Below are 288,358 nucleotides of genomic sequence, written 5' to 3'. Positions count from 1 at the left end.
TGAGTTAGAAGACAATGGAGAGAGATAACATTATTGAGTGACTTTGGTGGAATGGAGGAAAGGTTGAAAGGTCAGCAAAGTCAGCAGAGGATTCTTGGGTTTGTTTATGTGAGAAAATAACTGAGAATTCTCCCTCATTTTCTTGACAGGAGAAATCTGACTATTGGCTCTTTGTCCTTTTCACGTTACCTCGACTAACAGAATTAGATCGGAGGAAGATTAAAGTGGAAGAAAAGGTATTGTCCTTAAGGTCTGATATATAATTCATAGAATTATAGAACTTGAGAATTAGGAGGGATCTTGAGAGCCATATAATATCAATTCATGCATGAAAAGAATCCCAACAATAACATGCCCAACAAAGAGTCATTCAGCTTCTACTTAGAGCCTCCAAGAAGGAAGAATCCTTTGCCTTTCTTTTTTCTTTTTTTTGCAAGGCAATTGGGGTTAAGTGACTTGCTCAGGGTCACACAGCCAGGAAGTGTCAAGCATCTGAGACCACTTTGAACTCAGGTCCTCCTGAGTCCAGGATTGGTGCTCTGACCACTGTGCCACCAAGCTGCCCACCTTCCTCCCCCAGTTGCCTTTCAATGCAGCCCATTCCATTCTTAGACAGCTCTAAATCATAGGAAAATTTTCCTGAAATCAAACCAAAATTGGCTCTTTTACAACTTCCTCTGATTGTTCATGATTCTGCCCTCTGGAGCAAGTCTGATAACTACCCTTTATTCCCTCCTGTCATATCCTCCCCTAGTCTTCTCTTTTCAAGATTGACTATGCCCAGTTTATTCAATTATCCTCATATGGATATATAGAGTCCATATAGAGCATGGACTCTAAGCCCTTCATATCATGATTCCCTTTCTCTAGATGCTATATTTGCTTTTCACTTTGCTTTCTTAAACTCTGGTGCTCAGAACTGAACATCACACTTTGGACCAGTTCGGATAGAATTCTGAAAGTATCACTGCCCTATTCCTTGAAACTATTATCCTTCTTAGTGCAGCCCAAAGATTGCGTTTTAGGGGATCTCCACATTGCTTTGCATTGCTTATCCATAGGAAGCTCATAGGCCACTACAACCACCAGATGTTTTTTCCCCCAGAATAGCTGTTGTATAGTAATATCGCTCTCATTTTATATTTGTGAAGTTGATTTTTTTTGTACCCAGGTGCAAGAATTTACATTTATTCCAATTGAACTTAATATTATTAAAATCAGCCTAAACCTATCAAGATCATTTTGGATTCTGTCATCCCCTGTGTTACCGTTTCCTCCTGGTTTGATGTCATTTATAAATTTAACATATATACCATTTATGTCTTTACCCAAGTCTCTGATAAAAATGTAAACAATATAAGACCAAGTACAAATCCTAGGATTTGTCCCTTTGCCTTTTTTTTATTTTGTGTTATCTTATTTTGGTTTCTCTACTTGTTTGTGACCATTTTTTGTTCTTTTCAGGTTCGTCTTTCTCCTCTTGCCCCCTAAATGTGGAGATTCCCTCTAAGTCCTAATCTTGGCTCTTCTTTTAGCTCTTCACTTAGGGAACTTACTTCCATGTTTTCAAGTTTTCTCCTCTCTATGTCTGGCTCCCAAAACTATCTTTCTCCCTAAAGCACCAGTGCCATGTTTTTAACTGCCTGCTGAGCATCACCATCTAAATATCCTTCCTAAGCCTCCAGTCCAACATATTCAAAATTGAACTCATCTTTTCCTCTAAAACTGTCCACACTCTCACATTCCTAATGGATGGTGCTACCATCTTCTCAGCCACCATGACTAAAAGTCATGGACTAAACCTTTAGTGGTTCCATCCAGTCCAATTCCATAAGGATTTTAAAATTTCCTAACATATGCAAGATGCTATGCTAGGTTCCAGGAATGTAGAGACAAAATGCAAAACATCCTTTGCCTTCAAGAAGATTGTATTCTTTTCAAAAGATACAGTATGTGAATGGATAAGTTTATCCATGATAGTTTGGAGAGAAAGCACTCACAACTAGGAAGATAAAGAAAGTATTCCATTAGAAGGTGGTGCATGAAACAAACCTGGAAGCCCGGCAATTATGATATTCTTAGAACTTTTAAAATAAAAAAAATAAATTACGCAATTGAATAAAATTAAATCATGTTGCCTTAACCCAGTGATTTATCACTGTAATGCTTCACTACCAAAAATGACTGAAAGTGAAGAAATCTAAGATTTTAGGGGTAGTAATCAGAATCTAGTGATCCTTGAATCCTTTTAATCCTCAGCTTCCTAAAATTCTTTACCTGTGAAACATTGTTCCTGTTCAGTCCCCAGAGTCCTATTCCTTTATTTCTGCTTTAGCTGCTACTGAGTTTTGTGGGAGAAAGTCACAAATTCAAACTGATTTTACCTAATATTTCACTGATAATTTTTGGCACATAATCTCAGTGGGATTCTTGCTACGCTCCAGTCCTTCTACTATACTCTTATCAATAATCTGTTTCATTTTTCATAGCTATCATCCAATATTTTTCTTTAACTCCTTTTATACCCACTTTATGGGAGATCTAGCTTCTTATTTCAGAGAATACCAAGGCTGTTTTATGTAAATTCCTTAACTCTATTATCTCCTCTCCTCCATTTCTCATAACTTCTTAATACCTCCCATTACTTTTCCTTCTTTTTGATCACAAAAGTGATATATTTATTCCCTAATTGGGCCAATATTTTCAACTATTCCCCTAATCATATTGTCTTCTCCCTTTCCAATACTTTACTCTGGTTCCAGAGACAAATGCTTCTCTTTCTTGATATTCTTCAATCTCCTCTTTCCTACTTGTTCACAAACATACAGTTTGTCCCAATCCTAAACAAGTCTTTCCTTGACCCTTCCATTTACCATCCTATCTCTTCACTGATAATCTCTTAGAAAAAAATGCCTATACTCCATGTTTCCATTCTCACCTTCTGTTCTCCTCTTCTAACATGGCATCCACCTCCACCACTTTACTAAAACTTCTCCAGCGAAAGTCAGTGGCCCTCTGGTTGTCAAATTCATTGGCATTTTATAAAGGTCTCATCTCCTTTGATCTCTCTACAGTTTCATCACTGCAGTTGATCACACCCTTATATTTAGTACTCTTCTGCTCTACTTTGAGACATTTTTGCTTCTCTTTCTTTTTCTGAAAATGATCCTTCTATAAAAGTCAGCCTTAGCCTTCTTTTTGCTCTCCATTGCCATTCTCATCCATTCCCTGTGACTTCTATTGCCATCTATATTTCTTGACCTAGATCTTTTACCTAGACCCCATCTCCATGTGCTCTATAGGGCCCCTTTCCCGTGGGTTCTAATGGAACCTCACATTCAGCATGTCCCAAAGTTAGCTTGTCATAAAACCACAGGGCTATTTTTAATTCTTTTTTTTGCCTTGCCTCTCCTTAAAGATCAAGTTCTTTAAGTCCCACTTTTGCAATATTTTATGCATCTTACCCCCTTCTTGTTTTCATTATCTCCTCAATACAGGTTTTCTTTAATATCTGCCTAGACTCTTGGAACAGATCCCAATTGCTCTTCCAACCTCTAGTGAATTCCCTTCTAATCCATCCTTTATCCAATTACCAGAATAACTTTTCTCATATGTATCATATAATTCCTTTGCTCAAAAGTATTCAGTGGCTCCTGCTGAGGAAAGTACAGCCTTCTTTTTCTGGTCTGCAAGGTCCTCACATTGATGGTACCTTACTTTTCCAACAGTATTTAGAATTTCCTGTTTCCTATTCTTTTCCTTAACCCATTTAAACTGATTGCACTACTTGAAACCAAATGTACCATTCTCTCCTCGCTGAGCAGACATACTCAGATCTCCATGCTTTTGGAATGTTGTTCTTCCCTCTTCCACCCATGATATCTCTACCCAAATATCAAAGTCCAATCCTCCATGATGCTTTGTTTTAAATCTCCCTGACTTGACACCTAATAAATGATTAATAGTTGTCAATTTAGTTGAATTAATCTATCTTGTTGATAAATTTCCCTCCTTGATTTCATATAAAATTTAAAAAATTTTCTAATACTTAAATAAAACTTTTTATTAGTTTTGGTGCATTTTATCTCCATATTAAAATATAGGTTATGTCATTATTTAATCTAAAATTTGTGCCTTTCCCACTAGTAATAGATAAATCGCAAAGGTCCTCCTAACTTTTAATACTCTGTGATTCTGATTTTAAATTTTTAAATAATACTTTGCACATGGATTAATAAAAAGGAAGTTTAAAGGAAAAACTATCAAAATCCTTCATTATTCTTCTTTACTAAGATTGATTAGAAAAACAGGCTACATTGATTGTTATAACTATAAATTTAATGTGTTCCTTCCTTTCATGATAAAGATTGGGTTTTCAAAATTTTTCACATATGATTACAGCATTAAAGCTTTGTTTGTTTCCTCTCCTCAACTGTAATGGGAAGGGGAGGAGAGCTCAGATCTCTCCTCTTTTTTTTCTGTTTGTTTCTCTTCTTCTTTTTGCTTTTTGCTGAGGCAGTTGGGGTTAAGTGATTTGCCCATGGTCACACAACCAGGAATTGTTAAGTGTCTGAGGCTGGATTTGAATTCAGGTCCTCCTGACTTCAGGGCTGGTGCTCTAGCCACTGAGCCATCTCCTCCCCTTCCCATTACAGTCAACCATAAGTTGTAAATGAGTAAATAAAGAACTGCTCAATTTCTGCTTGCAATTTTCTATTCATTAATCTTAGGAGCTTATTCATTTATTTTCGGGAGCTGAATTGGGTGAGCTGTCTTTAATAAGCTAACCATGAGGAATTGGAAATTTTAATTAGGAAAAAGCTTTCTCCTCTCTCTATAGAAATATATAGGTGACATCATCTACTTTCCTTCCCTTCCCCTTTCCTAATTCTGGAAACAGGTTGAAGCAGTAAATAAGTATAACCCTCCCCCTGAAGTAGTTGCCGTTCAAGATCATCTGACCCACATTGCATACAGCATGATGCAGCCACAGAGGATCTTTGACAGGTAAGTGCATTTAGCCAAGGTCCCCACTTGGGACCACAGCTGGAACTCAAGCTCAGCAAAGCAGCCCAAGACTGATGCTGTTCTCCTTGGTAGTGCCATTTTTCCTCCATTAGAAAATGGTCCACCTTAGTTTGTTTAGAAAGGACTGTGCTTTTCCTGCTTCTCCAATAAAGATCATCCTGAGCTCCTTTATAACCAACAGTACAAATTTGTAAAGTGGCTTCTAATTTTGGAAACAGAGCTTGCAGATGGCTATAGCCGTGAAGCAGTAAAGTGGATTGCACCAGGCAGGATTCCAACTTAGGGCCTCATCTTCACTGAGAGAATTAAGTTAGCTTATGATGCCATTGAGAAGTGTTCATTAACATCTAAGTGAACATCTAAATAACTTTATCAAAGAATTTTTAAACTAATAAGGATCTTTTGGATAGCTCTCTGGTCATAATAATAATTCACATTTATCTGTTTTAGACTCAGCCTAAGGGAAAAGCTAACATTTTCATTATGCGCAGCTTAAAAATGAGATTAGAAATCCATCTTGGTTGAATTGAAAAATGACTTTGGTCTACCACCTTTAAGCTTTGAGAGAAGTTTGCAATAGTTTCTTTACTTCTTTTTAAACAACCTGTTGGGACAGATGACCACTTGTGATAAAAAAAAAAAAAAATAGGATGCAAAAATTCTATCAATATCCAAAGAAATTTTTTAAAAAATACTTTTTGGAATAAATAGTTCTAAAATGTCAGATCTTCATATAGAATTCACTCCATTATTTTGTGTTCTTGGGAATCTAGTAAAAGTAAAAATGTTTTAGTTTTAACAAAGCACATAATTTTTGTACAGTTTTATAGCCTAGGTGTCAAATATTGTAAAATGTGATCATTGCATTCCTTTATACAAAATGTTTTATCATTTCTTTGAGTATTTCTGGAAAAATAAATTTGACCTAACAGAAGAACATTTATGGTTTCATTGTTTGTTTGTTTTTTCTGCTAAGAGATGCTAATTGTCTCATGCTTCTGGCTATCTTCATATTAAAAAATAGGTATAAAACAAAATTTGCAGCAGCAGTTGGATAATCAAGTGACTGATTATTTCTGATCTACCCCTGGACAAAGACTGATGTTATAACTATCAGAAATAGCTGCTTTGCTTTCAGGGGTTCTAATTTTAGCATGGATAGAAAATAAGAACATCAGCAAATAGCCACCAGTGGTAAGTGGTGGGAAAAAACCATCTAGTTTTTGATTATTATACCTCCATATCATAGCTAGGCTTCCCTTTTGTGTCTGTCTCTTTAAACACTCCTTCTCCTGAAAGTCATGTCCATTTATATCTACTAGTATCTTTCAAGTAAACCTTTTAATTTTCTTTGGAGCTAATATATTTTAAATAAGTGAACATATGGCTTAGTACTTAAGGTAACAACCAATTTTTAAAATTACATTTTTCAGTATGCCAGTGTTCAATTAGGAAGGCGCATATTGTATCCATTAATGAAATTTAATTCTTTTTTATTCTTTGATTGATGAATTTAATGTTTATAAACTATAATTTTCTGGTAGTTTATCATGTTAAATCTTAATCAGTAATCAATTTTAATTTATTAAACCTTACTTTTATACCAGCAAAATGCAAATAAAATGCCTGGTAGGTTATTACTGGAAAGAAAAGGCACAAGATTCCATTTAGAAGCCAATGTGAGAGAGGTAGCTAGGTGGAACAGTGGAGAGATAGAAAGAGAGAGCCTTGGAGCCATCAGTAGATAGAGAGATAGCCTTCGAGACATATCAACCTGAATTCAAGTTCCACCTGTGACACCTGCTGATTTTATGACCTGGAACAAGCCAGGTAGCTTCTTTGGGCCTTAGGAAACTCTCTGTGATTATAAGGTTCAGAGGAGGTTCTGACTTGCATTATTGGAGGGAGTTTTTTCACCTGGGGCTTCTCAAATTCAGGAGATCACAGATCTAGTCCCTAGCTACATCACTAAACTCACTAAAGACCCCAAGTAAGCTAAAGTTCAACCTTTTCTTGTTTTAACACATATATTTGGATTTTTACTTTATGAGCATCTTTGATCTGAATATTATATATGGCAATTCCTTAGCTTTCTGAAAGGATCACTGTAGTTATACAATTTATGTATGTAAAAAATAATCATTACAGAGGCAGCTGGTAACACCACTGATCAGGTGCTGCATTTGGAGTCAGGAAGACCTGAGTTCTAATATGCCCTCAGATACTTAACTGATTGTGGGAATCATCTCTGCTTGCCAGTTTCCTATAAAATGGAGATAATAATAGTCTCTATCTTGCAGAATTTGTAAAAAATGCCTGGCACATAGAGGGTGTTTAAAAACTTTTTTTCTCTCCCCTTCTTGGTTTTATCTGTACATTTGGTAAATCCTAGCTAGGAAGCCTATAACTGAGCATAAACGTGTCTGGTTTTGCGTTGTTACAGCACCTTGCCCAGCCTTGACGCTCCTTATCCCATGTTGGTGTTAGTTGGCCCACAGTCTGGGGGGAAACGAGAACTTGCTCACCGACTCTGCCGGCAGTTCAGTACTTTCTTCAGATATGGGTAAGTTTGTTGATTGCCTTATGAGACCAGGAAGACTTGAAAAATGTTAAGTCTGGATTTTATTTTAAAGCAACCATAACATTGTGCAGAGTATATTCTATCTAACCCTGACGTGCAGATATTTCCAGAAGTAGTTATTATAGGAACCTCAATAAATGTTAATTGGGCACAATAGTGAGGGAAGACACTGGTCCTCATGCGTAAATTGTTAATATTACAAGCTGACCGTAGAGCCGGTGCCCCATACTTAAGTGTCTGGTAATGACTGGGCACCTGTCACCATTCTTGGACCATTCCACCTGGAAATGGGGACCATTGTTGAACTGTCATCAAAAAGAGAAGCTCCTCTAGCCGTGTGACACTGGGCAAGTCACTTAACCCCAATTACCTCAGAGGAAAAAAAAAAGAGAGAAACTCCCCCAAAGCAGTGAGAAGCCAAAGATTTCCTTTTGTATCCCCCTCACTCCCTCCACCTCACCCCAACCCCCATCAGTCGGAAACCGCCGCTCCATGTGGCTCAGTGACATCCCGCAGCTGTTAAGTAGAAGGCATATCAGCTCTTTTGCAGAGCTTTCTTCCACCATGCAGCATTTCTTGGCAGTAACTTTTCAGATGCATGACTTAATTCATAGCCAGCCCAGAATAATTCTCCAGAGCCTGAATATTCTTTGCTTTTTAATGCAACATGATGGTGTTTGAAGGCAGTCTCATTTTGTCACAACACAGTGTGTCAGTATTAATCACAATGTTGTGATGTTTGGGCTTGCTTCGCTGGATAAACTCGCACTAGTGACAGCCCTCTATTAGGCTCTTCTGCTCTCAACATACACTGAACAGCCTCTCTCTCTGTCCTTGATCTTCACTTGTGTCTTTCCTCTGAGTGGCGTGTTTTACAACAAAGGAAAAAGAAAGGAGGGTGGGCTTTTTTTTTTCTCTCCCTCATATCAGCGTTGGGATTTTCTGAAGCTCATACTTTGCCTGATGACAGAACAAAATAAAAGCGCGGAAAAGTTACGCGAAGCTAGAGCCATCCTCAATGTCCTCCAAGCTCTCTTCGAAAGGCTATGAGAATAAGACGTCAAATGGGATTGTGGTTCATGTTTCTTTGAGTTATTCCCTTTATTTGCATGGATGAGAAAGAGATTGATTTTAGACTAGCAATCTATGTCAGTAAATTAGAAATGGAATTCAACAAAAGATAAGCAAAGAAAAGCATAATACAAATGGTTTTCTAATACTTTTTCCCATTTTTTTCTTAAATTAATCATGTCCAGACAATGCAAATAGTATTTTGAATAGGCCCATTTTATTTAGATTTTTAAAGTCATCTTTTTCACTTAAACTCCCAACACAAATACTATGAAATATTCTGAGGAGAATAATTCAGATACCCAGAAGCAACTAATAAATTAACTATTATATTCTACAGAAATTAGATTACAATGTGAGAATTAAACTTCAGAGAATAAAATTAATCGAGCTCCTTGACCGGTTTAAAAGAATGTCTGGCATAATTCCAGAGAGAAAAGGGCAAAGATGTCCACTTTCCAAGTATTAGTCTCCCTTTTTGGTCCTGAACTCCAATTGTGAGAACTTTCTAGACAAGAGCAGTTACTGGAGGTGAACCCAGATACCATCTATGAACCCTTCCTTTCTTTGGGCCCTTATGCCATTGGGCTGACCATCCTGGCCTATTAGGGTACCATCCACTTTCACTCATCCATCAGCCACACAGTTAGTGATCCTGGGCTATGTGCAGGATGCTGTGCTAAGGACATATTGGTGAATGCTGGATGGCTTCTCCACTTCCAGTGTCCAGTCTCCTGAAGGGAATGGAGACATGAAGATGTTCCCTATACACTTTCAGTAGGCCATGCAGTTCAGGAGGGACCTCAAGGACAGAATGAGGTTCGAGATCTGGGCGGGACACTTCCCAGCTGCATAACCATGGACACCTGCTCTGGGCCTGAGCTTCCCTTTCCCCATCCAGCCCCACTCAGCCTCAAAGTGATTTTGCTAAAGCACAGGTCTGACCACATCCTCTCTCCCTCGCCCCAATTACTACACTTCATTGTCTCCCCAGGAAGTGTTTAGAAGTTAGAGCCCCTTCCTTCCTTTCCCGTCTTCTTCCATTCTACTCCTCTTCGTGTAGATCCATCAGCATCATCCTGCTTGCTGCTTTTCATACATGGCACTCTAATTTCCGATGCCATGCTTTTTCGGTGGTGGTCTCCTCTGCCCCCTGGCTTCCTTGAAAATCCAAGTCAATTACACGTGTTTAACATATTTTGGGTTGCTTGCTGTCTAGGGGAGAGGGTAGAGAAAGGGAGAGAAAAAAAATTGGAAAACAAGGTTTTGCAGGGATGAATATTGACAGCTATCTGTGCATGTATTTTGAAAATAAAAAGCTTTTAAAAAATGAAAAAAAATTTTTTTAAAAAGAAAAAGAAAAGAAATTTCCTCTCAAAATCTGTCTTATTTAGGAGCTTTTCCTAGTTTTTCTTTAAGTCCCCATTGTCTTCCCTCTGATTTACCTTTTATTCACATTGTATATATCTTATATTACAGTAATTTCTGTTCTGTCTCCCCCATTAGAATGTGGACCCTCTTTTTGCTTTTTTTTTTATCCTTGTGCTTACACAGTACCTGGCACATAGTAAGTGTTTAATCAGTGATTAAACCCATCTGCCTGACTAAAATCATAGATGAGCAACTTGTTCATTAGCACCTAGAAGCTCAGTGGCAAGGGCAGCTGGGTGGCATGGTGAATAGAATGCCAGCCCTGGAATCAGGAAGACCAAGTACTCTTAGCTACGTGACCCTGGCCAAGTCACTGAACTCTGCTTTAGTTCCTTCACCTGTAAAATGAGAAAGCGATGGCAAACCACGCCAGTATCTTTGCCAAGAAAATCCAAATGGGCACCTAAACCACAGCAAGCTTGGGGGCATAGGTGGCCTTAGAGTCAGGAGGACCTAAGTTCAAACTCTGTCTTGGACACTTACTTGTTATGTGGCCTACAAGCCACTTAATCTCATTCATCCTCAGTTTCTTTGACTGGGAAATGGGGATTAATAATAGCACCTCACTCATAGGATTGTTGGAAGGATGAAACGAGAGCACTTTATAAATCTTAAAGAGGCATATAAATTCTAGCTATTCATATTTGCTTTTCTGTATAAATGAAAACTCAGTTTAATTTTGTATAACCTTCTAATGGCGTTTTCCATTTTTAAAATGCTTAACTTTTTCCCTCTGTCTATAACACAGCATTAATTTTAATGGCCTGCTGTCTTAATTGGTTTGTCTTTGGTGATGTTCTGCAACAGCACAATTCTCTCAGGCTACCATTTTCACTGCACTGGAGAATTTTTACCCAGGAGTACAAAAACCCTTAATATCTGACACTTATATTTTGTTTTAGGCTCTCTGGTGGCAAGCAGTGAAACTATTTAAAGTAATCACTTTCCAAATATATAGATGGGTAACCAAAACCTGTCTTCCTTACCAATGAACTGTTCTGGAAGAAGCCAGTTCTTTGTAGAAACTAAATATTGTTTGATTAATCACCTAAACAGAGTTTAGTTCCTGTAACCTCACCAAGGTTTCAAAGTACCTCACAATGTCTCCTTTCATAGCTGGACACCCTTCAGTTTGTTAGCATCCTTGAGATGTGATAGAATGTTCCTCTCCCCTTGGGGTAAGACTGTTGTTACAGCAGTGAGAATTCAACATTTATCTTTGTTTATCTGCCAAATGAAACAAAATAAAACTTCACCCATTTTATAGCAATTTACTGTGACTTGTTAAGGAACATAGGAAAAATGTATTTCTTCCTAGGGGGGAAATTTTAAATTATAAAAATGTCCATGTAAGTGTTTGGTGTTACCACTTGAAGTTCTGGCAACATTTCAGTGTTTTTTCTATTACACATTTGATTTCTGAGGTGTTTACATTTAGGTTTACCGAGAGGTATCTGGTGGTGCAAAGGATTGAGAGCCTGGAGTCAATAAGAGAAGAATTAAAATCCAGCCTCAAAAACTCAGTAGCTGTATGACCTGGGAGAGCCATTTAAATGCTGCCTGCCTCAGTTCCCTCATTTATAGCATAAGCATGATTAATCAGAGCACTTCCTTCCCAGAGTTGCTGTGAGGATCAAAAGAGATAATATTTGTAAAGCACTTGCACAGGACCTGGCACACAGTGGGCACTCGGTCAACGCTGGTTTCCTTTCTGTCTAGGAGAGCCTACTCTATAATGTTTCTACAAATGACAATTGGGCAACAGCTTCAGATATTTACCAGTTGGACTGGGCCCTTTTTCATGAACCAAGAATAGAGTTCATAAGGTATCATTACAGTAAATGTAGGTGTTGTCAGCTACCACTGTGCTAATGAGAGCATTGTTTCCTTTGTCTGGGTAGAAGCTATAAATCATGATAAAATCAATGAACATTTCCCCAGCACATTCTTAGCTGTGCAAAATGCTGCTAATTCAAATTATGTTTTCTCTGTAAGAAATTCTATAAAATTTCCTGTCCAATCAGTTGTTCCAAGCAGTGTGGAAAGATCACATAAGAGCAGGTCAAAAAAGCCTGCTCCACTGATTCAGATGCCCCTACTGACCTAGGAAAGGATTAGCACCTAGTACAAAGCCTGCCATGTAGCACGGTAGATGATTAGTAAATTCTTGCAGATTGATTGAGATCCTTTTACCAAGGTAGTGCGACTACCTCTATTTAGAATTGCCTTGATGTCTTGGGTTTATAATCCAAATGTAATATTCAATATTAAAATAAATTTTAAATATTAAAAACAACTTTTATAGTCTCTTGATTATCTGCATTAATGGAAGGGAACAGCATTGTTAATAATGGAAAATATTTGGATTTGGAATATATTTTAGATGTTGTTTTTCCACCCAGAAGATTTACCTTTTAAATTTTCTTTTTTGCATAATATGATATTAGCATTAATTGGGGATCCCCAGAGAACACGGCAATGAAAGAAGCAGTATAATATAGTATATGAGTCATGAGTTCTGAATTCTAGGGCTGGGTTGGACTAGCTGTGGAGCAAGTTATATTTAAGCTTCATCATAGACAAAATAGAAATAATACGTACCTTGCCTACTTGAGAAGTTTGAAATCAGGATTTAACAGGAGAGTGTATTTGATATGTGTTGAAAAAACATAAGGCATTATTCAAGTATTATTACTACTGTTACTAACTGGTTGGCAGGGTTTCATTTATGGTACAGGAGAAGGATAAGGAAGAGAGAGACCAAGAAGAAGGAGTGGTAGAAGGAAATCTTGAGAGTACTATGTCAAGGATGCCAAAGGAGAAGGAACTATCAAGAGAAGGAGGAGTTGGGGGTTAGGAGACGGGATTAACAGTATAGAGAAATGAAAAGAAACAAGAACGAGTTGAATAAAGACTTTGGTGGAGTCCTTAGGCTTGGGAGGCAGAATGTGAAGGGACTTGAGGAATACTTGAAGAATGAGAAAATGGAAGCAATGAATGAAACCACTCTTCCTAGAAATTTGTCATTAAAATGTATTAAAATGAATGTAAGACATAGGGCAATAACTGAGGAGAAGTAGCAAGGTCAAAGATAAATTTTCTGTAGGAAGGGGAGATGCTTCCTCCTGGATGAGATGTTTCCTCATCTAATATGAGAGGGTTTAACTAAATAACCTCCCAGGACTTTTTCAGCTCAAAATTCTTAGATCCTAAGAGTTTACTATGCTCCCAAAGGGCTGGGATCCCCAAAAATGTCAACTGACTGAGAAATGTACAGAATAGAAACATCTCAACCTTCTTAGATAGATAAAATACAAGTTATTTCTGTTTTACCTAAGATGAAACCTAGGTAGCTTGCCCAAGATTCCAAGGTCTTCAAACAGGCTCTTGTAATTTTATAATTCTATGGTGTTATTCCATAAGGTGTGATAATAACAAGGACTAACAATTTCCTTAATGCATAATAAGAGTAATCTGTTTACATAGAATCAACTTAATCATTTTTAAAATGCAACTTTGATTCCCCCCCCAAAAAATGATTTTAATCATTCTTTTTCATCACATTTTAATTTAATGGAATTATTTGTTTTCTATCTTTCAGCGCCTGTCACACCACAAGACTTCCCTACTTTGGTGAAGGGGACCGAGTTGATTATCATTTTGTTTCTCAGGAAGTTTTTGAGGAAATGCGATGTGTGGTAAGAATTTTGGATGTTCCAGAATCAAGTAATTTTGTTTGCAATGACAAATTAATTATTATTTGAATGCTTCTCATGTTTTGGGAAAATTTATTCTTAATACATCAAGAAAATACTGCTGTTGTTTCTCTGCAGCTGTTATACCTGATACTAGTTGGTCTTTATGGCTTCAGTGTAAATAAATTCTACCAGACATAATATAATGCTTATGTATTAATCCATGCACAAGACTTTGGTTATATGGTCAGAGAGGGGATCTTTTTATTCTGTATTAACAGTACATTCTAAATCTCACAGGCCTATAGAAGTTATTAGACAGAAGTCAGTCTACTTGATCTGTGCTCTCTCATATCCTTATATTTCCAGAGATGCAGATCTTAATAAGAAAGCTTAACTGTTGTAGAGTTTACCTAGGGGAAGAGAAGTCCTTAGACAACACATTTAAAGTATTTTTTAAAATTCCTTACGTGATCCAAATTCCCAGCCAGGTGAAAGCCCTTGCTCATAAAACTGCCTCAGGAAGACTCAGTGCAATGTTGCTCACATGAGATTTCATGTCTATTTTGGCAATTCTATCATTCCAGCTATCAGTAATTACACACTGTGCACTTATCTTTATGAACATGACTTTATATCCATATGCAGAATGAGTCTCCAGAGACTATACTCTTTATTTTTGGTAACCTACAACTTTGTTATTCATGCAATATACTTACAATTAATTATTATAACTCAATCTATATTTACTCCAAATAGGCATTTAAAGCAAATATAGATCACTGCAAGCATATTTATCATACAAATATATCTAAATATAGATTATAAATCTCTAGTTGCTACAAATGATCTATTTGCTTTCATGCTCCTCCAAAGTAATTGTATAATTTTGAAGTTGTCCCAAGAGTAAGAATAAAGGAATCATATGTAGCTTTAGGAAAATGAGACTGGAGGGAATCATTCCCCACCTTGCACTACAGTTTTTTATAGCTTACTTTTTTCTATGAAATTGTATTCCTGCATCACCACATGAGAAACAGCCATATTCTTATAACCTTGAAGTTTCAAAGAATGGCTATTATTGAGAGGATTGAATCTAATAATCCACTGAATGTTGAGTTCAAGTGAGGCAGAAGAGGAAGCATTGCCAGTCTCTTGGAAATGTCCCATAGATTCTGGAAGGAAGAAGGATTCTCTCTGTGATGAAATTGTAGATTCACAGATGACATTGCAGTAATTACATTGATCCCCAGAACACACTTCAGATTTTCTTCAGTTAAGTTAATAATTCAGAAAAGGCTAATTTAATCACTCACACTGTAAAAAACAAAGTGGATTAACAAATCACATTACCTCGCCTTTGGTATATAAATTGACAGGTATCTCAATGAGTTAGTAAACATACCCTTATGTGTATATGTATGCTTATTTCTCAATCGTGTTCATCTAAGTAATTATGACCATTTATGTTTAATATCAAAAACTCAAGATAACCTGGAGATTTTAGTGGCCCATAAGCCCAATGTGAGTCAGCTGTGTAACATGACAACCTAAAATGCTAATTAGCTCAATTTTGCTTTAGGGAGTTCTTCGCTTTTACTCCCTCCCCTCAGTTAAAGGCAAATTCTCCATGTTGCTGCTCTGACCAATATGACTTCATAATGGCCTTGTGACTAAACTCCACTACAATATCAAGATGTTCTTCTATATTATTGTCTGGAACAAATGAATATCATCAGAGTAATATGTGATTGAAAAGGGAAAATGGGCTAGTCACTGGCAAGTGCAAGAAACAATTGTTAAATAGCTTGTGTTCTCTATTGGTCTTCTCACAAATGTCAGAAGAAAAGTGAGAAAGGTGAACACATGTGCCAAAGGTGAACTCCCTATGGCAAAAACTCTTGAAAGGACACAGGATGGGGCAAGCATGGGTGGGGTTAGAGTTTGCATCTCTGGGGGAAACATTCACATCGATGATCTTGTTTGAATGTTGAAATGTCCTTTGTCTTAACTCCATTCTGAACATTGTAGTTATTTCTGGGTATCAGAACAGACATTCAAATTCAAAAAAAGGTAACCAAAATAGTCAAGGCTCTTAAAGCTGGGCCAGAGGAGAATTATTGGGAAAAGAACTAAAAATATTTGCCTGAAGAGGGAAAGACAAGGGAAATGTAAATGTTATTCTTAAGTATTTGGAGTTTTTTAATAGAAGAAAATATTTTAATTTCTTTTTTTCTTTTTTAAAAATAGTATTTTAGGGGCAGCTAGGTGACACAGTGGATAGAACACCAGCCCTGAAGTCAGGAGGACCTGAGTTCAAATCTGGTCTCAGACACTTAACACTTCTTAGCTGTGTGACCCTGGGCAAGTCACTTGACCCTAATTGCCTCAGCAAAAAAAAAAAAAATAATAATAATAAATTTAAAAATAGTATTTTGTCCAATTACATATAATTTTTTAACATTCATTTAAAAAAATGAGTTTCAAATTTCCTCCCTTTCTTCCTCCCTTTTCCTCCCTCTCTGAAAAGTTAAGAATTTTAAATAGGTTTTATATGTGCAGTCATGTAAAACTCATTACCATATTAGTTATATTGTGAAAGACAAAACAGACCAAAAGAAAAAAACCCTGAAAAAGATTAAGACAGTGAAAATAGTATGCTTTGATATTCATTCAGATTCCATCAATTCTATTCCTAAAAATTTAAAGGACTTATTTATGAAAAATGACATGTTTTGTTTAACAGCAAAGACCAGAAATGGGACTAGTGAATAAAGTTGTAAAGAAGCATATTTTAGCTTAATAATCTTATTAACATGTATTGGCAATGTTGGGAGAGTAGATTCATGCTTAAGATGTGATTTGGAATAAATGACATCTAATATTACTATGATTCAATGATATGGATTTTTTAAAAGTCCTATTGTTATTAGTATAACAGAATTCTTAATTTCTGAATTGCTTATGGGGTCTAATACCAGAAATTAGAGCTATATTGTGTTTATATTGGAATTCTTCATAAAAGAAATTCCTACCCCCAAATGATTTCTTTTTTGAATTTCAGGGAAAATTTATTTTGACATATCAATATAACAAGGACAATTATGGACTAAGTAGGGATACAATAGAAGGCATTGCAAGAGATGGCCTGGCAAGCTGTGTTCATTTGGAAATCGAGGTAAATACTTTTCTTCCTTTATTTTTTTCATCCAATCAAGCGACAAATATTTATTGATTACTACTCCAACCAGCCAGTCATGGATACTACAAGAAAGTATAAAATAAAATGATCTTAAAGATTGTATATTTTCCTAGATTAACAATGTACAAATATAACAGCAATTTAACAACACCAGAGTAGCCTTTCCCCAATTCGAATGTTTCTCTGACAACTTCCTTTCTTTTCTTTATGATTATTACATTTTTTTTTGGTTTAATTTTGTGTTGGGAGAGCTCATTCCTGCTCCCTCAATCAAATAAAGAGATACCTCATATCACATTTCCCTGACCAATGTAATTTCACAGTAATATTCTTAGTATAACCAAAACCCATCTTACCATCCAGACACCCGACTGCAATGTCATTTGGCTTATGAACTTCTGATTCATTTTCTGAGCCACAATATGAGCTTGTACCTGAGCCCCAGTGGCTTCAATTCCCAATGGAATTAACTATTTCCTATTTTGTCTAATTTCATGTTTTATTGGAATCCATGATCATAGGGAGGGTTAAGGTCTATCTGTCTGTGACTTGAATCTTTATACAAGGATTTTTCTTTAGCAGCTGATTATTTTACAAATTGCTTTTGGCATAAGTCTTTAAGAAGTTCAGTTGGGTTTTTAAGGATTTTATTTTTTCTCTAAGCATTAAATACAATTTTTAAGCATTTTATTTTTTCCCTAAGCATTAAATATAAATTTTGAACTAAATAAGAGAATTTTATAACCATAAAAGACTTTTGCATTCATTTAGACTAGAGGAAGTGCAAGTCCAGTTTTGTAAATAGTAGACCATATTAAAAAAAAAATCTATAGTTGTATGGGACAATCATATAGAATAACCTATTAGCTATAAAAATGTGGATTTTTGGTCATAATGCAAAAGTGCTTAGAATGGTTTAAGTCAACTTGAATCATATAATCATATAATATAATCATACAATGGTTTTAGGAATAATGAAACTCACTGAATAATTTTGATCAAGTCAATAAAAATACTGTTAAATTTAACAGACTGAACCATTCTTTTAATTTAACATATTATGACTTCTATTGACAAGTGCATATATTAAAATATATAAACAAGAAGAAAAAAGGAAAAACACAATATGACAAAATAAGTAATGACAAATAAGTAATATGTAACATAACCTTCTGTTATTTACAAATTGTACACATACTAACTTTTAACTGAGAGACAATTAGACCATCCCGTGTCTTTTCATGATCCCTTCTGAAATTTTCTCATTCTTTTATCTGAATTTTGGTTGATATTGCTGACTTTGTAGTCAGCAATAATAATTGCTGATAACAAATGTAATGCTTGTCTTTTTCTTTGGGTTGTGCTTTCTTCACCCTGTATCATTTAGGACCATAACCGTAAAGCTGACAATGAACTTAAAACCCATTGAGTTCAACTCTTCTCAATTTACAGCTAAGGAAATTGAGTCAGCCCAAAGAAGTGAAGGGAATTACCAAGGTTCGGGTACATTTCCTGCTTGAGATTTAACCCATTTCTGACTTCATGCCCTGTTTTTTTGTATAGTCTTTATAACCATTTTAATAGTGTAATAATATTTAAATATCACTCTATATTTTAATTTGTTTAGTCATTTCACAATGTTATACATAGAAATTATGTTTTAAAAATTTTTTCTTATTAGAAATGATGCTTCTAGGAATATTTTTATGTAAACATATCTTTTTCCTGTTTTTACAATCATAGTAATTCCATGAGAATGGTTCTGGATTTGTCTTTTCACTGCAGATCTTATATATCAAGACTTTTTCAGAGATGCTTTTAGGAGTTTTTTCCTAATTTGCTGCTTTTTTTATTCCAAATGCATTTCTTTTTTGCTACAACTACCCACAAACCCATACATACATAGACATATGTATACATACATGCATACACATACATACATATACATATACACATGCATGTGTGCATATGCAGCCAAATTCATCTATTTGGATCCTTGTCTTTTCTAACAAGTCATGAATGGCCAAGAATTTTTCACCAAACTATAGTAGAGAAATCGATGGCCTTCCATTATCCACTAAATTTTTACAGATACATAATCCATTTTGGTTTTATTGGGCTATGTGATATGACCATAAAAGTCCTACTTTATGCCTGATGGTTGTGTGGTAGTGATCTTGAATCATCAAAGGGTTTGCCATCAGAGCTCAAGTTTTGTCAGTCCTACCAAGGTTAGAAACATTTTGATTATAGAAGCAGTAATATTTTAGGTCTGGGGTACAAGGACTGACCTACTTCATTTTAGAGATTCTCATCATCAGATTTGCCAGGATGATAAATGCTATATCAGTGTTTAAAAACCATTTTAATCATCTGTGGTTGAAGAAATGCCTAGCCTGATAAAGGCATGAATCTTTGATGTTTTAAAGTAAGAGTGATATAAGATAGTAATCATTTCCTATGTTTTGCAAAAATATTAGCCAATTTACCCAACAGTCTTTATTTATTAATTCTTTTTCAATTATAGCATTTTATTTTGACTTTATCAAATGCTCTTGTACTATGTACTTGGTTATAGATCTTGATTATCTGGTCTATTCTATTGAAACTTTATTCCTAATTTTTAAAATATTTTATCAGTTTTAGTGACATTATAGAATATAATTTGAGTTTTGGCAGTACAAGTGTCCCTCTTCCCCCTGAATTTGCCTTCTCCCCCTCCTTGATATTTGTTGCTTTTACCACTGTTTACTCCTTTACCACTCCCCCATCCCAATCTTGTCCAGTATTAAAAATGACATGTAGGAAATCTATTTTAATCTTAACATTTTATTAGCCCATATCACTGGCCAGCAGATATGGGAACAAGCTTACAACGTGCAGTAGAAAAAACCTCTCCCTCCCCAACACTGCTACCAGAAATAAAGGATTGCACCTTCCTCTCTCCACCCCTGACATTCACAAGCATTATCACTTGTCAAAATGCTATTCAAATAAGAGTATATTTCAGATGCCTCAAGACTGTTGTGGTTGATCTCCATTATAATATCATTGGCATTTATTGACAGAGTTCTGCACATTCCTAAAGCAAGTTTTGAAGAGCAAGTTCACTCATCCTAACAATGATTTAACTATCTGTTTGTGTGGAGTGCACTTAGGTAATCTCATTTGGTTCAACATAGTTTGATAAGTTCTGTGAGGAACAGCTCACTTCATGCTGACAAAATAAAATAAAATAAAAAGTATTTTAGCATTATCTGAAGACATTTCACTCAGTTATTTCCTCAGGTGAATTGTCTTTCCTTGTCTTCAATTTTATTCATTTTCTCTTTCATCTCAAAGGGCGTGAGAAGTTTGAAACATTCCTATTTTGAGCCTCGATATATCCTGCTAGTGCCAATGAACAAAGAAAAATATGAGGGGAATTTGCGGAGAATGGGGCTCTTCAGTCGTTCAGAGATTGAATTTTCTGTCTCGAGAGTTGATTATTATATTGAAATAAATCAAGATTATCCAGGGTACTTTGATGCATTAATCAATACAGGTAAGTAACTTTCATGAAAAAAGTTGTAACTTTTATTTTGGAATTGGGAAACAACTGACTTAAAAGTTATATGTCAGGAAAATTCTTAGGGAAATGCATAACTATTCTGTGTTACATTGAATAATAGTAATGCATTTCTAACATCATTGAGATTTTTTGAAATCAACAAATTCAGGTAGTATATGTGAAAGGATGAAACCTCCAGAAGACTCTTGTTCTGCTGCTTCACTTTGGTATGGACTTGACTTTGGGTTCACAAAGATCATGTCGCCAGAAGTATAACATCTGGATGTTTCCAGCAAGCAAGAAAGGAACAGTTGTCTATGAACTAGCCTAGCTAAATATGGAGAAACACATTATCAGTAAGGTGAGCATGAGGCTAAGAATTTTGGGGGCCATATCCACGAAGCAGATTTATGAAATTAGCTTCTATAATGGGGACTGTATAGAAACAGGAAAGGGGGAAGATGGTACCAAGAATCCCACAGGTTTTAGGTAGCTACCAATATTAATTTAATTCTTAGTAATCTAAATTTGAGTCTTTGTCAAATAAAAAATGAGATGAGACACCACTAGAGAATGTGAACCATAGCCATAATGACAGTTTTTTGTAAATGAGGCTAGAAGACATAAAGTAGTTCTAGCTAACTGAAAGGACAGCTCATGGGGTTTTCTCACAGAGACAAATAAAGGCATCCAGTTTGGTTTCATCATACACTCAACAGCATTATGAATCACCATTTCAGAGGACTCTTAGCTACCCAATAGTATCTGTGACTCATAAAGCAAAAGAACCATCCTGAGGATAAGTGCCCTTTTTCCAACCAATATTCATGGCAGGGGATAGCAAAGCACAAATAAGTCCACATATACTTTGATCTACAGTGAGTATAGGAGAGAGTGGGGAAAAATATTTTGTATAATATGATTAGAGATGAAGAGATAAAAGATATCAAAAACATAGATCTATTGAAAAATTAAAGTGTATGTGAAAATATATTACTCAAAAGCTTCATACCTATATATAATGAATGTTTCATTTAAGAAGAGAGTTAGAGGACACTAAATATGGTGAAAACGTGGATAAAGCTCAGGGTCTGGAGTCAAGAGGACTCATCTTCATGAGTTCAAATCTGTCCTCAGACATGTCCTAGCTATGTGACGCTGAACAAGTCACTGAACCCAGTTTGCCTCAGTTTCCTCAGCTGTAAAACCATCAGGAAATTGAGACTGGAAGAGTTCAAATAAGATTGTGAAGAATCAGACATGAGTGAAACTACTCATCAATGACAACAAAAAAATAATAGTATTGACACTGATTCTCATTTCAGAGAAAGATATCATTTGAAATAATCATCCCAATGAAGAGGATAAAAGAAATTAATCTGCCTCAGTTGGCACTTGATCTCTTTAACAGTAGAAATCTTTATAGCTCTTTGCATATGTTATTTCATTAAGACTCATAACAACCCTATAAGATAAGAGCTACCGATTTTTCCCTCACTGTATAGGTGAGTAAATTATGGTTAAGTGATTTGCCCCTGGTCACTGCTAAATGCAGCAGGATTTAAACACAGCTTTTCCCTAACTCCAAAAAGAAAGAAGTGACAACTAACAATAGCATCAGTTTGGAATACAAGTTATTTTGCAAAACGTAACAGAGAATGCTGAATTGCTAGCAGAGTTTCCTTACTAAAAAAAAAAAAAGTGGAAAATCAAGCAAATGTGGAGGGGAAACTTGGCTTCAGATTAGATCAAACTAAATCAGTTCATCCTAGAAAGATTTTATAGATGAAATTGAAAGGAGGACTACAGCTCAATATGAAATGGAACATATTTTCCACTGTTTCTGTAGAGATAAATTCTCTTTGTTGATGACAGTGGAACTACCACATTTCCTTAAAATAGAAGTAGAAATAGCAGTCAAGAGAATGAAGTCAGGAATAGAGCCTGTATTTGGTTATATATATATATACATATGTATATGTATATATGTGTCTATACACACACCACACACACACACACACACACACACACACAGAGAGAGAGAGGTTTTATATATATGTACTATATATATATACAGAGGTTTCATATATATATATATATATATGTATATATGTATGTATATCTATCTTTCCTGCTGAAAGTGACACAATTTTAAAGACACTAAGAATGATTTTTAAGATCTATCAGAGGGAAAAACTCCTGGTTTTTCAAACTCAAGAATGTAAGTTTTCAAGAACTGTAATATCAAAGAATTTGCAAAAGAATAAGTGAAATCACAGATTGCAAAAATAGCTCCCCAAGTAGAAATCATAACCTATTTGCTTACTTTCTTATTTATATAAAAATCTTTTTGTTCTATTCATGAGAATGTTTTATTTGTATATTAAGACTATCCTTGATGACAAATATAAAAACTAGCACATTTTTATAAGCTATTATCTAAATAAGTCTGTCTTCACAATTGTGCCATTGACTGGGAGTTATAGAAAATAAAATCCAACTGTTTATTATTTGTTGATGTTTAAAAAGAAAAAGAAAAAGAAAAGAAAGTGATTTGGTAGAGCAAAATGCATGCGGAAAGCTGTTTTCCCATAAAATGTGTCCCATGCAGATATTTGTATGTGGTTCATTACTAGATGCAAATGCAGAGAGAATTTTATTCAATTATGCTTTGATCACGAATAGTAAACAAAGTATAAAACAGGGGAAAGGAAGGAAAAGAGAATGGAATGAGCATTTATTAACCACTTACTATGTGCCACACACTGTACTAAGTGCTTTACAAATACTGTTTCATTTGATCTTCAGAATAATCCTGGAAGGTGGATGCTATTTTTATGCCTACTTGACACTTGGGGAAATTGAGGCAGATATAAGTTAAGTGACTTGCCCAGAGTCTGAGCCTGCATTTGAATGTAGGTTCCTGGGAAAAAAGAGACATACACCTGTCTATGGCATAGTGAAATATAAGAAAGGATGTCTTGCATATTCTCCAAAAAAGAGAGAGATTGCCTGTGGCTAGTTGTAGATGACACTGTGCTAATGGCACTGAATCCGGGACTGTCTAGGAATTGGTCTTGCAGAAAAAACCAAGCACGTGAAAGAAGCTTGTAGCTTAGATGGTGCAGGCGCTCATTTGGACAGGAAGCCCCTTGAGTTATCCCATCAGCCCGTAATTTCTTGGATAAATGCTGAAGACAGAAAACAGATAAGACCCAGAATTAAACATGAGATGTAAAGCCTTGTATTATTTGGGAAATGATGTCAAAGGAAATTCACAGTATGTATCTAGAACAAGCCGTCAATTAGCAGGCATATTTATTTATTAAGTAGCTCATATTTGGCATGTATGGTGTGCAATAGGCTATAAAGATAAATATGAGACAATCTGTGTTTTTAAAGAGCTTTTATTCTCTCAATGTGAAGAAGGGTACATGAGAATGTACAGTCAATATGAGAAATCTTAAGGAGGAGGCACTGAGTGCTTAGAGGGATCAGCAAGGGTGTCGTGTGGGAGGAGATTTGAGGGCATTTTTGAAACTGGAGGTACGGAGGGTAAGAAGGACAGACATCATGCAAAGGATTCAAAAGGGAGATGGGTTGTCTAATGGATAGAGTGCTGGAGTCTGTGGGGTCAGAAAGACCTGAGTTCAAATCCTGTCTGAGATACTTAGTGGCTGTGTGACCCTGAGCAAGCTATTTAATCTCCATCTGCCTCTGTTTTCTCATTTGTAAAATGGGGATAATAATAGTACCTCCCTTCCAGGGTGGTTGTGAAGCTCAAATGAGATGACTTATATCAAATGCTTTGCAAACTTCAAAATGTTATATACATGCTAGCTTTCATCATAGCTAGAAATGGAAGATAATAATACCATTTGTCAGAAATAGCAAAAAGCTCAGTTTGGCTTTAGTGAAGAGTGAAGGGGAGTAATATATAAGAAGACAGGATGGAGTCGGTTTATAAAGAGCTTTAAATGACAAACAAGAGTTTTTATTTGATCTTAGAGGTAATAAGGAACCACTGGAGTTTATTGAGCAAAAAAGAGAAATGGTCATACCTATACTTTAAAAAAATTGCTTTGTCAGCCAAATGAATGATAGCTAGGAGACAGGATGAACTGAACTTGAGCAGGGAGAACTATTTGGATTCTTTCTTAATAATTTATGAGAATATTAATGAGAAAAAAAGCAATGGCTTGAACTTGAGTGGAGACCACATGAATAGAGAAGGGGACAAAGGTGACAGATGTTTTTAACTTATCAAAGTGGAAATCAACTGTGTAGAAGTATGATATGCCATGACCCCTAAATTCATTAACCCTCTGCTAAGCTATTGTTGTGTCTTTAGGAACATAATTAGACTGGTCCTCATATAATAGATGTATTTTTCCTGATAAAAAGTAGACTTAATTATTAAATAATAGCTCAGGTGAAGATTTGGTGGAAGATTTGATTGAAATTTGTGAAATATATTCATCTTATTTGTCTATTACCATTAATAATTAAGAATTTACAATTTGTATGTGTTTTTTGCCTTAAAATATATTTTTTCTTTTACTGGTAGATGATATAAATATTGCATACCAGAAACTGAGTCAGCTCATTAGAGAATACCTTGGTTTGTCTGAACAACTTGCCAAGTCTACACCTAGCACTTCAGGTACTATAAAAATCATTTCAAACTGTATTATTCATGTGCTGATACTAATTTATTGTTGTTGTTTTTTCAAAAAAAATTAATTGTATGTAGTTCTCTAAGAGAAGTATTCAGGTCCAAGTCAGTTTCTATACTTTTAGGATTGTAAATTGGAAAATCCCCATGACTCAAGTGACCCTGGGCAAGTCAATTAACTTCTGAAAAGTTAGCCACTCTTCCCAGTTGCTTCTTGAGTTGTGGTCAAGTTCTCCCAACATTTATGCTGTTTAAGTCACTAGTTCTGAGGAAATTTGACTTTAACTCTAGTCTACTTATAATGGAACTCATGAAACACAATGAGAATTATGATGAACAGTACAGCAGAGGTTAGGTGGATTGTTGCCCAGTCAGCTAAACCCTTTATTTAGAAGTGAGCTTCAAAGGGAATCAGATTCCTTGATAGTACAGGTAGTTCTCCAAATACACTGGCATCTCTCAATAATCTGGTCCTTCCTCTTCCATCATCCCCTTCTTCTTAATCTGCCACATATGACCTATCTAAAAATCAGATAATTTCAGGGTATAGTGGAAAGTAGCCTTGACATGCTGCTTAATAAAGCTATTTACAAAATATTATCAGGGACTATTAAAACTCTTTAAGATATTTATGTATAATGTGGTGTGGTAAAAACTGGATCAGGAGTCAGAAGATCTGGGATCATATTTCACTTTGCCTACTGAGAGAACAAATCATTTCACATCTATGGGCCTCAGTTTCTCTATCTGTAAAATTAAGGTGTTGGATAATCTCTAAGTCCCTTCCATTTCTAAAATTGTATGGTCCTATGATTCTTGTATCACCTCTCAGTAAACCTCCTAAATTTATAGGAAATGCCTGCTTAGCTTGTGAAGAATTAATTAGTCATACTGCTCTAGTCTATTTGTAGACCATGGGAAAAGTCATCAAGAAAAGGGTAGGGTTTAAGGCAGGAGCTAGCTCAGGCTGCTACCTTGTCATTCCTCCTTAGGTGGATAGCCTCTATATTTCAGAGAACCTTGGAAAGGAGACACCTTTTCAACTGTTATTTCTGTATTTTTCAGTTAACAAAGGGTAAAAGGCCCCCATCTATGTTTTTTGCTTGGAGGCCCAGAATGTCAGCCCTAGGACACTGTCATGATTGAAAGAGAAGACAAGTTAAATTAATGGACAAATTATAGTTGTATATCTCAATATCTCTGGTCCCCAGATTGCTCCTCTTCTTTAAAAAACAAAGGTGTTGGACAAGATGATCATTAAGACTCAGTTTCCATCTGTGTAAAAATGAAGTCAATTATTCTTGTATTACCTACCTCACAGGGGTGTTGTGAGAATCAGTTGAGATAATATGTATAAAATACTTTGTATAAATGTCAGCAATAATTATTTAACATCAATAATTTATAATGAATAATGAAGCTGATTCCTGTTTTGTTTTGTTTTTTTAAACCAGTGGGAGTAGTCAGAAATTTCTAAGTTTTTTTTTAAACTGAATATTCCTCCTAGTCTAAGTAGAAAAAAACAAGATTTTGATCACATACTTTTGGTCATGGATAAAATAATAATTGAAAATAGAGTAGAATGACAAAGTTTCAGATCATTTAATACTTACATCATAAAAACAGACTTTTCTTTCTTTTTTGCTCAACTGGTCTAGGAAATCCTTGAACTAACCAAAGTTTCCATAGTACAAAGGCCTAAAAAATTTATTACAAAAATATCTGAATTAAATAGGTGCTTTCTGATGCTGCACATACTAATTTCAATGTATTAAAATGGTCTTTCATTATATATACATATATATACATACATACATATATATTCTATTTATTTCTCTATTTGCTTTTACTATGGGTTGGCAGAATTCATGGTTCCAAATGAACTTTTGAACTACTGACTCAGATCCTCAATAGGAGGATAATATCTTTCTAAATAAAATTATAAATTTAAGGTATTATTCAGAACTCAAAACTAATCAAAGAATTGATTTAATGTTGGTGGGTTACTACAAAGTAATAAGCCAGAGAATGGGAATGGGCCGGCTAAAGATTTTGGACTAGGTCAGAAAATGATATATCATGAATTGAATGTTCTAGTACATAGGTTCTATTACATATTTAGCCAAAATAGAAGAATGAGTCTAATGACTTTACTCATTAAAATATGTTAAGTGCTATAAATAATGCATATCTATCTATCTTAGGAAATAAAAGATATTCAGGTTGAAAACACTTAACTTTGCTAAAGCACAGAGGATCCCCTTGGACCCACTCTATTTAGTCATTATCCCTATTTGGCCAATTCTCCTTCGACTCAAAACTTGTTGCTATCATGCCTTTCTTCTCTTATCTTCCTCTCTCCTATTTCAATCTTCAGGAACAAGTTTTTTTTCCTGACTTCCTTATGGGAGAAGGCTAATTAATAGTAGTTCCTCAAAGTCCTACTAGTTTAAGACACATTTATGCGCTTTAACAAGGGCCTTCTGAAGATAATAAACAATGATTATTTGGTCTTTCTATTGTGTTGTATTGTATTGATTTGTATTGATTAAATAAATGAATAAAATATATAAAGCAATACAGATGAGGTTGGTGTAAAATCTCTGACACTGATTGAAGAAAATTGAAGAAATTGAAAAAATTTTATAAAATATATTGTGACTTCTCAAAATTATATATTCTTAGAATTTCTTGGGGGGAGAATGAGTCAGGAGCTATGATTTAAATGTGGAGAACTCCCAAGGTGGAATCTCTCCTTACAATGTAGATGATAATTTGCCTGTGACATATACTTTTAAACACTTGGTTGAGGACAATGAGAGGTTTTCTTCTAAGAATCTTACAAGAGTTTTTCTCTTAAAAAATTGACAGCTCATAAATTAAATGATCTCTAGGATTTTCTTTATCTGTAAGACTTTATGCTAGGAAGCTAATGAGAAAGCTAATTGACTATCTCCAGTTTATGGGGCAGTTACCCGCTTTTTCCCAATGCTAAGAATAAAGGATCAGATCAGATGAATTTAGGGATTGTTCTTAAGCCCATAAGGATCTAAAAACTTCAGAACTGGAAAGAATCTCAGAAACCATAATTTAATCTAAGCCTGAATACCAGTCATATTTACAATATCCCCAATATGCAGCCTCTAGAGTACAAACCCACTACTCCCAAAGCATGCCCTCCAAGTAGCCTATTCCACTTATGGACAGCTTTGATTGTTAAAAAGTTTTCCTTCAATAAAGCCCAAATCTTCCCTGAAGCAATTCTTATCTTCCCTTACATATAGTGTTACTCTCTGGGTCCAAATCAAAGTAAATTCAATCCCATTTATGTATTAAGATATTTGAAAACAATTATGTCCTCCTCTCTGCTACTAGTTATATATTTTAATAGTTCCACTTCTTTCTTTTTTAATTTTTTTTATTATAGCTTTTTATTTACAAGTTATATGCATGGGTAATTTTTACAGCATTGACAATTGCCAAACCTTTTGTTCCAATTTTTCCTCTCCTCCCCCTACCCTCTTCCTGAGATGGTAGGTTGACCAATACATGTTAAATATGTTAAAGTATAAATTAAATACAATATAAATATACATGTCCAAACAGTTATTTTGCTGTACAAAAAGAATCGAGTTTTACTTCTTTCAATTGATCCCGGAAAGACATAGTATCCAGTCCTCTAACTGTCCTGGCTAGCTTCCTTTGAAATCTCAAAGAAAATAAAAAAAGAAAAACAGAAAAAGGCAAATTAAAAAACAAAAACAAAACATTGTCATGTGCCCTACAGAACATTAGGAAGAATTCAAAATATATAACAATAAATTTCCATTTCAAGAACGCTTATATAATAATAGAAAAGATATTCATGATTGTCTGCCTCTTCTTTGCTTCCTTATAGGTTATTCTTCTGTTCTCTGCTATGTTCTTTGTACTTTATTCTTTATTCTTTTATCCCCTTTTATCTCCCCTACTTCCCCCAAGCAGGTTACCATTAAGCTCAGGTATATTTAAATAGATAAATAGATACATGGTTAGATGATAGATAAGTATCTATCATCTATCTGCGTATTCATACACAGACTTCTCTTTAGCTTATCAATGTACTTTCTAAATTGTAGCACTTAAAAGGAAATAAAGTAATTCTGAGGGTTGTGACCAAATTGCTTTACAGTTGGATTGTTGTTTTCCCCACTATAGATGCTGCAGCTTTTAAAATACAGTTGAGGAGAGCATTAGGGCTTCCATGTTGTTTGTTTTATTTTTTTGCTGAGACAATTGGGGTTAAGTGACTTGTCCAGGGTCACACAGCTGGGAAGTATTAAGGGTCTGAGACCAGATTTGAATTCAAGTCCTCCTGACTTCGAGGCTGGTGCTCTATCCACTGCACCACTTAACTGCCCCTTCCATGTTATTTAATTTTATAACTGACTTATATTGAGTTGGCAATTTAATAGCACCTCCTTTCCCCCCCATACAAACTGTTGTCCAACTTGCTTCTCTAGTGTTTACTTGAAAACCCAGGAATCCAGGTATAGAACTTTATCTTTATCACATCTTATTTCACTAAATTTGATCTGTAATTTTATTGACAGAATCCATGCCAGGGTAATTTTTTTTACAACATTATCCCTTGTACTCGCTTCTGTTCCGATTTTTCTCCTCCCTCCCTCCACCCCCTCCCTTAGATGGCAAGCAGTCCTATATGTGTTAGATAGGCTGCAGTATATCCTAGATACAATATATGTGCACAGAACCGAACAGTTCTCTTGTTGTTCAGGGAGAATTGGAATCAGAAGGTAAAAATAACCCGGGAAGAAAAACAAAAATGCAAATATATTACATTCCTTTCCCAGTGTTCTTTCTTTGGGTATAGCTGCTTCTGTCCATCATTTATCAATTGAAACGGAGTTAGGTCTCTTTGTCAAAGAAATCCACTTCCATCAGAATACATCCTCATACAGTATCGTTGTTGAAGTGTATAATGTTGATCTGTTATTTTAGCCTGTTGAGATATTTTTTGGAGCCTGATGATGTTTTTCATTGTTAGCCTGTTTCTCAGCTTTATGTCATCTGCAAATTTGCCTTGCTGGACATTGATGATTTAATCTAAACTACTGGTAAAAAATGGTAACCAATAGTAATTAATGTTAGTGAATACAGTGCTGAGGGCAGATCCCTGATTTCTCTACTAGAAAGTCTCTTTAAATCAAATTTGACTCTAATATTAATGAAACTACATGTTTCCTTCCTTCTTTCCTCTCTCCTTTCCTTCTTTTTTTCTTTAAAACAACTCTGCCTTTCTTTCTTCACCAAGTTGGAAGTGCTGGGGGCTACTTATGGGTGGGATCCTGCTGAATATTGGCATAGGAGCTTTGACTTGCAATGTTTCTGACCTGGGACAGTTCATGCTTCTTTAATCAATTTGCTACTTTCCTAACTCCTAAGAACTCCCCATTTTGTTGCCAATCTGTCTCTCCAGGAGCTGGGATTATAGGCTTGCACCACTGCACCAAACAATACCTATATTCTATGAATGTAGTCATTCAGAATTTAAAATCCACCTAACTATATTCTATTTTATGTCTCTACAAGTTATCCAAAAGCATAACATGTCACTTAACCACTTAACTCCCGATTGCCTCAGCAAAAAACAAAAACAAAAACAAAACAAAACAAAAGAAATTGTCTTTTTTTTTTTTTTTTTTTTTTGCTGAGATCTAGGCATAGTATAGCTACTTCATTACCTTGATCCACCAGTCTAGTTTCCCTAATAGAAAGGAAATTAAGTTACCTTGACATGATTTGTTTGTGGTGAACCTATATTGGCTTTTGGAGATCACTACTTTCTTTTCTAAATTATCCCTAGGCATTCCTTTAATAATACATCCTGAAATCTTGGCAGAAATCATAATCAATTTTATCAATTTAGATTTTTTTAGATACTATCTTCCTTTAAAAAAAAATCAAGCCAATATCTACCTTTTTTCACTCCTTCACGACCCTTCCCATTCTCTCTGAGTTTTCATATATTACTGATAACGATCAGCATCTAGTTGTGTGTTTGTTTGTTTTTCCAGTACCCTTAATCTAAACTACTGGTAAAAACTGTTAGTAAATACAGTGTCAAGGGCAGATTTCTGAGTCTCTCTACTAGAAAGCTCCCTTCAACTCAAATTTGACCCATTAATGACTATTTTTCCTTCCTTCTTTCCTCTCTCCCTCCTCTTCCTCCTCTCCCTTCTCTTCCTCTCTTCCTCCCTGACTTCATTTCTTTCTTTCTTTCTTTCTTTCTTTCTTTTCCTTCCTTCCTTCCTTCCTCCCTCCCTCTCTCCCTCCTTTCCTTCCTCCCTCCCTCTCCCTCTCCTTCTCCTTCTCCTTCTCCCTCTTCCTCCCTCTCCCTTCTCTTCCTCTTCCTTTCTCTCTCTCTCTCTCCCTCCTCCTTCTCTCTCCCTCTCTCTTTTCTTTCAACAAAAAAAGAAGAATCTGAGGTAAATTGTTGATATAATTTGGACTCCTTAAATGTCTCAGATGTGCATTTAACTTCTATAGTACTCAATTTTCTCATTTGTAAAATGAAAAGATTTTATTTAAATATGTCCTCATAAGTTCTTTAGACTAGGAAAGAACAGGGTCTTAAAAGGTTCCTTCCTTTGTGCTTTTGGCTGCCAATTTCTGATTCACAGATGATGCAAAGGTGTTATGAGATCTCTTCCACACATAGGAAAAAGATATTAGTTCTTTTTTAGCCTATAGCATCATGGGCTATTTCAGATCCTACAGGCATGCTCAGAAAGACTGAAAAAGCCTAGGTTGAGGTGTTTTGTTTCGTTTTTCTTTTGGCCTGCTTTGCCTCTATCTCAGTTGCCATTCCTTCAATTCACTTTAGGGTGAATACATTCCTTTCACCTACTCTCATTCTTTTACTCCTAGCTTGGGTCTATGTAAATCATTCCTATAATTTTATTTAGCAAAATTGTTATCCCCAAGTGATATCCCTATGTGGCCATATTGGTTTTTTAAGATAGATCTACCTTTTCTTTCCTTTATAATAATTTCTGTTCTTCAGAATTTAATTCTTGATAATTTCTCTTCCTTTTGGAGATGTCTTCCCCAATAGAATTTTAGGCCAGTGGATTTTAGCAATCCTTTCCTGAAATCTTTGAGGAATATTTTCTCAATATTCTTCAAAGTGTATGTTAGACTATCCCCAGATTTTTCTCTTTCTATATAATAAATTTTATTTTATTTTTTTTCACTTTTTTTAATTTAATAATTACTTTATATTGACAGAATCCATGCCAGGGTAATTTTTTTTACAACATTATCCCTTGCACTCGTTTCTGTTCCGATTTTTTTCCCCTCCCTCCCTCCACCCCCTCCCCTAGATGGCAGGCAGTCCTTTATATGTTGGATATGTTGCAGTATATCCTAGATACAATATATGTTTGCAGAACCGAACAGTTCTCTTGTTGCATAGGGAGAATTGGGTTCAGAAGGTAAAAATAACCCGGGAAGAAAAACAAAAATGCAGATAGTTCACATTCGTTTCCCAGTGTTCTTTCTTTGGGTGTAGCTGCTTTTGTCCGTCATTTATCAATTGAAACTCAGTTAGGTCTCTTTGTCAAAGAAATCCACTTCCATCAAAATATGTCCTCATACAATATCATTGTCGAAGTGTATAATGATCTCCTGGTTCTGCTCATTTCACTTAGCATCAGTTGATGTAAGTCTCTCCAAGCCTCTCTGTATTCATCCTGCTGGTCATTTCTTACAGAACAATAATATTCCATAACATTCATATACCACAATTTACCCAGCCATTCCCCAATTGATGGGCATCCATTCATTTTCCAGTTTCTAGCCACTACAAATAGGGCTGCTACAAACATTTTGGCACATACAGGTCCCTTTCCCTTCTTTAGTATTTCTTTTGGATATAAGCCCAATAGAAACACTGATGGATCAAAGGGTATGCACAATTTGATAACTTTTTGGGCATAATTCCAGATTGCTCTCCAGAATGGTTGGATTCGTTCACAACTCCACCAACAATGCATTAGTGTCCACGTTTTCCCGCATCCCCTCCAACATTCATCATTATTTTTTCCTGTCATCTTAGCCAATCTGACAGGTGTGTAGTGGTATCTCAGAGTTGTCTTAATTTGTATTTCTCTGATCAATAATGATTTGGAACACTCTTTCATATGAGTGGTAATAGTTTCAATTTCATCCTCTGAAAATTGTCTGTTCATATCCTTTGACCATTTATCAATTGGAGAATGGCTTGATTTCTTATAAATTTGAGTCAGTTCTCTATATATTTTGGAAATGAGGCCTTTATCAGAACCTTTAACTGTGAAAATGTTTTCCCAGTTTGTTGCTTCCCTTCTAATCTTGTTTGCATTAGTTTTGTTTGTACAAAGGCTTTTTAATTTGATGTAATCAAAATTTTCTATTTTGTGATCAGTAATGGTCTCTAGTTCATCTTTGGTCACAAATTTCTTTCTCCTCCACAAGTCTGAGAGATAAACTATTCTATGTTCCTCTAATTTATTTATAATCTTGTTCTTTATGCCTAGGTCATGGACCCCTTTTGATCTTATCTTGGTATACGGTGTTAAGTGTAGGTCCATGCCTAATTTCTGCCATACTAATTTCCAATTATCCCAGCAGTTTTTATCAAATAATGAATTCTTTTCCCAGAAGTTAGGGGCTTTGGGTTTGTCAAACACTAGATTGCTATAGTTGACTATTCTGTCTTGTGAACCTAACCTTTTCCACTGATCTACTAATCTATTTCTTAGCCAATACCAAATGGTTTTGGTGACTACTGCTTTATAATATAATTTTAGATCAGGTACAGCTAGGCCACCTTCATTTGATTTTTTTTTTTCATTAATTCCCTTGAGATTCTTGACCTATATAATAAATTTTAAAAGGGAATGGACACTGTCATTTCTTTTTCAGCAACTTATTTCCCTTTTGATAAAAATCAAATATAAAATACTAATTCCTATAAATATATAAATAGTAAAATATATGACATATATAACATTTGTATATGTAAATCGGCATCATTGTTTTTCTGTATTCAATACCAATTTTCTCATTTAAAATGGATTTGCATATAATTTCCCAGAAAAGAGAATTCTAGATTTTGAGTACTTTCAAGAAGCAATGGCTAGCTGACCTATGTTTCTAATAGCTTGGTTCTATTTTTTTAAGAACTTAAGTATATTACTTGTAAGAATGATTCTCTCTATTAGGTTTTTTGTAATTATGGTGTGTTTCTATGACTTTGTTTTTAGTTAACTTCTGTTTATATTAAAGCAGGCCCACCCTCCAGCAGGAGGACTCTCAATGGGATGCCATCATTCCTAATTCCATCCCCAAGACGCTTGGCAAAACTGGAAGCAGAAGGTGTTTTAACAGAATTTCCCTTTGGGGTGCAGATTCTTGAAAAGATGCCTGAAAATGAGGAGGGAAAAACTCATAAACTAAAAGTCCCTTCCATCAATCAAAATGCTTCTCAACATTCCAGCCCAGATCTACCTCAGGTTTCCCAGCCAGCCCAAGACAAGGAAGCTGATAATCCTGAGCCCACAGATTTACCTGTAAGTCAGAAACATACTAATGGAATAGGAGTTGAAAATTTAGATATCAGTTCTAACCGGAATAGTCTTGATAAGGAACCATTAGCCCATACAACAGGCTCCTCTGAAAGCCAGAGCATGTCTCACCAAGAGCCATCTCAGAGCCCTCAGCCAGATCAGGATGAGGAATCAGGTGAGACCAAAGTTCCTTCCAGTCATTCTGAGCCCCTGAAGAAGTCCCACTCATCTCCCCCCAGTTCTCAGACCCCTCAGAATAAGGAAGTCATAAATGATGAACCTCCTTCCAATTCTGAACTTCCAAAAGAGCCTGAACCAAATCTACCACTTAGCACTCAAACTATCCAAAATGAGGAACCAGAGGAGGTCCCTCATATTAGTCCTTCCCACCCTGAATCAACACAGCCCTTTGGCTCATCTCCCCAAGAGCCTCAGTTGCCTTTCAAAGAAGGAACCCATGAGACAGAAGCCATTCGAGTTGATACCCCTTACCCTGAAGATCTGCCAAGAGGTCAGAAAGAGACTCAGGAAAAGGATGCTCCAAGCTCATTGCTCCCTCCAACTAGGTGGGCTCCTACCAGGCTGCCACAGCCCCGAACACTAGCTCCTCTGCAAAGTAGGAGGCCATCCCCCAGACTGGAAGCTCCTAGTATGTCCCATTCACCCAACAGGGAATCTTCACTGGGACAAATGGTAGACCAAAACATAACTCCTCCCAGGCCCCAAGCATCGCAGGAAGGGGAGATCAAGCTTCCTCCCATCAGCCCTCTCAGTTCCAATCCTTCACAGAACACACACTCAACTCCCCCTGATAATTCCCTGAAAACTCAAGAAGAGAAAATTGGTGAGATCAAACTTCCTCCCATCAGTCCTCCCCATCCTGAACCACAATTGCACCCTAGCCCCAACTTGACTATAGGAGAAGAGGCCCATCAGGTTAAGCTCCCTCACCTCTCCCCTCCTCAAGGTCCAGATCAGCCTCAAGCCTACCGACAGAAGAAAGAAAAAAAAGCTCAACGAGAGTTGACTTTCAATAAGAGGATTACAGACAAGCCAAATCAGGAATCAGATCAGCAGGGGAAAGCCAAAAAATCCTCTCTCAAAAAAGAGACAGCCAAAGGGCCAGCCCAGCTGAAAAAGGCAAGTTTGGAGTCAGGAGCCCCAAGCAAGCAGAATCCTACAAAACTGCTGGGACCCACTGACCCAAGCCCACCTGAAGGCCCCAAGCTGAATCACGAGGGGGAAGTCCCTTCTGAACAGGAAGATAAAAATCAAAAAGCCCTTCATTCCAGCAAAAAAGTTTCTGCTAAGCTTGCTAAAAATGAGCTCATTCCAAAGGTGAGAATGCCTAAAAAGGGGGCTATCCCCAAAGAGAGAGAATCCTGAAAGCTTATCCCAGTCAGGGGCCAGTGAGATCACAGTGATCAACCATTAGTGAGCTTGGGAGGGATGAGTCCATAAAGGTAGATTCCTCTGGAACAAAACAATTTTGTCAAAGTTAGGAAGACAGTTTAGTTATAAAGGAACAACCAGTGAAAAGGGGGGCAGGTTTATGCAAAGGAGGAAATGAGAGACCAGAGAGACCTTGGCCAAACCCTCCGAGAATGAGATCTTGTCCCCAGCCAAAGAGGCACAAACTAATGGCAAGGGGAGCAGCCAAACCAAGGAGCACTCTCCAGCCTCATCTCCTAAAGACAGTGCATCTTCTGCCAAGCCATAAACCAAAGGGGAAAAGCCCAAAGCTGAGACACTTGTTCAGGATGAGGTGCCCCCACCTCAAATCAGCCATCAGCTCAAGGAGTGAGATTCCCCCAAAGAAGGGTGCATTTACAACACCGAGTAATGAAAGCAGAGGCAGCTCCCAAGCAAAGGGGGAATGTGGGAGGCCTTCTGTCAGCATGAAACAGTGTAGTTGGAGGGACCCTAAAAACTCAAGTCCCCTCCCCCCGGACTTCAGGATGCTACAGTAATATTTACTTCAGTTTTTTCATCCGTAAAATTAAAGGATTGCATTCAGTAGCTCCTGTGAAGTCTCCTTCCAACTCCAAATCTGTGATCCTGTCACAGATATCTTCTGGCTAATCAGCTTATGGTAGAAAAACAGCTCTAGCAGCCAAGGACCCTACTCTGGCCTGCCAGGCTTCCCAACAAACCCGTCTTGGAGCCACTGAAAGCAGGCCATAGGCAAGAAGGACTTCTCTTGTCCCCCAGAGACACTTCCTTCTGTTCTTTAAAGAAGAAATCATTGAGGAAGTTCCTTTCTGAACTGGATCACTAAGACCTACCACAAGCAACATTGATGACTCTCCGTGACCCTGATGTTGTCAGAGAGTCATAAAGATCCTAAGGCTGAGTGTTCCTTCCCCAAGAACCACTCTGGCTTCAATGAAAGAAACTGGAATTAAACAGAGATGTGCAGAATGGAAGCTAAGGAAGCATTTTTCTTTGAGATTTTTTTCTTTTGGTTTCCATTTAAAGCTATTGTGTGATCAAACACCTCATCCTCAACACCTCTCTCCTCTCTTTAGTTAGGGATCTGAGGTCACTTAGGCCATCTATATGATGCCAAAAATGTTGACGTTAATACATACATCAGCCAACTTGATGCAGGGAAAAACATCAATCACACCAGTGGTTAAATTATTCGGTAAATATTTGTTGAGTGCAGGGCACAGCATCGGGCTGGGAGATACGTGGTATTACCCAGGGAAGACCATTGGCCGTTTGGGTGAATTTTGCCCTTGGCAGCTGGTTGGGCCGGGATGGCAACATAGCCTGATGGTGGGGTCGAAGCTGCCGAGAGAGAGTGATTCTGAGGGAGAATGTTTTCTTTTAAAAGTTCTGTGTCTAAGGTGTGCTATACTAGTCAACAAGCATTTGTAAAGTGCTTACTTTGTGCCAGGCGCTGTTCTAAGCAATGGGGATGCAAATTGGAAAAAATACTTCTTGACTGACTGCAGTCATATATGCATAAATAAAATCTTTAGCTTGGTGATACTCTTGATGAATCCTACACCATACCCTAAAATACGTTATAGAATTGCCCAAGTTTATGTGAAATGTAATGTTACTGACAATTTGCATGTAAATAAAATCATATTTTAAATATACTAGAAGATTTTACTATTAAAAATATTTCCTGCTGTGAGTCATTTTGTGATGCAAATAAGTACTCGATTTTCTCTCTTCCATCTCTGAAAAAAAAGCAATTCTTTTTATACCTCCCTAATCAATTTGCTGTTTCAAATACCATAGCAGCTATTCCAAACAGTTTCATTTTTCTTCAACAAAATGCCACCTCTTCCTCCAACTCTCCCTTCTGGTCTTGCTGAAGAAAAAAAAATAGGCTATTCACTTAGAGCTTCCTCCTCTAGTCTCCTTATACCACATCACTTAGATGTCTTCTCCCACCGCTCTCACACATCTCTCATGAATACATGGCTCTTCTCCTTGCCAAGGTGAACCTTTCTTCGTGCTCTCTGGATTACGTTCCATTCTCCCTCCAGAAAATTGCTCCCTCTATCACAACTGCACTGTGTAATCTTCAATTTCTGCCTTGCCCCTGGCTGATTTGGTCCTGCTCCCAACACCCGTCTTTCTCCCTCATTTGATCCATCCATTCCCATTATCTCTCATCTCATATCTTCTCCATTTTGTGGCTAACTGCCTTGAGAAGGCCATGTCCAAGCTTCTCAGCTCTCTGCAGTCCGGCTTCTGCCTTCATCATCCAGCCCACACTGCTTTCTCCAAAGCAAAGGCCTCAGTCTTCTTCTTTCTTGATTTCTCTGCAGCCTTGTTCCCCTCACAGCACTGCTTTAGCTTCTTCTCCTATCCTCTTAATTGTTCTTCTCGGGCTCCTTACAGTCTGCCCTCCCAGCTTCTCATACATAGCCGCTTCTTGGTGTTCACACAGCCATGCCTGATACAGCCCCTCATCACCTCATAAGTGGGCTTCTGGTAAGCCTCCAGTCGGTCTCCATCCTGACCCATCCTCCACTACCATAGTTAGTGATCGGATCTGGCAGGTCTGGCCATGTCACCTCTTGCTTCTAGTCCAGCCTCTCCAGGGGCTCCCCGTTACCTCTGGGACTAAATGGAAGGTACTCTGTTTGGCTTTTAAAGCCCTCCACAAAGCGGATTATAGAAAGACCAGGAAAGAGTTATATGAATTGATGCTGAGTGAAACAAGAAGAACCAGGAATACATGGCACATAATAACAGCAAGAATGTGCAATGATCAACTATGAAAGGATTGATTCTTCTCAGTAGTTCAGTGATCCAAAGCAATTCCAAAAGACTTTAGACAGAAAATGCCATCTGCATCCAGAAAAAGGAGACTGAATGTAAATCAACACATGCTATGTTCATTTCTTTTCTGTTTTTCTTTTAATCTCTCCCATGGTTTTCCCCTTTTGCTCTGCTTTTTCTTTCCCAACATGATTCATAAAGCAGTGTGTATTAAAAATTAACAAATGTATTGCAAAAAATAAATAAAGCCGTCCACAGTCTGCCCCTTCCTACCTTCCCTGTCTTTCTATAGTTTCTCCCCTCAAGTCACTCTACAAACCAGAGACACAGACTTAACTGCTGCTCCTCCCATATGACACCCATTTTCCTACCTGTGTCTTTGCACTATCTTTCCATGTATGAAGTGCCCTTCTTCCTCATCTTCAAGTCTTAATTTCTGTTGGAGCTTTTTTCCTGGTTCTATTGCTAGTTATTTCCCTTGTGAAATAACTTTCTGAGATACATGTATACATGTTTTTGTTTGTATCTAGTTTGAATATATTATATATGTGTGTGTGTATGTGTGTGTATCCAATTATGTACATGTACTTCTCCCACTGGAATGAACTATAGGGCCTGTGTTTTTACCTTTCTTTGTATTTTCAGTGCTAATAAGTGCTTAATAAATGCTTGTTAACTGACTGATTCTATGAAAGGTATAAAATAATGAGACTGAAAATTTTTAAATAATATATCAAAACTTACACATCTGAATGACACATCATTTGCAAAACAATCACTTTAAGAAGCTACATGTTTACTGTAACCATTTGAGAAAAGTAAATTAAAAGCATTTTTGGAAGTTTTGTTTTGAAAGTTCCTTTAGAACCAAGTTTATCAACCACACAAGAAAATTAATATTATTCCTTTGTAGTCATACCTTGTTTTTGAGTAAAAACAAAACAAAACTCACTTCATCAGACTTGACTCTAAATAATTTTAAATTGTTTCCCAAAATTTAATCTTTTTGCTACTGATCCCTTTCAAAACTCCAATCTTGTTTTAAGCCTTCCCCTCCCTCCCCATAACCTTCTTGCTCTTGTGATACTGAAAGGTAGTCGAAGGCAACTAATGGAGTCCACTACAAAATTGTCTCATCTTAATTGTGCTCTCATTTCTGCCCATCAATCCCTTTACTCTTACCTCAAGGACTCCCCTAATACCTTTAAAGTTTCTATTGTGAAACCTCTGTTCTCAAACCCATCTACTCCATTTCCCCACCTTCACTCTCAAGAGAGTACCTTAATGGAGACATCTTTTTAAATTTAAATTTCATTTTTTTAAATTAGCAAGCTTTATTTTTTTTTCTTTCTTGCCTCCTTTACTCCTGGAAAGAAAAAAAAAAGATTTTTAAAAATCTCTTGTAATAAGCATAATCAAGCAAAATGAATTCCTATACTGGCCATATCTATTATTATTCAGCCCTCATTTTTGAAGAGAATCAATGACCCTATCGAGGTACGGATTGACATGTGGATGAATTAGCTATAAGTAAGATAGCAGCTGCATGTCATCAGCCTTATTCCTTCTTCATGAGTCATCGAAGTCCGGACAAAGTCATCAAAAGTCAAGACAACTAGCAAAGGCCTAGAGTACAATGGATGATCTTGGCGTCTTCCATGTCTGACCAAGCTCTAAGAATTCCTTAACACTTGTTTCAGTTACTTTCATGGTTTATGGAACAGACTATTTTTGTCTGCCCCTTCTGCCAGGGAAAGCCTTCACATGCTTGGGATAAACATCTCCCTAACTCACTGATGAGTTTGAGAGCTATCAGTTACCCTCAAAGTTTAACTTGTCTGCTGAGAGACTTTACCAGGGGCTGGCCAAGGTCCTGCTGTATATAACTTCTTGGAATCACAAGTGAGAGTTTGGTGGAGGTGGACAATAAGGGTGCATGAGCTGCCCTGAAAAGAGCTCAGCAGGCTCTGAACCAGAGGTATTACTCCTGGATACTCCATACACTGCACTGGTCATGTCTACAATGTTTGTCTCATTCTATATATTAATGCCTTTCTTTCAGAAAATGAGTAGCATTCATCATCACTGGTCCTCCAAAATCATGGTTGAGCATTGCATCAATAACAGTTCACATGCCTTTGTTCATTTTTATTATGTTGAAATATATTGTTCTCCTAGTTTTATGTATTTTACTCTGTGTTTATCTATACAAGTCTTCTCAGGTTTCTCTGAAACTATCTCATTTTTCATTTCCTATAAGAGTACTCCATTACATTCATATGCCTATTATTCAGTAATTCCCCAGTTGATGGCAGTCCCTCAGTTTCCACTTGTTTGCCTCCACAAAAAGTACTATAAATATTTACTTTTTTCTCTCTTAGAGGTATTACTAGATCAAAAGATATGTATAGTTTCATTTCATTTGGCATATAATTCCATAGTGCTTTACATTATAATTGAACCAATTCACAGCTTCATCACAGTGCATTAATGTGTCTGTTTTCCCATAGCTCTTCCAACATTTGTCATTTTCTTTTCTTGTTTATGTTACCAATCTGGTGGTGTGAGATGGAATCATATAGTTGTTTTATTCTGCATTTTTCTAATTATTACTGATTTGGAACATTTTTTTCTTATGGCCATAGATAGTTTAATTTTTTTTGAGAACTGCTTTTTTGTATCCTTTAACCATTTATCATTTGGGAAATCAATCAGTCAATAACTTTTAAGTAGCTAGTATATGTCAGGTGGAGAAACCAGGACAAACAGTGTATAGAGGTCTGGACCTACAGTCAGGAAGATCTGAGTTCAAATTTAACTTCAGACACTTCCTAGATGTGTGAGGGCAAATCACTAACCCTGTTTGCCTCCACTTGCTCATCTGCAAAATGAACTGAGGAAGGAAATGGCAAATCACTTCATTATTTTCACCAAAGAAACTCCAAAAGGGATCATGGAGAAAAGATACGAGTGGAAACAAATAAACAACAATAATGTGCCAGGCAATATGTGAAGCCCTTGGGGAAAAAAAGGGGGGAAAAAGTTGAACTAAATTACTCTCCAGAATATTTAAACCAATTCACAACTCTGCCAAGAGTGGATCTACTAAATAGATAGGAAAGGAATGGAATATAAATTTTCTGTTGTGCAATAATAAAATAGAGGCAGATTATAGAATATCTTCATTGTCAGATAAAAAGCTGGGATGAAAGATCAGGAAAAATGTGTCACTCTGACTTTTTGTTGGCTCTGCTGCTCTGAAATTTTATTTGAAGTTTTATTTTAAAGTTACTTGGATGAGAATGCTGAGAGAGTTCATCTGGGTTGCTTCTAATCCACCATCTTAATCTTGCTCCAATATATTGTCATTTTTAAAAATTGAATCATGTGATATTATAAATACTTTTCAACTAATATAAAAAGATATTGTCTATTCGTTTGTCATATAACCTGGAAGATTTCAGTCAGTTTTTATATGGACAATGGATCCTCTGCCTTGTAAATCTCAGCTGGAATAGAATTAATGCCAGCTTTTTTGTTACATAAGAAGAACCTAATAACTTTAAAACTTCTTCAGTTGGAAGCACTGATTGATGATTAATGACACTCTGTTGAGAACAGCATGGCTTAAGTGTTCAGCCCATTTCCCCAGAATCATGTTTTTATCACTAAACAATGTGGCTCCATCAGTACTTAGTAGCTGAGATGTATCATAGGTTTTTAACCCATAAGTAGCCATAAGTAGGGCATCATAAAAACACTTTGAATTGCTACCATCAGTATAAAACTGAATTTCATCCACTTTCATACTGAGCCAAGAATGTTGCATCTCTCTGTTTTATTTCACTTTTTTTAAATAATAGTTTTTTATTTTCAAAATATATGCAAAGATAGTTTTCAACATTCACTCCTTGCAAAACCTTGTATTCTGAATTTTTCACCTTTCCTTACCTCTCCCCTCTCCCCAAGTAATCCAATATATGTTAAACATATACAGTTTTTCTGTATATATATTTCTACGTTTATCATGCTGCACAAGAAAAATCAGATCAAAAAGAGAAAAAATGAGAAAGAAAATAAAAAGCAAGCAAACAACAAAAGGGTGAAAATATTATGTTGTTTTCCACATTCAGTCCTCATAGTTCTCTCTCTAGATACAGATAGCTCTCTCCATCACAAGTCTATTGAAATTGGCCTGAATCACCTCATTTTTGAAAAGAACTACGGGCTTCAGAATTGATCATCATATACTAATATTGTTGTTGCCGTGTATAATGTTCTCTTGGTTCTGCTCACTTCACTCAGCATCAGTTTGTGTAAGTCTCTCCAAGCCTCTCTGAAATCATCCTCCTGATCATTTCTTACAGAACAATAATATTCCATAACATTCACATACCATAATTTATTTGGCCATTCTCCAAACGATGGGCATTCATTCAGTTTCCAGTTCCTTGTCACTACAAAAAGGGCTGCCACAAACATTTTTGCACTTTACTTTTAATGGAAATAAACACTTCCCTCATAGAGATGGATGAACTATCCTGATGGTAAACACCGTGCAGTTCTTGTTTTTCATTTTAATTCAGCTACTTCTAAATTTTATAATCACTGTAATCAAATCAATCTTGACGTCCGTGAGAGTTCTGGCCAAGATGAATAAAGGCAGTGCTATCCACCAAATCTTTTACAGAGAGCATTTACTTTTCTACTCCACCGTTGCCACAGTGCGTTGATTCAGGTTTCCCTCTGAGTTAGCTAACAAACTAGTTATAGTTGGAGAAGCCCTCTCACCTGTTGACATTGTCTTTGGGTAGTTGTCTTGCCTTGGGGCCCCTGCTGCTACTGAATGAGAATATTTAGCTTGGAGAGGATAAGTCAGTGATTGGTCCAGCACTGTGCAGTTGCCTTCATCACTCTTATATACTGCATTTCTTTTCCTTACAATGACATAGACTATCAAATGTCCATGTTTGCCATGATGGGATATCCATGAAGTTTTATGGTGTTTAGGGAAACAGAAGACAAAGTTGGTGATGAAAAGGTCTTGGGTAATAAAAATCCATGTCCAAACAAACTCTAAGCACTGCACAGAGCCTGCTTTAGCTGCCTTATTGGCACTGGAACAAATTGCTCTCATCCACTCGTTCCACCAGGGGAAATCTATGCTTGGCGTAGATGGTCTCCCAACTCACCATTGGGTTTGAGACCCCTCAGTTACCCTCAGTCTGGTTTAGCCCACCTGCCAAGATATGTGGCTGCTGCAGAGGCAACAATATTTTGGAGCCACAGGTGAAAGTTTGATAAATCAGGTAGACACCAATGGTGGTTGAGCAGCCCTAAAAAGAGTTCAGCAGCCCTCACACCAGAGGTACTGGTCTTCCCTGAACACCCTACATTGTGTGTGTGTGTGTGTGTGTGTTTATACACACACACATATATATGTGTATATATAGATAGATATATTCACACATATATACTACTATACATATAGTACTGTATAAATTTATAAAGTAGATATATTTACTTTAGATAGGCAGACTTACTATAAAATAGATAGTAGATAAATATGCATATAATAAATATAACAAACATTAATTCTGATAATATGCACTTTTCCTAACATAGTAACAATGGTTATATAGTATAGATATATTAACTATATCTAGTATATAGATAGATAGATATACTACATCTGTAAATATATCTACAGTAGTACATAGTACTACATAGTGTACATAGTAGAGAGTAGATAGATAAATAGTCATATCTGCTATATAGCCACACCATATACTATATCTATGATACAGTGGATAGATTTATTATGAATGTGGTATATCTATAGATAGGTCTACTTTATAATAGATGCCAAATAAGACTTTATATTTTGATCTTGGAAGTAAGAGGGAGCCACAGTGGACCTTATTGAGTAGGAGATGGCACCTCGAGACCCAGACTTTAGGAAAAGCACCTGGGCAGGTAAGTGGAGGGTACCTGATGAGCTGTCCTAAATTCTATACTTATATCCATAGTACTATACACATAGCATGTATATACAAAGCATATTAGCTTTTTCAGAATTAATTATCTTAGTGATTGATGGATTCAAAGAATGCCAATCTAACATGTCAGGTATAATTTTATAGATGAAAAAACTTACTCTGAATTGTTTCTTTCCTTATTATTCATCACAGTCCAGAAGAACCAACTCATTCTTGTTTAAGATCATTGATATCCTATTCCAGATGACAGATACAATTTTGAGAAAACTTACTCTGAATTGTTTCTTTCCTTATTATTCATTGCATCCTGAAAAACCAACTCAATCTTGCTTAAGATGCAATTTAGAGAGAGCTTTAGCTCCAGAATTCGCTTTTCCTAGCAAGAAAAGAACCATTCACATTTATAGAATGCTTTAAAATTTGTGAGTGTCTCACAACAGCCTTGTGAAGTACATAAACAAGTATCATCATCATCATCGTCATCTTCATTTTACTGGTGACATGATTGTCTTTGAGTCTTTGAGAAGAAAAGTGGTTTGCCTATAAACATACAACGAGTGAATATTTGAGATGGGACTCAGGCCCCGGCCTCCTGACTTCTAAGTCCATGGCCCCAATCACTGGGCTTTTCAGGACACCTTGACTTTCAGAGTCTGATATAAACAAAGCCAATCTGTTCATTAAATAACAGAAGTATCCACGTGTAAATATGTGTCTGTGACTTTATTGCATAAATGAAAGCTACTTATTTAAATGAAAAGAATATACCTTTCTTAAAGCAAATTCTCAATTTTCTAAATTCATAATTGAGTCCATATATTATCATCTCAAACTAATTTAGATTGGGAAAAAATGGAGGAGAATAAATTAAGGATCTTGGTCTTCATTGGTCAAAACAGGTAACAGATAGGAGAGTCTTCTCTTGAATTCCTATTAGAATCTTTGGCACTTTGTACAGAGGAAACAAGATGACCAAAAACTGGAAGACTATAGGAAGAAAATTTCAAGTTACCAAGGAATATTGATGAAAACATAGGGAGCAGTGAAATACTTGTAATTTAGAGAGCCAAGGTGAAAATATAGATATAATTGAAATTAAGCACATTTACATTCCACATTTCTGAGTTACAGATTTTTTTTATTAAACTGACTGTAATATATACGATATGGCTTGACTTGGGATTCACTAACATTTGGCGGGGAGAGGAATTTCATGTTCTATCTCTTGTGGACTTATTGAAACAAAGACTGACTTCCATAAAACTACCAGATTCAAGGACCTTCTTATTCAAATGACAGAAAAAAAAAGTTAGGAAAGAAAAAATAAATAAGAAGAATTAAGCCAAGATTGAAAAGAGACTCTTTTGGAAGAAATAGTCTATGAAGCTGTATTTAAAAAGCAAACAACTTTTTTTCTGAATGTTTGTCAATTAAGTGACAGAACTTGATGGAAGAGGTGGAGGCAGTGAACCAGAACTTCAAACATACTTTGAAGAAGAGTCTTTCCAGTCCCTCGATATCCACATTCTGATCTTCTGCCTGCCTTTTCTTGATTCCCTTCTCTCAACCCCTTTCCTATTTTATTTGTCTTCCTTTCAAATTTATCTGCTCTCCAAAATCCAAAGTGTCAGTTAGTTAATGAAAGCAAAAAAGGTCAATTCCATTATATAATTGGAACATTCTGTTTTGTACATTTTAAGCTACTTATTCTAACAAATGGATAATTCTAATGGCAGAAAAAAATTGGGGAATAATGTTCCAGTGGGAGAGAGAGATGAGAGGAAGGGGGTCTTTTGGCTCCTTTGAAACCCCAGTGCATCGCCCATGTGTATATTATGCACATTCACAGCTACCATCCTGTTTCCTGACATGGAACACATCTATTATAAGAGATAATTTGGCATTATTTTTGCAACATGATGTGATTACAACTCTAGATTATATTGTGTATGTGTACATGTACATATACACATATGGTAACAAAAATTTGTGAGTTGATATGTAAAATTTATATCATTATAATAGATCAATGCGATTGTTATATGAACAGATTGTTTTTCTGGTTGCAATAATTTTAATTTAGAATTGTAGGATGAAAAGCTCCTTTGATGGTGGTTGCTGTCCATGCAGAGTTGCTGTCTATAATACTTTGTGATGGCTCTCAGGGATTGAGTGTTTTGTGGTGATGCTGATAAATTTTATTTTTCTTTTTAAATTTTTAATAGAAAGCAAGTTCTTTAACCTTTCAGTTTTTAAAATGTAATGATTAAATCTGGGGAGATCTGTATTTTTTATATATTAATCTCATATAGGTAAGCTTTTTTTTTCATTGTTATCCACATATATCTTTTTGATATTTTTATTTTATTCTGCACTTAACACCAAAAGACAGGGGGAGCATTTTCATATGTAAAGTAAAAGAGAAAAAGCTGACTAAAACCAAATCTGTGAATTTGTTATGTATAGTTTCTTTTCTTAAAGGCAATGTAATAAATTTAACATATCACTTTCAAAACTATCCTGTTTGCCTATGTTTCCTTGTGCTTGTCCCTCAATTCTTCTGTGAACATTTTCTTTTAAACACTTCCATGATACTCCTATCTTCTTAGAATTATTACTGATCTGTCTCTTTCCCCCAAACCCCTCTCCACTGAATAAAAGAGAAACAAAACTTTCATAACAGTTATTCATAATCACACAAAGCTAATCTATATCCTGGCTATGTTTGAAAATGTATGTCTTGTTCTGCATGTTCTCTCAGTAGTTGAGTAGCTTACTACATCATTGGCTCTCACAAATGTATGTCATAGCATTGATTGGAGGTCTTAAATCTTATGGAATTGTTTATATTGTTGTAGTAAGTTATAAATTATTCATGCTCTGTTCACTTCACTTTGCATCAGTTTGTGCAGTTCCTCTGAAAACATCCCAGCCCAAGCCCCATTTACTTATTGTTTGGTTTTTGGTGGCTCTGAGTGAGTGTAAATTGCAATTATTTCTGTTCTGGCTGAGTCTTACCCGGACGAGACAAACTAAGCCATCTTTTGCCTCAGTTCTTACCTTGCCTTTAATTACTGAATGGGAGTTGCCTCAGACAACTGAGACCTTAGAAAGCCTTTAACTCAGAAAGTCCAAGGTCTCCCACTGCATCCAGAACTGTCCCTTGTCATCCTGATCTCTGTCTTCCCACAGGACTTGAATGACCATCCAAGTCAATTGCAAGTCAAGATATCTCCTCCTGATGCCATTGGTGCTCTTTAAGAATGAAGGACAAACAACTATCTCTGAAATCATCCCCTTGCCATTTTTTATGGCACAATAATATTCCATTAAATTCATAGACCACTTGTTTAGTGATTCCTTAGTGGATTGATGTCCCCCCTGCCTTTTTCTAGTCCTTTGCTATAAAAAACAAAAAGAGAAGTTACTAATATTTTTGTAGCTTATGGGTCCTTTCTTCTTTCTTTGATCTCTTTGGTCTGTAAACTCAGTAGTTACCCCTGTATATCTCAGTCTTAGTATTCAATCCTCTTTGTACAACATTTATGTATGTTGCATGTTTTGTGCTATATATGCATTACTTTGAAAATTCAAAGAAAAAAGACTGATAAAAGCAAAGAATCAAGTCAATGCATTATGATAAGTGTTGGGAATGCAAAGAAAAGGAAAAACAGTGCCTGTCCTCAGAAGGTAAGATTTTAGTTGAGAAGGAAGCTGAAACAAAGGGCAGGAGAAATCCCTGCATGGGAGGCAGCCAGTAAAAATGCATGAAACCAGGAGATGAATTGCCTTATGTGAAGAAGAGTAAGGAGTCCAATTATATTAGATCATAAAATACATGGAGGGGAAGAAGTAAGAATATTGAAAAGGCAGGAAGGAGGCAGTTAAAAAACTCTTCTGATAAGATGAAAAATGATTCTGTGATTATCTGGGTATTGCTACCTATCAAGGAAAACATTTCAAATTTACCTTGTTCCCAAGTAGTTCATTAAAACATCCAACATAGATAGAATTGAACCAGCTACATCCAGCAAAAAGAACTCTGGGAAATGAGTATGAACCACTACACAGAATTCCCAATCCCTTTATTTTTGTCCGCCTGCATTTTTGATTTCCTTCACAGGTTAATTGTATACTATTTCAAAGTCTGATTCTTTTTGTACAGCAAAATAACTATATGGACATGTATACATATTTTGTATTTAACATATACTTTTACATATTTAACATGTATTGGTCAACCTGCCATCTGGGAGAGGGGGTGGAGGGAAGAAGGGGAAAAATTGGAACAAAAGGTTTTGCAATTGTCGATGCTGAAAAATTACCCATGCATATATCTTGTAAATAAAAAGCTATTATAAAAAAAAAAAAAAACACTTTCTAAACAACAACAACAACAACAACAAAAACCATAGATAGGATACGGGTTTGATTTTTTTCTTATTTCTCCAAGACTATTTTTAAATGATGAAAAATACCATATTGAAAAATAGTTGGGCAATCTCATGTTTTTGGCCAGCTTAATGATTCAATTGTATTGTCTGTATAATTGATATAATCAACTGGGCAGAAATTATTTATTTAAAAACCTAATGAGAGTCTCCCTTTTAGATATAGCTTTGTTTATATCTGTAAATTTGTGAATCTATACCATGTGAATATAGAAATTCGGGATTTTTCATTTCTTCTGTGTTCCATGTAATGAGATACTTATGATATTTGAGGGACAAAAATGGGGCAAAAAAGAAATATAAATTTTTTTTCTGTGTGGTTTACCTTTTGTTTGTTGTAAAATCTATGTTCTGTTAAAATATGGAATAAAAATATCACTGGAAAGAAAGAGACAAGACTTCTTTTCTTGCCATTCTGACACACTTGGCTTTGAAACAGCTTAAATGTTTCAGCAATTTAGAATTCAATTGAATTGTGGTTTTCAGTATCTTGGAAACTTCATTAATATAGTTTTGCATTTGGCAATGATATTAATCCATGAAACAACTTTAAAATCTACTATGCATCATTAAATTCATTTAATACTTCATAATAGATATTTAAATAAGTTTAACTACCCCATATTTTCTGTAGAACTTGGTTCTTCTTATGAACTGCAAAGCAATTTATTTTTAAAATGTTGCCTCAAGGTTGATTTTAATTCAGACACTTACTGGAATTGTATCAGGAAGCTCTGTCTCATGGTTATAACATTATAAGTTTAGTCTTTTTGAAAAATGGAACTTCTGTTCATTGAGATACTGGAAAATATTTTAAAATTATCAAAGGAGATATCTGAGCCAATATGGTCAACATGGCATTAACATTCTCAAAGCTGCCATGATTTTCACTGGAATTGTTTTAATTACTGGAGAACTATTAAAGAGAAGTCGTTGTCTGAACCACACCTACATTGGTACTGTCATGTCATTGTAGCAGGGATTAGTTAGAATGGAGTATGTCACATTGAGCATATAAGAGATAAATCTACATAGTACTTCCATACCAGATGTATTAAGCTTCCCTGGAAACTTCCAGGGATACAAATGGATCATTGTTGAAGGATCCCCTCTCTGGAATGGCTGAAAGCAGCCTTTGGTGTTGTGGGGAGAAAAATGGTTAAATTGCTTCAGGGAGCATCAGTAGACTGTAAAGAAGGGAATCTTCCTTCTGGCTTCCGCTTCCATGCTCTCTTCAGAAGGTGTAGGGAATAAGAGTCCCTTTCTGTGTTTTCCTATGAGGGCTTGGGAGAGGAATGGGAGCCCTCTCTCACACCAGCAGAAATGGTGGCTGAGAGCACTGTCACCATGGACAGCGCCTGAGAGCACTGTGGATAATTGGACAACCTATGTGATCCTGTTCCTGAACATCAAATCCAGGTGGGACATTTCCCGCCTTGGAGGTTACCACAGGATCATAATAGGAAGAGACCTCGGAGGTATTCTGTACCAATCACCTGTTTCACAGATCACATTAAAGACTGGGACAGAGTTATATTTCCAAGACCATATGTATGTGGTAAATGGGAAAGGTAGGACTGGAATTAGTCTTTCCACTCCAGGGTCCGTGTGTTTTATCCATTCTGCCACAGAATTTGGGAGCTTCTAAGCATTTAATTGTCACTTGCTACACTTTGGGAGGAATTCTTGGTCATTGATAGATTTCTTGAAGATAATCACGGTCATGTTAGACCCAACTTTCAGATTCCTGGGCTGGGAGGAAACTGAGCAGAACTAAAATAAAGTTGATTCATTATTGATTGAACAGATCCACAGAGTGTTTCATATTTTGATATTTCAAATATCAGCCTCTAGGAATGGAATAATATCATTTATTATACATATATATGTGTGTGTGTATGTGTATATGTGTGTGTGTAATATAAAAGTACATATCATACTTTTGCTGCCTGTTGAAAGTCTTCATCGGTGGGCACGTGTAATTCTTTTGTCTTAAACAATAATTGTGTGTAAAAGAAATAGCTGTCCTATATCTGATTTGTTGCTGCATCCTAAAGGGTCTATTGGGCCTTTCTATCTCACTTGAAGTTAAAAGTTCCTATGTGAGAAGTCCCTCCTTGTTAGAATGTTAGCTCCATGAACTATCTAGATTTTCTTTTTCTATTCTTTAATATTTACCATCATACTTTGTGCATAGTAAACAATTAATACTTTTTGTTTAATTTATTTATTCATCTATGTTGTACGCAAAGTGTCATTCTAATTTCTTTAAGGGGGGGTCCTAAATGTGAGCCAAACCCAAGCTTTAAATGGTTCTCACTGGGGTTTGTGAGTTAAATATAGGAGTGGGAATAGAGGAAAAGCTTGAATTCTTTCTAGACAACCTGGCTTCCCTCAGTACTGAGCCCAGTCTTATTTAAGTTCAGATTTGAAAGGGATCTCTCCTCCATTGGAAAAATGGGAGAGCAAGCAACTAAACCTCCCTAGGCCAAGCAGCCTACATGCATTTATTGCATCATCACAATTGTTTACATTATAATGGAGACACTTGGTGAGAGAAAGCTAGTAAAAGAAATATTGGAAGAAAATCCTATTTTGGCCCAAATAAAGTCTATTAAATGGATTTGATTTCCTTTTCTGTGTTATCATAATAATCCTAGAAGTTTTGATATGTTCTTGTATGGGTCTTCATGAATATTCACAACATAAAAGACCTACCCATCTGATTCAAACAGTTTAAAGGTATTTAAATTGCCCTCAGCAGTTTGATAATAATGATAATTTAAATTCTGGATACTCTAGGTCTCTAGGTACACCAGCCTTTGAGAGGAAATTAGCATATCATTCAATAAATTTGTTTAACAATAAGTTTGTCATTCCTTTCTATTTTTTATCATTCTATTTTTATCATTTTTTTCTATTTTAGATATGGTTCTTAACATTGTGTATATTACTTTTATTTTCAGTTTTCCAAAGGAAGAATTTTTCCAAAAGAGAAATAATAGTGATTTTTTTTTTCAATTAGGTCAAGGGGAGGGGGTAGTTTTAGCTAATCTTTTGGAATATTTTAATTCAATTCAACATATGTATATTTATTGAGTGTCTCTTATGTAGCTAGAACTATATTCTACTTTGGAGAAAATCTATTTTTAACTTTATCTTTTCCCTGCCAGATATTAAGAAGGAGATGCTTAACAAGAAATCACCAGACAATGAAGAATATTTCTGGCACCTTTCTTCGAATGCTCTTTTTACGGAATTTCTGGACTCCACAGACAGAAATTATGTTATTAGCATATCAGCCAAACTTTCAGCAGAAGAAATACCAGCGGTAAGAGTAGGAAAGATGGGGTAAAGGTGAAATTGAACACTGGTAATATGTATTTTAAAAAGAGATTTAGTGCTCTGAAAAAGTAGCAGATTTGCCCTAAAGACTGCTCTTGTTTATGCCAACTGAAGGCATTTGACTTTTCTTTGTCTTCCAGTACCCACTTAGATTTATATAGGATGTTAAAGAGTTAAAGGACCTTACATTTAATTTTGTCTAGCCTTATTTTACAGATGAGGAGACAGAGGTAGTATCTTGCTCAAGGCTGCAGAGCTATTTAGTGGTAGAGCCAAGTACAAATCATGGTTAGCTATTTCTAATCCAAAATTTGTTCCTCTGTACTAAATCTGATATCTCAATAATACATGTGTAGGAAAAGGGGGTGTATTTTTTAGAAGACTTGATATATTTATATGTATGACATATTATCATAGCAATATGCCATGTGTGATATGTACGGTGTAAGACATATATATGTTGTATGTGATTCTTGTGATATACATATATCATATATAGATGTTAAAATTAAAATTATATATAGATGTTAAAAACACATCACTTATTATCCTAGATCAGGTAGTTTAGTACCAGTAAGAATGGATGCATTAAGCATTTTTAAGAGGTTACAATGAAATAAGTGGTGTCCAAAAAATGTTCTGAGAAAAATTACTTTTTTATTTAGTGATAATTTATTATATTTTCCCAGTGCAGTGGAAGTTTTTTCATGCAATAGGAAAAAACAAAACATTGACCTAAGGTGTTCAGAGATATGAGTCCTAGCTCTGCATTTAAGTAGCTCTCTGACCTTGGCTGACTCACTTAACTTGAACTTGTTTCCTCAACTTTAAAATAAGGATAATAACTGCCCAGGGCAGTTGTGAGAACTAAATGAAATAATATTTGTAAAGAAGTTTATAAAACATTATAAAATAGAGTCATAGAATTTCAAAGTTGGAAGGAACTCAAGTTCTCAACTCATCTATCAAGAATCCATTCTACAAATCCCCTGAGAGGTGACCATGATCCTTTTCTGGAACACATTTAGTAAGGGAGAAATTCTCTTTTTCCCAAGTCAGTCCATCCACTGTTATGAGAGTTATGAATTTTTTCCTTCTATCAAGCATAAATTTGTCTCTTTGCAATTTCTACCCTTGGTTCTACCTATGCTCTGACACCAAAAAAATAATTCTAATCCTTCTTCATCATTTCAGCACCTCAAATATTTGGCAGCTATGGTATCTGCTTTAAGTCTCCTTTCCTCTAGGTTAAACATAACACTTTTTGTGTGTGTGATGTGATACTGAAAACATTCTCCATCCTCACTTCTTAAAATGGGGTACCCCAAACTGAACAGAATATTCTTGAATGGGATTTGACCAGGACAAAGTACAACTGTCTATCATGTGTGCTGGACACTATGCCTCTGTTAATGTGAATTCTTAATTAACATATCACTATTACCCTCCCCACCCCCCATGCTGAACTTGTAATTCACTAAAGCCTCCATATTTTTTCAAATATCTTTTTAGTCTGTTTTTCTATTTTATCCATATAATGTTGATTTTTCAAAATCCACAGATTTACTTTGGGGTTCAAGTAACATAAACCATTATAATGAGAATAGTCTATGAATTTAAAAAAAAAGAAAATTGCCTGAGGTCATTGTGGTCATTTCTTGTGGTCATAAATTAGTTAGCCAATATGAGTTAGTATTAAATGTCAGCCTTGATTGAGAGTTAAAATTGTAGGACAGTGTCACTTTTCCTTTTCAAATGCATTTTTTGATAATTATTATAAAATGCTCTTCCACTGATGTCCTGCTCTAATGACTCATCATGGTATAGAAGGTAACACTCGCAGGTAGATCAGGGAATCCCGAATTTTAGCAGATGGGCCTTACCAGTCAGGTTAAAACTCTAGTCCTGCCCCTCAACAGCAACAGCCTGAATGAATGTCTGTCACTCAAGGGCCAACCTCAAAATGTTTGGAAAGTCTTTATGATCAGAAGGTTGACGATGCGGTAATGAAAAAGTAATTATGGCACATCCCGAAGACAATCTATTATTGATAAAGAGGAGGACTTGTTTACCTGATTGGTGAAATAGAATATCTCTTCTGATGAAATCATGGGTCTTCAGAAGTCATGTTGTATGGTAGAATAAAACATCAAATTTGGCCAGTGTATAAGAGAAGGTAAGTGCTTGCAGATGGCACAAGAGCCTGTGGCCAGAGCTCCTACAAACTGTTCATTGGTGCTGAAGGTCACAGCCCTCCGCAATCATAGTTGAGAATTTGTTGGATTATATAGGACCGGTCAGAGCTTGTGCTTTTCCCGGATACATCTGAAGATTCCTCAGTCTCTTCCTTTCTAGGATAAAGCATTAGATTTTTAGTGTAGTGTAATCTGTCCAGAGAACCTTCATACTCACTAAAAACAACTGTTATGTGATGGAATCCGGTGGTTTTCTGGGGGGGGAGGTGGGGAGGAGAATGGAGCCCTGATCTTGCTCCCCCTCCTAACATTGTCACATAGGTGAAATCAGATTAATATAAACATTCAGGCAGCCTTGAGTGGGAAAAGAGATCACAGCCTCTACAGTGTGAAGTGCTGTCCTAAAGTTTTTCTTGATAAAGGATGGGCATAGAGCATCAAAGAACTTCTGATTTTTTTTTTTTACCAAAAAAAACCCAAAACTGTTAATAAGATACTTGTTTAATATTTTCCAGTTCCAGTTCTGACATTGCAGCACTGTATAACCTTGCACAAATCTACCTTTCTACATATCTGTTTTCTCAATGTCTTAACTCACATTTATATCAGATTTGTATGACTTTTTACATTTTGCAGATGAGGAAACTGAGGCTTATAAATGATGAATGACTTGCCCAGAATCACAGTTAGTAAGTGTTGGAGCCATGATCCAAACTCAGGTCCTTTTGACCAGTATTCTTAGCTTGGTACCATAATGGGAAATGAGGAGTTTGGACCCAAAGATTTCTAAGGCATTCAGCAATCCTGCGATTCTTTGATAACAGTGATCCATATCTCCTCAATGCTGGAGTCACCGATTTGAGTACCCTAAGGCAGAAGCTTCAAACTCAGGGCACAGTTGTGGACTCAAAAACTCCAGAAGTTTCAACCAAATTAAGCTGTAATTGGGAAATAAACATTTAAGAAAATTTAAAATATAATACAACATACATAATGCTAATTTGTGATTTTCTAAGTCAATATGTCTCAGCAAGAATCTGTTTCTATTTGAAAATTTGACACTACTTCCCCCAAAAATGCCATGATTGAAGTGATGACTTTTCTTTTTATAACTTAAGAGGATTTTTCCATCCCCATTCAGTATTAAGAAAAAAAAATTCACAAAGAGGTTCAGAGGACAGCACATATGTATAACTCCTGAATGTCTTCTCCCATGTAGAATTCCCAGGATCCCCATCTGGGCCTTGTCCTGGGAAGACCATGTAGCATTTCCTTCTCTGTTAAATAACCGATTTTTACTGAATAAGAAGCATTTCCTTAAATAAAACTTATCTGAAGTTTTGCAGCAGCCTCCATACCATTATCAAGGCAGTGATACTGAAACAGAGCCCTAGAAATAAGAGACAGAGTTAGCACTGGGTTCTTCTGAGTCTTTGGTCTATACTATCTCCAGCTTTTGGAATGAGCTCTTTGGTCTACACTGTCTCCAGCTTTTGGAATGCTCCCAGTTCCTTCACTCTGGAGCCGCAGCCTGGGGCTCCTGCAGCTAAATCACTTTTCCATGCAAAGAACATCTCGGATTTGGTTCTCATCCATTACCCGAGAGTTACAATTCTTTGAAAGCTCATTTCTTATAGGAATCCTGGTTAAACTCATGTATTTCCTTGTGGGTTTCTGCACTGGTCACGTTTTGCAGGTTTGGATTTCTGCAAAGTATTGCAGTATTTGTTTGGATTCTTCCTAAAGCTGTTGATATAGGGTTTGAAGAAGTGCATCCAGATAGAAGTCAAAGGACAGGGGTACTCCTGTACAATCTATTTCTCATACCAGAGGGTTTCAGCCCCAATGCGTGGCTGAGCTCTGCATTCAGGACCCCATTGCACCTCTGTTTTCTGAGTGTACTTTTCCATATCGTGTTGTTAAAGCATTTGCAAAAACAGAGATATTAACTGCACACAGATTTCATGTGCTTTCAAGATATAATTTTGGAGAATGAATCCTTTATTCCTTAATATGTCTATGAACTAACTGGCACCTAGCAATGGAGTATCACACTCTTGTCAGCTTCTGGGGAGACTTGGGTTTCTCATGTGATAGGGACAAGAGTCTGCTCTGATTTTGGTCCATCCTTCTCCTGTCTTGGGGTTTACTCCCAGTGTTAGTCCACTGTTAGGTCCTTGCTATGCTCTGCACAGAGTCAGCCAGTTTGAAAGACTACTTATTAAGCAATGAGAATAAATCTGACAACCTAATTCTCTGATTTTGTGAGGGTTTTTTTTTTTTGGTTGTATTTGGTGGGGGCGGAAAATACTATCTGTATAGGGTTGCATTATATACTAGGGTACTGAGGTGTGACTGGGGGAAAGAATGTGATCAACATGAACCCATGGGTTTATTTAGTAAAAGTGAAATAAAATATAGTATTGGTAAAATCTTCTCCCATGTGCTGAAGCTATCCTGAAAAATTCTATGACCCACACCTGCCAGGGACACTTTGCTGTTGCTTTGTTTTTTCCTTGCCTTTTTTTTTCTTTTTTAAACTTACAGATTCAATGGTGTCTAAAGCTACAAGTCCTCATGGGGCATAACCACATTTTATTATTGTCCCTAAAAGAGAGATTTTTATCCAAGATCTCAGAGGTGATGTGCAGATGGTGCTACAAAACAATAGAGCTAACATCCCTTGTTAAGAACTGCCCAAGAGCAACTTAAAAAAAAAAAAAAGACTGGAGAGAAAATACTGAAGTTTCAGCAATGTACTAAATTACAACTTTTCTGACATAACTGGTTGCATTTATTTTTGGCACAGATTGTAGGGCCTAACGAGTCAACTTTTACCAAGTTACTTACTTCTATTAAAAAGTAGTGCTTTAAATGGTACAGAAAGATAGAAATAACAGCACTTGACTTTTTCTTACAGTTTGATTGCTTGAACATTTTCCTTTTATGATGACAGAAATTGATTTAAAGAAATAGTAGAACTTTGGGAATTGTTTTTAGAGGCAAGCTCTGTACAAAAGAGCATAATCATTTAATCAATTAATTTTACTCATCACATGCTGTTCTCTTGTCCTGGGGTATCTTTCTCAGGAATGAGTAAGGGTATGATTACTTTCAAACAATCAAATAATTCTTTTTCAAATCATTTTCCCTTCTTTCCTTCATAATTACTCCAAACTCATGTCCCTGATACCTTTCCAGATTGTATTTAAGTCTGATCACACTTCATCTTTTGTTCTTTGCATTTCCATTATTAGTTAATACTACATTTTCTCTGACCCTACCTTTCTTTTGCTCTCCAATTCCTCTCAAGTAAAAATTATTTTTCCCTCTTCAAATATTCTTTTAGCACCATCTATCAAATACCCGTATCACATTCTACCTTGTATCATACTTATGTGTGAACACACTTCATCTCATACCAGCTTGTACATTTTGGGAGAACAAAGACTTTATTCCTCTCCATCTTTTCTATTCCCAATTCTTTGATCATATCACACTTGTAAATGCTTTTAAAATTGAATTAACACAATTTTTCCCTGAGGCTTATGGGAGTCCTTGAATACATTTATGATTATAGCTCATGCATATGCTTACTGACCATTCATTCAAAAATATTTGTGAAAGATTCTACTCTATTCAGAATATTGAAGGAAATTTAAAGGAAGTTCTTTAAAGGAGCTTGCAATATAAAAAGGGAAGTATACTGATAACAATAAATTAAATATGGGAATAGCACTTAAGTGCATTAGAAAAGGCTACAATGCAAATTCCCAAGAGGAAAAGATAAGTCCTTACTAAGGAGATTAGAGAAGGCTTCACAAAGAAAGTAGCATTTGAGGAGGATTTGTGAGGATGGGTAGGATTTCAACATGAGAAAATGAGACTTAGGCCTTTATAGGAAAGTTTGGGGGCACAAAGGCATTCCTGTTTTGTGAGTATATAATTCTCATTTTGATCCACCTCATCTGGTCTATTATATATTCCTTGGTACATCATGGCACAAAAATGCCTCATATATCTTTGTAAATCTTTGGCCTGTGTCTCCCTCCATTCATTCACATCATGGATCTTTTTCTTCTTTCTTTGCTTTCTTTGATGGTGGGCCTAGTAGAATACTGGGTCAAAAGATATGCATGTGCTTTTTAAAAATATGAATATAATTGTGATCATACTTTTTGCCTAGGAAATCATTTCTATGCAGAAACGTCGTGATGCAGCTCGGCAGGCCCTAATGGGAAAGATTCCCCCAGATTACACTACCCTGTTTCAAAGGTAAAGTATAATTTTGTAGCAAGTAAGTTTTCAATCTATACATTTTTATCATTTTTTTGAGTTTTCAGTGTTCATTTATATCATTTCTATCTTAAATTACCAATAAAAAATGAAAAATCCCTCTACAGGACATTATATTGTCAAATCAGGCCAGTCATATTCCTTTTTTAAGTTTCTCACTATTCTGTAATATAACAAATATGCTTTTATAAAAGAAGAATGATAGTGATAGATATAATAGGTTACAATTTTGTCCATGAAGTTTAGTTTAACAAGCCCCATTATTCTTTAAAGAAGAAAAGAGAGTCTTTTTCAGTTAGGAGAAAACCAACTTTCCATGTATATTCTTCTTTATTATCTGTTCAACCCCACTTTCCAGAATTAGAAAATCGATGAATTGGAATAAGATTCCATCAAATCTATTACTTCCAAGCAAACCTCTGAAACACAAAATATGCAAAGAATACAGCTGTAGTTGGGAGAGGCTGAGCTTCGGTGCTTCTGTGAGCTCTGCTGCGAGGCTGGACTTTTCCACACAGGCTTCTGACCATCTCTTTGGGTAGACCTCAGACGGCAGAATGCTCCTTTTGTTGTTTTTCCTTAGGTTTCTTGACCTTTATTTCACTTGGTGTTTTTTGCTTGCTAAAGTAGTGATGACCAAAGTAGGTTGTTTTGATTTTTCTTAACACATCAACTTAAGAATTGTAGCAAACCTCCAATGCCGTCCCATGTAATAAGTAGCATGAGGGATGTAATAGAGGAAATGGAGGAAAAACAGGTGAGTGAGTTGGTCATGTGATGGAATAAAAAATACTAATTCAGATACTCTGCAGGTAGGTAGTACAAGGGTTAAGAACACTAAATTTGGAATAAAGAAGAGCTGAGTTCAAATCCTGCCTATATGTGTGACCCTAGGCGGGTCACCTTTCAGCCTTAGTCCTACTCACCTATAAAATGAGAATAATAACAGCACCTGAGACTATTGTGAGGATCAAATAAGATGATCTTTGTAAAGCATCTAATGCACAATAGATACTTTATAAATACTAGCTATTATTACATTCCCTTCATGTCTTTATGTCAACAATTTGGATAACTACTACTCAGTGAATAGTGGGGTATCTCCTTTTAACTAGGGGGGATAGGCTCACTTCAGGTTTAAGTAACTGAGAGAACAATTGTCAGAGATTGCTTTGTCCTCCCCTTGTTCTTTTTATTTTCAGGAGAAATATTTGCTCTCACTCTTCTGGTGTCTAGATGCTTCTGGCTTCATGTCTGCTCTGCATAATTTTAACCTGTTCTGCCCTGCTCTGACTTTTGACATCACAATGCTGTTAAATTCATGTGCCCACTGTTTCAGCTCATTGAAAAGGAAGGATTCATTTGACTCTTGAGTTCATTTTCCTTCTGTCCTTTCCCTATTGAATAGTATGGGCTTTCTGATCTCATGGTTTTTAGAACCAGTTCTAAAATGCTTTTTCAGTCTTGCTCACTTATTCTCCCCTAATGGAAAAAAAAAAATAGAAAGGAGGAAAAAAATTCCAGTGTGATTCCTTGAGTTTAGTATCAAACCCCTTGGTAATCTCCTTGAATCAAGAAAAGGTTTCCTTGGCAACCATGATTCTATTCAAGTCTCTCACCTATACAGAATCACAGAATGCTACCTCTTCTCTCTGTATCAATGCTGATAGGGTTTTTTTTTTTTTTTGTCTGATGAATTGTGCAGCTTCTATAATTTTTTTTTAAACTTGGCTTTCGCCTAGAGGCTTCATAACAAGGCCAGATTCTTTTTCTTCATAAACATTTTAAAATCCATTTAACACAACAGAACTATTTAAAGAGGGAGATGTAGTTATCTCCTCATGTGGTATCAATGATTAATAAGAATAGATTGTAGCAGGGGAACAGATGAAAATGTACAAGCAAGGGAAGAAATATTAATTTTCCATGCAATTTGAAATAAGCAGAAGCAGTAGATTATATAGAGCTATAGCCACTATACCTATGGATCTAAGACTGTTCCTTAACTTCAGACCTTGAAGAGGGAAATGTCTTGCCTGGAATATACAGTCTCTCACCTCTGCAAATTCACACAATCCCTAGCTTTTTTCAAGGGTCAGCTCAAATATCATGTCATCCAGGAGTCCTGTCATGATCACCCTCCCCCAAGTTGCTGGTGCCTTCTGTGTGTATATGAATAAGCATATGCATATGTATGCGTATATGTATGAATATATATGTGTGTGATTGTACATTTATTGCATCTATACTTGGACCTGAGCATGTACACAGGTGCATGTGCATATATGCATGCATGGACACACATTTGCTGATCTGTGTTCATTTTGTTTCCCCAAATAGAATATATTCTCCTTGAGGCAAGAACAACTTCATTTTTTTCTTTCTAGCCCCAGCACCTAGCATAGCTGGGCACATAGTAGGCATTAATAAATTAATAAAAAATGACTCCATAGAATAATATAACAGAATGTGCATAATAGGCTGGGATTCAGGAGACAGTGACAGACAGATTCCTTGTTTTGTCACTAATTTGCTGCAAGACCTTCATTATCTTTAGCACTCTGGACCTCAGTTTTCCCCATAAAATAGGGAGATAATATCAAATGATCACTTAGGTTCCTTCCAACTTTAACATCCTATATTATTCTAATGTAAAGCAAAACCCCTTCAGATTTTGACAGTTTTGCCCATTGAAAAGGACAAAAAACAAAGATAAAGGTGAGACTTGCATATTTGGAAGGAAAAAAATTCACTAAAAAGTAGCCCACAGAAACAAGGAACTTTCACTCCCTCCCTCCCTCCTTCTGTCTCTGTCTCTCTTTGTTTCTGTCTCTCTCTGTCTGTCTCTCTCTCTCCCCCTCTTCTTTCCCCTCCCCCTCCCCTGCCCTCCCTTTTCTTCCTCCTCCCCTTCTCCTCTTCCTTTTTCCCCCTCTCCCTCTTCCTTTTTCCCCTCTTCCTTTCTTCTCTCTTCCTCTCCATTTTTTCTCTCCTTTCTTTTTTCCCTCTCCCTCTCTTCTCTCTCCCTCCTCTCTATCTCTTTTTCTCCCTTTCCCTCTTCTCCCTTTCCCTTTCCTTCTCCCTCCCTCCCTTTCCCCTTCTCTCTTCCCTCTCTCTCCTGTGTGTATTAGTGAGAAAGTGTGTCCCAATTTATGAACAGTTGATTTTTTTCTTTGTCTTTTTTTAAGTCATTGTTTTAATTAAAATGAAAGGATTTTTTTTTTTTTTTTTTTATCACATAGGATACGCTCTTGGAGTGGGAAGAGGGAAACATACAAGAGGAAATTTGGGTGATTAAAAATAAAATCAAAAGACCAATAAAAAAACTTTTTTAGCAGAGTTAGTGGAGTCAGCTGTGTCTGATTTATGAGAAGCATCCCAGCTGGAGCTCAAGAACTAGAGTATAAATTAGTAGGAGAGTAGCCACCCTTCAGGTATATTCAACTTTGAGAGTGTTAGATGTAGCAGTTGCTGCCCCTCTGATCAGTCTCCAATCTGCCAATAAGGCTTCAAATTTGGTGAATGAACTAGCCCAGAGAAAACTGACAGGAGATTTGGGTGGGGGGAGAAGTTGGGAGGGAGGATGAACCTACTATATTAATCTACTGAAAATAGAATTTTAACAAATCTTTTGAAAGTAGCTGAAAACTAACTTTAAGTTCACTGTTTACCTTAATTTTCAACTCCTTTTTAAAAAAACTTGAATCTCACCTTTTATGTGCCCATAATTTATTCAAGCAGCAGTGCACTAAATTGTTGTATGCATTCACATGGCTACAAAGCAGATTGGATAAAGCTGGTCCCATTACATAATCATGCTTCGCTGAGCTGATTTGGAGGAATAAATCAGATAAGATGCCTTAATGGCTGACATTGTTGCCCAAAAGGTCATTGAATAATTGCCAGAGACCAGACATGTTCCCTATATCAGCAGAGGCTTTTTAAGAGAGCTTGCTGCACTGCCCTGTTCTGGTACAAAGTGAAGGTCATGCCTTCAATATAGAGTGGTTGAAGTAAGTGGTACCATCCCTTAAAGTACCCAAATTAAGTAGGAGGATCCAGTTGGAGAGTCTTATCAGTAAACACATCTTAAGAGCATTGGACTTGGAATCAAAAGAAAAAGTTATAAGATCTTAATCACGAAATTTACTAGCTATGTGACCAAAGACAATCTGTGTAAGCTTTCTAGGAATCATTTTTCATCTAAAAATAGGAATAGTAATACTTTTATTCTCTTATTTCTCAAGATTATTGAGAAAACACATTATGAACTTTAAAATATCAAATTCTAGTGATTATTTTTTATGATGAACAATTAATTGAAGGAACTGGGTCTGTGTGTCTGAAGAAGAGAAGGGAGGAAGGAGAAAAAGAAGAAAGGAAAAAAGGGAGAAAAAAAAAGAAAAGAGGGGAACGTATAAAAAAGAGGAAGAAAAGAATGAATCAATGAAAAAAGCATTTCATAAGTGCTTACTATGTGCCAAAGTGCTGGGAATATAAAGAGGAAAAGCAAGACAATGCTTACTCTCAGCTTGCTTACACTCTTAACTGAGGAATATACTATATAAACTTTTTTTCTGCATTGCTACAGAGTGCAGAAATAAGCTGTAAAGACAGATTTCAATGAACTATAAGAAATGATTTTCTGTTCATTAAAACTATGGAAAAGCTCAGACAGAGAAGTGGCACAGTGAATAGAGAGCCAGGACTGAAATCAGAAAGACTCATCTTCAAATCTAGCCTCAGGCACTTATTAACTGTGTGATCCTGAACAAGTCACTTAACCCTCTTTGCCTCAGTGTCCACATCTGTAAAATGAAATGGAGACGGAAATGGCAAACCACTCCAGTATGGGCCAAGAAAACTCCAAATGGGATCTTGGAGAGTTGGAATGACTGAAAAATGGCTGAACAACCTCCATGAAAAGCTCATTTCATAAAGTAAAGAGGTCCTTATTTCTACAGAAACAGAATGACCACCTACCAGGGAAGTGTAGAAGGGGATTCCTCAGGGTCAAGAAGCTGGATAGCAACATAATTTTAGAGTCTAAAGAGACTGAGAGTTTAGTCCAAAGATATCACTGCTCAAAGTATGGAGGTAACCCAAAGTCATAGAACTAATAATTGGCAGAACCAGAATTTCAGTCTGGGTCCTTTGACTCCCAAACCATTGCTCTTTTGATTATATCATAGCGATAATCTCTGATGTCCTTTTCAACTGTAAGGTTCCAAGATAGTAGATTTTATTCACGTTCACTTGGTTTTAGTGGTAGCATTGGGACAAGAACTAAAATCCACAATTCCCAAAGCCGGGAAAGGAGCAGAGAGGACCATTAGAAGATCCCTGCCTTCCCTAGTGAACATGCAACATCCCCCAGAGCACAGTCTAAAAGGGACCATTGGCCAGTAACTATGGAAGCCTTAAGTTAGGGGATTTTGATACATGGCAGATACTCCATGTTAGCTTCTTTCATAAAAGACTCGTCATGAACTTGTACCTCACTGTTGGCTAAATAGCATTCCTAAATTTATTCTGCCCAGCTTTATAGACTAACAGTCAAAGTTGTGTTGTAGTATTTCTATAGAAGCCTAAAATCAAAGGAAGGAAGGGTAGTAATAGCTGAAGCACGGAGCTCATGCTGGCAATGGAATTGTGGAGATGATTCTAAATGGCATTTAACTAAAATAAAATTTAAATAAAATAAAAACCCTCTTCCTATGTTTTTTAGTTACCTCACCCTGCTTTGCATTTATGTTGATAGGTTTAGGAGAGGAGAGTTTCTGAGAAGATGGTTGAGCATGGCCACCTTCTTGCTACAACTTTCACAATCTTTAGGGGTAACGTGTGTGTGTGTGTGTGTGTGTGTGTGTGTGTGTGTGTGTGTGTGGAAAGACATTCCTACTAGTTATCACTGTAGTTCTTGAACTCTCATAGGTTTATTTTACAATTACATAAATCAGGCAGTTAAACCACTGACTCTTAAACATGAAATTTTTTTAAATGAGAAAGTAACAGGGAGAATATTCATGATGTATAATCAATTTTTTCCTCCTGCTGGACCAAGTCACTTCGCATTACTCTGGAGCTGCAGAAGTAGTGTGAAGCTCAGATTTTTTAAGTCTGAAATCTGCCAATAGACGCCAGTCTTTTCTCTCTAGCCCATAAGGGCGTTTCCCCATTCCAAGGGTAAAATGGACAAAACCCTGAAGGACTCCCCTTCTTTTAAGCTGTAGTGTTCTCGGGTGGTGCAGCCCCTCCATTGCCTGATCTATTTTCTCCAATCATTTCTTAACAAAACAGTGCATCGGTTCAGCTTGCTGTAAAGCAGATACAAAGCCTTTCCTTCTGCTCCTCCTCCCTCTGGAGTCAAAGGGCAAAGCAGGAAGCCCCCAAGAGCCTTTCCCTCCCTCAGTGGGCAGTAAGCTTCACACAGGAGGAAGATTCTGCTTTTCCCCCTCAGTGTCTAGCCAGAAGAGAACTCCCTCCCAGCCCCCAGCAGATCCAAGTACCTGCTTGACTTGATTCAGTTCCATCAGTGGGCTCTGCCCAAAGCACCTCCTCTTACCTTCTGATTCTCCTTCATTCTGCTTCTCTCAAACACAATGGGAAAGGGTGAGGGCGAATCTCTGCCATCTGTCTCCTCTTCTATAGCTTCTAATGCCTCAAATCGGGGCTTCCTCCTGAGTGCTGACCCTTCTCTAACTCATCCTGGAAAAAAAAAGAACAAAATTCACAGTTCAGTCAGGCATACTGCAAACAAATATATAATTTTCTCATTATCCCCCAACAATTTTATGATTTAGTTTCTCGGCTATATCCTTCACTGGAAAGAGTAATAAATGAGCTGATGGCCAACATACACAGAAGTCATTCCTCCCTATCCCCACATCCTCCCACATTAAATAGTAGTTATGTCATTGAGCTGCTTCCAAACAGGTGGTCTTGAGGCATTTATCTGCAGGCCAGTTTTCTCTCAGGTCCTCAGAATAGTCTCAAGCTACTTTTCTAACTCACATCTTTTTTTTTTTTTCCTGCTCCCTGTCAGCAACTAAATGATTAGGGGCCTATAAATGAAAGGGGGTAGTACTTTACATGGGAATAAGGTGAATTGACTGAAATGAGATGGCCATCAGAGAACAGGGAACTCCTGGGTAGTGATTTAATGTAGATGAAGTATCTGGGGAGACCTGATAAAAGAACACAGATGCTGTGGAGGGAAGCCTGGTATTTTAGGCAATCTTGGGGGAGTTTTCCTTGAGAGAAAGGAGTTGGATGATGGTGTATCATGCAAGGAAAATAAAAACCAATGCTCGATGAAAGGTTAGCACAGTCTGAGGAGAATTTAATTTTCATCTTCCGTTTCCACTAACTCATCAAAGGAATCCTCACGGACTGTCAGGTTGGCATCTGCTGATCTCACCACTAGTCTTATATAAAGCAAGTGTCTCTTTTGGACTAACAAGCCAGAGTCCTTAACATTAGTGAGTGGTTCTCTGCCTTTGAATTTAAAGATGAAAGTTTAGGCTTTAAATTGAATTCAACATTTATAACTAGGATGGAAGATGGATTTGAAATATTTGTATTTTTCTTTTTCTATACTTTTTTGACCAAAGAAAGTCTTAGAAAAACACGAAGGACAAAAATGGTAGTCACTGTTCTAGAGGAATTAAAACAAGAGCAAGACTTTAACCCACATATAATGCTGCCCTCATTCGCTATTCAAAGAACACAATGGTTGGAGGCAGGATAAAGAAAATAATTTATCTTAAGTTTGAAGCATATGAATGCATGGATCAGTGAATAAAAGAATGCAATGAATGAAAATGAATTCATCAAGTACTTGTTATGTACAGAGCCCTGAAAATAGAAATAAAAAGCATGACTCTCCTGTTCTTTGGGGTTTGTTCTTTATTCATTCGTTTTAGTCATGTCCAACTCCCCATGACCGCATTTGGGTTTCCTTAACAGATACTGGAATGGTTTTCCATTTCCTTCTCTGAATCATTTTACTGATGAGGAGACTCTGGCAGAGTCCCACAGCTAGGAAGTACCTGAGGCCAGTGCTCCATCCATTGGGCCACCTCGCTGCTCAGCTCTTTGGGATGCTCAGTCTGTACTAAGTGAAGAAAACACATGTAGAAGACTTGAGCTATCTAGTGGGATGGAAAGGACCAGTTAAGTGTTAGGATGCACTAGCAAAGCAGACGTAGCTTCTTTAATGTTTTTTCATTAAACCACATCTAGTTCTCATGTTGAACCATTTGATAGTGCCAAGGATTTGGTGGCGAGAACTTTCTTTTCCAGATGTTCAGTAATTGGTGTTTTAGATCAGTGGCTCTCAGACTTTTGTTCTCAGTCTCTTTGTACTAATAGAAATTATTGAGGATCTGTCCAAAGTTTTTGTTTATGTGGGTTATACTTATGGATATCATATTAAAAATAAAAACTAATTTTGAATTTGTACACCCTCTGAAAAAGTATCAGAGACCTCCAAAATTCTCTGAACCACACTTTGAAAACCACTACTTTAGTTGAGGAGTGTGTGTATTAGGGGGTGGAAGTGGAGATGAAAAGGAAGAGAAAAGTTAATGCTGTTAACAAGTGTCTATCATATCATAAAAATTGCCACAATACCTTGCTGCTTTTAAAGGTAAATTAAATACTAAATCTAAATGTTTTTGCAAGCATCAAAAATCATTTAATTTGCCTGCACACCATGTGTTTGTATGTATAAGATATTCATGGACTTTTCTGACTTATGAATATCTTAGTGACCTTTTTCCTTGGCTCTTCAGAGTGAGAAACATTCCTCAAGCCCACTATGCTCATTTCTGGACATTGGACATACAAGAACAGCCAACTGGGAATCCAGGGAACTGGTTTCTAGTGACAGCTCTGCAATTATTTCCATGTATTGTTTGAGCAGATCTTTAAAATGAATTTGATCAAAGAGATTTGAGGGCATATTTGAGAACCTATGATATAAAATAATTGGCTTAATAGAATTTGTCCCTGGATTATATAGAGAGAAAATAGTTATGCAGAAGAGACTTGAATATAATAAGAATTCAGGGATAGTTTGAAGAACTGAGAAGAGATTTAATCATTCTTCTAAAATAAAGAAATTTGTGATTAAGAACTACTTAGCTAACATCTTCCCGGACTACTAATTTATGAATTAAAGAAATTTTTATTACTTAAGAAAATTGCATAGTCCTAGTTCTTTGAGAAAATATCTACATTGAGTACCATTTTTGTACCATTAGACTTTAGGTCAATTGGACCATCTCTTTTTTCCTATTCATTTAGGAATGAACCCAATGGACCTTGTACTACTTTGTTGTCTACTTTACTATTATTAACGATAATGATATCAAACAGCAAAATGCTGCTTGCCTTGCCTTGGCATTCAAAGCCTTTCTCAGCCTGGTTTGTTCCTACCTTTACAGCCTTATTTCATACTATTTCCCTCATGAACTCCATGTCATAACCAAACTGGATTACAATCTACTCTTAGAGTTGACTCTCTACATTCTGACTCTTTTCATCCAAACAAGCTGATCCCATGCCTGGATTACTGCTATCTCATTATCAGAAACCTTGTATTTTTTTTTTTTTTGAAAGGTCATCTCAGCAGGCCACTTATGTAAAGCCTCATCCGATTCCTCTATTAGTTTTCTAACCTCAACAATTTTTCTAGTCCTATACTATTTTAATATGTATTAAAGTCATTTACCCTTATTTCCCTCAGTTTGCCCATTTGTAAAATGGGGATAATAGTAAAACTATTTCACAGAGGTTGCTATGAGGATAAATGAGATTTATCAAAGGATCTCACAAACATTAAAACACTGTGAAAATGCTAGTTCTTATTGTTATCCATGTTAACTCCTTTTCCTCTTCTTCCAATGTAGGCTTGAGGACAGAGTGCTTTGTTTTTGTTATTTCCATCCATAGTACTATGCCCCAGTTTCTGTTGGTACTTAGATAATGTCTTTTCAATTTAACAGATACCATGTTTAGCAAATATTCAAAAACTACTCTAGGATGAATATGATAGTTTAATGGATGAGAAAGTTTTGCTTAGTGTTACAATCTTGCTTAATCCATTAATTATTGATATATAAAGATACTAGTCCAAAATTAATTCTAAAGAACATTTTTACAAGTGATTGCACTGTGCCATACCTCAAAGATTTTCTTATTGTTTTCTTGGGTATATAACAATAGTATTTATGTTTTACTTTTATGACTTTTAATCTTTTTTTACCCTTTTAATTGTTTTTAGAATTAACATGAATTAAAAGTTACAATTCTAATGCATTGGAATTTTTCTAATTTCTCTGGTTATTTTTTCAGGGGTCCAGTACCAACTCCATTATCAGCCATCACTAATCTGGACAGAATTTCACCTACAAGGGTGTGGGCTAAAACTATGTTTAGTGAGGATAGTTACCTTTCTCCTCCACCTTGCTTTCCTGAAGGAATCAGGTAAGCAGAAATGTTTTCTTGGAGGAAATAAGATGCCTTCTGCATGCTATTAATAATGATTATACTTTTGACTAGTTTGGAGATTTAACATGATTAAATCATATAAGAGGCAGTCTAGCATAGTAAGAAAAGAACTTTATTTGAAGTCAAAAGACCTGAATACATTCAATGTTTATATTTTTCCTTTGCCTGTTCTTTTATTTATTTTATTTGTGTATATATATACTAAAGAGAACCAGAGAAACCCAGGTTTTCAAGTGTCTGTAAACAAATGCACTAATAAAAAAAACAAAACAAAAACAAATGCACTAAATGTAAGTAGTAAGCAGAATGAACTAGATGGAAATCCTAAAGCAAGGGAATATATTTTACTTTCTAATTGTCACTGAAACTTGGTGGGATATGGCTCTCATGACTAACTTGGATGTAGGAGGGTTTTTTTTTTTTTTAACTTAAAAGGAATAGAATAAAAGGGAGGAAGGGAAATAGCATTATTTGTTAAGAATATGTATTCATCAGTTTGGAACTATGGCCAAAGGGCTATTTAACTATGCATATCATTTGATTGAACTGTGTCCCTAAGTTTGTATCCCAAAGAAATCATAAAAGAGGGAAAAGGACCCATATTTATAAAAATATTTGTATTGACTTTTTTTATGATGTCAAGAAATTAGAACTTGAGTAGATGTCAAACTATTGAGGAATAACTGAATAAATTATGGTACATGAATGTAATAGATTATTACTGCTGTATTAAGAAATGAGCAGACTGATTTCAGAAAAGCCAGGCAGGATTTTCATGAACTGATGTTGAGTGAAGTGAGAACGAAGAGAACATTGTACCCAGTAACGGCAAGATTGTATGATAATCAACTGTAATGATCAAATGATAGATTTAGTTCTACTCAGCAATAGTGATCCAAGACAATTTTAATAGACTTGGGATAGAAAATATCATCCTCATCCAGAGAGAGAATTATGGAGTTTGAATGTGAACCAAGACATTATTTTTACCTTTTTGTTTGCTTTTTCTTTCTTGTGGTCCCCGCCTTTTTTCTAATTTTTCTTGCACAGACAAATATGGAAATATGTTTAAAAGGATTATATATGTTAAACTCATATTAGATTACTTGCAGTCTTGGGAAGTGGGGAAGTAAGGAGGAAGGGGAAAAATTTGGAACATAAAATCTTACAAAAATGAACGTTGAAAACTGTTTACATGTATTTGGAAAAATAAAATGCTACTGAGAAAAAATAAAGAAATGAAAAGCAGGATGTTTTTAGTAAAATCTGGAAAGCCTTACATGAAGAGTTGCAAAGTGAGATGAGTAGAACCTGGGGAATGTTATACAGAGTAACTGAGTAACATGCGGTGATTAGCTATGTGACTGCTATTCCTTGCAATGATTCAAGACAATTCCAAAAGATTTATGGTGAAAAATGTTATCCTTCTTTAGGAAAGAACTGGAAGAATCTGAATGCAGATCAAAGAATACTCTTTTAAAACTTTATTTCTTTTTCTTTTTTTTTGTCATAATATGGTTAATATGGAAAAGTTTACATGATTGCACATCTATAATATATCAAATTGCTTGCCCTCCCAAGGAGAATGGAAGAAAAGAAGTGAAAGGAAAAAATAGAACTCAAAATATTTAAAAGCAAAGGTTAAAAATTATTTTTACATATGCTGATAGGATATGATGAAAAGTCCTAGATCTGGAATCCGAAGACCTAATTTTAAGTCTTGGCCACTTGGGTAAAGGGATTAACCCCATCTAGGCCTAAGTTACCTGAACTTGAAAATTGAGTTGGTTGAACTAATTGATTTTTAGCTGTAGACATAACTCTGGAAGAGATGTTAGACATTATTTGACTCAATGCCTTCCTTTAAGACTTATAGTGATTTAAAGGTTTTGTCCAAGTTCATAAACCTGTCATTGAAGGATCTTGGTAAATGGGGAATTTGTCAAAGAATCCAAACAAGGCAAGTGTCCCAATCTTCCCCAGAAGGGATAAGTCATAAACTGTAGATCCATGAGTTTGTCCATTTCTGACAAATTTCAAATATATATTATTAAGGAGAAAGTTTGTGAGCACTTAGAAAGAGAAGCCATGATTACTAAAAGGCAATGTAGCTTGTTCAAAGACAAACTGTGCCAGTCTAATACATTTCCTTCTTTTAATAGTGTAATTAGACTGGCTGATCGAGAAATGTTGGAGACATAGACTTTGTTAGTCTAAACAGATTATCATGCCATGCTTCTGGACAACTTGGAAAAAAATGGGAATAAATGTACATAGAAAATGTCATTATATAAACTTGGGGACTGATTAAATGAATAGAAGGAGAAAGGGCACTGGAAAGGAAAGTGATTTTTTTCTTTTTTTGAATCAAAAGACTTAGTTGAAATTGTACTTTTGTGACTATAAACTATATATCCTTCAGAAAGACATTTAACCTCCAGACCTTAAATTCCTCATTTGTAAAATGAAGGGGTTGGATTAGCTAGCAAATAATGTCTCCTCTAGTTTTATACTTATGATACGATGACTTAAAAAGTAGTCATTAGTAAGTTAATGTCAACTTGGTTAAAAATAAGGAGAGTGACTCGGATATTTGCCCCTAGCTCTATAAGTTGAACATTTAAAATTAGTTACTTGGATCAAATTTGCATATAAGATGAAGCTAGAAAGATAACTGATATTTGGGTGACAGTCCAAATGCAAAAAGATCCTAAAAAAGAAGGAAGGAAGGTAGACAGCAAGCATTTATTTTGTGCCAGGCACTGTGCTGAGCACTTTACAAATATTGTCATTTTATCCTCATGACAACCCTAGGAAGTAGGTCTTATTATTATCCCTATTTTATAATCAAGGAAATTGACTTGTCCAAGTTAGCAAGTATCTGAGGCTAAATCCTGAATCTGAACTCATATCTTCCTGATCCAAATTCCTCTGTTTTAATATGAATGAAATAAGACTAAATTTATTAGGGATTAACAAAGTTCTATACTTGGTTTCTAAAAATTGACTAGGAGAGTCTATTTTTAAAATTTTTTTTTATTTTAAAATTATTTTCCTTTCATTAAATATTTTCCAATTACATATAAAATTTTTTTCACAATTATTTTGAAAAGTTTTATGTTCCAAATTCTCTTCCTTCTTCTTTTCCCCTACCTTGAGAAGTCAGGCAATTTGGTTTTGATTATAGATGTGAGGTCTTGTAAAAACTTATTTCCATATTTGCCATATTACAAAAGGAAACACAAACAAAATAAAATACTAAAGATAATTAAAAAGTATGCTTTAATTGGCAGAATTCACAGAATTCACCCCTCTCAGGAGGTGGAGAGTTTTTTTCATCCTATATCCTTTAAAATTGTCTTGGATTATTATTTGACCAGAGTAGACAAGTCTTTCACAGTTGATCATCCTTACAATATTCCTGTTACTGTGTACAATGTATTCCTGGTTCTACTTACTTCACTTTGTATCCGTTTATCTAAGTCCAGGTTTTTCTGAAAGCATCCTGCTAATCGTTTCTTACAGCACAATAGTGTTTCATCTCAATCACATGCCACAAGTTATTCAGCCATTCCTCACTTGGTGGATACCCCCTCATTCCTAATTCTTTGCCACCACATCAATAAAAGAACTTTTTAAACTATTTTTGTACAAGTAAATCGTTTTCCCTTTTCCTTTGATCTCTTTGGGATACAGACTTTGTAGTGGTATTGACAGGTCAAGGGTATGCACAATTTTATAGTCTTTTTGGTATAGTTCCAAATTGTTTTCCGGTGCATCAGTATTCTTTGTTTTCCACATCCAGCATTTCTTGTTTTCCTTTTCTGTCATGTTAACCAATGGAAAGGTATGAGGTAGTATCTCAGAGTTGTTTTAATTTGCATTTCTCTGATTAGTAGCGATTTAGAGTATTTTTTCATATGACTTGATGGCTTTGATTTCTTCTGTAAACTGCCTGGTCACATCTTTTAATCATTTATCAGCTGGAAAATGGCTCTTATTTTTGTAAATATGGCTCAGTTCTCTATATATCTGAGAAATTATGCTTTTATCAAAGAAACTTGTTGCAAATCCATCACCCCATTTCCTGTTTTTAATTTTAGCTATATTAGTTTTGCTTTTACAAAATCTTAATTCATATAATCAAAATCATCTATTTTACTTCCTGTAATTCTATCTCTTGTTTGGTCATAAATTCTTCCTTTATCCATAGATCTGACAGTCCAGTCAAATTTCCCCTAAATTGCTTATGATATCACCTCTATGTCGAAATCATTTATCCATTTTGCCCCTATCTTGGTATATAAGATGTGAAATGTTGGTTTCTGCCTAGTTTTCCCAGAGATTTTTGTCAAATGACAAATTCTCATCCCCAAAGACAGATTTTTGGGTTTATCAAATATAAGATTACTATGGTCATTTGTGACTGTATGTTGCATACAATAATCTATTCCATTAACTTACTACTTTGTTTCTTAGAAAATACCAGATTGTTTTGATGATTATCACTTTAGTTTATGATCTGAACCTACTAGTCTGGCTTCCTTAAGATTTATTAATTTCCTTGATATTTTCGACCTTTTGTTCTTTCAGATGAATTTTGATACTAATTTTTCTCTTTCTATAAAATAATCATTTGATAGTTTGAATTGTGTGATACTGAATAAATAAACTTAAGTAGAATTGTCATTTTTATTATATTGACTTGGCTTGCCCATGAGCAATTAAAATTTCTCCAATTGTTTACATTTGTATTTGTGTGAAAAGGATTTTGTCATTGGGTTCTTATAATCTTTGGCAGATGGATGCCCCCAAAATTTATGTTGTTTGCAATTGTTTTAAGTAGAATTTCTTTTTATCTCTTGCTGGGTATATAAAAATGTTGGTGATTTATGTAGTTTTGTTTTGTATCCTACAACTTTGCTGAACTTGTCTATTGTTTTAACTAGTTTTTTTTTAGTTGATTCCCTGGGGTTCTTTAAGTATACCATCATATCTGCAAAGAGTTTTATTTCTTCATTGTCTAGTTTTATTTTTTCAATTTTTTTCTTGTCTTATTCCAATAATGCATTTCTAGTACAATATTGAATAGTGGTGGTAATGGACATCTTTGCTTCACTATTGATCTTACTGAGAAGGCTTCAAGTTTATCTATTACAAATAATGCTTGCTCTTGGTTTTAGATAGATATTATCATTATCTTAAGAAAGGTTTTAAACAATTTTTATTGTTTTTTAAAGGAATAGATATTGTATTTTGTCAAAGACTTTTTCTGCATCTATTGTTATAATCATATGATTTTTTTGTTTTTGTTGTTATTGATATAATAAGTTAGGTTGATAGTTTTCCTAATACTCAACCAGGCTTGGTATAAATCCCATCTGGTAATAGTGTATGATCTTTGTGATATATTGCTATAATCTCTTTGCTAGTGTTATATTTAAAAGTTTTTGCAGAAATATTTATTAAAGAAATTGATCTGTAGTTTTCTTTCTGTTTTTGCTCTCCTTGGATCATATATCAAAATCATATCTATGTCATTAAAAAAAATTGTAGGACTCTTTCTTTACCTTTTTTCTTTCAGATAGAATTAATTTAACAATTTTTTTAACTGTTTGTTAGAATTCACTTTGTGAATTGATCTGGTGTTGGGGATTTTTTCTTAGGGAGCTTATTGATGAATTGTTCAAGTCTTTTTCTAAGATAGAGTTATTTAAGTATTCTATTTTTTCTTCTGTTTATTTAGGTAGTTTGTAAATATTCACCATTTCACTTAAACTATCAGTTTTACTGAGAGATAATAAGAACAATTCCTAATAATAGTTTTAATTTCATCTTCATTGATAATTCATTTACCTTTTTCATTTTTGATACTAGTGATTTGGTTTTCTTCTTTAAAATTTTTTAAAATTAAATTAACCAATAGTTTGCTTTTTTTTTCATAAAAACAGTTCTTAGATTTATTTTCAATTCAATTTTTTTAGCTTTCAATTTTATTAATTTTTTTCCTGGTTTTTCAGGTTTTCCATTTTGGTATTTAATTGGGGAGTGATAATGGGGTTTTTAGTTTAATACAAGCTCAATATGAGTCAACGATATTACTTACCAATCAATTAATCAATAGATGTTATGTTATCCTATGCTATATTAAGAGAAACATTCAGAAAAAAGGAAGATAATAGTTCTTCAGGTCTATCTTACTCTTAGGTTCAATTCTGGGAACCCACACAATTCTGGGAAACACAAATATAGAGACCAACCATAAAGGAAGTCAGAAAAGACAATAGCCAACATGGTGAGAAAGAACTTAGAGTAATTAATCAGAAAAAGAAGATTTAGAGAGAACATCATTGTTATCTTCAAATACATGGAAGCTTATCCTGCAGAAAAGAGATTAAACTTGTTGTGCTGGGTCCTAAGATGTAGGATCAGGAATAATGGATAGAGGTTGTAGAGAGGGAGATTTAATTTTGATATTTAAGAAGAAATACTTCCCAACAATTGAGCTTTCAAAAAATGGAGCAGCCCACCTCGGGAGGTACTGCATCTTCCCACTGGAAGTCTGCACGCAGAGTCTGGACAACCGTTCATTGAAAATGCCATAAATTCCACTTTTGCTTGGTTACACGTTGAATTAGATTCTGGGATTGAAGTGTTAGGGCTCTGCCAACTTAACGTGTGACTTTAGCCAATTCATCTCCGGACCTCCTTGATTTTGTGTAAAATGAGTTGTTTGAAGGTCTCTTCCGGCTCTAACATTCTGTGTAGGGAAATTATTACCTGGGATATATGTGTGTGTTTATGTTCATAGAGGTATATGCGTGTGAATATGTTGTATTTAAATAAAATAGGCCTGTGTATGTACATATATCCATGTGCATATAATATATAAATTATGCATGAATTTAATCATATCTCACTCTCTTGGTTTTAAGTTGAAAAAAAGAAAAGACATTTAACAAATAAAAACCAGCAGCTAATCTTATGCAATAGAGGGAAGGAAAGCATGCTCTCTGAAATCAACAAGATCACTTGCTTATAAATTATAAACTTTCTGTTTTGGCAAAGAATTGAGTCCGAGAAATCAATTTATCCCATTAAAATGACAGGCCAAAGAAGCAGGTTGTAAGGCTGTCTTTGTCAATCCTGCACTGCCCCCTGGAGGTCACATCAGTGACCTGCATTTTCTCTGATCCGGCCATGTCAGGAGGTAACAATTTTTAATTACTTGAGGAGACCAAATTATAGAAATTAAAATATTTATTGGTGTTAATAAACAAGAGATGTCTTAAAAGTTAGAAATAGGAATCATTATTTCTATTGTTCAGAATTATTTTTGCTAAATATGTTGTTTAAAAAATGCTGAACCTAAGGGATGTTTTGCCTGTGAAATAAGTGTCTCTGAATAGAGGGCACTTTATTTTGTGTCTTGTTCTTTCACAAATCTGATGATGAAAAATAACTATCTGTTCCCTTTAAATTCTAAAAACTCTGAACATTTTCTAGACAAGGTAGAACCTGCCACAGTAATTAGTTAATTAGCATGCTGTAACAATGTTGAAACTGCAGGCCCCTGTGGATTTGTTAGTGATCTGTATTTGTACGGCAGTGGAGTAAACTGATGGGAATAGAGTGAGAGAGCGAGAGAATAAGAATACATAATAGGCTGCCCTGGGAGTATCCATCCTCTGTCCCAAGCAGTCAAGAAGTAAGGCATAAAACTCCAGTAACCATGGAGCTGTGATGAGTTATAAAGGTCTGACCCTGTCCATGTGACAATATATGTGCCTTTCCACTTCACTGCATTTTTGTGTTTGACTTTTATGGCATTTTCATTTAATGTTGTCCATAATATAGTGAGAAAATAACTGTGGGGAAGGAAAAAAATAGCTTGTTAACGTGATCCATTTTCTGTGCTTCAAACTATGGCCCTTCCTTTTACAAAATGAAGGACCAAAACATATATTTTAAAGATCCAGTGGAAATGTTCTTCTCCCTTGTTGATTGTTCTGCCTTTAGTGTACTGAAACTTAGAAAACATCACTTCAGAGATGTGATCGTGAAATCTGTGAATTTTTATGTGTGGTTGAATAAAGAAGTTCATCTTTAATGAACAATTTCATGCTTCAAAATATAGTGAATGAAAGATTTTGCAAGGCTGAAATACAATTGACGTCATTCCTGGGGGAGGAATGGCTATTTTTGAGGCAAGGGTGGGTGCTGTCTTTGTGGAGTTGGGGTTTAAACCTAGAAGGGAGTTCAGAGTCTAGTCTAGTGAAGATATTCAACCAGTTTGCATACTCCTGTTCTGGGTAATAATCTCTCTGATCTAAACCTAAAATATGATCTAGGCAGTGGAGACTCCAACAGCTGGCTACCACAGATTACTTGCATTTGCAGTTTCTAGATATTCCACTGGTTTCCCAACAAGTTTCCCTGCTTGGAAAGTGGGTTGTAAGTCCCACACAGTCTAGGTAGTTGGTTATCCATTTAATTTGAGTTCAGATTTTCATGCTGATGAGTATTTACTTGAAAATCTGTAATCATCTGCCGAAGAAGAAGCATACATGTAGTCTTGATAATAGCAACTTACAAATGACTTATATTCCCCTATGGGGAAAATAGATTTTTATCCCAAAGATTTAAACTCCAGGGAATGAGTGGCCTCTTATGCAAATATACTATTGGTTGCTTTCTCTCATGCAAATGTAGAGATGTACTGAGGGAAGAAGTTACTGATGCTGATGTGTATCTACTCAGCTCCTGAAATAAAAAACCCAATTCCCTTTTGTCTTTTCATACCTGAAGGTACAGGATCATATCTTCAAGGGGAGATGTATTCCTGGAATCCCAAGTTGGAATAAGTTATTAATTTTTCCTTAGAAACAATGTTGTACATGTATACTCATTATAGCCTAGAGTCCATGAACTTCTATTTTTCAAATTTTTGAAGACTGCATTTTATTAAAATGGATTTCCTTTGTGATCCTCTATCTTTAAAAAATCATTATTCTGAGAAGGGATCTCTAGATCAAAACTTCTTAAACTGTGATTCACATATATATGGAGTCATATAACTGAATGTGAAAGTCACAAAATTATGATTTATTATCAGTAAATGTTTGATTTGTATACCAGTTTTATATACGTGAGTGATATATACCTAGCGTCTCATTAAAATTTCTTTGGCAAAAAAGAGTCACGAGTGGAAAATTTTAAGAATCTCTGCTCTAGACCTTATATTGGAAAAAAAAAAAAAAAGCCCATGATCCATAAAAAGATTTCCCCCCTCAAAAAAAAAAAAATTCCCAAACCTCTGATTGTGACATTTGTTTCTTTGGGGAAATATATTACAAATTTACCATCATTCATTAAACTCTATTCGATCTCCAGAGTTAGTACTTCCTCTCTGCCTTTGGAAGCTGCAAATTTGTTTCCTAATCAGCAATTATCTACTGATATTGCTGCTCTTCTGGTAGAGGAAGAGTTATGGTGAGACTGCCTTAGCCAAGGCTCTTTGCTTCTCAACTCATCTTCTTCAAAGGAAAATATCCCAACCCTTACTCAGACCAACATTGAGGAGCTGAATTTCTTTCTACTCCAGTTCTGCTCCTGAACCACTTGGGTCTTTGGGTCATATATATTGCATTGAAGCCTCAGGAAGCCTTAAGGAGGCACCTAGGAACCCTTCACCAGCTTTGCCCTGTATTCCTGCTGCCACAGTAAGGGTTCTTGTGCTCCCCACACAGTCGACACATGTAGTCAGTTTGCTAACCCAAAGAACAGGCTAGCTAGTAATATAAAAGCCACATGGAAGAAAGCCCAGCGAAAGAGACAGATGAAAGAAAAAATTAAGTACAGGAAAAAAAAGGAAAAAGAGAAAAAAGGCAAATAGAAGGTAGAAAGGGCAATGAATAGTAATAATTGAAAAACTGAAGGGATCTAACCAGAAGACGGAGAAAAAACAGAAAAACCTCAGTATTAACCCTCTGAGAATCTGGGGCACTATTGATTCAAAAGAAGTGTATTGACCATCTTCACACTTGGTTTATAATTCTGACTTGTTGATGGACTCACTAGAAGTATTCTGTACTGATAAAAAAAAATATTAAAATGGAACGGGTTATGGTGATTTGGTTGGCTCACTTGATCCCTCTCCCAACCCTTATATTTATATGGCATTAAAAGGTATGCAAAATTCTTCATAAACATTTGATTTGTCTTGCTGACAAATTTGTGAGTTATTGTTGTTATCCCCAGCTGAGGTGGCTAGGGGGGAATGTTGATGACCATGCTAGCCCCCTGGATACCTTAGAATCATTCAGAGGTAGGATAAGCAAAAGTCCTTGATCTTTATTCTTGGTCTTTAGGGGTAGAAGTGAAGGGGATGGAAGCAGAATCTCCACCATCTCCTTCTCCCTTGTCTATCGCCAAAGTGACTGTGGCTAGTTTACTCCTCCCCGTAGTCCCTCCTACCATCCTCTATACACCAATCATTGAGCCAGCATGGATAGTGGGAAGGACCATTTTCCAAGCATATGCCCATAGAGTATTGTCCAATCAGTAGTAAGTTAGCCTCAAGCACTCAGCAGTCCCGACCTCAGTGCATTGACTCAATAGTTTCAGCCCTTTACAGGAATGTAATAGAGAGCCAGGCCTGGAGTTAAGAAAATCTGAATTCGAATCCAGCCTTAGCTGTGTGACCCTTAATAAGTTACCTACTCTGTTTCGGTTCCTCACCTGAAAAATGGAGATAATAATATTATTTCCAAGAGTTGTTGTGGAAAAGAGATAACAATTGTAAAGCATTTAGCACAATGCCTGGCACACAGCAAGTGCTCCATAAACATTGGCTCATGATTCTGAGTCTGACATTCATTCCATGACAACAGGCTGACCCTTCATTCTCTGTGCTCCTGAAGAAGTAGCCAGGCTGATCATTCAAAGTGGCCCTGAGCAGGACTCATTTATCAGAAAGCTAGTTTTATAAAGTGTTTAATATTTATTTATGATTTAACAATTCAAATCCAAAGGCATCAAGGCTGAGCTAGTGCCCCACACCACAGTAAAAGAAACTTTGGAAGGTGTCCTAGTCAAACCCCCCCTCCTCCACCCCCACTTCCAAATCATTTTACAGAGACTTTAACTTTTCCACACTCACTCAGATATTAAGTGACAAACAGGAGTGGAATCTGCACACCTCAATCCAATATTATTTTAATCGCAGCAACCTACCTTTTTTCTGAAATATTCAACTGAGTACTAAATTTTTTTTTAGTTAATGGCATTTTATTTTTCCAAATACATGCAAAGGTAGTTTTCACCATTCACCTTTGCAAAACCTTGTGTTCCAAATTTTCTCCCTCTTTCCCCTCTACCCCCTTCCCCTGAACAGCAAACGATCCGATTATAGCCAACTCACCTCTTGAAATGAAGGACCGACTTTTTGGTGCAAAATGGTTATAATGTGTTAGTCTTACTTGAAATGAAATGCTGTTTCCATTAGTAAAGGTATGTTATCTCCTATGTAGACTCCCTTCTAGAGTCCTATTATTCCATCTAGTATTAAACCCCAAAGCTTTACCAGGAGGCCCTGGACTGCCACATTTTCTTATTTTTTTCTCCAGAGTACTCTCCATCCTTCTTCGGGTTATCCTCTCTCACCTCAAAGCTCTTTCCCCGTCACAATAGGCCACCAAATTACCTCAGCCTCCTGAAATCTTAGCTCTTCCATGAAATTAAATGAGGGTGGATACATCTAGATCCTAGAACAATAAAATACACTCCTGTATAGGGTAGGCTAGATTCCCTCACTTGTTTCTATGCTAGCTAGTGTGTTTGGAGACAGACTGTCTCACTTCTTAGATGACAGAGAAGGGTGTTATATAATTCTACATGAAATCCAGCAAAGATATCATGCAAACAGGGGCATAATTAAAAAAAAAAAAAAAGCCTTACAATACCCAGGTAACTGGAGCTCTACAGGGATGCTTTCTACAGCAAAGGCATGATTCTGTTCAAGTTAACTAGTTTTAGGGTGATGAGAACACAGATTTGTATCTAAACATAGGAGTATTAATTTTTCTCTCTCCAGTTACAAGTAAACACTGTTACTGTTCTTTAATCATGTCTGACTCTTCATGATCTAATTTGGGGTTTTCTTGTCAAAGTGGCTCACCATTTCCTTCTCTGGCTCATTTTACAGATGAGGAAACTGAGATAAACAGAGCAAAATGACTTGTCCAGGGTTGCACAGCTAATGAAATTCAAGGTCATATTTGAACTCTGGTCTTCCTACTTCTGGACTCTTACTCAATCTACTGAACTGCCCACTTGCCAACAAATAAACATGCATCTGTTCATTATTCAATAAGCATGTATACACTTCTAATCTTTGCCTCTTAGAATCCTTTGCTTCCTTAAAAGCATTACTCAAACACCACCCACTATTTGAGACTTTTCTAATTGTTCCAGTTGTGAGCTCTAGGTGCCCCCTCTCCCAAAAAATTTTAATTTGTGTTTATTTTGAATTTATTTTGTATTTACTTAGATACAATCATGCATAGGGCCTCTATGCTGAAAGGCAGCGTGACCTAATGGCTGGAGAGCTCATCTTAAAACCAGGAAGATCTGAGTTCAAGTTCTCCCTCTGACACCTATGGGCTAAATGGCACTCTTAACTTATCAGTGCCCCAGGCACTGACCATAAGTTTTTAGATGATGTACTGACTTGCATTGATTGAAAGAAAGGGGGGTCTCTCCAACTGGAAATTCCTTAGACCAATGGAGTCTCAAGTTTAGTCCCTCTTCTTTCAAAAAAAAATGTTGCTTTCCCTTAATAAAATGTAAGCTTTTTGACCATTTCAATGTTGTCTCTGTATATGCACAGATTAATAGTATGTGGTATATAATAGGTATCTAAGAAACGCTTATTTAATGTATAAATTAATTCAATATTAGGGCATTAATTTTTCTTTTTTTTTTTTCTTTTTCAGTTACACAGAGTCATTTATTCTGTCTAAAGCTCCTACATTAACAACATTGGCTCATTTTCCTAAAGAGACAACTTACATGACTTTGGACTCCCAAAGTCCTATAAAAGGAACTCTATCAAAAGCTTATCTTGCAGTAGATACAACAAAAGGTATGAATTACAGCTCACATGATATTTTTCCTTTGAACTTTTAAAACTCAAGTATGTGTTTCAAATGAAGGATATGAAATATGACAGTATGTTTCAAAAGCCAAAAAGATAAGAAATAAGGGATCTGATGCTGCTGGTAATTATTAAGTTCAATAAACATTTAAGTACTTACTATGTGCCAGTCACTATGCTAAATAATCAGGGAATAGATACTTATTTTGGAGGTATTATGTGCTAGGCTTACATTCAGCAAGAACTAAAGATCCAGCAGATCAATCAAAGGCACAGTTTAGTTTATGTCCCTACATGATCCAATATCTCCAATGGGCTCTCCACTGTCTATAGGAAATAAAACTCAAACATTGAGGTCTTCCATCACCCAGCTACAACCCATCTTTCTAACCTTCTCCTATATTTCCCCTCATGTATACTGCTCTCCAGTCCATCTGGGCATGTCGCCATCCCTGGCTTCCATGTTTCTGATGAGCTCTTCTTGTACCATCTCTGATCAGTGATATTCTACCCATCTTTTCATACTTTCTCTTCCTTGAAGGGCTCCCTGATTCCTCTAGTCAAATTGCTTGTCCCTCATATGATCTCGTTGTACTCTTTGTACTCAGATAGTTACTTTTATTTATAAATAGTGATTTTAAACATTTTATATGCATTTTTATTTGATGTCCTTATGTTCAGATATGTATTACCTATATTTAAATACACAGATATATTGTAAGCTTTCCACTCTTATTAGATTTTAAGCTCCTTAAAGCTTAAGGAAAGATAGTATCTTATTTATCTTTGTATTTCTCTGAGAACCTAGCCTGGAGAGTTCTACACATAAAAAGCATTTAATAACGATTTGATAAAAGACTAAGTAAATGCTTCCACATAAGTTCTCTTTCCTCTATTCATCATGACATGGAAATAATCTTGAGTCCCTAAAGCCTGTGTGTCCTTGGAATGTCCTCAACTATTCTGGAACAGCTTAGAATATAGACCTGATAACAAACACACCCATATTTCTTCTTGGAAAATTAACCTAGCTCAATATTGAGGAGTCCGACTCCAGTAAGTTAGTCATCAGGCAATGAATTATTTGGCCATGGTGACCCATGAAACAAAAAAAAATAGATAATTTCCCTTAATCCTATGGATTCCTTTTCTCTTTCTGCTTTGATAGGATAGATGGCAGAGTGATGAAAAAGGAGGAGAAGAAAGTACTAAAAATCATGCAGGTTTTTAGGCCATCTTGAGATATTAACCACAGTACAATGACTGAGTTGATAAACTGCTGTAGGTTTTAACCATGTTTATACTGGAATTCTTACTATTAAGGAAATAAAAAGGCCAAAATAGAATAAATACCCCTTGAGGGAAGGAACTTTCTTGAATATAGTAGATATAAGCATTTCTTGAATTAAGTAGAATTGAATCAAGAGGTCATGGCTAAATGGAAAGATAGATCACAAGTTCTCCTTGTAGTGGCAAAGAAAGGATTTGCTTGAGTTGATTTCATTATGTACCCAAAGGCAAGATACATGAATCATGGGACAAACTGGGTCATTTTGCCTGATGGCCATATCCGTGTGCCAGCAACCATCTGTTTTAACAGAGGTTGTTAAATTCTATGAAGAACTTTATAAAATCCTCCAAACCAATTCAACATACACACTGATAATTGGGAACTTTTAACATAAAGATGCACATAGGAAAGATGACAAAATACATACATAGTTTAGGAAAAGAAATGGAAAAGATCAGAGACTTACAGAACAGAAGTGTTAAACACTGACAGTGGCAAAACTCTCATTGTTGCCCAAACCAGATTAAAATGTAATTGGGAAATAGTTAATAAAATAATAAAGTAGTTAATTTAGGAGTGTGGTTTTCTAAATGACTGTGTGGTCGGCAGCAATCTTATATGTACTATTTAGTGGCTCCATGAGTCTGATACCCCTGTGTGGACTATTTGGAAGCCTTGCATCTATATGTGAGGAAGGCTTTGTTCTAGAAGACAGTAGGAGGCTCTTGAGCACTGAAGAGTATTAGAAAAGACTTAATTGATTGTATCATTTCGGAGAGTAGTTCTAGGCCTAAGATTGGGCTGGGATGAAAGTACCTTGGCAACATCTTCCAGGCTGTAAAAGTAGTTGTTAGAGTTGGTGTTTATATAGTCCTTTAAGGTTCACAAAGTCTATTATTTATATTATCTCATTTGATGTACTCTGAGAACTAGGTACTGCAGGTGTTAGTGTCTCCATTTTACGGATGTGGAAATTGATGCTCAGAAAGGTTCTGTTACTTACTCTTGATCACACAGATAATAAGTATTAGAGGCAAGATGCAATCCAACAATTAATAATTTGTTAAATTTCTGCTATGTTCAAGAAGTGATACTATATTGAGGATGGAAAACCCTGAATGAAACAGCCCCTGTCCTCAAGGACCTCACATTCAAATTGTAGTGGATGTAATATGCAAAAATAACTATAATACAGGATAATCTGAGAGGCGACAGATGGACAGAAAAAAGAGAGAGGGAGAGAGAGACAGAGAAGGAGGGAAAAAAAGGAAGAAAGATGGAGAAGAAGAAAGAGAGAAGGGAGGGAATGGAGACAGAGATCTAGAGAGAGGGAGAGATGGGGGGACAGAGAGCACATGCCATGTTACTTAAGGGACAAGGAAACTCAACCCAGAAGGTGCCTGAGATAAGCTTTGAAGGAAGATAGAGATTCTGAGAGACAAGAGATAAGGAGGAAGTGCAATCTAGACATGAAGATGTGAGAAGGGGGCTGACGCACTGTTGGGTACAAGCACAGGACTGCCCACAGTGTTCAGTTCTCTAAACAAACCTCTCTGGTTTTCCCAGTCATACTTCCTATGATATGATCTCGAGGCCTTCTGACAATATTAGTTGCCTCTTTTGGACAGGCTTGTCTATATAGCTCTATAGCTTGTCAATGTCCTTCTGCAAATGCAGTTCTCTCTGAAAAACATATTTCAATTGTGGTCTGACGGGTACAGTAAGACTATCACTTTATTTGTTCAGAACACTATTGACTCTCTTAATACAGACTGAAATTGAATTCACTTTTTCAGCTGCCATATTGCCCTAAGATTGATATTGAATTTGTAGTTCAATAAAAAGCCCACATGGACTGTTAGGAGGATATTTCCCTCCATCTTGTCTTGGTTTTATTATTTGGAAGAAAGTATAGAACTTTGCCTTTACCTTCATTAAATGGAATTTTATTAGACATGAACATTATTTTAACATTTTAAAATCTCTCGGTATCCTGATATTGTCTCATCCAACATTTTAGCTAATTCTGTGTCACTGGCAAATCTGACAAGCAATGCCATCTATGCTTTCATTCATGTCATTGATAAAAATATTGAGACGCACAGGGCCAAAGACAGATCCATTGGGTAATTCACTCGAGATGTCTAACTTGTCAGTAATTCATCAATTACTGGTCTCTTTGGATCCAGTCATTCAACCAATGCTGAATTTTCTGTACTACAAGCTTACTTAAGTCTTCACATAATTCACTTCTCACCATTTAGTTTGTAAGTACAATATGAGATATTTTGTTAAAGATATTCCTGAAATACACAGCAATCCCATTTGTATGTACTCTGTGTAAATAATCTAGAAAGATATATAGGAGTTTAGGATCTATAATTTCCTTTTTTATTTCTTTCTCCTTCTCTTCTTTCTTCTTCTTCTTGTGGCTTCTTTTCATTCCTACACTCTCTTTCATTTTCTACCATTTTCAAAGATCTCTGACACTTTTCTTAGTATTCTAGGATGTTAGCCTAGTGTTTTGATTCATCATCAGTACACACCTGGTGACAAATACCAAATAGCTCAGGTTTTGATGATCAATTAACCATTTTTGTTTTGTCTTCCTCAGAACAAAGATAATTTTACTTAGAAAATAAAAGTAAAATAAAAACAGATCTGCTTTTTCACAGTCATCCATTGCCCCCATTCACCTCTTGCAATGCTTCTATCCCCTCCTTGATCTTTATCTCACCTTCAACATCTTTTTAGATTTTTTTTTAAGAGCCCCTTTCTTAGTGCCTTAAGCATTCATCATAAACCTCCTTCCATCTGGGTGTTAGTATTCCTGGCACTCTTCTAGGATTGTAGCCCTTTTCTATTTAAGTTTCATCTTCCTTTGCTTCCAAATGAACTCCATCCAATTAGTCTCTTCATTTCCTCTTTTTTCCTCTCCATTAATTTTTTTTAATCCTTCAGAATTTTATTCTAGAGAAATTTCCACCCTAGAATCCTCATTCTGATTTTCTCTTCTAAATCCCTTACCTTAAATTTGAATGACAATCATAAGAACACCACCCATGTCCCTAATATCTTCAGTTCCTGATTTGGACTTTGCAATCCAAGCAATACTTTCTGGATATCCTTTGATGGGATCATCTGCCTGCATGTGAATTACAAGAAAAGCAGAGAATGGTGTTTGGGATACAGACCCCAAGAAGACAACAAACATGTTTTATTTCTGCCAAGTATACAAAGAGCTGTTTGTCAGCTTTAGCAGTTACCAATCATTGCTTGTTCCATCTTTTCTCTACATTCACTGGTAAGACCCTGATAGCATTTGTGGATAGACATCAACAATCCCTGAAATATCCTCCTGTGCAGTTCCAATCCTGCCCTCTGAGGAAGAGCCTTGTACCTGTCTGCTATATAATGACTTTGCTTGGAATGCTCAGTATCCAGTCCCTCCATTACTTCTTTTTATTATTTGCTCCTACTCCCTGGCCTTCTGATTCCCCTTTCCCTTCTGAAACTTTTTTTTTCTTTCCTCCCTAAATCATTTCTTCCATTTCTTTTTCAAAGAAGCCTTATTTTTTTTCCTGTTATAACCTGAAGAGGTAGAGCATGTTATTCTTGAGGATGAAAAATGCCCTCTTCTTTAAGAGGCTCCTAGGGAGCACCACAGCACAGAGCACTGTGTCTAGAATCAGGAAGACCCGAGTTCAAATCAAGCCACAGATAGTTCCTAGCTGTGTGACCCTGAGCAAGATACTAGCCTCAGTTTTCTCAACTGTAAAATGGAGATGATGATATCACCTATTTCCCAGGATGGTTATGAAGATGAAATAACATATATATTTAAAAAAACAATTAGAATAGTGCCTGGCACATAGTAGGTGTTACATAAAAGTTTCTTTCTTTTTTTATATATCCATGATTACCTTTTGGTAGTTTACAGGAATTGCCGGAGTGGTCCCCAGATGATGTACTTTGCCACCCTATTTGCTAAAAATGGGTTCTTCCGTCTTTTATTATTTTTGCTCAAAGTTCTTATGGTTAAACACAGTGGTAAATTTCTCATTCTCCATATTTGTTAGCTCAACTATATTTGAACAAGATTTATTTTATCACTGGTGGCCCTCCCACCTTTTCTTACATTGTGAAGATGTGCTCTTCATCAGCTGCCTCTGGTTGGCAATTAGTGCTTTTATGACACTCCTTATAGAAAGAAAGTTATTCTGGTCTGTCCCCTGGGCCAGGGTCCAAAGCAAGAATTCAGTTACTAGCAGGGGTGCTATTGAAATTAACTTAGTTATTCATAGGTGTTCTTCTCTTCCCATTGAAATTTGGATAAGTCCTTTCTCCCTTTTTTTTTAACCTCTCACTGAGATAGAACTCTAATCTTTTCATAACTTTCCAAATTAAAAAGACCCGTCAGACCTTATACCTTCGTGAACAGAACTAGTAACAAGAAATTATAGCAAAGCAAATTTCGGATTAATATTAGGAGAAATCTCTTTGCAATTATAACTTTTCAGAAGTGGAAATGGGAGATTGTTCCAGGAACTGATACATTCACCATCCCTGGAGATTTCCAGGCCTGGATCAGCATCATCTTGTCAAAGATGCTGTAAAGAGGATCCTTGTTCTGGTACAAGTTGTATTAGAATGGCCTCCAAGGCTGCTTCTACCTTCCATGCTCTTTCCTATTCTGTACAAATGGCCCTACTTGCTGTATCACTCACTGGGCTGGTGCTTTTTTGAAGAAGGACATCAAATTACTTGTTTCTAGAAGAATGTTTAGAGGGAGGAGGGTGTTGAGGGAAAAGAAAATTAATCTGGGCATTGGTACATTCCATTGGATGCCCCTAGGGAACATAACTAAGGGTGAAAGAATTGGAGCTTAACATCTTCTTTTGAAGGAAAGTGGCTCTTTGGCCATCTGAGCAAAAGCCTAAATCCCTCTAGAATAATCGATTGTACACACTGTCTTCCACATGTCCTCATTGCTATTTAGCTCAGTGTTTATTTATGCTTCACAGTTTGCTTAGAAAGAATCTAGAATTCCCTCAGACTAGTAAAATCCTAATTTTCTTCATCTTACAAAAATATGTTTTTTTTTTTCATTTTTACAGAACATTTTACAGCTAAATCTTCACTTGAAATGCCTGATAAAAAGGGCAAATTAAAACTCATCGGACATCAACCCATCACCCAGACAGGTGCCAACACCAAAATTGTCCTCCCTCCCATACCACAATGCCGAAAATAGTCCAGTGCTTAATGTCTGCCTTCAAGAGGAAAAAAATGCTTCACTCGTGCAAGCCCTCTATCTAACCTGGCTACTGATTCTAACTTTATCTTTCCCAACCAGATGCCTACAAAAGAATACTCCATGGGCCTTTAGTACTCTCAATCAGTCTCTTTATAACTCTCTTGAATAGCTTCTGTCTTTTCAAAAGAAAAATGTGATTTATTTTTAGCTTCAAAAAATGACATTTCAGTTTTCTCCATAGCTATAAATGATTTTCCCAGCTGTTTCTTGCTTTGAAATGTCACAGGGAGCAGAAATCTCCCAAGATCCATGTGATGATATGTTCATGGTGATTTTAAAATATTTTTAGTACTAAGCTGGGGGCCAGCCTGAAAATTTTCCACTTGCCACTTTGTAATATTGGTAGATATTCTATCATGAATTATCATAGTGTTTATAAGGTAAGAAAGGATTGGGGAATTACACATTATTTGTGGCTAAAAGGCACCAACTGTCTCTTTCAAAGGAAATCACCTTTATGTAAAAAGTCTACATTTAAAAAGCATGAATGTGAATTTCTTCAATCTGATTTTTTATTTTAAGTTGTATCTATTGTTCCCTTGAATCACGTCAATGATATTAGGGAACAAAGAAAATAATGTTACTCCCTTTAGTTTCAGGTTAGGTATTTCTTGTCATTGGCTAAATATTGTGTTCTAGTAGAAATGGTTTTACAACTTATTTTCATCTTCATGACTGTTGGAAGCATGGGGAAACCTTATCTTTACAGAAAATCTCTAAGTAGTTACAGAGAGAGTCCATTGACTTTTGTTTTTCCAGAAGTCTTCTAAAAGTTGTTTTTAAGTCACAATCAATTGTTCTTTTTGTATTCTTGATTGGAGACTATCCACTTAATATTTAGTCTCCTGTTTCACTTAGATTTGCAGCTCAATGGCATGGATCCTTCTGGGCTTTGTAAAACAGATTATTATGCTGTCAGCAGTACATAAGCTTTCATGACATGTTTTAATTTTTCCCCACACCTTGATTAAACTTCATGAGTACTGACCAAACTTCTAAGTCAGGTCCATTATTTTGACTTAGTTTATTATGATTAAATCAAATTAGTGATACAGAAAACATGGTAACAGTGCTGGCCTCCAAACAAGAAGATCCAGGTTCAAATTCAGTTTAGGACACAGACTAGCTTTGTGATCCTGGAAGGGCAAATCCTTTAATCTCTCAGCGTCCAAGCAGTGCATTAACAGTCGCAGAATTTTTGCCAAACAACTTCAGTTGCCTATCTGAAGTGGTAAAGAAAAATTCCCTTTCTTAACATAGCTATCAGGCTAGGCCCAGAAGTCCAAATTACACTAATTCTAGTGTAATTTTAAATCTCATGCTTGGCTACATTTTCCCATGATACAAGTAGTGCCAAATACCAAAGAATTTAAAAATTTAGCTTGTGGATAATTGTTTCAGTTCAAATAATAGGACATTCCTTCCACTGAAAATCTATTAAACAGTATTTTACATATTTTACCAACATCATAAAAATGGATGTTCATGATGATGTCCTCAAGACATAGCAAGCTTCTGAATGACCTTTACAAAGCAGAGTTGGGCCCAATATAATATTCCTATCAGAGTTGTTTCAAAATGGAATGAACTGCCTTGTAAAGTAGTGACTTCCCTTTCACAGGAGGTCTTTAAGTCAGGGCTAGATGACCACTTTTGGAAACATTATACATGGGTAGAAATCAAACCTTTAATTTCCCATAATTCTGTGTTTCTGAATAATCAAAGAGAAATGATGAAATTGTGTTCAATATAGTTGCATTGTTAAATGGATTTTTCTAGTCTCCTACTTCTTTGAAAATTAAACATCTACAAGTGGTAATTCATCACATCATGAAACAAAACATTTATTAAATCATTTATGTTATATAAAGTACTATGGTGTGTGGTAGGCAAACAAAACTAGATGCAATTCAGACTTTGTGTCAGGAAACTTCCAACATTTGAATGGGAAGGATGTACACAAATAACTGTGACAGAAATGAAAAAGACCTAAGTGCAGTGGAACGATCTAAGAGCTCTGAGAAATTGAAGGATCATCTTCATTTGAGGACGTCAGGTAAGATTTCATGAGTAGAGACTTGAAGAGGGACAGACTGTAATGAGGGCAAAATTTATTCCATGTTTTGAGAATGGCAAAGAGTCACAGATGATAATGGAAGAAAGATAGGAGTCTAGTTTAACTAGAGGAGGAAGACAGAGGTGAAAAGCTTAGAAAGGTAGGTTGAGATCAAATAGTGTAGATCCTTGGGTTCCAAGATTAGCAATTCACACTTTACTTAGCATTGTGAATCTACTAAAGGTTTTTTTTTTTTTTTAATTTTCAATAGTATCTTTCTAAAGAAATCTTTCTAAATACATGTAAAAAGAGTTTTCAACATTCATTTTTGTAAGACTGTGTTCCAGATTTTTCTCCCTACTTCCCCCCTCCCCAAAATAGCAAACAATCTGATATAAGATATAAATATGTGCCAATCTTTTAAACATGTTTCCATATTTACAATGTTGTACAATCAAAGTAAAAAAAAAAAAACAAAGGTAAAAATATTATTCTTTAATCCACATTTAGTCTTCACAGTTCCCTCTCTAGATACAGATGGCATTTTCCATCTCAAGTCTCTTGGAACTGCCTTGGATCATTGTATTGCTGACAAGAGCCAAATCCATCACAGTTGATCATCACATAATTTTGTTATTGCCGTATACAATGATTTCCTGGTTCTGTTCATTTCCTTTGGCATCAGTTCATGTAAGTCTCTCCAGGCCTTTCTGAAATCATTCTGCTCATCATTTCTTATAGAATAATATTCCATAACATTCATATACCACAACTTATTCAGCCATTCTCCAATTGATGAGCATCCATGCAGTTTCCAGTTTCTAGCCACTACAAAAAGGGCTGCCACAAGCATTTTTGCACATACGGGATACAGACCCAATACTACTAAAGATTTTTAAGAAGTATGATCAGAGCCAGGTATTGGGGAGCAGGAGTATACAAGTGGGTTGGAAGATAGGGAGCTAGGGAAGCAAGAACACCAGTTACAAAAGCATTCTAAGAGCTACAATGAGATGGCAGGAAATGTCCAGGATCTGAATTAGAGTATTTGCAGGGAAAAGAGGATTTGGATAGAGATAAATTAAACATTTAGTTGATAATTGGATATATGGTTTAAGGGAGAAGTCAGAAATGACTTCTAATTTTGGACCTGGTAACTGGGAGGATGGTGACATCATAAGAAAATTAGGAATAGAGCAGGATCTTTGAGAAAGGAAATGTGGATATGTTCAATTTGTCGTGCCTAGGGGACATTCATATGGAGTTATTCCATGGGAAGCAGAAAAATGAGGGACTGGGAAGCTTTTTCCTATTTGCTCATATTAAAGTGATTTGTTTCCCTGATAGCTATTGAGAGTGTGTATGTGTGTGTGTGTGTGTGTGTGTGTGTGTGTGTGTGTGTGTGTGTTATTGCCTACAGAACACTTTCTTGGGCTCTTCTGATTCCTTAATTAAATGCATTACCTAACACCAAAGAAATTCTACCAAGTCGTCTTCTTATTTTTATATACATGTTGATGTTTTCAAAGGTGATCTAGATGCATTTGTAAAAGGCTCCTGCTCTTTGTTTTCCTTAATATAGAAGTTTGCAGATAATAAATAACTGTGACTATTTAGAATTTTGTATTCTACCAGGACTATTGCCTGGAACTATCATAAATGTGGCTTGATCTATCACAATCAGGACCATATTGAGGGACCAACCATGCCCACCCACCAGCAGTAGGTTTAGGCAGTGCCCATAGGTACAGTTGTCATCTATGAGAACGATTAGTTCTTTCTCTATTTGTAGAGTATTCTCTACTCCATCTCCTAAGTTGCATTCCCATTTACCAACTGCATCCTGGAATTCTGGAATGAAATCTTACAGGCGATCTCAGACTCAAGATGACTCTTTCCCTTCTTCTAAACTTCTCTATTTCCATCTAGGTCAACGACATCCTTTATTATCCCAGTTTTCTATAATGCTCTGATAGATCTAGAATTGAGTGAAACAGACTCAGCTCAAATCCAAGGCTGTGGGACAGAAACAAACACCCCCACCCAGTGTACTTGAGTAATGGTTCCCTTAAAGCTATTCTCAGGAGTATATCACTGTCAATTCCTTTGGAGAGTTTCTCAAGAGCAAGTAGATCAAGTCTTTTCTTCTTGACACTCAACTACTCCCTCTTCCTCACTCCTCACGTTCAATCGATGGCCAAATCTTGTTTCTGACAACATTTCACCTGTATCCCCTTCTCTCTGTCATATGATCATTCTCTAATTCAGGCCCTAAATACCTCTTGCCTGGACTATTGCAATTGCTTCCTGATTAATTTCCCTGGTTAAAATTAAGAGATTATCCTGAAGCACAAGTATAACCTGTAAACCACCAATCAATAAGCTTCACTGACTTTCTAATTGCCCCTAGGAGGGAAAGGAGGGAATAAACACTAGGTGCCCTACTAAATACTTTGAAATAGTATCTCGCTTAATCCTCAAAACAACTCTGGAAAGTAGATGCTCATTTTGCTGCTGAGGAAACTGAGACAAAACAGAGTTAAGTGACTTGCCCAGAATCACACAGCCAGTAAGTGTCAGGTCAGATTTGAACGGGGGAAGGTGAATCTTCTTGAATCCAAGCCCTGGGCAATAATTGCCAGACAAATTAATAGACACCAAATAAATGCTTGTGATTGATTGATATGGATAAACATGCTCAGAAAAGTTCCTTCCAGTTGTTCCTATTCTGAAAATGAGTAGCTATTCACCTCAGAAAGGAAGTCAGACATAGGGAAAGTTCCAGGATATTTTGGCTAGGGCTTTCTTTCTCCTTTCTTCTCCCTCTCCAGCATCCATTTCTAAGCCATTGTTCTGTTCCACTTGAATGCCTCAAACCATAGTTCTCCAAGGATGCTGTTTGATTTCTCTCTCTGGTCTCTCAATATTGGAATAAATATGTACCAACTCAGCAACTTTCTCCCTTCACGTCTTGTTTCTGAAGCATAGAGATGCCTGGGGCAAAAACAGATGGAACCTTTATGATCCAAAAAGTCATATATGTAAAGCTTACATTTGCATGATGGCTTTTTAATGCTGTTTTTTTTTCATGGGAGGGAGCAATAGCTCGCTAGTAGTTGGGCAATATTTTTTTCTTCAATTTGGTTTAGAAAAATGACTGAGAAATCCATTATTCCAAATTCTCAAAAGTGTCATTAACAGTGAACCACTTACCTTTGTTCCACGAGGCAGAGAATGTGTACTCCCAGAAGACTACCAATTTTTTCTGAACAAACATAAAAGGCCCTACTGATTTTTTATCAAAAATGAGCTACCACTATAACTAGGGGTTTTGCAGTGGATAAAGAACCAGACCCGGAGTCAAGAGGACCTCAGTTCAAACCCAGACTTAGGCCCTTACTAGGCGGGCAAGTCACTATCTAATCCTGCTTGATTATCTCATCTGTAAAATAAACTGGAGAAGGAAATGGCCAATGCTTCCAGTATCTCTGCCCTCAAATGGGGTCTTGAAGAGCTGGAAATGACTAAACACCCATTATCACCAGTACAGGTTGCTGTAGATCAAAACTGGCCAGTTGTAGTTCTTTTTTACTCCCTTCCTTTCTTGAAAAAAGATCTGGTTCTTCCCAAAGTATCCTATCTTCTCTCCCACTGGACCAATTCAGGGAATAAAATTCCCATTGGGTCCCATCCTCTCCATCTTTCCACATGGAGTTTTTGCTTTTGCCTGGAGATCCCATATTTGAAAGGACTCAGCCCTGGCTGGACTTATTATTATTATTATTATTTTTTAGATTATGGGCAAAGTGACTCCAATGCAAATTTCTTTTTGAATTTTAAAGAAAAATCATTAATACAAGATTACACAAGACTTGTCAGCTGCAATATTAGAACATCAGAGGTCATGACATTCCAGAAGGCAAAGGAGCTTAGGACAACAACCAAGAATAACCCAAGTGGTAAAATTAAGCAAAATACTTCAAGAGAAAAATAGTCATTCAATAAAGTAGAAGGATGTGAACAAAAAATGTGATCTCCAATATCAAAACCCAAGAGAAGCCTAAAGAGGAAAAGGAAACAAGAGATTCAATGGATCTGAATTGTTTACCTCCCTACATAGAAAGATGTTATTTGTAATTTTTAAAAATTTTGTCACCGATAGTACATCTAGAAGGAAAATATATAAAGGGTATAAGGTGAATTTGAGGAAATGATATAAAAAATGAAGAATGAGAAAGAGGAATGCATTGAGTACTGAAGGAAGAGGTAGAATGGGGTAAATTATTTCACATGAAGAGATATGAAAAATCTATAATAGTGGAGGGGAAAATAGGTGATAGGTATTGCTTGAACTTTATTCTCATCAGTATTGGCTCAAAAAAGGATTAATATCCACAACCAGAATATAGAAATTGGTCTTACCTGAGAGGAAAGTGGATGGGGAGGAGAGTAAGTAAAGGGTCTGACAAAGGGAAGGCAGTAGTTTTTTAAGTAAAACTTTAGTGAGGAGAGGGGAAGGGTGAAAGAGAAGGGTCAAATAGGAAAAATAGGATGGGAGGGAAATACACGGTTAGTAATCACAACTGTGAATGTGATGATGAACTCTTTCATAAAATGGAAGCAGAGAGCAGAGTGGATCAAAAACCAGCAACCTACAATATGATGTTTACAAGAAACACATTTGAAGCAGAGAGACACATACAATAAAAGTAAGGAGCTGGAACAAAAATCTATTATGCTTCAGATGAAAGTTTTTGAAAAGCAGGGGTGGTGGTCCTGATCTCAGACAAAGGAAACGCAAAAATGAACTAATTAAAAGAGATAAAGAAGAAAACTATATCTTGCTAAAAGGTACCGTAGACAATGAAATGATATCAATACCAAACATATATAACCAAGTCATATAGCATCCAAATTCTTAAAGAAGTTAAACAGGTTCATACTAAAGAGACAGAATATTACAAAATGTAAAAAGATAATTTTGATTATATTAAAATATGTTAATATATATAACTATATATTTATATATTATAAATAATTTAAGCATAATGGTTTTATTAAAAATTTTGCAAAAAATAAAACCAATACAACCAAGATTAGAAAAAAATAGACTAATATGACAAAAAAAGGGAAATGATAAATGTTAGAAAGGATATGGGAAAATTGGAACATTATTTACTGTTGGTGGTATGAACTGATCCAGACATTCTGGAAAGTATTAAAAACAATGCTGAAAGTCAACCAAATTTTGTATATACTCTTTGATTTAGCAATCCTATTACTATGTCTATATCCCAAAGAGATCATAAAAAGGGGAAAGGGACTTACATGTGCAAAAATATTTATTAGAGCCCTTTTCATAGTGGCAAAATATTGAAAACTGAGAGAATACCTATCAATTAGGAAATGGCTGAATAAGCTGTAGATATGAATATAATGGAATACTATTGTGTAATAAAAAATGATGACAAAAATAATCTAGAAAGACTTGTATGAACTGATGCAAAGTGAAATAAACAGAATCAGGAAAACATTGTATACAGTAGCAGCAATATTGTGTGATGATCAACTATTAAAAATCCAGCTCTTCTCAGCAACACATGGTGTTTCAAGGTAGTTCCAATAGATTTGTGAGGGAAAGAGCCATCCGCATTCAGAGAGAACTATGGAGACTGAATGCTGATCAAAACATACTATTTTTACCTTTTTTATTTGCTTTTTTCCCCCATGATTTTTCCCTTTTGTTCTGATTTTTCTTTTCCATCATAAGTAACATGGAAATAAATTTTAAAAAGATTATGTACATGCATAATCTATATCAAATTGCTTGCTAGCTTGGGGATAGGGAGGGAATGGAAGGAAGATGGAAAAATATTTTCGAACTCAAAATATAAAATAAATGTTGAAAACTATCTTTACATGTAATTGGAAAAATAAAATACCACTAATTTTTTTTTAATGTTCTCTAGAATGGTTGAATTCACAAGTCTAAAAGCACATTAGAGTCCTGATTTTCCCACATCATTTATCATTTTCCATTTTTCTCATATTAGTCAATCTCATAGATGTGAGGTGGTACCTCAGTTGTTTACATTTGAATTTCTCTAATCAGTAGTGATTTAGAGCCCTTTTTCATATGACTATTGACAGCTTTCATTTCTTCATCTGAAAACTGCCTGTTCATATCTTTTGATCATTTATTGATTGGAAAATGAGTCAAATTCTCACAAATTTTACTCAGTTTTCAATATTTTTGAGAAGTGATAATTTTATCAGAAACACTTGCTGTAAAATTTTTTGGCAGCTTTTCTTTTTTCATTTTTTCATTCAAGTTCATGAAGTCCCCTTATCCAACTCCAGGTCAAGAATTCCCAGCACAGTGGATAGAGATCAGCCTTGTAGTGAAAAAGACTTGGTTATGGGCCCTGCCTTGACACTTTCCAGCAATGTGAGCACAGGCAGATCTCTTCTGATGCATTCTGTATGTGACTTGGGCAAGTCACATAACCTGTCAGTGTTAGAGGCAACTATGACAATAAATTACAGGTGGCTAGGTGGTACAATGACCTAGGAGCGAGAAGAATTAGAGTTCAAATCTGGCCTTAGAAACGTACAACTATTTGATGCAGGAAAAGTCACTTAACCTCAGTTTTCTGCTGTTTCCCCAAGGAAGGAAATGCCAGACTTCTCCAGTATTTTTAACAAAACTCCAAAGGGGGAGACAGAGTTGTATATGACTAAAGAACAAATAAAAGTACTGATCTGTAGCCGTTCATCACAGTAACGAAATCCAAAGTCTAGGTGCCCTTCCCCCAGCACAAACACTCCAATTTTAATAACATTTACATAGGATTTTGTATAAGAAGAGGCGTTTGCAACAGTGCTGTGAATCCGCAATCAGATGGGTTCTTCGGGCTACATCGGTGGTCTTTACATTACTGTACCACGAGTAACAACCAACCACTGTATTGCCAACAAGAGCTCATTTCACGGGAGTCATTGCTTATCTAGTCACATCTCTTGGGAAGACATCTTTTTGAATCCCATGGCAGGACTTTACATTTTTCACTATTCAATTTCATCTTAGTAGAGTTGGACATCATTCTTGTTCTGTCATCTAAGGCAAGGATAAAAATGTTGAACAGGGCAGAGTCAAGGACAGAGTTCTTCCTAACATTCTTAAATCATCCTCTGTGGCAACTGCCCTTGCTATCTTCTGTAAGAATAATAGCTAGCATTTATCTAAGGTTTGCAAAGCATTTTGTACATGATATTTCATTTGATCTTCATAACAGTCCTCTGAGGCAGGTGCTATTATAAACTGAAACAGAGAAAGAGATTAAGAAACTTGCCCAAGGTAGCTAAGTATCGAAGGCACAATTTGAACTCGACTCTTCCTGACTGTCTAGTACTCTCTCCACCATGCCATAGATGCCTTTATAAATGTGGTCCAGTGGGTAGCGCATAGAGCTTGGAGTTAGAAAGACATAAGTGAGTTCACATCCAGTCTCAGACACATCTTAGCTGTATGACCTCAGACAAGTCTGTCTGCCTCAGTTTTCTCATCTGTATAATGAGGATAATAACACCTACCTCTGAAAGTCATTGTAAAGATCAAATGTAATTGAAATAATAATAAAGTGCTTCCATTAAGTCACAATGACTGACACATAGCAAGTGCCATTTAAAAGTTATTGTTCTTAAAATCTGAGTTTTGTTTGATGACTTCCCTGTATAGCCACATTGGTCTTTTTAGAGAGCTTGACTTTTATAATCCCTGTAAGAATGTTTCATAGTGGTAGTATGAGCTGATCAGGATTTAATTCTTGAGAGCATCTCATGCTATCTGAGTAGTCATTTCTAATTTTCTTTTTTCTAAAATAAAAGGGATGGAATAAATGATTGCTAAACTAGAGATATAATTAGGGTTGGATAATGGATAAAACTTTCAAGTTTTAGGACATTGAATTTTCAAGGGTATATTTGAAATCGTGATTTAAAAAAAGTTTAGTCACTTTAAAAGCTTTTTATATTTACCTATTAATAATACATGCATTCCTTCATTCAGTTTAGAAAAACTGAGTTTAGGAGCTAATTGGCAAGAATGACACAGGGAAAGGAAGCGACAAAACTCAGTTCTTTCACAGTACCTGACAACACTAGACATAGACATGATCTCAAAATCAAACAGAAACTAGAGAAAGTGCATTTTGACAGACCAGATCCAGATGAAAAGGCAATCATAATAAACCTATGGGCATTAGGAAAGTAGCAGGAATACAAAGGCAAATGGGGAAACAATCTCTGACCTCGAGAAGCTTACATTCTTCTTCTACAAGGAAACCGAAGTACCTCCTTACATATAATGTAATCATATTGGACAGAAGTAAAAATCAAGTGTGATAACCTACATAAAGTTCTTGGATGGTCATAAATCATTATATAGATGCCCACAATAAACAATCTATCAGAGGCATTAGGGAAAAGCTAAAATCATATCAAAGTATTTAGCTCCCTCTACAAGGAAACATTTTTACAGAGAAACAAAGAAGAAACTTTTCCAGTTCCATTAAAAAAAAAAAAATAATGCTCAACACTAGATAACCCAATGGCAATTGTCAGCTGCTTCTACATATAATCACCCGAAAATGCCATTTGCTGCTTTCTTTAATTTACTAAGAATATTATCTCTTTAAATAATTAACAGGACTTTGCATCTGGGTTAATGGAGTAGGAGAAAGCCCTTAAGGAGTTTCTTAATATATCATTATATCCATGAGGGAGAGAAGAGCTATATGGCCCAAGTTTGTCAGGAAGAAGGAAAGTTAGACATCTCCTTTTAAAGAGTTATCTCAAGGCAAATTGTAAACAGTTGGAAAGAAGTGATTGCAAATTTGAGAGAGGGAGTGAATCACTAATCTTGGCAGTCCCAGAGTACCCTTGCTTCATAAACATTTGTGTTATTACACTTTGGTTGCTGACATGTTGTAATTGGACATTGACACTGATTGAAGGGGAGAAAAAAGATGACTTTTAAAGAGAATTAATTAGCCTAATGAAGGTAACAAAATGCAAATCTTAGGCTATGGTAGTTGCAAAACAGAAGTGAATTGTCAGTGTTTAAATCTCTTTCCCTCAAACATTTTTTCCCCATTTGATAACTTTTTCTCCTCTTACATTTAAATCCATTAAAATGTGTCACTCCCCTCCCTCCCTTTAAAAGGGATTTTTTTTTCTTCTTTGAAATCCCAGCTTCCTAGTTTTGCATTAGAAAACTGATTATTGTTGCTTCTGATAATTATAAATGTAGACTTTGCACCAATTTATACTCGAGCTAAGTGTTTAAAGGAGAATTGGGACAATTAGATAATGAAGTGAATAGAGCACTGGGCACAGGAAGATTCATATTCATAGTTCCAATCCAGCTTCAGACACTTAGTAGCTGTGTGATGACAGGCAAGTCACTTACCCAGTGTGCCTCAGTTCTTCACCTGTAAAATGAGCTGAAGAAGGAAGAAAATGGTAAATCAGTCCACCATGTTTGCCAAGAAAACCCCACTTCAGGCTCATGATTGAACAACCACCAAAGGAGAATGGCATATTGATGTGCCCAGCGTCGTGTTCACAAAGACAGAAGTCTTTAAAAGGTTGACCAATCCAATAAACAGATATTAAGACCCTATTATGCATCAGTCACTTTAAATAAAAATATAGTGTTCCTCATGGAGCTTACAACGTACTGGGGGATATAACACATAAAATCAGGCAGCAAAGTGGGCAGGGGAGAAGACCAGGGAGCACCCAGCAGGAGAGCATCTTGTTCCATGGAGTTGAAATCAGAGAGAACCAGCAAGTGTAGACTGGAGTAAATTAAGCAAATCCATTTTCTACCCTCTATAAAAGAAAGCATTGGGAGGAGATGTGCCAGTGAGGGCTTGAGTTAGCAGCAGATGACGAGGTTACAGGACATAAGTTTAACCGGGAAGACATCTTGTTCCCTAGAATTGAAACCAAGCAAGCGGCAGATACGGAATAGAGTGTTCACTTGAGATTTTTTTTTTTTTTTGGTGGGGGGAGCTGGGGAGGCACTACAACAGCCCTAAAAGCTAAGGTGGAGTTGTAATATGCATTATTGGAAGGTGTACCCATGGGGACAAAATTAACAGATCATTGAAATATAAATATGCAAATACCACAGGTTCATGATTTGGATAGCATTGACGTAAAAGTCTCACCCTAAATAAGTCTTATTGCCAAGTTATTCTATCCCTAGGTTCCTATCTTTTCTAGTCTTCTGAACCTCACTTTTGACTAAATGAGTGTCTCCAAATTTAGCCTGATCTTTAAATACATATATATATATATATATATATATATATATATATATATATATTATATATATATATATATATATATATATTATATATATATATATATATATGTATGTATGTATACACACACACACACATACTGATACATATACTGAAAATCCCTTAAGTTGTTAAAAAAAAAAATAAAGTTCATAGACTGCTCATGGAAAAAAGAGAGATGTCAACTTTTAATGTACGTTAATAACACTGACCATTGGTTTTGACTATAGTTGCTGCTTGGTCTGGTGGTCATGGCTGCTGTATTCTGCAGTGTGCTATTGACAACACATGGAGGGTAGTGGAGTTTGATGAAATAATCTGCTAAAAGCTCTCAGAACTGAACTACAATTTCTTCTCAAGGGTCATTTTTACTTTTAGCTCTGCAATTCCAAACACGGGATGTATTACTACTCGGTGGTTGACAAACCCCATGACTACCAAGATATGCTTCCACAGACTGATGAATCTTCTAAAGAGCCCAAAACTGCACCTGTTAGTAATTACACACTCAGGACTGTTTGAGCATGTCATGCCCTTTCCTTCTGACAAAGTTACTCTCTGATTTTAAAGAGATGAATTTTAATTATGCTACATTAAGTGCCAAATCACTCATCTGCTTTTTCTTTTAATTTGCTGTATCTGTGGCTAGTGCACCTGATAGAGCACGCTGGCTATGGTTAACCTTAGAGAGAACTGCCTTATTATCAGATTTACCTGAATGCAACAGGTTGCAGATTTAGATAGTCAAGAGGGGCTGATCTTGCAGAGCTGATACCAGGGTCTCTTAAGTTTTAGTGATGATTGCAGTGAGCCAATGCAAACTTCAAAAGGTTCTACGGATCTTTTAAACAATGAAATATAAATAGCCTGAGAAGTGCTTTGTGATTGATACAGTTCGTAAGCATGACAAAGTTGCTTTTAAAATGTTTTAAGAAACAAAAGCCCACTCTGCTCACCCCTAAGTATGAAAAAAAAGAAAATTTAAAAGTTGCATATATTCTTGAAAAGTGTGTATAAGTTTATCATTTAAGCAAATATTGAAAAAAAGTAACATCATTCCCTTAGTCCAATAACAGGAATGGCTCAAGGGACAATGTAGGAACCAAAAATGAAAGGAGTAACGGGGTAAGAGGAAGAGGAATAACATCTAATAGTTCTACTCTGTGTATATATTTAAAACTAAATATCCCATTGTTTTTCACATTCAGTTGAGTTCTTAGATATGTTTTTATTACCATTTCATTGAACATTTAATTAAATGGAACTCCTCCCTTCCCTCCCCAGCAAATAATGGCTGTCTAATTTAGAATAAAAATGTTATGGATGTGCTGAGTTGAGAAAGTAAGAATTTGAGCTACATAATGACCAAATAACTCAGTTTGACAAAATGTTTTTATTCACAAAATATTGCTTCACTCTTATTTCACTATTAAAAACATTGATGACCAAGTCAATGTTTCATGATACAGTTCACATAATATATATTCTGGTTATCATCTGATTTTTGAACAGACTTCAAACGACCCCAGTTCCTCCACTTCCCACCATTATTCAGTTGTTTACATTGTGTACAACTCTTCATGAACCCATTAGGAGGTTTTGTGGCAACTTGTTTTAGAGATGAGAAAACTGAGGCCACAGGAGTAAGTGACTTGCTCAGGTCTTACAGTTAGGACATGACTGAGGCAGATTTGAGTTCATTAAGTCTGTCAGCTTGATTCTTCAGTGTTTTAGGGATCCAAGGCAATCCCAATAAAGTTTGGATAGAAAACAGTCTCCATCCAGAGAAAACTACGGAGACTAAATACAAAGCAATACATCCTATGTTTGCTTTTTTTTTTCCTTCTTTTTTCTTTTTTTTTTTTTCCCTCTCATGACTTTTCCTTTTTGTTCTGTTTTTTCTCTCCCAACATGATTCATAAGAATATGTTTAAAAAAATTTAAATGAATGTACATGTATAAACCCACCTGAGAAAGGGTTTTTTTTTTTTTTTTACATGCAATTAGGGAAAATAAAAATTTTAAAAAAAAAGTCAGATTTCAGGCCAGCATTCTATCCATTGTGCCCACCACATACTATCCGTACATCTCTTTTCAGGTCTGTTATTTTTGGTTCAGGATCTACTTATGCTCTTTGGAATGAAGGGGATCACACATAAAAGAACAGTCCTAATTATTTACTAAACTCCTTACTAAAACTCAAACTTTGCATTTTGTATCATTATTCCTTTTCTTTTGAGTTGTAGGAGTCATTGTTCCCAAAATCCATTATCAGTAAGATAAAATAAGCCCAAATTTGTCTTAGATGCAGAGGGCTTCATACTTTGTGGGACGCTGGCAAATATCACTGTATGGCAGAGTGCCTCACTTTGCCAAACAAGTAATTTGAATAATGAAAGTTTAAAAACTCAAAGCACCTTTCTGGAATAAGAGAAAGACCACTCCTTCAGTTTGCTCTGTAAAACCCATATCACTGCAGAATATTCAAGTTGTTCTTTTATTCCTCTTCCCAATGAGCCTTGGAAGTAGCAGGGTGATCATATTTGTTTACAGATGAAACCATGACTAGCACTTTAATCTCTATTGGAGTCTAGAAAGCTGCCCTTATAGGACACTGAAATGGCTTGGTGGAAGACAGATGAGATTATGAGGTGAAGTAATGCTGAACAAATGAAATGTTCATTAAAAGAAAGATCTATTTGGAGTAGAATTTAAACGAAAAGCTTTTCAGTTTGATATATAATGCAGGTTAGATTCATCTTTTTCATTTTTGAAATTTCAAAGGAAATTTTGCAGACTATTGAGAGGAAAAAGCATAAAGTGAATAGCAGTATAACAACTGTGGATGATTTGTCTCTAAGATTCGACAGGTACACTCAGTAGTCAACAATAAGATCTATCAAACTCTCCATAGAAACCAACAGGAATAGATCATGAATATATGACAATAGGAAGGCAATTTCCTTAAATAACAATAATGAAACATCAGTGCTGCTATTTGCCCTTCTATCCAGGCATTAATGAATGCAGGATATGTGTATTGTTCTACTCTACTACCAGGTTATCAGAATAGTAAAAAAAAAAAAAAAAAAAAAAACTGACATTTACTTTCAGCTATCTTCAGTTACATATTATTATTTTGCCACCCCCCCTTCTCTTGCAAGATAGGAGTGGGGTCTCCTATTTGCTTCCCATCTCTTTTGCAAATCAGAATACCAACAAAGAAAAAAGTCAAGAACATGGATGTGACATATCCTATATCCAATACATAACTGAGAGCCATCAGAACAGTTCTAGTTCTGGAAAGCCAGGATGCCAATCTTGGCAGAGAACATAAACAATTTGTCCACCATACTGGTCTATGATGTCCTGTGAGTGAACTGCCAAATAAATGTTGAGTAGTCACCAAGCTAATTGTGCTGGGAAAGAAATGAATGTGAAGAATCTCAGCTCCAGCTTGTTATTCTGCCTATCTAAGTCACTGAATGTGGGAATACACTGAATGGTATAGATTTGTAGATCTACAGCTCTTTCTATCCACATTCAGTGACTCACATATTTTATAGGTCACACACACACATTCTATATATCCATGTCATAGCATCTGCCAACAGCCAGGAAATTCAATTTATATTTGTGCTAAAAACTTCTGTTCTCAATTTAATGATGGATTACCATCAAGAAGCAATTATCTATGGGGCAGCTAGGTGCGGCAGTGGGATAGAGCACCAGCCCTGAAGTCAGGAGGACCCGAGTTCAAATCCATCCTCAGAAACTTAACACTTCTTAGCTGTGAGACCCTGGGCAAGTCACTTAACCAGCAATTGCCTTGTCCCCACCCCCAACCCGCAAAAGGGAAGCAGTAGCAATTAGCTTCAAGTATCTTTTTTTTAATGCTGAAGATATTTCAAATAAATGAAAAAAAAATTAATTCTTCACAGCTTTCTCTTATGATGCAAAAAAGGGGAAACTCATGTCTGATCAAGTTTTAAGTAGAGTTCTTTAAATATACTAAACTCTTCATTTCTGAATATACAATATTAATAGATACATTTATAGCATTAGTCTAAGGCCAATTCATTGGTTCAGAAGTTAAACCTGAACTAATGAATTCTGTTTCTGATCCCCATGCCCAGCTGACATTGTTGGATGAAGAGAGGTAGGTAACTAAATATGAAGTATTTAATTAGGAATAGGGGAGTCATTTATTGCCAAACAGAAACAGTACTGGAGAACTTATGAGTAGTTTGGGAAGGGAAGAGGAGTTACAGTTGCACTTAGCCCCTATGACAAATCCACATATATATTTATTGACATTCACTCTTCCCAGTCTCATCCAAACATGTATCCATACATCCCTCATATCTACTTTTGCAAAAGTTACATCTACTCATACATAATACACAGTTACACAAAGAATATCCAATGAAAACATATACACTAATTCAATGCGTAACTGGGTACACTGTTGATAGATTATGTGGGTTATTAGGTGAAAAGGACACATGAATGAATCAACAGGAGAAGAGTGGAGGTTGATAGGGGGGCAAGGAGACTAGCTAGGCTGGGAAAAGAAATAATCTAGATTGGCAAGAGAGTAGAGATATTTTAAAAAACTGAACAAAGGCCTTTTAAAAAAAACTTGGAAAAATCAGTTACTATTAATTTTCAGTATTGACCAAACGAAGCACTGCAGCATCTTGTTACAAATTATTGGCTGCAATGTAGTGATCCAAAACAATCCAACAGACTTGGGATGGAAAATGCCACCCACATTGAGAGAGAGAGAGAGAGAAAGAGAGAGAGAACGAATTATGGAGATCAAATGCAGATCAAAGCATACTATTTTCACCTTTTTGTTTTTCCTTCTCGTGGTTTTTCCTCTCTGGTCTTACATTTCTTGTACAAAATGACAAATGTGGAAATATGTTTAAAAGGATTGTATATGTTTAACCTCCATCAAATTGTTTGATGTTCTGGGGAGGGAAGAAGGGGAAGATTTGGAACACAGAAGTCAAAATGAATGTGGAAAACTTTCTTTACATGTAATTGGGAAAATAAAATATTGAGAAAAAAACCAAATCATTGACTACAATGAAAGCACACACGTTTCACATCAATTCCACTTATCTTTGCTTTAGCTTTTGTCACTGAAGTCCACCTTGTAAACAGCAATCCCCCACATTTGAAGCCCATCTGAAGATCTGAGGTCAAGACACAATATTACATGAAGAAAAATAATGTCTTTTGCTCCAATAGGTGGGATAGTCACTCACTAAATATTTGCTGAATTGAATTCATTAAATTAAATTGAACTGATGTTTGCCATCCTAGTTCCTGGGCTTTTTTCTAATAAAGGTTAAAAACAGTAAAGAATGGGTTACCAAACCCAAGGGGATAAGTGAGTAATGAAACAGCATGGGAGAACAATCTCAGAACTGCTTGCCTGATAGATTTTAAATCGCCAGAGAGAAGAAATCTAATGTACCATCTCCCTTCTGTTTAGTAGTCTTGTTTCATTGTCTTCACAAGTTCTAGTGTTCTACACATATGTAGCGTCCTTATTACCATAAATAGATGCCAGATGCTGATCTAAGGAAACACATCAGAGTACCAATATTGAAGTCTCATATCCATCACAAGGATTTAATTGTTTAAAAACTATGTGCCTTATATGTCTAAATGAAGCTTAACCCAAGCTTGTATTTTTACTTTCGTAAACATAAATGCAGCCCCAGGATGGTGATGGAATCAATGGAGTTCCTATGGAAGAGGCTTAACAAATGATTTCTAGTTTTTCTTTTAAGTGAATGTTTAGTAATATGTCGCAGGTTCATTATAGTCTTTTCACTCTTTGAATTGGATCCATATCTAATTCTGTGTCCTGAATAAAACACTTTTGCCATTAATAATACTGGCATATTAATGTTAAAAATCAGTTCAATATATTTTAATGTGTTTAACATATATTGGATTACTTGCCATTAGGAGAGGGGGTAGGGGGAAGGAAGGGAAAATTTGGAACACAATATACAAGGTCAATGTTGGAAAATTATTCATGGATATGATTTTGGGGAAAAATCAGTTCAATTTCAACGCTTGAATTTTTAGGTGTGCAAACAAATATCTTCATTTTACACAAGGAAAATAAGGCAAAGTCAAGTGCCTTTCTGAAGGTGACCCCCAAATTTCTGAACACAAAAGCTTGCAATATTGCTACTAGGCTCCATTCTGTAAACACAGAGAACAGTACAGGCAACTATAGTCTAGGTACGGTTCAGGAAACTCACTTCTTGTAGTTGTTGAATTGATTCAGGCATATCTGACTCTTCCCAACCCCTTTGGGGGTTTTCTTGACAAAGATACTGGAGTGGTTTGCCATTTCTTTCTCATTTTAGAGAGGCAAACAGGTTTGAGTAGCTTGCCTGAGATCACATAGCTAGAAAGTGTCTGAGGTCACATTTGACACGGGACTTGAATCCAGAGCTCAAACTCTATCCATTGTACCACCCAGCTGCCCAGAAACTCACACTGGCTTTTCTATGAAAAAGGGGCATGTATAATACTGCATCTGACAAAAAACTGGAGACTATTTTTCTATATCTTCAAAGAAGAAAAGTCAAGAGAGGCCATGTCCTTGCCTGGAATGTATTCCTTCCTTCCTTCCTTCCTTCTGCACCTCCCAAGGCCTGAGCTCTCTTCCAGGCCCAGCTCAGAGCTCCTTCCCCTCTTCCCCCATCTTTGTCTGATCTTACCATGCTTTGCCTGCTTTTCTTGAGCTCTGTGTCCCAATCCTTTGTGTGCATCCTCAGAGCCAGAGGCTGCTCTCTTTTGTAACCCCTGAGAAGGCCCTTCCAACATGTTTGAATTAAATCACATTTGTTTGAGGGACACTTTTAGCAAGGAACTGAGACCTGAGAAAAATTTAAGGAATACCACTTTCTATAAATCTCCTATTTCTTGTTTGGGAAACAAAATAATAAACCAAATAATTTATCCAACAAAAAATGATATTCTATTAATTTTCAGAGGGAAATTCAATTTATGAAATGATCAAAAAAGAAGCAAATACTATTTTTAATTGTCTAACAAAAGACAAAAGATACAGACATCATAAAATGGAAAGAAAAGTATTTACCATATTCAGCTACTTCGTGATAAGATTTTGGTTTTAATACAATCATGATTTGACCTGATGTAACTTATGTAAAGTTAAAATCTAACTGGTGGCCTGACAGACTTTGGTTTTCATGTACTTCACCCAAGCTTCTGAGCAGCGTTGATGCTCCCTGGCCTTTGGACACCTTAGAAGAGACTGACCATTAATGTTCCTGGTCCCAGGGGATGGACCTTATCCTGGAAGTTCTGATAAGGTCCAGGCAGCACGAAGCAAACTTGTTCACTACAGTCCCAAAGATACCATCTCGGCCTTCACATAAAAGAGCTCCCTCTTTACCAAATGTATTTAGTCCATGACTTTTGCACAAAGACTGACTGTGGACCATAATGAGTCCTAATACAGCTGTGTTTATAACTGGACTGTTTCAGGACTGCTATAATCAGGATGTTCCACAAGAATGTTACCATTATTTTACATCTGGATAGATGGGGGAGCCAGTAAGAACAAAAGAGACTATTAGTGGGGAAGAAGAGGCGCAGCCGCTTGACCTGCTCCAGTTTCATTGCAGCTCTCAGCTGCGTTACTACTTCCTCAGCTAATCACCCAATTGACGGTTCAGGTGATTATGTTAGGCGGGGGGTTCTGTGCGGTCTGCTGTTGCTGGTGATAGAGTGGGACTGGGACTATTATTAGCTCCTGGGAAAAGGGAAATCCTGTCTGAGACCACTGGTATAAAACTAGGTCCTTCACATCCTTGGAATTTAATAAATACATGTCTCGAACACTTTAATAAAAATACAAATGGATACTCTGCACAAGAGATCCTTTTCTATTTCTGAGTTGGGGGATAAAGGATTCAGCCAGCAGCTGCAAATATAGTCAGCATAGACATCAGGAATACTAAAATCCCCCTACATATGAGGATTCCCTGCTATGTATTTGGATCTATGCTGGGGTATGTAAGCTGTAAAGAAAGTGGGATGGTAGCCAGAACTTCATCACAACACCATCCTCCTAAGTCTGGGAGAGTCTGTTCCAGAGGAACTTCAGTCCTTCTTGTCCACCTTCTGGGGCTGTCTCCTGGATACCCCCAGGTTATTCCATACCTCGGTGTACATCAAAGTCCCCACAAAGACAAACATGGTACCCAACCAATGCCAGAGAGTGAAAGGGTTCTGGAAGTAGAGGATGGAGAAGATGAGGCTGACAAATTTGCGCAGTGTCACCACAAGTGTCACAGTGAGGGAGGTGCACTCAGTGGTGAGGATGAACACTCCCCGGATGCAAACATACCTGAAGAACAGAAGTTAAGGGAGTTTTTCATCATCAGGAGAATTAGGCTGTAGTACATAGCTTTGTTGCAAGGTGCTTTTAAGTCTAAGGATCAGTAGCCCGAGAGCTTTTTCAGCAGGTTATCAGACAGAATTCCTGCCATTCTAACTGCTATTCCCAATTCACTTGTGCCTAAAAACTTTCTATTAACTGAACCTTTCCAGATGATTTTAGCAATTTAACCAAATCTCAAGAGAAAGTTCGTCAGTTTCATCCTGAGATGCCTCAGGAGTTTATGACATCGTTCTTTAATTTTACGACTCAACTCAATGCTACATTACTACAAAGGAATGAGCCTGATTTCCACACAACAAACAAGAAAGTCAGCCTCCCTGGTTTGCCACAATATGGACTTTTTAAATTGCTTAAAATTTATTCATATAATTTTGAAATTCCTTTTTCAGGGATTCAGGACACCCCTTAAGGTAGTAGAATGTTTAACATATGATTATAAATTACCAGATCATCATAGCATATAAATCCTTAAATCTCTCACTCACTGCATCTTCTAGATATACAACTATTTGCCTTTAATATATTTCTTATCAGTTGTCACACCACTTATTTGCTCACTGTATCTCTATAATTAGCATCTCTGTGCTGTCATCTTATTTTGATGAAGAGTGAAATATCATCTTTCAGCAAGGAGATTTCTGGAAGGGCCATTTTTCTCTTTGTTTCTTGAACAAAAGGTATCAAGATAAGAAATGGATGCTCTGTCCTGGTGTTCTGAGAATAAAAGGATGTGGGTACTTCCTCCCTGTTAGACTAAGGAAGGGGTAGCAGCAGCACCACAAAGACTAAAGGATACTGAGTGAAGATGTTCATGAGAAGGTAGAACCACATGATGGGCACTGTCACCCCGACAACAGGAATCTGATACAGTTCTGTAAGGATTACAAGAGAACAAGACATTCATAAGTTTTCATCAGTTTTGACCAAAAGAAGACAGAATGACTAGGGGGTGAATATGGGCTTTCTCCCTATGATGTCTCATTATAGGTTATGATGGAAGGAGGATCAGGAGTAAGAATTTTGCTCTCCTATTTCACAAACTGTTTCAATGCATGTCACCCCAACAAACTGTTAAATCTATTCCTCCAATCAAATAAGAAATAATACTATTCCAATAAACTCTTATTTTGACCTGAAAAAAGCTCCCTACTTAACAAATGAAAACAAAGACACACTGAGTTGATATAGCTGATGCAAATTAATATTAATGCAAAGACATCTCAAAGTTTTTGTCTGTGTTAAGCTATCTCCTGCTATTTATCTTATAAACCAGAACCTGTGTCAGGAAATTTAGTTGCAGGGCTAATAATGAAAGAGGGATGCAGGTGTTACAACTTGTAAGGCTGGAAATGAGAGTGACTAATTGCAGTTCTGCATAGAAAGGGTGAGAAGGCTGGTTTGTGTGACACTGGAGTGCCTGGAAACCTGTCTGTACATGATGAGGGTGGGAACAGGAAAGAAGAGGGTGGTTGCAGAGAGGGAGTATTTCAGACCTGAAGGCAAAGTGTAAAAAAGTTCAGTAGGAAGTTGGCAAAATGGAAGGCTGAGGTTCCTGGGACAACTGCTGACCCCATTCCTGTTTGAGGCACATGTGGCTCTCCTTATCCTATCCCTGTGCCCCTCACCAACACATCTGGTAGATGCCAGTAGCAGGGAAGAATGAAGGGGATTAGTTCCTGTCCAGTTGAATCCTTAAGTCTCATACATACTAAGCTCAGAAGGCATGTATCCAGGGAGATTGAGGGCACCTAACAGCTTCCCTGTCCCATGCTGTTCTGGATTGTTTGGTGGGAAGGATGAGGAACCTGAGCAGTCACTTAACTCCCTGCTCAACAAAATTGCCTCCACTAAGTGATGTTCACTCTTCCACTAATTCTGGATGTTCTGGAGAAGCTAGTGAGTCACTCATTTTTTCCAAGGGAATCAGAAAGAGACTTTTAGTCTTTTGGAAACAGCTCCATCTGTTTTCACTAGATCAAATATGGGAAAGTTGTAATGACTTTCACTTAACTGCCAAGTATATCTGATGGACTAGACATCTTGTTCACTCATATAGCATAGGATGCTATAGCTTCAGTGCTATAGTAGGAAGCTCCTAAGACTTTTCCCAGAGAATGAAATGTCAGCAGACTTTTCACCCCAGGCCTCCAAAAAGAGGCAGACAAAATGACAGGGCCTCCACTCTGTACTTGTCAGTCCTCTGAGTGAAAGTGGAAGGGAAGAGCCGGCACAAAGAAGGCTGGAGGCAGTGGCAAGACAAGCCTTTGCTAATGGAAAATGGTAGACAAGCCCTTATCCAGGGAGTGATCCTGAAGGGCAAGATGGTCTCTCACTAGAACATAGGAGGAGGCTCTGGGATGTACCTTCCCCAGGGGAAAAAAGGGGAAATGGAGCTTGCAGGCTTGGCATTTATCTGCTGGGAGATTAACAGGGTAAGGTGAAACAGATATCATTATCTACATGGAAAAGGGAACAGGCAACTTATATGGCACCTGCTCTGTGCCAGGGACTGGACTAACTGTTTACAATGATCACAGAGCCTCCTAGCTGGGTGGAGAAAACTACCTTGCCACCTCTAGTCACTGTAGGACAAGACACTGAAAAAAGGAATAACCAAAATTTCATGGACATATTTAGGGACACCATGAAAAACATGAGAAACGATATGTGTGATTGTAAACTTGAGTACTGTGAGACAGCCGTGGTAATGACAGTATATTTGGAATATACACTGGGTATGTGAGATGAAAGGCAGTGGCTATAGGGAAGGTGAGCAAGGGTATGTCTTGATAGGATGCAGGTGCTCATAAAACATGTTCCCCAATGGCCTTCATGGAGGGGGGTAGCAGGATTTGACCACCCACAGCCCAGAGCAGCCTACACCCAGTGAGCTACCGGGCCTGTGCTCTCCAAACCCTCTCCAGTGCCCTAGGCCAGCTGGAGCCCTGGCCTCGGCATGACCCGCTTGCTCCTGTGCTCTAAAAGGCAGGCCTTGGAGGCCTCACAAGGATACAACATTACTGCCTGCAAAGATAACTGCAGATTATTTCTGGTCATTATAATTTATTATTTGGCTTTGTCATGCCCCCATAATATCATTATGAAAAAGAAACCAGTATAGGTATTGAAATGTGTAAACATTTGCTTGTACCATTAAAAAATGAGTTAAGACTCATCATCTGCTTCCCTCAGCCCCTGATAGTCTGCCTAGAGTCATTCCTCAATGGTTAGCATTCCCTCTTCCTTCATCTTCTTCTCAATTCAGTAATTCTGAACCCCAGGAAGCTAAAATACAGACCTAATTCCCGTCCCTAGCTGCTGCTCTTCATTCCCACTCCCTTCGACCCACCTCCCTCCTACATTTCACTGCAGGTCTCACTACCTCTTCCACTTGATGCATAATAACAAATGTGCCTCTATCTCAAAACCTTTTCCTTCATATTCTGGTCCTCACTGAGATCTGGCTCCCTCACAATGATACTATTTCTGCCCATTTTTGCTAGGACTGGTTACATTGTCATTCAGAACCCCCTGCCTGCTACACACTGGTGAAAGAATTGTAACATGCTTTATTCCCCATTTCCATTTCTATTTGTACCACAATCAGCAGTTTTCTCCACACGGGGGGTCATGCTATTCAAATTTACCACTTAAGCCAGATCCTGGTAACTATGATGAATCAATCCCTTTTCTTCCTCCTGGGTCCCAGTTTCTCTCCTTTCCCAACTCCCGCTCTCATATTAGAGAACTTCAAAACAAATATAAAAACTTCCTCAGATATCCTAATTTTCTCGTTCAGTTTCCATGAGACTCTTATTATTCCACCTACTTCAAGTATTCTACTTCCTATATCATGAATACCAATTCCCTTATCCAACAGTAAATTTATCATTCTACCTTTTCTTCTCCTTTACTATACCTAACCTCTTCTTCACCATGACCTTCAATCTCACTGCCCCTCAGCTCTTTCTCATACCATCCTGCACTCTCCTTTCTTCCCTCAAGCCTTTGGAGAGCCAACTCTACACTATCCTTTATGCTTAAAGGATAAAGGCAAAGAATTATTTGCCTGCCTTGCCCTATAAGTGATCATGCCTAGGGTCTATGCCAAGCAACCTAAGCTTCTGAGATACTGTTTTGTATATAATCCTGCTTCCAATGTCCTGGCCACAGATGTCTTACTCTGGAACTGCATTGTTAAAAATATATTGATCAGGAGAGTGTTACTAATTTATCATATAAAGGATAAAAATTATACATAAGTGATGTAGAATATTTATTTCTGGTCATTATAATTTATTATTTGGCTTCATCATGCCTCTATCCTATTATTAAAAAGAAACCAGTATAGGTATTGAAATGTGTGGATATTGGCTTGTACCATGAAAAAATGGGGAAGGAATAAAATCCAGACCGTATCTCAAAAAATGCCAGTTATCTATTATATTAAAAATATTTCAGTCCCAAACTCACCAGATTTATTAAAAAGAAGTGCATGATTATAGATATCAGAAGCCAGGAAGATGAAGCCAGGGAGTGGCAAAGCATGCTACGGGAAGAAACAGAAATAGAGGTGAATTAAAATGCAATGATTTAAGACAATAATTACCAAAATGTTTCTATGAATTCCTAGAATATTTTGAGAGCTGTTGTTTATGCAAGATCAGTCCAGATATAGCAATTTCAATACGGAAAGCAATGATTAATTAATGTTTATTAAGTGATTTACATGTCTACATGATACTCCTAGACACTTTACATCATCTAAAGGACACAGTCCTTGAGCATAAAACAAATTAAGACACCAAAGACAAGACATTAAAACGGGAAAAAGGAATTCACAGGATTAGGAACTGGACCTCTGATGTCACTGGTACAGGGAACTCTGGGTGAAGTCCCACTAGCAATAAGGTGGCACCTTCATGCAACTTACAGCCCTAGAGAGTTGTCTATTCTAGAGCACTGAAAAGTTAAGTGAGTTGCTCAGAGTCAAATGGTCAGGTTGTGTCAGAGGTGGGACTTGAACTCAGGTCTTCTTAGCTTTGAGAGAGAACTCTGCTGCCTCTAATGAGAACCCATTTTCAAATAAATGCACACAAATACACATACATAATTTCATGTGTGCATATAACCACATGCTTCCATAACTATCTTTGTTTACTTTGTGTAAATGTCACGTATAAAACTGAATATGAACTCTAATAATTATAGAAAGTGAATAGAGGCAGGATGCAGGAAGGAGGGGAAATGAGACAAGGACAAACATTGGTTGGGGAAGATTGTGAGAGGGAGGGAGAAGGGTGAAAGAAAAGGCCTCATAAAGGCTGAAATGAAAATGTAAGAGAAGACAGGAGCTGCCTTCAAATGCCTCTCTCCAGCTGGTTGTCTATGACTTTGGACCAGGGAGCTAATGTCAAAGCCATCTACAAAGTGAGGGCGTGGGAAAGAGAGCAAGGGCCCCAAAGCTTGGAGATGGACAGGTAGGGCAGCAGGGGGCTCTCACCAAATGAGCCCCCCCCAAGCTCTCATTCCATTAAATTGCTCTTTGCACACTGCCCCTTGCTTTGCTTGGCCACCTTTTCCTATTGTGTCAGCTGACTTCTTTCCCCCTTTAGGTCTGCTCTTAACATTCACTTTAGTATTTCATCTGCACTGAAAAGCTGGCTTTGAAGGAAAAGGTCACTCTAAAGATTCTATGGTTGTAGTTATCAGTACACAAATGCTGAGATAAGTGCTTAATAAATGTTTATTGACTAGTTGACTGACGTGGTCAGCAGGGATTCTAATGAATATCAACATGATGCCCAGGCAGTTTAAGCAGACTTCCTTACCTCATGACAGATATGACACTGTTAGTAACAGCTTCCAATCTATGAGGTCCTCCTATACTTCATTAATTCAACAAACTGATCTGATCCATCAACCACACGGAAAGGGAGCTCTAGTTTTATTTGACGTGTCCCTTAGTGAGGGATACTACTCAGTCACTGAAATCTCTCCCAACAAGTCCAGCAGTTGCTTACATTATAATACAGAGCCTCCTTGGAATGTTTTCCAAATTGCTTATAGAGTGTCTCTTGAAAGATGCCCATCCTTGCTGACATCAGAAGGGCAAAGGTCAGGGCAGCGATCCCTGGAAAACAAACAAGAGTACTAACAACTCAGAACATTTAATCTCCAGAAATCGTAAGACATTCGGTCTTATCCTTATAAAAGAATGAATATAACAGACCCTTAAAAACTTAACTGTAGACTCTATAATTTCTTAGCTAAAAAGTAAACCAAATTTGTATTAGGAGTTAAAATTAATTACATTTCAAATTAATAAACAGTCTAAAGCAGGGGATGGGAGTCAAGTGTGCATAAACTGAGATCCTACCTATAATATTTTCTCAGTCACTTGGCAAAGTCACTTCAATTACCTGTACCTCCCAGCCTGACTTCAAACAAGGAAACCCAATGACACTGAGAAGAGCAATTAGTTTAAGATGTATAAATTCAGGTGAAAAAGGAAAGTACCACTTAGATGATGCATTTTCTGATTTAATTAAAAGTAATGTAAATGAAATAATATTTTTAAGGTGAATTGTCACCACCCAGATGATACATTTTTGGATTTAATTAAAAATAATGTAAATGATATTTTTTAAAGGTGAATTGTCAAAACACAATACAGGTAGAATTATTTTCTTCCAGTCCTAGCTTTATGCCTCATCTTCAGTCTGGCCATTTCTAATATAATCCTGCTTCTTCTAATATTACCTTCAAAAGTTGTAGCTAAGCTTCTGTCCCTTCATCATAAAATGAGGAACCAAAGGTAAAGTCTTAAAGAATTCTTCAGTTAACTATACAGGATCCACTGGTGCCTAAATTGCCACAGAAGTTCATAATGCCATTATAATCTATAGCCATATGGTTCCATTGGCTCAGAATTAGAGTTTTTAAAAAATTATTTCATCTGTGATATTATTTAGAACTTTATTAAATATTTTTTCTCTTCAGTGCATGGATTTGTATGCTAACACTAACTATATAACTGTCCTCTTATTTTTGATAGCAAATATCTGCAAGAAATTGAACATTTTGTAATTCTTCAGCATATCTAATTACATTGCTTTTTATGTTAATATGGTCTTCTCTTAAAAATGTCTCATTAGTAAGGAGACCAATCAAATTTGCTCATAACCACTTATGTTAAAATCAATTATTTAAATGCATATGGCATCATAACACTTTTCCAAATAGTCCAAGTCAATGGATTCTTTGTGCTTTCACCTTCATTTATTTTTCCCTCCCATGGTTATGGTTAGTGTGTATGGCATTCTTTTGTTTTGCTTTTGGGTTTTTTGTTTGTTTGTTTTAGCTTTGCATTATTTCATGAAAGTCCCCCAATTCCTTTGTATTCCTCATATTTTATCATACTAATGATACCATTATTTAACCATGATCTTGGGAGACTTGGACATTTAGGTTGCTTCCAGCTACAATCTGAAATTGTATAAAATCCTGAAATAATCTCCTCCAAAGAAAAGGGGTAAGGGAATGATGGATTTCTCCTAAAAGCTTTAACTCCTGTCTTAAGGAGTCTTTTTCAATGAATGAATAGTAATCAATTAGCTATACATCTTCATCTTGTAAACTTATTAGAAAAGAACATTAAAATTATAAATAGGATAAACTGCATAAACCTGTTGCAGAGCCTTATCAGATACAAGATCATTGCTTCAAGCTGAAGATGTTTTTTCTGATTTGAGGAATGCTGAGTGTACTTAATTGCTAAATGTGGAAACTGGGAAATGATAGATAATAACAATGCATAGCACTAAAACAGCATCTTTCATCTGAACAAGAAGACTGCCTATAAACATTACCTCATGTATCTTTCAAAGATTTCAGAGAAGTGGAAAGAGTCCCACTCTAGGTACAATAATTTTATTTTCTGCACTCAACTAAACAGGAGGAAGATATGGGATTCAAGAAATGTTATAGACTTAATGATTTAATAACTATCTAAATTCTTCTTTTAGATAGTCACAAGCTTCACTCTTATGATCCATTTGAGAATTTCCATAAAATAAAAGTCTAGCCTACTGGCCTATAAAGCATTCATTCTCCTCTCTACTTCTCTTATCTTCCTCTTTCCTTTTTCTGAAGTGAATGAAGTTTGTATTACTTCACTTGCAAAGTGTCACTTGCAAAGACAAGTTTCCCAAATTCAAGAGACTTACCAAGGAAAACACTAGTCTTGATTCATGTAGATTTAGAAAAGGAATAACTACAAATAGGAAGCATAATATATACCAATTATTCTCATCATCTTGCCATGTTCTTGAATACTTCTCAGACATAATCAAAAATAATGTTTTTCCTGTGTTCCACTACAGAAGCGGAAAAGAATTAAATGGTTTTTAATCAGTGACTCCAAGAAAATGCCAAAATACCCAATGGGGCTCAATCCATGGAGAGAATAAAGGAAACTTAAGAATTGGTCCCCTAAAAATTTAAAGAGTGATCTACTTCAAGAAAGTATCTCCATTTCATGAAAGGATCACACCCAAGGGCAGCTAGATGGTACAGTGGATAGTATACAGGACCAGAAAGCAGGAAGATCCGAATTCAAATCTGGACTCAGACACTTAAAACTTCTTAGCTGTGTCACCCTGGGCAAGTCACTTAACCCTAATTGTCTCAAAAGGAAAAAAAAAAAGTTCATACATTAAACTTGATACTGAAAAATGTCACTGAAAACAATTTTTCCTATCTCTCCCTCTGAACTTATAAACCCTCCCATACTAAATTAGTAACCAAGAGCAGCTTGAACAAAGTAATATGAAATTGTGAATCAGATTAGTGCTTGCTCATCTGGGTAACTGAGATGGTGAGGGAGCTAGGCTATCTCATAAAAAGACCAGTTCAAAGAACTAGGGACTGCTTAGTCTGGAGAAGGGAAAACTTGGGAGAAAGATGAATCTAGAGGGCGTGAAAGAAGGCTTAAATTCCTTATTTTACTTGATTTAAGAGAAAAGAATTAACTATGAACTCTGAGTGTTTGTAAAGTGTGTGTAAAGTATTCTGTAGAATGCCAATTACAATACATTTAAGGCACATGGTGAGCCCTATCTAAATGCTTGCTGTTGCTGCTATAGATTTCTTCTTTCTTAGATTTTCTTTCTTATTTCTTAGATGGTAATGGTCAGAAATATGTTATACTACTCCCAGATGTTTCCCCCTCTTTCCTGGAATAATTTGTTTATCAAAAGCTATCTGGCTAGAGACTTATCCTAAAGGAGAAAACAGCAAACAAAACAGTTAGTACTAACCTAGTAGCCACCACGCAAATGCCTGAAATCCTTCATTCTCACTCAAACTGGACTGGGATGCCTGGGAAACAAAACAAAACAAAACAAAAAAGAAAGAAAAGGGGTGGCGTTGGGGGAAGAGATATAGGAATTTAAAAAATATACACCAGGCAATTATTTTCAATTGTAATAGAAATATTTCTAAGTCAAACATATCCAATTCATTCATCTTAGAATGGTATATCTTTTTGTTGAACAAACACTTGGAAGAATTTTATTATTACATCCTTGGTAGGTCTGCCCCAATCCATAATATTAAGAAAAAATTTTGGGAAGATGCTTTAATCCAGGCCTAAGGTTCTTGACCTCAAGATTGGACATCTATCCATTACACCAAAAGGAAAAAGCATTACTAAACAAGTACTTACCACTTGTTTTGCAGACATAAAAGTACAGATAAAAATCCCCATAGACACCAGAGCAATGGAAGTATATTTGGACACACTGTATCTGTGCAAAGAACAAAAGTACTTCAAGGTTTCACATAATAATTTCCAATAGGTATTTCTAGTGTGCCACTGCTAAAGGCACAATTCACAAAGAGGTAACAAAAAGGAGGGGATCAGTTGCTAGTGCATTCCACATAAACATATTCAGGAATGCATGCATAAACACATTTCTTAAACACTCATCCCTCTTGCACCTATCCTAATTGATAGGACTTTAAACAAATCTACTCTGCTCTAAAGTCTCCCAAAGCATATTAGCAAATCTTAAATTGAATCTCCTGCTTCTTCTGGCTCTAGGAAGTATGGTACTGATGTTAGCAGGAAACACATTTGGTGTGAAGGAGAAAAAAAGATTGTCAGACCTATATGACCAATTTTAACTCTTAGAAAATAATTTCTTTCTTCTTCCCAGGATAGCTGGAAAGAGGTAAACAAAAAAAAGGCATTTCTAAGCAAACTCCCTTTAAAATCCTGGCCTGTCAGGCTAAAAATTAAACAATTAACAATTAACAAATTAATTAAACAATTAAGATGGTAGAAATATTTAACAATGACTGAAATAACTGAAGTTCTTAATGTGCTAAATGAAGTAGCAAAAGAGAACATAAGAAAATGATGTTGAGAACCCAGAGTTGATATCCATGCTAGAGGGAACACAATCTTTAAAATGATAGGGGTCATTTTATAAGATATTTCAGAAAGAGAAAGATGCCAAAAGAATTTTTTATAATGGGGTGAATGATTGAGAGATAGCAACATCTTCTGACCCACATGCCAACTTTTTCATTTTTTAAAACTATAAGAATGATTTATCCATGTATCAATACTTTTCCTGATAAAATTGTATTTAGGCAAGAGGCAGGATTTTGCAAATAATTTTTCCAATTTTATCTTTATAATCACACAATTAATTAAAAGACTCAGAATATAAGATTCTAAAATAGCCCAATATGATATTCTAAAATAGTCCAATATGATAATTCTTAAGTCCTTAAGTTTCTCAAAAAGTGGGCTGATTCCTGCATTCAGAATAAGCCTGAGTAATATATCACTATCTAAACTGCAACAACTCAGAAAGAATGAAATCAACTAGAATGCTACTTATTTGCTAACTATGCCTTAGAAAAAAATGACCTGTAGGGCTAGACCTGTGGGAAAGATTACTCTCTCTAAGACATAAACACTTATTACCTAAAAAGTCAAGGATCTTCCAATCTAAATCCAAATTATTATAGAATGATTTCCTATACTTTCCAATAAATAATAATTACTATTGAAAGATTTACATAGGTACACATTTCAAGTCAAGATGGGATTGCGGTCCACACAATGAGAAGGATAATCCTGAAGATGTCTTGAAATATATTATTAAATAAGTATCTCTATAATATTTAATAATTTGCTACTGAGACCTGGGAAAGACCTTAATTTAGAAAGGCCAAGGTCACCCACTTCATCCTGGGCTCCCATCAGTCATCTTGATTTCTGTCTTGCTACTAGATTCCAGTGACTCTGAAGAAGTGAGGTTGATGACTGCCCAGCTCTGTCTCAGTTATATCCAATTCATGAGAAAGTCAAGACATAACCCTTATGATTTCATTGCTCTTCAAGAACCTTTGCCTTTACTAGGAATTTCACTTTAAGCCACATAATTTTTCTTTATTATGAGTATTAAATATACCTAGATTAATAAATATAATTGGTCAGCACAGGATATGTAATCAGGTGCGTAAGTTCAGTAACAGCAAAGACCAGTTACTTTGACACAAAGAACCTGTTTTAATGGCCTCAAATTTTATCTATGACCCTAGTCAACTACTTTACAAATATGAAATCTTGATCACTGAAGGAACTTAGTATGAGGATGTAGATGACTCAGAAGGAATTCAATGCAATCAATGGAAAAGTAATTTAAATTGCAAATCTTTTTAATTTTGTACCGTATTATCACCTGTAAATATGGAAGGGAAATGCTACTTGCCTTTTCTTCAAAATGATAATGCCTAGAATCATATTGGCAATCAGAGAACCCTATAAAGAAAGAACAGTAACAAAGTCAATACACCAAAGGCAGAAAGCAGCAAAACTCAATTACAAAATGTAAAGAAAATGGGCTAGAAAGTTAAATGAAGTTAATGAGGCTCAACTACTGGAACATGGCAAAAATAGTTTTTAGTCACAAAGTAAACAATTATTGGAAATATTGAAACCACTGAAGGTCATGGTGCTACTACTGAAGATGGTGATGGAAAAGTACAAGTAATAAATCATTTGTACAAGAGGATAGGGAGAACATATATAAATTCAAAGGCTTCGTGTGAACAAAGAATTCATTTTTCTTTTCTATCAAACTTTTAATAAAAGCTAGGAGTACATGTAGAATTTAAAAGCATTCAAGTATCAATGAAAGAAAGATAAGTCTTTATATATCAAATTTCTGATAAAAGTTTGTTAGTTAAGACCTATAAACATTAATAGATATATGTAATCAAAAGTCATTCTCCAATAGATAATGGTCAAAGGATATGAATAGTTTGCAAAAAACATGCAAGCTATTAATAGTCATATGAAAAAATACCACAAAGCACTAATAATTAAGAAAAATGCAAATGAAAATACCACCTCCTCACCCCCAAGGTTTCACCTCATGTTCTGCACATTGACAAAGATAACAAAAGATGGAAATAATTAATGTTAGGGAAGGGAAGTTGTGGGTACTTTGGGGGTGGAGATGTGAATCAGTACAACCATATTGGATAGCAATTTGGAATTGTGCAAATAAAATAACTAAAATGTCCATACTCTTTAATCCAGATAATCTACTACTAGGTTTATGCCTCATTGAGGCCTCTAATAAGAGCACAGTCTCCATACATACCAAAATTTTATAGCAGTGATAACAAAGAATTATTAACAAAATAAATGTCAATGAACTGAGTAATAACTAAACAAATTATGATACATGCATACCACAGAATATTGCTGTATTATAAGAAATGACAACTATGAATACAAAGTATGAAAAGTCATATGAATTGATACAGTAAAAAACACACTGGCACAAAAGAAAATAAAACGTTAATTAATGCAAGATTACAAAGAGTGAGCAGAGCTCCAAAGAAGGAATATGAGAAGGCATATCTACTTCACCCCTTTGCAGAAGAGAGAGGTCATGAATGTGATACCTTAATAGATTTCAGCCTTTTGCAATGTGTTTTTTCCCCTTTTTTTTCCCCCATTTAAAAAAGATTTATTTATATGAAATGAATCTCTGGGAGGGAAAGTGGAAATGATACTAGGAAAAATTATGATGCTACCAAATAAACTCAATAAATATACTTTAAAAAGACAGGCCCAAAATGTCTCTTCTCTGAAAAATTATAAGCAATCAAAAAGTGTTCATTGGAGTATCTATAACATGCCTACCATATGAAGAAGTATACAAGTTACAAAAAATAGGAACCAATAATTGGAAAGTAGTTTTGGGAATAGCAAATTCAATCTCAAAAGGATTCCAGGCAATACAAGTTTGCCTATACTTCCCACTATAAACTGTACATCCTTTGGCAGTCCTCATTAACCAAATCCAATTTTTCACAGCTCTTCTCTGAAGCCTTTGCCTCTGTTGATATATATTCCACATAGACATTTCATATACAAGAGACACAAAAGGTGGGACCTGCTATAGAAATACTAGTGCTCTTGTAATAAAATGTGCTTTTAATTACCTCAAATCACAGATTTAAAAAAAAAACTTAATAAAAGAAAAATAAATAAATTAGGACTGGGATAACATTAAGTTTTCTTATGAAATCAACTATAAGTTAAGATGAAAATCAATTTTTTTAGAGATAATTTTATTTTGCTTTATTAAATACTTGAACATTTAACTCAAGAAAAACACTGAGAAAAAAGAAATAAAGGCAAAGAAAAAAAAACTCCTTTTGCCTTGTTACTAAGATAACCAACCATGTATTCATAATATGGTAAAGATCAACTTCTACATTCATCAGATCCATTTTCACATGAAACCCATCAAAATGAACTCCATCCATACTCTTGTTATATCATATATATATGTTATAGCATAAAACATTAAAACTCTTTTTTTTTTTTTAAACAGGAGTAAATACAATTCAGTGGTCCAGATAGCACTTACTGATCTAAATATCATATGCAGAGGCATGGCAATGTTGAGATTTAGAGCATAATTATTCACCACACTGACAGTAAAAAACATCGTCACCATGATGGCATAATACCTGCAACAAAAATAAAACAGCATATCACAGAGAATCTACTATTTTTAAAAACAATCATTTTAGAAGATATATTTCTAGAAAAGCTATAAAAATTATGTACATAGGTATAAAAGTCATTACTATTATCATCAAATAATGATAACATCATCTTTTTGCTTCTGTCAATAGAACTCATCATATTCTCTACCCCTTCATCTTCTAAATTTTCTTCTTATTGCCAAGGGCACTACCATTCTCCCAGTCACTTAGGCTTCCAACTTAGATGCTGTTCTCTTCTCCATTCTCTCACTCAGTGCATGTATCCAATATGTTGTCACGTCTTGTCACTGTTGTGTACGATTCTCTTCTCCCTTCTCTTTAGCTCATACAGCTGGTGGAGGCACTCATCACTTCACTCTTGGACTACTGCAAAAACCTTTTGATTGGTCTCCCTTCTTCAAATTTCTCCCTACTCCCATTCCTCTTCCCTTCAGCTGCCAAAGTGATTTCCCTAAAGCACAGATCTGAACATGTCACTCCACTAAACCCCTTTCCAGTGACATTCTGCTGCCTATAGGATCAAAGATAAAATCTTCTGTTTGGTACTGAAAATCTTTCACAACTTGTCTTCCTATCACTTCCAAGATCAAAAATAAAATCCTACTTTTCATTCATTCTACCATTCCCCTCTTACCAGTTTTCTTATATTGCCCCACATGTTCTGTGATTAAATGACATTGGTCTCCTAGAAGTTCCTTGAACAAAATTCTCCACATGCCTGGCTCAAGGGATTTTTGCTGGTTGTCCCATAAGCATAAAATGCTCTCCTTTCTCACCTCTCTTGCCTTCGGGCTGATTCATATATTAGTATGTCCTCCCCTCCTCATCTCCACCTCTTGGTTTCCTTCAAGATTCAGCTTAAATCCCACCTTTTTTAAAAAACTCTTCCCAGTCTCTCTCCATCCCACTAGTGCTTTTCCCTTTAAGACTACCTTTCATTTATATTGGATAGATCTGGACGTACAATTTTTTGTACTTTGTGCCCTCCAGGGCAAGAGTAAGAAATATATTTTTGCTTTTCTTTGTAATCCCAAAACACAGTGCTATAGAAAGATAATATATTCCCATTTGAACTGAGGAAAACAGTTCAATATGGTCTCAGAAACTTACCAATTCTGTTACCCAAGCCAAATCACTTAACTGATGTCTGCCTCAGTTTCCTCAATTGTAAAATGGGAATAATAGCACCTATCTCACAGGACTACTGTGAGAATCAAATATATTGATATTTCTAAAGCATTTAGCATAAAAGTTGGTACACAAGACGCACTTAATAAATGTTTGTCTCCTTTTCTTCCTTTGCCAATCTTAATTCCTTTATAGACTTAAAGAGTATTAATAGTACAAGTATAATAATGCAAAAGATGACATTTATTAACATTTCAAATATTTCTTTCTTCACACCAGTCTAGCCAAAATTTCCCATTGTTAAGTGGTAACCTGGCAACCATGAATTTAAAACTCCAACTTTATACTGAGAATAATGATACATTTATATTTTAGACCTCTCAGAATATTTTCATATAAATCCACAAAGAAGATGCATTCCTATGACATATTTCTTAGTTAAAAATTTTAGAAACTGGAGGACCAATGGAAATAGAAGCATATGCAGGAATATCATATACACAGGATTAAAAGCACTGTATGCTTAAAAAAAAATCAACAATTAAAAAACATAGCAAATGAGTTAGAAAATATTAACATTTTCTAACAATACAATAAAAGTGCTTTCTGTTTGAAGTGGGTAGTGTAAATACTCTTGTTCCATTTTGCCAATGAAAAAGATAAGGCTCACTTAGGGTACCTGAGTGCTCAGTTGCTCTCTGCTATGAGAGCTGGTGCTGGGATTCAAATTCCAAGTTTTCTGACACCAGCTCCCAGGTCCTTCCATTCTTGTCTGTCATCCCTAGCTAGTTGGCAGGATTGAATAAGACATGGCCATTTCTTAAATGATAGTGCCATTCTACTTCAGCATCACAAATTTGCAGTGGAAAGGGAAAGAAAAAAAGATGACTACAGTATTAGTAACGTAAGTTCAAAAAGGATTCTTCATGAAAATTTCTATGTAACACCAATCAAACTAAATTTTAACTTTCAAACTTGAATGTGATCATCTTAAAAGCATCATCTTAAAAGCATCTTTTCTTTCCTTCTCTCTGCCTCTGCCTCTCTCTCCCCGTTTCCCTGTCTCTCTCTCTTTCTCTCTCTCTCTCTCTCTCTCTCTCTCTCTCTCTCTCTCTCTCTATCTATCTCACACACACACACACACACACACACACACACACACACACAAAATAATCCAGTGACAACTCCCTATATAGAACATTAAGAATTAAATGCATTTCCCTTCTATTTTGGTCTGGCTGCGAGTTTTCAGATAAATTGTTGAATACATAAGTGACTCTCTTCCCTTTGGCCTACTTTATTGAAAGTTTTGTAAATATTTTAAATTTGGACTAGTGGCTCTGGTCACTGCTCTGGAGTTAAAACAAGTTTCAACTTAAGTTTGCTATACATTTATCCAAATAAATCCTACCTACTTTTAATTTCTGCTTTTCTTCCTTTTTAGTAGGGAGTAAAAAATCCCAATCTACCAAACTCCATCTGAAAATAGGCAAATTAGAATGTTAAGCTGACCTTATGCTAATTAAAATTTTTTAAAATTGGTGCTGCTATATGTTCTAAGGGGAGGCAGAAGACATTTTAATTGATAGTGTACCCCAAGATTCTGTTCTGGGTCCTCTTTTATTTAATTTATATAGTCTCTCACTTGGTGATCTTCTTAGTCTTCATGGGTTCAATTATCATCTCTCCACATATGATTCCTAGATCTAGTATCTAGCACTAGTCCCTCTCCTGAATGGCAGTCTGATATTACCAACTCCCTACTACATTTTGAACTGAATGACCCAAAGAAATTTCGAAGTCAACATGTTCAAAAATAAGCTTACTATCTTTCCCTCCAAATATCCCCCTCTTTTTAAACTTGCTTATTCCTTTTAAAGGCTCTTCTAATCATGCAGATTCAAAGTTATCTTCAACTCCTTCCTCTCACTCTTTCATATTCAATCAACTTCCCAGCATTTCTCATCTGTGTCACCACTTTCCATTCACACATTCAGATCTCATATTTCACATAGACATTGGTCTATTGGTAAGCAGCCTTCTCATTGGCCTCTGTGTCTCCAGTTTCTTCTCACCACAATCACAAAGTGATCTTCCCCCCAAAGAGATACTAAAGAAGGGAAAGGGACCTGTTTGTGCCAAAATGGTTGTGGCAGCCCTGTTTGTAGTGGCTAGAAGCTGGAAAATGAATGGATGCCCATCAATTGGAGAATGGTTGAGTAAATTGTGGTATATGAACGTTACGGAATATTATTGTTCTGTAAGGAATGACCAGCAAGATGAATACAGAGAGGACTGGCGAGACTTACATGAACTGATACTAAGTGAAATGAGCAGAACCAGGAGATCATTATATACCTCAACAATGATACTGTTTGAGGATGTATTCTGATGAAGTGGATCTCTTCGATAAAGAGAGCTAATTCAGTTTCAATTGCTCAAAGATGGGCAGAAGCAGCTACACCCAAAGAAAGAACACTGGGAGATGAATATAAACTGCTTGCATTTTTGTTTTTCCTCCCAGATTATTTATACCTTCTGAATTCAATTCTCCCTGTGCAACAAGAAAACTGTTCGGTTCTGCACACGTATATTGTATCCAGGATATAATGTAACCTATTCAACATGTAAAGGATTGCTTGCCATCTGGGGGAGGGAGTGGAAGGAGGGAGGGAAAAAATCGGAACAGAAGTGAATGCAAGGGATAATGTTGTAAAAAATTACCCTGGCATGAGTTCTATCAATAAAAAGTTATTTTAAAAAAAAGTGATCTTCCTAAAGTATTAGTATGACTATGTCACTAATCAAACTCTAGTGATTCTGTAACACCTCCAGGATCAAATATAAAGTCCTCTATTTAGTATTTAAAAGCTCTTTACAACTGGGATCCTTTCTATCTTTCCAATCTTCTCTTCTATACACTCTATGACCTGGCTATAAAAGTCTACTTGCTGTTCCTTGAACACAACAGTCTACTTCAGTAACTTAGCATTAGCTAAATTCTTCATGTCTAAAACACTTTGCCTCCTCACTTATGGCTCTTAGAAATCTGGACTTCCATTAAGACACAGCTAAAATGACGCTGGGTACAGAAAGGCTCTCCTGATTTCTTCCTGTCTCCAGCTTTTTGAGCCTTCTCTATTAAGGTCATTTCCCATCTTTGTAGAGGGACAGTTACATAGCTACCATGCTTAGGCCCTGGATGGATACTAATGAGTGCTAGCAGATGTTTACGAGGGCCAATGCTGAAATTAAGAGAAACTTGAACAAAGAGGTTCAAAGTCACTTTGGACTTACCATGGGAAAGCCATTTGTCTCCTTGGAGCTTCAGTTTTCTCATATATACAGATAATAATATTTGTACTACCTAGGTTACTGTGATTCTTAAACAACATAAAGTATCTGATGCTTTTAAAATCTAAAAGTGCTGTAAAAATATTATACATTATTAAGTACTTTGTACAGTTTCAAAACTCTCCAAAATTCAGAAAAATGGGCAATTTCACAGATGTCTTTGACACAAATTAAGGAAGTTTCTACATTTAGTTACAAGAGATGCCTTCACATATTTTATAAAAGCAAAATAAGAAAAATTTAATTTCCATACCTTATTGGAATAGCAGGCTTCTTCCTTCCCAAGTTAGCTTCAAAGATAAAGCCTTCCACTGCTATAAATAAAAACTGTGCAAATGTCACAATGTTCCCACATCCTGGATGCCTCCTGAATAGTGGGTAGGAAAGGGGGGGGGGGGGAAGAAAATAAGAGAATTGAGAACAAGGTCATTTATATGACACAAGGCAACTTGATGATTCCAAAATACAGAGAATAAATTTGTATAACATATTATCTCCTTTATCTATGTTTTCGGAGAAAAAAAAGCCTTTATACAGACTCTATCCTAACAAAAATCCTGAAAATTCCCCCTTTATCCTTCCATTCTTGCTATCACACTATATCTCTTCTGTCTTTTGTGTCTATTTCTACCTTTTGTCCTCACTCTAAGCCACTTACATTCTGGCTTCTAACCTTAACTTTCCATCCAAACTATTCTCTCTAAAGTTAACAGTGATTTCTTTTTCGTCAAATTCAATGACCTTTTCTCAATCATCAATTCTTTGATCTTCTGACAGTCCCTGAAGCTGTTGATCTCTCCTCAATAATCTCTTTTGGAACACCATTGTCTCCTAGTTTTCATTCTACCTATCTGATTATTCCTTTTTTCTCTTTTGCTGAATCTTCTTCCACATTACAGCCTCCAAGTTACCTCAGGGTTCTGAGGGGGCAGATTCCCCCTGTATTACTTCACTTGGTAATCTCATCAGTTCTTATTGACTTAATTACCATCTCCATGCTGCTGACTCTTAAACATATCTTTCTTGCCCCAGTCTTTCTGCTGACCTCCAATCTCAAATCATTAAATACCTTTCAGACATCTGAAATGGATGTCCAGTAAACATCTTATACTCCATATGTCCAAAACAGAACTTATCTTTCCCCAAAAGCCTCCTCTCTCTCCTACTTCCCCAATTACAAAAGAAGGCAACACTAGTCTCCTAGTCCTTTGGGTTCACAACCTGAGAGTCATATTGGACAACATTCAATCTGTTGTCAAGACCTCACTATCTCACTCTCTCAAATATTCTTCCTTCTTTACTCTCACACTGCCAGCATTCTGGTACAGGCCTTCATCATCTCATATCTGCATTATTGTAATAATTGGCTCATGGATCTGCTGCCTCAAGTTTTTCTTCACTCCAACCCATTTTCCAATATAGTTACTAAAGTGATTTTCCTAAAGTTTAGGTCCAATGATGTCATCCCATTCTATTCAAACTATTTGGTTTCCTCTTGTATCCAAGATCAAATACAAAATGCTCTCTATTTGACATGCAATGCCCTTCATAACCTAGTCCCTGCTTTCTTTTCCAATCTTCTTATATCTTACTCCCAATACACACTTTTTGATTCACTAACTCTAGCCTCTTGTTTGTTACACAAAGACAATCCATCTTTTAGTTATGAGCATTTTCTCTGGCTGTTCCCCATGCCTAGAATGTTCTTCCTCCTCTGCTCTGATTACTAGCCTCCCTGGCTTCTTTTAAGACCTAACTTTAGTTATCTTATCAATCTTCCACAGGAAGCTTTCCCAACTTCTCTTTATCTTAGTACCTTCTCTCTACTGTTTCCTATTTATCCTATATATTAGCTTCCTTTAGATATACTTATTTAAACATCTCTCCATTAGACTCTAATCTCCTTGAAGTTAGGGACATTTTTGCTTCTTTTTGTAGTAGGCACATAATTTTTAGGAAAGGGCAAATAATTTAACCTAAATGGAATAGTTGGCTATTAAGAATTATATAGGGTTCTATACCTATATATATAGGCATATCTACTTTTCTATGATAAATCTCTTAAATATGTCTATTAGGGAATCAATAAGATAAGTTGTGATTCTAAACAAGCTTAAATTACTGCTACAGTTGTCAGGATACTATTTATCAGGTAGCAATCCATTTCAAGTTCTTCCATGTAAGAACTTTATTAGAATTATTATAAAAAACATATTTTGGTAAGGACATTTACCTGAGGATTAGCTTCTTTTTAACTTTTAATCCCCATGGTCCAGAATCCCACCTCAAGGCAAAATGTGGAGAGTTCTTACAGAGTACTCTTTTTTTGTGTGTGTACTCCCACTCAGAATTCCTTGGAGAACATCAGATTTTGCTCATTTTACTCCCATAAAGGTTTCCCTTGGAAACATCAGAATAGCAGATTAAAAACTCCACAAAAGTACTCAGAATAATTCTGTGTGTGTGTGTGTGTGTGTGTGTGTGTGTGTGTGTGTGTGTGTGTAGGTTAGGTTTGGGTTTTTTTGACCTTTCAGAACATATAAAACATATTTTGTATCCCACAAATATTTAAGGCAACTCTCCTTTTTTCCATTGAATCCCACCTTCTCGTAGTATTAGCATTACCCTATGGTTGACAAAGCTTCCCTAAAAGGGAACCGTATTTGGGGTTATCTGTGTGCCAATCTTTCATTCTCTAGCTGGCCTATATTCCATACTTATGGTACTCCATACTTGGGCTCCTGGGTGTTGGAATCTTTACAAACTGCTAACTAATTAGAGTTGATCTAATCTTACAAGAAGATGTTTTGGGCAGAACCTGAAACAAGGTACTAAGTGGAACTAATTAGTACAATGCTTGTGTTTGCACCTTTACTCATTGGAGTTCACAAGTATGCCAGCTTCACAAAGTAAACTTTGTAACTTTGGGAATTCACACTTCCCTTGAAGCTCTTTGGGCCAGAGAGCACTATGGGAGAAAACCCACAATCCCTCTCTTGAAGGAGCATAAATAGAGCTTCAATGGGCCAGTCAAAGAAGTTTTTCAGAGTGAAGAAGCTACAGGTCGAGATTTCAGCGGAATTACGCCAAAAGCCCTCTCTCCGAGGCAAGGCAGAATATTTTCCACTCGGCTGGCTGGTGGCAGAAGAAGAGTTTTCAGAGGAAGAAGCTACGAGTCGAGAGTTCAGTGAACAACCAGATTCATCTTCATCTCACACCACTGTGGTAGGTGGCTGGGCTCCTGCACGCCCCCCACTGAGACCAAGCTGGTCTGAAAGACTCATTAGAAAGCTAGCTGAGCCCCAAGTGAAGGAAACAAGAGATTCATTCCATCTCTGTGCTGGTTGGAGGCAGAAGAAAGCAGAGGCAGAGGCTGAAGGACCAGACATTTGGATTTGGCAACATTTGGAGGGAGCTCTTGAAACCAAGCAGAGAGATAGACCTCTAAACTAACCGGGCTATATTGGAGATAATAAAAGATCTGAACTTTTATCACCTGGCTATGTTTTGAGAAGAAAAAGCTCACCGCATTTTGGCGCCCGAACAGGGACCGACAAAATCCTGATTCCAGGGAAGGCACCCAGAGAGAACTTTTATAATATTTTATAGAAGAACAAGAACCCAACATTTGAACTCCCAACACCTGTGGAAGGGAATTTGACTCTTAGGGTAGGAAAAGACAACTCCTTTACATAAATCCAGACAATCCAAATAACACATAGCCAAAGTGAAGTAGAAGATTCAAATTGTTCTTCCAAATGGTAGATTTTCCCTGACTATACCTGCTTAGTCCTAGAACTAAAATATTTGTCCTGAGAACTTGAGTACTCTCTAGAACTCTCCTCTCTTAAAAAGATTAGGTCTTGGGTCCATGAATTTTGGCCATGCTTCTCTCCTGGGCCTATACAATTTCCTCTCCACAAATCTTATTCCTACCCTTCTATTGCCTATTCATGGCTTTCACTTTTAAGGCTAAGAAGCTCTTTGGGAAGCACTACCTGGACAATCAAGTTTAAGAACTCAAATTCACTCCCTGTGTACAGTCCCATTCTCAGCTCTGGTCTTTCTCTATACTCAATTCTGATCTGTGTAACTTTTTTTCTTTTTAAGCCATTCTAGGAGTTTGGCTCATATTAACAACAGACAATATTTAATCATTCCCAAATAACATGATTCAATCATTCCCCCTGGTGCTTCCTATACATGAATTCTCTTATTGATGCTCATGTTTCATCAAAAAGGCATAAACAAAATTCTAAAATATTATGTGTTTATGGGAATATGCAAATCTCTCTTAGGTAGACATCTTCAAAATCAAAATAATCTTAATAAGTCTCAATCTTTTAACTTTGTTAAGTTGGTCCAATCAATAGATACCAACCCTCAGGATGACCTGAATTCAAATTGAGTTTCAGACACTTAACAGGTCCTAGCTGTGTGACCCTAGGCAAGTCACTTAACCCCAATTGCCTCAGGGGGAAAAATTCACTCTTTTCATTATGTCTATGAACATAACATTTTTCATGTCCTCTTGCCTAACCCACTTATCATTATATAAATGCAAAGAGTCAAGTGAGACAGGATAGTAATAGGATAGCAACTCATGCAAAGAACACAGCCCATAAATGCAGGCAACTGATGGGTGCAGCAACTATGATAGGAGCTCAAGCAATGAACAGGAAGAGCCTGTTCTTTCATTATCACCACAAAAGAAATGGAAGAACAGACTACTGTCTCCAACAAAAGCCTGTCCCTGCCAAACTGAAAGGCACATAGAAGAACCTTATCACCCCAGAAACCCACTAGTTCACTGGCCAAATTTTACTATCTATCCTAGAAATCATTCTATAGATGCACTAAGATATGATATAGGCAGTGAGAGGAAATGATCAGTTTTGTAAACTGATAATATATTTATATATAATATGTATATAAACCGATAATTTATAACTGATAAGTAAAATTATATATTGAAGGAAATGAATATTGTAAAATGTAATAATAAGAAATTTGTATAATTTATATGCTCAAGTTAAAAGGTAGTTGGGCCATGAAGGAGATTTTTCAAAGGATTTTAGACAAGTTATTTTATATATTAAGGGACACACAAAACCACCAGATTGGGGGGGGGGAGTAATGAATTTTAATCATAGTCAATGATTCTATGAACATTTCAAAAGAGAAATGTGATCATTCGAGAATCTGAGAGTTATGATGCTTAAATCGTAGATAAAGATAAATCAAGGATGATTCTAGCTTAATAAAAGAGTATTTTATTTCATAAAGTAATACCTCTAAGATTATTTTATATATCAAGTTTCCTGAGCACATATGTGATTCAGCTTACAGAAGTTCTCTTTATGAGTTTTATAGAGATCATTATGGTCCAGGTGGGGGATTGAAATAGATGACTTCTAAAATCCCTTCTATCTTAAAGATACTACAAATCCTAACACACCTTACCTTAAAATAAAACATTTGTGCTTGGCAATGTTAATTTCTTTTTTTTTAGAAAATAATTTTCTATTTTTTTTGCTTTTATATAAATTACATTTCTTACTATGGTTCCTCCTCTATCCTCTCCCAGAAAACATTTTACAATTTTTAAAAAATGCCCCAAACCAAGCAATAAATCAAAAAATTTCTGATATTATATAGCATTCCACACCATGGTTCCTTATCTCTGCCAAAAGAGTGCTGAAATGTCTTCTTACATCTCTTCTTTGGGGCCAAATTTGGACATTAAAATTTCATAGCATTGCTTGTTCTGTCATTGTTCTTTGCTTTAATACTATTGTAGTCACTGTTTTCCTGATTCTATTTACTTCACTTTCATCAGCTCATGTAAGTCTAAGGTGCTTCTCAGTAGTCATATCTTAATAGTACTGCAATATTACATTAAATAAAATGTATCTATTATTCAATCATCAGGCATCTATTTTGTTTCCAGTTCTTTTCTAGTACAAAAACGGGCTGCTATACTCTGGTGAATAAAGGGCCTTTCTTTGTGTTACTGACCTCTTGGGGGTCAGTATTTTTGTTCCATAAAAATTTTGAATTCCAAAGGGCACAAGGTGATTTACTGATATTTAACCCTTTAAAATGGTAACCCAACTCTCTTTTCTTTATAGGCCAATATTTTCCTGGATTTTGTTCCTCAGTAAGAATTACTAACAAAAATAATTTTTAAAATTCTCAAACAAATCTTTATCAATTAGTTTTGCTAAAAATAGAGTGAAAAACTAGAAGTTTAAGTACTTAGAAAAATGAGTTAAGTACTCAAATTGTTATAGTTTTAAGATAAGGATTTCAGAAAGCAAGTTATGGTTCTCATATTTCTTATTTTAAATTGAGAAAAAAGTCCTTATCTGATTCACCCTCAATGTCTCTGGTTCTAAGCTACCCAGAAAAGAAGATTTAAATCCCTTAATACTATCATATCCAATTCTTGGTTCATAGTGAAAGAGAAACATAATCTAGTTGCTGGCAGAGGTATAAAAAATTTTAGGTCTGGAAGGGACTTTACCAAGAGTTAACTTTTCTGCTCTGACAATCTGGAGAAAGCTATGGATCTCCTTTCAGAATACTGTTTTTAAATGTTTTTAAATACACAGAATTACAAAGGAAACTAATCATAATTAAAGATGGAATTTTCCCCCTCCCTTTTCAGGTTCACACATTCTCTAAACATGCCCATGTCCCATCCTGAAAATTCCCCTGAATTCCCATCTCCCAAAATTTATACATTGACTCTTTAGAGAGCTATTGACCTAATGTTAAGTACACCCAATTTAGAGCACCAAACTTGCTTGAAGTTCTGAAGACCTGAATTCAAATCCAGCCTCAGACACCTGACACTAGCTGTGTGATTTGGGCAAGTTGCTTAATCCCAGTTGCTTTAAAAAACAAAAACAAAAACAAGAAGCCAAAAAACACCTGATCTAAGTCTCCTTTTTTCTCTCAATCTCTAGAGCAACTGTAAAACCTGCTCCAGTAGGACATGGTTATGACTGGTATGAACTCAGCTAACTTTATGGTATCTATACCCAATATGTTCTTCAAAGTGCACTTTTAAGTGTCATCTCTGTGATTCTCCCTGCCCCAAACCAGAAATGATGTCTATTTTCTAGGGCTTTCTGCATTTATCTGTACTGTGTAACTATCATATAATCAATGAGGTCTTGTTTTCTGATTAATATGTGTATAACTTGTCTCAAATAGATTGTGAATGCTTTGTAGGGATTGTTTTATACTTTTTACATGCAAGACACATGTTAAATTACTTATTTTATTACTTGGGACAAGCCATTTTTAAAATGGCTTAAATAATGAAATAATAAACTAAACAGTTCAGAAGTAGCAGTGTGGTGCAATTATAAAACTCTCATGGGGATGGAAGAACATGAAATAAGGTATGGCCAGTCATAAGGAATGGCCATCTAAGATCATCATAGATACTAAGTCTTCTATGGGAAGCCAGGCATCTATAAGTTTGAGAAGATGGAATGAGTGTTGAGAGTAAGAGTTAAAAAATGAAAGGAAATTTATTATAAAATGGAGTTTCTGAAGGCCCAAATGAAAAACTACATGGGATTCAGGAAGAGGGATATTAAATTGGGTAGGGGCACAGAGTGATGTGGAAATAGGGATTTTTGCTTGCACAGACTACAACTATTAATCGAAGAAATGTGGTGGCAGTTGCTAGTCAAGGTAAGTACCAATTAACTAGAGTTCCCATTCTCAAAGTTCTAGAAGAAAATATGATGTCATTGGGCTAGGCTGCATGAAATGCTATTTGTATCACACACATTATATTTACTGCTAGTTAATACTGAATTAGAATCCTAATCTATATTATGTCACTTTTGTTGACCTTAAGACGCTAGGTTAAGACTAAGACGTACCACACTAAAGCTCTGGTATATCTCAACAAGCTAGAAACTCTTCATGTAAAGACCTAATAATTGCATGCTTATTGTGAGAATTAGCCCAGCTAAATCTGAAGAGGTCTATTAACAAGTTAGCAGATGACAAATTTGTTAAGCTTCTGCAACTCATGAAAAGCATCAATTAAATTGCAAAGTATTAAAGGACTGAATTATATTCTCCAAGATTTGATATCTTTAAGCAAATCTCTGCTATTTCAGTTTCTCAACTCAAGAATAAAAGAAGCCATTGAAATGAAAGTTCTTTAGATATTCTTAAATAGCATTGTAACTTCAAGGGCCTTGAGAGATCAATATCCTTACTTCACAAATGAGAAAAATCCCAAAGAGGTCAAATGACTTATCCTAGCTGGAATGATATGTATTTAGTCCAATGTTCTTACCACAACAAATAGTTCCCACTTATAAAATCTTAACATTAAAAAAGAGAGATAAAAATTTAAGTGCGCCAATTCACTTTAGAAAAGTTATCAGTATAAGGGGACAAAAATGTTACAGTGTATACTGTGTGGGTCAGAAACCATTAATAAAACAGCTGGATAGATCTCTAGAAGCAAAGCAAAGTTTATTTACGTTCTCGCGAGAATCGGGCGTCCCACCATCGAGCAGACAGTCGAAGGGAGGAAGCACCGTAGGGGGTAGGGTAGGCGCTTTTATCCCTAATGCAAATTCCCCTTCCCACCACTGACTCTCATCCTTATTGGCTGAGGATCTTACATTCTAAACACGGGAACTACCCAAGAAATTGAACTTGGCCAACAAGTACATAGTTGCCATATTTGGCTGAAATAGGGAGGATAACAAGAAGGGTACTTAAGTATGCCCTTGACCTTAAAGTCCTTCAGGCCTACTCAAACTTTGAAATAGATGAAGCCTTACTCGATTTTCACAACTGTCTTGAAAGATCTCATTTTATCTCGTTCAATAGGAAGCCTCTCTGGACAAATCGTTAATGTCTCAAGACAATTTTCCAAAACCTTAAATTGCAAGTCAGATGCAATGGGTATGGACACCAAATTCCAACAAACAGCCTAAAACACAACCAGAACCATATTAAAATGTAAATATTTAACAAAATAATTAATTCTTGTCCTTCAATTTTGAAAAGGAGCAAAATGACATCATTATGTTGGAGATAAGAAACAGGATGTGTGGCTAATCAGAACCAATACAAACACAGAAGACTATAAAAGGTAGTGGTGTATGTACATATGTACAAATGTACATATGGATATAATTTAAATATAAATCAATATTCTGCCCGCAGGGATCCTAATGTAGCATTCAGTGACCTCATTGCTATTCTGTCCTACCAATGAAATTGGAGATCTGGACAAAATGAAAAGGGGCTGTCTTCATAAATGTAAATTCACTTGACTTGTTAAATTTATATACAACCTTTCAAGAACTTATCAAATGCACCCATATAGTCTTAACACTATACAATCCCAGCTAGGATTTAATTCTAATTGACAGCAAACTCAGGACTGATTCTCTGCATACCTGCATATTCTCCCTCTTATGGCTAAACCTCTATTGACTTTTTTGCCAATTCATATTGTATGGAACTGAGAGAGATAAGGTGAAGAACTTACAGAAATGTATGAATTCTTTTTCTGTATTTTATTTTCATTATTTCTGTGTTTCCTCTATGACCTGTATAATATGTGTAGGCTCATATATATTTGAACCTTGGCCAGCTAGAAACATATTCACTTAACCTGAGCTGATGACATTTATCAATATTTGATATTTATCGATATTTAGTCTATTAGTTGGACCACTATCTGCATGATTAAGCCTGAAGGCCTGATTTTCTGTTTCCTAGAAATTAGAAGATTTGGGGGAAACAGAAACCTTCCATTCCAATCTCTCTGAATAGCAACAATCAATTAGATGTCTCCCCCTCCTCTTCTCAATGCTCTCTTATGATATAATCTCTTGTATAAAAACTATGTATCTTTACTTCTTCTTTAGCCCTCCTACCCCGAGTTTTCTTTTTCTAATCTCGAGATGGGAGAGCTCATCCTCCAGAGGTTTTAAATAAACAACTTTTCTGCCTTCTACTGAATGATCTCTGAATAATCATTTTGGGTAAGGGTCTTCTACATCCTTCACAATATTTTGATCTTCCTTTGAAGTATATTTTTCTAAGATTCTTATCCATCCCTGTCCTAAGCTATTAATAATTAATGATACAATACTAATACTTTGCTCATAACTAGTTTGTAAGGAATTAAAACAAAGGAAAAACGCTACTGAATTTACTTAGGGTAGACCACCTATCAAAGCAATAGACCAGCCAAAGAAATTTCTAGGACTAACAAGGAAAAGTACTAAAGTTTTTGAATAATATATGTTCAAGAGGTGGCTGTACAAGACCACAGACTGAGAAACAAGCAAACCATCATTCTGAAAATCCGTCCACAGGCTTCACTGCCAAAAGAATGTGCCACACACATATATATACAATCAAAGACAATCTATTCCTGGATTTGACAATTCCTATAATACCAGGGACCAAAGATTGGAAGTGAAGTCAAAGATAAAGGGTGATACCAGTGACTACTTTGAAATAGGAGCTTTTTTAGGTTAAGGAAATTCCCTAACAAAGAAGCACAACATCTCTACAACTTAAAGTCTTATTAAGAGAGTTCCTTAGAGCCCTGAAAAGTTAAGTGATTTGCACAATGCTCCAGAGTCAGAACAAGACTGGAATTTGTGTCTTTCTGGCTACCAAGCACTTAATCTACTCCCCATGTTTTCTTTCCCAGTCAAAGAAACTATTCAAATCCCTGCTCTAACATCCCCACCTTCCTTTCCCTCTCCTCCCCCATATTTGTAGTGACTTATCTCTACCCATACTCTGGTCTACATGCTATTCCTCCAACAGGACATTCAATCTCCCACCTCCATGACTTTGCACTGGCTGTTCCTCATAACTGGAATATATTCCCTCATCTCCACCTTTGGGTTTCTGACTTCCTTTAAGATTCAGCTCAAGTCAACCTGCCATGGGGGAAGGTGAGGGGAAGGAGGGGAAAAGTTGGAAAAAAAGGTTTTGCAATTGTCAATGATGAAAAATTACCCGTGCATATAAATATGTAAATTTGTAAATAAAAAGCTATTAAAAAAAAGATTCAGCTCAAATTCTGCCTTTTGAAATTGACCTTTCCTGATCCCTTCCTTCCCTCTGACACTACTTTCTATTTGCTCTGTGTATACAATGTATGTACTTTGTTACTTGCAGACTGCCTCTCCCACTAAAATATACACTCTTTAACGAGGTTCCTGTTTTTGCCTTTTTTGTGTGCAGTGGCACTCAGTAAATGCTTATTGACTGATTATGTCAAGTCTCCGGGTCTCAGTTTTCACCCCTGATAATTGAAGGCGAGGCGGCCTTTCTGAGGTCCCTTCCCAACTCCAAAAAGGCGGGTCTATGGTTTTGAGGGTTTCTCGCCATTTGGGAAATGAAGCTGGTCAAGCGAGGCGGCGAATGGATGGTGAGCCGCTCTTGGAGGTGGCCCCGCAGTGACCCCGACCCAAGTTTCCCACGCTGTAATTATGACAGCACGCACTTCACCAGGTGGTCGCGAGCATCAAGAGAGGAACCAAAGCTGGAAGGCTTTTCAAGCCTCAGAGCCACCTATAAATGCCTACGGTGGTGATGATGCTGAGGATGATGATAGCCTCAAGAGGATGCCTACCATTCACTTCCTTTACTGTCAATGGCTGATACCAACAGTTCTTCCTCTGGCTCCCCCTCCTTCCCATCCCTACCCCCCACCCCCGCTTCCCCCGTCTCTTTTTTCTTTCTTCTCCCTTCCCCTCCCCCCAACTTCATCTGCCTCCCCCGGACACCCCTTCCCTCCTTTTCCTTACCTCCCCGCCTCCCTTCTCTTCCCCTCTGCGGATTCCCCCCTACGTCTGTCCCCTCTCTGGATTCCCCTCTCCCCGCGTTCCCCTTCCCCCACCCCCCTTCCCCCGTCCCCCGCCCCCTCCGGCCACCCGAATGTAACGGCCGGCTAGAGGCGCGCGCCTTCTCCTCCCCAAGGTGCCCAGGCCGCGCCCATCTACCTCGCTTGAGGTCACTCACCTGGCCAGGAGCTCCAGGAAGATCACGTTACTGCAACAGCCGGCGAACACCAGGCCAACGGCGCAGGCCGGGTGCATGGTGGCTCTGGTGGGGATGACCGGAGCGGGATGCCTAAGCCGCTGTCCCTGGGCACCGGGCTGCTTGGTCCACCTCAACCAAGACCATCCCCTCCCGGGGCTCCTGAGGCAGCTCTGGCTTCTAACTCCTCGCGAGGAGCTGTAGTTCCGAAGCTACCCCGTCCCCATTCAAAAGAGGGGGCTCGCTGATAGAAGCGGGACTACAACTCCCAGAATGCTGAGCGTACTCACGTGGAACTAACCCTCTGGAGAAGCCGCCGGGGCCGTGATCCTCTGCGAGAATTGCGCTTGCTGGGATTTGAAGTCCCACTACTGTCACTCTGGGCGGAAAACCGCTCCGGGTTCCCTCACTGGATTCAACTGTTGATTGCTAAGAGAAATCTACCACAAAACTGTCCATTTGAAAGAGCTATAGTACAAACAAACAACTCAAGCCAATAAGCATTTTATTAAGCACCTACTGTATGCCAGGTAGTATCCCTGGACTAAACGCAGTCAACTTGGAGTTTTTTCCAGGGATTTAATTATAGCTCCTATTCATTTTTAAAAACAGTCCTATGAGGTTATGGGTAGATAAATCATTCACTCGTCTTACTGTAATGCCGGAGAAACTGAGGCAGGAGAGAGATTAGAGAGTTTTAATATTTTATTAATGGGAGAGTAAGATTGACTGGACAGGACTCTCGTCTCAGATTATCCAGTCAGACAGAGATAAGTACACTGGGACCAAGGAATCCATATTGGTCCCAGGGCTGGAGGACCAAAGAATCCAGCGTCCAGCATACAGCTGCCAGATGCCATCTCCAGCAATGAATGGAGGAACAACAACTTCTTAAATACCTTTTTGGAGACAAAGAAGAAGGGAGGGAAAGTTTTTATCAGGGAGGGGAAGCCATAAAACCCTAAAAAATCCGGAGACAAAGAAGTAAAGATATCATGGGTTAATCTTGGAATATTCTAAAGGAATATTGTAAATCCATCAGGAGAGCTACTCTTTTATCTTGCTAATTTATAAACCGAGAGCGAATAATCCTTAGTTTTACTGGGTCAATGACAGAACAGTTAAGGAAACTGAGACAGGGAAACTGAGTCAGGACAGTAAAAGAAAACTGTGGCATAACATTACAAATACGCAAACTAAAATTTGGAGAAGAGTGTTCCTTGGCAAATATACAACTAATTAGTATTAAGGCTAGAATTATTACTCGGTTCTTTTGAGTCCGAATATGGCCCACTTTCCATGACACAGTGAAGAGAGAGGGCTGCTATTATGGCTCTTATTAGACAAAAGTTATGTCTTGTGTTTCCTTCAAGGTATGTAGGAACTTATATGAGTTTTTGAGAAAAGACAGGACAGCTTTTAAGTCTACACTGCAAATGAAAATTTGCGTTAGAGTTAGGCAATAAGAATGAACAATATTTGTAGTATGATTTCAATTTTTTGTATAGAAAAATTTAGGGGAATGCTTTGAGACATCTATTCTCAACTATAAAATAAAGTGAAATGAACAAATCCGTCCTTTCTGCCTCGGGCCAGCAGAAGAAAGTTTGCTCAGTTAGATTGGGGATCTCTTTTGTATTTCAAAAGACCGGGTCAACAATGCCCTTAAGGTTATCTGTTCCAGGTGGGTGGTCTATTTATGCAACAGAATACCTACTCCCACCCTGTTGTAAAATGCTAATCACAGATTCCAATGTAATAATAGCCGAACAAAGAAAAAACTTATATAAAAGCTGTCCTTAGTGGTGTGAGGGTACGGAATTTTGACCATTCAGTCCCGAGCTCGGTACCAAATAAATCCTAAATCTTCCTTATTGCGGCTGTCTTGAATTTTATTGCCTGGGCTATTTCAAAAGAAGTTAATGTTCCTTCCAATTCTAATCTATGCTCTTTTCCTTTTTATGCTACTTTCGAAGAGTCTTTGGAGTAGTGAGGAAAAGCGCTGCTGTCAAACAACCTCCTAATACCTCTCTGGCGAAGTAAAGAGAATGACCTAACTCATGTGATTGTTTTGAGGATCAAATACGACCTTCATTTTTGCTATTCCTATGTTTTTAGTGTTTTAAGACTAGAAAACAAAACAAACACAACTTTCGCTAATCATTGTGTGAATTGTTAATATAATTGGATTCAAAGGTTCAGACATCCCTCCTGGGGCCCATCGCAATAATTACACACCCACCTTTATACTCCCTGCCTGCGCGTAGGCTAAGGGTGTGATGAGATCCACCCGGGTGCTAATAATCAGGTGAAAGACCTAGCGTTCGCCTGCACAAAGGAGAGAAAATTCTGAGGCAGGTAAACTGGACCTTACTACCCGTGTCACTTGGTTGGGGCACTTCTCTCTCCCGGACAATGCCGACGAAACTCTGACTAATTCTTGCCCAATCTCCACCCCCCCCCCCCCTCCATTTTCCTCAACAATCTTTAAAAATAAACCTATTATTACATTGTTTCAGAATAGATTAATTAGATTACATTTGATGTGTTTTAATTTGGGAATGGTATAAGAGAAAACGTATTTAGTGAAGACACGTTATCTGGGTCATATGAACAACTTACTACCAAGACAAAGCAGAGCTATCAAAAATGTGTTGTGGTAATGTCATTACACAAGTATTTGTTGTATAGTCTCTGCCAAACATAATTTCTTTTGGTTATTGATACCAGCAGGTGGACAGTGATTGACCAATCTTATGGCTACGTGCCTTATAACAGCTTCTGAGTAGAATTGTATCTTCCACATCGTGACTTTCCCCATCACAGGTTTGTGCTACAGGTGGTCATAAGAAACTAAATGGGAGTTGGGGGGAGTTTTGTGGAAGCCACAGATGACACACAAATATCAACAGGTGGCAAAGAAAAAGTTTAAAAACTCAGAAATGTAGAACGTATATGCACATTATTATATAATATCAACATTTTCTCTTTTAACATCATAATTCACTTCTGGTATGAAGAAAGGGTCAACTGTATGTGCCAAAATGTTTGTAGCAGCCCTATTTGTAGTGGCTAGAAACTGGAAAATGAATGGATGCCCATCAATTGGAGAATGGCTGGGTAAATTGTGGTATATGAATGTTATGGAATATTATTGTTCTGTAAGAAATGACCAGCAGGATGAATACAGAGAGGACTGGCGAGACTTACATGAACTGATGCTAAGTGAAATGAGCAGAACCAGGAGATCATTATACACTTCGACAACGATATTATATGAGGACATATTTTGGTGGAAGTGGATTTCTTTGACAAAGAGACCTAACTAAATTTCAATTGATAAATGACGGATAAAAGCAGCTACACCCAAAGAAAGAACACTGGGAAACGAATGTGAACTATCTGTATTTTTGTTTTTCTTCCCGGGATATTTATACCTTCTGAATCCAATTCTCCCTATGCAACAAGAGAACTGTTCGGTTCTGCAAACATATATTGTATCTAGGATATACTGCAACATATCCAACATATAAAGGACTGCTTGCCATCTAGGGGAGGGGGTGGAGGGAGGGAGGGGAAAAAAATTGGAACAGAAATAAGTGCAAAGGATAATGTTGTAAAAAAAAAAAAAATTACCCTGTCATGGATTCTGTCAATATAAAGTAATTATTAAATAAAAATTAAAAAAAAAACTTGAGAATAAAAAAAAAAAAGAAGAAAGGGTCAAAAATTCTTATGTAGATTTTCCAGTGGGGGGGAGGGGAGGGTGCTAGTCCTTAATTCCCCAAATATGGAAGATATCACTATACTTATTGCCCATCTTAGTTCTACTCTTTTGTATTCAATGACAGTGTAACAGTTCTTTAGTAATACCTATTATGATCCACCAAATTCAGCTAAAGGCCAAATGTCATGCATAGTATCCCAGGATAAGTATCGTGTAGGATAGGATCTGATATATAAAAGGGATTCAATAAATTCCTTTTAGAATGAATCTTGTGTCCATAGGTACTCTTGCATACATTTTCACATAAACCTCATTTGTATGACCTAAGCAACTAATGTTTCTGAATCTTAGTTTTTTCATTTGGAAAGGAATCCTATTAGATGTGTATATACATATATAAATAAAAATATATACATGTTCATTTCTGCCTTGTCATCTGTCTTTCTATTATCTTTGAACTAGATGTCCCATAGATAACTTATACTGAACCAATCTAAAACAGAACCCATTATCTTTCTTCTAAAACCCTCATTTCTTCCTTACTTCCTAATTACAGTTGAGATTACCACCATCTTCCCAGTCACCATATTTACAATCTAGGTGTCATCCTTAACTTCTCACTCTTTTACACCCCAACCCCTATATCTCATTTGTTGTCAAGGTCTGTTGATTTACCTTTGTGTGGGTCAGAAACACTAATAAAAATAGACTGGATAGATTTCTAAAAGCAAAGCAAAGTTTATTATACATTCTCCCAAGAATCGGATATTCCAGCCATGGAGCACAGGATGGAAGGGAGAAAGCACCGTAGGGGCAGGGTCAACGGTTTTAATCCCTAACACAAATTCCCCTCCCACCACTGACCCTCATACTTATTGGCTGAGGATCCTACATTCTAAATGCAGGAACTATCCAAGAAATTGAACTTGACCAATAAGTACATAGTTGTCCATATTTGGCTGAAATAGGGAGGATAACAAGAAGGGGACTTAAGTGTGCCCTTAGGGGGATAACAGGATGGGGATAATAGGGAGGAGACTTTAAGTATGTACTTAGGAGGATGGCAGAGAGGAGACTTTAAGTATGCCCTTAGGAGAATAGCAGGGAGGAGACACTTTAAGTATGCCCTTGACTTAATGCTTAAAGTCCTTCAGGCCTACTCAAACTTTGAAATAGATGAAGCCTTACTCGATTTTCACAACTGTCTTGAAAGCTCTCACTTTATCTTGTTCACCTTCATTACATATCTAGCATATTCCCCTTCTCTTCTGAAATTTCTACCACCCTGGTATGAGCCTTTATCAGCTTACATCGAAACTATTTTAGTAGTTGAACTCACATCTCATGAGACTTTCTCTCTTCTGCAGGCAGCCTCCACTTAGCTGTCAAAGTGATCCTAAAGTACATGTCTTACCATGTTTAGGTTCTACCCACCCTCCAAAATTCAGTGGCTCCCTATCAACTTCAGAATCAAATATAAAATCTTTTATTTGACATGCAAAATACTTCATGGTTGTTGTCCTGCATTTTGTAACAAACCAAAATGGCATTATTATGTTGGAGTCACAATATAGTGTGTCTAACTATGCCTGATCAAATTAATATAAGCTTGGAAGGCTTTATTATAGATTGGATATAGATAGTCCATATGAACATTTGGAGTGGAGATGATTTTAAATGTGTATATCTCATGTTTCTTTTAAACTACTACAATTCTCAAAATCCTTCATAGTCTACCCCTTGCTCCTACCCTTTCCAGTCTTTATTCCACCTACCCTATCCAGGTACTTGTGATCTAGTGATATTGACCTCCTTGCTGTTCCCTGAAAAAGATTTTCCAGCTCCAGATTTGGGGCATTTTTACTGACTGTCCCTCTTGTGGAATTGCTTCATCCTCATCCCTACCTTCTGCGTTCCCTAGTTTTCTGAAAGTCCCATTTTCTGCAAAAAATTTTTCTCAATCTTAATTCTATCACCTTCTTTCATGATTATTTTAGATTGAGCCTGTTCAGAGCCTGTTCATATCATCATAGAGTTTGTACATAACTGTCTGTATATCATCTCTTCCATTAGACTATGAGTTCCCTGAGAGCAGGTGCTGTTTTTGCCTTTTGGTACATTCTTATTGCTTTACATAGTGCCTAGTATATAGTAGGTTCTTAATAAATATCTATTGATTGACTGAATCATTATCACCCAAAGTAATAAGTGAATTGAGACTGTCCTAGAGTCTTTACTTGTTTTCCAATTTGTGATCCACTTCTGAATTGGAGTGGGGAATCCCAAACTCCGGAATTGCTATAGGGATTAAGCACTCATGTTCAATCCATTATATTTTGGTCATAAGTATTATATGCATGTATTGACTGTATTTGTGTATATGTATGTAAAAGTAAGGAAATAAGTATTTATATAAGCACCCACTATGTACCAATCATTGTATTAAGTACCTATTTTTTTTTTTTTTTGGCAAGTATACATTTAATCTATACATATATGTATACTTATGAAAGGGAGGCAACATAGTATTATGGATAGAAAGCTAGCCTTGGAATTAGAAGTTCTGAGTTTAATACCTGCCTCTAACCCATATTGGCTAGATGATTAATGACAAGACACTTTACCTTGTTTTCCAGGAAACTCTCTTAAGACAAAATGAAGAGATACAATAGACCGAGAATGGTAAATATGAAATAGAGTGGGAGATCATAGAAAGGAGTTTTTCTGAAAAGACTATAGCACCCTGAAAGACTTAGCTATAAGGGAGAGAAGTGGGGATGAGAAGCATCATGGAGTAGGGAGTTATCATGTGGCACGAGGGAGGAGGGATAAGAAGAAAGACATCACAAGGTAGAATGCTGTGGCTAACTGACCAAAAGAGAGTTGCAGCCAGGAAATTTAATCTCAGGGGCATGAATTGAATTTCTGACAGGGTGTGAAAGGTCAGATTGCTAAAACTTCTACAGAGGTGGGTCTTAGGGGTTTGACATAACTTGGATTCCAGAATGAACATCTCCCCAGAGGGTGGAATCATGGAGCTAAACTGATCTCTATTAGTGCCTTATTCCTGCTTACCTCTAGGATCAATTCTTTAGTTTCATTTTGTCTACAACACCATTCAGGACTTAGTTACTGGGGGGTCATGTAAAAATTTCTCTGATGTAAAAGGATTATGAGTGAGAAAAGTTTAAGAAGCCCTGCTCTAGGGGAGTTCCCCATGGAGAGAATCCCAAATTCTGGATTTGCTATAGATTTTATGGTTTCTTTTCGAGAAGGAAACTTGATGGTCTTTTCTTTTTGAGGTTATTTAGGTTTTAAATTTGCTCCTTAAGTGTAAGTCCAGTACAGAGGGTATTTAGTAGAAGCGGTTGTTGTTAGTCCTTCATTCTCAAAGAAGACCATTACATCAAAGAGATGATGCCATGACAAAAAAAGTGAGTTGAATTTAAGTGAGGGAGTGTTGGCTGTGCAAGATCACCTGTCTCACTTTCCCTTACAGAGTCATTTGGATTCAGTGATCAGATATAGATCAGGACAACTGGAGATGGCCTGGAAGCAATGGCTAGAAACCTTGGCCTTTTTAAGCTAAACTCTTCATCAGTTCTCAGTTTGATTGAGGTTGTACTCATTCAGTGATTAAGGTTAGATAATAATTGAGGCAAAGAATCTGTAGTGTCCTTCCCAACCAGTTTGGTTGCTGAGCTGAAAGTTAATGGGTGACTCCAAGATTGACTTCAAATTCTAAATCCCTTCAGGGAGAGCTTAAGGTTTTTAGAAAAATGATATATAGTGACTAGATTTTCTTCTGAAATAGAAAACTTATTATTCTGACCTGTCCAGCAGGTCATCAAAGGGTGGGTCTCGAGGTGGACATTTGCCTGTAAGGCTATTGCCTGAAAAGGGATGGGGTTAGAAATGAGGAGGGAGACGAGCTGAGGTGGAGCAAAGTCTCAGTTTATTGAATGAAGAGGGTCTAGTTTTATATGATTTCTGGGTGGGGGGTTGCAATGTAAAGAATGTCAGACCATAGGTGTGGCTGACATTCTGGGGCATACTCGTTATCTAGTTCCTGGGCGGGTAGGGCCAATTTCCTGGGACACACATTATCTTGTCTCAGGAATTTAGGATGTATTGTTTGTTCACGATAAGGTCTTAGCTCAGAGTTTACGCTCAGGTAATCACGTTCTTCCTGACTCCAAGGACATGGTTTCTGGCATGTCCCCCTTTTTTATTTATATATGGGTGGGAGGCCTGTCTTGGGCTATGTGGCTGGTGTCCATATTCAGTACCCAAATAATCCGACCTTAAAGGCCAGGAAAAAGGCAGGACCCCTGTCTTAGGCTATGTGGGCGGCATCCATCCCAGCACCCCAGCATCAAACTTCCGGGGTGTGCTTCTGGAGAACGGGCCCACAATAATCCCGTCATTGGGTGTTCCTGCAGCCAGAGGGTATGATGTTCCTGAAATATGGGGCCACAATAATCCCGTCATTGGCTCACCCACGGCCGGCACAGGGGGACTTCAACCGAGTCCACCATCTGCGATACCAGGGGTCATGCATAACCATGGTAGAAAATTGTAAAGCTGCACCAGGCTCGTCGATGTTGAGGTTTTCATAAGAATCTGCCTTAGGAAGGCGTTGATAGTAGATTTGAACTTTCTTCTGAACAGTTGCATCAACCTGAGACTTAACAAAGGCGGTTAGTCGGGAAAAGGCCCAAGGGCCAAAAGATATTAAAAGAAGGATACTAACGAGGGGTCCCAAGAGGCTTGGGAGTAAGGTAGTGAGCCAAGAGGAAGAGGAGAACCAATTTTCATACCAAGACTCCTGTTGTTCTCGCTCTTTCTTACGTGTTTCTAGACTGTCCTTTACTTTCTGAATGCTATTTTCCACTAGACCAAGTTTGTTTACAAAGAAACAACATTCCTCTTTTAATGCAGCACAAAGGCCTCCTTGTTGTAAGAACAACAGGTCTAATCCCCTTCTGTTTTGTAGAACCACTTCTGCTAAGGAGGCGACCGAGTCTTTGAGATGTTCTAGACCTGTCTGAAGCTCTCGGAGATCTCTATAGCAGCACTAAGTTGAGAATATTGCTGATTCGAGGTGACTAGGGAGGCTATCCCGGTACCGGCCCCCGCCAACCCAACTATAACAGCGAGTGAAATGGCGGTCAGGGGTTCCCTTTTGGACCTGGCATGGGGGGAGGTGCCCGTGTTCCAAAAAGACAGAAGGTCCTCAGGCCGGCGAATGGTAATGTGAGGGAGGAGCGTGACGAGAACACAAAAGTCATGGGAGGAGATAAACGTTTGAGAGGGGACAAAGGTGGTGAGCCCGGAGGAACAGGCGAAGTAAGACCCATTTGGGGCAGCCACATATGTGTGAGAGGAGTTGATTTCTATTGTTGTATTACAAATAGGCTCAAGGGCGAGAGGGAGGGGTTGTCGCGGAGTTGTTATACAAAGCCCGAGGCCAGTAATTTTACTCAGGGTAAGTCCTTTTGTTGAGCCTGTGTTCCATCGGAGACTAGAGGGGCTGTTGGTAAATGTCAGGTCTCCTCGGCGGGCTATGCCCTCATAGAAGGGTGGCATGGCTGAGTAACAGATCCAGCATTCCTTATCTCGGGTGTAATTAAGATTGTGGAGAGCATGTGCTGAGGCGTACACGAGAGAAAGTAATAACTGAGAAGAGGACGAGGGACTAGCAGGTAAGGTAGGTCTGGGAATAGTAGAGGCGGGAGGTGATTTAGAGGATACAGGGACCCTAGAACGGGGAGTTCTGGGGAGGGGGGGTAGTTTTCTTTTTTGAGCATGGGGTTGGGGCCTATGGTTGCTGTTGGGTATTGGCTAGGAGCTTCCCTCCTAAGTTTTATAGTGAAGGTTAGGCCATCATCATACCGTTCTTTGTACAGTCTTAGGCCCCATGAGACACCCCGAGTCCATTCTCTATGTTTTTTGCCTGAGTCAGTGAATTGGATACGCAGGGGGTGACACCATCCTGCACATTCTGGCAAGTTTGCCCATCCTGCACTTCCCGGTTTGTGGTGCGTATAGTTAGCATTTACAGTAATAAAATCCCACGAGGAAGAGGGACTCCAATGAGTATCTCCTGTTGTTTCACACCCCCAACTACGGCAGTAATAATGTGAGGGAAAACCATGGGAGTGCGTTTGAGAAACTGAATAAGCTTGTCTGAAGGGAAGTGATTGGAGATAGTTCCCATGAAGGAAACAGAAGCCGTTGCCCAGTCATCACTATTTTGTTGAAGCCATTGTATTTGTGTTGTTGTATATGGGCAGGCGATATGATCGGGCTCTTTCCCGAAGATCTTTATGGAGAGGATTCGTCCTTCTTTCATGAGGTCTGCAGTTAATTGGAGATAGGTGGGGAGAATTTTGTTGGGTGTAGCAGGGCCATGAACCCAGTATAGAGGACATTGTTGCCATAACAAGCCCGTGGGGGAAAGAGTGGTGGGAAATAAAAGGAGCCAGAGTGGGTCTTGTGGGTTGAAATAGCCAATTTTCTGATTGTCAATAGCCTTTTCTACCGTTTTTAGCGCGATTTTCCCTTCTTGTGTCAGATGTCTGAATGATGTAGGGTCAGAATCGCCTTTTAAAATGTCAAATAGGGGTTTTAGGTCTCCTGTGGTGAGTTTCAGGTAGGGTCGTAACCAGTTTATATCCCCCAACAATTTTTGGAAATCATTGAGTGTGCAAAGATTATCAGTACGAATCTGAGCTTTCTGGGTGGTGACTCCGTTAGACTGTAGTTCAAAACCAAGAAAAAACTGAGGGGAGGTCAATTGAACTTTTTCAGGAGAAATATGGAGGCCCCTGGCTCCTAGGGCTGAAATTAAGTTCTGAGAAATAATGGACAACTCCTGCTCTGAGGGGCCAGCAAGGAGAATGTCATCCATGTAATGGATTATATACAAGTGAGGGTATCGAAGCCGGAAAGGGTCAATGGTTTGAGCCACATACTTTTGACAAAGGGTGGGGCTGTTGGTCATGCCCTGGGGAAGGACTTTCCATTGGAACCGGGGGAAGGTCCTATGCAATTAGTGATAGGGATAGTGAAGGCAAAGCGTTTAGAATCCTCAGGGTGCAAAGGTATGGAAAAGAAACAATCTTTGAGGTCAATAACAATTTTATGGAAACCGGCAGGAATAGCTATGGGGGCGGGCAGCCCTGGTTGCAGGGGGCCCATAGGGATCATGGTTTTATTGACGGCCCTTAAGTCGTGGAGAAGCCTCCAGGTACCTGACCTCTTTTTACCTCCTCTGTCTCCTTTGATGCCATTAAAGTTTTCTGGCTTCTTAACACAGGGAAGGCAAGCTGTGCAGGGGCGGGGTTTTTAATTTTTGTGAGTGAGGAGGGGTTTTTCTTATTCTTCAAGGGTCTCACCGCTTTGGGTAATTGTCTCTGATACCCTGACACAGGGAGGGAGAGAGTTCTTTGTAAAGATTGTTGTAATGCCGAGAGTTCGTTCGTCATTTGCAAATATTGAGTTTGTAAATCTAGAACTTCTCGGAGGTTTTTTACTTTTTCAGTTAAGTCTTGCTTAGCTGTAGTGAGGTCAATGACCGGGGCGACAGGGGGGTTAAGTATGGGGGGGGGGCGGTAAGAAAGGGCAAGCTGTGAGGAGGTGGAATATACCCTGTGGCCTCGCTTTCTAATTCAGCAATGTCTGAGGCGTTAAGGGCATCCTGAGTTTCACTTTCATTTTTCACAGGGAGTTTAGGTTCGGCGGCGGGGAATATGGGGTATGTGAGATTGCTTTCTACGGGGGGAGTCCCTTCTTTGGGAAGTGGGGGGTAGATAGACTTGACGGAAGGGATCTCAATGATCCCTGACAGGGACTTGACGGAAGGGATCTCAATGATCCCTGACGGGGAATTTTTACTCCTCTTTCTAGTTCCCATGAATGCGGTAGATGCTTACTCACCTTTCAGTTGCGGGGCTCTCTGTGGAGCGGTCAGTTGTGGGGCTCTCTGTGGAGCAGTCTCGTAGCGGTCCGGACGAATTTCTTCTTAATCTGCTGGGCAAATGTCCAGCCTCGGGGCCCCACGTTTGGGCGCCAAATGACCCGTCCAGCAGGTCATCAAAGTGTGGGTCCTAAGGCGGACATTTGCCTGTAAGGCTAGGCCTGAAAAGGGATGGGGTTAGAAATGAGGAGGGAGACGAGCTGAGGTGGAGCAAAGTCTCTCTTTATTGAATGAAGAGGGTCTAGTTTTATATGATTTCTGGGTGGGGGGTTGCAATGTAAAGAATGTCAGACCATAGGTGTGGCTGACATCCTGGGGCATACTCGTTATCTAGTTCCTGGGCGGGTAGGGCCAAACACACATTATCTTGTCTCAGGAATTTAGGATGTATTGTTTGTTCATGATAAGGTCTTAGCTCAGAGTTTACCTGCAGGTCCTGACTCCAAGGACATGGTTTCTGGCAAATTATAAGTCAATAATGTAATTGATATGGCATGCACAAAAGTTATTGCTATCATTTGCTACACTGAGAAAAATTGTTGTTGTTATCATTTGTTCTTCATTCTCAAAGAGTACCTTGACATTAGGGAAGTGATGCTACCACATGAAAATGAATTACATTTAAGTGAGAGAAGGCTGTGCAAACTCATCAGCCTCATTTTCTCCTCTGGAATCATCTGGGTCCAGTGGCAAGATACAATTCAGGATTACTGGAAATAGTGCCAGTTGTAGTAGAAGACTTTGACTGAAAAAAATAATGTCTATAAGAAGGAAGGTGGTAATTCTACCAGAAGACAATCTGCAGAACTATAGTCAGTTTAGGTCATCAAATTCTAGAAAGGATAAGAGAAACTGATAAGAGTAACCAAAATGATGAGCGGACTGGAAGACAAATCATATAAGTAACTGATTTAAAGGATCAAGGATGTTCAGCTTGGAGGAGAAAAGTCAGGAGGGAAATATGGTAATTATCTTCGAATAGTGAGAGGGTTGTCCTATAGAATGGTGATTAAACTCCTTCTTCTTATCCCTAAGGGGAGTGGAATAAAGAGGCAGGTTTAGGAATGATGATGATGATGATGATGATGATGATGATGATAACAACTAGAATTTATATAGTACTTGAAAATTTGCAAAGTGCTTTATAAAAATTATCTCATTTGATCCTCACAAAACTCCAGGGGGTTTTACAAATAGAGGTGAAGGATTTGGCCAGGGTCATATGAAATCTGAGACCAGATTTGAACTCCGACATTTTTGACTCCAGGTCCATTGCTCTACCCACTATGCCACCTACTTGCTACATAAAGGAAAAGTTTCTAACAATTTAAGTTATCCAAAAGTTGGGCAATGGGTTCATCTTCAATAGAAGTCTTTTTTTTTTAAATTTTATTTTATTTAATAATAACTTTGTATTGACAGAATCCATGCCAGGATAATTTTTATACAACATTATCCCTTGCAATCGCTTATGTTTCGTTTTTTCCCCTCCCTCCCTCCACCCCCCCCCCAAGATGGCAAGCAGTCCTATATATGTTAAATATGTTGCAGTATATCCTAGATACAATACATATTTGCAGAACCGAACAGTTCTCCCTCTGCACAGGGAGAATTGGATTCAGAAGGTAAAAATAACTCGGGAAGAAAATCAAAAATGCAAATAGTTCATATTCATTTCCCAGTATTCCTTCTTTGGGTGTAGCTGTTTCTGTCCATCATTTATCCATTCAATAGAAGTCTTGAAGAAGATCAGGGATGACCACTTCTGGGGATGTTGTAAAAAAGCATTGTGGGTCACTTATGAGTTGAACAAAATGATCTCAGAGGTTTCTTCTACTGCTTAGATTCTGATTCCATTTTTTGATACTGCATAATTTGTACACACAGACTGCATTTGGAGCCCCTTGTGATTGAGAAAGCATTTCCTATGCAGCTTCAAGCACTGTGCTAAGAGGTGGGGACACAAACACACAAATCAAAGATAGTTCTCATATTTATAGAGCTTACATTCTATTAGAAGAGAGAGTCAATATAAGGGGACAGTTGTCAGGGAAGAGCAGCTTAGTCCAGAAATTTACTGGGGTGATGTGGGTTTGTTTAATACATCCATTTCAGCAGCAGTGATAGAATTAATTTGATCGTGGTTCTTTAGCTGAAGCAGGGGTACTACTTGTACCAGAGTTTGTGCTTAGCAGCAAGACATGGTAGGAGAAAAAGGTGGAGCAGGGAATAAAATAACATAGCTGGGACTTGCCTGAACTTATAAGCCAGGTGGGGCAGTAAGCGTTGAGGGCAGCAGAGCCCTTAGGCAGATGTTCCAGAAATGAAAGGGGTAAAATCCCCAAGACATAGTCTCTGAAGGGGCACAAGGTAATAGTGAGTTTAAATTAATTAGATAATTAAATAATTAAAGGTCACTTTAATTATTATGTCTCCATAACACATGAAGATTATATATAACCTATATATGTTATGGATACATAATAATTAAACAGTGACCTTATTCTTGGTTTATTTATATCTATAATTAGGAGAAATCATACTTGTCCCAATTGAAATGAGTTTTGTTTTCAATGGACCATTTCTCTAATTTGTCAAAATTGGTTTGACTGAATAGTTTTTTAATATGTCATTTTTGCATATAGTTTCAACCTACCTAGACTTTGGGGGTCATCAACCCCAAAGCTACTATTCCTTTTTTCAAATCCATTGCCTAAGATATTGATTAAAATATTAAGAAATAATAAGCCCTATGAGATAGTACAAGCTATGTCCCTTATGGTTGACAGCTCTAAAGATTAGTTACCTAATTTGTTTTAACTGCTTTTCCTTAGCTATAAAATGTGAATGATTTTCTCCTTCTAATTCTATTATACAGATGTTGTTACAAAGCACTTTGAACTGTGCACAAGAAAGGAAATATATAAATAAAATTTGGACATTATTATAAAGAAAAAAAAGTATTTCTTATTTCGTAGGTAAGATACAAATAACATCCCAGAAAATTTCTAAATGCAATTTCTTCAAGGATATTATTCAAAGAAAAAATTATTCTCCACTATTCAATTTTCCCCTGGAGTCTTGACAGGGAAAAACTTTTTTTAAACATTACAAGTCTTTAGCCTATATGCCTTTATTATTCCCCTTTTATGGGGAAAAAAACCAAGATGATAGTTGAATACTTTAATGACTAGTTATAAATGAAGGTTCAACTGAGCTGTTTTATTATTTAAATTTCATAATACTTTAATTATTTTAAAAACCTGATAAACTGAAAATCAGGGGGTGGGAATTAGGCATCTAATTTTGAATATTCTAAGTGCATTTAACCCTTTGGAGATTTTTTTTTTTCTTGTTCCTTATAGATAAACTCTTACTTGAAGTAGTAAATCTATTAAATAATGATACTCCTATTACATTTTTTAAATTTAAAAAATAGTGTTAACTTGAGTATCTTCTGAAAACAGGGCATACATCTATAGTATTTTTGTACTGATTTTGTTTCTGATTCCTTTGTATAACATAATACTTAAGGCAAAAGATTGGTTCTTCAAAGGTTCAATTCCCTTCCCATTTATAATCCCAACTAAGGCATTACGTAGGTATAACCAAAGACACTACTGACCCATGGATATTTTAATGAATGTTCTTTGACTCTGGTTTCTTTTGATAATTGTTGTACCCTAATTCAACCACACTTTTGCCAGGTTTCTCCTTATGACCAGCGAGACAGGTGACCAAATATGAAATAGAATCAAGCTAGTTGGCTTGTCGAAAAATTGGTCCCAGACCATGACCTCATTAGTTCTGAGTTTTAACTTTCAGAACCATGCTAGAACAGTATCTTTTTCCCATTACTTCTTTCTCTGCCCAAGTATTGGTTTATGAAAAATAAACCAGGAATAAGATTACTTTAATTATTATGTATCCATAACACATGAAGATTATGTACAACCGATATATGTTATGGATACATAATAATTAAACAGTGACCTTATTCTTGGTTTATTTCTATCTATAAATAGATAGATCTTTTAAGGATAGGGACTAAAACTGTTATTTCATTGCTGTAGGGAATTTCTAGGTAAAGAAATTTCCTCTACTAATGCTAATCATCCCTTTCTAACTTCTTAGAGAAGAGAATTAATTTTAATGCTGTATCATTTGATTATTAATATTAATTCATAATATTCCCATCTCTGTTCAAAAGGCCATTTCTTTTGTTAACTTAAAGGGAAACCCTTCCTGGAACATTCTAGTTGAGGAATGTAATTTATCCCCAAACCCCAAGACCTCTACTTGGGCAGGGACCCTTATTTTTGTTTAACTTAAGAAACAAAAGTAAGGGCAGGGACCTTTTGTTTGCCCTATAAACAAAAGCTAGTCTCAGCTAGATATTTTTGGTGAGACATGTCAGTCCTTGCTACTGTTCTCCTTAATATTTGGGGTGATCTGCTCTAGAAAAGGGAGACCAAGATAGTAAAATAAAAGGCTGAGATGGCTTATGTTTTTCTAATCAAAGATTGCTAAAGGAAAATGGGTTTCATAAACTGGCTAACATACTATTTCTTAACTTGTTCCTGCTAGAGAGGAACAAGGCAGCCAAATTTGAAAGCCATTTTTTTTCTTTTTAATACACAGTGTTTATGAATCATTTTAGGAGAGAAAAATCAGAGCAAAAGGGAAAAGCCATGGGAGAGGGAAAAAAACGGGAAAAAAAAAGAGAACATAGCATGTGCTTATTTACATTCAGTCTCCTTAGTTCTTTTTCTGGATGTAGATGGCATTTTCTGTCCAAAATCTATTGGGATTGCTTTGGATAACTGAATCACTGAGAAGAACCAAGCCTTTCATAGTTGATCATTGTACATTCTTGTTATTGTGTACAATGTATGCCTGGTTCTGCTTGTTTTGCTGAACATCGGTTCATGTAAATCTTTCTAAAATCAGCTTGTTCATCATTTTTAATAGAACAATAATATTCCATTTCCTTAATATACCACAACTTATTCAGCCATTCCCCCATTAATGGACATCTATTAATTTTCCAATTCTTTGCTACCACAAAAAGAGCTGCTATAAACATTTTTGTATATGTGGATTCTTTTTCCTTTTTTATGATTTCCTTGGAATACAGATTCAATAATGGCACTTCTGGGTCAAAGGGTATGTGCAGTTTTATAGCTCTTTGGGCATAGTTCTAGATTGCTCTCTAGAATGGTTGGATCATTTGAAAGCCATTTTCTCTAGGTATAGTGAAGCTGTAGGAATCTGCTCTTCTCAGAAATTCTTCTAACTCTTGATTCTTCTTCATTAAGATGTCAACCAATTGGTATTAGTAGGGGAGCAGAAAGAAGGTATACCTAGGAATTAACACCTTTCTCTCCCCTCTTCCACCAGCTCTTAACTCCTAGCAGAAATTGGAGTCAATAAGACATATCTTTTTACCATGATCCTGTTGGTAAGAAAGATCTCTCTTAGATAATTGACTCTACTTGCTTTTTTGTTGAATTCTAGGCTTCACATTATAGAACTGCCTATAGCTGTAAAAGTTGGAATAACTTGTCATGGTCACATAGTCACTATGTGTCATAGGCAAGACTTGAATCCATGTCTTCCTGGCTCTAATGTCAATTTTCTATGCTTTACACCTCTATATATTTCATGCACTTTACCTACTAAAAATTCTCTGTTCTCATCTAATCTCAACAGATATCACCTAAAATTCTAAGATATAGGTTCTAGAGCTAATGCCCTAGCTGACAATCTCTGTTTTAGAGATCACCTAGTCTAATCTCCTTTAACTGATAAAGATACTATCTCTCTACTTGAGTCTGTTTACATCTGTGTAAATGCCTCCTCCTTTCTCCATGATTTATATTCATGTCTTTCCATAAATATGCCATAAAGGATCCCACTACTGTGCTAGAGATGTGTCCCCCAGTTCAGGGAATCAATGTAGCTAACTTCAGAATTACTAGAGACTTGGCTAAATGAAGTATATATATTATAACATAGAATCATAAGATTTTAGAACTTATTGAGTATCTATGCCATATGACTTATCTGAAAGCTCTACTAGAAGATTTAAGAGGTTTCTCACGATGGTTAGTCACCCTTGGGTCAGGAAGCAAAGAACAGCTTTGAGTGAAGGTGGCTGTCACAAGTTGGGGGCGAGGGGACTAACTTGGCCTTTTAGGCTTTTAAATCCAGGACAACAATTAAAAACTTTTTCCATTATTTTTTCATTTTTCTAAAGTCTGTGGAAGCATTCTTTCAACATTAGATGGTACCTGCCCCGAATAGATTCTGAGACCCAGAAGTAAGACCAAGAATCAATATTTGTAAAGCTGTGGACTTGGAGTCTGGAAGATTTTGAGTTCTAATACTACTTTAGATACTAGCTTTGCAATTTTGGGTCATTTAACCTCTTTATAAGTTAGGATAAATAATAGCATCTATTTCTCAGTATCATTATTGGGCTAAAGAGATAATACTATTCTAGTATTTCAAGTAAACTAAATGTCTCAGTGTAGTTTGGACTCAGGAAGACTTGAATTTGAAACTTGACTCCAACACTAGCTGGGTGGCCTTAGGCAGGTCATTTAATGCTTCTGTCTCAGTTTTCTCATTTGTAAAATGAAAGGGTTGGTCTTAATGACTTTGCACTTTAAATCTATGATTTCATGATCCCATGAGTTGAGAGCATCAAAATTCTTATCAAACTGAATTTAACTCAAGGGAGAATTGTAAAGGCTTGGCTTAGCAATCTAAGGGTGGAGGACTAATGCTCTGCTAACTGACAAGAAGAAGGAATAAATGAATGAGCAGAGTGATTTGTATGGGATAGTGGTACCTGGGTTCAAATTGCATTTGTGACATTTACTATCTGTGTGATTTTGGGCAAGGCATTTACCTTCCCTCAGCCTCAGTTTCTTTATTGATAAAATGAGAGAATAAAAATAGATGGTCTCATTTCAATGGACTTGTGATGGAGAGAGCCATATGCACCCAGAGAAAGAACTGTGAGGACTAAATGTAGATCACAACATGGTTTTTTCACTTTTTTGTTGTTTTCTTTCTCATTTTCCCCTTTTTGATCTGATTTTTCTTGTACCTCGTGATAATTGTGGAAATATGTATAGAAGAATTGCACATGTTTAACATACATTCCATTACTTCCCTCTAGGGGAGGGAGCAGGGGGAAGGGAAGGAGGAAAAAATTTGGAACACAAGGTTTTGCAAGTAAATGTTGAAAACTATGCATATATTTTGAAAATAAGAAGCTTTAAAGAATAATTTAAAAAATAAAAAATATTGTTGAAAAAAAAAGAAAATAAATAAAATTAAATTTGTTGAAAAATCCACCTCCACCCCCCCCCCCCAAAAAAAAAAATAAATGGCCTCTGGAATCTCTTGCAACTTTACATTTTATCCCCATCATATTTTTAATTGAAAATAAAGACTATCTGAACTATTATTTTAGGGACTTAAGACTTGCTATTATTTTGTAACCTTTCTATTTTATTATTTTTAAAACTATGCATGTTTCCCAACACCTATAAATTGTGAAAATTTCAAGAACAAAGAGCACATTTTTTTAAACAATAAACATTTTAAAAGAAATAATAGTATAAGGTAAGAGTTAAAACTTATGATTTCATTCATAGGTATTTTGAGTGTAAAGGTCCCAGGATGGAAGAAAGAAGCATATAATTTATAGCATTTTACAGATGAAGAAACTGAGCCAGAACCATTAAGAGCTTTGTCCAAGGTCACAAGGCTGTATTTGAACTCAGGTTTTTTGAGTTCATAATAAGCATTCCATCTACTGAGCTATTTTGTCTTCTTCAAGGTGGTAATTGTGGTGTAAGTAGCGGTGGTATTAATAGTCAAAGAAATAAAATGGAAATACAGGGAGCCAGTCTGGAACTCTTTGCAAAGACACAATTAATATAGGCAACCAGGGATTTACTGGCAGGTATGGGCAGTGGAAGATCACACTTCCTCTCTGTCACAACTGCTGTTTGTGACTCACCTGTGCATTATAGCTATCCGCCAGTTATCATGCCTTTCTATCAACTTAAATGAATGTGCCCTAGATCAAAGAAAAACCAACTCAATTATAGAGCTCATGCAAAGTTTAACATCTGGAAGAATTCCCTTCCCCTAGTCAGGGTACCACATCATTCAAGAAAACTGCTTTAAAGGAATAGCGGTTCCTGATACTGCTCCCATCTGGACCAGAAAAACATCTTTTTGAAATTTCTTGGTTCCAGAAAATGGGTAAGAAGATACTCACAAGAAGGTGATGGAGTTAATTAATGGAAAGGAGATATAATTACTACTTGGAGGTCCAGTGGAATAATATTGCTAAATTTTAGTTAAGTATAAATTCAGGGGTGATCCAGGAAAAAGATCTGAATCCAACTATTTGTGTCCCTATCTCTACCTCAAGTTTACCCTATTCATTCTGCTACTATGAATAGGAGATTGCAGAAATGCATTGCTCTGTCTCCATTCCTTATTCTATGTTTGTGGATGTCTTCTGGGCCAAAAGAGAATACAAAAGTCACAAGATTTTTTTTTTTTTTTAATGTTCTAAGAGGCTCTGTTTTTTTGGTAATCTCAAGGCTTCCATGTAGAAACCTCTGTGAACATGAATATTTTGGTTTGTTTGAGCCTCCCAATTATTCACAGAAACTAAAGTACTGTATGAGGATTGCCTGTATCATCTCAGCATACCAACAATCCTTTGTGGTGACCGACAGTCAACCCAGCTGGATGTGCAGAAAATCAGCGATTCTGAAGCCAGTTAAACTTTCATACCAGCCTTGAAAAAGACCCTGAGTCATTTGGTAGTTGATGGACCTTCAAGAGACTTCTCTGTCTTCAAAAACTCTATGGGTTTTGGAGACTATCTTATTTCCAGAGACTCCCCTAACTTTAGTTAGAGGGCTCTTGGAATTATCCTATTTTTGGAGAGATCTTATTAACCTTAAACTATAGACTGCTTATTCTGATTTGTGTATCAAAGGGTCACAGTATTAACACCTAGATTTGCACACACACACACACACACACACACATCCTTATGGATGGGGCCCACTGATTCACTTTCCCCACAAGAAATACCTTCCTTTGTTTAAAAGATGTATAAATTCTCATCTGTTAGCTGGCATCCTATTCAGCACATGCACATGTTATTCTTTTTTCTTCCCTGATAAATAAAAATCTTTATTTAATTTCTCTGGCATCTTCTCATGGTTTTCTTCCCTTTATAGAAAAGGGGGCTTTAAATCTTGAGAACTGGTCTTTGTGTCCTTCAGACATTTTTCCCTTTGAGGAAAAGAAAGCTCTAATTTTCCTTAAGAAAGCATTGCCTCAGTTTATATTTCCAAATACTCAATTTGAAGTTTGATCATATCAACATATTGTTTCATTTTTTAATGAGCTTTTCAGATACAATGAAAAATTAGCATAGCATAGTGGTTTGAGAGCTGGCCTTAAAACTAAGAAGACCTGAGTTTATCTTCTGGTTGATACATACAAGCTGGAAATGTGACCCTAGGAATGTCACTTTATTTCTCAGTGCTCCATGAATTCTCTAAGATAATGAATTACAGACAAGAAGCCTACCAGTTTGGGTAGAATGAATTTTCTCACCAGGAGTTCCATATACCAAGGAAATCACAAGTCTCTCTCATAGCCTTTCAGCACAATTGGTTAAATATAGCTTCTCTTATTTGAGGGAGTGAGTCTCCATCATGATGAATTGCTTTGCTCAGGTCAAACTGAGACCTGTTGAAGGCCTTAGTTTAAAAAGGTCAAGGTCTCTCATTTCATCTAGGGCTATCTCCAGTCATCCTAGATCTGTATCTTGTCTTTGGACCCAGATGGCTCTGGAGGAGAAAGTGAGGCAGGTGACCTTGCACAGCTCTCCCTCACTTAAAACCAATTCACTTGCATGCTATGGCATCATGATTCCCTAATGTCATGGAGCTCTTAAAAAATGAGGGACAAACAACAACTATTTTGCTTTTCATTAGGTCTGTGTCTCAGCTCATCCTATAGTTATTTTTGTGATTAGTAGTGAGATTATCATTTCAAGGTCATCCAATACCATCCATTAGAGTGGAGACAGACTATTGTATCTGTTTAAGTTACTAGACCCATAAATGTAGTAATTCATCAGCAGATACATCTTCCATTCCCAAATGAATCATGATGGTCCCAATGTAGCTGGTGGAGTTTCATGGGAGTCTTTAAGACAATATTAATAGGATGAAAGGATATTGTGCTCCATGAATGAATATCATTATTCAAATTACCCTAATAGATGTCTAAGATAAAAGGAAATGTTTTATTTTGAGTTCATTAAGCACTAGAGGGTCTATTTCCCCTTGGCTGCAGACTCATTATGCCTGTTAATGTTAATGGGAGTTAAGTGAGAACATTATATCCAGAGGAAGAAATGATCCCTCAAGTATTTGTAGCTTCCTCCCTCTGAAATGCTGATCAAAGTAAGGTTATGAACTTGTACTTTCTTATTGCCAAGGGCTTAGTTTGAACTGACTTTATTCTTCAATACCACCTACTCTCCCTCTTAAGTTTTCCCTTAATAGAAACTAACAAAAATGTTGAAGCAGTGATTTTCTGTTTGACCAGAGCTAATCTTTATTCTTCAGTTAAGTAAATATTTATTAATTGCCTACTAAGTTCCAAGCATTATGCTTGGCACAGTAGGAAAATGCAAGGAGAAGAACATTAAGATTCTTTCCTCAAGGAGCCCATTATGCATTTGGGGAAACTAGAGACACTCATGAAACAATTGCCAATAGTACATATCTTAGGTGTTATGATGCCATCCTTGGCGTGATCTTTCTTTACTTCTGTTAGTCCATTTGTAAAATTAGTGTTATTATCTATTTTGGGAGGTTACTATAGTAAAATGTATCATAAAATAAATGATTAGTAAAATGGTGGTAATGCTTACATAAACTCAATGTTTCTTCCCCTTTGTACTTTGGTGGGATTTGCTTTTCCAGATTATAGGAGTTGGACTAGAGGTATGATAAAGTATATAGAGTCTGGATTTGGAGGAAGGACAAAGTGTTTAAATTGCATCTCAGATATTTTCTATCCACATGATACTTAGAAAGTAATTTATCTTTTCTGAATTTATTTTTAAAATAAAATAGTTGGTAACCTCCTAACTCTTAATATGGTTCTATTTAATATATAGAAAATTACTGTTGGAAATGATAATTATGCAATAATCCTGCCTTACTTAGAGTATTTTCTACCCCAGTGTCATAGACAATAGAGAGGGATAAATATATTCACTATTATATAAATAAAATCTTTCTATAATTTATTCAAGGGATTTTTGACCTTCCTAGTTGGGATTCGGGGGTTAGAGCATCAAGGAAGAACAGCTGTGTTTAGGAAGCTGCAGGAGCCAATGGTGCCCCAGGTTTATTTCAGGGGGCAGGATGAACCATTGATTCTATTATTAGAGAAAATGTGGTTATTGACATCCTGGTGAGCATGAATTCTGAGAGTTTCAAAGAGTGAATGAGTTAGGAAGATTGAATTGGTAAAGATAACACGATGGTGTGAATGGCAGGGAGAGAGAAGCTGCCCAAGAGAGAGAAAATGTTTCTAAGTTTGAAATTCTGGCAGTCTGTGTATAGGTCTAGAGTTAGAGGAGGAAGCCTGTATGACAGAGATAGTCAGAGACTATCTGGAAGCTTAGAACCCTGCTGGTGACTCTTTATGTAGGAGAGGAAGGGAATACTGGGGCAAGTTTGATAGTTAATATGCCCCTATTACACTGAACTCTGAAGCAAGATGAACAGCCTCTTAGAGACGGGGTCTTAAAATCTTCGGCAGGAAGTAAAACTAGTGCCAGAGAGCAATGATAAGCAGCCTCTGATCAGATTGTATATATCTGCATGTCAAATTCCTGAGTTTTCTGTACTTTTTTGAATCATGGGAAAAGAGCCTTAGAAAGACAAGTGAACTTAGAATTCTGGGTGTGAGATCAGTGAGAAATGTGCTTCCTCTCAGTGGATGTGTATAAGTGGGGATACTATTGTAGCCAAGATATTTCTTGGTTCTACATTGAACATACCTGAACATAGCTTCTTTCCTCTTAGGGTTTATTTTTTCATCTTGTGTATTTTTTCTTGCTGCTGTTTCCCTATCATAATAGGGGAACATAGTAGTGTTGAGTTAGCATTTGCTTGTGTAAAGCATGGGATAGGCTGTGGAGAAAATTAAAATGACTTAGCAAACCACCTCTTAGAACAGCACACCATTCCACAGGTCATTACCATTTTTTCCTCTCAAATTTATTTTATTTAAAAAAACAGAAAAGGACTACAAAGCAAAATGAAACAAAACAAAAGAGAACATTTTTCATGTGTCCAGCAGAACATTAGGGAGAATTCAAAATATTTAACAACATATTACCAGTTCAAGAAAGTATCTATATTGTAGAAGAAATTATATTCATGAGTCCATCTTTTCTTTACTCTCTTGTAAATTGTTCTTTTGTTCCCTGCTGCTCATCTTTTTTACTCAATTCTCTCTTTCATCGCTCCCTACCCCCAGCAAGTTATAGTTAAGAAAGGATATATTTATATATACATATGTAGATATATACATATATATACATGCACATACATACCCCCACAAATAGATACATATCTTTTCTATCCTTGCTGACTCTTTGCTTTAATTCTATTCCTACTTGCCTTACTATTACTTAACTTCCCCCACCCATAGATCCTTTCCTTGTTTTCTTCCCTCACCCTTTCTCTGTCCACCCATTCCTTCTCCCTTATTTCTTTATAGATTTTAGATGGTGTTATACTCTTCATAGTATATATGCAATGTTGTCTATTGAACCCATTACCCAGGTGAGTATATTTTCAAAACTATAAGCCCTCCACTCTCCTCTAATGCCTCTGTGTCTATTCTTCCTCTGTACCACATTTGTATGACATAATTACTATTTTTATTTTAACTCTGCCCCAATCTTTTTTTTGAACTGTCATGTTGTTGATATCAATTTTAAACATATGTTATAAATTCCCCATGTAAAAAAAATAAACAATTTATTCATGTTGAGTTCCTTGAAATTGCTCTTTGATATTGGCTCTTATATGTTAAATTTTCTATAAAATTTAGTTTTGGTTGCTAGAAAAATCCTGAAAATCAGCAAGTTCGTTAAATATCCATTTTTCTCTTTCAATATTATAGATAATTTTGCTGGATATGATATTTTTGGACACAGGCCTAGTTCTTTTGATTGTTGGTAGATATGATTCCAGGACCAGCAATATTTTATTGTAGATGCTGATAAGTCCTGTACAATTCTGACTGTAACTCCAGTGTATTTGAATTTTTTTTTTTTTTGTTGTTGTTTGTTTGCAAAATATTCTCTTTGATCTGGGGGTTTCAAACTTTGGCAATAATGATCCTATGTGTTTTCCACAAAAGATCTTGTTGAGTGGTGATCAGTGGATTTTTTTTTCTATTTCTATTTTCCCCTCATGTTCTATTCCTCCAGAACAATTTTCTTGGATTATTTCTTGCATTATTGTGTTAAGGTTCTTTTTTGGTCAAGGCTTTCTTGCAGTCCAAGTATTCTTAATTTTCTCTTCTTGATCTGTTCTCTAGATCTGTCGTTTTTCTTATGTTTCCTATTTGTTCTATTTTTTCATTCTTTATAATTTGTTTTGCTATTTCTTGGTCTCTCATAACTTCACTGGCTTCCCCTTGCCCAATTCTAATTTTCAAAGAGTTATATTTTTGTCTTTGAGACTCTGCATTTCCTTTTCTACTTGGTTAACTTTTTACTCATATGTTCATACATTGTTCAAAACATACATTTTTGTTTTTCTTGGATGGCTTTTCTTTATTTACTTATTTTCAGTTTTTCCTCAATCTCTCGTTTGACTTCTAAGTTCTTTTTTGAGTTCTTCGATAAATTCTCTCTGGGCAGAAAGCCATTTCACATTATTCTCTGGGGTGGAAGCTTTTTTTTTTTTTTAAATTTCAGTGTGCTCCTCTGAAGATGAACCCGGGTCTTCTCTGTTCCTATAGTATGTTTCTATGCTGGGGTTTTTTGCTTCTTCGCCGGCTTTTTTTTTTTTTTAAATAAAAGGTATTAGTGTAAGCACCTCTAATCCTGGGGTGGGGGAGATGGTGTCTCTGCCTTCACTTCAGTTCCCATCTCAGTCCAGGAACCCCAAATCAAAAGCTTACACTGTCCAGCAAGCGCCTGCAGCCAGCAGCATCCGTGCCCCCCACGGCTGCACTCACCTGGTACGGGCTCTTTCTCACCCAAGGCCGCTCTCAGCAGCACAGCAGGGCCTGGTGTTCCTAATCAGCAGAGATTCCCTCTTCTTACCAGACTCAGACTCAGATTCCACAAGCAGTCCTGGAAGGGAAAGTCTCTGTGATTCCTGCTGAGACTCCAACCTCCCCCAGCTCATCCCAGGGCTCTCTATTTGGTGTTTCTGTGGAGCAGAAGTGTTTGCACTTCACACAGCCCAGGGTCTTTCTTTGGATCTTGGGGTTGTGTCAGGAGGATCCCCGTACTACTCCAATTCTTCTTGATTTTTCACCCGTGTATGTTTGCTCTGAAGTGCAAATTTGTTCTCTTTGGGGAGGAAATCGGGAGAGCTTGAAATTTCCCAACCTATTCCGCCATCTTCCCAGAATCTCCATCAATACCTTAAGAATCATAGAATTCGGATTTAAAAAGTACCTTAGAAATCACCTAGTCATATCCTTTGATTTTACAGATGAGGAGACCGGCTTAGGGAGAGGAAATTATTTGCCTGAAATCATGCATTGTAAATAAATGAACTGGTTTGTTTTTCTTTTTAAAAATTGATTTTTAAATTGATATCATTGGTTTTTAAATCTCCTAGAGTCCTCCTATTTCTATCCTTCACTCGTTTCCCAGAGAGCTATTCCTTATAATAAAGAATTTGAGCTGGAATTTTAACCCCACTCATAGGATCATAGAACTAAAAGAGATGACCTTAGCAGTCATCTAGTGTAACTCCCTCATTTTTACAGTTGAAGAACTGAGGCACAGGGAAGTTGAGAGCTCTATCCAAGGTCACATAAATAGTACATGGCAGTGGCAAGATTTGAATCTAGGTTCTCCAACTTGAGAACCATTGGTGGGTTTTTTTTCCCCCACTGTAACCCACTGCTACATCTCTTGACTCCAATCAAGAACCCTTTTCTATTTCACAATGACCTGAAATACTGCTTTGAGCACTGAACACCTAATTACCAGCAAAGTATAGACAAATGGGAGCAGGGTTGCAAGAAGAGCCACAAAAATGATGAAGGAGAGCACATTGATTTATGAAGAAAGATTAAAAGAGCTGAATAAGTACAGCTGGACTAAATGATGACTAAGGGAGAGCTTTGGGACTGTCTGCTAATATCTGCAGGATGTAAATAGTCAGCAGGATAAGAATTATTTAGCTTAGTCCCAGGAAATATAGCAGAGAGTAATGAAAAGAAATCTATAATACTAATGTACTATAATTTCATACCTATGGCACACTCCTACCAGAGAACCCTCAAAAATATTTTATGACTGTGCATTAACCACACACTGTCTGGTTGTCTATAGTCATACTTTAAAATTTAGATAAGAAAGGCTTTAAATTGGCTTATGATTTAGCTAAAGCCTTTGCAAAAAAGAAAAAAAATCCTTAGAGAATATAGAATATATTAAAGAATAGGCCCTTGGTGCAAGTCTTTAGTTTTATATTGGTGCTTTCTATTCATGTTTATAACATAGGTAGAGAATACTTGATATAAATTAAATTATAATCAAGAGTACTTGGTATGAATTAAATTATTTCTCAGGCCATTCTTATTAGGGAATCCCGTGTCATAGAACAAGATAATAATGGTTCCCATTCATATAAAATTCCCTTGCATCCTTTCCTCATAAGAACCTCTCCCCTCTTTAACACTTATGCATATGGCTAGAAACTGGAAAATGAATGGATGCCCATCAATTGGAGAATGGCTGGGTAAATTGTGGTATATGAATGTTATGGAATATTATTGTTCTGTAAGAAATGACCAGCAGGATGAATACAGAGAGGCTTGGAGAGACCTACATGGACTGATGCTAAGTGAGATGAGCAGAACCAGGAGATCATTATACACTTCGACAACGATATTGTATGAGGATGTATTCTGATGGAAGTGGATTTCTTTGACAAAGAGACCTAACTGAGTTTCAATGGATAAATGATGGACAGAAGCAGCTACACCCAAAGAAAGAACACTGGGAAAGGAATATGAACTATTTGCATTTTTGATTTTCTTCCCGGGTTATTTTTACCTTCTGAATCCAATTCTCCCTGTGCAACAAGAGAACTATTTGGTTCTGCAAACATATATTGTATCTAGAATATACTGCAACATATCTAACATATATAGGACTGCTTGCCATCTAGGGGAGGGGGTGGAAGGAGGGAAGGGAAAAATTGAAACAGAAGCGAGTGCAAGGGATAATGTTGTAAAAAATTACCCTGGCATGGATTCTGTCAATATAAAGTTATTATTAAATAAAATAAAATTTAAAAAAAACACTTATGCATAGCGGAAGAATTATTTTCCTCTCTTTGCATTTGAGAGCAATGAGACTTAAAAAAAATTAAGGGTTTTATCTAAAACTATATAAATTGGAAAATACAAATTTAGGCTCTAAGGAAGGTCAAAGCCTTTCCATCATACCATGTTGCTTCTGTGTAAGTATCATGCCAATCACAACTACAATTCAGTCAGGTTCTTAACCTGAGAGTCAACCAGAGACTTTTTTAAAAATTGTTTGGACAACAATATTTTGATATAATTGATTTTCTTTGAAATCTCAAATATTCTTGCTTTATGCATCTAAAACCATTCTCCTGAGACAGCCTAGTCTGTAAGTTTTACCATGACACCAAAAAGAGAAGAGCATCCTTGAGTTATTGGCACAACCTCAATTTAATAGATTCAATAGATATCCAGAAACATTTATTAAATGTCAGTTTTAGAGATAGATCACAGACCTGGAGGAGGAATAAAATTTAGATAAGAAAGGCTTCCTGTTCACCTCAGGGAATATAGTTTAGTAGCAGATTTGAGTAGATTTTTGGATATTTTTGGCCAGAGGTGATAAAAATTGTTTGATACTTGTTCATAAATGGGCAAATTAGTTCTGTCCAAGGACAGAAATAGGACAGGTGGATGGTGTGATGACTAAAGTGCAGAGCCTGAAATTAGACTTTTCTTACTGAGTTTAAATCTGTCCTCACATACTTACTTGCTTTGTGTCACTAAAACTTGTTTACCTCAGTTTCCTCATCTGTAAAATGACCACTCTAATATCTTTGCCAAGGAAACCCCAAATGGAGTCATAAAGAATCAGATATGACTGAACAACAATGAGGACAGAAATAATTTCCTTATCATATCTTTACTTGCAAATATGCAAAAGAGATCTGATCAAAAATAATCTAGTATCTGCTTCCCTTTATTGTAATATTATTGTATGTCTGCTGAAGCAGAATTTTAAACAAAACATCATCTACCTTTTAAACATGCTTGCTTTGATCAAACCATCCTAATTATGAGGAGTTTGTTTCTCTGCTTTTAGTAGATTTTTTTTTTCTTTTTGGAATAGATTGTAAGAGACTTTGAAAAAGGTTATCTCATAACTGAATTAAATTTTAGATAAATAGAATTGCAAATTGCTAAGTTTAGTGAATTGTAGTAGGTCTACAAATAGTTTTTAAATAAAGATACAAGAGAAAGGTCCCTCAAACTGTTAGAAAATTTGGCCTTTATAAAACTGAAATCAGCTTCTATAATAGTCACAAAAATATTTGTCTCTATTTTCCCACTAAAACTTTTTTCTAAAGAAGAAGAAACCCACACCTAATACCATATACCAAGATAAGGTCAAAATGGGTTCATGATTTAAACATAAAGAATGATATAATCAAATAGAAGAACATAGGATACTTTATCTCTCAGATCTGTGGAGAAGGAAGGAATTTGTGACCAAAAAGAACTGGAGCTCATTATTGAATACCAAATAAATAATTCTGATTATATTAAGTTAAAAAGTTTTTGTAGAAACAAAACTAATGCAGACAAGATCAGAAGGGAAGCAATAAATTCTGAAAACATTTTTACATTTAAGGGTTCTGAAAAAGGCCTCATTTCTAAAACATATAGAGAATTGACTCAAAGAATTCAAGCAATTACATACCTGTCAGATTGGCTAGAATGATAGGGAAAGATAATGTGGAATGTTGGAGGGGATGTGGGAAAACTGGGACACTGATACATTGTTGGTGGAATTGTGAATACATCCAGCCATTCTGGAGAGTAATTTGGAACTATGCTCAAAAAGTTATCAAACTGTGCATACCCTTTGACCCAGCAGTGTTACTACTGGGCTTATACCCCAAAGAGATTTTAAAGAAGGGAAAGGGGCCTGTATGTGCAAGAATGTTTGTGACAGCCCTTTTTGTAGTGGCCAGAAACTGAAAACTGAGTGGATGCCCATCAATTGGAGAATGGCTGAATAAATTGTGGTATATGAATATTATGGAAAATTATTGTTCCGTAAAAAATGACCAGCAGGATGATTTCAGAAAGGCACATGAAGTAATGCTGAGTGAAATGAGAAGAACCAGGAGATCATTATATACTTCAACAACAATACTATATGATGATCAATTCTGATGGACGTGGTCATCTTCAACAATGAGATGAACCAAATCAGTTCCAATAGGGCAGTAATGAACTGAACCAGCTACATCCAGGATAAGAACTCTGGGAGATGACTATGACCAACTACATAGAATTCCCAATCCCTCTATTTTTGTCCACCTGCATTTTTGATTTCCTTCACAGGCTAATTGTACACTATTTCAAAGTCAGATTCTTTTTGTACAGCAAATTAACTGTTTGGACATGTATACTTTTATTGTATTTACTTTAACATATTTAACATGTATTGGTCAACCTGCCATCTGGGGGAAGGGGTTGGGAGAAGGAGAGAAAAAATTGGAACAAAAGGATTTGCAACTGTCAATGTTGAAAAATTACCTATGCATATATTTTGTAAATAAAAAGCTATAATACAAAAAAGAATTCAAGCAATTCTCGACTTGATAAATAGTTAAAGGATATGAACAATTTTCAAATGAAGAAATTAAAATCATTTCTAGTCATATGAAAAGATGCTCTAAATCACTATTAATCAGAGAAATGCAAATTAAGATGACTCTGAGATACCACTACACATCTGTCATATTGGCTAAGATGACAGGAAAAGATAATGATGGATGTTGGAGGGGATGTGAGAAAACTGGGACACTGATGCATTGTTGGTGGAACTGTGAATGGATCCAGCCATTCTGGAGAGTGATTTGGAATTATGCTCAAAAAGTTATCAGACTGTGCATACCCTTTGATCCAGCAGTGTTACTACTGGGCTTATATCCCAAAGAGATCTTAAAGAAGGGAAAGGGATCTGTATGTGCAAGAATGCTTGTGGAAGCCCTCTTTGTAGTGGCCAGAAACTGGAAACTGAGTGGATGCCCATCAATTGGAGAATGGCTGAATAAATTGTGGTATATGAATGTTCTGGATATTATTGTTCTGTAAGAAATGACCAGCAGGAAGATTTCAGAGAGGCCTGGAAAGACTTACATGAACCGATGCTGAGTGAAATGAGCATTCATCATCTAAGTTCATCTCCATGAAATCCAGAGTAAGATATCACAGCCAGATTTTTTGTCTGCCTATCCTCTCCAGTTTTAAAAAAACAGACTTTTCTATTTGATTATGACAAAGATGAAAAGGCCATTTTCTCTGCAATAGCTAGTAAAATTTTTCTCCAAACAACTTGGTACAACATAGATCTTTTTTCAGAATTAAAAAACAAACAAGCAAATATGAGTGTTAAATCCAGTTTTGAAACATAAAAGAAACAAATCCATCCATAGCAGAGCCATAAGTTGGTTCTCCAGTGAGAAGAGTAAAGAATGATATACTTGGGTCCTATTTCATTTAAAAAATATGTTGGTTAGTTTGACTGACATCCATCCTAGCATTATAAGCATCCAACTATGCTACTATTTTTTCTGCTGAGAGCTCTGGTTTCAAATTTCTTTCCCTTGTTCTCAACTTCTTTCCAACTGATTCTCCATATGCCAACCCTACCCCACCTCTATGCTACAATTTCTAGTCATCTCTTTACATTCTGTACATATATTCTGTATGTACATCAATCTTGATGTAACAAACTGAATACTTATTAGAGATGCCATTATACTATTATGTGATATCATTCAAAGCATCTGCTATTCACTCAAAGTGAACATCTGTTGTCCATAAGCCCTGGCCAGACCAATCATCATGCATAGTTGCCTTTTTCAGAGTTCCAAATTTAGCAAATAGTTTCTCAATATTCATGCCTAAATAGTCCTGATTTCAGACTGGAGACCAACAATTTGCCACAAATCTCTACACCAGGCTTATCTCCAAAGCCACTGTAGAACAGGTCATTTTGCTAATTTAGAAGTTTGAATCATCTCAATGTTGAAGAGAGCCACATCCATCAGAATTGATCATCTGCTTGTTGTTGTCATGTATAATGATCTGATGATAGATTTAGAGCTAGAGGAGACCTCAGAAGTCATCTTGTCCAGTTCCTTACTTTACATATGATAAAATTGAAGCATGTTGACTTTCCCAAGGCCATATAGGTATAAGGGTCTGGATTCAAATCTAAGTTCTCTTGACATGGGAATAACATTTGTGTAGAACTTAGGATGGTGCTTGGAACTCAATAGGTACTATGGAAATACTGGTTATTATTACTCCAGATCAAGTGTTCTGGGTCTCAATCTTTGAAATAACTTCTGATTGGTTTTTTAGTTTGTTTGTTTGGTTCTTTTTCCATTTTATTTGATTCTAGAATTTGAGGAGCATAAATGCAAAAGAACTTTTGAGGGAAAAGGTAATTGTGTTTAAGCTAGTAAGTGTCTAAGGTCAGAATTGAACTCATCCTTCTGACTCCCAGAGCTGGTGCTCTATCCACTGGGCCACTTAGTTATTCCCATACAGAGCTGATATTTCATTTTATTCAGTGAAATTTCTTGAACACAGAAGTCACAAGGTCAGGTTTTAGCAGCTGAGTTGAAGATTTTTATTGATGTTTGTCTTATTTTCAAAGACCAATGACATTTTATTGTGATGAGTAATGTCTTGACTTTTAAATAAATTGGATTTAAGTCAGGCAAAGTCATCAGCCTCACTCCCTCCTCCCAGTTATTGAAAACCAATGGCAAGATAAAAATACAAGATGGTGGCCCGGGATGTAGGATGCAGAACAATTATACCCAATGATACTTCCTTTCCTGGCTTTCGATTTGTAGCATTTTTCTCTGGCTGTCTCTTATACCTGTAGTGCTTTCCCTCTTTTCCTCTTACTACTGACCTCCCTGGCTTTGAGTTCCAGCTAATGTCCAAAGCCTTTCCAAATCTCTCTTAATTCTAGTGCTTTCCCTGTGTTAATTATTTCTATTTATTCCATTTATAATTTGCTTGTATAGATTTGTTTGCATAGTCTCTTCTCTTCTAGACTGTGAGTTCTTTGAAGGCAAATACTATCTTTTTCTCTTTTTGTAGCCAGAGTACTTAGCATAATGTGTGGCATATAGTAGGTGCTTAATAAGTGTTGATTGATCAAAGTCTAATATGCCTCTGACAGTGTGGTGGCCTTTCCAATCACTGGCTATGCATCTGTTACAAATAGAAATGTGACTCATTCCTAGTCTATATTAAAATCATGGCATTCTTTTTGACTTTTTGATTATTTTGACTAAAATAAATAGGAATGGATGCTGAAAAGTACCCTTTTTCAAAATACTTCTGATTATGTTCCATTAACCTGTTTGTTCTAAGACTTGACAGGAAGACTAACTAAAGAAAAACAGAAAAGTTTGTTCCTAGAGAACTTTCTACCTACAGAGGGAAGCATGTATTCACAAGAAACTGAGAAGACATGCCTCATTTACTGGGCAGTAGATTGTTACATTCTTATCTTGATAATCTGGTATCAAAAATGTTAAGGGGCAGGTAGTGAAGTGCTCAGGGTTTATTTATTTATTCCATCTCTACCATTTGTAGTACACTATGCTAAGTACTAAAGACGGAAAGATCAAAAGAAAGATCCTCCAAGGTTATATTGTACTAGGCAGAGGACATCATGTACAGAGATAAATAAATATAAAATCATTTGAAAAGGGAGAAACTAGGGAGAAGAGGAAAGAATTCTCACAAGAGCCTTGGTAAGTCAAGGATTACATGAGGCAGAAATGAAGAAGAAAAAGGAGGAAAGCTGTGGGGAGTTAGGAGATGGAATGTTAAATTTGCAGAATTGCAGATAGAACGTTTTTTGACTTAAACACAGAGCCTAGAGGAGCAATAAGAAGTTAATGTAGAAGGGTTGGCTGGAGCCAGACTGGGAAAGGTTTTAAATTTCAACCCAAGGAGCTGATATTTCATCCTATTCAGTAGCTCTTGGGAACTCTTGGAATTTCTTGAACACAGAAATAACAAGGTCAGCTGAGTGGAACTTTTTTGTTGATGTTTGTCTTTTGTTTTCAAAGACATCATGGTGTGATGGGTGATGTCTTCACTTTTGAGTGAACTGGATTTAAGTGAGGCAAAATTATGCAAAATCATAGAGCCTCCAGTTATTGAAGTCCAGTGGCAACATCAAAATCAAGATAACTGATAATGACCCGGAGGCAGTGGATGATGCTGGTGGTTTTGATGTCTGACCAAACTCTAAGAGACCCATAGCATCTGCTTCAGATGCCTTCATGGCTCTTGGAACAAATTGTTCTTATCTCCCCGCCCCACCCCCCCTTCCAGATGGAAAGATTTCTACTCCAAGCATAAGTGAAAGATGGATTGGAATGGACAAAGACAAGAAACAAGGAGGTCAATTAAAGATATCATGGTCCAGGTGAGAAATGATCATAGAATTCTCCATTTAGAATGGATCATCTGCTTAATCCTCCCATTCTCAAGGAAACATGCCCAGAGAATTTAAATCATTTTCCCATGTCATGTGGCCAGGAACTCAGAGGTAGGACACTACTAAAGGCCACATATTGAGTAAAAAAAAAAATATTAATGTTTCTGTGTTTTACTGTATTTTAAATTTTATTTTGGTAAATATTTCCCAATTATATTTTAATCTAATTCTAGCCACACTTGGGAGTAATATAGCTTGCTTGTAAGCCTTCAGGCTCTCTGTTTGATACCTCTGCTATAACTGAGATGGTACTATATAGAGAGTATGTTACTTAGGGCCAGGAAGACTCATCTTCAATGAGTTCAAATCTCTCTTCAGACACTTTATTGGCTGTGTGACCTTGGGCAGTTCATTTAGCCCTGTTTGCCTCAGTTCCCTAATCTGTAATATGATCTGGAGAAAGAAATGACAAATCATTCCAGTATCTTTGTCAAGGAAACCTCAAATGGGGTTACAAAGAGTCATGTCAACAACAACAGGTGACTCTCTAAGATTATAGGCTGCAGAGAAGGCACTGCCCTGCATTGGGAGAGGGGAGTTCTTCATCTGGGAATTCCTGTCCTAAGAAATTACAGGGTTTGCTTCTATGTCCTAACTTTGTGCAAAGATGATAGTTGATCTCACAGAATCTGATGATATAACCTGCAGAGAGTTATTATGATCACATATCATTTTACTGGGAATAAGAAAGGGCAGTGAATTTAAGAACTGGGGTTGAAGTTTTCTAGCTTTTTCCTCACTGCCCTTGCCAATTGTGTACTCTCTTGCTAAGCAATTTATTTATTCATCCATCCATTTATTTATTTGTTTGTTTTTTTGCTGAGGCAATTGGGGTTAAGTTGACTTGCCCAAGGTCACACAGCTAGGCAGCATTAAGTGTCTGAGGTCAGATTTGAACTCAGGTCCTCCTGACTTCAGGGCTGGTGCTCTATCTACTGTGTCACCCAGCTGCCCCTTGCTATCCAATTTAGTTCTTTTATCCTGAGCTTTGTATAAGAGTAGTGCCTAAAGACTGGGAGTTTTTGCAAAGACTTCCAAACTTTTTTTCTTTTATATTATCTAAGTTTAAATTCCCTGTTGCCATTGGAGACATGGTAACTGTCAACTGAAAGTTCCAATTATATTCCAATAATCATACCATCTTACATTTTTACTTTAGATTTTCCAAAGAACTTTCATGTCAGTAACATCTCTATTAACAAAGAGAACAAATTCCAGTGACATATTTCTTTGTCAAAAATTTTATAAGCAGAAGTAGATGTGCCATAGGGATATGTTCCAGAATCTAAATAAGGCATCTTATAATAAAAAAAGAAAATCATTAAGTAGCCAATTAACAACAAATGTGCCCCCAAATATAAAATATCTGTTTAGGAGTTAAGGCAGAGGAGCACAATGAAATTTGGTTTAAGGTTAATCACTGAGAGTAGAGAGAGTGGGAAAATCAGTAGACCTGTGCTAGATTAAGGTCTTAGAAGAAGCTAGGGCTAAATACTCCCAGCAATTCTGAGCACTAAGCCTCTAGAAAGCTCAACTGGGTCTTTCCTAGAATATCAAGGGGATGTCTAGAAGAATATTGGTAAGGAAAAAAGGCTATGAGAATAATAAACTTACATATAGAAGGAAGCAGTAATAGTAGGAAGCATTTATTAATCATTGCTAATTGATTGATTATTCTATATTATTTCATTCTATTGAGTAGCTCTTGAGAGCTATTGAAATTTCAGAAATCACAAGGTCAGGTTTCAGCAGCTGAGTTGAAGATTTTTGTTGATGTTTGTCTTTTGTTTTCAAAGAAGATCAATGACATCATGTTGTGATGGGTAATGTCTTGACTTTTGAGTGAATTGGATTTAAGTCAAGCAGAGTCATTAGTCTCCCTCCCTCTTCCCAGTTATTGAAGTCCAGTGACAAGATAAAAATCAAGATGACTGATGATGGACCAGGATACAGTGGATGACGTTCATTTTTCAGATAAAGAAACTAAGGAGCAGGGAGGGTAAGTAATTGGTCCTATGTGTCATATGCATGGCAGAGTTGGCTTTGGAAATCAGGTCCTCCATTTTTGACATCCCCATCATCATCCTAAAAGAACAAAATGATATTTTCATTTAGGGTGAGCTGAGTATGTGTAGTGTTATTTCAGAGATATTATTTGGTTTGGAATCACTTAGAAAGGAGAGAAGTCCTCTCTGGGATTCACTAAAGATAAATCATTCTAACATACTAGAATTTCTTTTTAAAATAAAGTTACTTTACAAGTATAAAAGAGAAATAGCACAAAGTCTGATGATATCAGTAAAACATTTGATCAAATCTCATGAGATTCTTTTCTCAAACTAGAAATATGTATGCTAGGTAAAAGTACAGTTAAGAAAATTTGTTGCTTGAACATCATAGTTATAGGTTAAACAACCATATCAAAAAATTTTTTAAAATTAATTTTTATTGAGAGCTTTTTTTTACATTACCACAATTTCTGCCTCTCACTACCCCATCCCAGATAACCATTCTATACAACAAATAGCATTTTAAGACAAAAAGAAGAAGGAAAAAAATCAATATAACTAATCAGTATATTTTTTGAAAAATCTAAAAATATGTGCAATGTACAACACTTGTGTACTTCCCATTTCTACAAAAGAGTGAGCAGGAGTGTCTTCTCATAGCTTTTCTTTCAAGCCATATTTGTTCTTTATAATTTTGCAATATTTGCTTTTGATTTTTTCCTTGTGATTGTTCTTTTAATTTACATTGTATTTTTTTTAATTTACATTGTTGTTATTATGAATATATTTTCTGGTTCTTCTTACTTTAGTTTGCATTTGTTCGTGCAAGTCTTTTCAATGGCTTTCTGAATTCATTACATTCATCATTTTTTATGCACAAGAATATTTCATTATTATTCTTGTACTACTATTTGTTTAGCCATTTCCTAGTTGATGGGTATTTACTTTGATTCTTCATTATTTAAAAAAAATTGCTGCTATAAATATTTTAGTGTATAGGACTTTTTTCTTATTATTGGTCAAAAATATTTATTAAACATCTACACTATGTGAAGTATAGTGTTGTTTTTGGGGAATAAGCCTATTAATGAAATCTTCAAAAAATTTTTGATTAATGCCAGTCTCAAGGGAGGTCTCTAGAATCATTTCACAGGAATCATTTGATCCTCTTCTGTTCAACAATTTTATCAGTAAATTGGATGGAATAGGAGGCATGCTTATCAGATTTTCAGATGACACATCACTGGCAAAGTCAGTATACAGAGTGTCCTAATCAAAATGCAAAATCACTTCAGCAGGCTGAAATGATGGCCTGAAACCATATGATGAAATGTAATGACAATTCATGTACAGGTATATCTCAGGCATATTGTGGGTTCTGTTCTGGACCAGTGCAAAAAGCAAATATCTCAATAAAGCAAGTCACATGAATTTTTTGGTTTCCCAGTACATATAAAAGTTATGTTTATATTATATTATAGTCTATTACGTGTGCAATAGTATTATGTCAAAAAAAGTACACATACCTTAATTTAAGAATACTTTATTGCTTAAAAATTGCTACTCATTCTAATTATTATCTGAACCTTCAGCAAGTCATATTTTTTTATTATTCAAACTTTTTATTTTCAAACATATGCATGAATAATTTTTCAACATTGATCCTTGCATAGCCTTGTGCTCCAAATTTTCCCCTCCTTCCTACCACTCCCTCCTCTAGATGGCAAGTAATCCAATATATATTATATAAGCTAAAATATATATTAAGTCCAAAATATGTAACCATATTTATACACTTCTCTTGCTGCACAAGAAAGATCAGATCAAAAAAGAAAGAAAATGAATAAGAAAACAAAATGCAAACAAACAACAACAAAAAAGAGTGAGAATGTTATGTTATGACCCACATTCAGTTCCCACAGTCCTTTCTCTGGGTGTAGATGGTTCTCTTCATCACTAAATCATTGAAACTGGCCTCTGTCATCTCATTGTTGAAAAGAGCCACATTCATCAGAATTGATTGTCATATAATCTTATTGGGTGTACAATAATTTCCTGGTTCTGCTCACTTCACTTAGCATCAATTCATGGAAGTCTCTCCAGGCCTTTCTAATATCATCCTGTTAATCATTTCTTGTAGAACAATAACATCTCATAACATTTATATACAAGTTATAATTTTTAATGTTTTATTTATTTCATTTTTTTGCTGGTAGAGGTTCTTGGTTCAATGTTTATGGCTGCTAACTGATCAGGGTGGGGGTTGCTGAAGATTGGGTTGGCTATGACAGTTTCTTAAAATAAGACAACAATGAAATTTGTCTCATTAACAAGCTCTTCCTTTCACTTGAATACTTAGAGACCATTGTAGTGCTATTAATTGATCTAATTTCAATATTATTGTGTCTCAGGGAATAGGAAGTCCTGTAAAGGAGAGAGACAGGGAACAGCCAGTAAGAGGAAAATCAGAACACACACAATATTTATCAATTAAGCTTGCATCTTAATGGTGTTTGTGGTGCTCCAAAACAATTGCAATATTATCATCAATGATCAAGGATCACAGATCACCATAACACTCATAATAATAATTTTTTTAAATGATATATTATGAAAATTATCAAACTGTGACACAGAAATACAACAGGAGCACATCTTTTTAGAAAAATGGGCGCTGATAGACTTGCTAGACACAGGGTTGCCACAAACATTCAATTTGTTAAAAAATAACAAAAACAGAGTACCTATGAAACTCAATAAAACAAAGTGTAATAAAATGAGATATGCATGTAAAGTCCTAAGTTATATAGATATATACATTGTATATACATTATATATACAAAGTATACACATTGCTATAAACTAGTCAAGTATAGGTTGAGGTAGGAGGAGGTCTGATTGGACAGCAATTAATGTGAAATCCATCCAAGAGTATGCAGTTGATCCTAAGTTCATTGGAAGAGAGCAAAAAAATGCAGCTGCTAAAGGGGCTAATTCAGCCCCACATAAAATTCATAGAAATACAATACCCAGATCAAAAGAGCTAATGGTATCACTGAACTCTGCAATGGTCAGATCATACCTAGAATACTGACTCCAGTTATTGGCATTCCATACTAGACAAACTTGAGCGTGACCAGAAAACAGATAATTGGTACTATACAGAATACAGAAAGCACTGAACTGGCAGTTGGGAGACCCAGATTTTAACCCTGACTCTCTTTCTACCTACTTGTGTGCTTTTGGCACGATCTCAAATTCTCTGAGCTCCAATTTCCTTACCTACAAAACGAGAGAGCTAGATTTAATTGTTGGCCTTTATATAATGCTTTGGGGTTGCAAAGTGCTTTTCACATCTCACTATATTCTTTCAACAACATTGGGAGAAAGTGATGTTATCTCATTGTACAGGTAAGGAAACTGAACTAGAGGGAGATTAAATGATTTGTCTAGAGTAATCCAGCCAAGAAATATGAGTACACATTCAAACTCAGGTCTTCCTGATTCCAAGTCACTATCCACTCTGTCACTTAAATTTAATTATCTTTAAGGTCTTCCAATTACAAAGAGCTGTTATTCTTAGTAAGATGACTATATCCTACGAGGAACGGTTGAAAGACTTGGGGATGTTTAAGCCTAGGGAAGATTTGAGAAGGTACAGTAACTATCTCAAAATATTTGGAAGGTTGCTACAGAGTTCAGAACAAAAACCAAAATGATTGGAAATGATGAGGCAGATTTCAGTTTAGCATAAGGAAAAAGTTAATTGGACCTGTTCGATAATGGAATGGTCATTCCATTGAGCTCCTGGTCACTAGGTGTGTGACTGGGCTAGACCAGTATTTGTCTGAGATGTTGTGAGGACAATTCTTGCCTTAGCTTGCGAGGTTGGACTACCTGACTTTTAACCATCCTTCTATCTCTGAATTAATTGGAGATCAATGAATTAACATGTAAATTCCTGATTGATGTGATGACTTAATAATAGGTGACTCTGTGGATAGAGTGCTGGGCTGGAGTCAGAAACACCTATCTGATAAGTTCGAATTCAGCCTAAGACATTTAACTCTGTTGGTCTTAGTTTACTCATTTGTAAAATGAGCTGGAGAAGAAAATGGCAAACCACTCTTTGCCAAGAAGACCCGAAATGAGATCACAAAGAATTGGACATGACTGAGCAACAACAAATAATCATGATACCATAGATCTTGAACTACTATTATACCCAGCTATTAGCATGCTACCTCTTGGAATTACTTTGTATCTGCAAATACTTAAGTGCATCTGTAATTGGGAGTTCTCTCCAATAATACACACTGTACCCCAACTTTGTAACTCTAGCCCATGTCACCCTAGAAATTCACCACAAGGGGCTCCATCCAAAATGCTGGATGCTTCCATTGCTTTTTCTTGACACATTGCAAATGTTCCCTGTATTTGCTTATCTGTATACAAGTTGTATCTCCCCAGTACAATATAATCTCCTTGAGGGCAAAGATTTTTATTTTCTTTCTCCACTATGTAGTACTATGTCTTGAACATAGTGAATATTTAATAAATATTTGTGAATTAGATTAATTGAAATGACTACATTTCAGTCAATCAAATATACATTAGTAGAAGCAGCTTAGTATAGTGCAAAGATCTGTGTTTGGTGACTAATATATTAATGTGTTTTGCATGATTTCACATGTATAATTAATATCGCATCTCTTGCCTTCTCAATAGATGGGGGAGGGACAGAAAGGAGAGAGAACTTATAACTCAAATTTATTGTAATTGCTAAAATAAATAAATAATAAAATGAATTACAAAACAAATGAAGGAATAATATAATAATAGTAAACAATAAACAAACTAATTAATAAAAGATAAATGATAAAAATTAAAAGATAGCAGTAGCAGCAGCAACAACAACAAAATGGAAGGATTTATGTTTGGAGACAGAGGATATGTAGATCTTAATTAAGTCATTTTACTTTTTTCTTTTTTTGTGTGACTGATGACATTCATTTACTTTGATCCCTGTAGCAATGACTTCTAAATCCTGTCTGATAACTGGCAAAAAACCAAACCATGTGGGCCAATGTGTATTCTTCCATAGTCTGATGCAGTCTCTGGGAACTCTACCCCAGAAAGGAGCATGATTAAACATAGACGTCTGTCTTCTTGCTGGCTTCATGCATTGTTAATATCTCTGATGGTGTTTCAGTAAAGTCGGGGGACTTTCTTTTAAAATGTCCAGTTCATACCACATCATTAGAATGACTTGAGGCACTCATGTATGTTAATCTGCTAAGGCTCTGTAGCCTCCACACTATCCATCTCTGAGGCACCTTCAAAATGAGAACAATATCGGGGAAATGTACTGTATGCAGAACAGAAGCCTGTTGCTAGAAGTCTGCATGTGTGACGCTGTTTACAACATATTTCCTTTAAACAACATTATATTTTTTGTAGCTCTTTGAGTTTGATTATCATTCTTCTTCATTTCTTTAGCAGATAGGGAAAATGAGATACTTAATCAAAATTAGAATATAGAACTTCTCATTGAGAACATTTTATTCTCATTTAATCTGCCATACTAACAATACATCTAAGAAAATTTCTTAGAATTCAGAATCATAAAAACAACTGGTACGCCTTCTTTTCCTCTTCATTTCTCTTCCTTCTTCTCCTTTTCCTCCTCCTTTCTCTCCTCTTCCATCTACTACCACTCCTTCCACTGCTGCTACTACAACAATTACAACTACTTTTCTAAGTTGCAGAGACTTGCCAAAAGATGGGAGAAACTGAAGAAACTTCAGGATCCTAGCATTTCTGGATTGTAAGGTTCCTCAGAGGCTATCTAAGGAGTCCAGTGCATAAAACAGCAAACACTAGTACAACAACAATAATGCTAGCTAGCATGTATATATTACTTTAAGGTTTGTAAAGTATTTTATTAACATTACCTGATTTCATTATCACGACTACTCTGGTAAAAAGATACAGTTATCATCTCTGTTGCATAGATGAAGAATCTAATTTACTCAAATTAATACTCAAGAGTCTTCAATCCATTTGAATTTCTTTCTCAAAAGATTAAGATTTTATTAGTAATCTCAAAACATCACATGCATGATAGGACTAATCTATCAACATTTCCCTACTACATGGATAAATTCTTCCTTCCTGGAACAGGTTCATATTTAGGATTTAATGCACATCTCTTTGTGATTAAGATGCTTATTTATATGATAGTTCATGGACATTGGAGGTTTCAAAGTCTAGACTCAATTTGGGGTTTACTACTGTGTGTCCCATACTTTGGACTCGTTCCTAAAAGAATAAAACAGAGGTTAAGGGTTGATCAGGGGATCACACAACTAGTGTGTGTCTAAAATTGGATTTGAAGTAGATCTTCCTGACTCCAGATCCAGTGCTCTAGCCATTGTACTTCCTAGTTTCTGTCTGCTCATTAAAACAATTTTGTTAAATGGTCATCTAAACTTTGCTTGAAGAAGTTGCTTGAAGAACTCTAGAAGAGAAAAACTACTCCCCTCCAGATAACCCATTCCACTTTTAAACAGCTGTAATTATTGGGAATATTTTCCTTATCTCAAAGTAAAAATTGCCTCTTTGCAGTTTCTATTTCATTTTTCTGGTTGCTCTTTGGAGGCAAATGAGTCTTGGATTAAAACAATGATCTAGAGGCAGTAAATAAAACCATAAAAATCTATATACATTCCAGCCAACTCCTTCCTGCCTCTAATTCTAGGTAATTGGGATCTCTGCCACTGGTGATGGGAACAATATGATCTTCATTTGGTTATTGTTTCATTATCTGATAGAACTTCTGATAGAACTAGATTAGGTATGTTACTTAAAGGCTGTCATTTTTACTGCCTTTCTTCTGGTTAGGATCCCTAAAGGCAAAATATCTGGCTAGGACTAGAATTAGAGATTATGCTAAAATTTCAAAAGGTTTGCTCTACAGGTTTGTTTATTGCCAGGAAACTAAAATTAACTGGAAATTGAGGAAACTCCAGAGATTTCATTTCACCTTGCATGAGAAACTATGTAGACTTAGAGTTGAGGAGAACTATGGAAAGTAACAGAAGGGAAAGGGATAGAGAAAAGGAATTTCCTTTCTCCTTTAACTTCAACTGGTAAGTGAAGATAGGACTTGGGGGTAGGGGTAGGATCTGCCATGGGAAAACTCACATTCAGGACTTAATGATACACTTCTTTGAAATCAAGGATACTCGTTTATAGGATAATTCATGGACATTGGGGATTTCAAGGTCTACACCCATCTTGGAGTCTACCACTGTGTGTCCCATATTTTGGAGTCATTAGACTAGCACATAGCTATATGTAATCATGGTGGCTCTCTGTTTCTCTTGTATTTCTAGGTTGTTGGGCTCCTCCAATAAAGCATGGTGACTTTCTTTTCAAATGTCCCTTCCATTGTACAATGTTAAAACTACTATAGCTATTGCATTATACTAATCTTGTAAGACTTTATACTTGAAAGACACTTTTCATAATACCCATTAAATACATCTAAACCTTCAAGGCCAGGTTTGAATCTAATTTACTTAAATTAATATTCAAGAGTCTTCCAGCCCTCTGAATGTCTTAAAAGATTAAGCCATTTTTATCAGCAATTACAAGGCATCACATGCATGATATAATTAATATCTATCAGCATTTCCCTACAACATGGGTTAGGCTCACCTCTTCCCTCCTGGAATAGATAATAGTTTTCCCTAAAAAAGAGACACCCTTAGACCTAAATTGGCCCCTCTTTTCCTGATCCAACTTTCTGATCACCTAATAGCATTAACAATAAAAAAAAAAAAAAAAGTACCTACATTTAGTAGAAGTCTCTTCATATTGGTAGATTTCTGAATTACCATGACCTATTATGTTTCCATATGGAGATAAAGGAGATCTGAATTCAGAAAAACGAAGTGCTACCATATCCTTGTTTTGTATTGGGAAGACAAAGTAACCTCCCTTTTGTTAACCATTCAATGACTTGCAAGTGCCTCATTTTGTTCCAAAATAAAGTCTGAACTAGGAAATTGTTGGTGTTAGAGCCAATTCCACCAGTGCAATAGTGGTTAAATTGGATAATTTACTTAACATTGAATAGCAGAGTAAAATCAAGAATACTCATCAATAGCAAATACTCCCAATATGCAGAAGCCAAACCAAACCACCAAATTTCCAGGGAAAGAAAATAGAATCCAAACCTGAGTTCCTTTGTCCATTGGAGCAGGAGAAAGTTGATGAATAATCTGGCCTTGGATACTCTTCAAGAAGCCATATCTTGATATTTACAATGCTGGAAGGAGTCATTGTGCTGATTGCCTCAAGTATTGTGGGATGGCCAGGAATCTATTGCTTTTAGACAATCTGCGGTTTTAGGCAGAGGGAGTGAGGTCTGGGAAACTTTCTTATTGAGTTGAAAGTATTTCCTTAGTAGGCTTGGGGACAATGATGATGTCCAGACACTATTGCTACCTCAGTTATCCAAAGTCTGACACCAAAAATGAAAGGTAAAAGCCTCTACCTTTCAAATACCATGGGACAGCACAGGAACAGATCCCTTGCTTCTTTTCCTTCTTTCTTCTTAATGTTCTTTTCAAGGCTCTTTCTCTCAGAACATTGTTTACTGGGTGCTGCTGTATACTCTCTTCAGATAGGTAGAGTCTCTATGATTTCAGACACTTGGGATTATGGAACAAAAAATAAATTCTTTCGTCTAACCCATTTCTTTTACAGGTGAGGTAATAAACCCACATGTGATACAGTGGAAAGAATCCTGCCTGTGGAATCAGAGAGCCGTGTTCAAACCCTATCTCTTGAGAATTGTTGTTCAGTAGTTTTTTAATCATGTCCAATTCTTCATGAATCTATGTGGGATTTTCTTGGCAAAGATACTGGAGGGGTTTGCCATTTTCTTCTCCAGCTTGTTTTATAGATGAGGAAATTGAGGCAAACAGGGTTAACTGACTTGCCTAGATCACACAGTTAGTGTCTGAGGCTGCATTTGAACTCAGAAAGGTCTTCCTGACTCATTCCTGATAATCACTATTTCTGTCAATTTGGCCAAGTCAATTAAACTCTGAGGGCTTCAATCTTTTCATCTCTAAAATAAGGGGGCTGGACTAAAGGGCTTCCATTTCTTTTTCTGTTAAAAATATAAGTTATAGGAGAGAAGATCTCAGTTACCTCTTAAGAGCAGCTGATGGTATGAGGATAAAATGCTGGATCTGGAGTAAGGAAATCCGGAATTAAAATCTGACAATAAGTATGCAACCTTGGGCATTTTCTCAATATCAAATTGGGACAATATAGTACCTATTTTTTGGAGTTGTTCTAAGTCACAAATGAGATGATATTTATAAAAGCACTAGCACAGTGCCTGGAACATAGTAGGTGTTACATAAATGCTTTTTCTCTTTCTTTCCCCCTTGCTATATTATACAATGATTGTTTTAGATTACATTGCCTCTGTTACACCATTCAGTTTTAGTGCAACACACCTACAAGTGAAATAACTTGCCCAAAACTATTTGCCTTTGCATCATATTTCACGGGTCTATGTTTTATTTTCTTTCTCCTTTTAATACAATTTTCTTCTGTAATATTATGAATGGCATGCTGATGACTATAGTGTTGGTCTCGGTTACCTAGGAGATATTATGCATCCAGGAGTATATGATCTCTAAAGCCCCTTTCAAATGTAAAGTCCTGTGATTCTACCTTTAATATCCTTGTGAGCTGAAATGACTTGGTTGGTGGAAGAAATAATCAGCAACGGCTGGGAGCCATCTGTTGGTACTTTTGCTACATAGCAACTAGCTCATATAAAAGATAAATTTGTGTTATTTGAATGAAGGAAAGAAAAAAGGAAGGAAAAGGAAGGAAGGAGGCAAGGAATTTCTAGCACCCAGTTAGAACCTAGTACATGGTAGGTAAATGTTTTAAAAATGTTGGTTAAGATGAGAAATTCAGAAAAGTGAGATAGAGTGTCCTTGAAGCTTTTGTAACATGAGAGTCTGTAATGTATACTTATTATTATCTAATGTATACTTAATATATACTTATTATTGACAAACATAAAACCACCAACCTGATAATAATATTAAAACATAGTCTTAACTAACTAAAGTCTTTACAAGTGAAACTCAGTAGAAAAGTTAAGGCATTCAACATGCAAGTGGTCTTAGGAATGAATTCATTATTTTCCATTCACTTGCTACAGGGGCAGGCAGAGATCTGACTATTTCATTTGACTGAGAGTGAACTACTTGACCAAGAAGGCATAAGAATAGATTAACCATGGCAGCATTTGTCAAGGATAATGCCAGCACAGCTTGCAATATTAGAAGGCTCAAAGCATGCCTTCCATTGCTTGGGATATGGGTACCTTAGGACAAGAATACAGGTCTTTCTTAGATAGTAAAAATCTTGGAAATTGACATTCTTTTCTTAGAAGATCCAATTCTGTATAAGTTCAGATTGATATTTTCAAGCTATTTTTGTCAACAGGAATGCATTTTATTGATTAAAATTAAATTTACTCTTTGTTACATTTTAAGATCTGAACTGTTTCCTTCCTTCCCTTTCCCCTCCCCTATACTAAAGAAAGACACTATTTAACACAGATACAGTTATACAGAGCTACATCTGTCTGTATTAAACATATATGTATATAAATACATATAAACATATTTAAATACAGATGTAAATATATATGCATATATATGTTTAAAATTATTCTATGCATACTTCTAGTTATCAATTCTTCCTCTGGAAGTGGATAACATCTTCCTTCATTGATTTTTTGTAGTTGATTTGAATAATTACAACATTCAGAATAGCTTAGTTCTTCACAGTTATTCTTTGAACAATGTTGCTATTACCATATGCAACATTCTCTTGGTTCTACTCATTTCACTCATCATTATTTCATGCATGTCTTTCCATGTTTTCCTAAAATGAATCTGCTCATTTCTTTTTTCTCTTTCTTTTCTTCCTTCCTTCCTTCCTTCCTTCCTTCCTTCCTTCCTTCCTTCCTTCCTTCCTTCCTTCCTTTCTTTCTTTCTTTTTTGCTGAAGCAATTGGGGTTGTGACTTGCCCAGGGTCACACAGCCAGGAAGCGTTAAGTGTCTAAGGTTAGATTTGAACTCAGGTCCTCCTGACTTCAGGGCTGGTACTCTATTCACAGCCCTCCTAGCTGCCCCATTGCTCATCATTTCTTATAACACAATAGTGTTCCCTCACAATCATATACCACAATTTGTTTAATCATTCCCCAATTGATAGCCATCCCCTCAGTTTTCAGTTTTTTGCTATCACAAAGAGAGTTATTATAGATATTTTAGACCATATTAGTTCTTTTCCTTTTTTCCTGATCATCTTGTGCAATAGACCCAATAATGGCATTGCTAGATCAAAGGGTATATGCAGTTTTATAACTCTTTGGGTATAATTTCATATTGATCTCCAAAATGATTGATTGGATCAGCTCACATTTCCACCAACAGTATATTAGTCTCAGTTTTTCCACATTTCCAATATTTATCATTTTCCCTTTCTATCATTTTAATCAATCTGTTAGGTGTAAGATATCACAAAGCTGTTTTAATTTACATTTTTCTAATCAGTAATTATTTAGCATATTTTTAATATGACGATACATGTCTATATATAGACATATATCTTTAATTTATTCATTCCCAAAGTGCCTACTCACCTCCTTTGACCATTTATCATTTGGGGAATAAATCATATTCTTATAAATTTGACAAAGTTCTCTATATATTTGAGATATGAAATCTTTATCCACGAAACTGCCTATTAATTCCCCATTCCCAATTTTCTGCTTCCCTTTTAATCTTGACTAAATTGGTTTTTTATCTGTGCAAAAATTGTCAAATTTAGTGTATCAAGATTATCCATTTTATATCTCACAATGCTTTCTATCTCTTAATTATTCACAAATTCTTCTCCTGTTATCCATGTCTCATGGGTTATATGTTACATGATCTTGTAATTTACTTATGATATCTCTCTTTATAGCTAAATAATGCATCCATTTTGACCTTATCTTGGTAAATGATGTAAGACAAAGATCTAAATTCTGCCAGATTGCTTTCCATTTTCCCAACAATTTTTATCAAATAGTGAATTTTTATCCCAAACACTTAAATCTTTACATTTGTCAAACAAAAGATTAGTATAGCCATTTGCTATTATAAATTGTGTATCTTCTCTGTTCCACTAATCTACCTTTCTATTTCTTAGCCAGTACCAGATGGGTTTGATAATTACCACTTTATAATACAATTTAAGATATGTCATTAATAGATCTTCCTTTACATTTTTCATTAATTTCTTTGATATTCCTGACCTTTTATTTTTCCAAATGAATTTTGTTGTTTTTTTTCCTAGCTTAATAAATTAATTTTTTGATAATTTAATTGGGATGGCATTGAATAAGTGGATTAGTTTAAGCAGAATTGTCATTTTATTATATTGACACTGCCCATCCAAAACAAATTAATTTTCCCTAATTATTTAAATCTGACTTTATTTAAATAAAAATGTTTTATAATTATCTTCATGTAGATCCTAAGTTTATCTTAGCAGTTAAGCTTCAGGTATTTTATGCTGTCTATGATTATTTTAAATAGGCATCTATTACTGTATCTTGTAGGGCTTTTGTTGGTGATGTATAGAAATGCTGATGATTTATGTGGATTTATTTTATATCCTGTTACTTTGTTTTCGTTAATTATTGTTAATTGTAAATTAACATTTACATGTTTTTTTTTAAATTGTTAATTATTTTAGTTGAATATCTAGTATTTTCCAGGTATATCATCATATTATCTATAAGAGAGAAAGTTTTATTACCTCATTGCTCATTTTGATTCTTCTCCTTTCTTTTTCCTTTCTTATTGCTATTGCTGAAATTTCTAATCCAATAATTGGGCATCCTTGTTTCACTTCTCATCTTTTTTTTTTTAATATTTTATTTTATTTTATTTAATAGTAACTTTATATTGACAGAATCCATGCCAGGGTAATTTTTTTACAACATTAACCCTTGCACTTGCTTCTGTTCCAATTTTTCCCCTCCCTCCCTCCACCTCCTCCCCTAGATGGCAAGCAGTCCTATATATGTTAGATATGTTGTAGTATATCCTAGATACAATATATGTTTGCAGAACCGAACAGTTCTCTTGTTGCACAGGGAGAATTGGATTCAGAAGGTAAAAATAACCTGGGAAGAAAAACAAAAATGCAAATAGTTCACATTCGTTTCTCAGTGTTCTTTCTTTGGGTGTAGCTGCTTCTGTCCACCATTTATCAATTGAAACGGAGGTCTCTTTGTCAAAGAAATCCACTTCCATCAGAATACATCCTCATACAATATCGTTGTCGAAGTGTATAATGATCTCCTGGTTCTGCTCATTTCACTCAGCATCAGTTCATGTAAGTCTCTCCAAGCCTCTCTGTATTCATCCTGCTGGTCATTTCTTACAGAGCAATAATATTCCATAACATTCACATACCACAATTTACCCAGCCATTCTCCAATTGATGGGCATCCCTTCAATTTCCAGTTTCTAGCCACTACAAATAGGGCTGCCACAAACATTTTGGCACATACAGGTCCCTTTCCCTTCTTTAGTATTTCTTTGGGATATAAGCCCAATAGAAACACTGCTGGATCAAAGGGTATGCACAGTTTGATAACTTTTTGGGTATAATTCCAGATTGCTCTCCAGAATGGTTGGATTCGTTCACAACTCCACTAACAATGCATCAGTGTCCCAGTTTTCCCGCATCCCCTCCAACATTCATCATTATTTTTTCCTATCATCTTAGCCAATCTGACAGGTGTGTAGTGGTATTCACTTCTCATCTTATTGGGAAAGTTTCTAGCTTTTCCCTGTTACAGATGATACTCATTGATAGTTTTAGGTTAGATGCTTCTTAGCATTTTAAATAAAAATTCATACATACCTTGTTTTCAAGTGTTGTTGGGGTTTGTTTGTTTGTTTGTTTGTTTTTATAATAAAAATGAGTGTTGGGATTTATCAAAAGCTTTTTTTGCATCTTATATAATCATATAATTTTTGATACTTTTGTTATTAATATAATTAATTATGCTAATAGTTTTCTTTATGTTAAACCATCATTACATTCCTGGTCTAATTCCTAATTGGTCACAATTTATAACCTTTGTGGCATATTGCTTTAATCTCCTAGCTAATATTTTATTTAGCATTTTTGCATCCATATTCATTAGTGAGATTGATCTATAATTTTCTTTCTGTTTTTTGTTCTTCCTGGCTTAAGTATCAGGTATGCTTATATTAGGTATTAGGCATTATATTAGGTATTAGGTATTATATTTATATTAGATATATTTGTTTCATAAAAGAAGTTTGGTAGGACTCCTTTGCCTATCATGCCAAATAATTTATTTAATATTGGAATTAATTGATCTTTAAATATTTGGTAGAATTCACTTGTAAATCCATCTGATCTCTCTCTCTCTCTCTCTCTTTAGGAAACTTCTTTATGCTCTGGTCTATTTCTTTTATAGAGACACTTGATGGTGGAAAAACATAAATTAAGTTAAGGAATCCAGAGTTCATTCATTCAGAGTATCGGGCAACTCTGTCTTGATCATTTTATCTCCTATTTCCAAACCACACATATGAACTGAATATATTTAACTTGAAATAATATGTGGATAGGAATTTCAGTGCCTATAAGAAATAGCCTCCTCAAAAATCATTAATTGAACTTATGCTAGATACCAGCTGCAGACCTTCATAATTAATTGAGGATGATAAAGTAACCTTCCCCTCCTTTTCTTTCTTCCTAATCAAAGTTTATTTTTCTGTTCCTTCATCCAACACTGCAGAGTTCATTAATTTGATGAAGAAGGCAGTATGCATGTACTTAGACAATATGCTTTTGAAGGGGAAGAATTAGGCTCATTTACCTGGGTTCTACATTTTACATGATTACAATATACATATTTGCATTTTTCCTGTTCCCACTTATCCCAGGAATTGAAGCATAGAATTTCAGTTAAAGGTAAATGGCAAAGCTTGAATGAATAATTTTCTATCTGATTTGTCAATTATGATTGCCTACATGAGTGGCCTTGAACCCTACTTGTAACCATTTAGAATTAAAAACTATATTGGTTAGATGCCCAGAAAGGGAATTTGCATCAAAATCTTGTTTAACTTGTAGCATAGATGTCACATATTATCCATTCCCAACATTCCTGACCCTAAGGCAAGGGCCTCTGTTTAATAAATAAGTTATTTCATAATCACAAACAGCAGGGTATGTTCATATTTTAAATAAGTGAACCTACAGTTCTGAGTTATATATTTGGAAAGTGGTATTTAATAAAGATTAATGGTTAGGTTCAGTTTCTGGAGGATGACAAGTTTGTCCATGGGGGCAAACTGTCAACTCACCTATAGCCAACAGCATAAATAAGACTTTAAAGATAGATTTTTAAATTGCTTAGATTAGGAGTCTAAGCATATAGCCCACTTGACATATGGTCCACTCCCAAATCAAATTAAAATATAATTGGGAAATATTTGACAAAATAAAGTTAAAAAAAGAACTTAGTTAATATTAATTTATGCTTTACTAAGCTAATACATAGTTTTCAGGGATCCTTATGCATGGCCTTTATTTACATTTGAATTTGATACCACTTCCTTGTAGCTACTTTAAATCATCAGAAATTAGGAAATTATTCTTTTTTCTGTCTGCCAACCAATTAATCAAGGGACATTTATTAAATACCTACTATGTGCCAGGTATTATAGCATTGACAAAAAAATGAAAATACCTATTCTCAAGGAGCTTACATTCTAATGGAGAAATACATATATCAAAGTATATACTGTAAAAATAAAGTAGTATAATACATGGTGGTATGGGAAGAAGAGCATTAATCATTGGAGGATCAGGGGAAATGAGTTGTAAAAAATAGTATTTTAGCTGAACCTTGAAGGAAGAAAGGAATTCTAAGAGATTAAGGTAAGGAAAAAGGATAAACCAGACAGAAACAAAAACAGAGACAAAAGAAGGACTGTCATGTGTGTAAAACAGAGGCCATAATGTAAATGCATCAAATAAATGGGAACAATTCTCCTAGTGGCTCACCCAAACTCCTGGATCCAATGAACAGATTCAGTCTAATTGTTATCTAGTCACCAACAATTTTCCTATTCAATTGCCATATGAAATTGGGAGCTCCACTAGGCATGGAATATGGGTCAAGGAGAGAATAGACATGGATACATGCGAATCCCAATCATTAGAGAGTCAAGAATATATCATAATCCTTATCTGCAGAATGAAGGGGTTGAGACGGCTTTGAAGTGCCTTTTAGTTCTAAATCTATGATCTTATAATCCATCAGCCAGATTCCTACCCTCAGGTGACATGATCTTTAGGATACAGAAGAAGAATGAAGGGAATCAATTCATGATCCTGCAAGAAGCATCTTCTTCATTACATGGCTAGGTTAGCTCAGGCTCTCATTTTATATTCTACCTTTCACATGAAACCTTTCTTGAATCCCTTAATCTGCAGCATCTCCCCTGCAAAAATGTCCTCTTGTTTATATATACTTTGTAAATATTTATGTAATACATGCTATCTCCCTGATAGACTATAGAAAAAGAGAAGGTAGAAGGAGAAAGAGAGAGAGAGAAACAGAGAGAGAGAGAGAGAAAGGAGAGAGAGAAACAGAGAGACAGAGAGACAGAACAGAGACAGAGAGACAGACAGAGACAGAGACACAGAGAGAGACAGAGACACAGAGAGAGACACAGAGAGAGAGAGAGAGACACACACACACAGAGACAGAGACAGAGAGAGACAGAGAGACAGACAGAGAGAGACACAGAGAGAGACAGAGACAGAGAGAGAGACACACACATACAGAGAGAGACAGAGAGAGACAAAGAGACAGATAGACAAAGAGACAGAGACAGAGACACAGAGAGAGAGAGAGAGAAGGAGAGAGAGAGAGACAGAGACAGAGAGACAGACAGACAAACACAGAGGGAGGGAAGAAGGGAGAGAGATGAGAGGGTTTGATGTTGGGAGGGTCTGACCTTGGGTTTTTGAAGGCTCTGCCAATAAACACACTTTCTGATAGATTCTGCCAAGTTGGAAAGGATAAAAGTATGGACCTGCCAATGGATCCTTCGGTATTCAAAGGATCAGCCTAGGTAAATTTGGACAAGTTCCTCACCAGAAGGTTGACCATTAGTGGATTTTGGTTTTGGCCACAGCAGCTTATGAAATTATCTATTAAGGTTGAAAAGGATTTTAATCTGATTTCTAAGCTAATTTAAATCTAATTTCTTTCATATCGCAATCCAATTCTTTCAAAAGTTTTTGTGTTTATTGGTGAAAATAAAACAAAAATGGGTAATTTTGAGGACTTGTAAACTGATGAAGAATGAAATGAACAGAAGCAGGAGAACAATTTTTACAATAATACTGTTAAAGCAAAGCTCTCTAAGTGCCTTAGGAACAATAATCAATATATGGATTATAATGGAAAATAAATATAATAACCATTCAAGATTCCAGAGAATTGGTGATAAAATATGCTATCCATGATAGAGCTGATGAACTTAGAGTACAGGATTATATATGTGTGTGTATATGTATATGTATGTATGTATGTTTATATATGTGTTTGCATGTATATTTATGTATGTATAATATTTACAGATCATCCCCACTCCGTGAGACTACTCTTATAACAAAGTAAAACAATTAATTAAAACCAGTAATACAATGACATTATTTGAAAGTTGCCTATAATCTTTTATATCTGTCACACACCTCCACCTTTTTATTTTTTAATTAATAGAACTCTATTTTCTTTCTTTCCTCCCATAAATATGTGAATATTTTAATTTATTTCTAAATTTCTCTAAATTTAAATTTTTAACTTCTAAAATTCTAAAATTTTATTTCTTGATTTAAAAAACATTTCTGATAAAATATATGCATGTTACATGTATGTGTATATATACATATGTGCATGCATGTGGGTGTAAATATGTACATACGAAAAATTCCCTACATGTCTCTAGCCATGTTTCTTACAAGAAGTTTATTTTTCTTTTTTCCCCAATTCTGTGTGTGTGTGTATGTGTGTGTGTGTGTGTGTCTGTGTCTGTGTCTCTATTTCTCTGTGTATGTGTTATAGAGAGGGACAAATAGAGACAGAGAGAAGGGGAGAGATATACCTATGTTAAACAAAATAAAGAGGTGGGGATGTGCTATAGATATAGAAAATTGTAGGCAACTTTCAGATAATGTATTATTGGTTTTAATTAATTGTTTTTCTTTATTACAAAAGAACTCTCAGGGAGTAGTGGTGATCTGCAAATGTTTGTAATGTAAAAACAAAAGAAAACAAAATCTGTCTTATGGAAAATTAGACACATCAGTGGAACCACAGATCTTTTAAGGAAACTGGAAATGGCTGAGATACATTTGGCTCAGATCCCAGTTTTGAGTTTCTAGGTTCCTATCCTCATGGAAATATATAATCAGAGAGCTATCTGACTACTCACTAGTCATTTTAATATTTTGTTTGGTTCTCATATCTTGTTTGTAGCACAATTATTTCCATTACAAATATTCAGTATTTCAGCCACATTAAAATTAATTATGCTTTTTTAAAACTGACTGATAAACCTAACAGTCTTTAATTACATAATTTCTATGGAAAAATATCTTCTAAGTTCTAAACAATCAACTTGCAAACTGAATTTTGTTTTCTAAAATGGCATCCAAGGGTAAATTCAGAGATCAGAGTAGTGGATTGTCTGCAAGTGGCTAAGAGAGCTAAAATTATAAATAGCTTTTGTTACTAGTTGAGGGGAAAGTGCAAGATTTATGTATTACTATAAGTGGGTTCTGATGCAGTATCTGCCCAAGATATAGACAATCTAGTCTAACTTACTGTTGACTTTGCATAATACTGGATGACCACTGATGAACAGGTAGGCAGAGCTAGCTACCAGTCACTTCTCTTTCCCCACTTCTGTATGAGCAGGGATACATGGTACTCACTCCTCCTTTAGAGTATCACTTTGATTCTAGCTAATCCCTTTGCTCCCTTCTTTTTTAGAAGATGGTTTCCTTCAGCCATAACCACTGGAAGTAATCTTACTCATTTAACCAACTACTGTCAATGATTACTGATTTCTTTTACTTAGAAATAATTCCAATGAAAGTATTCCCTCTACTCAAAGAAGTTGTTAAAATAATCAATAATTTATTTATAATTTTTATTTATGATAAATAAAATGAATTATTTTTTTTCTTTTTTTAAAAATGAGCCCCTAGACTGTATTTGTAAAATGGTAGTATGTATATATATATACCCATTTTAGAGAATTCAATCCAATACATTCAACAAACACTTATTAAGCACTTCTATTCCCAAGATATATATATATTTCCCCCCCCATGGGTTTTTCATTCATCCTTTCCTCTCTTAATTCTGCATCCAAACACTAGAATATTTAACAATTTATTTTTATTTTTATTAATTTAACAATTTTTAACAATTAACCATGGTTTAAATAGCATATCAATTAAGGCAAAAATTAGATCTAAAACTTCCAATTACCTATAGCTTAGTTGGATACCAAAAGGATCAGGGGGACTTCTCTTTCTTCCCAGGAAAAAAACAAAGATAAACTCCCCTTTTTTGAGTAGGGAAGACATCAAACTATGGGTGGGAAAGAAGATATTCACCAAAAAAAAAAAAAAAAAAAAAAAAAAACCACAACAAAACCGAAATACCCACAAATTATGTTCCAGATTACTATTTGGATTCAGCATCCTCATCCTGTTTTCTTCTCTCCCTTTCTTCTTTCTTTACTTTCCTTCTTGTGGAGGGTCACTCTGGGGAGGATAGTGGGGGAACTCTGGATGAGGTATAAGACCCTTCAGCCCAGAGGGAACCTGCTGACAACATCTAGTTCCGCTCCCCATCTCCCCTAAGGGCTCTCAGCCTTCCTGAGAAGTCAGGGGATGGTGATAACCTGTGTGGAGATTGAAGCAGAGTGATACCAGGTGGCAAACTACGTACAATAGCAAGTTGTTTATATGGTCTCACATGAGCAGTGTGCTATGGTTATATAAGGGTATTAGGGTGTATAATAAATGGACTCCATGTCTGACCATCCATTTGAGTCCTACATCTTCACTCCTCTTCTAAGACTAAGGACTCTGGTTGGTAGCAAGATCCTCTAGAGAGCAAGTCCAGATACAACACTTCCTCCCTCCCTCCCTCTCTTCCTTCCTTCCTTTCTTCCTTCCTTCCTTCCCTCCGTTCTTCCTTCCTTCCTTCCCTCCCCCCTTCTTCCCTTCCTCCCTCCCTCCCTCCCTCTCTTCCTTCCATCTTTCCTTCTTCCCTCCTTTCCTCCTTCCCCCTTTTCTTTTTTCCTCCCTTCCTCCCTCTCTCCCTCTCTTCCTTCCTTCTTTCTTTCCTTCCTTTCTTCCTTCCTTCCTCTGTTCTTCCCCTCTTCTTTCTTTCTCTCCTGTTACAAATATATCATTAGTGCCTCTCTTAAGGTTTATCAAACCCTAAACAGAAAGAAAAGTCAGAGCAGCACCCAGGCACAGGTATTGATAATTAGGAATTACTAACATGATATAAGAAAAGCTTAACATAAAAATCCGGGGGGGAAAGGAGGGGTGGGAATGGAGGGAGCCAGTCATGGGTGAGAACACAAGGGAGCTATTCCAGATAATGAAGGGGGTAGAGAGAGGGTAGGAAAATCTGCTCTCAAAGTTCACTATCAAATGTAGCACAACAGATTCATCTTCTGAGAAAATAGTCTCATCAGTCTTTGTGAAGGTATCATGCTGACCTTTAAGGCATCACTACATTACAGTTTTTCATGCTGACAAGCAGAAAAGAAAATGCAAATGTTGAGTTAAGTAAAGGAAAACAGGCATAAATGGGCAAGAGGTAATCTAGACTAGCCTGTGCCCTTCCCTGGCACAATGCCCAAGCACTAGCAATAAGTGGACAATCTATTCGTTTAAAAATCTGATATTTTTGTTAATAGTAACAACAATAACAATAATATGCTGGGGTCTGACATTCAACTAGAGTCCAGGAATAGGAAAAACACACCACTAGATGGAGTGTGAAGCAATACTTTCAAAAATCCCCTAGGGCCAAAGAAAACCCACATCAGGGAAAGAATGTTGTTTTGGTCAAGATCTCACTGAAGAAACTACAAAATGTTAGAACTAGGATGGTTTTAAGATATTATTTAACCCAAACCTCTCATTTTAGAACCTTAAAGGTTAACTAGTCCAAATCCCTCACTTTACATAGGATGAAACCAAGGTCCAAGATCACACAAATAGAAAATAGCATTTTGGATATTTGAGTTTAGATAATGTGACTCCAAAAAACAGGGCTTTCCTCCACCAAACCATAGTGGAGGCAAGAGGCTTTAGGCAGAAACTATTACCTAGGACAAGTTACAAAAGCTCAAAGAGGGCAAAGGAGAAAACAAGGTAAGATAAGAGTTGGGTCACCATGTTTTCCTTTATTTGATCTCTAAGGTTACTGTTTCTGAGATGTTTCCCCTTGAATTCACAGCACACAACTTTTATCCATTTTCTTCACAGAATAATGAATCCACAAAATAGTCACATTTATTTAATTTGGAAATTGTGTGGTCCTGAGTAACTAGGTGAGATTAGCAGAGAAAGCCTGAAATATTGACAATATTACTCCCTGAGTCAAGCAGTGAAGAGCAGTGAAGAGGGATCAGTTTAACCTTATATTCCTATCCTCTGGAGATCATGAGTAGCTCCACTCATGCTATGTTCAGTTAGAAATTTGAGTTATGTCAAACCCCTGAGGTTAAATTTTTCCTTTAAATCTGTTCTTGACCCTCAACTTCTTTGCTAAATCCTTTAGCTCACCACAGCATTCTGCCTCCCCCATTTTACCTCATGATATTTTTCTCCTTCATATAGCTAACTAATTCTTTCAGGATGCTAAACTCCTCTGTCCATTTAACCTGGCGTTATGCTGAAGGCATCCTCCCACCTCATGATATATTCCCTTTCTCTTGGTTGGGTATTGCACTAGAGAACTTGTTTTTTCCATTGTTAATTTGTTATATGCTCTCCCAACTAATTTCACATTTACCATTCCTGGTGTTTATTGTATCTCTTCATTTTGCCTGTAACCCCTTCTCCTAAATAATCTACCTTTTGCCAAAGGAGAATGGCCACGTGAATTCTTCACTTGATTGAACCTCAACATTTGGTGTTGAACTCCAAAAACTTCATTTAGTAGGATTTTTTTTAACTTACTAAACAATAGCAAATATAAATTCTGGACGTTCCCCTCAAAAAAAAATGCAAATTTAAGTCATTCAGGGTCCAGGTAAACAAAAAGATCTTCTCTTTAGATCTTGTCCCCAGATAAACTAAGAAACTTTTTTTTTTTTTTTTGGTTAACAAAGGGACATCTCCTTCTTTATAATTTCCAGCCCTGATCTTTTTGAAGGAACTAAGCACACAGCTAATCTTGTTATGGTTCTTGATTCTAGAAAGTCAAAGAAAGACTCCTTGGGATTCCTTCCTATTCTAAACCTGAGTTCTTTCTCCCAGTTCTCAGCTCTCTCTTAGTAGAAGCTGTCCTTGGTATGATGGATTTTGCATTTTTTCCTTGGAAGAACACTGCGGTAGTAATGCAATATGCTGCGGCTGCTGCTAAAAATGATCTATGTATGTTCCTGGGCTTAAGGATATGTGATTTCTAGAGAGCAAATATGCCCTTAAAAGGTGGAGGAAAAAAACAAACTGGTTCTACTTGACTATGCAAAGAATTCCCAACAATTTTTTTCATTTGGTTTTGTCAAAGAGGGCACATTTGCATTCCTTGACTTGTGGCTTTTAAGAATATCAAATACATCTTCCCTCCTCCCTGTGTTTTGTAAAATGAGCAGGCAGTCTCTGAATAACACTAACATTTAAACCAATACTCCTGAGGTTTGGATGCTTTTCACTTTGTCTTGTCTGTGTTTCTTGTGTTTTTCTTTCCTTCCTTTCAGTCCCATCTTTATCAAAGCCTTGAGCTAATTGAGAGGTCTCAGAGTCTCTTGTGAAGACTGACTACATACAGGTGTGTCCCCAAAGTCTTAGTGTAGCTTTAAGCTGTCATAACTTAAAGCTACGTTAAGAATTTTGGGGGACAACTTGAATGAGGAAAGTAGCTCACCTATTGCAGAGGGAATATAGAAGAAAAATTGTAAATATATTTTGATCTTTTAAAAACCAAATTATGGTCTGAACACTTTAGCTCATTTATTCAATAGTACTTGTTCTCTATTTAGTATATAACATCATTATGATGTAATATGATTTTGTGGTCCCCTCATTTTAGGGGGGAGGCTTCTGTTCTAACAATAAGTGAGCAAATCCTAAATCTTTTGGTTTGGGGTCTGCCTCAGGTACTTCCCACACTCCCAAACTAAGAACAACAATCTGTGTGATTCTGAATAGACCACTCCTCAATTCATTGCTGACTGATGATCTGGTCAGTGATAATCTGGCCAGTGAGAACCAAATTTCGGAGACCACTCCTCTGGGCCATAGAATTAGCATGTCAATGATAGAAAGCTGGATAAAGGGGTTTCTTCTCTCTTAGGACTTTGCTAATTTCTTTTGGAACTTAGCCTGCTTGTAATGGCATTACAATTACAATCAAACTTTGCTCCTTGACTAGGAAATGAGCAAATTCTTTTTGAGACACCTCACAACTTTTGGGTCCCCTTTCCCAACCTCAATAATACTAGGCATTATGGAGGATATAAAGATGAATAATATATGCTCTCTGCTCTCATGGAGCTTTTGGTCTAGTGATTAATTATACTTCCTTATCTTAAGCTTATCACTTTCTGATACATTATATTTGGGCAGCAGTATGGTTTTATGAAAAGTACATTGGGGGGTCACACTTCTTACAAGTCTTAAAACTGTGACTTATTGGCTGTGTGACCCTGGGCAAATCATATAACATCTCTGAAATACAGTTTCTTCATCTGTAGAATGAGGATAATAATAATTTCAAAATGACCAGGTTATTGTGAAGAAGATACTCTGCAAAATTTTGAGTGTCATATAAACGTATTATTACTTTTCTTCTTTTCAAGGATTATGTTTAAAATAAGTTCAAATGTACTTTGGGACTTGTTATTGTTTGCCTTCCATTTTCAAAGAGGCTCATGACATCAAGGGGGTGATATGATAGCATATAAGTGAATTAGATTTGAGTGAGGGAGGGCTTGATGTGACTGATATAGAAAATATGGTACCAAGTTATGCGCTCTAGGAAAAACACCAAATGTTGGGGTTTGGTCATGTGAAGAATTTGCAATGGACATTCTTTTTGCCAAAAAAAATTAGATTTATTAAGACAAAATTAAGAGATACAATAGACATTAGGAATGGTAAATGTGAAATAGAGTGGGAGAACACATAGAAAGTAAAGAGGTTTTAAAAATTAATGATGGAAAGGGCAAGTTCCTTAGTGGAACTTGCAATTAGCCAAGAGAAAGGAAACACTCTATGAGGATGGAGTATGTCCTTAGCTGGCAGGAATCCTACATTCTAAAAATGATGTAGCACCTCAGGGACATGACTGGATTTCTGTCAGGACTTAGCAAGGTGAGGCTGCTCATGACCTCCACAGAGGATGGACCTCAGGGATTTGATATTACTTGGATTTCTGACTGGATGACTACCATAGAGCTAAACTGGTCTGGATGACTACCACAGAGCTAAACTGGTCTCTATCAGAGCTTTCTCTTTGCCTGCCTCAAGGAACGATTGCATCAATACTCCAGTGTCTCTCTGCCAACCACATCCACCACTCAGGACCTCACCAGGCTGTGCCAAAGCCTCACTTTATCCCTTGAAGCCATCTGGTTCGGTGGCAAGCTATAAATCAGGATGACTGGAGATGGCCTTGGATGCATCAGGAAACCTTTCCTTTTTAAAGCTAAGATCTTTAATTGGTCTCAAATTTAGCTGAGGGAATGCTCATTTGGTGATTAAGGCTAGGTAAAAAATGAGGCAGACCTCTTTTACCCAATCAAGAAAATATATTAATCCAGGAAGGGAAGACCCTTCAGGATTCTGGATGTAAGAAAGTATCCTTCTCCTCCCTGACCTCCAAACTATCCTTTCTTGAAGTGCTATGGAACATGTTTATTCAGTTACCATTTTTAATGGTGTTAGAAACTATAATAGCTGCACTAAAGCTTTTGGGACATCTTGTATAGAAATCAAATTCATACATTGGAAAGATATAGAGTGGGAGATTAACAAGATGGTAAAGTTAGGAGGAAAGTATAGAAAAGAAAGATAAACTATAATTTCCAATGTTGAATCTAGGAGAATCACAATAGTTTTTCTCACTTTAAGACTTACAAAGTGCTCTGTATACATGATAAAAGCTAACATATCACATTTTAAGATTTGCATAATACTTTACAAACATTATTTCATTTTACCCCCACAACATGCCTGGAGGTATCATCATCCCCATCTTACAGATGAGGAAATTGAGGCAGACAGAAGTTAAATGTCTTGTTCAGCATCTTATCTTAGTAAAAGATGTAAGATATTAGTCTCTTCCCAATTTCGGCTGGACTGCTTTCCAGCTTTCCCAACACTTTTCTCCAAATAATGAATTTTTTACATCAAAAATTAAGTCTTTACACTTATCAGATACAAGGTTGTTATAGTCATTTGCAGCTATAAATTATATTTCCACTTTGTTCCACTGATCTACCTTTTTATTTCTTAGCCAGTAGCAGATAGTTTTAATAATCACTCTCTTGTAATAGTTTAAGATCTATTACAGCTAAACCTCTTTCTTTTACATTAAAAAATTAGTTTCTTTGATATTTACCTTTTGTTCTTTCAGAACAAGTTAATAACATTGTTATTATTTTTTCTAACTCAGTAATATAATTTTTTGGTAATTTAATTGGGATGTAATTGAATATATAAATTAGTTTAGGGAAATGTTCATCATTCTATCTACTACATCAACTAGATGCCGCTATTATTTCAATTAATTCTGAGATCAATTCTACAAAAGTGGCAATGACTATCTTACCCATTTTATAGATGAGGAAAGTGATCCCTCAAAGGAAAAAGTGATTTGCCTGGGGTAACACAGATAATGTCAGAAACAAGACTCAAATTTCATTCCAATGTCTTATGGTCAAACTAAATATTTACTGAACTTGAGTCAGAAATATTATAAAAGTCAATAATAGGACCAATGTCAATCAATTAATTAACTGATTAAATTTAATTAATTAAAAGGTCAATTAATTGAAAGTCAGTGTAATAATATAAAAGCAATTCTCCTATTTGAACTTCGTTCAACTTTTATTGAATTCACTTCTTGGTTTCTCATCTGAAAAGGAACATGATGAACTTGGAGAAGATCCAGGGAACGCAACAAATATAATTAAAGGGGAAAAATAGGGCCTTTGAGGAAAACATAAAAAGAAATTGGAGGCAAGACTTAAAGACAGTTATTAAGCTTCAATTTCTTTAAAAGACTGAGTAAGAAGGAAGATTAAAGCACTTCAAGGTAAGGAATTGAAGTTAGACACAGCAGGGAGGGGAACTAACCATTAGACAGTTCCCAAATTGAGATTCTTAAGAATATGACTCTGGACTATTCTACTTAATTCAGCAACCATTTGTGTGTCAAATTCTGGTGGGGAACAAGAAAACTCAATAGCCCTGACCTTTGCCTTTAAATTATTTACAATTTTATTGATGAGATGAGACTTATATGCTTGAACTATTAGGGAATAACATGCAGTTTTATATGTTTATTGAAAGAACACTGGCTCAGGACCTGAATTCAAATCCAGCCTCTGGCATTACCCATATGACATTGGGCAAGTAATTTAAATCTTCTTGGATTTCTGTGTCTTTAGGTATAACAACAACAACAACAAAAGACTTGGACTAGATTTCCTTTGATGTTCTATCTGTCTCTAGCTCTGTAATCCTAGAATTCAACGTGTAGGGGAGTTGAAATTTGATAATTCCTCACCCTGAAAGCCCCGAATGTAATTACAAGATGTTAATGAAGTGTTAAATTAACTATGAAGGTACTTCCAAACTAGATCTCTTTATGAAGCATGAATATTTTTTCTTCAATTGAATCAGAAGAAACAGTCCTATTGGCTGACAGAAAATGATTATACCCCTAGTGTCTTTTAAAAGACAGTTTATGGGCTATGGAGAAAGCTCTGTGGAGGAAATCCGTGGAAGGGGGAGCAAGTTGGAGGGAGGAATTCTTTCTCTTTTTGGGGGTCCATGGCAAGTAGCAATGTCTTTGTCAAGAGGAAGACAATGCATTCAGAAAACAAGAGATCTTTGTATGAGAGAGTTCAAAGTACAGGTGAGGGATCAAAGGCATATATTCCTAATGGATGCAGAGACAGAATAAAGCAGCTTCAAGCAATGGGAGAAGAAAGCTAGCTAGGGATTCAAGAGACCTAACTCTGGCAAAGGAGGGGAGACACCCTGGGAACCTACCTGAGCAGCTTACTCAACTGATGTACTACACACAAGGGGAACATGTAGCATTAGGAGCAGTGGATTGCTTTTGCATCTCACATGTGTCCACCACTACTATTATAGGTCAATTTTGAGCATATTCTTTCCGTGGATACTGTGTATATTTGTGGAGAAATGTGGCAATTTTATGAGGGGACTGTTTTGTGATTACTGTTATTTCATCATCTCAGTAAAGTCCTTAAGAGTTAATTATACCTATTATCCGATTGTTAACGAGAAGCAAACTAATGGGGGCTTATGAGTTTCATTAGTAACTACAGACTTGCTTTTAGAACCTGAGATATCAGTGCACTCAATCCCTGAGTATAAATGCAACTGGGGAGATTAGCCTAGAGAGGATAGTTTTACAATGCTTCATCTTGACATAGAAATGATCTTGGGATTTAAAAGGAGAGCAAGTTCTGATAGCTCCTACTGAGATGGAAAAACTTCAAGAATGGACCTAGTGACAGATTATCTGCCTGCCACCTGGAGACCAGCCTAATGATTCAGAGAGGCTCATCACCAAGTTATTCACAGCATGGTAAATTTTCAGCCATAACCATTCATCAAAACTGTCTACTGAGGTGCAGAGGGAGGGCTTGCTATCTTTGGTAAGGTACTCCTACCAACAAAATGGTGGTATTAAACTTCAAGGATCTAACTGAATGTCTCACGCGTGGCTCAAATTTAAATTTAATCCCTCCTTGGAGTTAGGTGAAGGGGCTTAATGACCACTCAAGGTTTTTTGCATGAATCTGTTCTGTGTGTATGGATTATGCTTGCAAATGATGTAATGTCTGTATATACCAGCATTTTTTTTCAACAAATGTTCTCTTTGAACTATGGAGACTGGCTGGATCAAAGCACAGTATTGTCACTTTTTGTTGTTATTGTTTTTCCTTTCTCATAGTTTTTTGCCATTTTGATCGGATTTCTCTTGTACAGTATGACAAATATGGAAATATATCTAAAAGAATTGCACATTTAATCTATATCTGATTGCTTACTGTCTTGGGGAGGGAGGAAATAAGGGAGGAAGGGAGAAAAATTTGAAACACAAAGTTTTTATTTTTTATTTTTAAAGCTTTCTATTTTCAAAACATATGTAGAGATAATTTTTCAACATTGACCTTTGCAAAACCTTTTGTTCCAAATTTTCCTCTCCTTCCCCCCACTCCCTTCCCTAGATGGCAAGTAATTCAATATATGTTATACATGTTAAAATATATGTTAAATCCAATGTGTGTAAACATATTTATATAATTCTCTTGTTGCACAAGAAAAAATCAGATCAAAAAGGAAAGTAAATGAATAAGAAAACAAAATGCAAACGAACAACAACAAAAAGAATGAGAATGTTATGTTATGATCCTCATTCAGTTCCCACAGTCCTCTCTCTGGGGGTAGATGGCTCTCTTTGTCACAAGATCATTGGAACTGGCATCAGTCATCTCATTGTTGGAAAGAGTCACATCCATCAGAATTGATCATCATATAATATTGATGTTATGTACAATGATCTCCTGGTTCTGCTCATTTCACTCAGCATCAGTTCATGAAAGTCTCTCCAGACTTCTCTAAAATCATCCTGTTGGTCATTTCTTACAGAGCAATAATATTCCATAACATTCATATACCACAACTTATTCAGCCATTCCCCAATTGATGGGCATCCACTCAATTTCCAGTTTCTTGCCACTATAACAAGGGCTGCTACAAACACATGTGAGTCCTTTTCCCTTTTTAATGATCTCTTTGGAATAGACTTAGTAAAAACACTGCTGAATAAAAGGGTATGCACAGTTTGATAACTCTTTGGGCATAGTTCCAAATTGCCTTCCAAAATGGTTGGATCAATTTTCAACTCCCCCAACAATGCATTAGTGTTCCAATTTCCCATATCCCCGCCAACATTTATCATTATCTTTTCTTGCCAGACCCCAGATTAAGAACTTCTAAACTAGATAATCTCCAAAGATCCCATAATTCTCAATCATATGATACTGAAGTAATATAGCTTTCTCATGCTCATAACAAATGTTCATTTATACTAGGGGTTAACCATTTTTGTTTTGGGGCAGTAAGGCAAAACTTAGGGACTTCTTAAAATAATTTTTTTATGAAAAATTCATAATTAAGGGAAATGACAAATTTCAACTAGTGGTTAGTGCAAATAAAGATGCATTTTTTTCCCCTCAAATTCATGAATCCTCTGGAATCAAGCCCTGTGTTTAGGGTCTGTAAAAGCCAAATTAAGAATCCCTGATTTATATTTTCAAAAGATTCACATTCTACAGTAACAGTATCTAAGCTGTTTCAAGAATATTTAGGGATCAGTTAGAAAGATATTTTTCTGTTTAAGGAATTGATTCTAGCAATGTTATGAGATAGCTTTATCATTCACTTGACAAATATTGAATCATGACAGCACATTCAATCATTACAAATGTTTACTTGGGGACCTGAACGATTCCAGATGGAGAGGGGAATTTAGCAGAAACCTAGAGCTTCTTTTCTCCTCCCAAAAAGCCCTTTTAGTGTTACTATTCCTTATACTAATCCATTTATTTTCAGCTATATAGCTAGGGTATACATACCTACAAATATATACATAAATGTGCATATATGTGAATTTGTTGTATTTATATGTGTTCACATATGTGTGTATACATATATATGTATATTCACATACATACTATTGTACTTTATTGGTTATTCACAAAATTATCAGTAAGTACTAATTTATATACCCGTTCTCCCATTTTTACAGAATGATTTATACAGATAAACAGGACATCCTTGATGAATATGTAAGAAGGGAAAATAGACTTTTTTGCAAATGATATTCTATAGAAGACCACATATTTATAGTAATACACAATTGAATCAAAAATGTCTTGTCTGTCATTAGAAGTAATTATTACTACATGCTGATAGAAACTCTTGGAAGAAATAAGAAGAAATAAATAGCAACTATTTTGGTCTACACACACTTAATATAAAGCATATTAAACATTTCTTGTGTTTTTCTTGTCATTACCTATATACTATTCACCCTTAGAAGTGATGTCACCCAGATCAATGTACTCTTTTCCATATAAACAATGGAAACCACATTGAATTTAAGGTGAATTCTCTTGAATAGAAAATGGGTTCAGATTAAACTTGACAACTTAAGTCCTCTGGGTTTGGATTTGGAAAAACACTGTCCCCAATCTTGCATGCACTCTCAATCAGTGAATTCCAATTATATAAAGTATTATATATCCATATGAATAGCCATGATTGTACAGGTATAGATACAATGGTAATTATGTCTATTTCTTTGGTTTTATAATGATGCTCTCAGAGATTCATTATAGTTTAATTGAGATATGATTGTTAAATGAAAAAAAAATCCTATACATAGTCTCAAGATTTCCTTGGATTCAGATAGTTTTGAATAACTTGAATCTTCAAAGTGTTTTAACTCAAGCAGAATTTTAAAAGCCCCAGAGATACTTTTAACAGTAACTCAGTAATGATGTTAACAATTAACATACTTTGATATTTGATAGATCTGTGATCTTCTTAATGTGACTACTCCCTCCAATGGTGTAACCCATTCATGTCCTTTACTCCTATGTGATTTTCTCTATGTCCTCTCATAAATTTTCTACAGGGATCTATTCTTGTTTGGTTCTCTGTCTCTTCTCAGTCTCTCTCTATCTCTGTGCCTCTGTTTTCCTGTGTGTCTCTTTGTCTCTCTCTGTTTCTCTCTGTCTCTCTGTCTCTCTGTGTCTGTTTCTCTCTCGGTCTCTCTCTGTCTCTCTCTTTCTCTGTGTTTCTGTTTCTCTCTCTCTTTCTCTCTCTCTCTCTTTCTGTTTCTCTCTCTGTTTCTGTGTGTGTGTGTTTCTCTCTCTCTCTTTCTCTTTCTGTTTCTCTCTCTCTCTCTCTGTTTCTCTCTCTCACTCTCTCTCTTTCTCTGTTTCTCTTTCTGTTTCTCTGTGTGTGTGTGTATGTGTTTCTCTCTCTCTCTCTCTCTCTCTCTTTCTCTTTCTGTTTCTCTCTGTTTCTCTTTCTGTTTCTCTGTGTGTGTGTGTGTATTTCTCTCTCTCTCTCTCTCTCTCTCTCTGTTTCTCTCTGTGTGTCTCTGTGTCTGTTTTTCTCTCTGTCTCTGTCTCTCTCTCTGTTTCTCTCTCTCTCTCTCTTTCTCTCTCTGTCTGTCTCTCTGTCTCTCTGTCTCTGTGTGTCTATTTCTCTCTCTGTCTCTGGCTTTGTCTCTGTCTCTGTCTCTGTCTGTCTCTGACTGCCTGTCTGTCTCCCCCAGTGGGGAGTGTATGGACTATCCATTAATTAGTCCTTGCTTTCATTAAATAAGTGATCCTCCTACTCTTATTATACATCCCTTATATTACTTGTCCTGCACATTACTTGATTATAATACACAGAAGCCAACTCATACATACCTTGAGCCTCTCCATTACTTTTCATAATCTGCATATTTAATTCTTCACAGATTATAATTCCCAATCATTATAAGGCCATTGGGATAATACTGATTTTTAAAAGATGAACCTTTGTTTCAGGAAAAAACTTGGAGTCATTAAAAAAGCTTGGTATAATTTTCCAATGTATTCTAATGTAATCTATTTCTTCTCTTCCTCAAATACAATTCTGAGCCCCCTTCACTGACCATAGTGTCTGACCCATATACACACACATGTATGCACACAGGCAAACATAAACACAGGAATCCTCTCTATTAGTTGTCCTAAAAATATCAATATTTAACATGCCTATTTTCCCATTTTTATAGAATTTTTTATGAGGATGCCTATATATGTAAACAGGACATCATGAATACATAAGAAAGGAAAAATAGGTTCTTGCAAATGGTATCCTATGGGAGACCACATATTTAGAATTATACAATTGACTCAGAAGGGTGAACATTTCATTACAGACACTCATCACCCTACATAAATGGACCTGGCAGTGATTGCAGTTGTGATGATTTGAGCATAAATCCATTCTATTTTCACTTAAGGTTTTGGTGCTTTTTTTTTTTTTTTTTGGTGGGGAGTGGGTGGAAAGCCGCAGAGAGAAAGAGATCACATTACTGTATAGTAAAATTAACAATGGTGGGTGTTTGGGGATTTTTATTTTTTTTGGAGTGTAGATTCCTTTCAGAATTCTTTATATAAAGTTGAATTTGTAAAATGTGAATTTAGAAAAATCGCGTGCTGTATATCATCGTTTGCTGATAATTTGGCAATCACAAAAAGTCCATATGTGTTTCTATGCAAAAGCACCTAAAAAGTAGCTATGACATAATGGATTGCTAGGCTTAGGGTCTAGAAGAGCTGGGTTCACATTATACCTCTGACATTAACTACCTGAACTTGGGCAAATCCCTTAACCTCTATGTCTCTTTCAAACAACTGATGACCTGTATTAATTTGGGTGGGTGACAATTAATTGATTGCAATCTCATATCTGAAATTCCTGTCCCCCAAATTACAAATCTTTCTTGTATATGCATATACACACAGGCTGAAATTGGAAGGTATTTTTGAGGGAAGTAGATATTTTAAAATTTCTAAGAATTCCTTTGTCCATTTCCCCCTAAACTTCTACTGCATAGGGACTTAGAAACAATTATATATTTTCATGCTTCAACTGCTTGCTAATATTGTATTCTAGGTAATATAAGGATAATATTCAGAGAACAGCTGGGAGTTGCTGTGCATTTGGCCAGATAGATGGTGACTGTTACTGGAAAGTAATCATCAGTCTCTTCCCAGGGACTGAAAAGCTTCCATGCCCACTGCTCTTATAGAGTTATTGTCACTCTGAAGATATTGCTGGAGAGTGTAAGTGATACCAACTCACTCATTGCTACCCTTTCCCCATTCCACCCTACTCCCATTCCCATTAATCATTCCTTAAATCAGTTTCTCAAAGTACAGCTGAAGTACCATTAGGGATTCCAAGACTTTTGGGAAGGTCTTCAAGACCAAAACTATTTTAATAATAATATAAATACATTATTTGCTGACCAAACTATTCCCTTTTTCTCGTTAGGTCAGATTTTCTTTATCTGTTTCAACCAAAACAGCATATCTTAGAAAAAAACAAATACGAGAATCTAGCTGTCTTTTATTAAATGAGACACTAAATATATTTGCAAAAATATGTAAAATAACGCCTCTCTTGTCACTGAAATTTTTTCTTTTGGAAAAATTATTTTTCATAAGAATATGAAAATCATATTAATGGAATGAATTTATTATTGTCATTTTCAATTAATACCTATTTTGACATTTTATTGATTTTTTTTCATTTCTGATATGGTAACTATCAAGAGATATAACTGATATAAACTAAAACTCTTTTGGATGAAATGACTTCTTTTAGTGTAAGGGGGTGCTTGATAATTTTTAAGAGTATACTGTTTAGGGCTTCTGAGACCAAAATGTTTGAGGACTGCTGCCTTAGATCAATACCTTGATTCAGCTCTTCTCATATCTCCTGAACTCTATCATGGGTTCTTTGGAGAATTTAACAAAGCAGTAGGATGGAAAGGCAGAGATAGTGTATTCCAATTCCATCTCTATTCTCAGTGGGCCCCTAACCTAGTATGTCACCAATTCAATTCAATTAAACATTTAATAATTGAATACTCAAAAATAAACGAAGATAGGGTCCCTAGTCTCAATCAAAGAGCTTGCAATTTATTTCGAGAAATCCATACCCAGAATGCTCTGTCTCCTTATGTCCTATCACTTGGAATCCCTTGCTCATTCCCTTTAAAGTTAAGGTTAAATACTAACTTTTTCAAGAGGCCTTTTCTGATTATTATTGTTTTTGGTTTCACTCCCTTGCTCCTCCTCCTACAAAGGCCTGCCAAAATGAGTCTGTGTTTATTTTGCATATATCTGGGATTCATTCATTTGTGAACATTTTATTTTCCTGCCATAAAATATAAATTTCTTGAAGTCAAGGATGGTCTTATATTTATGTTTATAGCCTTGGCCTATATTGGCACTCAGCAAATGCCTATTAGTTGACAGATTTATAAACACATAACTATTATATGAACTAGAAGAGTGTTATATACTAAATATTATGAAAATTGTGAGAAGGGAAGGATCACCTCTGACTGAGGGGATCAGGAAAGATTTCTTAGAAGCAAAGAGGACGTGAACTGAGTCTTAACAAATGGACAAGATTTAAACAAATAAAGATGGATGAGAAAAGCTAGAGCTCTGGATTGAGAGAAGTCATAGAATATGCTCAGGTAATGGCAAGGGGGAGAGCATGTACATATGAGGGCATCAGAATAAGCCTTGTGCAGAAGGTGGCTCCTGAATTGAACCTTGAAGAAAGTAGGATTCTCAAAGAATTGTATGACTAGGAAATTAAAAAAAAAAATGAGCCAGCCATACAATGATAGATGATAGCAGGAGAATAAAAGCACATTGGATGGATACCCTACAGCAAATTTATGAGAGGATGTAAATCAGAATTACCCAAGATAGGCAGGTATTGTTGGAGAGAATATTGATGAGATTATAGATCCACTGGAGAACTGCAGTAGAGTAAGATAGTAGTATTGGAGACTAGAAAGAGAAGAGTCAGAGAGTGCAGCTAGGAGATCTTAAATGGTTATTCAGGCACAAGGAAGTCTGAGTCTCGAGCTTAAATTATACGTGTTATAGTAGAAATGGTGGTCCTGATGATTTAGTGAAGCTTGCAGAGGCCAGTCTCAGTTAAATGAGCAGTTCTTCTGTCTTTGAGAAATTAGATTAAAGCTAATTATACATGTGAATTGCTTTGCAAATCTTAAAAGGCTACATAAATGCTAGCTATTAATTTTTATTATTATAACCTCAGTCGAGTGTATGGTTGTCACTGATTTCTGCGAGAGATTAATAGGCAAGCCAAAGGAGCAGTCATGGAATTTCTAGTTTCCTTCAGGGATAAGCTCATACTATTTTCCAAATGAAGCCTTTTTTGATTCCTCACTTTTGTGAGTGCCCTCCCTCACAGGACATTATACACATTTTGTGTTCTTACATAGCTCTCAAAATATTGTTTATTCTATCTCTTTTCCTCATAATAAAATTATCTAGATTTTATATATACATACATTAGAATGTAAGCTCCCTGGGGCAGGCATTTTTTGTTCCCCCCCAACTCAGTATTATTCTCCAACCCAAATCTAATAAATATGTCAATAACTATATCATCATACTCCCCCCTTTTTACCCCAACACTTAACATAATGCTTACCACAAAACAGGTGCTTGATAAATAATTTTTGCTTATTTGATCAGATCAGGAAAACTTGGGCTAAGTTGAAATAAAATGCAGACATTATACATAAAATTCAAGTGACATTTTGGAGATTATCCAAACCCATCCTTTGGTATTGCAATAAGCTTATAAAGTACTTCCCAGGTCAGCAGGCTCATAAGTTAAATTCCCTGAAGGTGAGGGGGTGTTCAGGGGTATCTGCCTCTCCCCAATCAGACATGTGTTTTATGTTCATGACCTGAAGCCATCTTCAGTCTCTCTTGTTTTCCCTCTCTTGATAATGTCACCCATTTACAAGACTGGGATTAGCAGGGCAGTCTCTGGTTTTTCTCTGTGTGAAGCTTACTGTCCCCTACAGGGACTGAAGAAGGACCTTGACGTAAGGTGATCTAATCAGCTGTCTCAGATTGCGAGCTGACGACCAAGGCTCTGGAGCCTTCTGCTAAACCACTTGGGGATGGCAAGGAAACATCCCAAGCATGTTGAACCCTAACCCAGCCTTTGGACAAGCCTTCTGTTAAGCTATCGTTCAACCAGATGTTACACAGACTTTGAGAGGCAGCTTCCCCTAGCTTCTCTTTCGAGTTCACCCTACTGTGCATTTTCCCCCCTCTTTCCCTTCTTTTTCTTCAACAACTCAAAACCAATCTAAATTCTAGATAATTTTATTATGAGGAAAAGAGATAGAATAAACAATATTTTGAGAGCTATGTAAGAATATCAAGTACTAAATCCTATTATCCTTTATCCAATTTCTTTCTTACTTTATTTCCTTGATTATTCCCTAACTAATTTTTTTTTTCATTTTTTATTTAATAATTACATTATATTGACACTCATTTCTGTTCCGATTTTTTTTTTCCCCTCCCTCCCTCCACCCCCTCCCCTAGATGGCAAGCAGTCCTTTATATGTTGGATATGTTGCAGTATATCCTAGATACAATATATGTTTGCAGAACCGAACAGTTCTCTTGTTGCGTAGGGAGAATTGGATTCAGAAGGTATAAATAATCCGGGAAGAAAAACAAAAATGCAAATAGTTCACATTCGTTTCCCAGTGTTCTTTCTTTGGGTGTAGCTGCTTTTGTCCGTCATTTATCAATTGAAACTCAGGTCTCTTTGTCAAAGAAATCCACTTCCATCAAAATATGTCCTCATACAATATCGTTGTCGAAGTGTATAATGATCTCCTGGTTCTGCTCATTTCACTTAGCATCAGTTCATGTAGGTCTCTCCAAGCCTCTCTGTATTCATCCTGCTGGTCATTTCTTACAGAACAATAATATTCCATAACATTCATATACCACAATTTACCCAGCCATTCTCCAATTGATGGGCATCCATTCATTTTCCAGTTTCTAGCCACTACAAACAGGGCTGCTACAAACATTTTGGCACATACAGGTCCCTTTCCCTTCTTTAGTATTTCTTTGGGATATAAGCCCAATAGAAACACTGCTGGATCAAAGGATATGCACATTTTGATAATTTTTTGGGCATAATTCCAGATTGCTCTCCAGAATGGTTGGATTCGTTCACAACTCCACCAACAATGCATTAGTGTCCCAGTTTTCCCGCATCCCCTCCAACATTCATCATTATTTTTTCCTGTCATCTTAGCCAATCTGACAGGTGTGTAGTGGTATCTCAGAGTTGTCTTAATTTGCATTTCTCTGATCAATAATGATTTGGAACACTCTTTCATATGAGTGGTAATAGTTTCAATCTCATCCTCTGGAAATTGTCTGTTCATATCCTTTGACCATTTATCAATTGGAGAATGGCTTGATTTCTTATAAATTTGAGTCAGTTCTCTATATATTTTGGAAATGAGGCCTTTATCAGAACCTTTAACTGTGAAAATGTTTTCCCAGTTTGTTGCTTCCCTTCTAATCTTGTTTGCATTAGTTTTATTTGTACAAAGGCTTTTTAATTTGATGTAATCGAAATTTTCTATTCTGTGATCAGTAATGGTCTCTAGTTCATCTTTGGTCACAAATTTCTTTCTCCTCCACAAGTCTGAGAGATAAACTATTCTATGTTCCTCTAATTTATTTATAGTCTCATTCTTTATGCCTAGGTCATAGACCCATTTTGATCTTATCTTGGTATATGGTGTTAAGTGTGGGTCCATGCCTAATTTCTGCCATACTAATTTCCAATTATCCCAGCAGTTTTTATCAAATAATGAATTCTTTTCCCAGAAGTTAGGGGCTTTGGGTTTGTCAAACACTAGATTGCTATAATTGACTATTCTGTCTTGTGAGCCTAGCCTTTTCCACTGATCCACTAATCTATTTCTTAGCCAATACCAAATGGTTTTGGTGACTGCTGCTTTATAATATAATTTTAGATCAGGTACAGCTAGGCCACCTTCATTTGATTTTTTTTTCATTAATTCCCTTGAGATTCTCGACTTTTTATTGTTCCATATGAATTTTGTTGTTATTTTTTCTAGATCAATAAAATATTTTCTTGGAAGTCTGATTGGTATAGCACTAAATAAATAGATTAGTTTAGGGAGTATTGTCATCTTTATTATGTTCGCTCGGCCGATCCAAGAGCACTTAATATTTTTCCAATTATTTAAGTCTGACTTTATTTGTGTGGAGACTTTTTTATAATTTTGCTCATATAATTCCTGACTTTCCTTTGGTAGATAGATTCCCAAATATTTTATGGTATCAACAGTTATTCTGAATGGAATTTCTCTTTGTATCTCTTGCTGTTGGGTTTTGTTGGTGATGTATAAAAATGCTGAGGATTTATGGGGATTTATTTTGTAGCCAGCTACTTTGCTAAAATTATGAATTATTTCCAATAGCTTTTTGGTAGAATCTCTGGGGTTCTCTAGGTATACCATCATATCATCTGCAAAGAGTGATAGTTTGGTTTCCTCATTGCCTACTCTAATTCCTTTTATATCTTTCTCGACTCTTATTGCCGAGGCTAGTGTTTCTAATACGATATTAAATAATAATGGTGATAGTGGGCAACCTTGCTTCACTCCAGATCTTACTGGGAAAGGTTCCAGTTTTTCCCCATTGCATATGATGCTTACTGATGGTTTTAAATATATGCTCCTGACTATTTTAAGGAAAAGTCCATTTATTCCTATGCTCTCAAGTGTTTTTATTAGGAATGGATGTTGGATTTTATCAAATGCTTTTTCTGCATCTATTGAGATGATCATGTGGTTTTTGTTTGTTTGGTTATTGATATAGTCAATTATGTTAATAGTTTTCCTAATATTGAACCAGCCCTGCATTCCTGGTATAAATCCTACTTGGTCATAGTGTATTATCCTGGTGACAATTTTCTGTAATCTTTTTGCTAATATTTTATTTAAGATTTTAGCATCAATATTCATTAGGGAGATTGGTCTATAATTTTCTTTCTCTGTTTTCAGCCTACCTGGTTTAGGTATCAGTACCATATCTGTGTCATAAAAGGAGTTTGGTAGGACTCCTTCAATCCCTATTTTTTCAAATAGTTTATATAACATTGGAGTTAATTGTTCTTTAAATGTTTGGTAGAATTCACATGTAAATCCATCTGGTCCTGGGGATTTTTTCTTAGGGAGTTGATTGATAGTTTGTTCTATTTCTTTTTCTGAGATGGGACTGTTTAGGATATTTACTTCTTCCTCTGTTAGTTTGGGCAAGCTGTATTTTTGGAGGTATTTTTCTATTTCATTTAAGTTGTCGAATTTATTGGCATAAAGTTGGGCAAAGTAACTCCTAATTATTGCTCTAATTTCCTCTTCGTTAGTGGTGAGTTCTCCCTTTTCATTTTTAAGACTAACAATTTGATTTTCCTCTTTCCTTTTTTTAATCAGATTTACTAAGGGTTTGTCTATTTTGTTGGTTTTTTCATAGAACCAACTCTTAGTTTTATTAATCAATTCAATAGTTTTTTTACTTTCAATTTTATTGATCTCACCTTTTACTTTTAGAATTTCAAGTTTAGTGTTTGACTGGGGGTTTTTAATTTGTTCCTTTTCTAGCATTTTTAATTGCAAACCCAATTCATTGACCTTCTCTTTCTCTATTTTATACAAATAGGCCTCTAGAGATATGAAATTTCCCCTTATTACCGCTTTGGCTGCATCCCATACATTTTGGTATGATGTCTCATTATTATCGTTTTCTTGGGTGAAGTTATTAATTATGTCTATGATTTGCTGTTTTACCCAATCATTCTTTAGTATGAGATTATTTAGTTTCCAATTATTTTTTGGTCTACTTCCCCTGCTTTTTTGTTGAATGTAATTTTCATTGCATCGTGGTCTGAAAAGGATGCATTTACTATTTCTGCCTTACTACATTTGAGTTTGAGGTTTTTATGTCCTAATATATGGTCAATTTTTGTATAGGTTCCATGAACTGCTGAAAAGAAAGTGTATTCCTTTCTGTCTCCATTACATTTTCTCCAGAGATCTATCATATCTAGCTTTTCTAGTATTCTGTTTACCTCTTTGACTTCTTTCTTATTTATTTTCTGGTTTGATTTATCTAATTCTGAGAGTGCAAGGTTAAGATCTCCCACTATTATAGTTTTACTGTCTATTTCTTCTTGCAGCTCTCTTAGTTTCTCTTTTAAGAATTTAGATGCTACCCCACTTGGTGCATATATGTTTAATATAGATAGTGCTTCATTATCCATGCTACCCTTTAGCAAGATATAGTGTCCTTCCTTATCTCTTTTAATTAGGTCAATTTTTGCTTTAGCTTGATCTGAGATCAGGATGGCTACCCCTGCTTTTTTGACTTCACCTGAAGCATAGTAGATTTTGCTCCAACCTTTTACCTTTAACCTGCATGTATCTCCCCGCTTCAGGTGTGTTTCCTGTAAACAACATATTGTAGGATTCTGGCTTTTAATCCATTCTGCTAACCGCTTCCTCTTTATGGGGGAGTTTACCCCGTTCACGTTTATGGTTAGAATGACCAATTCTGTATTACTTGCCATCTTGTTAACCCCGGTTTATGCTTTCCTCCCTTCTTTCCCCTTTCCCCCCCCTTCCAAGTATTAAGCTTGTGAGCACCCCTTGCTTCTCACAGTCCTCCCTTTTTAGTGTCCCTCCCCCCGCCTTCGAGTTCCTCCCCCTATCTTACCCCTTTCCCTCCCAGTTCCCGTATTCCCTTCCGCTTAGCTTATTCCTTCCCTTTCCACTTTTCCCTTCTCACTTTTCAATGAGATGGGAGAAGTTTCACCATAGATTGAATATGTCTTAAGATTTTTCACTTAAAGCCAATTCTGAAGGCAGTAAGATACCCACTATATTCATCCCCCTCCATTCTTTCTCTCAGATATAATAGGTTTCCTATGCCTCTTCATGAGATGTACTACCCCCACTTTACCCTTTTTCTGGTACAATGTCCTTTCCACATCAATTTCTAGAACAAGGTATACATGTATTCTTTATACATCTATATAGTCAAAATATAGTTCCCAAGATTAATCTTTACCTTTTTAGATTTCTCTTGAGTTCTCTATTTGTAGATCAAACTTTTTGTTAAGTTCTGGTTTTTTCATCAGAAATAGATGAAATTCGCTTACTTCGTTGAATGTCCATCTTCTTCCCTGGAAAAAGATGCTCATTCTCGCTGGGTAAGTTATTTTTGGTTGCATACCAAGTTCCTTAGCCTTTCGGAATATCATATTCCAGGCCCTTCGATCTTTTAATGTGGATGCTGCCAGATCCTGGGTGATCCTTATTGTGGCTCCTTGATACTTGAATTGGGTTTTTCTAGCCGCTTGCAATATTTTTTCTTTCATCTGAGGGTTCTGGCATTTGGCCACTATATTCCTTGGTGTTTTGATTTTAGGATCCCTTTCAGTGGGTGATCGATGAATCCTTTCAATGTTTATTTTTTCCTCTGTTCCTATGACTTCTGGGCAGTTCTCTTTGATAATTTCCTGGAAGACAGTGTCCAGGCTCTTTTTTTCATCATGTTTTTCTGGGAGTCCAATGATTCTCAGATTGTCTCTCCTGGATCTGTTTTCCAGGTCTGTTGTCTTCCCCAGAAGGTATTTCACATTTTTCTCCATTGTTTGATTTTTTTGGATTTGCTTGACTGATTCTTCTTGTCTCCTCGAGTCATTCAATTCCACTTGTTCAATTCTGATTTTCAGTGAAGTATTCTCTTCACTCACTTTTTAAAATCTTTCTCTAATTGTCCAATTGAGTTCTTTTGTTCTGTGGAATTTTTTTCCATTTCGCCAATTTTGTTTTCCAGTTCACTAATCCTATTTTTCAAGGATTTTACTTCTTTATCCACTCTCTCTTTAACTGACTTCTCCAGGCTCTTTTGCCAAGCCTCCCTCTCCTTTTCCCAAGCTTCCTTCTCCTTTTGCCAAGCCTCACTCTGCTTTCCCCATTTTTCTTCTAGCTCCCTTGTGAGAGCCTTTTTAATCACTTCTATGAGGTTCATCTGTGCTGAGGAACAGACGATCTCCTCCTTTGGGGATTCACCTGGGGACTGCCTGTTTTTAGTCTCCTCTGGATTTAGAGTCTGCTCTCTATCTGTGTAGAAGCTGTCAAGGGTTAAAGTCCTCTTCAGCTTCTTGCTCATTCTGTCTATTAATCAGAGACAAACTACCAAAGAAAAACAGAAAAAACTGGAGTCTTTCTTTGGGGGGGGCTGGGTGTGTTATCGAGCTTCCTCTACAGACTGCAGGGGGCAGCAGTGAGGCACTAGCAGGACTGTGCTGCGCCTGTGCTCTGAGATCCCAAAGCGTGCTGAGTCACTGAGGGGAAGGGGGGGGGGGCGGCCAGGTCCTGAGAGACTCCAGCTGTTTGCGGTTGTGTTCTTCAGCCCCGGTGTTTTTAGCTTCTCTGCTGGGCTGTTGACTTGCTGCAGGTTCCAAACCTGTAGCGAAGCTCTCCCCGCAGAGACGCCTACGATCACTCCCCACCCCCTCTCAGCTCTGCTCCCGTGCTCTCACTGCCGCTGCCCTCAGCCTGCGCCCGATCTAAAACCGCCCCAGCCCTCCAGTAAAGACAGACCTTTCTTGGCGGATCTCAAGGATGGCTTCTCTTGGTAAGTATTTGTGGGTTTTTTTCAGTCAAGCATTGATTCAGAGGCTTGTAATGAAGTGGATAGTGAGAGAAAGCGCGGAGCTTATGCAACTGTGAGCCTCCTCTCCGCCATCTTAACCGGAAGTCCCCTAACTAATTTTACAACTTCTCTTCCTCCTAGAAAGCTTTATATTTTTCCCCAAACCAAACTGCCTTGTGATAAGTATATTTAAAAAATATATATCATGTCTCTTCTCCATATGGGAGACCTCAGAGAATCCTGTATATTCAGCATAGGTCCCATATGACTTTGGAACCCCTTGCTACCCCAGTTTCCGTAAGGAGCATGTGGGCATAAGGGTGTGGATAATCAGTTAAGCAAAATGCAGATTGAAACTCTATCCATTGAATTCTCTACCAACAGAACCAGAACGGCAAATTAAATAGCAAAGCCTTTAATTAGGACAAAATAGCAAGGGAAAATTCCCAATTTACAAAAGAGTACACTTGACTATCTATAGATGCTTACTCCATCAGGGAGAGAGGGAACGTTACCCAGACAACTCACACTCTTAGGATTGCATTCTTAATACTTCTCTTGGCTGTGACTTCTACCAGTTGGCTGTTACTTCATTAAGGTTCCACTCTGCTTCCACAAGGGCCATTCCTCTCTGCTTCTGAAGCTGTCACTTGCTGTTTCTCCTCAAAACTGGAGGGTTAGTTTCCCCCTGAGCCTCTGACATCTGCTAGAACCATCTTTCACTGCTGGGGCTTCTTTCTCAAAAAGAGGATTGCAGTTCTTTGGAGACTGTCTTGGCAAAACATGCCTAGGGCTAATCAACACTTTTTTAAAATACATTTTTAAAATTTCTATTGTTTTTACATTGCCTAAATGTTCTTCTGTATTTCTCCCCTAACCCTTCCCAGAGAACTATCCCATATAAAAAAAGAGTTCTTTTGTTATTAAAGCTTTTTATTTTCAAATATATATATAGATAATTTTCAACATTCACTCTTGAAAAGACTTGTGTTTCAAATTTTTTTTCCCTCTCTTCATCCCATCCCCTCCTCTAGATGGCAAAAAAAGAATTCTTTAAAGAAAAAAAAAAGAGAAAAACTGATAAATATATATACAAAAAAAAACTTGAGAATATATGTAATTTCCATGGATGTATGGATGCCCACCTCTACAAAAGAGATGTCTTCTCATTTCTCTCTTTTTTTGGAGTGGTGGGCAAGATTTTTTGTTTAAAATTTTACAACATTGATTTTTTATTGGGGGGGTTTGGTATTCTTTCTGTTTACATATTGTAACCATCATGTATATTATTTTCTAGTATTACTTTCTTTATTCAGAATCAGTTCATGTAAGTCTTTCCCTAATTAACATATTTTTATTTTTCATCTTAAGCCAATAGCCATATTTGGTTGGCACAGAGAAGGACTCCAAGAGTCAAGATTTCTCCAGCCACACAGTGGGGATTCTCTTGATATTGAAAGTGGTATAAGTTCCTTTAGCTTCATGTCCTGCCCTTGGACTGCTAGCTCCAGGGCTAGGAAGCTTCCAAAAGTCAAGGAGATACTTAGAACCACTGCAGGGCACATTCCTGCTGCATCTCCTTTCCAATTCATCTGTTATTATCCAATTCATCTGTTATTATATACAACAGCCACACTCAGGTCACCTGGAAGGAGGAGTTTTATGGTGGAAAATGTATAAGATCTGGCATCAAAAGGGGTGGATTTGAATCCCAGCTCTGGAACCAAGTAGCTGTGTCACTTTAAGCAAATCATACATTTAAGCAACTATATAAAGTCATCTTTAAAATGGGGATAATAATAGCACCCACCTCCCAGGGTTGTTGTGAGGATCAAGCAAAATATTGATTTTAAAGAGCTTAACATAGTAGGTACTATATAATATTTAGTTATTATTATTATTAATTTAATAATTTAATAAAATTAATATTTAATAAATTTAATATAATATAAATAAAAATCAATAAGTTATTAATAAAATGGGTATAATAATAGCAGGATTTCCCAGGATTGTTGTGAGGATCAAATGAAATAATACTTGTAAAACACTTAGCACAGTAACTGGCACATAGTAAGCACTATATAAATGTTAGCTATTATTATTATTGTTGTTATTATCACTGTAAAATTGGGGTAATAATAGCATCTAAGGTTGTTCTAAGGATCAAGTATAATAATGATTCTAAAGTACTTATTGTAGTATCTGGCACATGGTAGGTACTATATAATGTTAGCTATTATTATTATCCAATTATCAAAATTATTATTATCAAAATGGGGGTAATAATAGCATATTATTTCATTTGATCTTCACAACAATCTTGGGAAGTAGGTGCTATTATTATTATATATTATATTATGTTATACATATCAAATGAAATAATATTTATAAAACATTTTGCAAATCTTAAAACATTATATGAATGCTAGCTATTATTAAATGTAATATTAGGCAGTTCATATTAACTCAATAAGCCTCAATTTCTTCATCTGTAGAACTAGGGGTTGGATTAGAACAGGGTTCTTAACCCCAAATCCACTAACTTTTTAAAAAAAAATTTAAATATTTTGTCAGTTTTATTTGAATATGATTGATTTCTGTTGCAGTCCTTTTTATTCTATGTATTTTAAAACATTCTTCTTTTTAAAGAAACCTTTAAGCATTCTTCTTTAAAACATTTTTCTGGGAAACCCTCCATAGATTTCAGCAAAGGGATTCATAACAGAGAAAAGGTTAAAAATCTTTGGTTTTTTCAGTTCTAAATCTATGATCTTTGTTCATACATAGAAAAAGTGAACCAAGTGCACTAGATCTGGGCTCTGTGCACCTGCACCTGTATCTCCCTTACTTATGAATTTCCTTTATACATTTTGCTTTATAAAATTCCATTTTGTGGAATTTATAAAATTCCCCTTGTGACAAGGTGGAAGACAAAAGCAGAGTGTTTTCCTTTAAAGCAGACTTTTGGGTTGTCTGCATGACGGTCTGTAAGTCCGAGCTGCCTGCAGAAGGGCCCCTAAGTCCGAGGGGGTTAGTGGGGGGGCCAGTCCGCTAGAACTTGGCTTTTCCCAGCTCCCTCTCCTGGGTCCCCAGCTCGCTCTGGTCTTCCTTCATTCAGAAGGCCCATCCTGCCGCCTCTGCCGCCAGAGCCAGGAGAAGTTTGCAAGAGCCCCCCGAGATCGCCTGCACAGTAAATTTCAGACTTTTAAGTGATCCTCCCTGGCTTTGCTGAAGAAGCAGGCCATGTGTGCCACCAGCTGTCCTCAAGCCCATTAAATCCACACTGCGTCTGGGGTAATCAAGCCCATGTGCTGCAAATCCTCGGTTAATATGTCATGACCTGGCATAAGCCACTGCAAACACACTCGGGGGGCTTGTGGGTCACTTGTCAGATGGCCCTGGCGAGCCGGCGACGCTGGATGGGCTTCGTTGCTATTTGGTTTGATGGAGTTATGAGCTCTGGGTGAGAGAAACTAGCAACGCCTTTCTTCTTCCTTTTTACACATTTCCAGATTTCCCGGATTTGGCTAGAATTGGGAGCAAGATAGGGGAGACAGTCCCTCTTAAAAGTAGGGTTCTGTTGTGGAGAAATACCTCTTCTTTGAGTTCATGTGCTGATAAAGTAAATCTTTCACAGCATAGAAATTATGGAAGCAAAAACCTAGGATTTATTATATTTAAGCACAAATTTAGGAGGCAGAGAAATAACTCTGAAAAAAGATTAGGATTCTAACAAGGCTTTTTATAGACAAAATTACATCAGAGAGACAGAGAAATAATTTCTTTTACAAATGCAATCTTGTACATTCTTTTAGGCTATAAAAGTTACAAGACAGATTGATAATCCCATGCTTCCTTCAATGCCATAGGAATTGAACAAACTTAGTTAAACAGAATCATCATCTCATATTTCCCCTAAGGAAACCTATCTAGTTAAAATGATTCTATAGGTAAAATAAGTTAGGTTATAGATTAAACTACATTTAAAGGGTTCACGATGAGCCGATTGAGAGGGGAGATTTACATTCCTACAGAGTTGTGTCAGATGAATTCCTTTGCAAATAGTTTGCTAAATAAATTCAAAACTCCCCTCCAGCTTCTTATCTAAAGAATATCAAAAAAAAAATCTTTTCATATTAGCATTCCAGGAATCAGGTTTTATTTATTTTTTTAAATAACTTTTTATTGACAGAACCCATGCCAGGGTAATTTTTTTACTGCATTATCCCTTGCACTTACTTCTGTTCCGATTTTTCCCCTCCCTCCCTTCACCCCCTCCCCCAGATGGCAAGCAGTCCTATACATGTTAAATAGGTTACAGTATATCCTAGATACAATATATGTGTGCAGACCAAATAGTTCTCTTGTTGCACAGGGAGAATTGGATTCAGAAGGTATAAATAACCCGGGAAGAAAAACAAAAATGCAAATAGTTTATATTCATTTCCCAGTGTTCTTTCTTTGGGTGTAGCTGCTTCTGTCCATCCTTGATCAATTGAAACTGAATTAGCTCTCTTTCTCGAAGAGATCCACTTCCATCAGAATACATCCTCAAACAGTATCATTGTTGAGGTATATAATGATCTCCTGGTTCTGCTCATTTCACTTAGCATCAGTTCATGTAAGTCTCGCCAAACCTCTCTGTATTCATCCTGCTGGTCATTCAGGAGTCAAGTTTTAGCTAGATGAAGTGAATGTTAACAGAAAATAGGCTTCAACTAAATATTGCAGGAGGATTGACCTTCCAAAATAAGATCCAATAAAGAACAATTTTAAAACCTTCATAACACTTTGTAGATTTCTCATAACAATCTTCATTCTGCCCTTTTAGAGGCACAGGAGGCATTTGGCTTCTTACAGGACACTTCAATAAGGTATAGTGGAAAGGATCCTGGTTTTGGAGTCACAGATTTGGGTTCAAACACTGGTTCTATTCCTTGTAATCTATGTGACCTTTCTCAAGTCAATCTGGACCTCAGTTTTCTTATCTCTAAAATGAGGGATATAAATTAAATGACTCTTAAGCTCTTTTTCAATTCTAGAATCCTACAGTACCAAAAAATCTCTACCCTTTCTTGAATTAACTAAATATATCTAATTCAATAAGTGTTCAATTTAGGTAGATTAGGAGTCCCTGAAGCTTCACAATAGATTAGAAAATAGTTACTACTTTCATCTGGAGCATTGGGGTGAAAATGTCCCTCATTTCTTGAAGGGCTACACCAGCAAAACAGGAATTATGTTAGATTTTCTCACATAGGCAACAAGGTGATTTGCACAGAGTTTGGCATTCAGAGATAAGAAACTTGACTTTAAATCCTGCCACAGACTCTTTTTGTGGTTAGTAAATTAGTTCAAATCATTCAAACTCATCTGTTTAAAAAAAAAAAAGAAGAAGGGATGTAAGATGATAATAGCTAGCATCTATTCACAGAGTGATTTTGAGGGTCAAATGAGATACCATATGTAAAGAAAACTGTTTACAACCTTAAAATACTATTACTGTTAGCATGAGCTATGGTAGACTATGTATCTAGGATCCTAGAGTATCAAAAATTCTCCACCCTTTCATTGCAAAAACTAAATATATCTAATTCAGCTAAGTGTTCAACTTAGGTAGATTAGGAGTCCCTGAAGCTTCACAGAAACTAACCTAACTAAGTGGAAAAGAGTTTTGGTACCAGAAAAGTGACCTCCAGAAGAAATATCTCATGTCCATGATAACTCATGAAATAGGAAGGGGTCTAGATCTGCTTAAATGGAGGGAATATCCACATCTTTATTTCTCAAGGCATTAAACTAATTATCTTGTCTTAATTTTCCCATTTGAAAGCTGAATTAAAATTAGTCAAATTTGAGGCAATCATCTCAGACCACAGTCACAGGCTTTCCAGTGACTACTTTGAGAACAAGATAGTTGGTCATTGATCCTGGTAGCCCCTTGATGTAGTGGTGCTTTGGGCAGAATAAAAGGAAATTCTCATTTAAAAAAAATAGTGATTAAACTGTAAACTCTCTGAAGGCAAGGATTATGTCATTTTCTCTCCCTAGTTCCAAGCAAGCTCTCTTCTTCAGAGTAATCACTTAATTAGTGTTTCTTGCATTGGAATGCAATCATGTATAGTGAACTAGACTTGGTATGAGGAAGATCTACATTTAAATCCCTGCTTTGATACTAGCTATTTCAACATCCACAGGTTATCTAATTCCTCTGATTTCTCACCCGTAAAATGAGGTTAAAGTGTTATTTTCTTTATGGGATTTTTCCGGATTCCTCTACTAGTCAGTGTTTTTCATCTTCCCCCAAATTATCTTTATATATATATGTGTGTGTATTCTTATCTATTTTCTTCTTATATCCTCTTCCCAGTCCTCAGAATTATAAGAATGTTTTCATTTTGTATTACACAATGGATTCTTAAAATGGCTCTAAAGTCTCCCCTATGCCTCCCCTATGTCTGATAAAATATGTGGTGCTTTAGGAGAGTTGGAACTATTTGATGTTACACATAAAGTTGCAAAAGAGTGTTTTCAGTCATTATCATCAAGTCAAACTAAGCATCAAAACTTTTAATTCATTCTCCACTGGTTTAAAATCATCACATGTACGACTTTCACCATATATGGGCAGGAAATTTATGAGGTAGATTTGAGGATGGAGTACCTCCCAGACATTAAATTCATCAAAGGTGTAGTGGTGGGAAATGGAACATCATGAATATAAAAACCCCAGGCAAAGCAGTTTGGCTAGAATGAGTAATGTGTTTGTTTTTCTCCATTTAACAATATTTTATTTTTTTAATTACATGTAAAATAGTTTTCAACATTCACTTTTATAAAATTTTGAGTTCCAAATTTTTTTCTCCTTCCCTTCCTCAAGATGGCAAGCATTCTGATATAGGTTATATATTTACAATCATATTAAACATATTCAAATAAGAACAAAAAGGAAAAACCATGAGAGAAAAAATGAACCAAAAAGTGAGAAGGATATGTTTCAATCTGCAGTCAGACTCCATAGTTCTTTTTCTGGATATGGATAACATTTTCTATTATTAGTTTTTTGGAAATTGTCTTCAATCACTGTATTACTGAGAAGACTTAAGTCTGTCATAACTGATCATCGCATGATGTTGCTGTTACTGTGTACAATATTCTCCTGGGTCTGCTCACTTCACTCAGCATTGATGAAAGAATACTGCTTAAAGGGAAATGACATGGAATCACTGAAAAATATAGATGGAAGTCACGCTGTGGAGATTAAATGCTAGCCTAAGGATTTTATATTTTCTCTTAGAATGAATAGGGAGTCATTGAAGGTTTTACTTATTTGTTTATTTTTGTCTTTTGCATGTGGTAGTAGGTGGGAAGCAATTTGGTCAGATCTACATCTGACCATACAAAGAATAATGCTTTGGCAGCAACGTGGAGGATGGATGAGGTGAGGAAAATCTAGGGCAAGGACACCAATTAAGTAACTATTTCAAAAGTCCAGGTGAGAGACGATGAGAGCATGAACTAGCATATAAACTGTTTGAGGACAAATTAAGAAATGTTATAGCAGCAGGATAGAAGAGACTTAGCAAGTCTAAGATTGACATAAGAATTGAAGGAAAAGGATGATGAGAAGGTAGCAAACCTAAAGGCAACTGAATGCGGATATTTGTAAGAGGGATAAGTTTTTAGGAAAATATAATCCATTCTGTTTTGGAAATGTTGAGTTGTGATGCCTTTGAAATATCCAGGACAAGGTATCCATTAGGCATCCACAGTCATTGTTGGGGACTCATCCTAATGGAAGAACCCAAGATCATAATATACTGGGACTGAAGTTCAAGAGAGGAATTGAGACTGGCTGTTTAGATTTGAGAGTCATCTAAATAATGTGTGAGAAGTGATGAGTTGACCAAGGAAAAGAGTTTAGAAAAAGAAATAAGAGCCCAGGGGAGAGCCTTGACAGATACCTGTACCTGGGAACCTGAAAACAGAGGACAATCCAGCAAAGATGACTGTGAAAGAAAGATCAGACAAGTAGGAGAACTAAGAAAAAATATTGTCATAAAAAGGAAATGGAAGAGAGTGTGTAAACAGAAATTAATACTATTTCAAGTTGCAGATCTCCTCAGCAATACAATGATCCAAGATAATTCCAAAATATTCATGATGGAAAATGTTATGTGTCCAGAGAATGAACTATTGAGTCTGACTGCAAACTGAAGCATACTATTTCCACTTTATTTCTTGTGTTTTTTTTCTATTTGCAAAATATAATTTTTTTACAAACTGTTGTATCTTCTTTCACAATATGACTAATATGTAAAGATGTTTTTTGTAATCAGACATGTATAATTTATATCAAATTGCTCACTGTCTTAGGTGAGAAGGAAAAGGAGGGAGAAAACTTGGAACAACATTTTATTAAAAAATGAATGCTAAAAATTGTTTTTACATGTAATTGGAAAAATAGAATAGTATTTTAAAAAATTTTTTTAAGTAGCAGAGAGAACCAGAAAGCTAAAGAATGGAAAAAAAAAGAGGAGGCATAGAATATAGCAGGTAAGAGATCACTGAAGAATAACCCACAAAACAATCAAAAATAAGTATTCAAAATGACAAAAAAAAAAAGACAAGCAGGAGAAATGGGGAAGGAAATTGTAAGGAACTCTGAAAAGAAAGGAGAAGTTTGAGAATAGATGCTAAGGAGATTATAATAGTCAATTAAGGAAGTATTTAATAATAAGATCATTATGCAAACCCATTCAGCATGGTTACATGACTTTTTTTCCCAGAAATATTCAACAGTACATTAGTAGAAATAAAAAAAAAAGATATGATGGACTTAGGGTTGGAATTGGTGAGATATGGCAGGGCAATTGGGCAAGAAATTTCAAGGACAGATGATAGCATTTGTTCAACCATAGAGTCAATTAAAAAAGCTGGACAGAAAACAGGAAAGGGTGGAGGGAATGGAAGTCCTTATAAATGATTTGAAGGAGGTGGGTTGAGGAAGGAGAGACAAGAAAAGGAGGTTATAGTTCTAAAGAGGAATTTCTGGGCCACTGAGGCGGCATAGTTATGAGGGATGTCGGATCAAGTGTATGGCCATTCCTGTTTATTGATGTTGATTTGGAAAATATATCAAGGCCATGGGAACTGAGAAGGCTGATGAGTTGGGAAGCCAGGATATCTGAGGGAACATCAACATGTATGTTAAAATCCCCAGATTCATAGGAAGAGATAAGGTGAGATGGAACATTACAATCCATGTACTGAACTCCTTGAGACTTCAGTTTTACTTCCCTCTCTGTCATATGACATTTTGTCTCTATGTCTTTGTTTCAGCTCTCCATTCTTAGAATACTCTCCCTCCTCACCTTTGTTTTCTAGAAGTCAAGATTCAGCTTAAATCTGATCTTCTGTAAGATGCCTTACCTGGTCACCCATCTCTTCTTCTTAGCTTCTAGACCTTCTCTTCTGAGATTACTCTTCATCTAGTCTGTGTGTATCTTGTATGTGCTTATTTACATTTTGTCTCCCTATTTGAATATGAGCTCCTTGAGAACAGGGATCATTTTTGACTTTCTTTATATGGCCAGTATTAGCACAGTCCCTGGTACATGGTAAACACTTATTAAATGTTTATCATTGATTGTTGATTGATTCAGAAAAAGAGAGAAAATGACCCAGGGGCAGATAAATAACACTGAACAAGAATTGGGCAAGGTAATAAAGATGGAGGGAAAGAGATTCAAAGAAAAAGCTGAATGATGGTGACAAAAGGACCATATAGAAGGGGAAGTGAAGATCAAGGAGTGTTCCCACTCTTCCTCTTGTCTCATTGCTGCAGGGGATATGAGTAGAGTAAAGAGTGAGCAGAGATGACATTTTTTAGAAGGAGACAACTTTTCTGATAATATATTAAGAGAAAAGAAAACGAAATAATAAGAACTAGGATAAAGATGAGCTTGTTAACAATACATCAAGATTTTCAGACAGTTTAATGGAATGGGAGGGCAGAGGAGGAACTGGCATGTGGGGAAGTAAGACTGAGATAATTAGGGATGAAAGAACAAGGAAAGATAGGAATAAAAGAACATTTTTATCTTTATAGATGTTGACTTTGAAGCACAGGTATCAAAGAATTGGAAATCTGCCAGTCATAAGATGAGAAATTACTCATCAAAATGGATTATCCATCCTTTGGGATGCATGATGACAAAACATAAAACATCACTGTTTTATGCTGCTGACTCCCAGATGGTCAGGATCTCTTAGAGTTCTGAGCCCTGGTTCATGAGTGAGAGGAAAATGGTGATGATCTATGATAGTCCCATCTTCCTATTTTTTCTAAAGACTCATCCCATGGTGGTAGGGGATGAAACACAGTCAGTTGACACATAAAACATAGAATAGACAATCAGCTCCAAAGTTCTGAGTCTCTTCATATAGATAATAAAAATTCAGAACTTTAGGTGTAGGGGGTAGTAGGAATGATGTTGATTCCACTTTTAGTAATTATTTTTTTAGTAATTTTAAGTAGACCCATTCATTCTGAGTAAGTGCAAATTACTTCAAGACACTCTTAGTTCCCTAATGAATATTGATGCAAAATTTTAAAATAAAATATTAGCAAAGAGATTACAGCAACTTATCAGCAGAATAATACACTATGATCAAGTGGGATTTATACCAAGAACGCAGAACTGGTTCAATATCAGGAAAACTATTACCATAATCGACCTTATCAATAACAAAACCAATAGAAATCATGTGATAATCTCAATAGATGCAGAAAAAGCTTTTGACAAAATACATCAACCATTCCGATTAAAAAACACTAGAGAGCATATAGCTAAAGGGAGCTTTCCTTAAAATAATAAGCAATATCTATGTAAAACCAACAGTAAGCATTATCTGTAATGGAGAGAAGCTGGATGCATTCCCAATAAAATCAGGGATTAAATAAAGATGACTATTATCACCATTATTATTCAACATTGTACTAGAAATGTTGGATTTCTTTAGCAATAAGAAAAGAAAAAGAAATTATGGGAATTAGAATATGTGGAAATAAAACTATGACTCTTTGCAGATGATATGATGATCTACTTAGAGAATCCTAGAAAATCATGCAAAAACTTACTGGAAACAATTCACACCTTTAGCAAAGTTATAGGATATAAAATAAAACCACACGAATCATCAACATTTCTGTATGTTACTGACAAAGCCCATCAGCAAGAGATAGAGAAATTTCATTTAAAATAATTATCGACAAAATAAAAATTTTGGGGGGTCTACCTCCCAAAATAAACCCAAGAACTATATGAACACAATTACAAAACACTGCTCATACAAATAAAGTCAGATGTAAACAGTTGGAAAAATATCAGTCGCTCATGGGTAGGCCAAACTAATATAATAAAAATGACAATTCTGCCTAAATTGGCCTACTTGTTCAGTGCTAAATATTGGAGAGAATGTGGGAAACCTGGGACACTAAGACATCGTTGGTGGAATTGTGACATGATTCAGCCATTCTGGACAGTAATTTGGAACTATGCCCAAAGGACTACAAAACTGCATACCCTTTGACCCAGCACTACTGGATTTGTATCCTGAGAAAATCATAAAGGTGGGGAAAAGACCCACATGTGCAAAAATATTTATAGTAGCTCTTTGTGTGGTAACAAAGAAGTAGAAAATGAGTAGATGCCCAACAATTGGGGAATGGCTAACAAGTTGTGGTGTATGCAAATGATGGAATATTATTGTTCTATTAAAGATGATGAACAAGCTGATTTTAGAAAGACTTGGAAATCATTTACATGAAGTGATGCTGAGAGAAATAACCCAAACCAGGAATACTTTGTTCACAATAACAGCAAGAGTGTGTGATGATCAACTATGAAAGACTTGGTTCTTCTCAGTAGTTTAGTGATCCAAAGCAATCAATAGAGTTTAGATAGAAAATGTTATCTGCATCCAGAAAAAGAACTATGGAGACTGAATGTAACTCAACACATACTATGTTCACTTTTTTTCTGTTTTTTTTTCTTCTCTCCCATAGTTTTTCCCTTTTGTTCTGATGTTTCTCTCCCAACATGATTCATAAAACAATGTGTATTAAAATAAAAAAAAGACTCCTATCTTCTCTTATTGTTGTTCCTTCTTTCCTTTTTTCACTGCTTTGTCCTTCCCTTTGTTACCACTTTCCCAAAGCTTCAATCAACACAGGGAAGCATGATCAGTTACGGCTGATGGTAAGATTATGTGTATGATCATATCTATTATTGCTGACTTAGACCAAAGATGAAGGTCATGAAAATTCCCAAATATGAGGGCAGAAGCTAAGGTGGAATGGAACATTGTGATGGTGAACTTACAACTTCAGGTTTCTTCTCGGTTCCTCAAACATGGCTTCCATCTCCAGGACTTTGTCCCGCATGTGTTGCTGGTAATGAGTAGACAATCCAGTTCTTTTTCTAATTTTCCACAGAGCAAAAGAATTTTGGGAATAGAAGGGATCCTAGGAAACATCTAGTCCTATGTGTACTGGGTCAAGAATTCCATCTACAACATACCATATCTGGTGGGTTGTCATTTAGCCTTTTTTGTAGACTTTTAGTGAAGGGAACTCATTGCTTCCGGATGATGTATTCAATATTTGGATAACTATAATTGTTGGGAAGCTAATTTCTTTATACCAAGCCTCTAACTGTCTCTTGCAATTTTCACCCATTTCTCTGTGGCCAAGGAAAACAATTCTAATCCCTTTTCCAAATGACAACCCTTCAAATGTTTGAAGATGGCTGCTGTTCTCCCCTTCTCACGTATTCTTTTCTCTGGACAATATTCCCATTTTCTTCAACCATCCCTCATTTGTATGATGTCTCTGACCCTTCCCCATCCTGGCTGCCTCCTCTGGATGTACCCCAGATTATCAATGTCTTTCCAGAAGTGTGGTGCCCAGAACTGAACACATAACACTCCAGATGTGGTCTGAATTGACTAAAGAGATTCTACATTCCCAGGAGCAGTGATACAGCTTGAGAACAGTGCAGCTTCTTGTTGCCCAGTTTAAAAAAGCATAAAAAATTGTCCCAGCTGTTAAACCCAACTGGCACATTGGGCATGCAGCTAACTCAACAGATAAAAAAAAACACAATAGAGTGAAATGAAAGCGAGAGGAAAGGCTAGAGGAATGAATTTAATAGTGAGCAAAATCTCTGATCTTGTTTGGCTATCGTTCTGGTCTCTGATTTTCTGTTACAGAGGATCTGGGATTACCTTTGTAATTTACTGAGCCCCAGCTCCCCAAATGATGGTATAAAGATGCTGAATTACAACAACAAAGAAGGCTAATAAATATTGCTAATAGCATTCTGAGATGCTCTAGAAGAAAAAAAAAGCGGGGCTCATTGGCATATTTATTTTCTGGATGAGGATGCAGTCAGATGTGATGATGCTGCAAGTTTGGAGAGAACATTAATGATGTTCACAGTCATTGATGAATAACTTGGACATATCATAAGCAAGGATGGTCCAGTAGATAGGGGCTGGACTCTTGCTGTTGTCCAGTTCATTTACAAAGGCCACCTTTGTAAGCCTCCTGGCTTCCTTCAAGTCCCAGATAAAATTCTACCTTTTTTAAGAAACTTTTCCTGGTCTCTCTTAGTGCTAATGCCTTTCCTCTGTGGGTTATTTCCAATTAATACCCTATATATATCTTGTATGTATTTAATCTTTGAAGCTCTTCGAGAGCAGGGTCTTTTGCCTTTCTTTGTATTCCCAGCATTTAGAACAGTGTCTGATACCTTGTAGGTACTTAATAAATGTTTGTTGAGATAGACACATACAATACTTCTTTTAAAAATAAATTCTTTGTTATGGGCTGATTCTCTGGATGAAGAGAAGGGAGAGGATACAGGAGAAAATTTAGATGATGTAAAAGCAAAAAATATCATTCAAAATCCATTTTTAAAAAAGGCAGTATAATAGAGTAGAAAAGGCCATTATGAACTTCAGGGTTGTAAAACTGGGTTCAAGTCTTCCCTCTCTCACTCCTCATGTGATCTTGAGCAAATCATTTAACCTTTTCAGACCTGATGTATATAAAATAAGAGCATTGGAGGGAATGGTATCCAAGGTCCTTTAGCTCTATATTACAGATCCAAATAGGTGTTAAAAAAAAATCTACCACAACATCCAGAATCAGTGTAGTGCATCCAGTAAGAATGCAGTAATATTTTTTAAGTTGAATTTCTTGCCTAGTGAGAAGGTCTGGCGTAGACCTAGGAGGTATTCCCCCAATCCTTCTGCTTTCCTTCTTTTCTATGATTTTTGCAGAAGCACTTCACTAGACCCCCATTGTGTCAGTGTGCAGTTCAAGATGACAGGAGCAAAGAATATGTTTCTGCATCACTAATCTGTGAGAATGTGACTTTGCCAGCTCAAGTTAAAATTTAGATTTGCTGTTTAAAATTCTAGTGTAATGAGGGATGGTGTTCCTCCCCCCTCCACTCATCTCTATCCTTAGCCTTCCTTGTTTTTGACCTTCCTCAAGTGTCTGCAGAGATGAAAAAATGTAATTTTATAGCTATGAAAAAGGCTGCAGGAAAAATGTGTTGTTCATATACCTAAAACTTAATTCTTAAGGCCTTTTTTGTGACCATTCTGATCAGTGGCCAGCAATTCCAGAAACTCCAGTACTTTCTTTGTCAAAAAGCCCAATTACCAGTTATTAAAACTCATGCTTTTTATTAATTTACAGGATTGAAAGAGGTATCAATTGCACAGACTCAGCGATTGGAATTGTGAGATTTGGGGGGAAGGGGCTTCTCTAGGCTCTGGTCCCTAGTTTTTTGATTTTAAGAAATTCAACAAATTCATTAATTCATGTAATATTTATTAGGCACTTACTGAGTGCAGATTATTACAATAGGCACTATGAATATAAGAAGGTGATACCATAATCCCTACTCATGCTCCTTGGGAATCAAATGAGCATTCTAATGTGCTTCCTAAGGAGACAATACATAAATAAGTAGGTACATATAAAATATAAACAGAGGTAATAGAAGGTAATCTGAGAGGGCGAGGCACTAGTGAGAAGGGATAATTATGGTATGATAGATGGGAAATGTCCAGGGTTGTATGAGGAACTAGAAGGGGAGGAGGGAAAATTGTGGAGTTCACGGAAGGCTTCATATTTGTGTCTTTCTCTGGTATATTGGATGTCACAATGGATAGAGTGTCAGGCGTGGAGTTAAGAAGATTCATCTTCCTGAATTCAAATCTCATACACTCACTAGCTGTGCGACCTTGGGGCAAGTCATTTAACTCTTTTTGCCTCAGTTTTCTCATCTGTAAAATGAACTGGAAAAGGGTATGACAAGCCATCTAGTATCTTTGCCAAGAAACCCCAAATGGAGTCACGAGTCATTGAACAAAACTGAACATCTCCACTAAAAAAATTCAGATGAGAGGAACAAAGTTTTCATTTCAGTATCACTGATATGTGGGATGATAACTCTGTTAGCCTAAATTAAAATTTAAATTTGCTATTTAAAATTATAGGGTACTGTGTTATGCTTTTTGTGTGTGTTATTTTTCTTCTTCTTTTATTTTTTTCCAGTCACACAGATTTACAACCTAGGAGTAATTCTCAATTCTTCACTATCACTCATTTCCAATATCCAATGCAAGTGTCAAATTTGAAGTCAGAGAACCTGGATTCAAATTCTAGTGCTGCTACTTATGGACTCAGTTTCCTCATCTGTAAAATGAGGGAATTGGACTAGAAAATGATCTCTAAGTTTCCTCGCAGTTCCAAAGCTATGAACCTAGAAGGTGGCACCTGAGTTAGAACTGGAAAAAAGGCACAGGTTTTAATAAAGAGAGAGGCAGAGAGAGTACATAATAATGATATCTCTTACCTCTGTTCCTCCTTAGAAAGGTACATAGCTCTGTAAAACAAAGTGATTATCACCATCAAGCCCACTTCAAATTCTCAGTCTTTAAGCCATGCTTTTAATTTCTAACCAATCCATCAACCTCGTCTTATCCATAAACAAAACTTTTCCAATCAACAAAGCAAATTGTCTTTTTTCTTTTCATAAATGATTCCCATATTTTGAAGACCTGTGTCCATGGGAATACATTTGGGCTGATTGCAGAGGTCAAGTGGGTTTGGAGTGTGTTTGTGTGTATGGTCAGTCATTTTTCAGTCCTGTCTGATTCTTCATGGCCCCGTTTGGGGTTTTCTTGGCAGAGATATTGGACTGGTTTGCCATTTCCTTCTCCAGCTTATTTTACAGATGGGGAACTGAGACAAACAGGGTGAAGTAGTGTCAGAAGACTTCGGTTAAAATCCTGACTTCTCTTACTATCTGAGGTAAGTCACTTAAATTGTTTTAAGCCTCAGTTTTTTCTGACACAAAGTGAGAAGGGAATTGCATAAAATACACTTTAAGATCCTTTCTAGTTTGAAGTATATGATCCTGTGAGACATACCATCTCATCTAGTTTTCATTGTGACTAATAGCACACACTTGGAAGATGTTGGTTAGAGTGAAGTGATTCAATCACCAAACAAAAAAGCAAAACTGAGTCATTAGAGCTCATTGCTAATGAGATGGGGTACATCTGGTACAATGCTCTCTATCCCTCATCTGCATGTTATCTCTACCTTGAAGTCACAACCTACAAATTTAGCATGTCTCAAACCGAACTTACTATTTTTCTCTTCCTTCTGACTCTTATTTTTCTCTTTGGAACCATCATTCACTCCATGTCCCATGCTAAAAACCTTGGAGTTATCTTTAACTCTTCCCTCCCTCTCATATCTACTTCATTATGAAATCCTGTTGATTCCATTTCTACAACATCTCTGGCATCTGTTCCTTCCTCCTTATTCCCATTACAACCAGCATAAAACAGATGTTCACTACCACTTGCCTGACCTATTATAATAACTCGCTTTCTGGTTTTCCCCCCTCACTATTCCACCTCCTCTTTCCATGTGTCCCTCACACTGATGTCAGGATCATCTTCCTTACGCATAGACCTACCCATATCACTCAATAGTCTTTAATTTCCTGCTATCTACTGAATAAAGGTCAAATAAAGCTCAAATTTTCTCTGGTTTTTAAGCTCCCTACAATCGGTTCCACTCTAGCCAACCAGCCTTTTCACATATTAATCCCTTCTATGAATTTTCTTTCAGTCAACATGGACAATCTTTCCCAAATATATCCTATGATCTCCTATTTCTCTACCTTTGATCATGTTCCTCCTATTTTTATGATATTTTTTCTTTTCTTCTTTAACTATGTAATTCCTAACTGTGCTCTAAAAAACTAGGAGTGTAGTGAATAGAGTGCCAGGTCTCTAGTCAAATCTAGCCTCATAAATTTCCTAGCTGTGTGACCCTAAGCAAGTCACTTAACTGTTCATTGCTTCGTTTCTCTCATCTGTAAAATGGGGGTGATAACAGCTTCTACCTCAAAGGGATGATGTAAAGAAATTGTAAACCACTTAACAGTGCCTGGAAAACAGTAAATGCTATATCAATGTGAACTATCATCCTCATTGTCACTATCATTGTCCAACTCCAATGTCATCTTGTTCCAGGAAATTTTTCCTTTTCTAGTCAATAGTAACTCTCCCTCTTAAATTTCCTATAAAACTTTGTTCTGAAACTCTCTTATAAAATTGTTAGGGAATATTGCTTATATACTGTTGGTGTCTTCCCCCTCACTATGCTGTAAGTTCCAGGAAGACATAGATCTAAATTTGATCTAAATTTTACACATCCCTTGGAGCCTAGCACAATTCTATGCAAACAGTAGTTGCTCCATAAGTGTTTGATGAATGAACAAATGAATAGATAAAATTTTAAAAGCAAGGGTATAAAAAAGACCTGGAGGATATTTGGGACAAGGTCTGGAAAAGTATTTGCAAAATGAAATCTGTCTTTTGTAGGAGCAGATGAATAGCCAACATGTCTCTCAAGAAAGAATGCTGAAAGTCATCCCACACCTGAAATTGTGAATTCCTCTGTTCCTGACACTCACAGACTTCTCCCCAGCAACTAATTGTCATGTCACAAATGGATAAGAAATAAGACTTGAGGCAGAAACAGCAGGAGCAGTTGAACTGTGAAACCACTGAGATCCAGCTTTCATGCAAAATAGCCTAAGTCACAAAAATAAAATGAAGAAAATATCTTAAATGAAAATGAAACATCCAGGAATAATTTTTTTCCAGATTCAGATTTTTTTAAGCATAGATACTGATTTTTTAAAAAGCATTTAAATAGCAACAATTACAACAGCAGCTAAGGATAGCTTCAACTAGAATAATAAAATCCTAATGCCGAAAGGGACTTTGAGAGGTCACCTTGCCAAGTTTCTAGTCTTCAGACAGAACTGATCAGTAGCCATGCTATTTTAAAAGGACCTCCAGGGAAGGTGATTCTATAATCTCTCTCAATCACATATCTCCCATTTCACAGTCCCCACCATCAGCAAGTCCCTTTATATATTAGTCTTGTATCCCTCCAGGTGAATTTTAAGTCCATCTCTTTTTATTCAGTTCTCAATGGACCAAAAACCCCAGCTGTTCCTCTATGAATGCTGTATTTCCAATAGATGGTAATTTGTCTATCTGTGATAAACAGAATTCCTTATTGTTCCTCTGTCAATGGTTGTTGGCCCTGTTCTGATGACTCTGGGAGAAGACATTGATTAAGAAGCAGAGAAGGGAGGGATGTGGCCATTTCTACTGCAGTCAGGTGAGAATAAGGAAAGTAAAAACTAAAATCTTTCCTTTAATGGAAACACTGCTAGTGAACTTCAGAGCAGTGTTGGGGGAAAGAGAAGGAAATAGAAGTTGAGGGGATCTTGAAATCCTATCTGGAAATCACTGATACACTGATGTACTATCTTTATTTTTTAATTGAAAAATATTTTTTCAATAACATATAAAAACAATTTTAACACTAAAAAAATTTTGAGTTTCAAATTCTCTCCTTCCCTCTTTCTCCTCCTCCTTCCCTAAAATAGTAAACAATTTGATATGGGTTATACATGTGCAATTATGCAAAACATATTAAGAAAACACAAACCAAAAAAAAACACAAAAAATACAGAATGTGAAAAATAGTATGCTTCAATCTGCATTCAGACTCCATTAGTTCTTTCTCAAGAAGTGAATAGCATTTTTCATCATGAATCCTTTAAAATTGTCTTGGATCATGCATGATACCTACCTTTATAAAGATTTATATTCATATCTCTCCTACACATAAATTTGAGGATGCTACTCCTCTTCCCTTATATCATTTTTTTTGTATTATGTTTTGTATTTGTAATTATCCTTTCACTTAAATAGCACTTTAAAATTTACAAAGAGTTTTCCATATATTATTTCCAGGTCTGGGATACTCTTCCTCCTGATCTCCACCTCCCGGCTCCCCTCAATCCTAACTGAAATTCTACCTTCTACAAAAAATCTTTCCCAATTAAGTGGATGCCTCCCCTCTTAGATTATCTCCAATACATTTCTCATATATCTTATTTGCATTTATTTGTTTGTTTGATTGTTGTCTCTCTCTTAGATTATGAGCTGAGAGAGAGAGAGAAAGATACACACAGAGAAAGAGACAGACAGAGACAGAGCAGGGAACAAACGAGGATGAAAAGAGAGAAAGAAGAAGAGAGAATAAGTCAAAAGATAAAATAGTCAAAGAAGGTAGTTAAAGGAAAGCATTAGGTAAAGAGATAAAAAATATGTACAGGTAGATAGGAAAGAGGGGAAATAGTCATAAAATTAACTAGAGAGGGTGTTAGTACTTCCTATAATAATTTTCTGAGAAATCTAGATATTTGATTTGATTTGATTTTTTACTTTTTTTAAATTAAAGCTTTTTATTTTCAAAACACATGCATGGATAATTTTTCAAGATTAACCCTTGCAAAACCTTGTATTCCAAATTTCCCCCTTTTCCCCCACCCTCTCTCCTAGAGGGTAAATAATCTAATATGATATGTGAGTTTAACAAGAATCCTTAATATAGGAACTCCTTCCACCAATGCAGGCTGGTCATTCAACTGTAATTTATATTCTTTAATAGTTTTCTGGAATACTGTGAGGTTGGAGTTGCTTGTGGTCCCACACTTAGTATGTGGGTCAGGATTTGAACTCAGCTCTTTCTGATTTTTAAAGTTGGCCCTCCCTCCCCTATGCCATGCTGTTTTTCATATAACTACATATTTATTTTATAAACCTATAATTTACATTCCAATCCTTAAGTCATTTCCTTTGCTCTCTTTGAATCTTTTCCTAAATCTTCCTTTAAACTGGGAGTTAAACCAGATAAGATACTCAGGTGTCACATGGGGATAAGAATGCCAGCTCTGCTTTTCTCCCAAAGATTAACAAAGTTAATATACATTAAAGTACTTTCAATATCCATAGGGTCTAAATCTATGACCTAGAAGGGACTTTAGAGATTATCTAGTCCAATCACCTCTTTTTGCAGATGAGGAAAACACTAGACTTTGGTTTAACTTTACAAGGTGGGTAACTTGAGGGCTAAGAGCCACTTATTCCTTCCATTTTGTGTATAATTTGATGAAATGGGTATCAACGATATGAACCACTTTCAGGCTAATTCTTAGGCACCTCAGGAAAGATTTGTGAAGAATTAAACTAACAAGCCTAATGTCCAAAACAGAGCCTTTTAATTCTGGTACTTCCCTCTTTTAATCATTTCCTGTTTTTTGTTTGCTCGTTGTCTTTATTAAATTGTAAGCTCTTTGAGGGTAGGGGCTGTCTTTTGCCTCTTTTTGTGTACACAGAACCTAGCATAAAAACTGGCACATAGTAGGTGTTTTAAGTTTGTTGATTGACTGATGCTCTAAACTCAACTCTCTTACAAACTTCTTTATTACTTTTGCGGGCATCACCAGGTACCAAATATTTCACTCTTCTGAAGCAAATAAACAGTAAAGATTCTCACACAATTAAATTTCATACAATTAGTCCCTACATTCATTATTTGTGACCTTGACCGTCTAGGAGATATGATACAAAAAGCCCAAAGTGAAATACAAGTTAAAAAGTTTGTGTTTTTTACTGAGTATCCCACACTCATAAATGCCCATTAATTCATTCAGTAAAGATTTATTAAAAACCTACTATGAGTCAAGTACTGTGCAAATCACTGGAAATATAGAGACAATAAGGAAACAATTTTTGCCCCCACCCTGTCTCCTCTCAAAGGACTTATTAACATATTTAAATCCATTAAAAATAGATATAAACCTTAGGTTAGAATAGTGGCCCTGCTACTTAAAAGCAATATGACAGGTCAGTATCCTTAGCTATAAAATGAAGGGTTGTATTAGATTACCTCTAAAATCCCTCCTATGTAGGGGCTGTTAGTGGCTCACTGGTCAGTGCTGAACTTGCAGTCAAGCCCACCTGAATTCAAACTCTTCCCTCAAGCATTTACTAGCTGTAGACCAGTCACTTAACTTCTGTCTACCTCAGTTTCCTCAATTAGAAAGTGGAGATAAAGACATAACATTTATAAACTACTTACCATAGTACCTGGCACTATTCATTAATAAAATCTTTTCTTCCAACCCTCCATCTATTAATTCATAATTATCCTATTAATAACTCATTCTGAGTTCCACTGAATTATCAATCCAAAGATCCAAATTATTTAAATGGACTACCCATGCCAGTTTTCTCCAGTATGATAATCCATGGCAGATACCTCCAGAAATCCCTACAAAGACTACCATCATATCCAATATGAAGTACATCTGCACGGAGGGTTCCCCCTTCCATTCATCAATAATAATCATTCAATATGCTAGAGTGAATCGATTTAATCCCCAAATAATTAAATTGTTCCAATTATCATAGAAAAACCCAACTTCCATCCCTATATAATCCAGCAAATCCTTGTGTCACCAAACTGTACCTGTAAGGAATCCCAATTAATAAAATCATAATAAAATCATTGAAAGAGGTTAGAAGGAACACAGATATTTACCAGGCCCTTCTTCCCTTAGAAAGCAAGATTTTGGTATCTATGTTTTCTCCTTAGTACAGAAAAGTCCTTCTCATGGAAAAACTCACCTCCTAATGCACAAATTTACCAAATCCATACAGCTTTTCACTGCAACTAATTTAGGGCCTGAAATTTATCTTTCTACACTTAACTATGAAAAAGATAAATCTGCTAAAACTTCCTAATTCCCAAACCAGTTCCCTAATTGCCAAATTCAGAGTCCAATGGATTCCTCATTCAAATGTATGCTATTCTCACTCTTGTTGTGCTTTAATTTCATGAAAGTTTTTTTTTTTTCATTCTGCTTCCTGGAAGTTACTCACTAATATGATTTCGACACTCCTGATAAACTATATGGACACATGAGAAGTGTTTAGAGAATACTCACACAATTCTACTTTGCCTTGACTGAAAGACATAGTATTTGCTCCAAACAAATTAACCCTCCATACTCCAGCTAATACATATTCAACACACAGAAACACATGGGAACATAGCTGCAAATGCATCGATTTAATGCTGTACCATAGGAACTATTAAAGTAATTATTTGCTTTCAGGAAGGCAACCCAGGTCCTTCATAAAAACATATGTAAAAAAAAAATACACACACACACACACATGCATATATGTATATAATATACCTATACTCTATATATACATGCATACATATACTTATATATGTTCATACAGCTGGTGCCCTAGCATGATAAATGTAGTAACAATTTGTAAGCCTCTGTCTATTTCTTAGATCTTTTGAAATAAAACTCATGCAGTTTAAAGTCACTTTTCACATTTTTGCTAATTATGCCGACTTAGTTGAAAGCCAGATGACTTCTTTCCTCTCCACACCTTTCATTGACTGCTGGCATTTTGAAGCCTGCTGTGTAAAGCTCAGGTATAATCGGACTACCCACTTCCAGCTCCCCATATTAAAATAAACATTTTTCCCTATGTGCTCTTATGATTATTCTCAGAGTCCTTCATACCCAACTGATGTGTTTCTAGCCAGAGTTAGAAAATGTTCTCTAGCCCAAGCTCATGTTCTCAGAGGTCTAATGTCATAGCTTACAAAGAATGATCCCTCTCCATTAGGGTCTATAAAAGAACACACTTTTTTCTTATTTATAGAACTTCTTTTTGGAATTTAAGTAATTAATTATTCATCTGAATTTTTTCCAAGCACCTCCCTCTTGGGTCCCAGATTTTTATAAGGTGTTCTATCAATTTCCAAAGACTTTTTTTTTTCAATAAAACTTGCTAAATTTTAGCCTGAATCAAAAACAGTGGTGAAGGTATCCAATTTCAGCTAACAGATTCTTTCCTAGAAAATTTGGGTTTTACTCTGATCCAGATTCTGCCCCACATACTTGAGATGGCTCTCAAATGTCTTCCAATTATTCTTTCCTTCTACTATATCCTATAGGACAGAGCTTCTTAAGCTTTTCCCATTCACTGGAGAAATTTTTACATGATTCCAAATATATTTTAAAAAGTATACAAAGCAAACATTTAGTGATAATCATAATTTCATGGCTCCCACATTCATGACCTTTGCTATAGAGGTTAGGGTTTGCAGGTATATATATATATATATGAACAGTGACCACTAGAGCAGAATATATTGAACACAAGGGTCACAAGATCCACTGGGGTTCAGGAACAAAATGTTAGAACTTCTATTCCTATTTATTTTTTATTGAAAAAGAAGAAACTAAACTTTAGCAATATTTAATATTTGGACTTTCAAAGGTGTCCTCTCAGAAAGTCATATATGGTGTACAAAGTATCCTGGGGGAAAAGTAAGAATTCTTGGATGAAAGAGCAGGCAAATACATCTAACTCTGAGAATGGTACCTTCTCTCCTTTCATTATATTACAGTTTACTATAATTTGCTTGTACCCAGTGAAATGGAATTACAGATTATACTATCTAGTTTTAATCATACAAAATAGGTAAGTAGTTTTAAAAGATCCCTGCAAAGAAATTACAGATCTGAGAAAATATCAATAAAGCTAGCTTGAGCAAACAAGAAGAAAAAAGGCAGAGCTGGCATTTTCCTCCTTCCATAGATAGCTAGGTGGTGTAAAGGCTAATGATGAGTCTGGAGTCAGGAAGAGGAGTCAAATCCATTTTTAGAGATTTACTACAGACTTTGGGCAACTCATACGCTATTTGCTTCATTTGCAAAATGGGGATTATAATAACTTTTATTTCACAGGGTTGTTGTGAGGATCACATAAGATAATATTTATAAATTATCTACCAAAATACATAACACATAGTAGATGCTATTTAAATAGTAGTTATATCATTATTATTATTAACTCTTTTTCATCCATATTGCCAAACTAAAATCTAAATCTAAAAATCTAAAAAATAAAATTCAAAATTATCAACATTATTTGAAGCAATTAGTTAATGATCTATGAAGTCATGATGGTTAGCAAGACACTGTTTTTGTTGTTGAAAACAACCTTTCAACCAAAGCCTTTGTATAACTGATGGATGCAAGGCTGCTGCAAGGCTCAAATGAAGTAAGAAATGTAAAGCTTAAGCCCTATGATCCTATTATCCTATGATCAGGTCAAGCATTAGAGAGGGAGCTGTATTCTCACTCAAGGTTTTGCTATACAGAGTCCAAATTTGAAAGAAAATTTGAAGAAAGATTTCCTGTGGATGGTAAAAAGTCTTCTAGATGCTCTTGGTGAAAGTGACTGTAATAGTTGCATCAAGCCCTAGAACCTAGAAAAAGTCTGAATCTCTCAAAGAACTTTGACTTGACCATCCAAAAAGGAAAGACCAAGTGGACAAATCGAATGTCAATTAGTCAGGCTTATCTCTTAGCATGGACAGATGGTATTGGGGGGGTGACCAGATGGAATCAGGGTTGAACAGAAGAAAACAAGCTATATTGACTTTGTAAAATTGCAAAGTTCCTTCAGGGATCTCAAATTTCCCATGGAAGCAAAAACCTTTGTAAAACACTAACATTATACTGAGGTTGCTATATGGAGGGGAAATGTGGAATATGACAGTCTTTAAAGAATTAAAAAAGTCCTTTTATGCAGAGGACGATGGATATTTACATTGTGAATTTGAGTAGTCTGCAACATATAGCTCATGAGGATCTGTGAACGATAAAAGGGTTATAAAAATCATCGAAGAGTTGTACAATAGGAAGAAAACATGTTCTGGTTATGTGACAAAGCTGAGGGAAGATAGGAAGACAATGAGAGTGTTCCACTGGTACCCTGATGACATCATAAGAATGCAAAGAAAGTTCTTGTCATTGGATGGCTCCTCTCTGACAAAAAGTCACATAGGAAAGGTGCAATCTACACCACTGGAAAGCCCTTCCAAAAATCAATGAGATCAGAAGTCCATTTAAATATTTGAGATTAGTATACAAGAAGGCCTATCTAAAACATTTTTCCTTTTTGTTCCAGTAATTATAATTATATTTTATTTTATATATTATATACTTATTTTATTATTCTGTTTATATTTTGAATAGATTTTAATAAAGAGGACTAGCTGAAAGACCGATGTTCACTCCTTTGCTTTACCTGATGACTGATGACATTTCTATAGACCAAAGGGAAATAAATGTGGAAAAAACCTAATCAAAACTGATCTCATAAGTTACTGACAGCTAAAGTATTCCTTAGCTGAGAGCCTCAAGCCAATTGACACTGTTCCAACCAACCCTATTAATAATGCTCTGCTGTAGTTACAAGGGCAACACATTCCTCAATGGCAACTTAAAATTAACTGGGTCTTTGTTGCCATCTCCAACAGTTTCCCATTTATTTATGGCAAAATTTAATCGCTGGCTCTCCTTAGGATCTATTTCAAGACTTTCCTCTTTCAAAGTCATCTCATTTTCTCTGTGGTCAAGCAATTAATAACCAGTCTTTTAAGTCTTCCCCCTACTTCTGTTTGCATAGGTTTCCATATTCAAAGAGTGACAATATACCAAGAATAGCTTATTGAGATGCCATCCAAGGTTAGTGGAGAGAATTTGTGATCACAAATATTTCTTCCACTGATTTGCCAAAGTGATTGAAATTCCATCATTAAAGATTCATCCCTTTAGGCTAAGTTATTGATAGTTTAATGCAGTGTGATAGTAAATGATAATATTAAAAGATGGACAAACAGGTAGATACATTGTCAAAGGGATTAGACCTATGCTTTCATTGATATATGGTCATTTCAGATGAGGAAACTTCTTCCAATGCAAGTTGATGTCTACTCTGTAGCCCACACTTTCTAAGAGAAATCAAAGAGAATGAGGATTGAGAAAAGGTCACTGGATTTGGCAACTAATGGATCATTAATAACTTCAGAGAGAACAGTTTTGATGAAATGATAAAAGTCAGAGACCAGATTGTAAGGGATTAAGAAGAGAGTGAGAGGAGAGAAAGTGGAGGAACATTTGTAGATTTTTTTTTTTTGAGGAGTTTATAGTGCTATAATTAATACAACTGGAAGGATCAGGTGAAGGTTTTTTCAGGATAGGAGAGAGATGAGCATGTTTGTAGGTAATAGTGAGTAGACTGGGAGAGAAAAATAGAAACACAAGGGAAGGCCAGCCAAGATGCTTTGAGAGGATTGCATTCCCTGAACATGGTCGCTGCCCCAGATACCATGTGGTAGCTATGAAGGTCTGGAAGAAATCCTGAAACACTTATTAGCTGGGTTCTGGTGATTCCATGATTAGTACAGTGGATAAAGAGAGAGACTCCAAAATCAGGAAGATCCGAGTTCAAATATGGCCTGAGGCGCTTAATAGGTGTGTGACCCTGGGCTAATATTTAACCTCTGTCTGCCTCAGTTTTCCCAACTATAAAGTGAAGATAATAACATCTTATTGTGAAGCTCAAATGGATTCTGAACAACAGAACTTTAAATCCATTAATATATTACAACAACAACAATAATAGCATTTATGCAGTGCTTTAAGGTTTGATTGATATCTCACTTGAGCCTCACAACAACCTTGGGAGGTAGGGGCTATTATTATCCCCATCTTACAGATGAGAAAATCAAGGCAAACAGAGCGTAAGTGACTTACTCACCATTACACACCTGAGATTGCATTTGAACTCACGTTTCCAAACCTCTGTCTATGTAGTTGTTTCAATACACATACATGTTCATACATACATGCTCACACATACACACACATGTGTATATAATATATCATTAAATACATAAAGCTTGGTTTTTTTTTAATAAATTAAATTTTATTTTTAAATAAACAGAAACCTATTTTTTCTTCTTCTTGTCCCATCTCCTATTGGAAAAAAAAAATATTTTAAACAATTATGTTTAATTAAGTAAAAGAAATTCCTTCACTGGTTGATTTTTTTAAAAAACGTCATTCTGCATTCTGAATCCATCATCTCTCTTGAGTAAAACACTCTGGAAATAACATTTATAACTCTTAATCCCTCCCTCACAAAGCCTTCCAGAATTGGTTTGATTCAGGCCAGTCTGGTGCTTTGGGTTAGGAAATGGAAGAAAGTAAGATCCTCCTAGACTCTCTAATGATTAACAAAACAAAGTTACTCAATTATAGCAGGAGAAGGCTATTCAGCAAGAATATATCGATTGAGCTTCATTGTCTGTGTGGGCCACGGTGGGCCACAGGTCAGAAACCTGCCTACACATGACCTGGTTTTGTATTGGGGCCATCAGGAAACTATAGCAACAGCCTGAGCCAATTAAGTCTCAAGGTCTGCCATTAGGAAAAAAGCTAATTTAACCTACATAGCAGATATTATTTGTACCACACCTTTAAATCACTTCCCTTCATCCCCATCACATTCACTAATTCATAATTACTGTTTAAAAACCAAATCAGAAACTCCCTTTCTCTTTCTTGTGCTGGAAAACTAGCCCCTGGTTTCCCTAGGGAGTTATACCTGGAGATAACCAAAGGCAATCTGCGTGTTATGTCGAAGACCTTTGTAGAGATATTAAGAGGATTCCAGTAACTAAAATGCTTTGGTCGGGCTCTGTGGCCACCCCGTGGGCCTCCTGATTGACACTGGCCATTTGCACAGGAGAGGGGAGGCTTGTAGCCTGACATCTCACAGGAATCCTTTCCCAATAAGCACAGAAATTAGCTTCCTCACACACACTGCAGCCGCCCCAACTAAGCCTTGCCGCGAAACCCCTTTAAAGTGAACCCCTCTGAGCTCTTACCTGACATTTACACAAGAGCAGACAGATCCTGTTGACCTTAGGCCTCTTAGGAATTCTTGCTTGATAAGCATAAATGTTAGCTTGACACATAATGCGGCTGGCCCTCTTTAACTTCACAGCTGACCTTGCAAGCTTGCAAGCCTCCCACTCCCCAAGCCCTGCACAGATAATGAAAGTCTCATTATCCCTTTTTTAAAGATGAGGAAAGGGAGTTTTGGGAGAAAATTCAGTTACTTGTCCAGGATTCTGAGGGGAGGATCCCAAGCATCGGAGACATTTCTCAAACCTCCATCTTCTAAATTAGTGATCAAAAACACAAAAAAAATGAATGAATGAATAAACAAATAAGTGAGTAAATTAAAATTAATAATCCAGAAGAGGGAATAATTATTGAAATCTTTTTTTCTATAGGAAATGGAACATCCCTGAATAATAAAATACCAATGTGATCAAAATAAATTGTGAAATTTAGAATTATAAGGTCTAGAAGGGACTTTAGAATCCATTTAATAAAACCACAGTTAAGTGAAGCAGTGGATAGATCCCCAGGCTGAGACGCATCTTCATGGGTTCAAATCCAGCCACAGATACTTACCAGCTGTGTGACACTGGACAAGTCACTTATTCCTATTTGTCTCAATTTCCTTATCTGGAAAATGAGCAGAAGACAAAAATGGCAAACCAGTCTAATATCCAAGAAAACCCCAAATGGAGTCACAAAGGGTTGAATACAACTGAATGACAATAATAAAATGCTAACACCCCATCATTTTAACAGGTAAGAAAATTATACTGTTTAATTTTTTTTAAAACAGCAATTTGTAAAAAGACATAGGAGACATTCATCAAATTTACAGTTAACAAAAAGTTAGTAGCTGAGATTACAGAAATAATTCAAAAAAGGTCTTAATTGGCTGAAACTAATAAACTCCAGAGAATTGAAGTAGGACCAATGGCAAAAGTTAGAGGGAGGCAAACTATAATTCAATAAAAGGAAGAATTTTCTAATTATAATTTGTCTAGGATGTAATGGGCTGCCTTGTAGAGATATGAATTGAATTTAATGAATAGATTACTATATGATTTGCAGCTGGAAGGGTCCATATATAGCCTAGAGATTTTCATCAAATTTTTTGGTACTGTAAACCTGTTTTGACAAAAAAAGTTTTGTGAACTCTGAGAATGAATTAATATTCTACTTATAATAATCTTTTAAATTGATTCCTCAATCTTTTATAATAACTATAATGACAACTTTACCCCCAAAACTTCCAAATTAAAATTTACAAGTCTAAAATAATGCTTTAAATTTGCTCTTCCTTGCTGTCACAGAGGAAAAATATGATTATTACATAATGGGCAATTATTTACTGCTATATAATCCCTTTAGATCATTAGTGTGAATCATCAATGAGGTTGAGATCTACTAAATGGGAGCCACCAATCTAGTCTAGTTCCCTCATTTTTCAGATGAGCAAACTCAAACCTGGATAGATGATAGACGAACTGACTTCCTGTCACACAGATAACAAAGACAGTCAAGATCTGCTTGACTTGAAATCCAAGTCTTTCTCCTAAATGAGGCTACTTCCAACTTGAAGAAAAGACTTAATCATGTGCCAGGGTAAGAGAACTTGTCAAAATGAAATGACAGGACATGACTAATATGGAAATATTTTACATGATTGCACATGTAAAACATATCCAATTGCTTACTGTCTCAAGGAGGGGAGAGAGGAAGAAGGGAGAAAATTTGGAACTCAAAAATTTTTTTTAAATGAATGTTAAAAATTGTCTTTACACAGAATTAGGAAAAAAATACTATTTTTTTTAAAAGAGGAAATGAACGAATATAATTATTCAAGATAATATACCAAGTTGCTGGCAGGTTTTTCAATTTTTAATACAATGTTCTTTCCTGTGAAACATCCATCCATCCTTTCTCAATACATTTGACCTCTGAGAACAAACCATGTTTCTAGTATAATCCTTGCTCTTCCTATCTCATGGGGTTGTTGTAAGGAAAATGCTTTGTAAACCTTAAAGTAATGTCATTAAGTGTTCTTATCATTCTGAGTTGCTCTGACTTTCTAGTCAAATCACTTTTGTCAAAGCAGCTGCTTTCTCCTCAATTCAAATATCAGCAAATAAGGAGCATCTCTATCTCTGTCTGGCTTGTCTCTGTTTCTCATTTAGCATGTTCTCTCTCTCATCTATATTTGGTGTGTTCCACAAGTCTTAATGTAATTTAAAAAAATTTTTTTTGTTACATTTGGTTCCAAGTTCCCTCCATTCCTCCCAGCCTCATAATAGAAAAGGTCAACATTTGAAAAAGGATGTATGTGTGAAACCATACAATACATGCTTCTGGATATCAGTTCTTTCTCTGAAAGTAAATCTCATTTTCCTTCATAAGTCCTTTGTAGTTGATTTTAATATTTGTATAACTCAGAAGAGCTTAGTTATTCACTTTTACTCTTTCAACAATATTGATTTACTATATGCAACATTCTTTTGTTTCTGCTCATTTCACTCTTCATTATTTTAGGCAAGTTTTTTCATGTTTTTCTGAAATCAATCTGCTCATCATTTGTTACAGCATAATAGTAGTCCATCACAATCATAAATCACAACTTGTTTAACCATTCCTCATTTGATGGGAATCTTTGCAATTTCTAATTCTTTGCCACCAAAGAGAGCTGCTGTAAATATTTTGGAACATCTACTAGGCATTTTCTTCTTTTCCTGAAATCCTTGGGAAACAGACCCAATAGTGGTATTGTTGTGTCAAAGGACATATATAGTTTTATAACTTTTTGGGATGTTATCCAAACTATTCAAAATGGCTAGGTCAGTTGAGAGTTCCACCAACTGTATTAGTATTAGAGTCCCAATTTTTCTATATTCCCTTCAAATTTGTCATTTCCCCCTTTTATCATTTTAGCTAGTCTGATAGATATGAGATGGTATCTCAAAGTTGTATTAATTAGCATTTCTCTTATCAATAACTATTTAGAACATTTTTTTCATATTACTATATAGCTTTGATTTCTTCCTCCAAAAAATGCCTGTTCATATCCTCTGATCATTAGTCAATTGGAAAATGGCTTATATTGTTATAATTAGAATTCTTATAAATTTAACAGTTATCTATATATTTGAGATAGGAGGCCTTTATGCAAGAAACCTTCTATACTTTCCCACTCCGATTTTCTATTTTCCTCCTAATCTTGGCTTCATGGGTTTTACTTATACAAAACTGTTAAATTTAATGTAATCAAAATTAACCATTTTATATCTCACAATGCTCTCTCTTGTCTATTCAAGTCTGATAGATAATATGTTTCATTTCTTCTAATTTACTTATGATGTCAGCCTTTATGCCCAAGTCATATATTTATTTTGACTTTATTTTAGCAAATGGTGTAAGATATTGGTCTATACCTATTTTCTGCCAGACTGCTTTTCAGTTTTCTCAACAATTTTTGCCAAACAAAAGCAAAAAAACAACAACAACCACAAAAAAGGTGAAAATAATATGCTTTGATCCACATTCAGTCTCCATAGTTCTCTCTGGATGTGGATGGCTCTTTCTATCACAAATCTATTAGAATTGCTTTAAATCATCTCATTGTTGAAAAGAGCCAACTGCATCAAGTTGATTATCACATAATCTTGTTGCCATGTACAATATTCTCTTGGTTCTATTCACTTCCACTCAGCATCAGTTCATGTAAATCTCTCCAGGATTTTCTGAAATCAGCCTGCTCATCATTTCTTAAAGAAAAACAATATTTCATTACATTCATATGCCATAACTTATTCAGCCATTCCCCAACTGACGGGCTTCAATTCAGTTTCCAGTTCTTTGCCACTACAAAAAAGGCTGCTATAAACATTGCACATGTAGGTCCTTTTCCCTTTTTTATGATTTCTTTAGGATACTGATCAAAGGATATGCATAGTTTTATAACCCTTTGGGCATAATTCTAAATTACTCCCCAGAATGGTTGGATCAATTCACAACTCCACCAACAATGTATTAGTGTCCCTGTTTTCTCACATCTCCTCCATTTATCATTATTTTTTCCTATCATCTTAGCCTATCTGAGAGGTATGAGATAGCTCTTCAGAGTTGTCTTAATTTCCATTTCTCTAATCAATAGTGACTTAGAGCATATTTTCATATGACTGGACATGGATTTAATTTCTTCTTCTGAAAACTGTTCATGTCCTTTGGCTATTTATAAATGGGGGAAGGGCTTGTTGAATAATAACTTTTATTTATTTATTTATTTATATAAATAAAGTTTAATTTTAACACAACTAAATATTTTGCCATTATGTGCTATGCTTGTGACAATTTCTATAGAGGGATTTCTCAATCCTATGATCTATCTCCATAACACTTTTCCTTTTGTAGTCGTATCAAAATTGCATGCATCAAAACCTCATTTTTTGGATGATTTTCAGATTACAATTACAATGTAATCTTTTCAGTCCCCGAGCAGCAACTGACTGAAGTTTTCACAAAGATCAAAAAATCCATTAGAGCAATGTATAGTATAAGATGAATTTTAATAAATAATACATAAGTATATTTATATTTAAGTGAGCTCTCAAGTATTATTTTTTTTGGTAGGGATGCAGTATAATACTTCTGAAGTTAATAAAAGCTTAGAACTACACTAAAACTTTTAGAATATGGCTAGCGAGGTGGTGTAGTAGATAGAACACTGGCCCTAGAGTCAGGTGGATTTGATTTCAAATTTGACTTCATATATTTATTAGCTGTGTGACCCTGAGTAAGTCATATTACCCTCATTTGCCTCAGTTCCTCATCTGTAAAATGGTGATACATTGGGGAAGGAAATGGCAAACTACCCCAGTATCTTTGCCAAGAAAATCCTGGAATTTGACCATAGGGTCACAGAGAATCAGCCATGACTGAACAAAAACAATAACTATGGCTAACTAACTAGTTAAATGATAGAGACAGACAGATAGATGATAGATAAATCATTTTGGATAATCACTCATTTTGTATAGAGCTCAAATGTCTACAAAATACATTCCTCACAACAACCCCATTTTAGCAATAAGAACTTAGCCATGACTATACAATCATTGAGCACTAGAACCCAGATTAAAATTTCTTTTTTTGGGAAGAGGGGGGTCTAGATCTAGGGCTCTTTTGATTACACAAAGCTGCCTCCCATTAAGTAAGCTATAGCTAGAGATGATATTGAGAATCAGGTAGAAAGAAAGTTAGATCTCTCTCAGCTTGTAATAATATTCCAAATGATAAAGGAGGTTAAGAGCTTTCACTCATGCATTTGCTAGCCTCTCGCAGTATAACCTATTGAGGAATATTTCGAGTACTGATTGCCATCATTTGTAAGCATTCAGACAGGCTCAAACGAGAAGGCTCTAACACCCACTCAGGCTAGCAACATGTCTCTGGGAGCCTGTTATAGAAATGGACCAAAAATTCCAATTGCAACAAATTTAGAAAATGAGCACTTTAGTTGATCAGCCATCCTTTTAAATGTCTTGTCATTTCACGTTAGACTTATAATACTCAAGTGGAAAAGTTCACATGTCTACAAGTTATTTTCTCAGCAACTTCCAGTACCTTACTTCTTTTGCCCTATTATTTCCAAGTGCATTGAAGACACTTTAATTTTGCCATATGCTTTATAAACAGTCTGTATTCATTTTAACCTAGGAAGGTTTTAATTTTACAGTTAAAGAAACTGAGACCAGATTTGCTCTTCCTTTCAAAGCATCTTATGCATTCACACCCTCTTTTTTATTTCTCCTTTCACCACCCAAATCCAGATTTTCATCTTCTCATCCTTGAAACTATACTAAGTGCTTCCCTCTCTTCCCTCTTTAATACATCCAGCGCAGCACTGTCATGCAGAGAACCGAACGAGGTATTTGTGATCCTAGGTAAGATTTGAAAATTGTACTACTTGTCAGCTTCTTTCTAATGAAAGCTTTGAGCCTTGACGGTAACACATGCAACTTGTCACAAAATAAATATCTATGTCCTCTGAAAAGCATAAATTTCTGTCATTAAAATACATGTATTTATGAAAAGTTATAGTAAAAAGAATATCTTGTATTACCCTTACATATTCTTTGGGTGGCTGACTACTCCACCTACCCCTACTCCTGGCTTTGTGGTCATGTTATTTATTCATTGTGTCATTCAGCTTCACATCTTCCTAAAACAAACTCCATTTGTCCATATATTAAATTTAAACTTTTTCACCTGACTTTTAAGGTTTTCAGGAATTGAATCCCACTTTACCTACTCATATCACTTCTACTCTTCCCAAGATTCACTCTTCACTCCCACCATGACAGCCTCCACATGCTCACTGAAATACAATGCATTAATTCCCACCTTGGTATATTTGTTTCTTCTGCTCTTCTCCCCTGACTATCCTTCCTCTTTTACCTTCTCACCACTCAGTTCTAGGACTTGTATTCTATTCATCTTCATCTTCAGGGTCCTTTTCAAATCTCACCTTCATGAATCCTACTAAAATACTATAGCCAATACTGATTTCTTTCTTTTTTGAACATCTGTTGCAGAAGTTCTTATTTGTGTGTGTGTATGTCAAGGGTTCCTTTGACAGTCTAATGAAACCTGTAAATCACTTCCTAGAATAATACATAAAATAAAACCCAGAGGATTACAAAGAAAACCAAAAGTTAGTGAAAATTAAAATGTAATTCCCTTCTCCCCTCATGATTCCTTCTGGAATCTGTTCATAGATCTATGGACCGCTACTTAAGAACCCTAATCTATTATATTTATAGTCAATACCATATAAACTAACACAATTTTTTCTCTTGTTTAATTTCTGGTGAAACTCCTAGTACCTAAATTTTCTGATAATAAACTCAGCAAGAGGGGCATTATCCTAGGGTACTGAAATTTAGAGGACACAAAATATCATTAATCTATTGATGACTATTCTCATCTTCTGCTCAACTGAATCTGCCTTAATTAATTAATTCTCTCTCTCTCTCTCTCTCTCTCTCTCTCTCTCTTTCTCTTTCTCTCTCTCTCTCTGTCTGTCTCTGTCTCTGTCTGTCTCTGTCTCTGTCTCTCTCTCTCTCTCTCTTTCTCTCTCCCTCTAACTGTCTCTCTCTGTCTCTTTTTCTGTCTCTCTGTCTCTCCTTCTCCTTCTCTCTCTCTCTCTCTCTCTCTCTCTCTCTCTCTCTCTCTCCTTCTCCTTCTCTGTCTCTCTTTCTCTTTCTCTCTTTCTCTCAGCAATCAGGGTTATGTAATTTGTCCAGGGTCACACAGCTAGTAAGTGTCTGAGGTTGGATTTGAACTCAGATTTTCCTGATCCCAGGGCTTTATCTACTACATCGCCTCGCTGTCCTTTTTATTCTTTTTATACTATGAATTAAAAGTTGTTTTGAAGGTGTGCTGCTTGCTCCAGGGGCCAAAATCGCCAATTATCATTCTCTTCTCTAAACCCAGATAGATTACTCATCAGTTGAAAGACATGGAGTCCATTATTAGAATTTTGTGAATTCTACACCTTAATAAGGCATCAAGGTAGAATGTTAATCAGGGGCATGGCAAATAAACTGAATAAACTGTCCATTGACTTGTAAGTAACTTCACCAATGACCCGTTCAAAGTTTCACAAATGAGGTAGTCTGTCTTGAAATTAGTTAACCTGCCTGAGAATTGAATTTATTGTCTGAAAGGTGCCTGTATGTTGTTCAAATGATTTCATCAAATTTGCATCTCCAAGAAGTCTATTCTTTTGGAACGCCATTATATTTTAATACAAAATTATTATGAGCATTTGCAGTAAGTTTCAACAATAATTATAATTTAACTAAAACCCTCTACTTACTGTAAATAAACATTTCTAAATCCGTGGAGCTAAGAATTTTGTCTTCTTATTTCCTGTAGTGAGTTGCATGAATGTATGTTTGTGCTTTCTCCCTATGCCTCTTGGGATCTATTTTGTGTATTTATAGGACAAGTGGCTTAGGCCAAGAGTACAATTTGTGATTTTTTTTAACAGAGTGATCTTGACAAACTCTTTCATGAATGAAAACAGTGTTTTCATTCCCTTTAGCTTCCTTTTTTTACTGTAATCTACTGAACTAATAAGGTTTTAGAAACTCCCACCTTCATTTGCATAGTCTGATAGGACAAAGTACTGGAAAGCATCTTATCAATGTGAGTGGCTAGCATATAGAATCACAGAACTGAAGAGTTATATAGTATCTCAGAAGTCATTTAGTCCAAACCACCCAAGATTCTTTCCTGCATGATCCTGGTCAACAAATAGATGCCTAAACAAATTCAACTTGAAGACTTCAGATAAGAGAGAATTATCCCTAAATTGGGCAAGCCTTTCCATTTTGAGATAGCTCTATTTGTTAGGAATTGCAAGCCAAAATTTGTGTCTCTGTCACTGTTCCCCCTTCCTCCAAATTCTGCTCTATGGGGCTAAGAAGAATCAATTTAATACCTCATCTGTAAGAGAACCTGTTGTATACTTCAGCTATGAGAAGATGTGGTAGGACTAGCATCTGCCAAGGTTCCTGCCATTTAAGCTAGGCTATTTTTTCTCTAAAAAGGCAATGAATCTGTGTTCTCAAGATTTAATGGCCTAAGTTAGGCCTCAGCCAGTCAGTCCAATCAAATAGCATGTATTAAACACCTACTATGAGTCTGCCATTGCACTAAATGCTATGGCAACAAAGAAAAACAAAAAAGCTTTTCTCTCAAAGAATTTATAGTCTAATGTGCCCAGAACTTAACCCTTACTATGTCTTCTCTTCTCTAGTCTAAATATTCCTGTTCCTTCAGAATACTCTTATTGTTCCTAGTTCTCTTTCCATTCTGGTCACTAAATACAAAATATTATAATTAGAAGGGATCTCAGAATCTTTCTGGTTCTACAAGTATCCCCTTCATAACATTCAGAAGTGGTCATCCCACCAGACTTTGCTTTCATAAGACAAAATCCATTACTTCCCAAGCCAGCTCACTCTACTTTATAAGCTTTTCCTTAAAGCCAAAGTGACCAATTCTGCCCAGTTCTCCCCAACTCTAACATCTTATATTCTTAGTTTTTTGTATTCTTTTAGTTTTGATGTTCTTGGTTTACTCTTTTGTCTGAGCCATCTCCACTTAATAGGGATCCTATAGCCAGGGGGGTTCTGAATGTAATGATCTGGTCATGTAATGATCACCCAAGAATCCAGGTATTAGATGGGAAACACTTTATTGGGTTCCTACCAATAAGCTAAGCATGTACACCTGCTATGTGTTGGGCCATTCATAATGCAGCCTAGCGTATAAATAACTTTTTTTTTAACCTGTCATTTCATTAACTCATATTGATCTTGTAGTTCTTTAAAAACAATCAGATCTTTTCCAATAGAACTACTGTCTAGCCATGCTGTATTTGTGAAATTGATTTTTGGAACCCCCCAATTTAACCTTATTAATAGTGTCACATAATTTCATGTGGCCTCTTATTTAATTCATCAAAATCTTTGGATCTGAACCCTGCCATTCTGACAGTAACATATATCTTATCCCCATGTCTCCCTCTTTTCAAAGCTTTGTGTCATCTGCAAATTTGATAAACATGTCATCTATATTTTTGTCCAAGTCACTGATAAAAATATGGAACCACAGTTCCAAGGACAGATTCCTGTAGTACTCCATTAGAGAAGTCTCTTTAAATTGATATTGATTCATTAATAAGACACTTTAGGTTTCATCAGTCAACCAGTTCCAAATCCATCTAACTATACTATCATCTAGCTCATGTACATCTATCAAGCATAGCATGCATGAGGAAGTTTTCCAAATGTTTGATTGAAATCTAAGTGCACTAAAGTTAAGTCATTTGGCCATATCCAGGTGTTGGATCAGCTGTTGCCCTACTGTTCCTGAGATGGTCCCTAGGGTTCATAACCTTATCCTTCCTACCAATCCCATCAGTCTATTTTTTATTAAAATTTTTTATTTACAAAACATATGTATGGGTAATTTTTTCAACATTGACCCTTGCAAAGCCTTCTGTTCCAAATCATCCCCTCTTTCCTCCCATCCCTTCCCTAGCTGGCAGGTAGTCCAATACATGTTAAATGTGTTAAAATACATGTTAAATCCAATATATGTATACATATTTATACAGTTATCTTGCTGCACAAGAAAAAGCAGATCAAGAAGGAAGAAAAAAAAAACTGAGAAAGAAAACAAAATGCAAGCAAATAACAACAGAGGGAGTGAGAATGCTATGTTGTGGTCCACAATCTGTTCCCAGGATTCTCTCTCGGGGTGTAGACGGCTCTCTTCATCAATGAATAAGTGGAACTGATTTAAATCATCTCATTGTTGAAGAGAGCCACGTGGGACCTGCTTTTGACAATATTCTAGTTTTATCTGCTCCCTGGAAAATCCAAGGCTCATATATATATAACTGAATATAAATTGAAGAAGTTAGGATGAGGGCATTATATATTGGCATCTGCAGGATGGTGTTTGGCTTATTGTGCTATACAGTATTAAAGTAACTTTAAATATATGCATATATTTATATAAATATAATACTTATATAACTACAAATTTATATCTGTTTACATAAATATAAAATATATATTTGTATTATAATGTTATAAAAATATATTATAATATATAATTTTTATTTACATTGTGTATGTGTGTGTATGCATGTTATTAGAATTGATTGTATGGTATAAGAAACACTGGCACAGAAACACCCAGCACAGTACAACCTCATCAGAGAAGATTCTGTGCTCTATGAGAAATACAGAATTAAATTAGTTCAGAAGAAATGTGAGATACCCAAAGTCAGAGAGAAGCTACCCCAAATGTTTATAGGCACTATTTGTGTCTGACCTGTGGCTTGTATGGGTCTGATCAGCCACAGTAGGACGCACTAACTCAATTCTAATGTGATGATGTCATTTTGGCCCTTTTCAAGAACAAAAGACAACAACCAACAACCATGTATGTATGTATATATGATATTTTATTTTAAAGTAATATTTTAAACTTTACTTTATAAAGTAGAATGAAGTATTCCTTTTTTCCTGCAAGTGAATATGATATATGAGATCATGCTAGACTGGACATCAGGAAAGGGCTGGGTTTGACTTTTGATTTTGTTACTTCATAGTTTTGTGGTCACAGGGAAATCATATAACCTTCCAGTTTTCTCATCTATAAAATATTAAAAATAAATTCCTATAGTATCTACCTTACAGAAAATGAACTAATACATGCAAAATCCTTTGTAAACCTTAGAGTATAATGTTAATATTAGCTATTATTAATCTAAAAAGTAAAATATCCAGGTGAGTATCCCAATGTGATAACATTTTTTTTTTAATTGCAAACTCTCTAGATGTTGTAGGAACCTTAAGATGGTCTGGGAATTTGTGATTTGTTTGAGGAGTTTTTAAACCTCGAATGGTTCTTTCCCTTACTCATTCACTCTCCCTATCCCTCCCCATACAGTTAATTTACAAAATCATATAACACTGGCTACAGATTGTTTACATTGTCCATAAGTACAGTAATATTTTGTAGTGGGAGAGTCTAAAGAGCTGGATTTGTGTCCTGGCTGTAACACTTACTATTGTGTGATCTTGGCTAAGCCACCTCCCTGAGCATCAGTAGTATCCCCAATAAAACAACCAATTTCAAGGTCTGCTCAGAGGAAAGCAAGCTGTAAATGTTAAAGTAGTACACAAATGAACTATTAAGAATGAAGTTGAATTTTATAACCACATTCTAATGCTAAGTTATATGATGTTTCAGTTACTTAAACACCTTTTGCCTGGTTAGTTCAGGTAACTAAAGCTGTCATGAAAGGTGTGTGATGTTAAACATATTTGGATAGGAGCCTTCTGGAGCAAATGCCAATGCAGACAGCTATATTAATCACATGGGAGATGATCTTATTTGAGATTTTTTTCTATGCACCTCTGAGTTACACTGTTTCATCCATCAAGGACTTGCTGAAGACATCTGTAAACTTTGATTTATTGCACTCTTCCCAGTACAGAATTAAATAGTATTATACTCAAATATATTGGCTTAATTGACGGGCAGAGATTTAATCTAGTTAATTCTCTTGCCATTTCTAAGCTTTCCATTAACTCCTTGCTGAATCTGTACAATGCAAAGGAAATTTTTCCAGCACCTGTCCTTAGTTCAGATACCTTTATTTTTTTCTGCTTAAAAAAACATTTAAAATGTTTTGATACATACATATACACATACATGTATGTATGTGTATATATATATGTGTGTGTGTGTATAAACATACTCACATATCACAGCAGTAGATATATTCCTCCCCCAGCTAAGCAAAACCAAATGACACAGCTGCTTATGACAGTCTATGCAACTTTTCCAAAAATTCCACCCTCCCCCTTTCTAGAGGAAGAGTTCTGAAATACTGCTATGTATGGACATTCTTGTCTGTTTACTGATTACACGCTGTTGTCTCTTTGGATTAATGAGCTTTTTTTTTTTCTTTTATAATTCTTGGCTATTAGCATTGGTCAAAGTAGGAAAAAGAGACAATTTCCCAAACAAACACTGATGGCAGAAGAATGCATATAATTTTCTAGAAATTGACACTTGCTATATCTATATGTTTAGGATCAGAGAATCTAGAGCCAGAAATGACCAAGAGATCAACTAAAGACCAAAATAGTGAAAAATAACTTGTCCATAGCCATAGTGGAAGTAAACAAAAGAAGAAGCATTCAAGTCCTTTTGCTCTTTCTACTAAAGCAAGTTGGATTCCATCTCCTTACTTCAGGATGACTTAAGTCTCCAGGTCATATAGCCAACAAAACAGCAAAGAAGAAAATATAAAGCATGGTGTCCTGTGTTTGAAGTTAGTGGACATGAAGTCATTTTCCAGCTATAGGGATGTTTTGTTATATTTAAACTAGGAAATAACACTTTTACTTTCTGGATCTGTTTCCTCTTCTAGAAAATGGAAGGGTTGAACTAGGTTATCTCTAAGTCTACCTTAACTCTGAATTCTATGCCTACTACTGTTTGAATATGTCCCAAAACATTGGTCCTGGGGCATGGTTCATGCTGTTGTCTCTGAAAGAATTCAGACTCAAACCATCTCCAAATCAAGCAAGGACTCTGAGGGCTTTCTTCTTCAGTCAAACCAGTAGAGTAAAGTAAAGGATAATATTGAGAGGGGAGACTAAAGAAAGAACAAGAAAATTAAGCAATACTGGCGAAATGGGCAATCTCAGATACTTTTGGACTCAGATAAGATGGGCTAGGAAAAAATCCCTGTGATTAGAGATATCTCAGATAAGATTTTCATGCAAACATCCTTTTGTTCTAGAGAGAGGGAGTCATGATTTACTCACTAGATATACAAGGGAAAAGGTCCCTTTGTACAGCCACGATATTGGAGGTAGGGCAAACTAGATATACATGGAATAAGGTAATAATCCTTTTATAGAATCAGGATATTTATTGGGGCTGGAGCAGGAGCTAAGATTCCATCACTACTACTTTCTTGGAGGATATCTGAGAGGGATTTTCTTTTTCTTAAGAGGTGATAGAAGCACAATCTAGGAAAGAAAAAGAAAAGAAAGAATAAAATATCCCTGGCTTTTTTCACTGGCAATGAAAGAAGGTTTTCTGACCCAAGCACTGGTAATATTGAGTGGGGATGAGCACTTGAGAGGAAGGGACTAGACCTCACCCCACCCATCATTAATCAGTAAAGCTTAGGACACTATAGAAAGGTTAGCAGCCATGGAATTTTTCATTTAGTATAGTAAAAGTGTCCTTGCAACAGAAGTAACTAACATCAGACACAATGATAACAAAATAGACACTGAAGCAAGGTAGTTTCAGCATTCTACAGCAGAAAGCAACATGATAACCAAGGAGAATGGCACATGAGGAGTACACACAGGGAAGAAGAAATCCTCTTGGGATTTGCTTGTAGCTGTGGGGGAGAATCATAAGTTAGCATTTACATAGCACTTTGAGTTTTGTAAAATACTGTGCATATATTATCTCACACTCCTCCCCCCTACCGATGGAGAGATGTTTCATACCAACTGTTCTTAGTCTATATTCATTTCTAAAAGCTAATTAAGTAAGATTGGTTACTTTTGATTAACTGACAGTCAGTAAACATTTATTAAGTGCCTACTAAGTGCCAGGTACTATGCTAAGTGATGGGGATACAAAAAGAGGCAAAAAAAATGGTCTCACAATCTAATGGAGGATGACAATAAGCAAACAAATATGTCCAAACAAAAAGCCATTTACAAAAATAAAAAGGAAATAATTAAATGAGAGAAGACAATAGAATTAAGAGGGTTTGATAAAGGTTTCCTGTGGAAAGTGGAATTTTATACTTAAAGGGAGCCAGAGAAAATACTCGGATCAGACTGTATATTGGTACATAGAGTGGAAGAAAATTAAAAAGTAGGGAGATAGGTTATCAAGGAAAGGCTTTGAAAACCAAGCAGTTTTTGTATTTGATTCTTGAGGCAACAGGGAGCCACTAGAGTTAACTGAATGGAGTTAGGAGTGACATGGTCAGACCTGAGCTTTAGGGAAATCACTTTGGTAGCAGAATGGAGAATGGATTGAAGTCCTTACTTCAAGGAGACTTGAGAGGAAAGATCTATCAGCAGGCTATTTTAATAATCTAGGAGTAAGGTGATGAGGGTGGTAGCAGTCAGCAGAGAAAAAGAAGCATATCAGAGAGACATTGCAAAAGAGAAATCAACAGACCAGGGTAATAGCTTGGCTATGGGAAAAGAGAGATAGGGAGAAATCCAGGATGACAAGTTTGTGTGCCTTAGACAATGTGAGGATGATGTTCCCCTCTGCAGTTATAGGGAAGGTGGGAGGGTTAGGGGAAATGATAATGAGATTCATTCTGTTCACATTAAGTTAAAGATGTTCTCTTGGCATACAGGTCAAGATTTCTGAAAGGCAGCTGCAGAAGTGAGATTTAGTATCACCAATGAGACTAGGGAAATATCAGCAGATCTGAGAATCATCAGCATTTTGTTTTATTTTGTTTAATCATTCCCTTCATGTCCACTCTTGATGACCCCACTTGGGGCTTTCTTGTCAGAGATACTAGAGTGGTTTACCCTTTTCCAGTTGACTTTACAGTGTGGGGTGTGTGTGTGTGTGTGTGTGTGTGTGTGTGTGTGTATAGACATAGTTTTACTTTTGTTTTTGATAACCCAGTACCTAACATAGTGTCTGGTATATAACAGGTGCCTAATAAAATGCTTGTTGGTTCACTGATTGAAAGCACTTGCTAGATCTGGAGTTAGAGGATATGGATTTGGATTCCAGATCTGCTGCTTATGACCTGTGAGATATTAGACAAGTCATCCAAACATTTTGAGTCACAGTTTCTATAAAATGAATGGGCTGGACTATTTGGCCTCTTGAATACCATTTAGCTCTAGATCTATGATTCTACAAACTGAAAAACTGACTTCTTTTATTTTTCTTCCCCCTTTTGTTCTGTTTTCCTCCTCTCCTTACTTCCTCACCTGTTCCCTCCTTCTCCCCCAACTTTTCATCCTAGTCTTTGAGCAGCTGAAAGCGTTCAGGCTAAGGACACCAAAAAAGCTGTTGTAGAGAACTGAGATTCTACCTGCCCTGTTTGTGTTGGCAGACACTCTTTAGGGGTTACAGAGGAGCTATTTTTGAACCAATTGAAACATTAGTCAAAAATAAAAAAACTTACTCAAGTATTTTTTGAGCTGCTTTCAATATTATTTGATTGCTTTGAATACTAATTGATTTGCAAGTCTATAATGATCAGCCTGGAATTCTCACCTACTCAATCTCTGACCTAGACATATAAACCAAACAGGTGTGAATCCAGATGGGGCAAAAAAATGTGTGAAAACAGAGCCCTTTCTGGGCACTTGATCAAATTTTAGTTCAAATAGTTAAAGAATAAAAAAGAAGTAATACTAAACTCAAAGCACTGTAGGAGGCAGCAGAGAATGGTGGAATGAGCTCTCAATTTAGGCTCATGAATTTGGAACAGGAAGAAAAGAACCTCAGAGATCCTCAAGTGCAATTGATTCATTTTATAGATAAAGAAACTGAGATCCTGAGAATCAAAAACTGCCTTAAGGTCCCAGATAATAAATGACAAAAGTAGAATGTGAAACCAAGTCTCTTAACTTCCATCTCATCCAGGGCCTTTTTCACTATATCATATTGCTTAAAGCCAAAAGGCCTGTATTTAAATCCCCATTCTCACTAGCTGTGTTATCATGGGCAAATTATTTAACTTTAATTTCCTCATTTGTAAAATAGAGATATTAATCATAGAGCATTTACAAATGCCTACTATGGGCCAGGATCTAAAGAAACAGACAAAAAATGGAATTGTGTCTTTCTGAAAAGAGCTTGGGGAGGGGGAGGCATGTAAGTTAGAAATAATGAATAATAAATGCAAGTTAATGAGAGGAGTATCATCTGGGACATTAGGAAAGACCTCATGTAGAAGGAGGGGATTTTTTTTTCTTCTATAAATACGTAAAGAATTCTATGAATCACAAGTGAGGAAAGATTGCATTCTAGGTATGCAGTTCTGTCAGAGCAAAGATCCCAAGTCCCCAAATCAGAGTGTCCTATGTAAGAAACAGAGAGAAGGCTGGTATGTCCAAAGTCAAGAGTGTGGGAAGAAGAATAATGTACAACAAGTTTGAAAAGATAGTTGTGAAGGTTTTGAATGTAAACAAAGGAGTAAGATGAATGAAAAATTTGAGAGACAGAGTTTCTAGGTAATTAATGATCAATTGATTAATTAGGCTAACTGATAATCAATAAATTGATGGTCACTGGTTTCTCTCCTAACCAAAGACACCTAATGGAGATAATAAATGCCTTAAATATTTTTAGAAAAGGGTATGTGTCCCATAGGAGAAATCAATCCTAATTACAATTAATGAGGATGTGGACATATTAATGAGGAATTGGACTGAAAGTCTTCAGCTCCTCTGATTGAGAACAAATCTTGATCATAGAACTCAGACATTTTCATCAGTTTGGATAAAGGAACCCATCTCTACCAAAACCGCTCTAATTGATTTTCTCCTTCATGAGCTGGGTCACCTAAACTCCAGCAGGGTGGTGCAAGGACCTGAGTTTAATTCTTTGGGGCTGGAATACAACTAGATTAGATTCTATTTATGCCGTAAATAAAAGTAAGGTCTTCTATTTGGGTAGGATCTTGCTCAAGATTGAAGGGCCTGTTCCTGTGATATTTGGGCAATCTCATCTGTCAACAATGTCCTTCAGAGACTGGCTAGCCTACAGAGGCTGGTCCCTGAATGAAAAAATGGAGAGGAAAAATTGTTAAGCCTAATTTAATAATTGGTTATTGATATAACAGAAAAATAATGATTTCTCTCAGGAATTTGTAATAGGGAACCCACTACAGTTTTATTAAGCTGCATAATGCTTAGAAATGTTATATTCTGTGCTTTATTAATATCACTTGGGCAAGTCTGCAGAGAATATATTGGCAATGAATAGAACACTGGTCTTGGAAGAGAAAAGAAACAGAAAGACACACACACACACAGATGTGAGAGAGAGAGAGAGAGAGAGAGAGAGAGAGAGAGAGAGAGAGAGAGAGAGAGACAGAGACAGAGAGAGACAGAGAGAGAGAGACAGAGAGAGAGAGAAAGAGAGAGACAGAGAGACAGAGAGAGACAGAAAGGGAAAAAGAGGGAAAGGTGGAGGGAGAGTGAAAAGGAGAGGAAGAAGGAGGGAGGGAGAAAAGTAAGAAGAGAAGGAGAGGGGGAAGGGGAAAGGCAGACACATTGGAGAAAAGAGAAACTCAAATAAAAGAAGCCAGTTAGAAGGCTACTGAGAGCAGTGATGAGGGCTTGAACTAGGATGACAGCTGGTATAAGTGGAGAAAAGGGATTATGTGAAAGATGTTATTAATATAGAATTGACAAGACTTGGCAATGGAATAGATTGATGAGATGAGGGAGAGTGAGGATAAAACTGAAGTTAGGAACCTAGAGGATGAGAAAGATGGTGATGGTCTTGACAGAAATAGGAAAATTTACAAAAAGTGGATTTGGAGGGATGTTCTTTTTTGGACATGGTAAGTGGGAGAGTTCTTATTGGACATCCAGGTGGATATGTTAAAAGGCTGTCAGTGACATGGAACTGAAGTTCAGGAGAGAACTTTAGGTTTAGTTATATGGATCTTGGAGTCTATATCGATATAGATATGATAATTGAATCAATTATTATTCATCTATTAAGCACCTACTGTGTTCCAGTCACTGTACTAAACTGGGATACCAAAAGAAGTAAAAGACAATTCTTTCTCTCAAGACAATTAAATCCCATTGAAATTAATAAGATCACAGAGAGTATCTATCTATCTATCTATCTATCTATCTATCTATCTATCTATCTATCTATAAAGAAGAGTCCTAAACAGATAATGAGAGATAGCCATATGGAGCATCCAATGGAAGATCCAACAAAGAAAACTAGGCAGGAATGATCAGGCAAGTAGGAGAAGCAAGAGAGACCAGAGTCATAAAAACCAATAGAGGAGAAAGTATTCAAAAGAGGTGATCAATAATGCCAAAGATTGCTGGGAAGTAAAAAAAGTCTGAAGACTGGGAAAAGAGTATCAGATCTGACTATTAAGAGATCATTGACATTTTAAGAAAGTAGCTTCAGTTGAATAATACATTTGGAACCTGGATTGCAGTAAGCTGGGAAGTTAATGAAAGATGAGGAAGTAGACTTATGAGAGCAGATAGCTTTTTCAAGGAATTTGAAAGGGAAGAGAATTATAGAACCATAGTTTGAGAGGATTGTGTAGTAAAATGAGGGATTAGCTCATAGCTAATTTTTCTTTTCTTTTTCTCTTTATTTTCTCAGTGAAGTTGAAAGCAAGTTCCTTTGCTGAGAGAGTGGGAGAGGGATGTGAGGAAGATCTCTATTTTTTTGTATGTGTGGTGAGTACCATAGAGAATTAATTAGAGAGATGTAAAAAGCATCCTTTGTAGCTTGGTGGCCCAGTGAATAGAATACTGGGCTTGGAATTAGGAAAGACTCAAATTTATAAGCTCACTCTGGCCCCAGACACTTACTAACTGTGTCATCTGGGCAAGTCACCTTGGGTTTTTTTTTCATCTGTCAAATGAGCTGGAGAAGGAAATGCCAAACCATTCCAGTATCTCTGCTGAGAAAACCCCAAGTGGGGTCACAAAGAGTCGGATGTGACTGAAAATGGCTAAAAACCAAATTACAAAAGGCTTCCCTTACAGTATTGAAGACCCAAGTGAGAATAAATTACTTCAATTTCTAATGTCAGTAAAGCTGAGTGGCATCTTTCAATGGCATGTGAGTAGGCGGTGAGAGCAAAAGTGATAATGTCTTTGACAAGTCAGGAGCAGAAGTTACAGACATACAAAGTGCTTTGACTCTTATTCAGATGGATTTCCCCCTATTTACACACACACACACACACACACACACACACATTCTTAGGAGTTTGGGAGATGGGGGACTGGGGAAACAGGAAGAACTCAAATTAATTAATCTTGTTTTCCTTTGAAAGACTGCAATCTTTTAGTTGAAAACTTTTTTTTTAATATTTTCACATAAAGAGAAGTTGGAGTACACAGATCTTTTTTTTTGTTTGTTTGTTTAAAGTCAACTTTTTCATTATTTTCAATCCGTCAAAATTCTTTAATCTAAATTCTGAAAATTAGGAGAGGTCATGTTTAATTTTTAACTGAGAAAGCCTTTTTTCATGGAGTAAGACTGCCCTTTATAGGCAGTTTCAAAAATAGCTATTAGTGCTATTTAAAGCTGAGATTTATTTTATTCTTTAGGTTAGTGGTTTTTTTTTTTTAATTAATTTTGCTACACAATCTTTTTAAGCTTAAAATAGATTGGCAGACCCTACTATAGAAGTACAAAATGTTCTGAAGGGTATACTCCTCAGGGGTATATCTAAAACATTATTCAAATAGATTAGGGGAATTTTGGATGAAAATTAAGTGGACTATTTTATATCCCTCCCTTCGAATTGCTAGCTTTCTTGGCAACAATACACCACTGAAAGAATGGTTTTTTAAGTATTTAGAAAATGAAGTGGTTATCACCAAGAGCTAACATGGCAGCACAAAGAATAGGTATGCCAGAGTAACCTCAGTTCCTTTTTTGACAATTGCTAGATCATTAGATTAAAGGAATTCCACATGGCATTTTTCAGCAAGACATTTGACAAAGCTTTCCATGATATTTTTGGGAACAAGATGGAAAAAGATGGATGAGATGATAGTACTGGTAAGTAGATTAGGAATCAGTTGAACAAATGAACTTTAAAAAGTGGTTACTTTTGATTAGTGTCAGCTTATATATATGCACAACAAAGCTCTGTCCCTAGCTCTGTTCTCTCCAACATTTTATCTATTACTTGGATGAAGGCCTAGAAGGCATGTTCATATAAAATTGGCAGGCAACAGACACAATGCTAGGAGGAATACCTGCCATGTTGGATGACAGATTCTAGGTCCAAAATGATCTCAAGAGACTAGAACAAAGGGCTGAATAAAATAAGATGTAATTTGACAGAGAAAAAGGCAAAGTTCCACATTTGCATGCAAAAAGTCAATCACATAAGTAGAATACACTGCATTCCAATTTGAGTCAACAGTGTGACATGGCAGCCAAAACACTATTACAATTTCAGGCTGCAGTTTAGAAACTTGATGTCTAGAGTGAGGAAGGCTATAGTCCTGCTGTACACAGATCTGATTAGAGATTATTGTGTTCAGTCTTAGGTGGCTCTTAAGAAAAACACTGACAAACTGGAATGTATAAAGAAGGAGGCAATAAGGAAGAAATGGGCCTAGCAGAAGCTATGCAAAAGGGAGCTAGCAACATGCCATACAAATATGGCAGGGGCTAAGGATGTTTAATCTTAAAAAGACAAAAGCTAAAAGAGACATGATAGGTATCATCAAGTTTTTAAAGAGCTGTCATGTGGAAAAGAGTTAAGATTTGTTCTTTTTGGGACAGAAGCAATGGATAGATATTGCAGAAAGGTCAACTGGAGTGATGCTGAGAAAAATTCCCAACAATTAGAGCTATTCAAAAGTGCAAGAATCTGTCCCAGGAAATAGTGAATTCTCCTTTCCTGGAGATTTTCAAATTGAGACTAAAGGACTGGGGGCATTCTATCAATCAGTGAACATTTATTTTGTGCATTAAAAAAAAAAAAAAAGGTGAGGAGGGGGATTTTGGCGCTGTCCAAGGTGCTGAGAACACAAAGACAAAAGTAAAGATTGTTCCTTCTATCTTCTATGAATGTGTATGTGTGTGTGTGTGTGTGTGTGTGTGTGTGTGTGTGTGTATGCATAGGAATATGTTTATATGTATTTGCAAAATAGACATAAGGCAATTTGGGAGCGAGGGCATGAGCAGCTGGGGGGGAGAGCTTCGGGAATGTACTGGTATAGAAAGTAGTATTTTAGTTGAGCCTATAAGGAAATGAGGAACTCCATAAAATGGAGATAGGTAAGGAAATAGTGAATCCCAGCCATGAGGGACAGCCAACACAAAAGCACAGAAAAGAGAGATGGAGTTTTGTATAAGAAGATTTAGAGGGCCAGTCTGTTGTGGATATAATCTGTAATTAGACTGGAAAGATATGCTAAAGCCAGAAAGACTTTAAATGACATACAGTATTTATATTTGAGTCTTGAATTAAAAGGAGTCATGAGAGCTTATTGATCAGGGAAGTAACACAGTCAGAGCTGTATCTGGTATGGTTGGATTAGATGCCTTCTAAAGTCTCTTCCAACTCTATGATTTTTAAAAGAACAATTCAGTTTACATAGTGCTTTAAATTTATGGAGTATCCCAAAAGGATACCCTATGAAATTGTTATTTTAAATGTGGGGTTATCCCACATTTAGTTATGAGGAAAGCTAGGCTTTGGTTAAGTAACTTGCCCATAATTATACAGCTAGTGATTGGCAAAATGACTGACTCCAACTTCAATATTCCATTTAGTTTCCATTTGTTTTGTGATGACAATACAGTTTCATATTTACATTTATAGAATACTTAATTTCAATCTCTTAAATATGCTGCTCAAGGACTTGACAGGCAGAATGCCTTTATAGAATGTAGGAATTGTGTTAAGAAGGAAATAATCTTTTGTCTTGAGTAGAGTTGTAACTAGGGTAGAGTGGCTAAACCTTTGCCCAAGGGTACTATATTTTGAGAGTTATGAATTTAGAGGCATTTTAATAGCCCTAATACTCAGTCTTTTAACAGCCTGGAAAAAAAACAGAGATTAAAAAAACAGAGATTAACCCTTAAAAAGAATTAGTTTTAGAAGGAAACTGCCAAGTGCTAGGCTTGGCCTGTATCCTACTTAGTATGGTTTTTCTAGAACCAAATCTCATGCTGGTATCTTAGAAATCCTAGCTCCTCTCATAGTCTAATTTTCTGCTCCTCCCTTTAGCTAATTTAGCTAATAATAATTCATACTCTTTGCTCCAGAAGGAATTTGGAGTACTTATTTCTGGCATAAAAATTCCTAATTACAACTCTTGTCTTGAGCCATTCTGGAGAAAATGAGGAAAGAGGGAGACGAAAATGAAAGAACTCTTGAATGTTAGATAACTGGATTAAAAATCTTGGACATCATAGTTTTATGTTTGAAGATGAAATTCTCTTCAGAAAGTGGTGGTGGATGTAAATACTTGAGAATAAGAAAAAAAAAATTTGTAAACCCATGACTATTTTCACTTACATGAAGTTACCATTTATGTTTAAATATCAGAAAGCACAGGAATGCTTGTGCAGATCATAAAATAAATCTAATTAGTATTGTAATCATATCAAACTTACATAATGTTGGTTGCTGTTAAGGTACTTTTTTTAACCTTCCCCATGGGTTACTCCTGTAGGATAGTCATTTTCTTACAACTTAAGGGATTTATGGAAAACATTTATTGTGAGACAGTATGGGTTAAGCACAAGAAAAGAGAGTATAAGTTTATCTGTTTCAAATATTATGAAAATATTTATCTGTATATTCTTCTGTGTCCTAACAATTAGGAACATAAATTCATCTTGAAGGGGCAGCTGGGAAGTGTAGGCAAGTAAGAAGTTGGTCAGCCAAAGGTTCTTCTCAAAGAGACACCTGGGAAGTGTAGTCAAGGGGATGGCAGATGTTCCTTGACCAGAGGTACAAGAACAATTCCTCTCTGAAGGAGTATATAATAGAGATGTCCAGGTACAATATCAAGAAGACAGTCCAAAGTCCTGAGGGATCAAGCAAGTGAGGGAAACAGAGCAGTTTGTGTTTGGAGTGACAAGGTATAGAGTATACATAAAACAATCCAGACAGGAGAAGGTTGTTTATGTGTAAGACAGGTAGTTCATATTACTCAACTGATTGGATATGAGTTCTACCCAGAATTCATGGGAACTTTATTTGTGGAATGTGTAGGTACACAGCTGTATTTTAGTTTGATCCAAAGCTTTGAATAGGAACAAGACTTTAATCTCTCAGTGGTAGCTTGATGTATTAATATAATGCAGAATCAAAGGGCAGCAAGATATCAAACTGTTTGTACTGATATAGTTGCTTAGATGTTTTGAGGGATCTTATTGGGGAAGATGAACAGGATTCTGGGGAAGATACTTGACATTCTTCTAACTATATAATAAGATGTCATTTTGTATTCATTTATCTATATGTATAGCAAAAAGGACCTTTATAATTTGGGGCATTTTTCCAGAGAAGTGAAGACAGAATGAAATATAAGCTCAATCCCTCTCTTTCCCCAACATTTCAAAGTTTTGCTTAAATAACCTTGAAAACGACAAGCTATATTTTTGTACCATGGTGAAAGTGAAATTGAAAGCCCATGATTTGCTTTATGAATTCTTTCTCATTCATCATTGCAATCTGACACAAAAAGACCCATAGGGTTGACCTGGCCATACCCTGTTGACAGCAGAGGGTTATTCATCTTTTTAATAGGTCTCCTCCACCCTCAACCCATCCTGCATCTAACTAGTTCAGCTATAAAAGATATTCCCTCAGGGAGCTTCTTCCTACCCAAGTCCTCCTCAATTCCTCCCTTCTGAAATCATTTCATGATTCTCAGAGAGGAACCCTTCATGTTTCATGAAGGTATTTAACCCCCCGTGTCTTTGTAAACTCTCTTCTAGACTACCCAGCTCCACCATATTTACACACAATAGAGGGTATACCAGAACCAATCTTCCCTAATAGTAGAATGTGATGACAGTACAGAGCACTGAATTGGGATGGGGAAGAGCCAAATATGTGAGTTCTGGGATGGACTCTATCATTAACTGTATGACTTTGGTTGGAATTGTTCTTAGTAACAAAATGAAAACTGGAATCTTAGCTCTGCCATTTATAATGTGTGGGTTTGGCAAATCTTTTATTTTCTCATATCTTCTATTTCTTTATCCATGTAAGGAAAGGAGGTCAACACCCCTCCCTAAATCAATCAATCAGTCCACCAACAGGCATTATTAGGTTTTTTAAAAAGAAATAAACTATATTATCTACATTCTGTGGTCCTTATGCCATGTTCTGCTCTTCTTCAATAGAGAAAGAATGGAATAGCATAATTGACTAACAAAATAAACTAACTAAACTCTGTGGGCTTAAAATAGTAGGAGAATTTTACAGTTGTTCAAAAAAGTGATGAACCTGCTAGTGAAGCAGCCTTGAGACTCCTTACACCAGAGAGAAATGCCAGCTATAGACTCAAGAAAGAACTGTCAGTAACCAAGTGTGATTTTACTCTTTTTTTAAATAACTTTTTATTGATAGAACTCATGCCAGGATAATTTTTTACAGCATTATCCCTTGCATTCACTTCTGTTCCGATTTTTCCCCTCCGTCCCTCCACCCCCTCCCCCAGATGGCAAGCAGTCCTTTACATGTTGAATAGGTTACAGTATATCCTGGATACAATATATGTGTGCAGAACTGAACAGTTTTCTTGTTGCACAGGGAGAATTGAATTCAGAAGGTAGAAATAATCCGGGAAGAAAAACAAAAATGCAAGCAGTTTATATTCATCTCCCAGTGTTCTTTCTTTGGGTGTAGTTGCTTCTGCCCATCTTTGATCAATTGAAACTGAATTAGCTCTCTTTATCGAAGAGATCCACTTCCATCAGAATACATTGTGATTTTACTCTTTGGCCACTTTGCTCTCTGCAAAACAAACTTACCATGATTGTACCTTATGTTTAAGACCATTCTTCCTCTGGAGTCTGTATGTTTTTGTCAGAGAGTGTAGCTTAGACTTTGAAGAGATGTTCTGTATCAAGTGTACTTGCTATTTTATCTTGGTTTCTAAAAAGTAATTGATGTCTGGCTTTCTGACATCAATAGAAAGAAAATTGGTGGGGGCCCATAAGCAACAGAAGTGGAAACCTAACTCTTCAGGGTTACCCCTGAGTAATTAGTCAAGTGATCCTTTGAGGACCTCAATTTGTGAATAAGAGTGAAAATTGGGGAAAGCAGCCTCAGAAAAGTACAAATCATATCAAAGAAGATGCTTGGGCTAGAGGATCTCTAAGCTCATTCTGTGATTCTTTACTTTACTGAGTCTCTAGAAGAGTGGATCAGAACTTTCCTCTCAGAAAAATCTGAGATGATATCAATCAGTCAGCAACAGTTTATTAAATTCCTACTATGAACCCAGCACCGAAAGACAGCTAAAAACAAAAAAGTCATTACTGTCTGGGAACTCTCATTAATATTCTATCAGGATAACAAACATGTGCATGGGCAAAAAATATAAAATATATGTGCTAAGTAGCATAAGTCCTAGAGGATAGAACATGCATTCTTCCTAGGGGAAATATTACAAGGCAAATCAGATGTAACTATTATCTCATTACTGGGCCAAGAATTAGTCTTAGATTACAATCTAGTATGAATCAAAATTCTCCAAACTAAGAGATGGCTGCTTCTGCATAATTTGATGAAGAAAATCAAATTTATCAAAACAATTTTAGACTTTAAATTGAGTGAAAGTAAATAAAAGCATACCTGGCAACATGCTCTTGGGAAAAAATAGCTAAGCTACATTTCCCATGAGTAGTAGGCTACTTTGGGGATTTAATGAATACTCAGACAATTAAAAAGTTTTACAGTGTTGTGGAGATTGAGTCAATCAACACAATGTCAACCACGCTCAGAAAAACCTAGAAAATGTTATCATCCATATGGAATCTCTCTTCCATTTCTTTTCTTTTCTAGACATCCTAAATAATGGTAGCAAATTCATCTTGTGAGCATACACATTTTTGTGTTATGCCTTGCTTGATTTTGATTATCAGAGAGTTATGGGAAAAGATTATTTTCATTGATACATCCTGTACATAGGAAACACATTCCTGGAGAAAAGGCTTTGTGGGGGCCTTTTGCTATATATGTTTCATTAAGATCAACAAACAAGCATAGAGAAATTTTGAATTTTCTATACCTTTCAGTTAATTGTATGCAGAATATCATTTGCAAAAGTCAGCCTGTTTCCTTTTTATGCCTTCATCAAGGATATCGCTGATGCACATGTAGGTTATTGTGTATAAAAATATTTTGACATGTACATTAAGTATATGGGTCAGTAGTAATTGATATTTTCTTAGTAATTTTTAAATAATAAAATCTAAATTTTTTCCACATAAGTTGATGTCTTCTCTTTCAGATATTTTGATAATTGATCCATTACTGTGCACCTCCTTCAACCCATTTCATGACATGTTTATTTGTAGGTTAGAAAATAATGTGAAGAGCAAGAGAGTGCTATCTGCTAAGAAAGTTGAAAAAGACTTATTCAATCCATCAATGAACAAGCATTTATCAAGCTCCTACTATGTGTCAAGAACTATGCTGAGTGCTGAGGATACAAAAAAAGATAAACACACAAATTCTCTGCTCTTGCTATTATGCTATCCTTGGAATAGACTCCCTTCATCCTGTCTTTACCTACTGAAATTCTACCTTTCATTCAAGGCTCAATGAAGTGAATGACATCAAGAAAATAATTTTACAATAACATCTTTTAAAACAAATACTTTTCAAAGACACTCCTAAAAACTCTAATCAACATGATGACCAAACATTGAATTCAAAGGAGTAAGAATGAATCATGCACTGAGAGGTGATAAATCTAAAAGACAGAATGAATCATATATCTTTGGGTATGGACAATATGGGAATTTTTGACAATATATATTTATTATGAGGGTTTGTTTTTCTTCTTTGTCTTTTCAATTGGAGGATATTTGGGGTGGTGAGAAAATAAATGCTTGTTAATTGAAACATTAAATTAATAATTTAAAAAGGGCTACCTTATTCCCTCAACTGGACATGCTCTCCTTGATTTTCTCATCCCTCTTTTTTTGGCCTCTCCTTTGCTTTTATTTTTAAATTTATATTATAAGCAGTTGTGTAATGTCTTATTTCCTCTACCAGATTATAAGTTGTTTAAAGCAAGGCACTGTGTCTCTATAATGGAAAGAATAATGCCTTAGAATCATGAAATCTGATTTTGAATCCTAAATCTTAGATTAACTGGCTGTGTGAACCTAGGAAAATTATTTAACTTTCTGGTTGACAGCTAAGTGATGAAATGGATAGAGTAGGAGACCTGGAGACAGGAAGACCCAAATTTAAATCTTGCCTCAAATACTTACATCTATGATCTTGAATAAGTTGCTTAATCTTTTCCTGTCTGTTTCCTCATGTATTAAAGGAGGATAATAATGATCATCTTATAGGGTTATCGTGAAGACAAAATGAGATATTTGTAAAGCACTCCAATTCTTAGAGCCTTATGGAAATGGTTTTATTATATATAACATATATTTTTATTTTATTATATATAAAACAATTTATTATATAATAATAATGGTATTAATGTTATTCTTGTCTTCCCCAACTGTGAAATAGAGATGGTATTAGCCCATGGGATTTTTGTGAGGATCAAGTTAAAAAATGTATCTCAAAAAACTTTGAAACTGGAAGGTGTTGTACAAGATAGGTTATTGTAATTAATATTATTTTCATTAAGTAATCTTGGGTTTCACTGCATGGGTCTTCCTCCCATATAATCATAATTACTACTGGCCTGTTGTGAGAACCACACTTTATAAACCTTGAAGCAACAGACATAATAGCAATTATAACGGGAAGAGTTATTAATTATTAATTTCTAGAGATGCCTTTGATCCCAAGAGTTTGCTGCTGCTCGTTGCTCCTACTATTTCTGCTCAGAGTAAAGTCAAGATGTGTCTTGTGTTCAGGTCTTGTGCTCTCTCACTCGTCTCACATGCCGGGTTTCCAACATGCCCTCTGCCAGCATCTCAATTCATTTCCTGCCATGCTGAATAAATGAGAAACACTGTCCCTGTGTCAGACAAATGGTCAAGAAGGGCTATGAGCTTGTGACTTTTATTTCAAAGCCTAGTGACCTAATAGGGAGATCAAAATTCACCACCCCTCCCCTTGTCTCACATGGCCGCAGCTGACCAATGGTTCTGCAACCGTGATGCTCATGGCTCCGTGATGGTTAACCCCCCAAACTCTACTTTCTTGCGAAAGAAATGCTGACAGTGTCTATCCACACAGCTGCACCACAGAGGCTGCTGTACAGGATTTAATGATGAGGAGTAGGAAAGAGAGGGGAGTAGGATGCAGGACTGGAAGAGGGAGAAACATGTGGGGGGTAAGAGTTGTTTATTAATATCGCAGATGAGCTCAGATATTGAAAGCTGATCTCTATTAGCTGCAATCAGGCTTTGGGATTCTGGTCTCTGATTTTATTTTTACAGCTATGTATAGCCTACAGATATGCAAAGATAGAATTCTACTTTAATGAGACCAATAATCTCGTGAAGTAGGTAGCAATGGCATTATATCCATTTTACAGATGAGAAAAGAGGAAAATAAGTGACTTGTCTGGGATCATATATCATATCATCTAAATAACAGAACAAAGACCCAGGTCTTCCAATCCTAAATCTAGTACTTCCTCTATTACATTATATTACATCATCTTTTAGAAAATAATCCCTAACTCATCTGTGATCTCAAAAAAATGTTATTCAAATACAAAAGCAGAGATTTTTTTTTTATTCTTTTTCCTTATATCCCCAGAATCTAGTGTAATATCTCACACATAGTAGGCATTTAAATATTTGTTGGTTGATTGATTTATTGACAATGCAAATAAAAGTGCAGGTGTTTTGCAGATCAGTTATTATTAGGCATTAGGTAGAGCAGTGGATAGAGTGATGGACCTAAAATCAGAAACACCTGAGTTCAAATCTTGCCTCATTTTTACATTTAATAACAATGAGCAAGACTCTTAACCTCTCAGCCTCCCATCTGTAAAATGGGAATAATAGTAATACCTACCTCTTAGAATTTTTGTGAGGATCCAATGAGACAATATGTAAAATGCTTTACAAATCTTAAGGTACTATGTGAAAGCTAATTATTATTATTATTATTACAGTTCAAAACTTTTTTCTTGTCAAGATAATATTCTCCTTTGCAGAGGAAAAGTTGACATAAGGATACTATTCATAATATGCATCATAAGAAAAAGAAGTGGACTAGAGACACTGAGAATGGAGGTTAACATATGGACAATGATAGTGTTTCACTGGTATCCACCCAAAGAAAAACCTACAGTACATTAGTGAGATTCTTTATAGAAGGTTTGTAGAGGAGATGCATGAGAATCACATGGACTTTGAAGGTGTAGATTAGTAGAGATCCAGAGTGGAAAAGGTGATACATTGAAGAGATAATGGACTATTAAAGCCTTGTCCTCCAACCTAATCTCTACATGCTTTTGGGATGATCTGGTTTAGTCAGGAACCATATCAAGTTTTCAATAATTCATTTTTCTTTTCTTTTCTTTTCTTTCTTTCTTTCTTTCTTTTTTCTTTCTTTCTTTCTTTCTTTCTTTCTTTCTTTCTTTCTTTTTTCTTTCTTTCTTTCTTTCTTTCTTTCTTTCTTTCTTTCTTTCTTTCTTTCTTTCTTTCTAAACTACAGGTGCTTGGATGTCACACATTACAAATTGCTGAGAAGATCAAGGGGCAGTTTCTGGGTTCTGTTCACCTCATTTTTGTGATGATTTTGGTAAATTCTCCTAAGGAATAGTAAAAATCAAAGTCGAGTTCTTGAATTTTAACTATGTGGCAATTACTTAACATCTCCTTTAAATAGTTTCCTTTGGAGCTGTTTTGATTTTCTGAAGTATCTTCTCATTTTTATTCTTTCTCCTAATTTGGTGTTGATTCTAACTTCTTTTTTAAACTAATCTTTGTTGATCATTTGACTTCCTCTAGTAACTGGTTTAGAAATGAGTCCCACATCTCTCAGAAAAGCAATTATTTCCTATCTGTTAAAATAGTTAATTTCATTTTTTAAAAAGTGATTTTGTTCCCATCAACTATGGAATAGCTGAAGAGATATATGATTGCAAAGGATTGATACAATGTTATAAGAAATAATGAGCAGGAATGTTTTAAAAAAAACCTGAAAAGACATAAACTGATGCAAAGTGAGCAGAACCAGTTGAACACTGTACCCAGTAATAGCAATACTATATTAGGACTAGTTATGAATAACTTAGTTATTCTCAGTAATACAATAATAAACAAACAAAAAAATCCAAGATAATTCCAAAGGATTCATGATAAAAAATGCTGTTCACTTCCAGAAAAAAGAACTAATGGGAGTCTGAATGTAGATGGAAGCATACTATTTTTCACTTTCACTATGTTTTTTTGTTGTTGTTTTTCTCCCTTTGCTTCTGTGTCTTATTTTACAACATGACTAATATGGTAATATGTTTTGCATGGTTTAACTTGTAAAATCTATATTAAATTGCTTACTATATCAATTTGTCTCAGGGAGGGGTAAAAGAGAAAGAGTGGATATTTGGAACTCAAAATTGTTTAAAAATGAATGTTAAAAATTGTTTTTATATGTAACTGGGAGAAAGTACAATATTATTTTTTAAATAATAAAAAATAAAGTCATTGGGAGGGAAGTACCTTAGTGCCCTTTTGACGACTATATTTATGACACATGAGCATGAGACTTATGAATAATCAATGATATAGTTTTTTTGATTTTTCATTTTTTAATCCTGTACTATACTATTCAATATTTTTTTTGTCATTTTCCTCTGTGCCTACCTTTGCATTAAAGTCATTCTATCAAGGCTCATATATTGACTTAGATTTAGCCAGGCTTAGAAGCAATCTATCAGACTCAGAGAAAAATAAAATAAAATAAAACAAACACTCCTTCCCTTCCTCACATATTCCTCCATGGCTTCATTGATCAAAGGAGGAATTGAAGTAAGATCAGAAAAGGATCATCTCCATTATAATACTCCACCCCTCCCATCCCCCACTTTGCTATCCAACATGAATACTATGAATTGTTTCAAACTTGATTCCAGTCTCTAGATGGAAGATTGTGATTGGAAGACAGTGATTTAGAACTTGCTAAATCCCGAATTAGAGTTACTCCATAGCATGACACCAGCTGGGTAACACCCTCTGCTGCCATGTTCTAGGCCCCCTCCCAACTCTGCCAACACATTTCAAATGTGAAAATGTCTGAGCCAAACTGAGCTGACAGCCTGATAAACAGATATGTAAATGTAGGGCAGAGCATCTGCCTCGACCCTATTTTTTATCCTTACCTACTAAATTCCCTCCTAGAAGAGAGAAAAATCCCACTCAGTGAGTTAAAGAAAAAACCAAATCCTGAACTCAGGAAGGGCCATATTTTGACTTGAATGTAATTCTGATATACTCAAGACTAGCTGACCATAAAAATATGGTCAGTCTGCTATAGAAAACTGTTGTGAAAGCTAATGTGTTCTCTCCTCTCAGTTGTGTCCATGTATTGGGAATCAATCAGTCAATAAACATTTATTAAGTGTCTGCTGTGTGTTAGGCACTGAGGAGACAAAGAAAGAAATAAACAAAATTTGTACTCAAGAAGCTTCTATTTTGTTGAGGGAAATATATATCCATATCCATTATGTATAATATGGAGGGATTCATATATGCATATATACATACATACGGACATATGTATATATATATATATATATATATATATGATATAAATAAAATAACGGTATTATATACAATCTAATTGAGGATGGGGGGTTGTTGGGGGGACAGTGGATGGAGTGCCAGGCCTGGAGTCAGGAGGACTCATTTTGCTGAGTTCAAATCCAGTCTCTTACTGTGTGACTCTGGGCAATTCACTTAACCCTGTTTGCCTCAGTTTCCTCATCTGTAAAAGAGCTAGAAAAAGCAATAGCAAATCACACTAATATTTTTGCCAAGAAAGCTCCAAAAAGGGTCACAAAGAGTCAGACATGATTGAAATGACTAAACAACAGCAACAATAAATTGAGATTGGAGGCAGCTGGAAGAGGCTTTGTGGAAGGTGACATATGAGCTGACTTCAAAGTAATTCTAAGGGTCTAGGAGGAGATAAAGCTGAGGAAAAAGTGTGGTCCAGTAATGGGAGCAAAAACAATGGATGAGTAGCCCTAAATGGTACACTGCTATCTCCCTGATATTAAAGGAACATTTTACTCCTTGTACTGGGTATATGAATAAGAATTACCCTTGAGGGTAAAGGCCTGGAGTGAGTGAGTAGTACTGCTAATAAAATCATGAATCTTTCAGCACATCAAAGTCTACTCAGGATTGCCTTTCATATGTGACTATTGATATTTTGGCTACTTATTTAGGATATATTTGTTATGTCCTGGCATCAGAAGATAAAATAAAGTAAAAAAGAATGGAAATATAGTGCCTACAGGAGACATTCTGGATTTTTGATTATTCACATGTGGATTAGCTATGAATTTTTAAGCATGGGTCAGCTTTTCTTTGTTACCACACCCAGTCCCAGACTTTCTACCTCAACAGCCCAGCTGGTGAATCTTCAGAGAATGCAACCTCATTTTAATGTTATCCTAAGCAAAACATAATTAGAAAGGCAGATCTGCTGTAAGAAAATCCTATAATGTATTCCAAAGCCAAATATAATTGCCTTTTGGCATCTAACTGCTTAGATCAGATTGTCCCTGTTACTGGTCTTTTCCATTTTTGTAGATCGAAGAATTACAGAATCCTAGAGTTAGAAGGGGTTTCAGAGGCCATAGAGTCCGAATCCTAGATGACTGAGAATTCTTTCTGTGACATCCTAATTATAGAGACTTGATTGAACATTGATGTACTTTATGCTTTACATAATTCCTAATACATTGTTCCAATCAGCTCCAAATACTGTGGTCTTAGGCAGGGATATATTGGTTAAGTATTTCTTACCAAGGCTATCTGAAAATGCACAATACACTTTTTTTTTTTTTTTTTGGAGACAATTGGGGTTAAGTCACACAGGGTCACATAAGGCTGATGTAAAATTTGAACTCAGGTCCTCCTGACTCCAGGGCTGGCCCTCTGCCCCCCATATCACCTAGCTGCTCCAATACACTTTTCAGATTAATTTGCATCATTAACATTTTCTCCATCACTTTCTTAAGTCTAGACAATCAACAAGACAACAAAATATGCCTGGTTTGCAGGGAGATCTCATTGTTCACACTGAAAATTTAACAATTGATTCTCAGAAGCTGCTATAAATTGACTTCATCATACACTGGCCCTAGATCACTGGGCTATGAGCCAAATTCTAAGTGAGAATATGATTGGAGAGTCTGGGAGATTTTTGCATGTTGAAGGAAGAAGGACAGCATGTTGTCAGAGGAAGTTCTCAATGTTGTCTTTTTTGATGTCTAAGAGCATCCAAATTAATTTGAGTCCAACCGAGATAAATTATCTTGCTCGCTGGGAGAGGGGAGCAACTTGGACAGGCTGGTGGTCAGTGGCAAGTTTTGAGCAAAAAGACAGATATTGCAGGTAATTAGATGGTTAGTCCAGTGAGATGGTGCTTAATGCTAGAGCGTTTCTAAGTTGGAACTGGATGAAGATGGAGCAAGTTCTGGAGCAGGGCAAGACCAAAGTGGGCCAGCCAAGCAGGCAGAAAAGTGACAATAAGGAAATCAAGGCACAGTTGGCAAACAGGGGCCTGGTAAGGCAAGGAGCTGGTGCAAGTTATAAAGCAGGCTCTTACCCAGGAGGAATGAATTGAATTGCCAGAGTTTTCCAATGCCTACTTTCAACAAATGTCTCAGTTATGCAATTAATGTCTCCTCTGGCCATAAAAGGACTGAGAGACCCAAAGGAGTTTAGATGTATTAAAACAATATTTTCACTTACTTTATCCCAGGTAAATCCCCTTGTCTGAGGTGGAAGAGTTCTGTCAAAACTAAGAGAGTCTTGAGCTCTCCCAGATAAGTAGACCTTCCAATCACTGAAGTCCCAGCTGGGGTGAAAGCAGAGATCAGAAACAGAGGATACTAATCCTAGGGTCTTGATCCAGAGCTGTGACTGGGTGAAGGTAGCAGAAAGAACAAAGGGTGGGCAGCAAAAAGTGCTGGCAGAGGCCTGGGCATCCTGAGGCTAGAAGCAGGCTGGGGGAGTAGCCAATGAAACTAGCCAGGTATTCATGGTCATCTGTAATCCACTGGAAGCACCTCAATACTAGGAACAGGGTTCACCATCTATTTGAACTCACTTCTCCTGCATACTCATTTTCCCAGACCTATGCTATATAGGTCTATACCAGTGGTTCTCAAAGTATGGTCTAGAGAATCCTGGGGATCTCTGAAACCCTTTTAGAGGGTCCATAAATTCAAAAATAGTTTTTATTTCCAATATGGTAAATGTCTATAAATATAATCCAGATAAACAAAAACGCTTTGGAGAGATCCTCAATAATTTTTAATAGGATAAAGATACTGAAAACAAATGTTTGAGAACTACTGGTCTATACTATTTATGCTATAATATAACTATATTTGCTCTATATTATGATGGGGATTGAAGAAAGTCAAAAGGATTTATACATTTTTTGTCCTTGAAAGTTCGGGGAAAGTAGCCTTGAGGAACAAGTGATAAAGTAATTGCTACCAATTTTAATTTCTTATTATTTACTTTCTATCCTAAGTGTATTTTAATATTACTATGATGCCTATGGTTAATTTTAATTGGTGAAGAGGACCAGGAAAACAGGGATGCATGAGAAGTTATGGAACCTAAAGGAGGCTTAGGATACATAACAAACAGCTATTTTGTAACATATTGACCCTTGGGCAGTATTGTGTATGAACTTATGTCTTGTTGAGCTTGTTTGGTCATTCAATCGTGTCCGTCTCTTTGTGATATCACGGACCATATCTTGCCAATAACGAATGTGGGATTTTCTTGGCAAAGAAACTGGAGTGATTTGCTATTTCCTGCTCCAGTGTATTAGGGTTCAACAGAGATTGTCCAGGGTCACACAATTACTGTGTCTGAAGCCAAATTTAAACTTCCTGATCCAAACCCAGCTTTATCTACTGAGCCACCATTTATGGCTTAGCCTAGTGATATTTGCAGCAGTGTGCTTGCCATTGAGTAGGTGTGTCCCTGAAAAGACAAATATAGAGCTTGAAGTTTCCTCAGGCACCCCGGCCTTTCTGACTGCAATTAGTAAGTTTGCAGATCTTTGCCTTTATCCATTAGCAAGAGGACTCTTCTGCTCAAAACAATCCTTCTTCCTATGGTTTTGTCTCCTTAATTTCTTGATCTGGTTATTCTCCTCAGTCAATGGCTAATTTACATGTCTTCCTGCCATACTTTAATATAATACCTAAGCTAATTTTCCTGTTTACCTTTTGGATGTGGCCCCACTTTATTTTACCACCTAGCAGCTGTTTAGAAATCTTGCTATCCATCTATCTTAAAATATGCTCATGATACATACATTTACATAATTCCCCCAGATTCAGACTCCACTTAATGAAGTGAACAAACCCCATGGTGTCCTCAGAATAATTGGAAACAGTTATGGGGCAGCATTGTAGACATTATCTGTGATACATGGGCTAGGTTGAGGGGAAGCTCTGAAGTTTTTCATCTTATACCTGTATCTATATTTTTGTCTTACCCTTCTACTAAGCTATAAATTGAATGAGGGCTCATACTATGTTCTGGTTAAACTTACCTACCAACAGAAGACTGTTTAAATGTTAATGAATGAAGCTGGGTGGAGGAATCAGAGCAAGCTTCATGGTGGCAATGGCATTGGAATCTCTTCTGGAAGGACAAATAATATTTTGTCAGATGGATAGGGATACAGGGCATTTACCAAGTGGTTTATTAATTCAAGTCAATATCCAATCTGTAAGATGACAGAATGTTAGAACCAGAAGGATCCTTAGAGATTGCTCAATCGCTAGAGGATCTTAACTCAGATCACAAACTTTAAAATAATTTTTATAACTGCCTTTTAATATAATTAGTTTCCTTTATATTCTTATCTACTTAAAAACATCATTCTGAGAAAAGGTCCACAACCATCACCAAAATACCCGAAGGGACCATGCCACAAAAATAGTTAAGAATATTTGACTTACTGTATCCCAAAGAGATCATAAAAAAGGGGAAAGGACCTATATGTGCCAAAATGTTTGTGGCAGCCCTTTTTGTAGTGACTAGAAACTGGAAAGTGAGTGGATACCCATCAGTTGGAGAATGGCTGGGTAAATTGTGGTATATGAATGCTAGGAAATATTATTGTTCTGTAAGAAACAATCAGCAAAATGATTTTAGAGAGGTCTGGAGAGACTTATATGAACTGATGCTAAATGAAGTGAGAAGAACCAGGAAATCGTTATACAACAAGAAGATTATATTAGAATTGATGGATGTGGCTCTTTTCAACAATGAGGTGATTCAGGCCAATTCCAATAGACTTGTAAGATGGAGAGAGCCATCTGCATCCAGAGAAAGGACTGAATGTGGATCACAACATAGTTTTTTCACCTTTTTATTGTTATTTGTTTACTTTTTTCTTTCCCATTTTCCCCTTTTTATGTGATTTTTATTGTGCAGCATGATAATTATGGAAATACATATAAAAGAACTGCACATGTTGAACATATATTGAATTACTTGCTATCTAGGGAAAGGAAGAAAAATATGGAACACAAGGTTTTGATAGAGAGAATATTGAAAACTCTCTTTGCATGTATTTTTAAAATAAAAAACTATTATAAAAATATAAATTCCTTTGTTTAGAAAAAAAGAATATTTGACCTATTCCCATGTCCCTCATTTTGCAAATGAGAAACCCAAGATTCCAACAGGTTAAATAACTTTTTCCCAAGGTCACACAGGTTGGTAAATGGCAGTGGAGTCATGCTGGTCATCCTGCTTGGGTTTTAATTATGTTTTTTTGGAATTAGTCTCTCATTGCTTCTTAGCTACATCTCTGGGCCATTTCCCATACTTAGCCTGTTTGATGTGGCCTTTGCTACAACTTTTACATCACTCTGCAGTCTTTCTTTTAAGAGATAAATTCTCACCCCAGGAGCTCATAAGGCCTTTAGTGCATTTAGTAGCTCTTCTGTGTAGCAGATGTTCTAATAGCAGCACCAAGTCAGATGTTCTATTTACACAAATGCTCTATAAGCTGAGAGGCCCGGGGGAAGCAGCAGGACCTAGAATGGGTAGTTCTTCTGCAGAATTGCCTATTTGTCTCTCCTCCACCCCATCCCCTCTTCTTCTCCTGGAGGGAAGATTTTTAATAGGATTAATAAATAAAGGCTGTAAATAATGTTCCCTAAAATATAGATTTCCCAAGAATACAATTTAATCCCTGCTGGGGGAGAAATTTAGTCATGTGATGTCATCTTTTAATGTCCAACTTGTGTGTGCTGCCAGGAGAGGATTTTATAAATGTAAACTCTGTCCCTGAGCGGTTGGGGATGTTTGACCACTTAATGTCCATAAAGGGAGCACAGAAGTGGACTTCAGTGATAACCCTGTTAGCCGCAAGTCTGGAGCCCTACTTTGGCCGTTTTTCAGTTGTGGTAACTCTTCATGACCCATTTGATGTTTTCTTGGCAGAGATTCTGAAGTGCCTTTCCTTCTCCAGCTCATTTTACAGATGGGGAAACTGAGGCAAATAGGGATAAGTGACTTGCCCAGGATCACACAGCTAGTAAGTATCTGAGGTCCAACATGAATTCAGGTCTTCCTGACTCAGGTCCAATAATCTCTCCACTGAGCTATCTAGTTACCTTTACTTTGAATAGCAGACTTTAATAAATGCTGGTTAAATTATAGGATCGTTGCACTAAAGATATGGAAGACATTGAGTCTATATGCATCAAGCAGACATTTGTGATGGCTAATAACTTGGATATGGACACAGAGAGATGGCATGTATGGGAAAGACATTTTTTATAACTACAGAAGGGTCAAGAACGGTCAAACTTTTCAAGCTATATTGATTTTTTCTCCACTGGGTTGACAGTTTGGGGAAATGATCTGTAAGGATGAATTAATCCATGGACCTTTTGATGGCTAGATTCATAGGCAAAAAGGAAATCACAGTATAACTTTGAATCAGATTATAGGTAAAAATGATTTTTTTGTTGGCCTACGTCCCCATCTTAATTTATTTCTGATAGTTTTGTCATTTAGGGCAACTTCAGGGCTCCAGCTAAGCCACTAAGATTACAAGTTACTGAACAGGTAGAAAAATATATTGGTAAAAGGAGTTTTTGTA

The 288,358-nt window shown here is 36.2% G+C and overlaps 2 protein-coding genes and 1 long non-coding RNA gene across 4 annotated transcripts in view; 2 read left to right on the top strand and 1 right to left on the bottom strand.

Moving 5' to 3' along the window:
• Positions 1–91,477, top strand: part of LRGUK (leucine rich repeats and guanylate kinase domain containing) — a 123,761-nt gene extending 32,284 nt beyond the window's left edge. Inside the window, exons 9-20 of the mRNA XM_052001555.1 lie at positions 150–236; positions 4,901–5,007; positions 7,472–7,591; positions 13,713–13,809; positions 16,871–16,984; positions 20,351–20,552; positions 25,126–25,221; positions 52,716–52,873; positions 59,269–59,357; positions 69,735–69,866; positions 82,886–83,034; positions 89,455–91,477. Of these exons, the coding sequence (XP_051857515.1) occupies positions 150–236; positions 4,901–5,007; positions 7,472–7,591; positions 13,713–13,809; positions 16,871–16,984; positions 20,351–20,552; positions 25,126–25,221; positions 52,716–52,873; positions 59,269–59,357; positions 69,735–69,866; positions 82,886–83,034; positions 89,455–89,591 (1,488 nt within the window). The 3' untranslated portion in view covers positions 89,592–91,477. The remainder of the gene's footprint in view (positions 1–149; positions 237–4,900; positions 5,008–7,471; positions 7,592–13,712; positions 13,810–16,870; positions 16,985–20,350; positions 20,553–25,125; positions 25,222–52,715; positions 52,874–59,268; positions 59,358–69,734; positions 69,867–82,885; positions 83,035–89,454) is intronic.
• Positions 91,478–109,121: 17,644 nt separating this feature from the next.
• On the bottom strand, positions 109,122–141,614 carry SLC35B4 (solute carrier family 35 member B4). The gene is made up of 10 exons (XM_052001554.1): positions 141,181–141,614; positions 129,392–129,505; positions 124,515–124,617; positions 122,337–122,386; positions 120,275–120,356; positions 119,868–119,928; positions 116,571–116,680; positions 115,021–115,096; positions 111,344–111,419; positions 109,122–110,493 (listed from the first exon to the last, which is right to left on the bottom strand). The coding sequence occupies exons 1-10, from the start codon at positions 141,255–141,257 to the stop codon at positions 110,247–110,249; spliced, it is 996 nt and encodes a 331-aa protein (XP_051857514.1). The 5' UTR covers positions 141,258–141,614; the 3' UTR covers positions 109,122–110,246.
• An 8,691-nt stretch (positions 141,615–150,305) lies between these two features.
• LOC127564772 (uncharacterized) lies at positions 150,306–239,422 on the top strand. 2 transcript variants are annotated; one of them, XR_007954351.1, is made up of 5 exons: positions 150,306–150,630; positions 175,905–175,998; positions 177,965–178,069; positions 237,484–237,572; positions 239,162–239,422. It is a non-coding gene; the product is annotated as an uncharacterized LOC127564772 (long non-coding RNA). The 2 variants fall into 2 exon arrangements; XR_007954352.1 differs by having other exon boundaries at positions 150,306–150,635.
• Positions 239,423–288,358: the final 48,936 nt, after the last annotated feature.

This window comes from Antechinus flavipes, chromosome 5, assembly GCF_016432865.1.
Source record: "Antechinus flavipes isolate AdamAnt ecotype Samford, QLD, Australia chromosome 5, AdamAnt_v2, whole genome shotgun sequence".
Taxonomy (NCBI): domain Eukaryota; kingdom Metazoa; phylum Chordata; class Mammalia; order Dasyuromorphia; family Dasyuridae; genus Antechinus; species Antechinus flavipes.
This window is presented reverse-complemented; position numbering and strand designations above follow the sequence as displayed.

Excerpts from the sequence above, each read along its gene's own strand:
- SLC35B4 (XM_052001554.1), bottom strand. The coding sequence starts at position 141,257 with ATGCACCCGGCCTGCGCCGTTGGCCTGGTGTTCGCCGGCTGTTGCAGT. Across the intron at positions 124,618-129,391 it reads AAGCCTGCTATTCCAATAAG|GTATTATGCCATCATGGTGA; the intron begins GTATGGAAATTA and ends TTTTTGTTGCAG. Across the intron at positions 111,420-115,020 it reads ACTTCTTTTTAATAAATCTG|AACTGTATCAGATTCCTGTT; the intron begins GTGAGTTTGGGA and ends TAATCCTTACAG.